The sequence below is a fragment of the Lynx rufus genome, unplaced genomic scaffold (genome assembly GCF_022079265.1).
Source record: "Lynx rufus isolate CCGP_SWC_20201006 ecotype Redwood Valley unplaced genomic scaffold, mLynRuf1.p SCAF_6, whole genome shotgun sequence".
Taxonomy (NCBI): Eukaryota; Metazoa; Chordata; class Mammalia; order Carnivora; family Felidae; genus Lynx; species Lynx rufus.
Window position 1 is genome coordinate 62,178,302 of NW_025814878.1, and position 288,358 is coordinate 62,466,659.

At 35.9% G+C, this 288,358-nt stretch overlaps 1 protein-coding gene across 7 annotated transcripts; it reads left to right on the forward strand.

The window, feature by feature from the left end:
- Positions 1–47,610: 47,610 nt before the first annotated feature.
- EPHA7 (EPH receptor A7) lies at positions 47,611–217,078 on the forward strand. Of its 7 annotated transcripts, XM_047102342.1 has the most exons (19): positions 47,626–47,722; positions 52,235–52,299; positions 55,934–56,603; positions 108,994–109,149; positions 110,221–110,556; positions 188,269–188,393; positions 191,064–191,247; positions 196,602–196,710; positions 197,348–197,403; positions 199,648–199,654; positions 201,019–201,020; positions 201,328–201,453; positions 202,560–202,745; positions 203,339–203,400; positions 204,837–205,046; positions 205,767–205,916; positions 213,386–213,579; positions 214,838–214,993; positions 216,964–217,078. In XM_047102342.1, exons 1-19 carry the CDS (start codon positions 47,626–47,628, stop codon positions 217,076–217,078), a joined length of 3,006 nt encoding a protein of 1,001 aa, XP_046958298.1. The 7 variants fall into 7 exon arrangements, with proteins under 7 accessions (XP_046958303.1, XP_046958298.1, XP_046958297.1 ...); XM_047102347.1 differs by lacking the exons at positions 199,648–199,654; positions 201,019–201,020 and having other exon boundaries at positions 47,611–47,722; positions 191,064–191,232; XM_047102341.1 differs by lacking the exons at positions 199,648–199,654; positions 201,019–201,020 and having other exon boundaries at positions 204,837–205,083; positions 205,777–205,916.
- Positions 217,079–288,358: the final 71,280 nt, after the last annotated feature.

A 288,358-nucleotide genomic window follows, 5' to 3' on the forward strand; every position in this document is an offset into this window, starting at 1 on the left:
TTCTCTGTCTCCCCTTTTCTCTTCCCCTCCACTGCTTGCATGCTCTCTCTCTCTCTCTCTCTCTCTCAAAACAAATAAATAAACTTTAAAAAATATATAAAATAAAATAGTTAGCTAAAGCAAGCATAGCTAACTTCATACTAAATATAAAACGCTAATAAACAATAACGATAAGCTCAAATAAAACTGCTATAATGTTTAATGCCTTTGGAAGTTCTAACCAATACAACTAATCAAAAATAGTAGTTAAAATTCAGTTAGAAAAAGACGAATACCATTTGATTTCATTCACATGTGGAGTTTAATAAACAAAACAAACAAGCAAAGGGAAAAAGAGAGAGACATACCAAGAAACAGACTCAACTATAGAGAACACACTAGTGGTTACCAGAGGGGAGGTATGAGTGGGGATGAGTGTAACAGGTGATGGGGATTAACAAGTACACTGCTGTGATGAGCACTGGGTGATATGTGGAATTTTTGAATCACTATATCATGCACCTGAAATTAATATAACAGTGCATGTTAACTAACTGGAATTAAAATTAAAACTTAATTTTTTTTAAATAGTAAAGAATAAAAGTGAAAAAACAGGGAAAGAAACAAAATTATTATTTTTATGGATAATATGATTTACCAGGAAATTAAAAAGAATGAAGAGAAACACTATAAAACTAACAAGAAAATTCAATAAAGTAGCTGGAAACAATATAAACAAACAAAATGACATAGCTTTCCTGTATATCTGTATTAAATAATTGAAAGTATAATTACAAAAACATATATTAGCACTAAATATCAGGTACTCAGTAAGAAAACAAAAGAGATATATGAGACTTATATGAAATAAACTAAAAATTTCCTGAAAGCCATAAAGTAATATTTGAATAAATTAAAAACCATGAGTTATCTGTGGATATGAATGCAAAATATATAAATCTCTAATTGTTTCCAAACTACTTTAAACATGTAAGACTATTTTTTAAAATTGTTTTAATGTGCTCTCTCCCCGGTATCTCACCGCTGCATCAGTGCAGTTAGGCATCAGCATATTAATGAGAGGAGAGAGGAGGCCCCTGCTCTTGGGCACCCGCAGGAACTTACTCCAGCTCCACCCACAGTAAACACTTTCATCTAATGGAAGATAAGCTGTGAAATCGGATTTCTGAACCACAAGACACTTGTGTAAAAACTGCATTCCATGCCAGGCCTGAAATGTTCCAAAGCTCAGTTCGCTATCAGCATCCCAGGTGGTGCAATTAATAAAGAGCTAGCGTGGGGCCACTGGCACAAACAAGGCAGCTCCTTAGAACCTGAACTTCCTATTTGTTCCATTCCTTGGGTAGATAATGCCTGTTAATTACTCTGGAGAAATTATTTTGGCGAGGAGAGAGGGAAGATGGCAGCGTAGGAGGACGCTGGGCTCACCGCGCGTCCTGCTGATCACTTAGATTCCACCTACACTTGCCTAAATAACCCAGAAAACTGCCAGAGGATTAGCAGAACGGAGTCTCCGGAGCCAAGCGCACACGAGAGGCCCACGGAAGAGGGTAGGAAGGGCGGTGAGGCGGTGCGCGCTCCACGGACTGGCGGGAGGGAGCCGGGGCGGAGGGGCGGAGGGGCGGCTCGCCGGCCAAGCAGAGATCCCGAGTCTGGTTGGCAAAAGCGGAGGGGCCTGACGGACTGTCTTCCGACAGCAAGCGCGACTTAGCCTCTGGGAGGTCATAAGTTAACAGCTCTGCTCGGAAAGCGGGAAGGCTGGAGGACAAAGGAAGGGAGAGCTGCTGAGCCCCCGGATGGACAGAGCTCAGTTTGGTGGGGAACAAAGGCGCTCGCCAGCGCCATCTCCCCCGCCCATCCCCCACCCAAAATCCCAAAGGGAACCAGTTCCTGCCAGGGAACTTGCTCGCTCCGGGCAAACACCCAAGTCTGTGCTTCTGCGGAGCCAAACCTCTGGCAGCGGATCTGACTCCCTTCCGCTGCCACAGGGCCCCTCCTGAAGTGGAACACCTAAGGAGAGCGAGCTAAGCCTGCCCCTCCTGCCCCCGTGCACCTTGCCTACCCACCCCAGCTAATACGCCAGATCCCCAGCATCACAAGCCTGGCAGTGTGCAAGTAGCCCAGACGGGCCACGCCACCCCACAGTGAATCCCGCCCCTAGGAGAGGGGAAGAGAAGGCACACACCAGTCTGACTGTGGCCCCAGCGGTGGGCTGGGGGCAGACATCAGGTCGGACTGAGGCCCCGCCCACCAACTCCAGTTATACACGACAGCACAGGGGAAGTGCCCTGCAGGTCCTCACCACACCGGGGACTATCCAAAATGACCAAGCGGAAGAATTCCCCTCAGAAGAATCTCCAGGAAATAAAAACAGCTAATGAACTGATCAAAAAGGATTTAAATAACATAACAGAAAGTGAATTTAGAATAATAGTCATAAAATTAATCGCTGGGCTTGAAAACAGTATAGAGGACAGCAGATAATCTCTTGCTACAGAGATCAAGGGACTAAGTAACAGTCACGAGGAGCTGAAAAACGCTTTAAATGAAATGCAAAACAAAATGCAAACGACGACAGCTCGGATTGAAGAGGCAGAGGAGAGAATAGGTGAACTAGAAGATAAAGTTATGGAAAAAGAGGAAGCTGAGAGAAAGAGAGATAAAAAAAATCCAGGAGTATGAGGGGAAAATTAGAGAACTAAGTGATACACTAAAAAGAAATAATATACGCATAATTGGTATCCCAGAGGAGGAAGAGAGAGGGAAAGGTGCTGAAGGGGTACTTGAAGAAATTATAGCTGAGAACTTCCCTGAACTGGGGAAGGAAAAAGGCATTGAAATCCAAGAGGCACAGAGAACTCCCTTCAGACGTAACTTGAATTGATCTTCTGCACGCCATATCATAGTGAAACTGGCAAAATACAAGGATAAAGAGAAAATTCTGAAAACAGCAAGGGATAAACGTGCCCTCACATATAAAGGGAGACCTATAAGACTCCTGACTGATCTCTCTTTTGAAACTTGGCAGGCCAGAAAGAATTGGCACGAGATCTTCAGTGTGCTAAACAGAAAAAATATGCAGCCGAGAATCCTTTATCCAGCAAGTCTGTCATTTAGAATAGAAGGAGAGATAAAGGTCTTCCCAAACAAACAAAAACTGAAGGAATTTGTCACCACTAAACCAGCCCTACAAGAGATCCTAAGGGGGACCCTGTGAGACAAAGTCCCAGAGACATCACTACAAGCATAAAACATACAGACATCACAATGACTCTAAACCCGTATCTTTCTATAGTAACACTGAATGTAAATGGATTAAATGCGCCAACCAAAAGACATAGGGTATCAGAGGATAAAAAAACAAGACCCATCTATTTGCTGTCTACAAGAGACTCATTTTAGACCTGAGGACACCTTTAGATTCAGAGTGAGGGGATGGAGAACTATTGATCATGCTACTGGAAGCCAAAAGAAAGCTGGAGTAGCCATACTTATATCAGACAAACTAGACTTTAAATTAAAGGCTGTAACAAGAGATGAAGAAGGGCATTATATAATAATTACAGGGTCTATCCATCAGGAAGAGCTAACAATTATAAATGTCTATGCACCGAATACAGGAGCCCCCAAATATATAAAACAATTACTCATAAACAGAAGCAACCTTATTGATAAGAATGTGGTAATTGCAGGGGACTTTAACACCCCACTTACAGAAATGGATAGATCATCTAGACACACGGTCAATAAAGAAACAAGGGCCCTGAATGAGACATTGGATCAGATGGACTTGACAGATATATTTAGAACTCTGCATCCCAAAGCAACAGAATATACTTTCTTCTTGAGTGCACATGGAACATTCTCCAAGATAGATCATATACTGGGTCACAAAACAGCCCTTCATAAGTTTACAAGAATTGAAATTATACCATGCCTACTTTCAGACCACAATGCTATGAAGCTTGAAATCAACCACAGAGAAAAGTCTGGAAAACCTCCAAAAGCATGGAGGTTAAAGAACACCCTACTCACGAATGAGTGGGTCAACCAGGCAATTAGAGAAGAAATTAAAAAATATATGGAAACAAACGAAAATGAAAATACAACAATCCAAACGCTTTGGGATGCAGTGAAGGCAGTCCTGAGAGGAAAATACATTGCAATCCAGGCCTATCTGAAGAAACAAGAAAAATCCCAAATACAAAATCTAACAGCACACCTAAAGGAAATAGAAGCAGAACAGCAAAGGCAGCCTAAACCCAGCAGAAGAAGAGAAATAATAAAGATCAGAGCAGAAATAAACAATATAGAATCTAAAAAAACTGTAGAGCAGATCAACGAAACCAAGAGTTGGTTTTTTGAAAAAATAAACAAAATGGATAAACCTCTAGCCAGGCTTCTCAAAAAGAAAAGGGAGATGACCCAAATAGATAAAATCATGAATGAAAATGGAATTATTACAACCAATCCCTCAGAGATACAAACAATTATCAGGGGATACTATGAAAAATTATATGCCAACAAATTGGACAACCTGGAAGAAATGGACAAATTCCTAAACAGCCACACTCTTCCAAAACTCAATCAGGAGGAAATAGAAAGCTTGAACAGACCCATAACCAGCGAAGAAATTGAATCGGTTATCAAAAGTCTCCCAACAAATAAGAGTCCAGGACCAGATGGCTTCCCAGAGGAGTTCTACCAGACGTTTAAAGCAGAGATAATACCTATCCTTCTCAAGCTATTCCAAGAAATAGAAGGGGAAGGAAAACTTCCAGACTCATTCTATGAAGCCAGTATTACTTTGATTCCTAAACCAGACAGAGACCCAGTAAAAAAAGAGAACTCCAGATCAATATCCCTGATGAATATGGATGCAAAAATTCTCAATAAGATACTAGCAAATCGAATTCAACAGCATATAAAAAGAATTATTCACCATGACCAAGTAGGATTCATTCCTGGGATGCAGGGCTGGTTCAACATTTGCAAATCAATCAACGTGATACATCACATTAACAAAAAAAAAGAGAAGAACCATATGATCCTGTCAATCGATGCAGAAAAGGCCTTTGACAAAATCCAGCACCCTTTCTTAATAAAAACCCTTGAGAAAGTCGGGATAGAAGGAACATACTTAAAGATCATAAAAGCCATTTATGAAAAGCCCACAGCAACGGGGAAAAACTGAGAGCTTTTTCCCTGAGATCAGGAACACGACAGGGATGCCCACTCTCACCGTTGTTGTTTAACATAGTGCTGGAAGTTCTAGCATCAGCAATCAGACAACAAAAGGAAATCAAAGGCATCAAAATTGGCAAAGATGAAGTCAAGCTTTCGCTTTTTGCAGATGACATGATATTATACATGGAAAATCCGACAGACTCCACCAAAAGTCTGCTAGAACTATACATGAATTCAGCAAAGTTGCAGGATACAAAATCAATGTACAGAAATCAGTTGCATTCTTATACACTAACAATGAAGCAACAGAAAGACAAATAAAGAAACTGATCCCATTCACAATTGCACCAAGAAGCATAAAATACCTAGGAATAAATCTAACCAAAGATCTAAAAGATCTGTATGCTGAAAACTATAGAAAACTTATGAAGGTAATTGAAGAAGATTTAACGAAATGGAAAGACATTCCCTGCTCATGGATTGGAAGAATAAATATTGTCAAAATGTCAATACTACCCAAAGCTATCTACACATTCAATGCAATCCTAATCAAAATTGCACCAGCATTCTTCTCGAAACTAGAACAAGCAATCCTAAAATTCATATGGAACCACAAAAGGCCCCGAATAGCCAAAGGAATTTTGAAGAAGAAGACCAAAGCAGGAGGCATCACAATCCCAGACTTTAGCCTCTACTACAAAGCTGTAATCATCAAGACAGCATGGTATTGGCACAAAAACAGACACATAGACCAATGGAATAGAATAGAAACCCCAGAACTAGACCCACAAACGTATGGTCAACTCATCTTTGACAAAGCAGGAAAGAACATCCAATGGAAAAAAGACAGTCTCTTTAACAAATGGTGCTGGGAGAACTGGACAGCAACATGCAGAAGGTTGAAACTAGACCACTTTCTCACACCATTCACAAAAATAAACTCAAAATGGATAAAGGACCTGAATGTGAGACAGGAAACCATCAAAACCTTAGAGGAGAAAGCAGGAAAAGACCTCTCTGACCTCAGCCGTAGCAATCTCTTACTCGACACATCCCCAAAGGCAAGGGAATTAAAAGCAAAAGTGAATTACTGGGACCTTATGAAGATAAAAAGCTTCTGCACAGCAAAGGAAACAACCAACAAAACTAACAGGCAACCAACGGAATGGGAAAAGATATTTGCAAATGACATATCGGACAAAGGGTTAATATCCAAAATCTATAAAGAGCTCACCAAACTCCACACCCGAAAAACAAATAACCCAGAGAAGAAATGGGCAGAAAACATGAACAGACACTTCTCTAAAGAAGACATCCGGCTGGCCAACAGGCACATGAAAAGATGTTCAACATCGCTCCTTATCAGGGAAATACAAATCAAAACCACACTCAGGTATCACCTCACGCCAGTCAGAGTGGCCAAAATGAACAAATCAGGAGACTATAGATGCTGGAGAGGATGTGGAGAAGCGGGAACCCTCTTGCACTGTTGGTGGGAATGCAAATTGGTGCAGCCGCTCTGGAAAGCAGTGTGGAGGTTCCTCAGAAAATTAAAAATAGGCCTACCCTCTGACCCAGCAATAGCACTGCTAGGAATTTATCCAAGGGATACAGGAGTACTGATGCATAGGGGCACTTGTACTGATACATGAATGTTTATAGCAGCACTCTCAACAATAGCCAAATTATGGAAAGAGCCTAAATGTCCATCAACTGATGAATGGATAAAGAAATTGTGGTTTATATACACAATGGAATACTACGTGGCAATGAGAAAAAATGAAATATGGCCTTTTGTAGCAACGTGGATGGAACTGGAGAGTGTGATGCTAAGTGAAATAAGCCATACAGAGAAAGACAGATACCATATGGTTTCACTCTTATGTGGATCCTGAGAAACTTAACAGAAACCCATGGGGGAGGGGAAGGAAAAAAAAAAAAAAGAGGTTAGAGTGGGAGAGAGAGCCAAAGCATAAGAGACGGTTAAAAACTAAGAACAAACTGAGGGCTGATGGGGGGTGGGAGGGAGGGGAGGGTGGGTGATGGGTATTGAGGAGGGCACCTTTTGGGATGAGCACTGGGTGTTGTATGGAAACCAATTTGACAATAAATTTCATATATTAAAAAAAATTGTTTTAATGTTTATTTATTTATTTTGAGAGAGAGAGCATGCATGTGTGCACAGAAGGGGGAGGGGCAGAGGGAGTGAGAGAGAGAAAATGCCTAGCAGGCTCCACACTGACCCTGGATCATGACCTGAGCTAAAATCAAGAATCGGATGCTTAACCGATTCAGCCACTCAGGTGCCCCTAAAATTGTAATCCTATTTTAATCAAAACTCTAGAGATCTTACCTTAATTTAAAAAATTCAACATCCATGAACAGAGAAGCAGAAATCAAACAATTTTTGTTTGGAAATTTACATGAAGAATTCGTTTGCATAAAAGAATACATGATAAAGAAAATATAGAAAACAATTAGGGAGGAATAGATTAATCAACCAATTATCTGGAACAAATGGTCAGGTAATAGAAAAATATCAATTAAAATCTTTTACACAACATGCGAAAATATATTAAAGATTAATTAAAGATTTTAAATATAAGATATCAACACATATAAAACAAAAAAAAACATGATTAAAACTTGTTTAGTCATTGGAAGAAACCAAGGAGGATACAATTAATATATTGGCAACATGAAAATATAAAACTGAAGGGGGCACTTGGGTGGCTCAGCAGGTTGAGCATCCAATTCTCGATTTTGGCTCAGGCCATGATCTCACTGTCAGTGAACTGGAGCCTCATGTTGGGCTCTGCACTGACAGCGCTAAGTCTGCTAGGGATTATCCCTCTCCCTGTTTCTCTGCCCCTCCCCTATGTGCTCTTTCTCTCTCTCAAAATAAATGAATAAACTTAAAAAATAAACAAATAAAAGAAACTATAAAATTGAATGATGAGAGTATCATAAACATTATTAAAATATAAACCAAAGTTTGAGACAATATTGAGAAAATAAATGAAGGAAGAATAAAAGAGACAATTGAAAAGGAATTTCATGTAAATGCATAAAATGTATAACTGTATAAAAGACATTGAACATCAAGAGTAATGAAAGACATTTTAATTAAGAAAAAAAAAAGATTCAAGGGGCACCTCGGTGACTCAATTTGTTAAGCAACTGGCTCTCGATTTTTTTTTTAATTTTTTTAACGTTTATTTTATTTTTGAGACAGAGAGAGACAGAGCATGAACAGGGGAGGGTCAGAGAGAGGGAGACACAGAATCTGAAACAGGCTCCAGGCTCTGAGCGGTCAGCACAGAGCCCTACTCGGGGCTCGAACTCACAGACCGCGAGATCATGACCTGAGCCGAAGTCGGCCGCTTAACCGACTGAGCCACCCAGGCACCCCCTGGCTCTCGATTTTAGCTCAAGTCATGATCTCATGATTCTCAAGTTAGAACCCCATGTGGGGCTCTGCACTGACAACATGGAGCATACTTGGGATTCTCTCTCTCCCTCTCTCTCAGCCCATCTCCCCCACTCTCTCTCTCTCAAAATAAATAAATAAATTTTAAAAAGATAAGAATCATTTCTTTAACAAATAGGTTTTCAAAGATTTTTTAACAGTTTATAATTTCACAAATTTGTGAAGAGAAGAAAATCTCATCCATTGATAGAAGTTGTGTCTATAGTAGTGTTTATGAGAAATAATATGAAAATATGTATTGATATACCCAATAATTTCATTCTTGGTCATCCAAAGCCTAACAAGGGCATAATCTAAAACATAATAGTTATGCACTAATTTCTTCTACACTGCATTAGAGTAAACACAGGATTACATTGCATAGTAATATATTAACTATGTTCAACCAGATAGGAAAATAGTAGTAAGTTTTGTAAATTGTAGTTCATGCCAATTGATTCTTATATGAATCAAAATATCCATAATAATTTGCAATTCCCTAATGACTAATGATGTTGAGCATATCATTTCATGTGCTTATTTGCCATCAGTATATCTTCTTTAGCGAAGGGTCTATTCAAACTCTTTCCACATTTTTATTGGGTTGTCTTTTTATTAGCAAAGTTTGAATGTTTTATATATATATATATAATATTTGTATGATATATTTTATTTATATTTATATATAATTATATATAATATATATTATATACCTATATTTATCTATATTATATAATATATAATTTATATATATAATTTATGGTGTAGATAAATATATAACTTATAAATATTACATTTATATAATATATTTATAGTATATTTTATTTATATTTTAATATATTTTATTATATATTATATATATATATTCTTTTTAAATAATAGTTACACAGTGTGGTACTACTCTTTGTCGATTAGAAGAACTAACTATACCAAGTATTGGAAGGTTATGAAGAAACTGGAGCTCTCATACGCTGCTGCTGGTAAAATGGTACAACCATTTTGGAAAACCAGTTTGGGAATTTCTGAAAATACTTACCATATGATCCAGCCATACCACTCCTAGTATTTACCCAAAATAAGCAAAAGAATATGTCTGAACAAAGACTTGAATACAAATGTTCATAGAAGCTTTACTTATAAAAGCCCAAAACTGGAGAGAAAAAAACAAAAATGTCTTCAATAGATCAATAGATAAACAAATAGTGATACTTTTATATAACAGAATACTACTCTTCAACAGGCAGGAATGAAGTACTTACTGATACATGCAACAATATGAATAAATTCAAAATAGTATTCTGGGTGAAAAAAAAAAAAGACAAAAAGCTTGTATATTCTATGATTTCATTTGAACAGAATTACAGAAAATGCAAGATAATCCAGAGAAAACAGATTAGAGGCACTAGGGACTGGGAGGGAGAGAGTGTGAGGTGTGTGGGGAAGGTGGAAAACAGGAATTACAAAGGGTTTTGAGATTAGTTTAGGGAATGAAAGATGCATTCATATCTCATTCCTATTGGTGGATTCACAGGTGTAGACATACACCAAAACTTATCAAAGTGTACATTTTATATATGTAAAATTTAGTGCATGTCATTTATACCACAATAAAGCTATTAAAAGCTCACAATGACCATGCCCTTTTATATTTAAATTGTTTTCTTTATTCTGTGATTACATCATTTTGTGGCCAGATTCTTGACCTTGTGCCACTAACATAGTGGGTGAAGAATATCCCTCAAGTGAAAGGTTTATGGAGGGAAGTCACATGGGACTTTTAGGTAGGGAATATTACCCAGAAGCCTCTCCATAGAATCTTCACATAGGAGGGAAGACAGAGAAACAATAGGAATGAAAGACCAGAGAAATAAGAAAGGTGAACATGGGTTAGGGAGAGGAAATAGGTTTAGAAGGGTCCAGGAGCACATGAAGGCCAAGGTCAGTAGTTGAAGATATGAGACATTTGCCCAGACTACTCACGTAACGGGTATAGTCTAAAGTGTCTAATTAGACTTGGAGAGTCTAGCATATTTCATTGGATGAGATATAGCTATTCTAAGGTAGGTAATGAGTTTACTGATTAAATAAAGAAGAGATCTCTCAGTGATGCCCCTTCAAAGGAAGAGAAGTCCCCATACTTGAGTAGGAGAAGCATTATGAACATTATGTAAAAAAATTCTATTGATGAAGTTGAGTTGTAGCTGGAAAGAAAGGTATGTGAACACTTTCTTTTCCTGCTGTGTATATAAAATAATTGCTCTTTGAAAAAGTAAAATCTCAATTTAGTGATAATGCTTAGGGATTAAGATGTTCTTGTTAATTGAATTTTTTATTTATACAATCATCGATGACAATCATAGAATTTCACAGCTGGAAAGAACCTTAGGGATCATTTAGTCCAACCTCATTTTATAGATTAGGCAACAGAGGACCAAGAGGTTAAGTAAATGGCCCAAGGTGGCAGTCAATTAGTGACAGAACTGGGATTATAACAGAGATTTAACTAGAACACGCTTTTTGTTTCAGTCTTTGTGATTGAAAAATTTTCTACTCCAGAATGTGTTCATGTACTTGTTTTAATATGAAATTACAGTAACTCTGAACCAACAGAGAGGTTGTGCCCACAATTTCTTCCTTTATTAATTTATTTAAATAATGTTTATTGAATGCCTACTATGTTCTGGGTACTGACTAAGTTCTGGGAATTAAAAAAAACAATGTGCGAAGGGCTTATAGTCTAAGGACTGACAGAAAATAAATGTGATAAATGCTATGACAGATGAAAGCACAGAGCTCTGAAACCACAGCAGAGGGGTATGTGCTGGATGGAAAGAGTGGTGATGAATATTCCATTAATACACAAAATGTATTAATCAGGGATATACACACAGCCGTAAAACCATAAAGCAAAATAAAGACTTGATTATCACAAAATTTAAGAAAGCAAGTACCTCTAAGATGGAATGAAAGTAGGCAATGACCAGAAGCCTATTCAATTGTATTAGTAATGATCTATTCCCTTTTTTAAAAAAGTTTATTTATTTATTTTAAGAGAGAGAGACAGACAGAGCAAGCAAGGGAGGGGAAGAGAGAGAGGGAGAGAGAGAATCCCAAGCAGGCTTAGTGCTGTCAGCATGGAGCCAGAAATGGGGCTCCAACTCAGGAACTGTGAAATTATAACCTAAACCGAAACCAAGAGCTGGTTGCTTAACCGACTGAGCCATCCAGGCGCCCCAGTAATGATCTATTTCTTAACTGGATGGGTACATGTGTACTCACTGTATTATCTTTTAAATAATTATATATACCTGTTTGTGAATAAAAAGTAAAATATTTTAAGCAACTGAGAGGTACACAGAATGAGAATGAGTGAAAATTACAATCCCTCTCACAGTAAAACAAAGAAAGGAGATTCCGCAAAAGTTCAAGAAGTACGAGGGGCGAAGAAAGGAAGAAATACTTTGGTTTTCCTGGTGTCCAAGATGAAATAGATTGAACATGAAAAGGAGAGGACTATGTTAATAAATGGAATTGTGGAATTGTGGAGAATGTTAAAGAAGCTGTGTTAAAGAATGGTGGCAGGCACATCTTTTTGTTAGACAAAAGAAAAGTGGAGAAGAGTTAATGGTGAGAAATATTAGAAGCAAATGAAGACATTGTTGGGAGCACCCCTAGAGTGTCCATGGTTCTCTTCACAGAGATAAGAGGGTTGTTCTTTATTTTCTCAGAGTAAGTGTAAGAGGTGGTAAGGGAGGGGTGGGGTAGGGAAGGGATGGAGATGGGAGAAGTGTTCTTAGAAGCTGGAAGGGAATGATTGCATGGAAAACAGCTTCTAATGGATACAGAAAATACCATTAAAGTTTATCTGAGGAGTAACAATGAATCTGTAGTTGATTATATTGGCAGTCTTAGGGCTTTTTTCTCTTTTTAAACAATGATAAACAAGCTGGCTGAAGAAGTAGAGAGCTCAGAAAGCTCAGAATAACATAGAATGTGCTGTGGAATTTGTTGAGGGAACGAGGAAGCATAGGGTGTTGGGACACGTCATACACTGCTCTGGGGTATGAGATGTAGAGCTCCAATCAGGCAAACGAGAGTGGAAAGGCTGAAGCCATTTGGACCTTAATCTAAATCCACTGGGACAGAACAGGTGTGGAGATTATGTTTAGGATTCAATAGTTAGATTTATTGTGAGACTAACTACAAAGTGCAGTTGAAAGGGGAAGGGGTGTAGGAGGTAGTATGAGCCACGAACAATGTACAAAGAATGTAATAAACTCAATTTGGATTCAGACAAAAGTCAAAAAGAGGTTTGCAAGAGCAGGTGTTAGATCCCAGCAGGAAGGCAGAGCACAGCTATAATCTGGTTGATGGCCCAGGAAATTTAGTGAGGAAAAAAAAAAAAGGTCACTATTCAGAAACAGGTCTGTAGGTGGAAAATAAGGGCCCAATTAGTAGGTGGGTGTTTATAAGCAACACTTTTGTACATCTAGAAGGGAGCAGAAAAGGAGACTGGCTAAAAGGGACTGAATTATCAATTAGTCCTTTTCTGGGAACTGGATCCCCTAGGGCTAAGAGTGAGAGTGACTCTGAGGTCTACATTCCAGAGCCTTTGGTGAAAAGAGTCACTAAGTCACTAAATATCTTCAGATTGGTGTGTTATGCTGTTCACCAGTTCAATAGTTCTTTCCTAAGTCAGATGGTCTAGGAACTGGAGAATACAAAGGTGTACTGGACGTATAGAAGTGAATTCAGTCCAGGGTGCCTGGGTGGCTCAGTTAAGCATCAGACTTCGGCTCAGGTCATGATCTCATGGTTAGTGACTTTGAGCTCTGCACAGGGCTCTGTGCTGACAGCTCAGAGCCTGGAGGCTGCTTTGGGTTCTGTGTCTCCCTCTCTCTCTGCCCCTCCCCTGCTCATGCTCTCTCTCTCTCTCTCTCTCTGTCAAAAATAAATAGCCATTAAAAAAATGGTTCTTTTTAAGAAGTGGATTCGGTCCTATTTGTGGAGTCAAAAGAGTCCACTGGAACAATAGAGTCAAGAGAACAGAGGTGGGCACTGTCAACAAGAGCATGGTAAAAAATGGTTTAGGTAAAAAAAAAAAAAAGTAACATCAAGTCTAGGAGACTGGCAGAAATTTGGGGCCAGCAGCCAAAGAGATTCTCTAGTTGTGACTAACTCAATATGTTGGTTGTCTTCAGGTTTTCTACTTGTTCATATCCCTTCCCAGACTGTACCAAATGATTTATAGTCACCTGTGTTTCCCCTTATAGATGAACTTCAAGATCACATTCATCAGGATGTCAGATCATGGGTTAGTGTTTCTTCAATGACTGTGTTATTCTTAGGAAGTCTGAAGTATTGCCCAAAACATATGAGCATCAGGACTGTCAGAACTTCTGTAGTATATGAAAGTGCCACACACACACACAAGAGCAAAAAAAACCAAAACAATGCACACCTGACTTCACGAACAGTTCAATCAATTTCACCTATAGGCCATACTTTGAAAAATGAGAAGCCAGGGTCGCCAACCTTGATTATGGAATGTGGTCTCTCATTTGGGAAAGTTAAAAAAAGAGGGGAAGGGGGAGGACAATTTGTGAAAAAAAAAAAAAAGACATGACATGTGAAAAATAATAGGAATAAGGCTACAGAAACATAGGAACAAATATTCATACAAAATAGAGAGGTTAAAGGTGTATTTTGAAGTTAGAAAATTTTTCTTATTGAAATGTTTTTTTTTTTTAATTTTTTTTTCAACGTTTATTTATTTTTGGGACAGAGAGAGACAGAGCATGAACGGGGGAGAGTCACAGAGAGAGGGAGACACAGAATCGGAAACAGGCTCCAGGCTCTGAGCCATCAGCCCAGAGCCTGACGCGGGGCTCGAACTCCCGGACCGCGAGATCGTGACCTGGCTGAAGTCGGACGCTTAACCGACTGTGCCACCCAGGCGCCCCACTTATTGAAATGTATTTTAAAGGTGTCTTTAAATATGAAGGATTGACCCTTAAATAGCTCTATGTGGAGGCTATGTTGTAGAAGCAATGTTCTTCACTATACGACACATTGCAAAAGAAACAAGTCTATTTGGGCATCATCTGGAGGAGAGGTATTTATTAAAATACCAGGAGGATCTTTAAATGATTTCACTAAAGGCAGTCTCACAACAGGAACTGTGAGTACAGTGTTTTAGCAAAGTTTTATATATGTTTGTATTTTAACACTTTGGGATAAAAACTACAATTTGCTTAGAAATTAAAACATAGTGTACCAAGAATCTATGACAAGAATGCTAAAAACTTCCCTATTTCATATCTTAAAAATTAATTTACTAAAACCTTACAATTATGTCACTTTTGGTGATATCTTTAATTTTCACCTTTAAAAATATATGTAAAATGTTAGAAAAATATTTAAGTTATTAATGTCTTCTTTATTGTTTGTTGATTTTAATTATTATCCACATAAAGTATTAAATTGGGTTTTATTTGTTCTGAGCACAAAACTTTCATGAAAGCTTTTCTTAACCTTATTTACCCTGAGAAATACTCTAAAGTATTTTAATTTGATTTATGCTCTTAAATAAATAATTACACTTAATGGGAAAGTTTCTTAAAATGCACATGCTATTCAGCTTCAATCTACATAATTTTGAATTATTGTTCTGTAATAAAGATACATTTTGCTAAAACATGCCATTGTTCATTTTTAAGTTAGTCTTGCACACACACAGCTGCCTAAGGGTGAACAAAATTTATGGCTGTATAAAGTAGTAAAAAAATAAAACAAAGAAACACAAAACAGAAAAAGCCATCCTCACTGACTCTGAATTTTGTCTATGGAATAAGCAATTATGGAAATAGAAGAGAATTCTATCAGTCAGGTTCCCAACAAGAAACAAATGTCACACTCAAATCAGGATGACTTAACAAACCATCCAAATATGGGGCTATTTGAAGAGATGGGGGTGCGGGCCAGCCAAAAGTACAGGGGCAGCAACGCGGGCTTAGCAGTAACAGTAGCTGCTGAAGCTTGACCCAAGGATCAAGAGAGGAAGTGGGTACTGAACCACTACAGAGAGAGAACCATGAGAATAATTTCTGAATTCATTCTCTGCCCTCCTTCAGATCTTTCACAGGCTTCCCAAAGGCTGAACCCAACTAGAAGCTTCTTAGCACAAGATACCTATGACTGTAGTCCAAATTGTTCAGTTTCTTCAGACAGAGAACAGGGTGGAGAAAAGAGAACAGAGAATCCGGAGGAGCAAACCAACAATATTAAAGCCCAAAATACATAGCCTTAGCAAAAATTTTTCTCCTAAACTAACATGTAAGGTGTTTAAATTATAATAATCATTGAACAATATTAATAATTACAACCAAGGTTGAATTCCTTCTGAATTCTATTACTGTTACTGATAGAGTTCCAAATCTGCCTCACACAAATCTCATTACTAAATGAAAGAGGAAATACTTTCTGGGATTTTGTTCACACACACACACACACACACACACACACACGCACACTCTTAATATTTTCAATAGCTACATTCATCATCCATTCTTTCAATATTATCATACACTCTGCTAGGCACTGGGGATTAAAAAGAGATCTTTGCTTTCCATAAATATACAGTTCCGTGAGACAAATTTAGTAATAATTAGAAGACAATAAGTGGAAAGTGGTTAAAGACCTCAGAACAGGGAAACCTTCATAAAAAGCTAACTTTTGACCTGGAACGTGAAGAAAGCATTACTCTAGACAGAGAGTTTAGGGTTTAGGGAGTCCTAAACTTGTGCAAAAGCATGAAGTGAGAGGGTCTGGTATGTTTGGGAAACCACAAAATTTCAGAATGATGTGTACAAAGTGTGAGTGAGGGTGAAAGATACAGATGAGATGAATTCGAAAAGATGAATCAAATTATTAAGGGCTCATATGCCATGAAAAATCTTAAATTTTGTCCTTATGATATGCTTTTCAAACTTTTTGCCATAATAATAATACAGAGAGAAGACAGTGAACTTATACACCCACAGGTCTGTTGGCAACATCTGCAACAGTATTCTGCTGCAGGCAAAAATAAATTTAAGTCTCATACTTTATTGTGAAAAGATTGAGAATTTTGCATTTTACTCCTTTGTTTGCAATAACATGAAAGTGATATTCTGACCTGCTTACAAATGAATAAAATGGATACTACAGTAGGCATAACCATGGTTAGTTGAGGCTTCTAAAACTCCCATTAATAATCTAAGAAAGTATCTTCTCCAGGAATTTAAAAAGCAGATTTGAAAAATCCATGAGGTAGTGGAGAGGCAATAGAGGTTTATATACATATATATATGTGTGTGTGTGTGTGTGTGTGTGTGTGTGTGTATGCATATAAATTTATACATAATTTTTATATTTACATACCTGTATATTTATATAAAATATATAAATTTTATAGGCATATATAATAAAAAGTCACCAGAAGAGGAAATACTTTGATGTTAGGATGGATCTGTAAATGATGTTGAAAAAGTACAGAGTCATAACACGGTGATAATGGAGAAAAGAGAATTGATTCAAGAAATGCAGGATCTCATGTCTGGGAAAATTGAGAGACAAAGAATGAGGCAAAGTTTCTATCTTGGGTAGTTGCTCTTAACCGTGATGATATTTTTAAAAAATCACAAATAAAGTGAGGAACGTTTGTGAATAAACATAGTTGACCACAGCTTAGGAACATATTGAGGGAATTTCAAGAAGAAGCCACACAGTTAAGTAAAGCTTTCCAGAGGAATAACATGAAATCAGGTCTAGAGTTCTAAAAATAAAGGCTGGGACTAAACATCAAAAATTGGTCACTCTGAAATCAAATCTAGTCTATAACAGGAGTTTGTCTGAACTACACAATGTTGAAATATGTTTCTGAACTAACATGTAAACATCTGGAGGCTAATTTCAACTGTTCTTGAAATAATACAAGTTCAGGGAGCCCTACGCTACATTACCACATGACCCACTTACTAAGTAAAGGCTCCCCCCTTAGAAGAGGTATGTAATTTCCTTTAATCCACTATGCATGAAGGAAGCACATGCACTTACCTCCATCTGCTTCACTCATTTGTATTACCTGTGAGACCCTGATGAGGTTTACATTTGCAGTCTCTGGTCTAGGTCAAAGCTAAAGCTTCACCATTAGTGAGATCACTCATAGGAGAAAGGAGGAGAGTAAAAATAGATGATAAGAGAGAGCCAATGAAAGGAGAGGAGAAGGGGAAGGAAGAAAGGAAAAGAATGTTTTCCTTGAGAAACAGTTGAAATTTTGGAGAAAGTCATGCCCAAAAGACAACTATAAGAACGGTCCAGCAAATAAGAATACTGACAGTGTGCTGTCATGAAAGCCAAGGGAGGAATGATTTCCAATAAAGAAATGAGAAATGCCATGCAGTCAAGAGGTTCAATGAATTTTGATTTTTGGAGATCATTGTTGCTTCAATAGGGGTCAGATTGCAGTACATTTTAGGGGACTAGAAAGTGAGAGAAGAGATACAAATAGTCTGCATTTTAGGGGACTAGAAAGTGAGAGAAGAGATACAAATAGTCTAAAACAGTCTGTTAGTAAGTGATTTTTGTGTGTGTGTTCTATGAAAAGTTTCATATATATGATAGAGCATGGATGCATTCTAAAACAATTTTTGAATTATTTTATACTTAAAAGTTTGTGAGACAGATTAAAAATGATAAATCCTTTCTTAAACTGGAATTTAAATAAATTTATCTTCAGGATATACATATCACAAATGGGATTGGTAAAGAGAACGACTCCCACCCTGTTCTAGAACATTGCTGGATTATAAGGATAGATGAGGACTTGAAGTAATTCGACTTCAAGACAAGGCTGTGGTGAATTTTTTGAATTGAAGTTGATACCGATTCATCTTTATTTTAGAGGAATGAAAGAAATATTAGCAAAAGTATGATTATGCCCAAGATTTATACAGATTATCCTCTCACCACAATACTAACAAATACATTTTCAAAACAGAGTAAGTCCACTCACAGCCAATGACCTGTCCCATAAGCCACCTTTATCAACCGGGTTATGACAGGAAACAAGACATACTCAAAAGGAGTGCGTTATTGAAGAGAATTCACAGAAGGGACTATTTTATAAAGGCTTAAACACAATGAAAGACAAACAATAAAGAATGGTATAGCATCTTTAGATGTTCATGAAAGTGGGAAGAAGGCTCAGCCCTAGGCCTGAATAGGAAGATAATATTTACTAGAAACCAGGTAAACAGGAAACTGCAGGAACAGGACAGGAGCTGTGGCCTTCAACAGAGCAATAGCACAGCTAACCTGAATGCAGCCTCGGGGAATGAATATCTCAAACTCATTGTCCTCCTGATCTCCAATGTTCAGCTTTGTCTCCCATTTTAAACCCAATCAAAAGATAAGGGAGACCAGTTGACGTGGTCATAAAAGTCAGCCTTTCCTAGCACAAAGCAGAATATAGAGAGAAGTGGGAAAAAAAAATCTCTAGCACATCCTCCAGAAAGAAAATAAATGAGTTTTTCTTCAGCAAGTTGCCAAGACCCTGTATTATATCATTTTTTTCAAGCAAAAATGAAGTGGAACCCCCATTCTAACAGTAGTGATGTTTCATTTTACTTTCACTGGAAGACTCTCGCATAAGGCAGGTACTGTAATGTGCTTTTTGTTTTCTTTGTTTGTTTGCTTGGAACAACATCCAATCCCCTTTCTTATTTTGAAGGAATTTGCCACTGTTTCTTGCCTCTGTGGGCAAGTGGAGAAAAGAGCTCCTGCCTTAGACTATGAAAGCTAGAGACAGACCTTTCCTCTTGCTGCCCTCTGCTCACTAAGGCTAGTCTCTGGAGCTAACACCATTGAATGAGATGCATCCTCCCAAGATTCTAAATTTGGAGGAAGTGAAAAATATTACCTAAGGAATTAGGATTTATCCCAGGCAGCGGAAGCTCTGCTCATTTCCTTAGTAGCACCAGTAGCAGCCTAGCCAGGTCATTCCTCCTGAAAACATTTGTAATACCTTCTGTACTTTTACTACTGGGAAGCACTTAGTTCAATCCATTCCACTACCCAAGACTCCCATCTTGTCTGCAATTATATCATCTCCAAAAATTTTCCCAATAAATGCTCTTGTCGGCTTCTGTTATGAGTACTCAAGAGCATCTTAACGTGTATGATTCCTGTTTGCGGGGTTGAATTAATTGCCAGTTGGATTGACACCAGGTTTCCCCATGGGAATGAGTCTTTCCTTTGCATCTGTAACCTGGACCAATCCTTATTTGTCCTGTCCTCCTTCTCCAGCCACTCAGTCCTCTTCTTAGTGTCTTACCTAGTCCTCTCTTCGTGCTGACTCTGTCCTCATCTGGGGGCTTTCTCTTCCATTCTTTACCCATCTTTTTAAATTTGCCCTATTTTTAATCTCAATATAATCTTTGGGCATGTTGTAAGCCCAATATTTGAATACACTTAGGTGTGTATAACTGACAGAAGTTTGATAAGATAAACAACATATTTTCAGATGTGAGAGGCCAGCTGTTAGTTGGGATATTTGGAAAACAGGAGGATCATCCTGGGAGTATCAAAAAATGTCGGCAGTTAGAATGTGATTATTCTGCTTAAGAATACACTGGATGCAGGGGCGCCTGGGTGGCGCAGTCGGTTAAGCGTCCGACTTCAGCCAGGTCACGATCTCGCGGTCCGTGAGTTCGAGCCCCGCGTCGGGCTCTGGGCTGATGGCTCAGAGCCTGGAGCCTGTTTCCGATTCTGTGTTTCCCTCTCTCTCTGCCCCTCCCCCGTTCATGCTCTGTCTCTCTCTGTCCCAAAAATAAATAAAAAACGTTGAAAAAAAAAATTAAAAAAAAAAAAAAAAAGAATACACTGGATGCAAGGAAAAGAGGGAAAATAACATTTTGTATCTGTCTCTTGTAAGTCAACCCCACTGTACTATTTAAAAATATTACCTTCTTTCATTCTTACCGTAAGAAAGGTAATTTCCCAAGTCACTGCTATTTAGTGGCACACCTAGGCTTGGGACCTGTGACTCCCACCCTCAGCTCTGGTTCCCATACTAGTGCCCTGCCTAAAGATGGCAGTTACCTCTTTCAAGATCCTGACACTGAAATATGAGTGTGAGAAAATCAGTGGCAGCAGTCAGTTTAGTGACACAGAAGAAACTCTATAGCATCTCAAATTTTGAGATGAAATTTTGACAGCACAAGAGGCATTTCATTAAAAAGTCCTGAATTTGATTGGGTTATTCTTAAAACATCGACTAGAAAACCATTTCTTAAATTGCCATTTTATTTTCCAGGGTATTGACAGAAAGGAAATTATATAATTTGCTCATGTGTCAGAGATAGTCTGCTTGTTTACTGTTAATGATAATCAAAATATCTGATATGTGATAATGTTCTGGTAACACTTAAATCAACCTGATTATCCTGGAAACCTAATAAACAGTAACTACAGAGGGCTTTAATATGCTTCTGGCTGTTGAAGTACTGCCAATCTGTAAAATATTTGATTTCCAAACTGCAAATGGATGTGTATTAGATAGCATAATCAAAATAGAGGAAGTAAAAGCACGGTTTTGATTGACTAGCCTTTTAACGTTAAATTAAAAAAATCGAAAATCATAAAAAATGGACTTCAATTTTGAATGTTAATTTTAGGAAATTAATATTATTTTGTGGCCAAGATGAATTCCTCAGTGTGATTGAATTCTCTTTGGTAATCAGGTTTCAAAGGTGTGACCGGAAGCAGCTGCAAGAGCAAATCAAGTTGGCTCAGAAAGAATATTAATGGCACTCTGAAATTCTCTATTCCCAAGAGGAGAGTAAAACTTTAAGCTAAATACTTGAAAGAATACACATTTTACATGTTTCTTTTATTGGTGATGAGAGTTGCTTATTAATCAATGTTTAACAATGTAATTACAGCTGTTTTAGTCTCACCAGATAACACAGATTAATAAATGACCTGCAACTAGTGAAGTGTGCAGAAAGGGTAATGAATTCCTTCCATCAGCACACTAATTTATTAGTAATAAACAAAGACCATGATGAATTAGGAGAATTGTAGAGTTTCTGAATATTGAAATCAAATTTCCAGATGAAAGCATTTAATCATTCAGTTTTCCTTCATTTATTTCTCTTCATGTCTGATAATGGTTTGGGATTTGCCTTTCTGGACTGCATTAAATAGTTCATCTAAAGCTCATCTCTTAGACTGTTTGCAAGTTTACATTGATTTGACTCTTATTATATGTTAGTTTTACCTAACTCCAAAAGTAGTATAACTTTGATTTCAACTAATTGGATTATTATGTTTAGAGGAGCAACCTGTTCCAGCTCAACAAAGCACAATTGGATTAGCCTTCCTTTTCCAAAACCAGCTTTCACTATGTAGAATTCTATCTGAAACTTTCAGGTAACTCAAAGGAGAAAGCTACAAACGCACGTACGTTATGATAAATATCACCAAAACCTGACAGTGAAGGAAAGATCAGTCACAAGCACACCCAAAAGTAACACTAAACAATGTTTAACTCAGACTCATTTTATAAATATTTTTTGTTTTAACTCTAGCCTTCTTTGGAACTTCCGTGGCATATACAGTTTTTCAAATACAAACTTTACCTAGTGGCACATGTTATACAGTAAGTGCTCCTTCAATTACCACCGATGGGGAGAGAGTGGGGGGAGGGCAGTCTAAATATGCATTAGAAATGCAATGCTGCTCTCAAGAAAAAGGATAAGAAGAATGAGATGTTTAACATTTTCTTAAATTATATGAGAAAATTAAGAAATTATTGTGCTTAAAATCTCTATATATTCTCAGATGGTAGCTACACTTGTCGTGAGCATAGCATAGCATACAGACTTGTCAGATCACTATGTTGTTCACCTGAAACTAATGTAACATTGTGTGTTAACTATATCTCAATTTAAAAACTACACACACACACACACACACACACACACACATATATATATTCTATTGAACTGTTTTTTAAGATGTGAATTCTGCAAGATATAAATCCCTTTAAGAAATAGGATGAAAGTGAGCTAGAAGTGGGAAGAGTCAAAGAACAAGGATTTGAAGCAAAATAAATTTTTGCAGTAACTTCTTGACCAGAATGAAAATAAGTCTAGCAAGAAAATTACTCTTCTGATGAGAAAGGGTAAATCTTAGAATTTTTCAAAGGCCCTGAGGGGTGGTATTGCCTTCTGTCTGTATCCACATATGGATGGAGGTATCCTCTCTTCTTCTAGTCAAGTCTAGCCTAGTGGAGGAGAAAGCTTTTCCCTTCAGGTGAAAGAGGCAAGTAAGCAGAGGGAGAATTACACATGCAGAAGTGGGAGGTAACTTAGTGCTTTTTCTCCATGTTAATTTATAAGGAGGGTGTTAAAACCTTCAACTTTAAGATTAAGAGAGTGTAGCTTAGAATGTCTGGAGCAACTGGAACCATCATACATCGTTAGTGGGAATGTAAAATGGTTCAGTTGCTATGGAAAACAGTTTAATAATTCCTCAAAAAATTAAATATATAATACCATAGAAGCCAGCAAATTCACTCAGTATACACCCAAAAGAAATGAAAGCAGGTACTCAAAGGAATCCATATTTACACATGTTTATAGCAACACAGTTCACAATTGCTAAAAGGTGAGAACAGCCCATTCAAGGATGAACTCATAGACAGATTGTGGTATGCAATGGGATATTACTTAGCTGTAAAAGGAATGAAGTGTTGATATATGCTACAACTTGGATGAACCTTGAAAACATCATGCTAAGTGAAAGAAGGCAGCCAAGAACACCACATATTATATGGTTCCATTTAACTAAAGCATACAGAATAAGTGACATCCTACAGACAGAGATGAGCTTGGTGGTTGTCAGGTTATGGCAGGAGGAGAGAATGACAGCGGGAAGTACCTGTGTGATGGGGTGGTTTCCTTTTGGGTGTTAAGAACGTTTTAGAACTAAATACAGATGATAGTTGCACAATATTGTAAAAGTATGAAATACCACTGAACTGACTTTAAAATGGTCAATTTTGCATAATATGAATTTTACTTCCATAAAATTAAAAACAAAGAAACGGAAAAAAACATAAGTGACGGCTGAATGGGGTTCATTCAAGAAAGAATGATCAAATCAGAATATCTATGTAAGTAAAAAATCCATAGGATTACATGAAGCCCAATAAAGTTTCACAGCCAATACTAATTAAAACTCTAAACATAACAGACACAGAAGGAAACAATTTAACTTTGACAAACATCAGTAACAGATGTTTACCAAAAACTGATCATTATACTGAATGCTGAAATGTTTTAATCATAACACAAAAGTCAAGAACAAGACAAGAATGTTTGTGCCAACTACTGCAATTGAAAATTATTTTGGAGGTTTAGTTAATGCAGTTGGAACTAAAAGTAGAAAACAATTTTAAATATTGGAGGAATAAAAACATATCTATTCACATAATATATGATATATAGCTGGAAAAATCCAAGAAATTCTAAACACTAGAATTAAAAATAGAATTTAGTAAGTTGGATGGATACCTGAAAAATACACAAAATTCCATAGATAATTTCCAATGACAAGTTCAAAAAAAGACTAAAAAATAGATGTCCCAGCAACCAAAAAAATTACAAAATACGAGTAAATTATTTTTAAAAAGTATTAAAGAAACAAGGCAAGACCTGAACAATTGCAGAAATAGATTCCTTCTTTGGATAAGAATGCCTTATATTATTTTTATTAATTTAGTGCAAACCCAATCAGAATTCCAACAGTTTTAGTGTGACAAACTTTTAACACTCACATGAGATAATACATAGCCAAGGAAGACACAACAAAATTAAGAAAAAGAATAATGAGTATTAAACTAATTATTTTAAAACACTAGCTTTTCCCAAATACCAAAAATGCTTGCTATAAAACATTTGTCATAAAAATGAGATTTTGGCATAGGAAGAAAAAAATAAATCAGTGAACGGACAAGAATTTAAAACTACATCAAGTATAAATGATGACTCACAACACTAGGGGGTTCTTTAGGCAGTTAGACATTCAAGAAAAATAAAGATGGAGCCCAATGTCTCATCATATGTCAACTTGATTTTGAAATGGATATAGTGTTTAAATGGAAAAATAAAATATTATAAGAGATTTTTAGAAGAGTAATTCTTATTTACGGAAACGAAGAGATTCCCTTAATGTATTAAGCGCAAAAAACAAGTTGAAGATTCAGATGTTATGACTTTTGTTAAAACAATTTTGTAAACCTCAGGAAAGGTGACCATATGATGGTAAAAGGATGGATGAAGCCACGTTGAATACACACCAAAATATTAACATGTTTATATGGGATCACTTTGGAGGGCCAGATACAATGGAGAGAGGGTAGTGGGAGATGATCAACTTTTTAAAATAGATCCTGACATTATTTAACTGGCTGTAAGGAGCTCATGTCTTTTTTTTATCATATTTAGAAAGACATTTACAATAAAATAATACAAGGCAAAACATTCTGAAATAGAAGGTGGCTTAAGAAGTAGGACAGTAGAAGATGGAGACTGAAGAAAAGTCACTAGAAATGTGTACTGGCAAGAAGGAGGGAAGCACTCTTTAAGCTCAGGCCAGGAGGTGGAATGCAAGATATGTTTACCACTCTGGGCACTAACAACATTTACATAACTTTGTAGTACCAGGTTGCCAGGAATTTGGGACAGAGTGGCACAGATCAACACAGTGTCAATTCTGAAGAAGAATTCAGGGATTGGGCCTCCTCAAACCTACCCCAGATACATGAGGGCCTCAGCATGGCAGAGGTCTATAACTTGTCCCAAGTAAGAGACAGAGAAGACTGGAGAGGATAAAACACTCAGTAGGAATGTTGGGATGGAGTCAGAAACTGGGCAAAGGAACCAGGGACCATTTGGCAAATATTCTCCATTGTCAATCAGGCTGCTAAAGTAGTCCACAATAAGTGATATACATATAATGTTTCAAAAACTAATGACTTAGTCTTTTTGCTAAAAGAGAACTTTTGTAAAATTTGACTGCATAGTCCTGTGTTAAGTCAGTTATATTCATAAGTTTGAGTTGTTACAATTACTCTGGGAGATATCTATTTTCATCTCTATTAGACAGATGAGAAAACTGATACTCAACAGCTAGAGACACTTGCCCTAAATCACAAAGAAAATAAGAATAGGGACTGGGATTTGACCCTAGATGTGCATGTGTGTATCATTATGTATCATTTAACAATGTACCCCAGAGTAAGACTGTAATAACCTTTTTGATAGTGCTCCCTGAATAGTATTTATTTCCAAGATATATGTCTGGAACTAAGAGCTGGACTTATTACAAAAATCACATTCAATTAGTGAATAGGCACCATCAATTCTTTTCCTTTCATACAATTTTTCTAACAGTGCGGTCTTAGAACTTAGTCAGGTCTGAGTTATTGAAGCTATAGTTACTGAAAACCTTTGAGAAAAATGGATGAAAGCAAATAGTGAGATGGAATAGAGAATTCATTATCAACTTTTGTATGATGGAAACACAGGGAATAGAGCAGGAGCTCAGAAAATTTAATGAGCAGTATCCGAGCTTATGTGATGCTAGAACTTCTACCTGAAGAAGAGACAGAAAGAGAGCTGTTATATGGAAACCTTCCTTGAATTGAGAAAACCATCACACATTGTACCACGAAATTTACGCTGATAACATACTTGTTTCCCCAGTCGGTCCATACATAGCACACATGGTAGATCATGAGTTGCTTTAACAATTTGTTTTCTCTCAAGTATTTTGTCTTTGAAAGACAATGATATATGGATAGCATTTTGCAACTATATTCACTTGCCCTACTGAGTTCAGACAAGGTTATTATAAATGACTCATAAATGATGGGATCTGCAACATGTAGAGAGAATTTGTTTATGGATAGCCCTCTGGGTATAAAGAACAAGTTAACCTGTTACAGCCATGTGGAATGTGTTTCTCTGTCCAATGCAGATATACATACATACATACTTGTATACATACATACATATATATGACTTCTGTCAAGGCATAAGTCTCTGTAGTAAGCTAAAAGGATCTTACTCCATCAAGCTCTGACAGAGAAGTCTGTTGGGAACCTCAGCCTCATATTCTTCCTTTTAAGATGTTTTCCTTACGAGGAGCTTCCTCCTTGTCACAGCAGTTGCAAAGGGAGTGTGTCAGTGGCATTTGATCATTTTACATCTCAAGAAGGGCTTAATTAGGACCTAGAAGTTGGGCTTAAGGCAAGTTAAAGCAAAAATATGTTTTCCCTTTTTAATCTACTTTTCTTTTAGTGGGTTATTTTTTGGCCTCTTTTGTTTTTTAATTTGTTCTACTACTGTATGGAAAATAGTGATCAAGTACATGCCATACATAATACAGTCTATTATGAGGAATAGTTTGAGCATTAAAGAGTAAAGATAGATTTATATAAAAAAGATACGCACTTTCTTTAAACAGGTCCCAGATTACGGCCTTGAATATGTTCCCATGATTGCTTTATATTAGAAAAAATCATTGCCCAGTCCTTTTCAGAGGTTCAGGAACCTACAAGAACAACACTACACTACTACTTGCTTTTCAGAAACACTGTATTTCAATTAAAATAAAACACCCCAAAATGAAAATCCTATTATAAGACGTTCATTTGTGTGTGCATGTATATATACACACATGTGCATGCACACACACATGCATATATATATGTACATACATACACATACATATTAATATGTCGCACATAATATGTGAACACACATATAAACATTTTTAGGTACATGATGAGGATATAGTCAACTCCTCAATAGACTTTTCCCTAGATTGAAGGGGGAAACAGTTGAAAATATGTGTTTGTTGAATTAAGTGCAACTCACATGACCCTGGTTATTCTCCTCATCTACTCCTACAGAGCCCCTGCCTCCCTACAAGGTCTTCTCCCTACCTATGTTCTAGACCCTCCAGAGAATGTACCACTCTCAGAAACAAGTTCAGCTAACAAAGCCAGTGTGGAGGCAGGGTTGGAATTAAAGACATAAGCAGAAAGAGAGCCTGGGAAATTATTGATTCTCTGGCTTCAGTTAGTCCTAGAAGCAGTCCGAACTCTTCAACTCCTTATATGAGTCGATAAGTTTTCAGCTAGTTTAAGTAATTTTACTATCACTTTTCAATCCTGTATGTGTCACAATATGGCAAAACTTATCATGAATTCAACTTCTCAAATTTTGCTTCTCTCATTCCTTCAGCCTATACAACCAGAGAAACAAAATTCTACCATCATATTTCCATCATCATAAAGGGCATGTGCATAAAGTCCATGACTGCTTCTCTATCTTACTCAAATCCTCATTATGCTTGACTTCTTGTCAGCATTTGGCAGAGCTGACCACTCTTTGGAAGACATTTCCATGTTGTGTTCTAGGTTACACACTTTCCTTTACCTTCCCTGAGGAGGGATAGAAACAGAAAAAAGTCCACCTTTAGCTCAGAAGGCTGACCTACAGTCTGCATAGTTTCAATAAGGATCAAACAAATGCTGGTTGCTACGTTCTTAAAGGGTCTCAGGACTGCCTGTAAATGTCACCAATTGTTAACATCGAACTGAATGATAAGCACCAGAGAAATCTTGTGAAAGCAGTTTTACGAGTACAAATTGGAAGAAAACATTTATGATCTGATACTCCCTGCATGTCTCCTCCCCCTTGAGCACTAACCACATAGCTACCAGCTTCATACAGCAAAAACACAGGTCTTTCTGCCCATGGGTCCTGCCCCCGTGCTACTTAAATAAACCTACTAAGTTGCATGGTAAAACATCTCAAGGGGGCCCTGGGTGGCTCAGTCAATTAAGCATCCTACTCTTGGTTTTGGCATAGATCATGATCTCACAGTTTGTGTTTGAACCCCGTTTTGGGCTCTGTGCTAACAGCATAGAGCCTGCTTGCAATTCTCTCTCTCCTTCTCTATCTGCCCCTCCCCTGCTTGCTCTCCCTTTCTCAAAATAAATAAACATTAAAAAAAGAAAGGAATTCTTTCTTGACCATCGTGCTCAACAATCCCTTAACATTCCTCACTTTCTCTTCTACTCCTTGACAACTTCTTCATGTTGGGATGCTTGTATGTCCTCTTCTCTATCTACATTCTCATTCTATGTGATTTCATCAAGATCTGAGGCTTTAATTACCATATGACAAATGTGTGTGTTTGTATCTGACCTTTCACTTGATCTCCAGATTCGAATCTCCATTTGATTACCTAACATCTCAACTTGGATATACTGCAAGCATCTCAAAGTTAACCAAGGACGAAACAGACACTGGATACTTAACACCTCCCAAATTGATTTTCCCCTAGTTTTACCCATCTCAGTAAATTATAACATTATTCATAAAATGTCTCACATCACTGTATTTATCTTTGATTCTTCCCTTATGCTTACGCCATATATCTACTACATGTACAAATCCTGTTGGCCCGAGAGTCCTCTAACTAGTTGACCTGTTGTTTTTTGTTTTGTTTTGTTTTCCCCACATATGACTTTTGCCACATATTAGTCAAATGACCACTTTAAAATGTGGGTCACATTATTCCCCTGCTTAGAACCTACCAACATTGTCCCATAGAATGACAGTAAAATAAAAACTTCTCACCTGAGTCTATAAGAATGCATATAATCTGGCCTCTGCCAAAACAGAATCAAACTATCCTCTCCAGCTTGAGCCACAGTGACCTTCTGTGTCTTCTTCAAAAAGGACTGATCTCAGTGACAATTTAAAGCCTTTGTTCCAGCAATTCCTTCAACATGAAACACCTTTCCCCCAGATTTTAGTCCACCTGTATCCTTCCATCTCATTAATTCAGGATTCAGCTTAAATATCACTTCCCGAAAAAAGATTTTGCTTATATCTTTATCGACAGTAGCCTTTTCTTCTAATAAACTTCATTATATTACTAATATTTGCTAGTCTCTAAACATTTACTACTCTCTGAACTGGTATTACATTTAGTGGTTCACATTATGTCTCCCTCATGCGGAGTATAAGTTCCATGAAAACAAGTATGATTTTTTCATTGCTACATCCCCAGAACCTGCAACCTAATCTTGCTCTGAGAATGAGCATGAAGAGGAGACATGGAAGGGGAGTAAGAGGAAGGTGAGGAGGAAGAGAAGAATATAAGAGGGAAGGAAGGGAGGTGGAGAAGAAAGTGAAGAAATGTATTTATAAATCTGAACCTCAACTTAGCATACTTGAATTAGCCGAACTCCAGATGTATTAGTAAGTTTGGAATCCAAGGCACTTGAAACATACTTCTAAATAACTTCTAGAATGTACCAAAAGGGTGGGTAAATACAAGGGTATTAATCCGCCAGTTTGCAATGGTTTTCAAACTTTGCTGGGGAAATGTTCTCAACTATTGGCACTGGAACATTGAGAGCATAGGCCCCCCAAATGAAGCTTTGCCTAAATCTTATACCTTAGAATCAAGTCGAAAGAATCACAGTTTATTTATTTTTTTTTATATGAAGTTTATTGACAAATTGGTTTCCATACAACACCCAGTGCTCATCCCAAAAGGTGCCCTCCTCAATACCCATCACCCACCCGCCCCTCCCTCCCACCCCCCATCAACCCTCAGTTTGTTCTCAGTTTTTAACAGTCTCTTATGCTTTGGCTCTCTCCCACTCTAACGTCCTTTTTTTTTTTTTTTTTTTTTCCTTCCCCTCCCCCATGGGTTCCTGTTAAGTTTCTCAGGATCCACAAAAGAGTGAAACCATATGGTATCTGTCTTTCTCTGTATGGCTTATTTCACTTAGCATCACACTCTCCAGTTCCATCCACGTTGCTACAAAAGGCCATATTTCATTTTTTCTCATTGCCACGTAGTATTCCATTGTGTATATAAACCACAATTTCTTTATCCATTCATCAGTTGATGGACATTTAGGCTCTTTCCATAATTTGGCTATTGTTGAGAGTGCTGCTATAAACATTCATGTATCAGTACAAGTGCCCCTATGCATCAGTACTCCTGTATCCCTTGGATAAATTCCTAGCAGTGCTATTGCTGGGTCAGAGGGTAGGCCTATTTTTAATTTTCTGAGGAACCTCCACACTGCTTTCCAGAGCGGCTGCACCAATTTGCATTCCCACCAACAGTGCAAGAGGGTTCCTGTTTCTCCACATCCTCTCCAGCATCTATAGTCTCCTGATTTGTTCATTTTGGCCACTCTGACTGGCGTGAGGTGATACCTGAGTGTGGTTTTGATTTGTATTTCCCTGATAAGGAGCGACGCTGAACATCTTTTCATGTGCCTGTTGGCCATCTGGATGTCTTCTTTAGAGAAGTGTCTATTCATGTTTTCTGCCCATTTCTTCACTGGGTTATTTGTTTTTCGGGTGTGGAGTTTGGTGAGCTCTTTATAGATTTTAGATACTAGCCCTTTGTCCGATATGTCATTTGCAAATATCTTTTCCCATTCCGTTGGTTGCCTTTTAGTTTTGTTGGTTGTTTCCTTTGCTGTGCAGAAGCTTTTTATCTTCATAAGGTCCCAGTAATTCACTTTTGCTTTTAATTCCCTTGCCTTTGGGGATGTGTCGAGTAAGAGATTGCTACGGCTGAGGTCAGAGAGGTCTTTTCCTGCTTTCTCCTCTAAGGTTCTGATGGTTTCCTGTCTCACATTTAGGTCCTTTATCCATTTTGAGTTTATTTTTGTAAATGGTGTGAGAAAGTGGTCTAGTTTCAACCTTCTGCATGTTGCTGTCCAGTTCTCCCAGCACCATTTGTTAAAGAGGCTGTCTTTTTTCCATTGGATGTTCTTTCCTGCTTTGTCAAAGATGAGTTGGCCATATGTTTGTGGGTCTAGTTCTGGGGTTTCTATTCTATTCCATTGGTCTGTGTGTCTGTTTTTGTGCCAATACCATGCTGTCTTGATGATGACAGCTTTGTAGTAGAGGCTGAAGTCTGGGATTGTGATGCCTCCTGCTTTGGTCTTCTTCTTCAAAATTCCTTTGGCTATTCAGGGCCTTTTGTGGTTCCATATGAATTTTAGGATTGCTTGTTCTAGTTTCGAGAAGAATGCTGGTGCAATTTTGATTGGGATTGCATTGAATGTGTAGATAGCTTTGGGTAGTATTGACATTTTGACAATATTTATTCTTCCAATCCATGAGCAGGGAATGTCTTTCCATTTCTTTAAATCTTCTTCAATTACCTTCATAAGCTTTCTATAGTTTTCAGCATACAGATCCTTTACATCTTTGGTTAGATTTATTCCTAGGTATTTTATGCTTCTTGGTGCAATTGTGAATGGGATCAGTTTCTTTATTTGTCTTTCTGTTGCTTCATTGTTAGTGTATAAGAATGCAACTGATTTCTGTACATTGATTTTGTATCCTGCAACTTTGCTGAATTCATGTATCAGTTCTAGCAGACTTTTGGTGGAGTCTATCGGATTTTCCATGTATAATATCATGTCATCTGCAAAAAGCGAAAGCTTGACTTCATCTTTGCCAATTTTGATGCCTTTGATTTCCTTTTGTTGTCTGATTGCTGATGCTAGAACTTCCAGCACTATGTTAAACAACAACGGTGAGAGTGGGCATCCCTGTCGTGTTCCTGATCTCAGGGAAAAAGCTCTCAGTTTTTCCCCGTTGAGGATGATGTTAGCTGTGGGCTTTTCATAAATGGCTTTTATGATCTTTAAGTATGTTCCTTCTATCCCGACTTTCTCAAGGGTTTTTATTAAGAAGGGGTGCTGGATTTTGTCAAAGGCCTTTTCTGCATCGATTGACAGGATCATATGGTTCTTCTCTTTTTTTTTGTTAATGTGATGTATCACGTTGATTGATTTGCGAATGTTGAACCAGCCCTGCATCCCAGGAATGAATCCCACTTGATCATGGTGAATAATTCTTTTTATATGCTGTTGAATTCGATTTGCTAGTATCTTATTGAGAATTTTGGCATCCATATTCATCAGGGATATTGGCCTGTAGTTCTCTTTTTTTACTGGGTCTCTGTCTGGTTTAGGAATCAAAGTAATACTGGCTTCATAGAATGAGTCTGGAAGTTTTCCTTCCCTTTCTATTTCTTGAAATAGCTTGAGAAGGATAGGTATTATCTCTGCTTTAAACGTTTGGTAGAATTCCCCTGGGAAGCCATCTGGTCCTGGACTCTTATTTGTTGGGAGATTTTTGATAACCGATTCAATTTCTTCGCTGGTTATGGGTCTGTTCAAGCTTTCTATTTCCTCCTGATTGAGTTTTGGAAGAGTGTGGGTGTTCAGGAATTTGTCCATTTCTTCCAGGTTGTCCAATTTGTTGGCATATAATTTTTCATAGTATTCCCTGATAATTGTTTGTATCTCTGAGGGATTGGTTGTAATCATTCCATTTTCATTCATGATTTTATCTATTTGGGTCATCTCCCTTTTCTTTTTGAGAAGCCTGGCTAGAGGTTTGTCAATTTTGTTTATTTTTTCAAAAAACCAACTCTTGGTTTCGTTGATCTGCTCTACAGTTTTTTTAGATTCTATATTGTTTATTTCTGCTCTGATCTTTATTATTTCTCTTCTTCTGCTGGGTTTAGGCTGCCTTTGCTGTTCTGCTTCTATTTCCTTTAGGTGTGCTGTTAGATTTTGTATTTGGGATTTTTCTTGTTTCTTGAGATAGGCCTGGATTGCAATGTATTTTCCTCTCAGGACTGCCTTCGCTGCGTCCCAAAGCGTTTGGATTGTTGTATTTTCATTTTCGTTTGTTTCCATATATTTTTTGATTTCTTCTCTAATTGCCTGGTTGACCCACTCATTCGTTAGTAGGGTGTTCTTTAACCTCCATGCTTTTGGAGGTTTTCCAGACTTTTTCCTGTGGTTGATTTCAAGCTTCATAGCATTGTGGTCTGAAAGTATGCATGGTATAATTTCAATTCTTGTAAACTTATGAAGGGCTGTTTTGTGACCCAGTATATGATCTATCTTGGAGAATGTTCCATGTGCACTCGAGAAGAAAGTATATTCTGTTGCTTTGGGATGCAGAGTTCTAAATATATCTGTCAAGTCCATCTGATCCAGTGTCTCATTCAGGGCCCTTGTTTCTTTATTGACCGTGTGTCTAGATGATCTATCCATTTCTGTAAGTGGGGTGTTAAAGTCCCCAGCAATTACCACATTCTTATCAATAAGGTTGCTTCTGTTTATGAGTAATTGTTTTATATATTTGGGGGCTCCGGTATTCGGCGCATAGACATTTATAATTGTTAGCTCTTCCTGATGGATAGACCCTGTAACTATTATATAATGTCCTTCTTCATCTCTTGTTACAGCCTTTAATTTAAAGTCTAGTTTGTCTGATATAAGTATAGCTACTCCAGCTTTCTTCTGGCTTCCAGTAGTATGATCAATAGTTCTCCATCCCCTCACTCTGAATCTAAAGGTGTCCTCAGGTCTAAAATGAGTCTCTTGTAGACAGCAAATAGATGGGTCTTGTTTTTTTATCCATTCTGATACCCTATGTCTTTTGGTTGGCACATTTAATCCATTTACATTCAGTGTTATTATAGAAAGATACGGGTTTAGAGTCATTGTGATGTCTGTATGTTTTATGCTTGTAGTGATGTCTCTGGTACTTTGTCTCACAGGGTCCCCCTTAGGATCTCTTGTAGGGCTGGTTTAGTGGTGACAAATTCCTTCAGTTTTTGTTTGTTTGGGAAGATCTTTATCTCTCCTTCTATTCTAAATGACAGACTTGCTGGATAAAGGATTCTTGGCTGCATATTTTTGCTGTCTAGCACCCTGAAAATCTCGTGCCAATTCTTTCTGGCCTGCCAAGTTTCAAAAGAGAGATCAGTCACGAGTCTTATAGGTCTCCCTTTATATGTGAGGGCACGTTTACCCCTTGCAGCTTTCAGAATGTTCTCTTTATCCTTGTATTTTGCCAGTTTCACTATGATATGTCGTGCAGAAGATCGATTCAAGTTACGTCTGAAGGGAGTTCTCTGTGCCTCTTGGATTTCAATGCCTTTTTCCTTCCCCAGTTCAGGGAAGTTCTCAGCTATTATTTCTTCAAGTACCCCTTCAGCACCTTTCCCTCTCTCTTCCTCCTCTGGGATACCAATTATGCGTATATTATTTCTTTTTAGTGTATCACTTAGTTCTCTAATTTTCCCCTCATACTCCTGGATTTTTTTATCTCTCTTTTTCTCAGCTTCCTCTTTTTCCATAACTTTATCTTCTAGTTCACCTATTCTCTCCTCTGCCTCTTCCATCCGAGCCGTGGTGGTTTGCATTTTGTTTTCCATTTCCTTTAAAGCGTTTTTCAGCTCCTCGTGACTGTTCCTTAGTCCCCTGATGTCTGTAGCAAGAGATTCTCTGCTGTCCTGTATGCTGTTTTCCAGCCCAGCGATTAATTTTATGACTATTATTCTAAATTCACTTTCTGTTATATTATTTAAATCCTTTTTGATCAGCTCATTAGCTGTTGTTATTTCCTGGAGATTCTTCTGAGGGGAATTCTTCCGCTTGGTCATTTTGGATAGTCCCCGGTGTGGTGAGGGCCTGCAGGGCACTTCCCCTGTGCTGTGGTGTATAACTGGAGTTGGTGGGCGGGGCCGCAGTCCGACCTGATGTCTGCCCCCAGCCCACCGCTGGGGCCACAGTCAGACTGGTGTGTGCCTTCTCTTCCCCTCTCCTAGGGGCGGGATTCACTGTGGGGTGGCGTGGCCCGTCTGGGCTACTTGCACACTGCCAGGCTTGTGATGCTGGGGATCTGGCGTATTAGCTGGGGTGGGAAGGCAAGGTGCACGGCGGCAGGGGGGGCAGGCTTAGCTCGCTTCTCCTTAGGTGATCCACTTCAGGAGGGGCCCTGTGGCAGCCGGAGGGAGTCAGATCGCTGCCGGAGGTTTGGCTCCGCAGAAGCACAGAGTTGGGTGTTCGCGCGGAGCGAGCAATTTCCCTGGCCGGAGCCGGTTCCCTTTGGGATTTTGGCTGGGGGATGGGCGGGGGAGATGGCGCTGGCTAGTGCCTTTGTTCCCCGCCAAACTGAGCTCTGTCGTCCGGGGGCTCCGCAGCTCACCCTCCCTTTGTCCTCCAGCCTTCCCGCTTTCCGAGCAGAGCTGTTAACGTATGACCTCCCAGACGCTAAGTCGCGCTTGCTGTCGGAACACAGTCCGTCAGGCCCCTCCGCTTTTGCAAGCCGGACTCGGGGGCTCTGCTTGGCCGGCGAGCCGCCCCTCCGCCCCGGCTCCCTCCCGCCAGTCCGTGGAGCGCGCACCGCCTCGCCGCCCTTCCTACCCTCTTCCGTGGGCCTCTCGTCTGCACTTGGGTCCAATGACTCTGTTCTGCTAATCCTCTGGCGGTTTTCTGGGTTATTTAGGCAGGTGTAGGTGGAATCTAAGTGATCAGCAGGACGCGCGGTGAGCCCAGCGTCCTCCTACGCCGCCATCTTCCCAGCACTCAAGAATCACAGTTTAAAATGTAATATGTAAAACTATCAAACTTATACTAAAAAACACATAGGAGAAAGTCTTAAGTCACTAGAGCAAGAAAAGACATTTGTAGACTTGGCAACAAATATATAATTCGTAAATGAAAAAAATAGATAAATTGTACCTCACCAAAATTAAAGTATTTTTCCCTCTTAAAGGGGATAAAAATCAAGCTACGGACAGAGAGGTAGTATTTATAAACCACTCCATAAAAGGTCCTGCATCTAGAATATAAAAGAAAAAAAAAACTCTCAAAATCTCAATAGTTCAAAAACAAATAACAACAAAAACAATATAATTGTAAAACAGGCAAAAGATATAAAGATTCATTTCACCAAAGAGGATAAAAGAGGATATACAGATGGCAAAAAAGCACATGGGAAAATGTTCAGTGCCATTAGCCATTAGTGAAATGTAAATTAAACCTTAATGAGCTATCACTACATATCTGAGTAAGTGACTAATATTTTTTTTCAAAAAGTAATAACACCAAATGCTGGCAATGATGCAGAAAAAGTGATCTCTTGTACATGCTGATTGGAATGTAAAATGAGACAGCTACTCTGAAAAAGATTATAGCAGTTTCAGTTTCTTACGAAAACTTACTTACTTGTGCTTACCATATGGACATTTATTTAGAGAAATGGAAACTTATGATCTCATACAAAAACCTATACATGAACATTCATAGCCTGAATGAGTACATTAATGATGCCTGAATACGTTCCATGTATTGTACCGGTGTCAACTTCACGGTTTTAATATTGTACAATAGTTGTACAAGACGTTAGTATTAAAGGAAACTGGGTGGATGGTATATAGTCCCGCTCTGGGTCCTTTTTGTAGTATCTGCGAAGCTATAGTTCTTTAAAAATGAAAAGTTTAAAAAAAAATCACCTGAGAATCTTTTTAAAACCCAAGCCCAGACCTCATCTCAGATTAATTAGGTCAGAATCGCTAAGTGTGGAATCTAGGTAGTAGTATGATAAAAAACTTCCTAAGGGATTCCAATAAACAGCCAACATTAAAAACCAGTGGCTTTCATGGTGTGATCCCAAAATCAGAAGCAAAGTATCACTTGAAAACAAAATTCTCAGATTCCAGACTACACCTACTGGTTCAGAAACCCTGATCAAGCTATTTTAATCAAACTTCTAGCTCATTCTGAGTTATACTATATCCAATAGGATAGTCACTAGCCACATGTAGCTATTAAGCACTTGAAATGTGGCTGGTGACACATGTTGAAATGATAATATTTTTGATATATTAAATAAAATGTATTAGTAAAATGAATTTTACCACTTATTTAAAAATTTTTTTCAGATATATTGAGATATACCTGACATATAACATTGTGTAAGTTTAAAATGTACAGTATGATAAGATACACACAAGTATTTATTATAAAATGATTATCATAATATGTTTAATTAACATACCCATCACTTCACAAAATTACAATTCTTTCATTTTGTATTGAGATCACTTAAGGTCTACTCTCTTGATAACTTCCAAGTGCACAATACAGTATTCTTAACATTAGATCCACAGAACATCCTCATCTTATAAATGGAAATTTGTTACCCTTTGGATAACATCTTCCCTGACCTATTTCTTTTTAATATTTTTAATGTGGCTACTACAAAATTTTAAATTACATATTCTATTCAACAGTGCTGCTCTAGAACAGTTACTTCAGCTCTGAGTATACAATAGAACCACCAATCCAAGCAGCTTTAAAAACAAACAAACAAAAAACAAAAACAAAAAAAAAATTAGTGCCTCTACCTTACACCAGATTAAATCAAATTGCTTATAATGGCCCTGGTGTTGATAATTTTAAGAAATCTTCCCGGATGATTTTAATGTGTTGCCAGGTATGAAAATCACTGATCTAAAGGTGGCTTCGGATTTTTTTCAGCTTGGATTCCTCCAACAATTAGATCTGAGAAACTATCTCTGCCCCTCCCTGCCCCAAGAAAATGCACATTCACACATGATTTGCTTCCATTTCCAAGGTATTTCTAATCATTATATAAAGTTTTATAATCTGAGGGATGGCACATTCTATGGTATCTCCTGATGTGGCAAAGACATTGCAGGCTAAACATGGAAGAAAAAAATAGCAGAAGGGGTCAGGGCTGGAATAAAGGTTTGCTAAGGTTTGCTAAGGGAAATACCTAGATCCACAGGGGATGAAGGGGTCTAAGAAGGCAGGTGGTATTTATTGGACAATCAATAAATATTTGATAGGAAAAATGGTACTACATATAAATACTTGGGATGAGACAGATTCAGAAAAGTGTAGTAGGTGACAGGCAAAAAACGGCACTCAAGTGCAGTCAGTAGAGAGGCAGATGGCAGGCAATCCACATCAAGACGCTGTATCAGTAAGTTGAAAAGCCTAAGAGGTTAAGGCAAAGGGCTAGGCTCTAAGACAGGAATCCCATTAAAGGGATGAGGTAGTGGGAAGTTTACTTAAGGGACTCATACTTATGGGCCAAGATAGGGATTTGAATACCAGATTTAGCAAACCAGATATAGACCGTGACTCAAGAATGAAACACTGGTTCTCTGAGTATATAACTCATTCCCCTTGAATTCTGCCTTCCTACGGTTAGTCTTAGTTTGGATAGAGACTAAGGTAAAAGCCAACTTGTTTTTACTGGGCGAAGAGAAATATACAAAGTCTCTGAGTCAAGTAGATCTTAGAAATGATACATTATATGTGGGTCTGAATAGGTGAATATTTCCGGATCTGTGTTTACTATTCCAATCAGATATCTTTAAATAAATAAACGTGGCAAGTAAATGTGACATTTACTTTTAACATTGGGATATACGCCTTACAGTAAGAGGCTTTTAAAACATTTTAATTTTGAATAACATATTGCTGGAGAATATATTTCGTGCTAAACTATAAAATATGAGAAAATCAATTATTTTTCACAGTTGTACAAAAATATATACTACCATATTCAAATTTCATATATAACTTTAAAGATCTTTATACACATATCTCTAACACTAAAATTTATATGAATTTGGGGCTCCTGGGAGGCTCAGTTGGTTAAGTGTCAGACTCTTGGTCAGAGTTGAAACTCTGGTCATGATCTAATGGTTCTTAAGTTTGAGCCCTGCATTGGGCTCTGTGCTGCCAGTGGGGTGCCTGCTTGAGAGTCTCTCTCTCTCCCACTGTCTCTCTCCTTCCCGCTCACAAACTCTCTCTCTCTCAAAAAATAAAAAGAAAATAAACTTTAAAATTTATATAAAATTTATACTTTATTAATGAGTCAAAAATGGATCTTTGTTTTTTAGCCTTAAACTTTATAAAAGACATTTAAATGGGTGAATAGAGTATATTTTTAAAAATATTCATTTGGGGCGCCTGGGTGGCGCAGTCGGTTAAGCGTCCGACTTCAGCCAGGTCACGATCTCGCGGTCCGTGAGTTCAAGCCCCGCGTCAGGCTCTGGGCTGATGGCTCAGAGACTGGAGCCTGTTTCCGATTCTGTGTCTCCCTCTCTCTCTGCCCCTCCCCCGTTCATGCTCTGTCTCTCTCTGTCCCAAAAATAAATAAATGTTGAAAAAAAAATTTAAAAAAAAAATAAATAAAAATATTCATTATATTTTGAGATATCGGAATACATAGCACTCTAACATCAATCCTAAGCTTGTAACTGCATTTTGTTTTTCTTTTTCATTCAGTATCTTTACCATCATGTTGTATAGCCTTGGGAACAAGTACAACCAGTTGAGTCACAGCTGTTATTCTGTAAAATGGATACAATTACTTTTTATTCGAAATGTGATGGGGCACCTGGGTGGCTCAGTCACTTAAGAGGCTTAAGCATCTGACTCATTTTATTTATTTATTTATTTATTTATTTATTTATTTATTTTCTTATTTACTTATTAATTTACTTAGAGAATGCAGGTGAGCAGGGAAGGGGAAGAGAGAGAGAGTGAGAGAATATCTCAAGCAGGCTCTACACTGAGTTAGTGCGATCCCCGATGCAGGGCTCAAACCCACAAACCGTGAGATCATAACTTAAGCTGAAATCAAGAGTTGGAATTTCAACTGAATGAGCTACCCAGGCATCACAAGCATCTGGCTCTTGATCTCGGGTCAGGTCATGATTGCAGGGTTCATGAGATCAAGCCCTGAGTGGAGCTCTGCACTGACAGTGCGGAGCCTGCTTGGGATATTCTCTCTCCCTCTCTTTCTGCCCCTTACCCACCCATGCTAGCTCTCTCTCTCTCTCTGTCCCTCTCTCTCAAAATAAATAAATAAAATTAAAAAAAAATTGATAGTCTACTGGGCAGTTTCCCAAAAGTACCTGAGGACATGCCCATTATTATAGTGTCTTTATTCAAATGTAGAAGGTAATTGTTTCCTCAAAAGTTTAGCTCAAAGGTATATGTAGACATAAATTGTTAAAATGAATACAGAGACGTGATAGTATAGAAATACTAGATCCAAGCTGAGGTCTCACAAAGGGTACTGGAATGCAGTACCCTTCTTTACTGGAATGCAAGATACTTTATTCAGTCTTTGTGCTTGTGAGGTAGATAAAGTAGGTCTTTTATGGTTATCATCTATCCTTAAATGAGTCAACCTTCTGCCATGCTTTTTACATATTTAGTTTTACAGACTTTGCTACCAGAGCTTGCTTGTTAAAAGACTCAGAAGAGAGTGACTATCAGATATTAAAATACTTAATTAAACTGAGATTGACCTCAGTCATTCCATCAATCTAAAATCAACTAAAGAGTGTGTCAGGTGAACGCTACAGCTTTAGCTAAAGCAATGCATCTATAAAACCAAACAATGATAATAATAGTCCCATAGAATCTGAGATGGAGTATAAATTGTCATGAAAACTTTCTATCTGATCTAAGTGCAGAGGGGGGGAAATGAAACAACTTCGGATAAGTTAGATGTTAAAATCATCATGCACACTGAATCATCTTGCAGTGTATGGTCAATAGTGTGATTATGAAGACATCATCACTGTTGATATGGTTGAAATCAACACTGAGAATGACTAGCTAGTTACCTATATCTCTAAACATATGATCTCCTTATGTGTAAAAGGAAACTGAGTCATAAAGGAATCCTGTTGATGATATTAGGTCTCTTGAGTATTGGGTTATGTTTTATTCACCTGTATATGCCCTCCCTGTGCATTTCTAAATATTTAATATATACATGAAAATCCTGTTTTTTTTTAAAGTAAGCTGTAGGCCCAATGTGGGGTTAAACTCATAACCCCAAGATCAAGAGTCGCATGCTTTACCGAAGGAGCCAACCAGGCACCCTGAATATCCTATTTTTTAATTGAGGTATCTGTCAGCATTCCCTCTCTGAAATATTATGCTATTTAGATTATGAATCTGTAATCAATTCAATCCACATAATTAAGGAGTAATATACTCACTTATCTCTTTTAAGTTGGCTTTTCCAACTTGAAAGGAAATCTAGCATCTCCTTCTTGAGGCTTTCTCTTCTCCATAAATAAGAACTCCTAGAAATTCAGTCCAAGGGGATGAGATTTTTTCCAAATGGGTAGTATGTTCAGTCTAATTTATTTTCATTATTGCTATACTATATAACTTTTAAAATCTGGCTTTACAGAGAATAGGTAATGATGCCTTACTTTACAGAACCTTCTCAGTTATGTTATTCCACATTTGAGTTACAATGGTACGATCTTTTTGTCCATACTTACATAATTAGTACAAACACCACATCTGGGATGCTGGGTTCAGAGGGCTTTTGAGAGTCAGGCATGTGTCTTCACCTAGCATATATGAAGACTAGAATTTTCTTTTCCTCACAATGAGCACTTCTTTGGGGTATTCCAGATCATTTCCCCCTTAGTTAGAACCATCCTAACATTTCAGAGCTTCTAATTTTGTTGAAACTCAAATGGGATTGGATTGGAGACTTATGATATCTCTCCTCTCAGGAGGATAGTTGTTTCATACAAATTTGCCCTCTTTCTACACAGAGAACAACACTGCACATCAAGGGGTTAGTATAAGGTGCCCTCTTCATCAGTATACACAATTTCACCCTTAGTCAGTGCAGAGAATACCCACAGTTTTATAATTTTATAGGTTGGGGATACTGTTCATGTATTTTTTTTCTCTCTCAACACAGAAACTCTATTTCTAAATTACTTCGATACATAGAAACTCCTACTGTTCAGACCTTTTCTTAGACCTCCTTGAGAGTAGCCAGGAAAATGTTGAGGGAATTTCATTTGTAGTATCAACCATGCAGAAGGCTAGGGTGAGAAATGGTCTCTAAAATGCTCTTCGAACTAAAGAGTTCTAAGAACTTCATGGGACCCTTAAAACTCAGACTATCAAGTCCAAGAAAACACTCAATCCCAGTCTGGCCCTATTTCCCAAGAAAAAGACTTTTTGGGAGCTAAGTGGGTGGAGAATAAGAAAGAGAATAGTGGAGGTCTATCTGGAGACTCAGAGTTCCTCAGATGTTAAGTTTTTAAAAAACTGGAGTTAGATTTTGTGCAATACAATTCACCTTCTATGGTACTTTTGGAGCCCCTTCCGTTAACTTGGTGTCTATAGACTGAAAGAGGTCACAGAATATCTCACAAATTTTTATGAAGGCTTTCAGTCTGCTGGCATAGGTACAAACAGAATAAGAAACTCAAAAATGCCAGTGGGGCAAATATATATTAATTGTATCTATATAAAACTATATAGATATAAATACATATAATTATATATTTAATTTCATAATTACCTTGTCCTTATTCAGTGTGGACTTGATTGGTCAGAACACCCAGAGATCCTGGTGCCCCCTGGTGGTCACTGAATTGTCACAGATTTCCTTGACACCTAAAATACAAGAGTTTTAAAGAGCTAATAAATTGCAAGATGAGAAACTACGAAAGCATGTAGAAGTAATTTGCATAATTTACGCTAGTTCTATCTATCAGTGCATTTGACTTATGGCAAAATAAAATATAACTAAAAGAAAGGAAGAACCTCTTCAGGCAAAATCAAATTAAAAAAAATAAATTCATCTGAAGAGTAATGGACATGTGTTAAGTGATTGTGAGTATAATGTGACACATTCCTCTGATATATTCACAAGTTCCTTTAATATTGGTCAAATAATAGAAGTTATTTGATTCAACACTTTGAATATTATAAATGGTTAGGAAATTTCCGAGTGACACCTTAGCAGTATTCAACCGGACTCTTATAATTTTGATATAATTTTTTAAATTTGTTAATCTGCCTTAAATTAACTCAGTCATCGCAGTTAAAGAATTATATTTGTTGTTTTCCATGACAGTATCAATGTATCTGACCTTGCAAAAATGAATGAACTTTTTATAAAGGCTCAAAATGTAGACTTGACTTGTAATTTGATTCCTGACCTCTGACTTCCTATACTGTTGGCTAAATCTGAGGTTTACAAGAATAGGTGAAACTATGAGTATGTGTTTTATGAGCCTGGTTTATGTACATTTTTTACATTGGACTGCAAGTAAATATTTTATATTCACTACATAAATCATGCTAATGTAAATATGTAAATGATTTTCCTGCACAGTGGAAAGATTGTTTACATTTTGACTGAAATCACAAATAGAGAACCCAATTTTCTGTAATATCTATTAACTGAGACATAATGTTTCTTTTCTGTTTATAATCAGTTTCTTCTGCACAGTACCTTTTCTAATTCAGTTTAAATTACCCCTTTTTCTGTGATGAACTTGCATTTTCACATTTACCAGCTGTGAATGCATTTAGACAGTAAGTGCAAAAGTAGTAGGTTCAGAAACAGCCCTTTGATTTCATTGTTGTTGTTAACTATTTAGTTTGGCAGCCTTGGATTTGTAACATACCAAAGTCTCAGATTATACTTTATCCTCTAAAGGCATGTTTACCATACGCATGTGAGCATGTGCACGCACACACGCACAAAACGGCTTTTTATTTGAAAATTCATGGAACTTATTCCCTGAAGTCATTATAATTTACTCTTAAGTTACTATTTCTCTCTCAACATCATAGAATACCTCCCAGAGATAAAAAGTGACATGAATATTAGCACTGAAGCATGTTAAAAAAGAGATAAGAGCTGTACCCTCATTTGGAATGTGTATCTTGAATTTGTACATTTATTTTCATGTATGTACATTTATGTGTGATTATTAGTAGTTGGATAAAAATATGGTGCATAAAAATTGGGTATATCTTCTTTGCATCTGAAAAGAGGTATTTTTCACCTTTCTACTATACATTTATAATAGCTGTTTCAAAAGAGGAGATATAAATGGAAATTATTTCCTTTTTTCCCCTTTTATTTCAAATTAGCTAAATATATGTAGGCTACTCTATCAACTACATTACACAATGAATACATAAAGATAAAAAAAATAGTTTTCAGAATTTCTGCTTTGGCTCACATGTATTGATTGTATACATCATTTGGTATTGCCCAGAAAAATGATTTGTTTTCTAATTCATTTTACATACACACATCCATATACTTTCCTAAAAAATGCTGTAGAAATAATATGAAAAATCACAGATATGAAGCTAAAATAAACCATTTTTAAAGTGATAGAACGAAATTCACTATTTAGTGTTATTTTAAAATAGGAAAGTTTTGCTAACTGATTATTTTTTATTTCAATGGTTTCATGTACAAATAGGTTTATGTGCTTTGCTGTTAGCCAAATAGAGTCTATTAACAACTTAAATACTAAAATAAATGCTGTATAATACTGCATAATGAACATTCTTTTGTTGACTAAGTTATTTACTTTTATTTAAATGTTATGACTTCTTTACCAATATACCTAACTACAAAAGAAAGAAGGCTGGTAAACCTAAAAATGAGTATCACTGTGCAATTCTGCAGGGAAAACTGTCAGCAGCCTGGCACATGTGCATTTAATGTGAAGCCTCTTGTCTCTAAAAATAAAAGCAAGGCTGCACATACCCCTATGTCTGACAGACAGAAGGGACACAACAAGGGGACTCCCTATACCACCTACACTCATCAGAGTGAAGGATGTTACTTCTTTAGTTTCCTGATTTAATGGAAAGTTATTTGTATTCACATCACTGAGTATTAGTCATTCAATAGATGAAAGGAATATTTTAAACTTTAAAGGCTACCTTGGTGTCACTGTAAGAAGTGGGGATGAGACCCTGGAGAAAGTGCTGAGATCTTGTAAAATTATTTTAATTATTAGAAGTGGATTAATATTTGTGGCTTTGTGGTTCTGAGATTAATAGTTTTATAGTGTATGTGTACAGATTTATGTTTTTAATTGTTTTACCTTACAATTTTTATTCTAAAGCATATGTTTGTGTAAATACCATTTGATCTTCTCTGTAACAAGTGCACTCTACATTTTTTTTTTTAATTTTGGTCTCTTTTCAAGGTTAATATATTAAGCAGTTTACATTTTCTATGCATCCTTTAAAGGGCACTTAAGATGCTTTTAGATATGATTTCTAAAATATGTAATAGGCATAATGGCTAGGAACAAGTAACATTTAAGAAATAAACTACAGAAACAAAGAGAAGTTAGAGAAGGAAATTTCATTTCTTTCTTCTTTGTAATTGCATTAGGCAAGTTAAAACTACAGGAGACAATTTACCAAAAAATAAAACTTAAAAATCTGGGGATGTGTCATCTCTGAGAAGTCTTTGCTGTAATACCAGAAACAGCTCAATTTACTTTATATTTCTGTATAGAAAGAATAGGAAAAGTTTGGAGTCTTAGGCGAGATCAAACTTTGTGCCTATCATAAATAAAGGCAAATCATGAATGACAGATTTTTAAAAAAAGGATTAAAAGGACAAGAACACTGAACTCATCTTAAACATGTGATCAGGTTACTCTGTCGTGACATTTGAAATTGATGATTTGGCAGTTAAGTTTTTAAAGTTCTTCCTCTTATATCACCCACCCCTTGAATTGCAAAGTGTCTGAGAAACTGCCTAACGGTGAACGGATTTCTCTACGATGTCGTCCTTGCTATTTTAGTTGGATGAATTCAACTGGGGATGTTGGTTGTACTTTTTATTCTCACTTTCCCTTGAAAGCAGTTTCCCTTGAAAGATTGAATAATAATAACCATAAAATTGAATAATTATTGGAAAGTACCAATTTGCGAAAGAGGTCTTGCTTTATTAATTTAATACATGGCAACATTCTTCAAATTTAAGTGTAATTTATGCAGCGAAATGGGAAACGATCAAAATGGGGCAATCCAAATAAAACCTTAGAAAATGATAAAACATATAAGAAAAGTGATACGGAACCTTCCAAAGGTTCTTAGTGTCCTACTTCACCAAACAAACTATTGTGAGATGAATGGGCGGGGGTGAGGAGGGCACCTAAAACAAAAGACTTCCTTTCTCCACTCCCTTTTCCTCTGTTTCTTTTGCCAGAGCTTGTTGCAAACTCTTGGAAACATTGTTTGAACATAATACATTTGGATACTTTTATTCTTCCAGGGACTGTGCCGGGTGGTGCCTAGAGCTGACTGCTGTTGAGTAACAGAAAAAGAGACGTATAAACCCTTCAAGAAATGAAAAGAACAAAGTTACCGGACCCGAGGAGGTTTTGAGTAACAAAAAAGTAAAATGCACTTTACTTAAAGGCACAGCTTATTTCACTTTCCTGGCTCCGTGCTTGGTAGCTGAGAGATGGCTTGCATTGCCTCCGGTTTCTAAAAGACCACAAGGAGTACCGCTATACGTTACAGGGCTCTAAGTTGGGAGCGTTATTCTCGGATTGATTCTGCTCCACGAAAGCAGTGATTGCTAAAAGCCGAGTGCCCACAGCAGCACGCACCTCGGCTGCCTTTCGCGTCCTCCCTTTCAGAGCATCCAGAGAAAGCTGGGAGCTCAGAACCTGGAGGGAATCCTGGACCGGCAACCTGACTCCGCTCGCTGCCGATTGGCCCGCGCCCCGAAGCCCGCCCCCGCGGCCGGGGCGGCCTTTGCGCCAGGACCCGCCCCTCGGCCCTGGGAATCGCCGCCTGGCAGGCCGGCTGTGCCTGCCAGTCAGCCCGAGTGGCGGAGGCTCTCTGCTCGGAGCTCCGCCCCCTCCCCCCTAATTGATATTATTGGAGTGTGGAGCAAGCGGCCGGTCTGCAGTCGGAGACTTGCAGGCAGCAAACACGGTGCGAACGAACAGGAGGGGGAAAAAAATAAAAAAAAGCTAAACGTGGAGCAGCCGGCCGGAGATCGAGCAGGAGAATCGATGCGAAAAGCGCAATAAAAAAGAACCCACTTCGGAGCAAACAGCATTTAAAAAGCTACGACTCAACTGAAACCTAAAATAAAACCTGCTCATGCACCATGGTTTTTCAAACTCGGCACCCTTCATGGATTATTTTATGCTACATCTGGCTGCTCCGCTTTGCACACACCGGGGAAGCGCAGGCTGCAAAGGAAGGTAAGGTGATGGGAAAGCAAAGTTTGTTCTGACTTATTTATTTAGCTGTCTACCTGCATGAGCCGGCTCGTCCGCGGGGCTGCCGGCCGCGCCTCCGGCGCGGGGCGACCCTCCCCCGCCAGCTCCCCGCCCCCTCACCGCTCCGGCTGCTCCCGGCCGGCGAGCGGCAAGCGGGGCCACTCCGAACCGCCTTCAGCCCCTCGCCCGGGGCCGTCCGCCCGACGGGAGTGGGATTTCTGGCGCAGGCAGTCTGGAGGGCGTGAGCAGCAACGCAGAGCGGCGGGGTGGAGTGGGGTGGTGGGGGGGATGACCAGCGAGCTCATCCTCTAGGATCCCAGGCGGGTCAGGTCTCTTCCTCTAGAGCTCTGCTCTTCCTCCTCTCGGTGCTCGCCTCCGGTGGGGTAAGCTGCGGCCGGAGTTAGTCGGGGACTGGGGAGTGCAGCTTCTAGCGTCCTGGACAGCCCGGCGGCGAGCGGCTGGTGTCCCGAGCCTTCCCAGAGGGGCCGTGACTTGTGTGTGCTCCGAACGCTCGGGTTACTAATGAAGTGCTCACTGCGTCGGAGGAGGAGGCGCGGGCCTGCGGTTGGCGCTCGGCCGCCGGCGCGGAACAATAACGCCGCGGAGGTGAAGCGAGAGAGCGGTGCGCGCCCCGCGGCGGGGACGTCTCCATTCAGCGCGCGCGGCGCGCGGATCCTGGCGGCCGCGCGGACAGCCGGAGCCCATCTGGCTCGGCCGGGCCGGGGAGGCAGGGGACGGGCTGGGGCTGTGCAACTAACAAGATGCCGCCTGGGCGACTAGAAGTCCCCAGCATCTGCCCGGCAGTTGAGTCGGAGCGGTCAGACCTTGCGAAGGACCTGGACCCTGAAGGCTAGTTCTGGATGAAGAGAGCAGGTTTCATTTGGGCGGCCAGATACGCCTGTATATGGTTATTTATTTATTTATTTATTTATTTATTTATTTTTCTTCTCCTTTGAACCACTGACAAGGTAAAATACCTTTCGGTGCCTGTAGTTGGAGCTGGGGAAAAATAAATCCTCTCAATGGAAATGTCTTGCGTCTTGAGCAATGTCACAATCTCTCTCCCCCCCCCCCCCCTTCCCTGGTCTTCCAGACTGTAAATCTAAGGTTGATTTCCCGATATTTAAAAGCAGAATACTAATAATTACTTGTCCCCGAAGTATGGAGAATGGAGGAATCCGTTATCAGATTTAGGTCATCGTGGCGATGCGGGGGGGGGGAGGGGTTTGTGTTAGATACTGGTTCTTGCTTCGTCTATCCCTGAAAACTTAGTGATTTAGTGCTGCCTTTTTTTTTCATTCTTTTCGCTCACCCCTCTTCTTTCACTTAAACCACACCCCCCCACCCCAACGCCTTGTCCTACTTCTTGAGACAGCCTGACCTTCTGACCCCAGTTTCCACATCTGCAACCAGTGTTGACGCTGAACCCATTCACAGAAATTTTCAGAAAAAAACCATGACTCTGGCTGTCGGTTACGCGTTAGCCTAGGAAGCGACGTCGGCCAGAAACACCCACCCATACACACACCAAAACGCACGTTTCTATTTGCACGACATTAGCGATTAGGAACATTCAGTCCTGGAACCTCGTACTGATTGCTCCGGAATAGCGGGACCTGAGGAAAAGTTTGCACCGCCGCGGCGAAGCCGGGCGCGCAAGCTCACGCAGACCCGGCAGGAGTTTGAGCTATAAATAACTGCATCACTAGGGGGAGAGGTTCCTGCAGCCAGAATGTCTCGCTCGCTTGCTTTTCTCTTCTGGGTGCAAGATACGTGAAGAGGATTCTGATTCTAGGAGGCTGAATTCTTTAAATGCAGAAGCGAGAGGTTTAAAAGGTGGGCGGGAGGGCGAGTGCGCCCCGCTTCTCAGTGGTGACGCTCCCAGCACGCAGCGGCGATCGAGAGCTGCGGTTGTGGGAGCGAGCAAGCCCCGAGAGGCGCCGCGGCACCCAGGGGCGAGCGCTAGGAGCCGCGTCGCGCAGGTGCCAGGCCTCCTCAGGGGTGCCTGAGGGTGGCTGGAGGAAGATGAGGGACCTCCTTCCTCCACTTTCCTCAAACATACTCTCTGGGGAGGTCAGTTCCCGCTACTGGGAGCGCATGTATAAGTCAGAGTCTGACGCTTGGAGGCGAAGTGCAGCTGCTGTTTTTCCTCTTCGTAAATGCCGCCGCCGCCGTCTCTCTCTCAGAGGAGACGCTTCCCGAAAGCCTCTCTCCTCCTCCCGGCTCCTTCTGGAGCTAGGGCGCCACCGGCTCCCTAGAGTGTCCAGGTCTGGTGGAGGCGTAATGGATGCTCGGCGCGGCGGGCGCGCAGGTCTGGCAGCCCCTGCCCCGCCCCACCCCGCCGGGGGCCCCGCCCCGGCCGCCGCCGCCGTCGCTGCCCGCGCGGCGGGTGGCTGGCTCGGCCCGGGCGCGCCCTGCGTCTTGCCCCTTGCTTTTACCCCCCGCGCGGCAGGGCGCGGAGTCCCCGAGCCTGGGCCTGGGTGCCCCACGTCCGGGTCAGCAGCCCGGCGACGCCTCCGTGGGCGTGAGGGGAGGATGGCTCTCTGTGCTCTGAGCTGGAAGGCAAAAGCGCGCACTTGCGAGTTTGTCCAGAGAGCGGACAACGCCGAGACACTGATCACTTTAGAGCTGCTTCTGATTAAGCGCTCAGGGGCTGGATTCGGTTTTGTTTTTATTTGTTAGTTTGTTTCCCTCTTAACTTGTTTGCGGCCACCACCCCTACGTGGTCCCGGTCCCCACCGCAGGCTGTGCTGAGGGGTAACAGAACGGCAGTAAACAATCATCACATTGCTTGTTTCACTCTCCAGAATGACTCTCGAAGGTCACCTGGGTTTAAAATCCACTTGTCTCTTGTCAGTGCAGAAGACAAAAATAATAGTGATAATAAATCATCTCAAAAGGAACCCGGAGCCCATGTTTGGTTGTGCTTCGTCCCTGTTGCTGAGGATAAAAACAAAATAAACTTTAAAAATTACTTTATATAAATTTACTAGTCCAACGATTTATTGATGTTCCAAGTGCGAAATACAACTGGGTATTTTGAAAGCGTGTTTTTTTCCCCCCTTATCTGAAAGAGAGTCAAGTGTTTGTGACCGACGTTTGTGCTTTCATGGTCTTCCCAAGAGTCTTAAGTGTAAAACATTTTTGCAAAAAAGTATCTCTGTATCTTTCGGTTTTCAGTTGCAGAGAATAACCTTGACTAGAGTGAAGGAGTTGAGCACATAGTCAATGTGTTCCTTTGTTTTCTTAGCGTAGCAAATTTCCATTACCTTTGAAATATACTTTTTTCCCCCTCTAGTGATTATTTAAAAGTTCATATAAGCATGTATTTTATTTAATTCTAAGTTTTAACATTTTGCTGAGGTTGATGTTAAGCACATTTACAAACCTGGAAATATATTCAGTATTATTTCTGAACAAATTGATACATTTGTTAAAATGCTGTAGTCAGGAATATTTTTAAAGAGTAAAAACTCATAACTCTGAATCAGTTTGAGCAAAGAATGAATGCGTTAGGAGTGTAATTGTCTTAAAAAGCAATAAACCATATTGAATTGGAAGTATGATATATATATATTAATATATAACATTTTAATACATTACTTTATGTTGATACTACCAGGAGCATTTGTTTCACACATATAAATTTAAATGAATTGTTTATGCTTTTTGATGATATGAAAGTGGAATACAACTGTTTTTAAAAGTCAAGTCAGGAATAAAGTCAAGTCAGAGTTTAAATATACCATTTTGAGAATTAGCTAATGCTTTGAAATATTTGGAAATTAAAAAAAAAATAGAAATATTGAAAACAGATGTTTGACTAACCCAGAAATATATCTTGTGAATAATGGGCGATTTATTTTCCTCATGATGACATTGCTTGATACAGTTTCCTGTTATATTAATTTTGGCTTAAGAGAAGACACTGTGTGTGGAAAAGTTTTTGAAAAATAAACTCCAATTCTCCAAGGCACGAGGAAAAACTTTGGGCAAATATCACAAATTAGTGACTGAGTGAGGGCTAATAAGGAATTACATTTTATTATGTCCATGTCAATATACTTGACAAAATATGGAGTGCTCAATGGTTTAAAAAATTCTTTATAATATGTAATTACTATGAAATCAATATACCTCATATCATTTTTTTATTCTTACTTTCATGCTCCTTTTCAGTTTTTAGATTTGTTTCAATATTTTAATTGAAAAACCCCAAACGTAAAATGGTGTTGTAACATCTTTTCTCCCTAAGAAAGGGGGATATACTGGTATCAGGTGGGTATTCAGGTCATCATTCATTCACATAGATAACATTATAAATAATGTTATTTAGATTACATTATAGATAGATAACATTATAAATAGATAGATAACATTATAAATCTTAGATCATAAGTGATAATTATATAAAAATTAGATTCACTTTAATAACTTTTACAAATTTGTTTAAATTTTTCATGTAACATTTGGAAATAAAACTTTCTTTTTCAGTACTACTGCTGGATTCTAAAGCACAACAAACAGAGTTGGAATGGATTTCTTCTCCACCCAATGGGGTAAGTGCATCTCCTCACAGAATACATATCACCATTTATTTTAGCAAGAAACACAACCTTCCCCTTCTCCCCCTGAATGGAATTATTCATGTTCTTCATATTTACACGGTTTTAATTCCAAGTATCTTGTTCAAAATTTTGTGGTATTACAATGAGACATTGAGTTCTTTCAGTAGGGAAGGTCTACTTAGTACTGGGGAAATGGCTTAAAAAAAAATCTTATACCCATAATCTTTTGAGTTCTTATTGTGAGAGGAATTATATCTCAGTTTCCATGCTATAAATGCTAACTAATTACAGGGAACGTTTCTTTCACAAACTCACTTAAATCTCTTTAGTTGCTTTATACTTCTTAGTATAATCACTAGGTAGGTTGTATGTAGTTCTTTAAAACAGTATGTGATCTGTTTCTTCTTTTAAAAAGTTTTAGCATCATTCAAAATATACCTTAAAAGATAACTAAAACTGTTATGTGCTCAATATTTTATGTTGGAATTTGGTGTAAAAATCCAAATTTTTATCATGTGCTCTCTGCTGTTAATAATCTGAAGTGATGGCAGAGCGTGTACATATTGTAGTAAAAATCTGCTATAACAAATATGAGGAAAAGGTGTACAATAAAAATCTATGAAATTATAAGTAAACCCTAAAAATATTCTGACCGTTGCATTTCACATATCTGGAAAGGTATATTACTTACTTAAATTTAGCTCAATGTCTTTGTCTTTAGGTCTTATTTTAATTGTGAGAGAGAACACATACTTCATCCCTTATTGAAGGAAGAGGCTCTGAGAAATGAGAGTATGTAGCTCATTGTTACTTAAGTTGGTCTTTGGTACAGTAAGAAATCTGGAGTCAAAGAGCATGAAGTATAAGTGAGGATATAAAAAGTGTAACAGATTTTGCAAAGAGAAGAATGAAAGTCTAAAAGGGATTTTTGAGTATAAGAAGAACATAAAATCAACATGTCATGAACTGGAAGTCAGCTTAAGAATGCAAAATGTGAACACTGCCATTCTTAAAATATTCAGATTTTTCAGCAATTAACATTTGAGAGATTGTTTAAGATCATATTGCAGTTATCTGTATTGGTCAGATTAAAGTATGAAAAGTGACACATATTTTACAGATTAAATATAAAAAGTGCACTGACTTTAAGGTAGGAATGTCATACTTTTCTTGTAACTGGAATAGTTTCCATGAGTAAAATAATACACATTATAGGAAGACATTCACAATAAAAAAGAAGCACCTTTCTTACCAATGACAGATGTAGCACATTTTCTACCATCCATCAATTAAAACAAATAGAGATAGAAGATGGTTTTTATCTCTAAGGAGAAGTAAACTGATGTAGGATTGTAGTGATTATAGTATTTCATCAATATAATATACAAAATGAAAAATTATGACTGTCTGTGTTCTCTTTGACTCAAATAGGCATTTTATCAGTCCAAAGTATCTTAACAGTTAACCCTACATATCTGTAGGAATCAATAGATAATATTAGGGAATGATGATTGACGATGTGTTTTATATATGAAATGGATTGGCTTGCATGTGATTAAATATCTAACAGGAAATAGTGTTATTAAAGTATGTTTCTAGAAAATACTTTCATGAGTATACCATAAAATCACAGTATCTGAACTAAGACTTCTTTCCCAGTGGTGTCATTTGTAGAAATGATTGTAGTCTCTTAGAAAAGTGAAAGAATAAAACAGGAGTTGTGTTAAATGCATTTGTGTAGTCTCACTATTTGCTATATATACAATAGTTGTCCTGAAATTTTCCCCTCTGGAATACATTTTTAAATAAAAATTAAAATTAACTTGGTTTCGTAGGTCGTGAAATTGATTTATCGTACATACAACAAAGTAATATGATTGTTCTTGAAGTTAGAAACAAGAAACGTTGAGACATATATACTTTTATAATAATTAGCCTTGGTTTCTTCAAGCCGGGGAATTGTTAAAAAGAGCACATTTATCTTTGGAGCTTTTGATTTCTTGGTAGATATCACTATTAGCGTGACTTCTTTTAATAATTTCGATCTAACTAAGAGACTAAAATCTACCCATCCAAATGGATGAATTTAGGTATATTTGGCTAAGTGCCATTTAGACAGATTATAAGCAGCTAACTGAAACAAAGGGAAACATGCAATCATTAATAGTCAGAAACTCAAGTTGTCTTGAGTAAAACCTGCACGTGATAGTGGGGTCTTTGCTGCATTTGAGGAGCTTTGATACGTATAATAAGAATGTAGCAAATATATAATGTCATATAAGAAATTTCTGAATTCCAGTATTTTGTTGTCAGTCATAGTTTTCTGAAAAACAGTTTTAACAGTAGATATTAATATTTTAGAGTATTTCAATAAATTGATTCTCTGATCAAGTTTTACAAATAAAATTCATTGCCGCATGCTTATTAGTATGTTTTCCTATCTGCTTTACTTGAAACGATGGGTTAAAAAGTGTATTGCTGTGTGACTTTGGATTTGAATACTAACATATTTTCATATTTAGCATTGTATAGTGGGGAAATGATAACAGGTAGATGATGATTTCACTATTATGGTAGCCTAAATATAAAGTGGTAAGTTTCGTAATAATGGTAAGAAAGGACATAATAAAACGGTCATTTTAGACTATTAAGACTGTTTTAAGTGCAAGGAATTTATTTGCTAACGGGCAAATAGATAGTATCATACATGGCTTACTAATCTTTAAATTGTTGCAAACTCTTCTAAACTCATTATTTTCCCTTTTCATGAAAATATATATTTTCTGTAGTATATATTACATCAGCAGATGAATGGACATTTTTAAATGTGCTATTTTTCCTGTCATAAAGCCTATTACTGAAGTATGATCCAGCATGCTGATTTGCCATGTACATTTGATTGTCTATTGAAAGCAATTTATTTATAAAGATGAATCATGCTTTTTTAACTACTTATTTATAGTTGGGTGGCATATGTACAATATTATATATAACGCTGCAATAAATAAATAGCTATGTAAATGTTACTGCCTTATATCTCATTTTGAAAAGATTGTAGAAGATTTCACATTATGAATATCAACATGTTGTGGAATGCTTTTACATTTCAGAGCACTCTTGGCATTTTCTTCCCTGTGTTTTTAGGTACTCTAAGTTTAACATCAACACTTAAAATGTCAACTGAGTTCTCAAAAATTCTGCCATGTATCCATATGCATATGCATTAAATGGTAATTTAAGTAATTGTGTTGTGCGCTTAGTCTATAAAAATTATAATCTCAATGGAGACTATAGACATAAGCAAACACGTGAAAAAGAAACACTAATGCACCAGCAAGCAGATATTAAACAAAATGAAATATTTATTGTATGTGCAAACAACGCAAGCACCCTGAACGGTGTTCAGCCACCGGATGAAGCTGAGCGGAGAGTCCTGTATTCTCAGGTTACAGTGTTTGCCAGGGCAAGAATCTACCTAACTCTTTCAAAGACCACCATTTGTGCTGTGCTAAAGGTTCCTGGTTTACTGTCAAAATAAACATGCTATTATTATTATTATTATTATTATTATTATTATTATTATTATTTGCTGAATGACTGATAGCCTTTTAAATGCATTTTACAGTGGGAGGAAATCAGCGGTTTGGACGAGAACTATACCCCGATCCGAACGTACCAGGTGTGCCAGGTCATGGAGCCCAACCAAAACAACTGGCTGCGGACTAACTGGATTTCGAAAGGCAATGCACAAAGGATTTTTGTAGAATTGAAATTTACCCTGAGGGATTGTAACAGTCTTCCTGGAGTACTGGGAACTTGCAAGGAAACCTTTAATTTGTACTATTATGAAACAGACTACGACACTGGCAGGAATATAAGAGAAAACCTCTATGTAAAAATAGACACCATTGCTGCAGATGAAAGTTTTACCCAGGGTGACCTTGGTGAAAGAAAGATGAAGCTTAACACTGAGGTGAGAGAGATTGGACCTTTGTCCAAAAAGGGATTCTATCTTGCCTTTCAGGATGTAGGGGCTTGCATAGCTTTGGTTTCTGTCAAAGTATACTACAAGAAGTGCTGGTCCATTATTGAGAATTTAGCTATCTTTCCAGATACAGTGACTGGTTCAGAATTTTCCTCTTTAGTCGAGGTTCGAGGGACATGTGTCAGCAGTGCAGAGGAAGAGGCGGAAAACTCCCCCAGGATGCACTGCAGTGCAGAAGGAGAATGGTTAGTGCCCATTGGAAAGTGTATCTGCAAAGCAGGCTACCAGCAGAAAGGGGACACTTGTGAACGTAAGTAATATGTGTTATTAAAATTCCACTTTGCCTTTTGTTCTATTTCAATATCAGAGCTTGTGAGTGATAATAGTTATTTAAACAAGTGAGTTTGCGCCACACTAGCCTTCCGATTCAGCAGATCTTAAGCAAAGTCACTACTGAACTATCAGTGATTCCCCACAGTGATAGTTGCACTAATGGTATGCAATAAATATTGGCAATAATAGCATTTGTTGCTAAGATTTAATTTGCCCTATGCTTGACCTAGAAGTCAACAGTTGCACGTTGGTCTATGAGATTTAAGAGAGGAGACTGAGCAGAATGAGGTGTGATATTAATCAGGATTCAGTGATAGGGTATTGCTCCTATTTTGAAATCTGTACTGTCCGAACTTGTGAGTAGCAGAAGAAAGGACGTTAAGGGGGCTGCTAACAAGACCTTTACTGGCAGGGCACCTACAAATACATTTCTAAACTTTCAGAATATTTTTTTTTTATAAATACTAAAATTTTGATACAAAAATCATCAAATTGCACTTGATAAATCTCGAGGTTACTTCTGCCAAAGCCGTGTTTCTTTTTTGGACTAAATATTAAAGCGAGTACTTCCTGATAAGTCATGTTATAGTGGACCACATTTTTGTGGAAATGGGCCAAAGTAAAGCTGTAGTTATTGTAATACCTCAGTTGGATGTTTTCTATGTTTTGAAACAATAACAGCATACAAATTAGTGAACCTTTTCCTTTGTTTTGTAAAACTGGATTTTCTCTTCTTTAGTATTTTGTAGTCATCATAATTGGCCAGTATTTTTCTACTTAAAACTATGTCACATGGACCTTCAAAATTGACAGATACTTTTCCGTTTGTGGATATCCTAAATATATTCTATAGTAATGTTATATTATTTATGTATCTTTTAATTTATAAATTAGAAAACATAGTGCATACCCAGAAATAACTTTCTATATGTTCTTTGTACTTCAAAGCCAACAACATAATTTTAATAATTGAAAATCCTAGTTAATTTAGAGGGGACTGGATCTAACAGTAGTAACTTGCTATGTGCAGGCACTCTTCCATGTGCTTTGTATACACTAGTTCATTTAATGAGGTAGATTTCATTATCATGTCTGTTTTACAGAAAAACAAAATGGCACTATCAAGGGTAAATTGCTTGTTTGTTAGATACTTTAGGAGGTAGTATCTGTCTTAGCTTAGAATCAAATTCAAGGCATTCTGATTCCAGAGCCTAAGCTTTTAGCAACAATATTGACCTGGCTTCTAACACAAACCAAGGAGAATCCTCGCAAATATTCTGTTTCATTGCTGAACTCAGATGTCTTGCTCTTAATAATTTGGTATATAAATTATATTATTTCCCCATAAAATTCTCATGCTAATAGAATAATTAAAGAAATATAGTTTAAAAATATATTTAGATCTGTGTTGTCCAGTACAGCCACACATGACTTTCAGGGTCTAAAAAATGGCTATTCTAAATTGAAATGTGCTATAAGTATAAAGTGCACCCTGGCTTTCACAGGCTTAGTATAAAAAAAATAAAAAGAATGTAACATATCATTAGTAATTTTTTATGTTGCTTACATATTGAAAGAATCATACTTTAGATATACTGGGTTAAATAAAGTGCAATATTAAAATTAATTTTAATTGTTTCTTTTTTACTTTTTTTAATGTGACTACTAGAAATTAAAAAAATTCATACGTAGTTCGCATTATATTTCCTTTGGACACAATATTTAGATGGAGTAACTGAGCAAATATATTTTTCTATCCTGATTGAAGAGTTAAATATTTAATCGCTAGCATATAAAACACCGAGGTCCCCAGCACTCAATTATCATCCATGATCCAGCTGATATTGTGAGGTGAACTCAAGGCAAAACAAACAGATGCTATAGGTTCAGGTCCTATAGACCAGTTTAGCACCTTCCTTTGATACCCTCCTGAAGGAGTCAAAAGTGTCTTATGATCTGTCCTCTTTCCCTATCCCTTACACTGGTAGAAATTTCTTATTGAGGAGATCATTCTACAGGTTCCATACATGTGGAAATCAAAAACTGATGAGGATTCGTCAGTACTAGTAGGTGGAATGCTAACCACTGGGAAATTATAGAAATATTCCTAGTAAACTAATCAGTTCAGTGAAAGGCAGTGTTCTTATCGACTGGAAGTTAACAACAATTACTTAAAAATAACTTTAATACGAAAATTTAAGATTATTGTAGTTTAGCTGTAAAAGCAGCCACTTTGAGTAGTTATACAGATTATGATGGATGTGAAAGTGGAATATAAACTTTTGCGCAATTAAAAATCGGAAACATAATAGAACAGGAATATATGTATAAATGCCCAATTAAATTTGTCTAGGAAAAATCTAGGAAACAACATTATAGTTCTGCTCTTTTAAGGCGTAAAGATTTTTAGAGAAAATTATTGTATTTTTTGAATCATTTTGTGTAATTTAACTCAAATGATTTCTGCATGCATTTATTTGTGAAAAACAAACAGGAACTGTTTGATTTCTATACTTAAGAATATAGGATTTAGTAAGAAAAGGAGTCTTTAACTCCAATAAAGACATTTACCATGACGAAAACACTTCCAATTTCTTCCAAATCGGCAAAATAATATCATTAAATGTGGTACTATTAAAATTATTCATATTTATTTATTTTGGTTTCAAGAATTGGAGCCACATTTGAGTACCAAAATCATTGTCACCTGCAAACCACAGTAAGGTAATTGAAATAAAGTAAAATTACTTCACTGTCATCTACATTAATCGTGCATTGGAATAGGTGGAATTAGGTATTAAAATGAAGAGTTCATTAAAAAAAATGTGATTAGTTAAGATGCCTCCTTATGGTTCAGTTGAAAGTGTATGTGCGCACCGTTGTGAGTCAAGTAAATTGTTTACCACATAGCTTTCTTAATTTTTAACCTTGGTGATGTTGACAAAGGAATTAAAGACCTTATACTTAACTATGCCACTATGTTCATTTGCAAAAACACTTCCCTTCTTGGCATAATTCCAGTGCATTGCTGTGAGAGTACTTGCCGCTGGACTCAATCCAGGCCTGCCTTTATAGTATTTCTCCTGTTTCCTTTCAGTGATCCTGTTAAGAGTTTGGAAACAAATTCCAGTTCCATATTGAGAAAAACTGAAGTGTTTGGGAGAGGATGCTAGTGGGTCCCTAGCCAAATGAGGGTAGTTAGCCACTTAAAGGCAAGTTTATCAAGGCACTTGGTAGAGTGGAAGTCCATGGTGATATTTGTTAGAGTATAATTCGCAGTACGAACAACTGTGAAAACTGATCACAGTTTGGATCTGTTGATGTAGAGCTTTTTTTTTCTTCTTCATGATTTTGAAAAAAAGAACTCTATTTTGGGAACCACTTGTTTCTCAACCATACTAATATATGGAAAACTTCTAATTCTTCGTGATAATGTTATTATGAAGACATCTCTTCAGTTGGTCAGCAAGATTTATTGTCAAAAAATCATTTAAAAGAAATTTACCATGACTTGTCACAACCTCTATGCAAACTAGAAGATTATATTATATTTTACATATATAAATATATTCAGAAGACTAATAAATTACATTCTGAAACATATTTTGAAATTTTTGGAACTTTTGTACAATTTGATTTCATTTAAAAAGTAGAACAGTATTTGTCAAAGTGTGGAGTGTAGTATTATAACTTGGATTTGTATGGGCGATGGGCAGTTTACAATGAACAATCATGTTCATTTTACTGTTTAGCTCTTATCACATTACTGAGTGGTGGAAAGTATTATTTTTTCTCTCTTTTAACATATGAAGGAACTGAAATTCAGGGATATTACTATGTGAGAAAATTGGGTAACAATCCAGTATCCTGTTTATCAGTTCAAGGCTTTTTTTTTTTCCGCTATACCATGCTGCATACTAAAAATTTGTCCTGGGATTCAGCCAGTGGATTTTAGTTACTAAAGAAATGGTAGAACTATTCTAAGTAAGGTGACCATATGTCTAGTTTGCCCGGGATGATTGTTCTATTAACACCGCTTCTCTTTTGCTTTCAAAAGTGTGATGAAATGATAAACTCTGATAAACTACACGGTCACCCTAATTGTAAAAAATCAATGCAGTTTACAGGCACCTATATCAGATCATAGAGATGTAATCTACTTGCATTATTTTTATATTGCTTAATTTTGATTTTCTAAATTAACCCAAAAATTTAAGCACTGCCTTTAATGATTCTAATGGAAAGGGGAATTCAAATAATTGTAGATTTCTAATTTTTATTATAGGGAATTTCCCTCATAGTTACTTCTTGGTATTTTATATTAATACGTTGACAGGTGTGTCATTATTTTATGAATGTATAATTTATGGGCATATAACATATATCATTGAATAAATTAAAACATTTATTCAATTTGAAAGCATTGGTAATATTAAAATCTGTGTGTGTTGATTATATTTTTGAAATCCATGTGTTTTTTCCACAGAAAAGTAGCATGTAATTTGTGCCATCCCTTTTCATGATAACAAATGAGGCTTTGTAATATATCGTGTTTATCATCAAATATATACAGAAAAGTGAGATACACTACAGGGTTAATAGCTCAGATGTAGAGTCACAGAGTTTTCAAATTCTGGCTCGACAACATACCAGGTGTGTAAACTAGGACAACCTCTGTAAGCCTTAATTTCCTTAAGTATAAAATGGGGCTAATAAAAATAGTTCCTCCTGCATAGAGTTCTTGTTAGAATTGAATGAAATAATGCACGTAAAAACCCTAAGAATAGTATCTGGGACACAGCAAATAATCAATGAATGCTTGCTATTATCTTGTTATTAATAATGCAACAAGGTGTTTGCTAAGTAAAGAAATCTCATGGCAATGAGTGAATGAGAATAGATCTCACAGGCCACAAGTAGTTAAATATCCTTTAAGCCAGTAATCTCATGCCTGGTAATTTACTGAAGGAGATATTTCAGTGAAAGAAAAGAATCTTTTACATAACCTCTTCTTCCTCCAGCCATGTATATGATTTGAAATTAGAAATAACCTAAATGTCCAAAGTTAAGTGCATCACCTTGATTGAACTTAGTTCTTAAAATATCAGCAATGTGATGTAGGAATTTTAAATTACTCTCTATTAATAATTTTGAATGAAAAATAAAGAGTAAAATTTTGTAGACACTGACATTTAGAATATGCAAGATATGCATAGGGTAAAAAATAGATACAAGCATAAATAGCATAATCAATGTGTCAGATTGGTGGGCTCCTGGGTGATCTTTTGTTTTCTGCATTTTTAAATTATTTGGCACATTAACTTTTTTTTTTTTAACAGTTTTAAGTTATGTGTAACCTGGTATTTCATACAACAATACTTTGAATTGTGTCTTGAATATATGGTTGTTTTTTTTTAACGTTTATTTATTTTTGAGACAGAGAGAGACAGACCATGAACGGGGGAGGGACAGAGAGAGAGGGAGACACAGAATCGGAAGCAGGCTCCAGGCTCTGAGCCATCAGCCCAGAGCCCGACGCGGGGCTCGAACTCACGGACCGTGAGATCGTGACCTGAGCTGAAGTCGGACGCTTAACCGACTGAGCCACCCAGGCGCCCGAATATATGGGTTTTTAAATTAAATTAGCATCTGTGTAAAATACAGGGCTCAGGTGATAGAGCAGTAGTAAATAGAAGACATAGTTTAAATAATTTAAAGGTATATTCAAGGCATTCAACAAAAACAGGTAATAGATTTTGTTTGCTTTCTAGTTAATAGATGGCAAGAGCTTGTTTCAAGTGTTTCACATGTATTAATCCATTTAGTTTCAGAGAAAGATTTACTAACTTATTTAATCCAGTAGGTAGGCACTGTTATCACCCTGTTTAAAGGACAAAAAATACTCCTACTGAAGTATTACATTATATACCTATACTAAATTATATATATAAGATGCATATATATATACAAGATACATATATGTACAGTTACATATGCATATGATATATACATGCAAACACACACACACACACACACACACACACACACACACACACACATTTATGTAAGGAAACCAAAGCACAGGGAGAAGTGGTTTAAGTATCCATAACCTCGGAGTTGTAGCCTGCTGTTGACCAAGGTGGTCTGGTTCTGGAATCCTTGCCCCTCACCAATATAGTCCCTACCTCTTTACAGATGGGCAGTTAATCTATCACAAAGTCTTTTTATAAAAATAAACATTCTTCCAGGATATTGAAAGGTGCTACAAATCTGAACATTTTCTTTTGTTTATAATTTCAAAATATTTAATATCTCTGTCTTTCCCAGTACACTAAATATATCATCTGCTTTGCCAATATCTTTTGTATCCGGTTCTTTTTTTTTTTTTTTTTATGTGGCAGACAGGATGCACGTTTGTCAAGCACAACATAGATAGTATTACTTTATTAATCAGAAAATTTCAGGCTTCTTATTACCAATAAAAAATTCCCTGTTTCCTATCCTGGCATTTAAGTCCTCCAACTTGACCCTAATCTTCTTTTTTTAACATTTGCTCTCATATTTATTGTACTTAAAGCCCCTGGTCCCCTGCCTGGAACTGGTCTGTCATTCTATGGATATTTTTATGATGCCCTATTATTTTAACATTTGGCCCCAAATAAACAGGAAAAAAAGTAAACTATCATGGCCTCTCACAATTACCTATTGTATCTCAATCCTGCACATTCCCGACTTCTTCAATGACCTCTGTCTCCCAAATTCTGATAGAGTTACTGGTAGTGACACTCTCCTGGGACTTACCTTGACTTCCTTCTTCTACCTGCAGTGCCACCTTCCTGTCTCAGCTCCTTGAAATTTTGCCTCTCCTTACAATTGCAAATTAAATGACTTATTCCCTGTTTGATCATCTCTTCTTGTGGATACTTAGAAGTACTTTGCCCTTCCCTGTGGGAATCATCATACACAATCTGATTTTAATCCTTATTTGAAATTCCTTTTACAGCTTCTGAGCTTCTTAACAACCAAAACTTACTTAGCGTTTTCTACTACTGACCATAGTACCCAACTAGCTCAGTTCTTGTATCACCTTAGTCTTCCAATAAATGTCTGTCACCTTTCTTAAAGACTTAATCATACACTGCCCACTGCCAAGGCATATAGTTGTTGTTGTTGTTGTTTATTTCATATTCATGTCACTATTTAATTTCTTGTTGTATATGGCTAGCCCCTATGATTAGCCTTAAATCATACGAGTATGGAGGACTCTTTGTTATATTTTGTTCTCATAGCATATAGCAAGATGATATGCTAATAATTAGAAAACCTGAACAGAAGACTGCTCCAGATATGGAATTTATTTCTCTGAAAATAATATACAACTATTTACATTTATTCATTGTCATATTCCCATTCTCTCTTTGTCACTTTGTGTGTCTTTCAGTTTCTCTGTTTCCCTCCTCTAATGAAATGAAAGCCATTTCATCCTTGTTACTAATATCTATGTCTTGAGAAAGAGAGAATTCTATGAGCCTGGTAACATTTTCTAAAGTAAGAAAGTCTTGGGGTGCCTGGCTGGCTCAGTGGAAGAGTGTGCAACTCATGATCTTGGAGTTGTGAGTTCAAGCCCCACATTTGCTGTAGAGATTACTAAAAAAAATAAATAGTCTTTAAAAAAATAAAATAAGGTATTTTTTTTTAAATGTTTTTACTTATTTTTGAAGGAGAGAGAGACAGAGTATGAGTGGGGGAGGGGCAGAGGGAGAGGGAGACACAGAATGGGAAGCAGGCTCCGGGCTCTGAGCTGTCGGCACAGAGCCGGACGCGGGGCACGTACCCATGAACTGTGAGATCATGACCTGAGCCGAAGTCGGATGCTCAACCGACTGAGCCACCCAGGTGCCCCTAAAATAAGAAGGTCTTGAAGTATATTTATGTTTATCTTATATGGGAAAGTGACTTTTGTTATAAGATTATTTTTCTTCCAAATTATATATTTAAATATTATCTTACATTATAAAACCAAACCAAATAATAGAAACCTGAGACATCCATCCTTAAGCTAGTATTATACTGTATTCTATAAATCAGAAATTACATAAATTCAGTGTCATATCCAAATATATTTCTATTTGAGTTATAACTACATTACAATTTTTTTATACTCTTCAATTATTCACTGTCAGAAGCTTGTACTGCTTGTTTAAGGCATTTTTTGAATAGGTTAACGTGCATAGATCTGGAATGAATGCCATCTCTTTGCTCCTCTCCCACAGGGCCTTTTTATAGAGTAGCTACTGTTACTAGTTTCTTCCGTCCTTTACAGAGATATTTGCTCATAATTCTTCAAAGATATGGAAAAATATCATTATCGTAGTTAAATTAGAGTCATATTGCAATTTCTTACTAGGACTTTGTAGACTTCACTTAAAATTATACCGCTTTTTACTCGTCTTCAGTCATCTTTGTATGTGCCCACTGTGCATTGAACATGGTAAGTATTCAATAAATAAAGGACAGGTAGAAGGAAGATGTGAAGTGAGGAAAAAATAAGGAAGGAAGGAAATCTGAAATTAATGTACAGGATTTATCTTGTTATGATTGATATGACTTCAGAACATTTCTAATTGTCCTAACTTTGGCAAGTATATGGTTAATATTTTATATTTCCAGTGGAAGCTTAAATAATTGGCATTAATTTCTGGCAGGCAGTATCATAATACAAATCAATGATACCTGAAAATTTTGAATTTGATCTTATTTATGTATCCAATTTCTAGCCATTTCCTCTAAGATTATTGTCACTATAATTATAATCTACAAACTGTCTTATTTATGATGATATTGTGCATATTCACAATATTATTTTGTGCAACTAACAATATTATTTTCATGGGAGAAATTTGACCTAGCTGTATATTTGATGTTTTCCTCTATGTGTATAAAAACCTGATGCATGGATCAGAGAGGAAAATCTTAGAAAGCCTCTTTATTCTAATTTTCCTCACATTGAAGAGAATTTAAGCTATCCCATCCTCTGCAAAACATGCTACAAATTTAGTTTATGGAAGCATGTCTTTATTAGGGTATTCATGCAATGTTATGTGAAAATAGAAGGTTACATGCATATATAATTTGAGGTTTTAAAAAATTTGGTAGCAAAAGCAAAGCTTTTAGTTTAGGTCAAGTTAATTAATTATGCACATTACTTTTTGCTTTCTATCTGTGATGTCAACTTTGTTAAAAGCTATAGAATCTGTGCTATAGAATGTATACATCATGGTATTTTTTCCATAAAACAGCATTTCATGAGAACACAGAATAATGCATACCTCAGTTGAAATAAATGTGTATTATTTCTCTCAAATTCTGTGGTCTTACAGAAGGTTTATTATTTAGTTTACTTTGTTTAGTCTGGGGTCAATGAATAACATAGAAAACCAGAGAAAATGCATTCTGGAATATAGGAGGTTAGAATTTTTTTTCATGGTTACATTTTTTTTTGTGCTGTGGATTTTGAGCATTTACATTTCAAATGAAAAAATTACTTTTGATGATGATATTATCTCCTGCTTCTAATAGAAAATCAGGAGGCTTTGAAAGGACACTTACTGTGTTTTATATTTTGTTTTATGTTTTACCCAACTAAAACCTAGTTTAGCTTCTCACCTGTGGTGATATTAGCCTCTGACCTTCACTGAGGCCATTAACACTAAATTACAGCCTTTTATAGAAAACCGAGATTTGGAGAAGGGAGCTCCATGATACTTTTATTAATAAAATGGAATATCAATCAGATATAATTACCTACATATCTTGCATTTATCATTTATCAAAATTGTTTAACAATCTGTTGTTAGTGTTACCCACTCTACTTTTTAAGAATATTCTTTCTGCAAAAGAGGGATTAAGGGTGGGGATGGCTTAGGTGTGGAGGGGTAGGATATATCTAAATCACCAGATATAATAAAAGTTTATTCTGAGAAAAATAAACTGAATATTAGTGACTTTACTGTACTACTCTGTATTTTCCAGTGGATTTATATGTTCTATGTTTATTTAGTAGTTTGTTTTTATTAGCTAAACTAGTTCCCATGTAGACAATGACATCTAATGGCATTAACTTATCTAATGACATTAATTAATGACATTAATTTAAATGAGTGGATGGCTTAAATAAATAAACTTGATTGATTTTAAAAGAATTTATTCATATCTACAACTTTTAACAGACAAAATAGCTTATACTACGTAGTGTTTCTATTTCAGTTGACCTTTTCCTGTGAAGTAGTTTTATACTTGAAAAGAGGTGTGAGATAGGACAGGTACCTTACTGAGTCAAATATATACATTTCTTATAACACAATTATTCTATCGACATTCTTAAACTCCTTGAGGGTATAATCCCTTCCAAGACAATTAGAATCATAAATTCTTGGAGTTTGAGTGTACCTTAAAGATTATAAAAAATAAATGAGAGGTTTTTTTTTTTTTTTGGCTTGCTCTCTTTTTTTTAAAAAAATGGGACAACTAAAGACCCAATTTATAGTTGTAACAGTTCATTCATGACATATCCCAAAGTTAAATCAGAACTTACTCTTTCCATTTTGACATCACACACACACAATACATACATACGCACATATGTGTCTATACATATATATCCACATGCATAGATATGCATGCATGCATGCACAATTACCTGACCCCCATACATACATTCACTGCCCACTCCTACCTGCCCCAGGGGTAAAAAAACATAGTCAACATAATGGAACAAAAAATTAAGTTTATTTTTTCCTTGACCCATTTTTAGATTTCTAAATTGCTCTGCACTAATATTTTAATTTGTAAGTGCTGAATAATTAAGATTTCTCTCTCTGTGGAAATCTCAATTGACTTTTACAAGGAGGTGGAAAACTCTTACAGGATATTCTTGGATGATTGCATATTTAAAAAGGAAAAAAAAACAAATAAAGCTACCTTAGTAATGTCATTAAATTTTCCTTCACAAAGAAAAACATTATAAACTAACTTTTACTCCTTTATTTTCAAGTAGATTGTTTAGTTTTCCTATGCCATATGACAAAGTCAAAAATTTTTTTCTTTTTTTTTTTTTTTTAATTTTTTTTTCAATGTTTATTTATTTTTGGGACAGAGAGAGACAGAGCATGAACGGGGGAGGGGCAGAGAGAGAGGGAGACACAGAATCGGAAACAGGCTCCAGGCTCTGAGCCATCAGCACAGAGCCCGACGCGGGGCTCGAACTCACGGACCGCGAGATCGTGACCTGGCTGAAGTCGGACGCTTAACCGACTGCGCCACCCAGGCGCCCCTAAAAATTTTTTTTTCTTTTTTTAAGTAGAATTTCAATTCTTGTAGTATTTTAGCAGATCGTAGGATGGTGAATTTTAGCAATTGCATGTTATGAGTATTGTTGACAATTGTATGTAAATGTGCTTTAAAATGAGAATAGTGAACACCTGCTACATTATCTGAAATCTAGAATTTGGGAGAGGGCAGAAACTCTGACATATAACCTTGTGGTTTCTAAGTGGATCTCCTCTGAGAAACCTTCAGACCTTAGCCCCTCGGTCCTTGCAAGGGCAGAGGGACAGTCAGGCTTCTGCAAAGTCTATTTCTCAGACTGTCCTTTAAACACATGCTAAGCTTAGACATTCGGGTTGTGAGCTGGAGCTGGGAAAACATGTGGTTCCAAGTTTAATACGTTGAGACAGTATTTTAGTTTGCAAAGGAAACCTGATAGGAACTTTTAAAAGTTTGCTATTTCAGCCATGCTTCTCGCTGTTTCTGATGTTTATTCTGCACAAACATGATGTACGAGAGTACTGTTTTTCAAAGTTGAACCTAATGGTTTGATCATTTTACCACTTTTTAACTTTTTCCAATATAACAACATTGCTACTCACTTCAAATTTCAAATGGCTCTCTCGCTGATTTTCAGGATTATTTTCCAGCCCATCACTCTATGTGTAATCACCCTTCTTTCTAACATCCTTTATCCTTCAATGTTGGAAAGTGGATGTTCTTTCCATCCCTGCTGTCTCTGATTTCTCCTTTATCCTCCTGCATCTTTTTCTATAGTGTCATAGACTTTGGCAATAGGTTTTCATTTGCTTTTCAGAAAATTTCATGCTATTCCCTGGTTTGAAACTTATCAGAACATACCTTCCCATCTACTAACTGGATTCAAATATTGAAAGTACATCTTCCTTACCCACTCTGGGTATTTATTTATTGAAATCTAGGCAGATAGTTGGCAACATTTTGTCTTTCGCCTTCCTTACCTGACAGTAATTTTATGTATTATAATTCAGTGCTGTGCATATCAATTAAAAAAGATTAAACCTTATTAATAGCTATTGCTCATTATTATTGCAAAGTTTTGATCTAATGATGGCGTATCTTTCTGTTTTGAACTACTCTCCATCCTTAGCAGAAGTTTTAATTAGGTATAACAACAAAACAATTTTTACCTCTTCAGATCGTTGATCATGTTCATTGCTTACAAACATTTATAAAACTAAAGTTTTAATATTAAATTTAGAAGAAAGTGTCATAATGGGAAGGTAAATTTATAAATAAAAATCACAACTCATAATATGTAGCAAGACTTTCATAATTTGAATTCTAACTTGTTTTTATTGAGCTAAGAAAATAAGCCATACTTGGATCCATGCTGACAGTTACAGTTCCAATTGTAACGTCTGGACTGTGACTATACAATTCTAGAATTACCACTGTCAGTCAGTATCATAAAGGAACTTAGTCAAGATGCATATATGAATACCTAATTAGTTAAAGTTCTTAATGCTTGTTTTTTGAAAAAGCTGTAACAGTTTTGTTTGGCATGTTTAAATCTGAGAAAGAGAGATGGGACTTAACAACACAGGGGAGTATAGTAATAATTTAAATAGGTTTGGGTCTTTTTTTTTCCACCAGGAAGGAAGACTTAGGGAAAATACAAAAAAGGAACAAGGTTAGGAAACTGCCACAACTTCTTCTGATCTTTAGTTTTTTAAGGATTTTCTGTCATTATGTACTCTATTGAGGAGACAACAAACTACGTGTTAGGTCTGTAAAAGACAGCATAAATATTCAGGGGCCTGTGAATACAGCTCATTTAAGCTTATATGATACAAGCTGAGACAAGGTTGACTTGTTGAAAAGCAGAACACTAATGTATACCAGAGTTTGCATTAAGCACATCTTTCATTGCAGCCACTTGGTTTTGTTTTTGCTTTTGTATTTTTTTTAACCATTTCCTAACGTATGAGATGAAAAACAAACAAACAAAACCTCCTTGAAACAAATCTGCTTTTGCATATAGGCTAATCTATACTGACAATAATATACGTTGTAGTATTATAAACCTAAAGGGCATGCTTATTTATTATTCATTAATGTCAATGGATAACTGACTGTCACTTGCAGTCAGAGTGGAATCTGACAGAATGCTGACATTGATTGACGGACATGCTCCTGAGAATCTGCATACGCGGACTGCTTAGGTCAGTTGAACACATAAAACCATCCCAGACCCAGATTGCGCATGAAGAATCTTATTGGTATTTTTATTTAAAAAAAAAAATTGCATAGACGTAAGAACTCACTTAATCTTAAGATTAATTTTAGATCTTTAGTGCCATAGTTATTAAATAAAAGTAGTAACTGACTTGATTTAAAACAAAAAATTAGGTTCCTGATGTTTCTGGCTCACTTCCTAGAGACAATTTTGATTTTGTTCACTCTGTCTTCTAGAAAGAGAAATAAATAAAAAAGTAAAGGTTGAGAGTTGCTTTATATACACATACCTGAAATTATTGGCATTGTATTGAAGGAAATACTATTTAATTTAGAGCCTAAAAGTTAAAGGCATTGATATACAGTCTATATGATATTAAAAGAAAAGTGAACTTGTTCTTGAATTTTTTCCTTGAATTGTCTCACTGTATTTTTAAATGGATTCCTTAACCCTAATAATTGTACATATTTTAATGAGAGTTATTACTACTGTATCTAGAACAAAATGTTTGGCTACAGAGATTTTAATTAATAGTTATTTTCAACTATAATTTGCTAGTTCTCTCAACATGGATGAAAACATTAACACTAAAAAGTAATATACAGAATTTCAGAACCTTTTAATAGAGGCTTAATGGTTTTATTTCATATGGTATAATTTCTAGATTATATTTTGTCTGCAATTTAACAAAAGGGTTAACCTGAGTTAGAAATGGCATATCCTTATATCTTCAGTTTTATGAAATTTATTTTTATTTTTAGTTCTTTTAGTGCTGAGATAACTATATTTTACATACATATATATTTATTAGCTAACTCTGCCATTCCAGATATGCCAGTATGTTAAATTATATTTTGCATGGAATAATGTTGACAGTTACATATTATAATATTTTAGAGCTTCTGAGTTAGAATCCATACATACTCAAAATAGTAATTTTTCATAAAATGTGTTACATGTAAATCTGTAAGAACTTTTCATCATTTTAGTGTATGCGTTTTTGAACATTTGAATTTGAGGTTAGGTAATTTCTTTCGGATTTTTCAAATATCAATAACAAATCTCCAACATATTAAAATAGCTCGCAGCCAGGATCGTAAAGCAACATGTAATTTATTACATTGTTACAGCATCTTTGTTATTATTAAATATTTTTATGTGTGTTTTTTTTTTTACATAGAAAGCACCATATTTCAGTGCCAGCCACTAGTAGAAAGCAAAATGGAGTTCTGAAAATTATATAGAATATTTTCATGTACATTTGTTTTAAAACATGATTATTGGTAACTGCTTATATAAAATGACTGAGAAGTTCTTTGTTCTGCATGACATATTTTACGTATGTTAGCCATCAAATAGGAGGTTTTGATTTTCCGTTTAGAAGAATACTTTGAGATTATCTAAGGGTTAATTTTTACAGACAAATGACATATCACTTTCAACGAAATGACATTGGGAAACTGAGATAAATAGTTCAACATTTTCTGTACTCACATGATGTTTGCCTGTCTGACTGCATCCTTTCCAATAGACAGCAGAGATGCAATTACAAAAAAAGACATCTGTGCCAAGGTTTAGCTAGCCAAAAAGGGCAAGCTCTTGTGTTTAAAAGGTAGAGAATCCAATCGATGAAAATGTCTGGACCTGTTAGCACCAATAAAGCTGAAGGCCACTGGGAGGCTCAGAGAGGGTCTTTTGTTGTGGAGATAGAAAGAGACCCAAACTATGACACTTTAGGGGAGCAGGGTCAGCAAAGAAGATCATCTGTCTTCTTCAGTGGCAGCTTTCTGTCAGATTCTAACCCTGCTCAGTCGAGGAACTAAGCCTCTACTGTTGACACCAACTGATTCTCAGCCAAGTGTAAATGAAGCTAATATTCACTGACCTTATGCATAGCAAATGAAGCCCTGTGTGTCATTTGAGAAATAATGTTTTCTGACACTTCAAAAAGTGAATGATGGACAGAATGTGTGTGTGTGTGTGTGTGTGTGTGTGTGTGTGTGTGAAGTAAGCAAATATACATCCTTTAGCCACTCCATATTTTTGGTTGATTTTCACAATAGCCACGGACCTACCATTTAGACACCAATTTAACTTCATTTTATTTTCATTTACATGGCATGGCATTTTACATGCAGAGCCTGACTGCGCTGTAAAACAAGCTCTTATTTGGCTTCTGTTAATCTTTATAACAGTGCCTCGTCACAGGAAGGGGAGATTAAATTTTCGCTAATAAAAGATGTAAATTTCAAGAAAATTCTGAGTTACTAGTTTACATTCAAAACATAATGAAACAATATATTTCTTTATGATTATAAAAAGTGGAATGGTCTCATTAAACACAAAGTTAGAAAGGCTACATTTTACTTATCATTTTTACAGCATTGCCTAAAAAGCACCTTTTCTTTCCAGTTAGTAATGTATGTTACAACTTGATAATCTTTCCTCATCTGTAAGTCAAGATTTTCATATATTTTGCTTACTGAGGATTACATTTTAAATTGTATTACAGTGTGCATTTTTCACTCTAAAGGATTTTTCATACTAGTTAAAATTCTTGCAAAACTGAGGGTTAACATGTACATGTGATCGTAAATGGCCATGACATCAACAATATTAAGTAGCCTCTGTACTGTGTAATGTGTAAGTAAAACATTACCACTGGCAAAAAATTGGAAAAGCAGCTTGCTAAAAATACAAAACAATAATTTTAAAGAATGTGTGGAATTTAAAGATTTAGGGAAAAGATAAGTTAAAGCACAGCACTGAATTTTCAAAGAGTTCCATTGAAGGTGATTGTCTGACATGGTGGGTTCATGAGAATCACCAGGACAGATCTGCATCTAATTGACATCAATCATGTTTGAACTGAAAATAAACAGTTGTAAAATTTTTGGAATCTGTGTATTGATTTTTGTTCACCTCATCAGTCTTGTTTATTTGTACTTATTAAAGGAATGAGCATGTTTTTTGTTCCACCAAACTTAGAAAGACAGCGTCTGATGAGTAAGATATTTTCTTCTTCTTCTTTTTTTTTTTTTTTTTTTTTGACAAGAAACTAAGATCAGATGAGATCATACACAAAGTTTTCTCCTGGCAGTGTTCCTGAACCTAATCATACAAAGACACTAAACATGTGTTTTGTCAATTCTTATTTGGCCTCACATTTGTCTGAAGCTAAGCACCCTTCTAAGTAAAGTGAAGCTCAAAGACCAAAGAGAAGTTACTGTGTTGATAGTGTCTTCACTGAGTTCTGACAGCTCTCTCTCCTTAGTTATCTTTTGCAAGATGTAATAATGAACTACATATAAAATGCAAGCATTAAGTTTGTAGCTTTGTTTATGAATTATATGCTATATCTGCACACATAGATGTTAAATTCAGTGACCCAATTATTTCCCAAGCAGTACTCTGACAAAGAGTAACTTCCTAAGTTATGTAATTGTGGTTGTTGTTGGTGGTGAGGGTGGTGGGCTAAACTGAGCTGATTTTCACATATTTTGAATTACATGAGTTTGTATGAATGGTCTTTGAGATAAACCCAGTGACACAAGTGCATACAAACACACTCCAGAAATGACAGGAGCCTCTTATTCTGGATATAAGTTTGTTCCTAATGACCTATGCAATCTGTTCTCAACTCTTCCATAAAAATTTGTGAAAGGCTGTCTGAAGTACCGATATAATTGTGATTAATTTTTTATGTTTGTTGTATATTTTCTTGATTTCTTCAGATGTGTCATTCAATGAGTTTCCAAAATAGACACAAATAAGGAAGAACTGGTAAAAAGGCAGTAGATTTTGCTTCATGGAATCCCTGCCTAATGGATTTAGCCAGGTGTTTGAATCTAAATTGAAAAGGCCAATTGTACTTTATGATCTGCAGAAGTCAGTTTAGATTAGTAACACTGAAGTTTGGAAACCAGTGTCATTTTGTGCTGCTGTTAAGTATCAGCCCCTTTGCCCTGAGAGCTTACAGAGTGCAGCCCGGTTCAGGTCTGCTAGCTCAGCAGAGAGTGTTTTATATGCGAATCTGTGTCTTAGGATGTCATAAAGGTTTCTGGTAACTTTCCAAAATCATTCCTTTTTAAATGATTTGAACCAGGGGTGTCATGTCACAGGACTTCTTGGCTTTTTCTTAGAGGCATTGTTTGGATTAGAAATTTTGAGACTAGGAAGGTACTGAACATTTTTCATGGATTAATTTAACAATCACTCATTAAGCTACTACCTCACTCAACATTTTACCAGGTACTATATTCACATACAAGATTGATTTATGTTTCAGATTTTTAGGTGCCAAACAATGCCCGAAATAATTGGGGTTCCTAGATTTTGGTCAGAAAGACATAATAGCTGAGGGCTATGGTTTGAGAAAAGATACCAGTAGATGGCTATTAGCGATGCCTAAACAAATCGTGGCACTTCCGAATGAATTGCGATTTGCTATAACAGGTCATAAAGTGAGTTTCTGAGATGTTTACATTCAATCAGTCTGTAGGATCAAAGCATCCTTTTTCAGAGTTTATTGTAATTATTGCTATATATTATTATTAAATGAAGTGAGATGTTTTGTCCTAACTAGTGATATTCTCTAAAGTAAGAAATTGCTACAATTTATTTAATAAGTTCACATAAATGTTAAACACTTATTCCCAACAAAAATTTGTTTCTATTTATTTAAAACAATCAAAACATTTCAAGTAAAATTCTTTCTTTTTTTAATGTTTATTTATTTTTGAGAGAGAGAGAGCGTGTGCGCGAGAGCAGGGGAAGGGCAGGGAGAGAGGGGGACATAGGATCCGAAGCAGGCTCAGCACTGACAGCAGCGATCCCAAAGTGGGGCTGGAACCCACGAACAGAACCCTGAGATCATGACTTGAGCCGAAGTTGAACACTCAACCAACTGAGCCACCCAGATGCCCCTGAAGTCAAATTCCTAATTTTGTATTTTATGCTTCATTTTTAAGATCTTGCCTGGGAAATAAATGATATCGAAATAAGCATTATGCTTATTGCTTTTAAGATAATAAATGGTATTTTATTGTGTATAGGATAGGTTCACATGCATATATATATATATATATATATATAATTTTAAAGCTTATTTATTTATTTTGAGAGAGACAGTACGAGTGGGAGAGGAGTAGAGAAAAAGGGAAAATCCTAAGCAGGCTCCGCACTGACAGTGGGACTTGAACTCACAAAACTGTGGGATCATGACCTGACTCGAAATCAATAGCCGAACACTTTGAGCCACCCAGGTGCCCCTTGTGCTTACATTTTTAAATATGAAGGAAATTATTATGCATCTACGCCCCTCCCTTAAAAGTCAGCCTTTTCCTTGGTAGTAACTTTACATACTGAGTTAAAATACACTAAATGTTACTTTTATGTCTTCAAGGAGCAATTTATGGAAGAATCAGGTAAATGGAGAATCGTATTTAGTTTTAAATGCTCTTCTTTTTTTTTTGCTTTTCCTGTTTGAAAGTGTAAAGAAAAAAACAGGACAGGTTATTTGCAATCTAATCAGTGGAGGAGAATCATCAGGTGAATAGTGACATCTCTGAGAGCCATGAAAGTTGTTTATTCCTCTGTGTCAGTCTGGAAGGAAAAATAAACTGGCCGTTCCAATACCTGGTCTGACATTTGCCATCTTTTCCTATTGAGGCAGCCAGGCAAAGGTACACACCGCCGCTGAAAAGGTAACCATCCCTCTGAGGGCATGGTGGATTTCACTTCTGATTCTTACTGTGCTATAGGGGTCAAGGATTTCTAGAGAAACATGACCTATGTTTGCTGTCAGGAAAAGTGGGTGATTTTCACTTTCTACACCTGCAGGTCTCTGAAGTTATGTGCAGATTGGAGTTTACTCCACATTGCTTTGTCAGCATAGCTGTGGCTTTTTTTTTTTTTTTTGACAGTTGTAAAAGAATTTGAAGATGGAAGGAATCGAAAATAAAAAATACTTTCTTCTGTAAAGCAGGAGACTACTATATATATAAGTTTTCAAATTTTAGATTTTGCCATATATTTTTTAAATTGTTGGTTGTGCCATTTCATATTTAAGGAAATCATGCCTAGTGCTGACTGATAGACTACTCCAGAGGATACACATTATGAGATGACATCCAACTATAATTCAGGTATTAAGTTTTCAGTTTTAGATTTTCTTTCTCCTACACAGTGAAAACGTTAACTTTTATTCTAATTTTAAATAGCTAGAAGTTAAATGAAGAAGTAATAGGTTAGAAAGTGAATTATTTTGTTCTGTTCCCTTTATCTGTTAGCTAGTTAACTGAATAGCCAACCAGCATCCCCTTCCTCCATTTCTGCCTCCCATCCGTCTTCCTTTCCTTCTGTTATTATTTATATTCGTAAATATAATATAGATAGTTCAGAACAATATATAGATAGAAAACTTATAAGTTTTCTGAGGTCTACAGGCTTTTGCAGCAATATCCTTTCTTGTCTGCATCTTTTCCTTTGTGATGAGGAAATCGTTCCTTGAGTTTTGCCCTATTCATGTAACTTCCCTTAGGCCCTTCTGTGTCCTGTTTCACCAGGGCATACACATCGACCTTAGGAGGTCAAGACACTCTATTTTGTTCTTGGTAAAACCATATAATTATGCTTCATCATTTGTACACTATGAAGTGTTTTCTAGTTTTCTTTTCCTCTATTGCCAGTTGTCTGTTTTTGTTTCTCTTGAATAGTGGTATCAGTAGTTTTACCAGTGAACATGACACTAAAGTTTCCGTTTACACTTTTAGACCGGTAATGACCTTTTTTGCCCTCAAGGCAGAGATGTGTGTTTTGGAATCTGTATGAACCTCTGGAGGGTTCGTATTTGGTATAAAATTCTGGAGGGATTTCTCTCATTAGAGTATACTTATAGCAAGGCTACATATTAAGCTAGATTTAAATATTTGTTGACAATTTTAATTATTGCCAAAATTTAATGCATTTTAGTGAGAGAAAATTATGAAACTGACAGGAATATAATATACAGGGGGATTAAGGATTCTTCAGTGCTGCGTGGAGAGCAAAAGATCAAACAAGACAAAAATATTGGAGTTAACAAGAATTCAGTACTAAAAAGACTTACGGAAAAAGATGTTTGGGATATAAAACCAATTTAGTTCAACAAACATTTCTTGAGTGCTTTTTGTTTATAGATAACTATGATAAATTTGTCAGGGAGAGAGAAAATTATATGAGTTTGTAGATTGCCAAAAACACTTAAATTGATAATGTTAACAATCCAATCCAGTGATGAGTTTTTAAATCCATTTGAGAAATTTTTACCTAGTATTTTTTTTTCCTTTTAAAATGTTTAACCAACAGAAAAGTACAAAAAAAAATAGCACAATAAACACCCTAGTGGTCTTCAGACTCTCTGATTTTTAAATATTGCCACATTTGTGTTTGTTTACCTGTCCCCACCCTTTTACCTTTGTGTGTGTGTGTGTGTCTGTGTGTGTGTTTATATAATTTTTTTTTTTCCTGGCTGAGCCATTTGGAAATAAATTGCTGACATCATTATATTTAACTCCTACTAAATTACTCTAGAATATTTCCCCCAAACAAAGACATTTTGCTACATGCACATAATACTCAAGAAATTTAATGTTCATTAATAAGCTTATCTAATAAGTAATACATATGTCAATTTTTCAGTTGCCTCTAACTGTTCTTTATGGTTGATATTTTTTAAACATTTTTTAATGTTAATTTATTTTTAAGACAGAGAGAGACAGAGCATGAATGGGGGAGGGTCAGAGCGAAAGGGAGACACAGAATCCGAAACAGGCTCCAGGGTCTGAGCTGTCAGCACAGAGCCCGATGTGGGACTCGAACTCACAAACCGTGAGATCATGACCTGAGCCAAAGTCAGATGCTTAACCGACTGATCCATCCAGGCTCCCTTATCGTTGATATTTTTAAATTTATGATCCAATTAGGATCATATATTTGTTTGGTTGTCATATTTCTTCTTTTTTAATCCAGAACTTCCTTTTAACTATTAGTTTTGTTTTACTGATTTTTTTTTTTTTAAGGAATCTAGACCAGACCTCTTAGAATAATGCCACATTTTGTATTTGCCTGGCTATTTCCTTGTTATTGGATTCAAGTTAAATTTTTGGCAGTGATACAACATAGTTAATGTGATTTACTTTCTATTGCATCCTATCATGTCACTTTGTCCCCTTATTTGTGATGCCAGGTTTGATGACTTGGTTGAGGTTACGTATACCAGATTCTTCTATTGTAAATTTACAATATTGTAAATCTTAGTAATTAATTAGTATATTTGTCATGATACTTGGAGACACTGTAATTTTCCAATTCCCTGACAGTCTTTCCCCAGTGTTTTATCATCCATTGATGATGTCAAGTGGAATCATTTAACACCTTTGGTAGTTGCAAAGTGTTGATTTTTAAATTTCGTACTCCTACATTTATTAGTTTTATTCTGTAAGAAAGAGTTTTCTTTCACTAGTCCCAAGTTTTTTGAATAGTGCTATAAGCTAAGATTCTAATAAAACAGTATTTAAAAAAAAAAACAACCTCATATCTACTGAGTTTTTACTTAAAGAGTAATTTCAGCTTAAAAAAGAATGAAATTGAATATTAATTATATTTACTTTGATGTCAGGTTATAATTTTTAGGAATGATATTCTAGCCCACATCTTCTAGCTTTTGTTTTACTATTTTTTGCTTTTTTAAAAATCTGTGAAGAGAAGTTTAATATATCTTAGTTGTTATGTATCCTTTGTAATGAGTGAATAAGCATTTTATTTTCAGGAGACTTTTTGAGACATATTTCAGATTGGAAGCATCACCATGTTAAAGCAATTAAATAATGATTAAAAATATCTCTTCTGACGAGATATACATACTATCAATTAGCTGTGTGCACAGACAAGCTACTTAATCTTTCTAGGCCGTGGTCTCTTACATTCAAAATGGGAGATATTAACAGTATCTAATTCCAGAGGTTGTGTACGGACCAAATGATCTAATATACAGAAAGCACTTGCACATGGAGTGGATAATATGCATAAAAATGAGATGGTGCTTGTAAAACATTTAGCATATCGTCTAACACATGGTAAGTAATCAATAAATGTTAGCTACAATTGTTATTCTAAGAATTGCTCTCTGTGTTTCTATTTTGGTAAATGTGGCTGGAAAAGATCCAAAAATCTTATTGATTGTACTTCCATCAAATCTCTCCAACATATCTGATTCATTTCTCCCATTCTATTGATGCTATCTTGGTTTAAGTCGTTGTCCTATCTGTCTTAGAGAACATCAGCAGCCTTCCAATTTATTTTTTATTTTATTTTTGTTTTTTAGGGGTGAGGTGGCAGAGGGAGAGAGAATCTTAAGCAAGCTCCATGCTCAGCGCAGAGCCCAACATGGGGCTCGATCCCACAATTGTGAGATCATGACCTGAGCTGAAACCAAGAGTTGGCTGCTCAACAGACAGACCTCTCAATTTTTTTTCTCATTTGGTATTATTCCCTTTCAGTATTTTTTTCTATCACCCTCTAGAGTCATTTTTTAAAATGTAAATTTGGTTATGCTATGACTTCCTTTAAAATATATAATTTCTTGGGGCATCTGGGTGGCTCAGTCGGTTGAGTGTCCGACTTCGTCTCAGGTCATGATCTCATGGTCTGTGAGTACGAGCCCCGCGTCGGGCTCTGTGCTGACGGCTCAGAGCCTGGAGCCTGGTTCGGATTCTGTGTCTCCCTCTCTCTCTGACCCTCCCCTGCTCATGCTCTGTCTCTCTCTCTGTCAAAAATAAATAAAGCATTTAAAAAAAAATATATATATATATATATAAATTTCTTCACCTAGCTTCCAAGGTATTTTTTAACATCTTATTTAAAATCCTTTCTAACTTGCCTCCCCTTATCTTTTGCCCATTACTCAACCATACTGAATAATTTGAAGTATCCTCACTGCTTAATTTCCCCCTATGATTTTCATATATTATAATTTTCTGTCTAAATTTCCATCTCTTTTTGGAAGACTTTTCTAATCTCATCATTCTCCCCTCCCATGCCCTGCCTGCCCCTTTTCCCATAAGGCCACAGCCATGCTGGTCAGGCAGATTTCCAATGTGCATCAGCTTTATTATAATAAGCTCCATTAGATTATAGGTTACTACAGAGTAATGGCATTTCTTTATATCCTTCTCAACTAGCACCCTACATACCTTACCCTCCCTACTCAATAAACAGAAGAAGAATGATTAATCATGTAGATGAAATTATTTTGTTAACTCCTATAAAGCAGGACACAAAGATTATAAATTGCCAATGTTCAGTTAAGTGCCAACAAATCATTCTGATGATGATAATTATGATGATAATTGGGATTCTCTTCTAGAGCAAGCAAAAGACCTTTGACTCTTGAAAGGGAGGTAGCACCCTCGACGTCCAAGAAAAGGAGATTAAGACTATTGTGAATATCCATGAGACGTCATATAGACTTTTAAATCATGCCATTAAATTATATGTTTACATGGAAAAATGTTCACAATATTAGGCCAAATGAGAAAGCAGTTCACAAAGTAGTGTCATATAATTTTTAGAAGAGTGGAAAAACATATGAAACTGTTGTTGTGAGTCATCTGTGGTCAGTGGCATACAGATTTATATTTAGTTTTCTTTGGGTTATTCCCAAATCTTTATGTTTTCTGCATTGATCATGTATTACTCTATGTGTGTATATGCATTCATACACACACGCGCACACACACACACACACACACACACACACACACACACGTCTGTCTATCATCTATCTATCTATCTATCTATCTATCTATCTATCTATCTATCTCATCTATCCCTAATTTTATGAAGAAAAAAAGGAACATAGAAATAGAACATGACAATATTAACCCACCCTTGCCTTGTTTTTCATTTTCATTAACATGCGGGGTGCAATACTTTTTTTGGTTATTTAAAAATATTGGCTACCATTCTAGTTAACTGATAAACTTATTTTCAGGAATATTTTATCATTAATTTGAAATACAATTTCGACCAATTTAATGACTGCATCGTTATAAACATGGCAGGAAAACACAGACTTTGTAGAGTTTGAAAAGTTATGAAGTGTTTTGATTTTTATGATTCCTTTCTGATTGCTGGATGACACAGACTAGATTATTTAAACACATTGTAATATATAAAATATATCAAAATGTCTCTCTCATGACATGTGTACGTACACACATACTTTAAAACTCTTATAGATTGCTAGTCCTCAAGCTCTTGTTCTTACTAATAAGCCATTATACATTTGCAGTCAATTGCATTGTTTTGTGGCAATGAATATCACTTATAGAATAAGCTGCAAATGGGTAGTGTAAGTTCTAATGGCTTTTATATATTAATTCCCCAAAGGTAAATGTGTCTTTTTTGTCGGGAAGAAATTGGTATATAATTGCATATTAACTCTAAAAATGAAACCAAATTAATACAAACTACTAAAAGGAAGTGAATGTATTGTAACAATTTTCTTTGACACATATTGAGTCTTGCTATATTCTATATGTTGCATATACATTTGTATTTTTAGCACAAGTAATTTTTTTTGTCTGATATAGCATATCCAAATTCTTTGGGCTTCTTGGTTCTATCAAAAATATAGTTTTTAACTTTCATGCCATTCAGTAGGTTTCTTTTAAAGAATTAACACCCACTTTCATATTAGACTACAGAAAATATTTTAGGGAGCTACATTATCTGTGAATCATGTGATAGAGTATACATTAATAAGATTTAAAAAAAATTTTTTTTTCAACGTTTATTTATTTTTGGGACAGAGAGAGACAGAGCATGAACGGGGGAGGGGCAGAGAGAGAGGGAGACCCAGAATCGGAAACAGACTCCAGGCTCTGAGCCATCAGCCCAGAGCCTGACGCGGGGCTCGAACTCCCGGACCGCGAGATCGTGACCTGGCTGAAGTCGGACGCTTAACCGACTGCGCCACCCAGGCGCCCCAAGATTTTTTAAAAGATATATAGACTTATGGCCTCTAGCCCTGCTTCGTCTTATATAATTTTTGGTAGATCAGCTTTCTCTACTCAGATGTTCAGAAGATAGATATCAATTTAGTATCTCAATCACAGAAGTTTCTTCATCACCAGGGAACTTGTGATTAGTAAAGTTGATGGAAAGGCTGCCCACGCTCATGTTTTCCCTGTGCAACAGCTGTTGCCCAGTTTAAGACAAGCATCAGGAAAACTTTTGGTCCTGCTGCTACTTTCTTCCCAAGTTTATCTTCCGATCCATTAGTTGAAAAACAAACAAACTAGAAGAATGAAACACAACTGTATTGTGCATCTATTCTGTGTACCTTAAGTAGACTTTGTATTTTCATCAAAGAGTAAATGTTTAAATAACTAGTTACAACATAAGCCAGACAATGGTAAATTGCATATGAGTTCTGATTAAGTGAGGAAATAAATTTCAACTGCAGAGAAATAAAGGCTTGCAGGAGATGGCACACACATTGAGTTTTAATAGACAGATGTGAGATCATACAAAGGTACTTCTGGGCCCAGTGAATATTATGAGCAAAGATGAGGGATGTATGAAATTGTGGGTCACATTTGGTGATCAGATAGCTGGGGTTCATGTGAAGAGGATTATAGTGGTAAAGCTAGAAAAATAGAAGATAAATTGGATTTCATCCTGGGGGTAGGTGGCTGTCTATGTTGTATTATGGAATTTGTAGTACCTTTTGTAGTTATGAGGAAATCATCAAGAACTCTTAAGAAGGGCATATGATCAAAGTTGTGCTGTGGGGATAACTGAAAAGGAAGTTGGAGACTGGATTAGAGGTGGGAGAAGCTGAAAGCAGCAACTCCTTTTGAAGGGACTCTAGGCAAAGACCATGAACTAAGACCCTATTATGGAGAATGGGAAGGGAGGGATGTGTTAAGCACACATTATGAAGGTAGAACTAATGCTTAGCAAAACAAGATATAAAGGGTGACACGTGACATGAGAATTTTGAGCTTCTCTTTTACTACTGTCCTTTTTCAGCCTATTTCACTTCAGTCAGACTAATTTGGTTTGCCGGTATTTCTAAATGTAGCCCTAACTTTTTGGTTTGAGTATTTTCTATTGTGCTTGTTTCACTTTCCTGACATGGCTTTTCTTCCATATTTTCATGAAATATTTGTATATTGTGTGTTCTTCAAAAGCTCCCTCTGATAAGGTCAAAATTGATCTTTCTTGTAGAAGTCCCAGAATATTGGATTTGTATATTTCTTATGAAAAGTAAGTTATTTTCTAAGATACTACGTTTTCATTGTGAAGAACAATAACTTTGGAGTCAAATTTGTATTCTGTTTACTGTGACCTTAGGCAAATTATCTAATCTAATATAATCTCAGATTCTGCATTTTAAACTGAGTATCATGATAGAATCTATATAGTGATATCTGATACTATTATTAACATTAAATTATATAATGCGTATGTATCACTAAGTGACATCCCAAGAACAAGATAAGTGCTTGGTAAATATTAGTTTAACTCTTTAGGTAGTTTGTGAGAGAATGTATGTTACCTAGAAGATTTAAGGCAATGGGGAATGAGACCCTCCTATCAAATGATGATGGGTCAGTCAAACTGAACTCTTTTTTTTTTTTTTTAATTTTTTTTTAACGTTTATTTATTTTTGAGACAGACAGAGCGTGAACGGGGGAGGGGCAGAGAGAGGGAGACAGAATCAGAAGCAGGCTCCAGGCTCTGAGCCATCAGCCCAGAGCCCGACGCGGGGCTCGAACTCACGGACCGCGAGATCGTGACCCGGGCTGAAGTCGGACGCTTAACCGACTGAGCCACCCAGGCGCCCCCAAACTGAACTCTTAATGCCTGATTCTTAAAATACAATAAAGACTTTGATTAGGTACATTGGACCAAGAAGGGAAGAGTAATTTCAAATACCCGCATTTGTTAGTCTCACCTTCCATTGGAAAACACGACAGGGTTAGCTTCTCCCTTTAAAACCAATGTGGTGTGGGGTGCCTGGGTAGCTCAGTTGGATAAGCCTCTGACTTCTGCGTAGGTCACGGTTTTGCCATTTCTGATTTCGAGCCCTGCATTGGGCTCTGTGCTGACAGCTCAGAGCCTGGAGCCTGTTTCAGATTCTGTGTCTCCCTCTCTCACTCCACCCCTCCCCTACTTGTGCCCTGTCTCTCTCAAAAACAAACATTTAAAAAATTAAAAATGAATGTGGCTGTAGATGGTGGTTGTGTATAGATGGTGGCTTGTCAGAGATACCTGTGAAAATAGTAGTAGTAAAAATACGAGGGAAAGCTGGGAAGACAAGTTAGATTAAATCTTGGTGGGAGAGTTTTTCAGGGAGAACTATATGGGCTTAAGTAGGGTCTTATTCCATCATGTAGACAGTGGTGAGGGCAGAAACCAAATTCACCTGAACCAAGAGTGAATAGTAAAGTGAGAAAATGGCTGGGATGAAAATAAATAGTTGTTATGAAGAAAGGAGGGCAATAGCAGTAAACTTGTTAGCAGAGTGGTTAAGAGCTTAATTCTTTGAATGGTCCACATACAATGGGATCTGTTCCCTTTTGGAGAGTTCATAATATGAGAAGAAAGCATTGAAAGACTGTATTAAAGACTTTTTCTGTCCAGAGTTTGCTGAACTTATTTGACTGATAGAATGTGCATAGTCGACTTTAAGATAAATCCTTTTTATGTAATTCTTAGTAATATTTGGAGCAGTGTTTGCGAACATAATTGGTCTAGGGTCCTTGAAGGAGAAGGGCAGAGAAAGGATTACAGTGGAAAAGGAACAAGATTCAAGAATGAGATCAAAGTGAGGAATTTCAGTTTGTGACTGGAAAATGAAAAAAATTCTGATTGATGATGATGGCTTAAGTATGGCTGGGCTTGTTGACAGATGGAGATGCTATCAATTTATCTCTGCAAAAGATGAAGCTAAAGAATTGGGATGAGAGGATCACAGGGTATAAGAAAAAGGGGGATGGGGGAAGAGAGGACTCTCCTAGAATTCCAGACTATAATGATCTTTTCTCCTAACTTATTAGCTCATTGGTTCCAACAACCTTTGATACAGCTTTTAAGCTTTTCAATTTGTGAAATAATTTGTGATTAATTTAACTTAATTTGTGATTAATTTGCTAATGTTTATTAATTATCCAGTTGTTAGAATTGCTAACTACATGTGTTAATAATCACAGTATCAAAAGAAGCAGCTTCTTTGCCCTACAGAATAAATCAGACAGAAAGCTTCTGTTTTTAAGGACATGTTTTGAAATAAAAAGGATTTCTGTGTTAAATAGAAATCTTTACTTTGTTTCAGGGAAGGTAGTAAAACACAGTATGATCTTTTAAAGGCATATCACATTAGACCTTAACTTGTGTTCCCCACCATTTCTCTTCAGTTCTCAATTTATGAAAATGAGATATGTATCACTTACCTAGCCAATAACTTAAAATAATGACTTGCTTTTATTGCTTATTTTCCTTTTAACTAAAAATTTATCACCTTAGGATTTTCTCTGTTTGTAATTGTGTTTTCAAGGACATATGTGCAGGGAGCACTGAAAGTAGATGAATTTGTAAATAGCAAATGCGATCCTTTGAAATGAACATCCCGGATTCTAGAACAGTAAAAATTTTCAGAAGAGTCTGCTCTGTATTTTTTTCTAAAGACTTCATTATTTTTAAAGAAGATGCTCTTTGAAAATGTGCAGGAGGCACTTTTTTTAATGGTTAAGTGAAGCAAATGAAAAGCGAATGGAAACAAGGCAGTCACCTTCTACAGAGCTTTTAATAGTTACAGTGAAAAATTAAGGACCACCTGCCATGTTGAGTTTTATAAGTATGAATGATGTAGAGGTACTTGCCAATACATTCATGAATATGTGAAAAAGAGGGGTTTTATATAGTAACACAAACCTTCAAATGGAGTTAATAAAAGACAAGGCTTTTCTTTACTGGGTGGAAAGTTATCTGCTATATAGAAAGGCCTACTGAATGAAACATTTGTCCTCAAATTCCTTTTAATCTGCTGTGAGGTTCTGCCTGTTACCTCACTTGGAATAATGTGCCAATTTTGTAAGGATAAAGAGAATTTTATCCTTTTTTCATTCCTTTTGCTACTTGATGCAGCATTTCCTTGAATTTCACAGTACCTGCCTGTTTTTAGCAGCTCTCATTTCAGACTATTACTTTCTCGGAGTCACGTGTAAAAACTGATATTCTCATCTCCTTGATGGAGAATATTCAAGAAATGCAATCCCAGTGAGAATGCCACTTACTAATGGATGTTTCTTTCTCCAGGCATCTTAAAAAGTTCCGTTTCTGTTTCAACTCTTCAGTTCCTCCTATTCTTACATTACAAAAATGTATTAAAATGTCTGGGCTCTGTGGACGAATGCTTTCTGTGGCAGCATATTGCTTTCGTGTTACATATTGTCAGTGGTTATTGTCATAGCTCACACTGTAATAGTTTTGAGTTAAAAGTATTTTTCCTGGCCCCTTAGAAAAATATTGACTTTGTCCTGTGACAGTTTAGAACTGATATGCAAGAATTATGAGAGCAATAATAGGATTTGATTTGTTTGGTGTTTATGCTTTACTTTTCAAAGATAATTGGATATTGTTCTTATAGATCTAATAGAGTTACATGGAAATAATTACAGAATTTTAAAATGCTATTGGAGGTTGACATTTGGTTTGTAACTGCGGCAAGGAATGCAGGTTCTAGGACTAAACAGTGTACTTTAGTGTCGAGGAAGGTTAAAAGCAAACAACAAAAGCTTCCCACAGTGTTAAACTCAGTTTTAATCTAGCTGTTATTGTGAAGTGTATTGATTTTAACTTACTTCTAAAAACATTGGTAGAGGAGCTGGCAGGCAAAATTTCCAAAATCTTCAAATTTCAGAATTTTTGTAGATATGTCCAGGTTATTTAGTTATTTAAGTTGTGTACCAAAGTGAATTTTATTTAGGGGGCTCATCATCGGCATTTCAGGAGCTCTTAGAAAAAGCCATTTCCCTTTGTTGTGATCTCGTTCTAGTGATTAAGGTGACACTCATTCTGTTGTTATTAATGGCCCTCCTCTCACTCTTGAAAGGGTCCAGCCTGGGATGATGAATTATATAGTTACCTTCCATGTAAAGCATTTGGTCTCCTCTTACCACACATTTTATACATTTCCAAAGTAATCAGTTTTTAAATTGTACTCTAGTGTGTTTTAGCTTTTTTAAATATAAAGTTGTTAGCATTATCCAAAATAAAATTTATGTATGTGTAACTGATAGTTGTATATACTAACAAAAGTAATTATTATACCCTAAAGTTAAGTTATTAAACTGTGACTCAGCTATTCATATTTCATGATGGCAAACTAATTATAGGGTTGGTTTTTTTTTTTTTTTTTTTTTTTGGAGTCAAATTTAGAGCTGAAAGGTAAAGCACCTTATAGGATTATGTGTCAAATGAAATTAGATGGAAAGAAAAATTATGTTTTGGAAGAAGAGGCAATTCAACGTTTTTGCTTCTCTGGAACTAATGTGCATTTAGAGTGAACTTGCATGAAGGCAAATTTGATTTTCATAATTCATTAAATATTTATATTCTGATCATATTGCCAACTAATCCGTGTGAAAAAGAATTTTAGCCTGGACAATGCTAATAGATCTTTTCTTCCTGTATTACTTACATTAATATAAATGTCTATTTAGGATTTTATTCATTCAGTTATATTCAGTATAATCAGAGTTTATGTTTTTTTTCCATTTCTTTGTGGAATGGTTACTGAATGTATATACACATTCATGAAATGATTAGAAAATTATACATCACAGTATTCAGGTACAGGAGTATATAGTATACACCAAACGGCACAGGACGTGGCAGAGGTCTATATCCAGAAGAAACACACCACTGGTAACTGAACTGGAGTCAGAAACTGATGGCTGGGTTCTAAGCCCGTTTTCACTACCCTGTAACATTAACATTATAAATTAGTGTCACTAATGTCTCTGAGCCTCCACTCTGATTATCTCTTGAATGAGGGGTATTTGCTTGCTTGCCTAACTCATATGCTGCTGAGAGGACACTCTTAAAAATCAACCTACATTTTAATTTTTAATACTTTAAAACCAAAACTTCTGGCACGATCTGGATAATTGGGAAATGTAAGAGTAGAGTCTAGGAAATATCTAACGACGACAAAAATCTCTTAACTCTACCCCCCAGAGATGTCCTAAATGTCCAGTTCTCTACAAACAACCACGTGTGTCCTGTTCCAGTCCACCATCATCTTCCACCTGTATCACTGCCCCACTTTTTCTCTGTTTTCCTTTTCTGCCTTGTGCTTATCCAATGCATCTACGGTGATTTTTTTTTAAGTTTACTTATTTATTTTTGAGAGAGAGAGAGTGAGCAGGGGAGGGACAGAGAGAGAGACAATTCCAGGAAGGCTCTGGACTGTCGGCATAGAGGCATAGAGCCCAACACGGGGCTCGATCTCACGAACACTGAGATCATGACCTAAGCCAAAATCAAGTGGCGGATGCTCAACCAACTGAGCCACAGCAGCGCCCCTACAGTGATGCTTCTAAATGTGAGTCATATCTTACCATTGTCTTCTAAAAATCCTTCACTGGCTTACTATTCCTCTTAGAAGGAAATAAAAACTTAACTCTCGCCTCTGCCTTGTTCTAGAGTCATCACTTGCTCCTCTGTCATTAGTATCCTACATTCCATCACAGTAACATCCTGCATTGCCTCAAATTGCCATGATCTTTTTCCTCTCTGCTCTTTCTTTGTCTGTGAATAATCTTCTTTCCACTCTCTTTTGAGTACTTCTTACTTATTCTGCAGGTTTCACGTATACCAGAAGAGATGCCACTGAATCCGTGTTCCTGCACTGATTCCCATTCATGACATATCATGCTTTTTAGAATTGCTTGTTTAATTATTGGCCTTCTACTAGACAGAGCTCTGTGAGGACAAGGACTGTGTCTGTCTTTCTTCCCACAACGTCTATAGGTCTTTGCATAGTGAGTACATAAGAAGCATTCATAATATTTGTTGGATGATAAATAAGTGAATAACTGTACAGGAAGACCGCACAGTACATAAGATGAGCTGTGATAAACATTTGTCAGAAGGTTACTGTATTGTGAGTGTCCAAAGAATAATGGACAATAATTAACTTGATATGAGAGGTAGAGGGAAGTAGAAATTTCAAGTTTCCTACTAGTGAAGGAATAACAACTTTAGTTTTTGTTTTTTGTTTTTTAATTCTAGGTTAAGACTTATAAGTGGAGACATACCTTTTATGTAGATAGAAGTTTGAAATAGTGACTCTGATCTGAGAGAAGAGAGGGTGGTAATAAGAATGGTCCTATCGGGGCGCCTGGGTGGCGCAGTCGGTTAAGCGTCCGACTTCAGCCAGGTCACGATCTCGCGGTCCGTGAGTTCGAGCCCCGCGTCAGGCTCTGGGCTGATGGCTCAGAGCCTGGAGCCTGTTTCCGATTCTGTGTCTCCCTCTCTCTGCCCCTCCCCCGTTCATGCTCTGTCTCTCTCTCTGTCCCAAAAATGAATAAACGTTGAAAAAAAAAAAAAAAAAAAGAATGGTCCTATCAACTTCAACGTATATAGCACTTTTTCCATTTTTCAAACCTTTTTTTTAACAAAAATTTCAAGTGAGGTTAATTTCTTCTTTCAATGTTTATTTATTTTGAGGAAGAAATGAAGTGAGTAGGGGAAAGTGCAGAGAGAGAGAGAGAGAGAGAGAGAGAGAGAGAGAATCCCAAGTAGGCTCTCCACTGTCAGCACAGAGCCCGACACAGGGCTCAATCCCACAAACCTGTGAGATCACGACCCGATCTGAAATCCAGAGTGCAGTCGAATGCTTAACCCACTGAGCCACTTAGGCACCCCAAAGAGGTTAATTTCTAAGCAAACATCTAGAACTTTAGCTGGAGAAACTTGAAGAAAAAGTAAGTTTATGGAAGCTAAAACTAAACTTGGTAACAAAGTTATGTTCCATTTTGTATGACTATGAAAAAAAAAATCTAGCCGTAATCTTTTTTTTTTTCCCCTGCTAGTTAGGACAAGGCTTCATTAAAGGAGATACCTAGGACTCAGGAGTAAAATTGACAGCCTGTTTGTAGTATAGCAGGGTTTCTCAACACTAGCCCTACTGACATTCATGCCACGTAATTTCTGTTGTGGTGAGTCCGTAGGTTGTGTAGCAGCATCTCTGATGTTCACTTACCAGATGCCAGTAACATCACCCCAGTTCAAATAACCAAAAATGTCTGCAGGTATGGCAAGATGTTCCCTGCGGGCAAAATCACCCCCACTTGAGAAATATTGCGCTGGAAAATTAAAAGTTATATCCTCATGCTGTATGGATAGGAAAACTTGATAATATTTTGGAGCCGTTGTAATTCCCATGTAAATTGTTTCTAGCCCTGTATTTGGTGATTATTAGCAAAATGTGACCAGTTTCAGATTTTGTGTGGAATGTGAAAGTGGTGAGGACTCTGGACTACTTGTCTCAGAAAACAAAGACATCAAAGGAATAGAATGGGTGGTAGAAATGTAAGATAAGAAAGTAGAGTTAATTTGTGTCTTGAGGATCTGCCTCAAAGGTGTGAAGAGAGAATACATGAGTCTGCCTGAACCTTTGACTTGCTTGGGACCCAGGGTTGAAGAATTGAAGAAGCCTTACATTTCCCCCAAAGATGGGCTTCAGTTATGGGGTATGCACTTGTGTATATAGTCTTTATTTTTGTTCAAATGCACTTGAATGGAAGACAGTGAGTGTTTCTTATAACGGGTGGCTACAATTTTCCAGAAAATGAGCTGCATATATTCCTGTAGGTAGGAGACATGTCTTTGGCCTTCTGTTCTCATACGTTATGGTCAGCTGTTATCATGTCAGTTGTTTGGCTGTGGACTACCAGTGTTGTATTAGTAGGTGAAGATGAAACCACAGTTTGTCACTTGGTCACTGCTGGTGACAGTATGGCATACTTTCTGGAGTGTGATCCCTTTCCTTCTTGTTTATGATCCTCAGAGTTATTAATTATGAGAAGGCCCCACCTTCTTCTGCCTAACTTATCCCATATCTATAGACCATAAATCTCTTATAATGGAGGTTTTGTGGGCATACTTGCTAAGAGAAATAATGACAGAAGTCCTAAAATACTGTGATTTTTCTCCTTTAGTTGTCATGAAGAAAGAGAATGGTAGCATTCACTTTTCTTAGTTGTCTTTAAAAAAATGTCATACTTTGCAGATATGGATAGAAAGCATATTGATATCAAATTGTGTATGGATGCTTACATCACTGTTAAGGGCAGCAAAGGAAAAGCATGAACTGACTTGAAAATAAGTTGTATTATTGTAGAATTCTGTTCTTTTTTCATTACTTTTCCTTTTTTCGCTCTTTCTCTCTCTCCCTCTTTTCAGTGAACGTTTTATCTGTAATAGCTGCCTGCAGTGTACTGGAGCTTTTCTTGACCCTTTCAAATCCTTGAGTTTTTATCAGTCTGTCTTATGTTGTTTTATTTTGGTATTACATGGCAAGTTACACAGATTGAAACGTGTGTTTGGCATATTTTCTTTCATTGGAGATTATAGGGCAAAGTTGTACCTCTATCTAAATAACCTACTAAACAAAGTAAATTTGTGCAGACCAAAGCAACAGAAGGAAAACTGGGTTAAATTTCAAATGGATTTTTAAATGATGTTATTTTAAAGAATCCTTTATACATGATTTCTTCAGTTGTCGAAACTATTAAATGAATTCCTAAATTGAAACTTATAGACATTTAGCTACATAATTTATATAATTATGCAGTTAAAAAGACTGCTTACAAAAATGTTGGAGAACATTCCAGAAGCTGTTTACACATTTTGGTGAAGCAAAATTTTCTTAATTAAAAAAAAAAAAAAACACAAAAAACAGAGACAAACCTGTTCTTTACAATATAACGTAATAAAGAATTATAATATTAACTGACCTGTATAAAGTACTTAGTATGTGCTAGGAATTGTTATAAGTTATTTTGTCCACATAACAGTCCTATTAAGAAAAAAAAATTACTTTTCCTAGGCCGTTTCCTATCCAGTGGTCTAGTAGTAGGTCAAGCATTTAAACCTAGGGTTTGAACTCAAAGTGTTTGGCTCTGTAGCTTGCATTCTTACAGACTGTCCTCTACTGATCTATAAACTTTTTCTTACCCATCAATATGTATCCAATATGCAAGTTTCTTCTATTTTGACAAATAGAATTTCAGTCTATGTAACTATATATAAAACACTAACATCTTGGGCAGTATTAAAGACTTGATTAGTGAGGCATTAACAATAGAATGAAGACTTCAAAGGACCAAACTCTTGTGAAATATAAAGGAAATATGACTAACATCTTTACATTTAATTGGAGGAATATGAGAACTGTCTTGCAAGACTGTAGTGAGAGTATAATGACCCTGCATGAGATGATAGATAGATAGATAGATAGATAGATAGATAGATAGATGATAGATAGGTGATAGATAGCTGGAGATAGAAATGTAAATCTGAGCTAAAGTGATTAATTTTAGGAACGGGAAGAGAGAGGAGGGACTCAGTTGCTTAAACCAGAGGTCAGATATGGCTTTACGAGGAGATGCGATTTAGAATTGTAGCAAATGCATTTGTAATGAATCTTCTTCCAAAAGTTTAGTGCCACATAGTTTACTTCTTGATATAAATAGCTCTAAATTCGAACCTGACTCTAAAAAAAAAGAAAATGCTCTGGTTATATACCTTTTGTGAGACTCTATGTCGTTTTAGTGCTTTCTGTTGGTTGGAAAGTCAATATTCTACTACCTACTTATTATTTCTTCTGACATTTGATAAAATCTTCTTTATCTAATGTTATGCCATTTCTCTCTGAAAGTTAATAATAGGAATATTTATAAAACACTGAGGTGTAGTACAAAAGGATTTATTCTTTCATATGTTAATCAAATATGTAAAATGGGATTTGGAGTACATTTTTTTTTCTTTTTCAAGAAAGCATGCAATATATTTATCCATTAGTAAATGGCATGCTCATGTTATGCTCGTGATTATTCAGAAGGAATTGCATTCAAGGAAATGTAGAGTAACAAATATAGCATAAACCTTTGCCATTCTAGAGATATAACTGCGGAGATGTTGATGAATCCTGAATGTGAAAAATACCTCTAATTTTGATACTATCCTCAAACTCACTAATTAAATTATCTGCATAACACTGTTGATAATCCTGTGTGGTAAGCAGCTGGCAAGTCAGTGATGTGTCAAATTCCAGAGAATCAAGAATATATACTGATAGCAAGATTGAGAAACTGTTCCATAGTATTTCCAGAAATCATAGTGAACAAAGGAAATATGATTCTAAAGTACTTTTCTGGGTTTCCTGCACAAAGTATTGGTTGAAAAAATTTAACTATAGCATTCTCTATTTCTAAAAAGTCAGGGCTTATGCTTTATACTTGATACAAATCTGTTTTTCACTTGACCAAATTCTTTTTTTAATGTTTATTTGTTTTTGAGAATGGAGGTGGAGAGGCAGAGGGAGAGGGAGACAGAATTGGAAACAGGCTCCAGGTTCTGAGTTGTCAGCATAGAGCCTGACGCTGGGCTTGAACTCATGAACCATGAGATCATTACCTGAGCCGAAGTCAGATGCTTAACTGACTGAGCTACCCAGGTGCCCCTCAATTGACCAAATTCTTTAATAACTAGTTATATGGTACATCTGGATTTTAAGAAAAGATGAGAATTTTTGCTGGTATAGTTTTCTGTTATTTTATTTTTGACTTTGATGTTAAAACAACAAAGTAGAATTTTAGGGTATGTTGATAAAATTTAATGTAATATAAACTGCAGAGAAAATGTGGTATCTATTGGTTCATTCCAAATATAAATTATTGTAAGCTTTGATTAGGTCAAAATACACAGATATCTTTATTGTATTATTATGTATCACAAAAATTTGAATAGAAAAATATATAAACTCTTAGCCATTGTGACAATTCTTTTAAGAAATATACACTCTAAATCATAAGTCTGTATATAAAAACTTGGCAGAGAGTAGTTTGAGAATTCTCTATTCCCTTGCAATGTAACCTTTTTTAAAGAGTAATAGAAGAATTAATTTAACAAAAAATTAATGAATTTGTGAAATAGACATTAAGGCAATAACAATATATAAACCTACTCAACTATCATATTTTCCATGTGAAAAGTAGAATGTTTAACTAACCATATTAAATGGCACTTAGGTTGTTAGAGCTACACACATTGCACTTTGCAATGAGGTATTCAAACATTTCATGAGCAGAAAATTAACTATTTAAAGGTTTGGACAAACTGCATCCCATTTGGTGATGCAACATAGATGGAAAATATAATAAAGCAAAGTTATAATGAGGATAACAGGTAAAGAGCAGTGCACCTTATCTTGATAAAAGATGGTTTCCTCCAAATTCTAATTTTGCAAAATATTTTATAGCATTCAACGTTTGTCTATTTGTATGATAAAAGAAGGATTTCATTTTGGGAAAATCTAAGAACTGCAAAATCTTTACTGACACTAACTAGTCATACTCTTTTAACATCTGTAGCTTGCAAAGATTCACCTTTTAGCCTTTACTGATTATTTATTTATTTATGTATTTATTTTTAATTTTTTAAATGTTTATTTTTGAGAGACAAGAGTGTGAGCGGGGGAGGGGCAGAGAGAGAGTGAGGACAGAATTCGAAGCCGGCTGCAGGCTCCGAGCTGTTCCAAGCTGTCAGCACAGAGCCCACTGTGGGGCCTGAACTCACGAACTGAGAGATCATGACCTGAGCCCAAGTGATATGCGTAACCAACTGAGCCACCCAGGCACCCCAAGGACTGCTGATTTAAACTACAAAATAATGTTACTGAAAAATGGCAGATGGAAAGGAATGGCAAAAGTCATATTCTTGCAAGGTTGGGACTCTTTCCTCTTATCATTGTTGACATTTGGCAAGGTTCACCATTGGTCTTGTCATGCCTTAGGCACAGTTTACTGTTTCATTATGATGAAATAAAATAAAAGCATTTGAAAAATTTCAAGCATCAGATGTAGATGCCTCAGTTTTTCATTGGTATATATCCAGTCACAAAGGTGTTACACAAATTCTTATACAATGCTTGATTATTCCTTGATTGATCACACCTTGGCTTTTAGACATTATGTTTATTTAGGCATATAGACAGCTAGTATTCTTATCTGTCTTTTGTTGAACACTTACAAAAAAGTAATTCAACTTAAATGTTGAAAATAATTACTCTAAAAGTATTGTCTGACCCATTCCACCTGGTTTCCATCTGTGACAATATGTCTTCACAATCTGTCCTCTGCTTTTCTTCTGTATGTTCTTTACCATTAGTTTTGGGTGCAATCTTTGAACTGCTTTTTTCCTTCTTTATTATCTGTATTCTGGTTAGTATAAATTAAAATTTGCAAACCTTTATGTAGGCTTTGAGACGACTTGATTCTAATTAACTAGGAGTATTTAATTCCCTATCAGCTGTCTGTACATAATACCGTACTGTATGGCACCATTAGTGTAGAAATAGAATGGATCATTATATTCTAGTTTAGCCTTTTCTTTGTAAGAAATTTCAACACATTTTTCATTTGGAAATGTACACATTTACATTATTATCCTTTACCATAAGAAAACAGTATTTCACTTGTACAGTTTTCATTTATTTCAGATTTAAATATACTTTGTAGTACTTACATTACTTTTTCTGAGCTAATTCTTTATGATAAAGTACTTTATGTTCTTATCCAGTTTTCCTGTCTTAAGGTTTCAGTTTTAACTTGAAAAAAGTAAAATATTACATGTACATATAAATAGGCTTTAACCCTTGGTTTTGTCATGCCCCTGCATAGGCCATATGCAAAATGAATTAATTTATTTTAGAGACATATGAAATTGAATGCAAAACACAAAGGTACAGAAGGGTATGTGGATATATATGTGTTTATCCTTATAATAAGAGAAAAGATGTAATGGCCCATTGTATTTAAATTACTTTTTTTTGTTTACAATAATTGTTTTTAAAATTTAAAAGAGAGCCAGTAAGAAATAAATTGAAATCATTTTTCATAATGTAAGGCATCAGTGATATTTCTGTGTTTTCCAATAGAAATGTTAATTACAAGAATTTATTTTAATAGTGGCCTGTCTAGTTCCAAATTACTAACAGAAATGAAAGTATATGTGTACTTTCTAGAATATGGCAATTCTGGATTATCTACAACTAGAATATTCTTGTTTTTGAGTTTGGATAAGTCATATATTTAAAGAAGAATGGTCTGTTTTAAGAATGAGGGATTATCACTCTTTATCTTTTTGTCTTAGAAAAGAGCCCTACACTGACAGTTTTATTATGATTTATAATTCACAACTAGTCGTTTCCCTCTCTTGGAACTTTCCTTTGTTCAAAGAAAAACGCTCTAATTATATGGTTATAAAATATTTCACATCTCATTCATATACTTATTCATATTACTGTGTTAAAGATGCTCATAGAATTGTGTTGCAAATTATCTAAAGCACTAATCTAAACATGGTTATGCAGTTTTCTCCCTGGACAGCATAAAGGGAACTCCTTAAGAGTGAGAGCCCATGAAGTGTCTTTCCTTAACGGATATAGTCAGGACTCTACTGCATTCTACTTAGGTATATGCTATACTCTTCCCATTGATCTGATTACAATAAAAAGTTTACTTAGTTGTGTTGGTGAATTAGTCTTTGGTAAGTGGGATAGTTACTGCCTGGTGCTTAATATTGCAGGATGAATTCAATAAATGCATTCAGTAAATGCGGGTTAACTTCCTGCTATATGCTAGGCATTGTGCTAGGCTCTGGAATTTACAGATACATAATTTCTGCCCTTGAGGGTCTCACAGTGAGCTAGAAGAGACACACCTGGGGAAATAATTACGACAGTGTTAATGCTATAATTGTGGTATGTCATACAGATCAGTTTGGATTGTCTTCAGTAGCTTTAGGAGAAGGGAAATTTTTAACTGATTCATGAAGGATGAATTAGTTATTCCTTAAAAGCAGGAGCTAAACTAGATTTTTTTTTTAAATATTGAACATAGCTACCCTTTTTAAAAACAGTTTTTATTAAAAAAATATTAAACAATATTCTAGTAGTACCTACAGTATCTTTCTGCAAAATGCTGTGAATGCAAAGTGGATAGGATACTGATAGAATTCTGTTGGATTATTTACTTGGTGTGGAGATAAAAATTAAAAATTAACTTGTTTTCTATTTTTAAGGAGTAGAAAGTATGGGGATGCAGTTACAAAATCTTACTGTTTAATTTGTAGAAATTCAGTTTGTCTTACCACTATATATACACGTATGTGTATATGTATGTATAAATGTGTGTGTGTGTGTGTGTGTGTGTGTGTGTGTGTGTGTGGTGAGCTCCCTTTTTTGAAAAAAAGAATGAGCTCAACAATGTCATTTGCTGCGAGGATTTATTCTGCCTGTTACTTTCTTTTATTTCTAAGAATTAAGGATTGAGTGAATATCCTCATTGTCCTGATGCATCTTTTTAAAATGTCATGCTTCAGGGCAAACTGATTTCTTTATGATCTTCAAAAAATTTTCCACTGACATAACAGAAATGATTATTTATCTTCCCACATGTTCAAACTGCCTTAAACTGCTCTAGGGTTATTTGCTTCACAAGACTTAGTATTGATCCACATTTTATAACTGACTAAATAAGGAAAAAAGTAGTCTTCACAAAATAGCTAGAAAGATTGTTTTAACTGATGATTGTGTTTTAATCATTTTTGAAAGTTTTGCTGAAAACATGGTGAAAAGCCCACACTTCAGACTGCTTGAAATGGAAGGACTGCCCTTTGCTTTAAGAAATTAAGATGGAATTATTTCTTTTTATTATGGTTATGGATCTGGCAAACTTCTTCTACAGATAGGTAGATTTAAGTGTTTTGTAGGAGAAAAAACACATATTGATGAATCATAAAATAGTTTAATTGTAATTCTTTGAATTGTGCTAAAAATGTTCACTTTATTAAATATGATTACATTTCAAATATGTGTATTGATATACATATTTCTTGCCCCACTAAAGTTTTTTGAACTTGAAGTAACCTGATTTTATGAACCATTTTGATGTTGCCAGATCCACACTATTAGCATCGCTGAAAGACAAACCAATAACTGCCACAAATAACTCTCCAGTTTAAATATAATTGGTCAATAATAAGTCTCTACCCACATTTCCTGCGTGTCTACCTGTGCTGAGTAGTTTTCTCTCTTCACGTTGATGAAGTGCTACAGCTCTGGCAGGAAAGGTGACTTTAGAGTCTGTATTCACCACTGAAATAGGAGATAATTAAGCACATTGTAAAAGATACAGATTAAGGCACAATATTTAGAGCTTATAGAACACTTTATTATGAAATATCAGAATTTTAATTGGCTTAAGCACATAAGCAACTGATTATTCACACCATTTGATACCAGGACAAAAGTAATATGTATTTAGAGATCATCATATTTGTTTTTTTAGTGGACAGAACTTTGGTCCGTTGCCTAGCATAATGCAAAGAGTAGACAAACAATAATTATGTAGTCGGGGAAAGAATGAGTAATTTGACTGTATTTGCCTAATAATTAATTTGTTTTTCTTGTTTGTTTACACATCTGATAATGGAGAAGTGGCTCATTGTTTATTAGAGGTAGAAACTAGAGTGAAATAAAAACTCAGCATGGAAACTGACATCGTGAAATAATCATATAGTTATTTATTGAGTGCTTATTCTCCACCAGACACTGTGCTAGACTTTTCACAGGAATTATACACTTTAATTCACAATAGTCTGATGATACAGTCTTATTATTAGGCCTCGCTGTTTTAGATATGGACAAACTGGGCTCAGAGAACTTAAGCAGATTTGCAAAGGTTACACAGTTAGTACATGCTAGAGGGGAAGCCAGTGTTGTCATTTATATAAAGGCCAAGTTGTATTGCTTTGACAGGCTTGTTGAAGTGAGACTTTCTGTGGTGAAATTAACAATGTCATTCGGAACACGAATTTCGTCTTTTAAGAAGTGTTGTTTTAAAAATGATTATGTTAAAGCTAGAGTTTTGGTCGTTCAAAAGAGGAACCCTCATTCATATATTTTACTTTTTTTGTATGTAAAACCTACATTGTCTAAGTTTTCTTGGTATGTTTTCAAAACTATGAGGAATGGTTTAGTATAATGAGAATGAATAATAACATTGAAATTATAAAACCTATGGTATTATAATAAATATAAGAGAAATATTAAAAAATAGACTTGACATACAAGAATTTAAATAAAAACTTGAAATTAAAAAATAAAAGAAAAAAAGAACTTGACAGTGGCCTAAATGCTATGGTAAATTGTGTCCCTGCCTGAAATCTTTCTAACACCAATCGCTATTTAAGAGCTCTCCCCATTACAGCCTCTTGTTGATAATGACAATGCCCTCAAGGAGATCTGTTAGTAAAATAAAATAATACTGTATCATAAGCAAGGCACTTTTTAAAGTCACTACAGGTAAGTAATGTTTGAGTTTGGTTAGCTAGCTTCCCCTAGCAGAAGTGTTTTTAGACCATGGGAACCCAATAATTATACCATTTTGCTATAGGCTTGTATTAGGGTTAAAATTATTCTGTGTTAGTGCTTTTCCCATGGGGTTATTGCTAGAACATAGGTAACATACTGGAACATACTGAATTGCATAAGTAATTCAGTTTTTTTATCTGTAGGTTGATCCCTCAGAATGGACCTATGAGGACAATCTTGAGTGAGATCCCGAAGGGTCTGATTTCATTTTTCATCCTTTCTTTTATGACAGTTGATGTTTAAGTTATTTACCTAATTTAAAAATTCCACTGCTGGATTCTTATCTGCATGAACCAAAATGAATGTGCCCGTCTCTGGCAACACAGATAGGGTTTGACAACAATGGCACAGTGAGAGCTAGAGGTGAACTGTTAGGCAGATGCATCGCTGACACTGTGCCCACCACTGCCTATCAAGGATGGCGTGCAGAGGCAGGACAGTCCTTTAGAGCTGGTCTTTCACACTCTGGCTGAGGCACCACTGACAGACTAAGTGGGTGTGAGTTTGTATGTGGGGTTTTGGAGGTATGGTGATGGTGGTTGACATACACATTTTTTTAAAGGTAGCATTTCGATGAAAACAATTGTATGGGAGTTTAACAGTTAGAGAACTGATTAACTGATTACTGTATTATTGTTAAGACAAGTTTTTGTAAATGGAAATATACACACGCACGCACACACACACACACACACACACACATGCATATGTCTATAGCACTTAATAATTGATAACAAGGAAAACAAAGACATTGAAGCCCAGGAATGTGAAGTGGCTTTGTCCAAATTACATGCATACAGTAAATCATGGAGTAGATTTGAACAGATTTTTTTAGTTAAAATCCAGTTCTTGTTTGCCGTATCACATTACTTCTTTAGCATAGCCTAATAATTTATAAAGTAGAATAAGAAGATATGAATGTTCTAACTTGACATTTTTCCTCTTTTTTTTTTTTTTTTTTACCATTTTGGTAATGACATCAGAATTACAGTGATATTTTGGTAAAATGAAGAGTACCTTAATGCCAGACCCCAGAAAAATTCCTGGCATATTCCAAACCTATAATTTAATAAAGGACAAAAAAACTGTGTTTATATAATGCTTTGTTTTCTTTTACAGTCTTTTAAAAAGTTTTAAAATAAAACTTTAAAAAGGTTCTCATTTTACATGTTTCTTTTCCACTATATGGTATTAGTAAACATTAAGTACTCAATTAAATAACAAAACTAAATAATATATATACTTATAATGCCCTGAAATTAATTTTTCTTTTTTCTTTTTAAAAATCCCCAAATATTTTCAGCACGTGATACCTGTTATCACATGCTTTATATTCTGCACCATTTCTTTTCTAAACTCTTACAAGTTAGTTCTAGGGTGATGTGGATGGTGCCTCACAAACTGTAAGATGCTCGTTACGTCATGTTGTTTTTATCCTCTCTGCCCGCTGTTCATTCTCAATGTGAAAAATCATAGCATATCAGTGACAGGAGGTCTGGCGTTCAGGTGGACTTTTGTAATTATTCCCACTGAGGCACTGTCAATAGGATTAAAAAACAGATTCTGGATCTGTCCACCCCAGATGAGGTCAGCACTTTGAGCAGTGGGAGTACTATTTCTACAAGCTGTGCTTTCCCCTTTGCATTGTAGAGCATAGACATTAATATGACACAAATATTTGAGAGCTCCTATGGAAACGGACTGGCTTTGCTCTGAATTAGGCTCTGAATTAAGCAAAATGTCCATCTGCAATAAATAAAATAACATTCATTAGGATCCCTAACTATGTATTTATGTAGATTCTACAATAATATTAAAGCCCAGAAAGTTTCAATTACAGAACAATCCACTTATAGTTCATAATTAATAAACTCTTTGCAGCTGCATAACTGTGGCCGGAAACATCTGCAAAACCTCATATTTTACACACAGACACATACACATAATTCCTTCAGAAAAAGTTCAATTGTGCTTAAAATCACAGGTCTGGAAACAGAGTAAGACCTGAGGAAGCTGAATCTAGCTGTATTCAGTTAGCTTATGGTAGGAGAAGGAGGGGACTGGGGCTTCCCTTGTTTGGCAAAGAGATATGGGTAAAATAAAATAATGTTTAAGGTCTATTCAGGTATTCACCCAAAACTAACTTTGTATCATTAAAAACCTCCCCTGACTATAAGCTGGTTTTGATAAGAATCTATTTCTTTTGTTATAAAATTATTCAGATAAAATTGCTACTCCTGAGATTAAAGATAAATTATTATTTATGAAACTCTAAAATTAACAAATGGGTAAAAGGAATATATTGATGATAGGTTATAATCTAGATCATAGATTTAAACATTTCCAATTCTTTAAATAATTCATAGCTAATTTTTATACCTAAATACAGCTTTATAACAATAGATGAATATAGAGTATATGTATTAGAAAGGCAAACTAATATATTATTGAAAGCTTAATTTGACATTTTTCTTAATATTTGCTTACTTCTATGTTCAATTTGAAGTTGTATTATTAATGGGTTTCATTATATATACCAGCTTTACTGAAATATAATTCACATACCATACAATTCACCCATTAAAGTGAACAATTCAATGGTTTTTCAGTATAGTCATACGAGTTGTACAACAACCATCACTATAAATCAAATTTAGAACAGTTTAATCACCCCAAAAAGAAACCCTGCACCCAATAATAGTCACTCACCATTTCTTCTCCCTGCTCCAGCCCTTAGCAACCAGTAATTTATTTTTGTGTCTAATGGTGTGAGTATTCTGGACATTTCGCATAATGGAAATATATTTTTGTGACTGGATCTTTTCATATAGCCTGATATTTTCAGAGTTCATCCATATTTGATTGCTGAATAATATTCCTTTGTGTTTATTTGTTTGCTAGTTGATGGACATTTGGGTTGTCTCTACCTTTATGGCTATTATGAATAATTTAGTTGTGAACATTTATGTGCAAGTTTTGTATCAATATACATTTTTATTTCTCTCGGGTATACACCTAGGAGTGGAGTTGTGAGGTGTTGTGAGGTAATCTGGTAACTATGTTTAACTTTTTGAGAAATTGCTAGTCTTTTTTTTTCAAAGTGGCTACACCATTTTATATTCCTAACACAGCAAGGCATGAGACTTCTAATTTCACCATATTCTTACCAACACTTGTTTTATCTGTCTTTTTTTCTTATACCTATCCTACTGAGGATAAGTAGTATCTCACTGTGGTTTTGATGTGCACTTCTCTGATGGCTAATGGTGTTGATCATTTTTATATGTGTTCATTGGCCGTTTGTGTGTCCTCCATATAGAAATATCTGTTCAGATTCTCTGCCTATTTTTGATTAGCTTATTAGTGAATTTTCATTTTTTCATTTTCATTAGTTTTAAGAACTAATTTTTCATTTCCATTTTTCATTTCATTAGTTTTAAGAAAACCAAAAGTTTTCTTAAATTTCTAATTTATTAGATTTCTTAATAATATCTCATTTTACCTCCTTCATTGATTTTATGGTGGATATATCTTGTGATGTATTCTTTAGAAACTTTGATAGTCTGAGACAAGTCCCAGAACCTGCAGGATGATGGTTCTAAACAACTGGAAAACCTCCAGAATATAGAAATGTCCAGACCGTAATGATGATTCAGGGATTTTGATAAGGTCAAGTCATTAGTGTTTTTTCAAAGTGTCCCTAATGTGCAGTCATAGTGGACAGCTAAGATATAAATTAACAGTGCTTTAAGGTCCAGGGTCGTGTCAAGTGTGTCTGATATTAAAAGTGGAGCTTAAGATTTCCAGAAAATGAGTCCATGAAGGACCAGGAAATCTTTCCCATCTGTAGAAGAACTCTAGAAGTATGTGGGTTTTCTGGGATAACCAGTTTGTGGGAAAGGGTCAATCGAAATATAGTCAGGTAGGATATCCCCCAAGCTTACCCTTGTAGGTCATAAACCTAAAGAACCAGAGCAAGTCTGAGTATCTGCATCCTCATTCAGAAGGAAGAGATATTCCATTTCAACTAATTTTCCAGGCTACACAGAAATTTGTCTGTGGCTTTTAGGATGACCTTTAAGATTGTTCACTGTTGGGACACCTGGGTGGCTCCGTCGGTTAAGCATCCGACTTCGGCTCAGGTCATGATCTCATGGTCCATGATTTAGAGCCCCGTGTTGGGCTCTGTGCTGACAGCTTGGAGCTTGGAGCCTGCTTCAGATTCTGTGTCTGCCACCCCCCCTGCCCCTCCCCCACTCACTGTCTGTCTTGCTATGTCTCTCAAAATAAATAAATAAATAAATATGAAAAAAAAATTAAGATTGTTCACTGAGAACGCGGATTTGTTATACCAGTACCCTGATTGTTCCATAAACTGCATCATGCGAATAGATATTCAAAGTCCTGGCACCCTGTCGACATCCACTGAAGACAACTATGGAATCTGATTGTTAGAGTTTAACTGAGAAATCAGAATACAAGGCTTTAGTATCCATTCTCATATATTTAAATGTCTTCGTGTTCAGGATTTGTTGCAGTATTAGTACTTTTAAGTAAGTCATTTATAAATAGGAAACCCTATTGCCTTTTTTGTTCTTTTTTAAAAGAATTAAAATCTCAAATATTATTTAAGCCACTTTAGTTTCATAGGGACACTATTCTTATTTAAAGATAGTTGAAGTTAAACATAATAAATTTCATTTATTTCATCACAGTAGATATTATAACAGATCTTGTAATATACTATATTGTATCATGGTTTAGTGGATGTATTATAGTATATTGTTACTGCCTGGGAAACAGAAGTTTCATGTGCTTCCTAGATTCCGTTTTTCTTTGACGGTTTTTCATTGAAGAACGGACTAAGTGAAAACTTGCTTGGTGTATGAAATCTGACAAGATTATGGTTCTCGGCGCTAGGATAATGAACTTATGTTATTTTATTCATTAGGGCCCCAAAGGACTTGATAAAACAGTCGAAAGAATCAATCCCAGGCCTTTGTGATAACACTGAAAAAATAAACTATTACTAAAATAATAGGATAGATTTTTTTTACAAAGTTAATTAAATATTGAAAACAAATTTTGTACATATTCCCAATCTTCATCAATATAGTGAATATTACCTTCAAATAATCTTCAATTAAAAAAGCAAAAACAGGGGCGCCTGGGTGGCGCAGTCGGTTAAGCGTCCGACTTCAGCCAGGTCACGATCTCGCGGTCCGTGAGTTCGAGCCCCGCGTCGGGCTCTGGGCTGATGGCTCAGAGCCTGGAGCCTGTTTCCGATTCTGTGTCTCCCTCTCTCTCTGCCCCTCCCCCGTTCATGCTCTGTCTCTCTCTGTCCCAAAAATAAAAATAAACGTTGAAAAAAAAAATTAAAAAAAAAAATAAAAAATAAAAAAGCAAAAACATCAAAAGGTAGGAAATTAAAATTGTATGTTTCTTTTTGTAACTAACTTTACCATAGTGCACGTACTATATTTAAAAAAAATATTTTTAATGTTAATTTTGAGAGAAAGAGAGAGAGAGAGCGAGCGAACGTGAAGGGGTGAGGGGCAGAGAGAGAGGGAAACACAGAATCCGAAGCAGGCTCCAGACTCTGAGCCGTCAGCACAGAGCCCGACACGGGGCTCGAACTCATGAACTTTGAGATCATGACCTGAGCCGAAGTCAGACACTTAACCACCTGAGCCACCCAGGCACCCTACACATACTATATTAATTAAAGTTTGCTTTGAGTTCAAATACTATTGAGCAAATTGAGAACTAAAGCAAAGAAAGAGAAGTTTTAAAGCTGCGTTTGCACGATTCCTAGAAAGTTATTCCTAGATACTTTACAGTTACGTATAAAGGGAATTTATCTTTGAGGTTTCAGAAGGCATTTACCTCTAAAATCTTTCTTCCTGGTACCTTTTAGAAAACCAGTTGCATTCCTGTAGGGGAGAAATGGCCTTGTTTCCAGATAGCCTTTTTGGGGGCAATTGGAGAGCCCATGTAGATCTTATGTGGCTCTCAGATATGCTACTTCGCCCCAGTTTCTTTCCCTGAGTATTTTACTCAAGTTATTTCTTATAGATATCTCATCTAAATTTTTAATTTTACGAGCATCTGCTACTTCCTACCCAAACTTTTTACCACCCAGTTGCTCACTATTATCCTGAGAGATACAGCTTATGTCTCTGCATGTTCTTGGCTTTACTCTTAACACCATAGCTCCAAAGATTTTGTACTTATTTTTAATAACTCTAAATTAATAGTCTTCCTAGAGATTAAGTGAAAACTGTCTTGTTACCACTTATTATTTTCAATATTAACTGAACTGAAACAGAATATTACTTCAAAGAAAAAATGTTAAGACTTTGATGACCACATTTTTCCGGCATTGCCTCTATCATTATCTATTTAATGATAGCCATACATGTACTCCTCAATTTTGCTGGCATCTTTGGTGCCAAAATTCACAGTGAAATTGAGAATACCTATTTAGTATCTCTTCTGGAAGGTGTGCTAGGCTATTATTTCATAGTTTTCTGAATTAAAATAATAGCTTTAAATTAGTGAAAAGATATCTCAAAAGACAACAGGGACCCAGAGAAAATTAATTTTTAGGGTTGCTTTAGCAACCCTAAAATTAGCCCTGGGGACCCATTGAATGAGTGCCAGACTTTGGCTCATTGAGCAGTCAAGGCTGGTGGAATAGCATATGGTTGAGTATCAGTAGTCCTGTGTTCTAAATCCAGTTTTAACCTAGACAAACAGAATTATTTGAAGAACTCAGGTTACTTTTGCTTCAAATCTGCTTTCCCATCTGTTAAAGTGGTAACAGAATTTAATGTAATTTGAAAGTTGAGTGATAAGGGTTTTACATTTCTCTACATTAGGTACCATATATATTCTACAAACTATGCGAGTTGAGCAAGAAATGTCCCTCCTTATTCATAAGAAAAATAGGAATAAGCCTTTATTACAAGCTTTTATTTGCAATGGGAGCATGAGGATTCTCCTGGATTCCACCAGGCAGTGTGCTGCCTTCTAATTCTGGAAGCCTTTCCTGATGGATGGTAAATTATGTTGCCATTGTGTTATCCATCTCCGGGTTCCCTAACCTCTCCTCCTTGTAATAACTAATACACACATGTCCTTAAAGACTGTCAGCACATACCTCTTCTTTCTCCTCCTTTTTCTGTTTTTAATTCTCTGGACCTTGATGTTATCAAGCTGCAGGTTGCAAGTAAAGCATTGTCTTCTCTATTTTATGGATATCATGTGTGATCACTGAATTATAGATGGAACATAAAGCAAGATAGGGTGAATACTTAAAGAGAGGAATTTCTATCTTGAGAAACGCAGGCCAAATCCTTCATCCTACCAGTTAACCATTTTTTATGTGGCAGGATCATGTTTTCAGAAACATTTCAAGGTGTGATATTTTAGTTGTATTGTTTTATAGTCAATCTCATTGCTCTCTCTGTGCCTTAGACTTGTATAATTGCTACTGAGAACATGTGAAGAAGTGTCTTTGCCTAAGATGCTTGTGAATGCTTTCCTTTTGTATGAATTAAGGAAGCCAACCAAAAGCAGACTGGCTTCTGAGGGCAGTAGTGCATCATCTATTTGTAAGGAGATGCTTGTAGTTCTGTGTATACATCTATCACTTATCGATTGCAATATAACACATATTTAAATTAAGTTTCTAAGTTATCTGGAATACCTATCTTGCTTGTGTAATATAGCCTTATTTTCTTGAAGCTCAAAAGATGATTTTGAGCTCTCCATTGTTTCAGAATTATGCATTAAGTATTGAGCATGTGAGCAAAAATAGAGAATGACTCAGTATACCATCTTGATAAGATAGGATTGTTTAACTTACCTAAGAGTGAAAATGTAGATTATGTTCCTGAGGGATGCTCAAGTTGAGGACATTAAATAAATGTGAATATAATAAGTTAAAAGCTATACTTGAATTTATGTTAAATATTCACTAATCTTTCTTTATAGATATGATTAATTTTTATTCAATTTGAAGGTCACTAAAACTTAAACATATATTCATTTGATAAATATGAAGGGTAAATTAAACTTACTTAATATAGTCAATGTATCATGCCATTAATTAATAAAAAAATTTGAAATAATGTAAATTTAATTTGCTAAATTTTAAAGACAAATACATAAAATAATCAGTGATAGAAAACGGTTCAAGGTTTCCTGACTTAATAGCAAATAGGGTCTAAGTGAGTAAGAGCAACTTTCCTGAGAGGTGCTAGGGACCTTCTTTGTACTTGTCTATTCATTGCTGAGAGCAGTTGCTGTGTTAGTGTGACGGTATTGTTAACTTCTCTCAGGAGAGGATAAACAGTCATCATCTGTTTACAGTTGAAGGCTTTCTCCTTATTTGTGGTGGAATAGGTTTCTCCTATTTATAGGCTTTTGTTATTTTTAGTAACAAGAAAGTTCACTTAGTGCAAGGTACCCTGCCTTATAACTTAAATTGGTTGAAATTGTATCTTGAAGTTTTCTGAAAACTTGAGGGAATACATTTCTATCATTTTCAGATGAAATTTTTTATATCATTATTCTTCCTCATCAGGTGATTAAAATTATTTTAGTATTTTTCAGTATCAACCAAATTAACACATAAAAAGTTAATTTACAGCTATTTCATATTAAGAAAACATAGCTTTGAAGTATTTTCGGATGTTTCAACAAGTAAGTTAATTATATTGTAAGTGAAGTTACCCTGAATTAAATATCCTAAGATTTTGTCATATTAAATTATGCTTTTGTTCAGTTTTGGGCTCTAGGTTTCAGACCAAGGCCACCTATTGGTGCAAGTTTACTGTATTATTTGTTTTTTATTGTTTTACTTTAAAATGTAGTATTCTACATTCTACATTCTACAAATTGATTTACACTGAATACACTTTATCATAAAGAGCTTGTTTTTCACAAATTAAATTTCATATTTTATTCTTTGCTATTACTAAAATTAAAAAAAAAATCTATCTGCTCTCACGTTTCTATTTTCACTTTCTTTTGCATCCCCAGCCTGTGGCCGTGGGTTCTACAAATCTTCCTCTCAAGATCTCCAGTGCTCTCGTTGTCCCACTCACAGTTTTTCCGATAAAGAAGGCTCCTCCAGATGTGAATGTGAGGATGGGTATTACAGGGCTCCATCTGATCCACCGTATGTGGCCTGCACAAGTAAGTTCAGAATCGTAACGTAGGAAAGGACTTTCAGATTCCTTACACTGGTTGTACTATTGTGACATCATTGAGGTGGGCTTTGGATTTGTGAATGAATTCTTAATTGTTATTAAATATTGAATTTTTTTTTCATGAACTGATAAGGCCATTTTTCTTTTTTTTTTTTTAATTTTACTGTTTATTTATTTTTGAAAGAGAGAGAGACAGAGACAGAGAGAAAGAGAGAGACAGAGTGTGAATGTGAATGGAGCAGAGAGGGAGGGAGACACAGAATGCGAAGCAGGCTCCAGGCTCTGAACTGTCAGCACAGAGCCCGACACGGGGCTCGGGCTCATATGCCGTGAGATCACGACCTGAGCGGAATTTGGACGCTTAACCATCTGAGCCACCCAGACGTCCCAATTTTTCATGAACTGATAAGATGCATTTTAAGAACATTTTTCTCATGTATCTAACAAAAATCATAAATAAAATGCAAAAGTTATTTGAGTCTTACATGGTTATGAAATGTGATTAAAAAGTAATGGTTTCTGACTTAAAATTCCATCACTAAATAGAGCAAATCTCACATCTTGGTGCTTCAATTAATGAATGTTCGAGAGACCCAAATCCAAAGCCAATCCCAGACTTACTGTAAATCATTCTTGAGCACATTAGGAATGAATAGATGTATTCTCTGTTATATGGTTAAAAGGAAAACTATTTTTAAACAACTGCACAACTGTTTTTTTTAGGTGCATTAACTGTTCTTTGTAATTGCTTAGAAGAAAAATAGCTAAAGACTGTGGCAAAAGCACAAAGACAGTTGTTATCCTGTTTTCATTTTGACATATTAAATGGAAAATAAATAGAGCCTCTTGCCAAGTGAATTCAAGGAGGCTTTTATACAGCTTCTTTAGGAAAGGTAATGAAATGTTTATGTAAAAGAAAGCATTTCAACTAGTTTTCTGTATGGTAATTGAGCCACTAGCTTAGTGGCCCACACAGATCCTTTCCTTCATTTTTTGCTTTTTGGGGTTGTTTTTATCTTTTTTTGTTTATTTGTTTATTTATTTTTGGTTTTCAAAGGGCCTCCATCTGCACCACAGAACCTCATTTTCAACATCAACCAAACCACAGTAAGTTTGGAATGGAGTCCTCCAGCTGACAATGGGGGAAGAAATGATGTGACCTACAGAGTATTGTGTAAGCGGTGCAGTTGGGAGCAGGGCGAGTGCGTTCCCTGTGGGAGTAACATTGGCTACATGCCCCAGCAGACCGGATTAGAGGATAACTATGTCACTGTCATGGACCTGCTAGCCCACGCTAATTATACTTTTGAAGTTGAAGCTGTAAATGGAGTTTCTGACTTAAGCAGATCCCAGAGGCTCTTTGCGGCTGTCAGTATCACCACTGGTCAAGCAGGTATGTTTTTCTGTTTGTCTTCACTGAGTGAATAATGCGACTACATAAGGGAGGTGTCTCTCTCGCGTGAATATTTAGTTAACTTGGCTACACAGAACTAGATTATTCCAGCTCGTTGATGATTCACACCTCTAACTTTTCTTTGTTATTCCTCCTGTTGACTATTAACCATTGCTAGACTCATTAGCATCTCCTCCAGAGATTCTGGCAGGAGAACTAAAAAGGGATAAATTGTCAACCAGTTGACTGTTCTAAGACAAGAAGCTCCACTGAAAGATCTAGAAGAGAGTGAAAACATTGGACAAAATGAGATGGTGGCTACTTCTTGCAGTTGTACTCTTTTGTGTGGCATATGCGCATGATCAAAGTCTGAATGATAATCAGGGTGATGAAAGAGTGGAGTGCACTGTCTCACAAAGTGTTAGCCAGTGTTTTACCACATACGATGTGACATATATGGCAAGTCTGCGTTAAAATGGGCATTAGGGAATTTTAAGTTCATCAGTAGGTTTGTGATCATATTACCGTTTGTCATATTAAAGCACGTACTTGGGAGATCTCGTGAGAATTTCAAAAGAAGTGAATTAGGAAGTAATGACCATGAAGACCATGAACTTGTAGCTTAGCCTAGGAGCAATTTTCACTTTTCTTCATGGCATTTGAGGTGCCCTACTCAGTCATGCTTTGTTGTGGTATGTTTTGGAAAATATAAGTTGGAGAGGAAGTTTCAGAAATTGGAGACTTTCTAAACCTTCAGGAAAATCTTATTACTGAAAGAAGTTTTAGAAATTGAGGGCTTTCTCAACCTTTTAAAAATTCTTGCTGGTGAAAGAAGATCCTGTGTGGTAGATGTAGCCAAGTACTATGTCATTGTTATTAATAAAATGGGACCTGCACTGGAGTACTGAGTTGTGAGAGCATCATAATAAGCTTATAACGGAGTCTTCCTGATCTTTGGCTGGCTGTCAAAACCAGTATTATCCCAAATTCCTGGACGTAGATTAATCTATTCTTCACTTCTATGCCAATTTTAACAAAATGTTACCTATTTAAATTATATCTGCAGAATGAAAACTAGGCATCTGGTTTTATGCTTACCATTTTGAACAGATTAATGAGTTCTTATTCTAAAAGTTTCATTTTGATGTTTATTTAAAAGGCTATTGCAAATCTGATCTCCTGTGTAAAAGCAGCAATCTGGAGGAAAAACGACCTAGAAAATTTGAAATTTCCAAAAACTAGACAAAAGAAATAACTAATTTAACTGATTTTGTTTGATTCATTTTTATTTACCCTGACTCTATTTGCTATTCTTTCAAAATCCTTTTGTCAGATATTTTTGCTTGTGTTGCTTTATATTGAAATTTGTTATCATAGCTTTACAGTGAGTGGGTTTGAAACATTTTAGGTTCATGATTGTGACACTAGAGCTATCTTTGGAACCACTAAGAGCAACTCTTAGGCCTGCTGAACTAGAATAGTTCTTTTATTCCTGCTGATATCAAGTATAGAAGGGACATTTTTATTTATTTTTGAATATTACCCAAAGTTGTCGAGCTTATCCCACAAATAGAGTTCACCAAATAGTCTGCTTTTGGGGTCTGTATTTTTGCTCTTTAAATACCTACTGTTTAATTTTTCAGGTTAATACTGCATGGGCTAAATTGGTCATAGATTTTCCCATAAATTCTTGAATCAGATATCTCACAGTTGTTAGGTAAAATGGCTTTGGGTGTTGATTCTCTTCTGGCTAAGGGCAAACTAGGTTTGTTTGTTTGTTTGTTTGATGGGGGAAGGTAATTTAGATTAGATTAGATTGAAAAATTTAGATTGTGATGATTGCAGAGCTCTGTACGAATGCTAAAAAAATACTGAATTGTACACTTAAAATGAGTAAACCTTCTGGTACGTAAATTATATCTCAATAAAGCTATTCAATTTTTTTTAAAGAAATAAATATAAAAAGTTAAAAAGCAAACTATGTTCATACTTTTATATTAACATATTCATTCATAATTGCCTAGTCTCTCCTACATCTGAAATGCTAAAACCTCATGAATTTAAAGTTAGCTTTTTTTAAAAAAGCTATGCTATTTTTTTTTATTAAAAAGCTATTCTTTTTCAAAAAGAAATGCATCTAAACAAGACAATCTGTGGTAATTGTAGAAGGTTTCCTGTATTTTTTAACAGAGGAAATTTAGAATATATTAGTGACTGTTGCTCTACTGAATTTGCACACCCACTTCCCACTGTTCCCCATTGCTAATATTTTTGTTCTTTCTAAGGGGAGAATGATTTGAAATTTTTCCCCTGTTCATTACTACACATGGAAACCTGCAGTGATCCTTGAAATTCTCATTCTCTATTAACTAAACAGCACCACCTCCCACCTGGTTTATGCTGCAGTCATTTCAATAATGAATTTAAATCTAGATCTCTGGTCAGTCATCGCCCTCATCAGCAACCCACTGCTACCAAGTATAAAAAGATGTAGTAGGAGAATCTGCTTGTGTCTGGGCAAGAATAGAGTGAAAATGGAAAATTATTAGCAAGTGTGTGAAAGGTAGTGTGTATACTTTGTAGTTTCTTTTCTGTTAAGTTTGGAGTCTGGAGCATAAGTTTCCCCCACACCCCCTATCAGTGTTTGTGGAAATGAGAGTACATTGAAGTCCCCTTATGCTTTGTTCAGGGTAGGAGTCGGAGGTTTGGTGTTAAAAGATCTGTGCTCCAGCCCCTCCCCTGCCACTTAGGAGTTACATGCTCTTGGGTAGATCACTAAAGTTCCACATGACTGAAATGGGGATAAAAGAATACCTACCCCCCTGTCTTATCCTGTTAGATAATATTAGAGAAAACTTAAAAACTCTTCAGTGTCATAAAAATATTACTTTAGCGCATTGTAGTAGGGTTTTTTTTTTGTAGTACTTTTTATTGTAGCGTAGTGTATTGTAGCAAAATGGATGCTGAATTAACCCTCTTTTTATACAAATCTTTGTGAACCTGTCAAGGCAAAGCACAGTAAACTCTGTATCTATTGCAGTATGGGGGGAATTATTGGAGGCTCAGAATTGGCATTTATGTTTTATAACATTGGAGGAGGAAGAGATTAATTTTGTTTTGTCTGTGTAATATGTGACTATTATCTAGTCATAAGTTATCTTAAGACTGAGATTCTACTTTAAACTGATAATTAGCTTTAAGATGAGAAATGCATAGAGAATAATATATGATATTTATATATAGATAATTTTTGTATTTATCAGGAACATATGACCTCCAGAAACTGGCTGATATATATATTTTTCTTTTTTTGTTTTACATTTATTTTAAGAGAGAAAGAGGGAGAGAATGAGAGAGAGAGAGAGAGAGAGAGAGAGAGCGAGAGCATGGGTGAGCAGGGGAGGAGCAGAGACAGAGGGAGAGAGAGAATCCTAAGCAACCTCTGTGCTGTCAGTCTGGAGCCCAATGGCGAGATCCAACTCATGAATCTTGAGATGATGACCTGAGCCAAAATCAAGAATAGGACACTTAACCGATTGAGCCACCCTTCAGGAGCCTTTCATTGTTGTTTTATTTTGTTAGGAATGGTATTACTTATTAAGGGTGAAGTCTCACATGTCAGACTTATGTATGTCAGAGATATGTTAAAAATCTCTAAGTGAGGGGGAAAGCACATGCATTTCATCTATGGTCTTATGATTCTTATTCTTCCTTACATTGGAAGGTTCTCTTAAACAAAAATGGTCTTAATAATTACATCAGTGTTCTTAAGAGCTGACTATTTAAATGCTACTTTTTAAATATTAACTCAGCCAACTCTACTAAGTAGTGTGTATCAAACAGTGTAGGTAAACATTGGTCCTGTCCTTATGAGGAGCCCATATTGTAGCAGATATGTTTAGTTACATATCTAATATGACAGAACACTTGAATATAATGTGATGCCTGCTGTAGAATATTAGGAACAAAACACTGAAACCTCAACGAAGGAATGATCCATTCTATCTGCAGAGAGGGGGAGTCCTCACAGAAAATAAGTTAGTCAGTCTAGAACTTTGGGGCAGATATGATTTTACCAGGAGGACAAGTGAATCATTTTCTAAGCCCTCAAGAGGACCTCCCCGATTAAAACATAATCAGTGCCACTACATTTCTTCTACAGACCAAGTACATTAATACAAAAATGGTCTGCAAAAGTATGAAAGTTCATAAAAATAGGTCACCCTAAAATTATTTTCTCTTTTTATAATACCTCAGTTCACTGTGGGAGCACTTAAACAATTAGACCATTTTCAAAGCAATACAAAATTATAATATATGTGATCTTACCCCCCAAAGAGATTTAAGGAACTCTGCAATTATTCTTCAAGCAAGTGATTATGCTGTGTTCATCTGTACCTTTACCATGTAACACAATTCTTTCTGTATGCCAGCTGTACAACGGATGTTGTGCACTTAATTCTGATGAGGAAACCAGTCGTACATAAGAAAAGTTAAATGATTTTACAAGAATGAAAGCATCGAGACATGAATGGAAAAGGAATAGGATTTGATATTCAATGACATAATTACTGAATTTTAGATGAGTTATTTCAGCTCTTTGAAATTGAATTTTCTCCTGAAACAGTATCATGCTATTTGACTCCTCATGTGATAAAAATTGAGCCTTTAGCTTATTATCAGTTATATTTTTAAAATAAAAACGTGTGTTATGGTACTATAACGATTATAATCATAGAACTAATATTAAGAGTGACTCATTACTGAACACTTACTATGTTTATGGCACTTTTCACATATAAAATGCACATGAAAAGAGTGTTAAAACTGAATCACTTCTTTGAACTCATGGAATTGTACTAAGTAAAGAGAGGTTTGGGACATAAGGCCTCTAACAGCCCATCTTATGCCCATCACTAAATGGACTGTCTAAATTCAATACATACTATACATTGTGCAGTACGTTGTTGATTGAAATTATGGAGTAATTCATAGCTGAGTATTACGTATACAGGTACTGTAATTTTAACGGGATTGATAATTGTTAGAATGCTGTAGAAAACACTGGGTAGGAATTAAAGATGCAAATTGTCACCTCTTGAAAGAGGATATAATTTTCCATGTTGGGCTCACCAGGAAGCAGACACTTAGACAGGGACTACTGTGCAGGAATTGTATGTATGAGGGCATGCAATTGGGATCACTGCCTTAGGAAGAGACAGGAAGGGAGCAAGACTGGAGCAGAGGGGAAGCTGAGCTTTGATGCAGTCTCGGTGGAACTCCTCAGCCAACTCCATGGGGAGCTCTCCACCCGTAAGGGACCTTCATATTGTCCAGAGCTGAAGAAAGAGTGGCAGGCCTTTATACCTCGTTGTCGTCCAAACATGACTATGGGAAGGAGCCTACAAAGGAGCAAGGTGTCATTTACAAGGCAATTGTAAAGTAGAGCAGGGAACTGAGGTCTGCTTTTTAGCAGCCATCTCAGCATCTGAGCAAATAAATTCTTCAGTCCTTCACTGAGGAGAATGTAGGCAGCCCATCAGAGCATCCCAGATTATTGCAGTCAAATACACTGCTTACTGAGAATTATTAAGTGTTATGTAATCTTATCATGGACTACTACAATCCTTTACCTGGGAGTTTGCAAATTATTTTAATGGTGTGGTGATAAATTACTCTTCAATGAAAAAGGAACCTACTAAGAAGTGTTATTTCCTGAGGATATTATTAACAAATATAGTCTCTTAGTAACAAATACAACATTGGTTACTGTAACACTTGCCTTCTGGCTATGTTTTATTTCCCTTCTTTAAGAAACTTAAAAAATATCCCTGCATATCTTTTTTTTTTTTTTTTTTTAATTTTTTTTTTTTCAACGTTTTTTATTTATTTTTGGGACAGAGAGAGACAGAGCATGAACGGGGGAGGGGCAGAGAGAGAGGGAGACACAGAATCGGAAACAGGCTCCAGGCTCCGAGCCATCAGCCCAGAGCCTGACGCGGGGCTCGAACTCACGGACCGCGAGATCGTGACCTGGCTGAAGTCGGACGCTTAACCGACTGCGCCACCCAGGCGCCCCAAAAATATCCCTGCATATCTTAATGTGACTAATTTCTCTTATGTTTTCAAATGCCCAGATCTTTTATCTCTGTCAAAATTAACATTGGCTTTGGTATTCTCTTTATTTAGATTTGTAATGTTTTTATAATGTCCAAAATGAAATATAACCATAGAGTTATATGATATAACATTATAATAAGCAAAATTATACAAAAAAGAGACAGTATCAAAAGTCATTTCCTGTATTTGTCAGAAATATCTTCACTTACATTTATTAATGTGACTCAACTATGACTATTTTCCTCATAAATTAACTCAGATCTATTCTCAATGATTTAAAATGGTAAGCCATCAAGTTATGTGTCCTTTAAGTAAAAATAAATTACTCCTATTAAGTTTATACACTCTGATATTTCTTTGAAATTCATAAGCTAAGTTTGTATGTTAAGGGAAAAAGATGTTAAGAGAATATATTTCCTTGTTTGAGAGAATATACTGATTATAATATTGAGTAATATGAAATGCAGCAGTCTCCATCCAGTGAGATGAGATAAAACACAGACAAAAAAACACTGCCACTACCCACAAAATATTTTGTAGAAATAGTGTTAATTTTGTTAAAACATACACACACATGCTTATGTACACTGTAGGAGAAAAATCAACTCAATAAGATATAATAGTAAATCACTCGAAATACACATTTCTATAATGTTTCCAGTTATTTAAAAAAATTTTTTTAAGTTTTTTTAATTTATTTCTGAGAGAGAGAGAGAGAATGAGTTGGGGAGGGGCAGACACAGAGGGACACAGAATCAGAAGCAAACTCTGAGCAGTCAGCACAGAGATCAATATGGGGCTTGAACTCACAAACCATGAGATCATGACCTGAGCCAAACTGAGCCACCCAGGGACCCTTGTTTCTAGTTATTTTAAAAACTTGATGTGTCCAAAAACCAGAAAACAATTCAGTCATGCTAATTCATGCCTTAGGCCATGATATTTTAGAATCATGCAGGTAGGAATCTTAGACTATATTGAAATTTAATTCTTTAAAGTTTAAATATTTTTGACACCATTAACTTAAAAATATACATGTAGATACATTTACAGTCTTTCTTAGTGGCTATCAATAATTAAAACATATAAATAAAGAAATATCTTTTTGGATACTATTTTAATAAAATTGGCAACCACATTGGCATTGATACTGAACTAGGACTTCTTGAGTACTTAGTATGTGGTGACCACTTTACATGTAAAGACTCATATGCCTACACAGGATCTTCACATCCCAAACTTACATTGAAAATTTAGGTGAGAATTACATCTTTCTGTGATATGGTCTTACAGTGACTATTTCATGCATTTTTTTCATCATATTTTTCACATATTATCCATGAAATGTTTGTCTTTCCCGTTAGACTTCACAGTGTAAGGAAATAGTAACATCTTTGGTCTTACTCTCTAGCTCCTGTAACCAGTTGGGCCCAGGATACATGCTTAGTAAATATGAATTAAATACTTAAATTCTTTGCATATCATAATGTGAAAAGATACTTTCTAAGATTATCAAGATTAATATCTAAAGAGTTAAATTGAAATTTAATGTAATTTTATTTAAATTATCCACTGAATATATAAGGTCATGATTTCAAATACAAAATTTTTGTGATTTGGTCTTAAAACTCTAGATTTATTTAAAATCTTAAAATAAGGGTGGCTTAGCTGGCTAAACGTCTGACTTCAGCTTGGGTCATGATCTTGCAGTTCATGGGTTCAAGCCCTGAGTCAGGCTCTGTGCTGACAGCTCAGAGCCTGGAGACTGCTTCAGATTCTATGTCTCCCTCTCTCTCTGCCCCTTTCCTGCTCTCACTCCATCTTTCTCTCTCTCTCAAAAATAAATAAATATTGGGGCGCCTAGGTGGCTCAGTCGGTTAAGCGTCCGACTTAAGCTTAGGTCATGATATCACAGTCCATGAGTTCAAGCCCCACGTCAGCCTCTGTGCTGACAGCCTAGAGCCTGAAGCCTGCTTCAGATTCTGTGTCTCCCTCTCTCTCTGACCCTCCCCCATTCATGCTCTGTCTTATTCTGTCTCAAAAATAAATAGACATTAAAAAAATTTTTTTAAATAAATAAACATTAAGCATTTTTTAAAATAAAATAAAATCTTAAAATGACTTCACAGCCACAAACTTGATATTTAAGTAGAGATTTAGAACAAAAGCTTAAAGTAGTCTTATTTTAAAATATTAAGCTATAATTAACCTTTATATTTGAAAACTTTTGTAATTCTTCATGTTTAGAAAATCTCCTGAAAATATAATTATTTTTTTTTCTTTCAACATAACCTTGAAGCACAGGCAGAGACCAAGATTTGAGATCTTTTTTGTTAGTGCTTAGGACTGCTTAGTATACAACACAAGCTTTTCAGAACTTATTTTAATATCTTCTCCTTTTTGTAGTTTTGTGATATTTTGAGACTATGTGACATAGCTATTCTATGAATTTTCTCAGTTAAAATATATGTAAGGAAATGTCCCTAAACAACCTGTGTTCTCAATCCCACATCTTCACCTTCTCACCACCTCCATGCTTTCTGTCCCAGTGTCTGTAGGAGTTATCAAATCCACCCTTTTCTGATTTTATAAATATTTGTAATGACCTGTTTTGCTTACGTTGATGTTAGGTTGAGGTTAACAAGTTTGATCTGCAGGCTCTTGAATGGAAGGATTCTTTGTAAACATATGAAAGAAACCTAATACAAAGTTTAAGTAGCCTTTCATATTTTCAATTTAATATAGCTTAATCGTTTCTTAAATTCTTTGATCTCAGTTTTGCTGTTGTGGATAATGATATTTAAGCATCTGAGAAGAACGAGTTAATTTGTGTGATAACTCGGTTATAACACTGTTATGGATTGAATTGTGTCCACCTCTAAATGCATGTGTGGAAGCTCTGACCCCTAGTATAACTGTATTTGAAGACAGGGACTATAGGGAGTTAATTAAGGGTACATGAAGTCCTATGGTTGGGGCCCTGATCCTGATAGGGTTAGTGTCCTTATAAGAAGAGACACCAGTGAGCTTGCTCTCTCCCCATTGACATTCACTGAGGAAAGACCACGTGAGGACCTAGTGAGAAGGTGGCCATCTGCAAGTGAGGAGGAGAGGTCTCATCAGAATCTGAATCTTGCTGGACTTTGATCTGGGGCTCCCCACCTCCAGAATTATGAGATAATAAATTTATTTTCGTTTTGTTTGTTTTATAAATTTGTTTTTGTTTTGTTTTGTTTTGTTTTGTTTTGTTTTGTTTTGTTTTAAGACACCCAGTCTTTGGTGTTACAGCAGTCTGAACAGGCTAACACAAATATCCATCCCTGACATAATTTAGTTCTATCCTATTATGTTGAAGGAAAGTATTCATTTTCCATATGCATGAGGACGGGCATGCATACTTTTGTGGTTGGGGCAAGGAATGGGAGTTATAGGAATTTTATTCATTTCTGTGATTCCCCGCCCCCCTCAAATAGGCACTAAAACTTATTTAGTGCAGTGCATTGGTAAGTGCCAGAAAGACCAATAGTAATATTTTGCTCCTGACATCTTGGACAGTTGTTTTTTTTTGTTTTTTTTTTAAACAGAGCCAATTCATTATCTTATAAATTATAGAAGGTGCTACTTTCATGGTAGCAGAACATTCTATATAAAGTAAGTCATGTGGTTTGTCCCTGGATTTTCAAGCTTGAACAAGTTTGCCAAATTCTTGGCAATTTTAAACTAGCAATTTCTACATGATTAAGAAGTGAGTGCTGTTTCAAGATTTTCTAGTGAAAAGGTTTTTATCACCATATTTTGGAGATTAAAATTTGTAACTTGTTAAATTTAAGCTTCTCTAAATAGACTCTTCAACAAAATATATGACTGCCCATTAGGATCATTGTCCTGGAATAGTAGATAATGATGGAATTATGTAAAGTAATTCTTATTATATGTCTTGCCCTTAAAAGGAGGTCCTTTATTTTGCTACTGTTAGTTTATTGAGTGGAGATTGTAGTGAATTGAAAATGCATTCACTAGACTATATTTATAGAGAAATAGTCAAGAAGTTTGTTCAAGTGAGATATAGAAAATCTGTTTTGACTGAAATGTGACTAACCAGACCACCTACTCTTTAATTTTAGCAGGAAAAAAATACAAAAAACAAGTTAACACAAGAGACTGAAGTAAAACATGCAAAATTTTTTACAAAGTACAACCCCAGGTCAATATATATTGAATTCAATCTCTTTTTCTGGAGGTATTATACAATTATAAATAATAAAACAGCAAAATATATGTATATAGGAGGATTACTATGCTAAGAACACAAATCAACACATTTGTAAAGAATTTTTTACATGTATTGAATCAGGAAGTGATTTTTAATTAATTCTCAGAACTGGTTACCTTATTTACCTGGTATTGTTCCACCGTACAAAAAGGTTTTGATCGGGGCGCCTGGGTGGCGCAGTCGGTTAAGCGTCCGACTTCAGCCAGGTCACGATCTCGCGGTCCGGGAGTTCGAGCCCCGCGTCAGGCTCTGGGCTGATGGCTCAGAGCCTGGAGCCTGTTTCCGATTCTGTGTCTCCCTCTCTCTCTGCCCCTCCCCCGTTCATGCTCTGTCTCTCTCTGTCCCAAAAATAAATAAACGTTGAAAAAAAAAAAAATTTAAAAAAGGTTTTGATCTGCGAGTTGTTTGCTTAGTTCTTATGGAGCATACTATCTCAATCATTTCCCCGAAGTGTTATTAAAGGAATAGCACTGTGAAGACAGTTTCAAAAAAAAAAAAAAAATATATATATATATATATATATGAGCAAGAAATCAATAAACTGCATTTCAGAGAATGAAAAGCCAGTGGCTAGTAATTTTATACATTATTCATATATAGGTGAATACACATAATGTGCATTGGTGATGATGAGGAAGAAGATTATGATGATGATGATAAAAATTTGGTGATCAAACTAATATAATGTTGTATGTCAATTGACCTCAATTAAAAAAATAAACCTGGGCTCATTAATTTGAAGTACAGGTTTTGGTTCCCTGCACTTCCATTTCCTACACTCTGCCACCCCCAACCATATATACTATTTTATGCCCTGGATAAGCTAAGGGACATAGCTTTGTAAAAGGTAAGAGATAGTCTTTAAATTGACAAGCGTTTAGTTGTTCTATTTTTGGTACCAGTGTTAAGAGAAAGTAAATGTTGATTATTTTATTCCTTGCTTCATTGGTGATGAATTGAAGCAAATTTGATTCAGACAAGCAATCTGGTGGAATGATGCAGAGCCATCCACAAAAACATCTGTACTAATCATCCGATGCAGTAAATTAGAGCTACAAGCAAAAGACATTGATCCAAGAGGATCATTAACAGTTTTAACCAAGTGATCTAAGTAATAGGGTAAAAGAAAGAACACCACCAAGGTCTTGTTTTCAGATGTGTTGATTACCACTGCAGAAGCCCATTTGGTACTTGTTTTCGTTCCAACTGCTTTATGACTTCAGTTCCCTTTATACATTGTAAGCAAGAAACAAGGATCAATCAAGGGGTAAAAACCAGGAAAAAATTATCCAAATTTCTTACATTTCATTTACAAAGAGGTCTGTCACACAGGAGAGATAATTGCCACAACTCCACAAAATTAATCAGGGAGAAGGCAGAGTAGATGATGTCTGTCCTATGACAAAGTACGGGCAGGAGATGTACTTGCATTCCTGTAGCTGCTTGGCTTGTTTAAAACACAGGGGCTAGAAAAGAGCTGTGAAAAACAATTATCATAGCTTAAATGCACACAGTTCTTAATTATCCATAGCATGTTGACATCAGATAATTAGTGTACCAATTTTAAATAATATTTGATCGTTAACTTCAGCATATAGAGAGATGCGGAACATTGTCTGAGCATAGCATTCATAATGGCAATCATATATAGTAATAAAATTCAGAGATACTGGTTAAACCATATCACTAATGATGAGTTTATTCAAATGTTACTAATACACTTAAACCTAACACCTTTAGCTCCTGTTACATCAAGCTGTATCACGTAATGTGACGTATTTATGGGTATAGACATGTATATAGACGGTTTTAACTGTATGTACTTTTTAACTTTGTACATTTTATGAACACATATATATTCCTAAGAGTGTTGAAATGGTAGGGGAGCCTAAATGTTACAGATTTGGCAATCATAAACCTATAGAGGGCAAGTTAATGAATGGCCTATTTTGGGGCAGAGGAGGTAGAGCTATAATATAAAAAGTTTGAGAGAGAAGTTTTGAGAATATCAACAGGAGCTGGCAGAATATCAAAACAATGGGATGAAGACCAAAAACCTTTTTACCCAGGCCAGTTGGATAGGAGGGCTGTCACAGTAACCAAAGGAAGGGATATTTTCCAAGTCAGTTAATCATAGAATCAAATGTCACAGGAGGTCAATACAATGAAGACAGAAGAAAGTCCATTGGATTTGACAATTTTGAGCCATGAGAAACAATTTTGATAGACAACTTGGAGTAGAAAATGTCATAATCATATTTGTCATGGTTGAAAACAAAGCGTAACACTATGGCATATGTGCTGTAAGTGCTCAATGTTGGCTGAATTGAATTGCAATAGATACTTTTTATGCTGATTTCATACAACATTTATCAGACTGGTAAAGAGTCTAAGATAGATTATGAGTCTGGATTTTGTTTGGAAAAAAAATTACTGCCTTTGTTCTGTTCTAATACATTATCATAACCTTGTTTTCTCCTTGTTCTGACATCTCATCCTATTTTCGCACATCTCTGACATCACTAAGAACCCAAATTTAGCCTCACATAAATGTCATTGTTGAGAACCTGATAATCTCAGTAGAGGTCATAAAAGGAAAGATGTTAATTCCGTAAACTATGCGTTTATAACACTGCCTCTTGTAATATCTTTATTGTCATTCTTAATATGAAATATTGTTATAAAGTCAAATGACTACACACATCTCATAAAGACTGTGTCGCTTACTGTGTATATGTTGTGTGTATATAGTATATGTAGTTTTATATATGTGTATATATATGTATATATATATATAGTTATATTTACGTATATATAGTATATATATATATAGTATATATATAGTTATATATATAGTTATATATATAGTATATATAGTATATATATATATAGTTATATTTTATGTTATGCTTTTGTTTTCACATTTCTTTCTCTTCCTAGTTTCCTCCTCCCAGACATTTTAAATTATGCCCCCTATCATGAACTCAGCTATAGAAAAGTAGAAGATCCACCTAAAAGTTTGGAAACATTATTCTTGCTATCTTCAGTATATTAATACTAAGACTTTACCTTTTATTTTTAATCATATATCCTTTATATTTAAGAATGACGTAAACAAAGAACAGGAAGCCATAATGCTATTTCAGCCAACCTTGGATATTATTATGATTTGCAAGTTACTTCTAGCACACCTGGTGCATTAAATCCTGGTGATATGTTTGAAAAGATACTAACTGACCTTCTTTAGATTGCTGTCTGACGACTTTGATGTTTTGTTATTTTCTTCAATTCCAGGATGAAATGGATGAATGGATCTTAATTATAGTGTCCTGGTGACTCTTTTTTCAGGCTATTTTTCTGGACAAGCATCAGATAATCTGACAAATCATGAACAGTTTACTTTATAGTTGGGTTGGGATTAAGTTACTTACTGGCATCTGCAGGAAACGTAAAAAGCAGTATCTTCTGATAAAATGTTTGGGTATTTGCCATGCCTATTTTCAATTTTAATCAGTAACCTTTAGGAATGGAGGACTATAAACAGATAATTCTTTGACAGATGTATTTTTTTATACATTAACCTATGGCACTTCAAACACAAACAGGTCCTGTGTATCAAATTTACATACCTAAAATTTTATTGTGTGTTTGCCCATGAATTTTCTTACTTCTGAGTTTTCACCATGTGGAGAGACCTGCTATATAAAATTTATTTTTATTGAAAACAAGTTTAGAAATAACTACTTTATTATAATTAGGTTAGAGTATTTGTGATGAGCCTCTTAATTGCTTATAGGTAATAGTGCACAGTAGTTTTTCATTATTTTTGGGTGTCTTTTAATTTGAAGGATATTTATGTGCTATTGAGATGGATAGATTATTGAGGGGAATTTCAACTCAAATTTTGTCTTTTTGCAAGTTAAAAAAACATATAAAGTGGGAATTTTTGGAAAAGTTACATAGTTATTTGAAGGTGTGTAGTAATAGATCAATATCTACATTATTATTAAAGATTTCCATAGGCAAAGGTTGTTCAAGTTTTTTGATGTTATTTTTTTTCTGACATTGTCTTTTTTGTGTGAATTTCGTAAGCCATCTACTAGATGACATAGTATTCCTGCTCAGCATTAAGTTTATTCTTGCATACAAGAACACTTTTGTGCATTTTCTTTAAACAGGTCAATAAAAGCAAGGTATGTTCATTAGTTTCAGCAAGCAAATGAGTAACATATAAAGCCATATTTTCCAATAACTAACATTTAATTGGACATTTTGTTTCACCTATCTTCTCTTAGGTGTATAATAAACACATCTAAAAGAACTCAACAGAGAAATTAGATTTAGTATCCCTCTGGGTAACTGAAATTACCCTGCCGTTGTTATAAAACACTGTTTTTTATTGTTCTTAGACTGTAAATAAATGTATTGACAGTAAAGAATTAACAACACATCCAGGAAGACTTTATTTAATAATGATGATGTAAAATACTTCTTATGCCATTCGATTTATCTAATTTATAGCTCTGTTTGATTACCCCAGCATGCCTTTCATCTGTAAGAATTGCGCCCTGGGGACTAGTCAACTTATTAATTCATCACTTGTTCTTTTATGGTTGCAATCCCCATTATAGTATGAACATAGAGTGATACTCTCTTCTGAAATCTGCCAGCCAACTGGTTCCAGTCTAGCTGACCTTTTGTTTGTAACTGCGATCCTAATGGTTTTTCTATTGGCTTCTGTTTCTAATAGGTTGCATTACAATCTGCTTTTTTGTCTTATGGTATCATGGTGAGGATAAGACAGCAAGAGTGAATTCCACACCTGCAATTGCAGAGTTTCATAAAGAGGAAAGACCTGCTTCAAGTTAACCTGTAGTCTTTTTTAAAATGCCTTTTGATTTATCTGTCACCTGATCCATCAGCAATGAATAATTTTCATGGAAGGTGCACTTTAATTACATTCCCATTTGACTTGCATTATCAAGCCCTATCTAGGTAATTAATCTCACCAAGTATCCAATTTCGGCCTTTATTGCTGGCAGGCAGGCCTCCTGAATTATGTGTGCTTGAATGGGTCTTGGGTCTTTTTAACCAGGCAGACCCTGAAAAAGGTCTGGGGCCTTCCAAATCCTAGAACCGTGTCTCAGAAGCTTTTTTCTTAGATACTGTGATTAAATTATATTTGGCATCGCAAGTACACTTCCATAGTCAATGAAGCCTATAGATTATTGTAATAATCAAAGCCTTCCCTTCGAGGTATAGCCAATCTGCCTGTCATTTTGTTTGTGGGATGTATGTATTAAATTGTTAACTGTAGCCAACATCTGTATCAATCTGCTAATATAAATTTGACACAATTATCACCTAAACTTAAACAATAAATAAATAAATAAATAAATAAATAAATAAATAAATAAAAATAAAAATAAAGGATTTGAAGGATTTGTATCAATTTAGGAGAATATTTGGGTTAAAAGATGGTTACAAAATTAGAATCAAAATTATCCTGCTTTATATTCAATCATATACTCTATTTTCTACAATTTTATTTATTCTGAGTTAATAGACAGCTTGCCTTTTATGTTTTACCTGTGTTTTGATTTTGATGATTCTCATTCCTTCATTATACTGATTAATGCCAAAGTTCAATGATCTTACCAACTTAGTTTATACACATCCACATCCAATTATTCTGAAATACATAATTTGTCCTTTTGTTACAGTCTTGTTTAATAATCTAGTGCAAAAACACATTAAGTGTTTTATGATTTTCTAATTTGGAAAATATGTTAATTATATATGCTATACATACAATTAACTATATATAATTATAGCTATATATTTATAATGTATTATAATATAACTATATATTTATAACTAATTATAAAACTACTACTATATATGTATGTATATGTAGTTTTATTTCTCTACTCTGAAGGCATTTTAAAAAACTCTGGCAGCTCCTTGAAAATCAAGTTGAAATACAGTGTAAATCGATTAGCTGTCTGTTTGAAAGTGATCTAAATATCTGACAATATTTTAAACCAGAGATTGCCTGAGTAACAGAAGAGAAGGTGTCCAATCTTTAGTAGTCTGAATAGGTTAAAACATTTACAAGGTAAGATATTTTGGAAAATTCGGACTGATGATACTGAGGATACTTCTCCAGCTTCTGCTATCACCTCTATACAGTTAACTCCATAAGTCTCTGCTAGCCTTGACCTCACTCCCAAATTAGCCCTGACCTCACTCCCAAATTCCTGCCTTGTATTTTTACAAGATTATAGGCTATGATTAATTTTATAAGTATTTCATTATCAACTGAACTCTACACAAATAAAATCTAGCTTTACTTTAACAAAATTTCTCAACATGTAACTTTAATTTGACTCTTTGTTTTAAGGCAAATAATTGAACACATATTAATGTAATATGTATGAAAAATGGATCCCTAATACGTTTGACATCACTTTGTAAAAATTGCCTTGTATTTCTTTATCTGAGTATTGGTTTCTCTTTTCATATTTTTTTCCCACAGTAGTTTAATTGCAAGATATACAGAAATGTTTTACCATCCAGGGATGTTTGGGTGGCTCAATCAGTTAAGGGTCTGACTCTTCATCTCAGCTCAGGTCTTGATCTCAGGGTCATGAGTTCAAGCCCCAGAATGGGCTCCACACTGGGATGAAGCCTACTTAAAAAATAATTTACCATCCATAATATTTCTCAAATGAAGATGCAATAATTTAATCTAATACTTTTTGATTAAATATGTTCATAATAATTGCTTATAAGCTATCATATAGCTTCACTCAGAATTTAAATTGGCCAGAAATATTCATTACTAAATGGTTTACTGTTGTGAATTCCTCAGTAAATTGTGCGTGCTAGCACATATGTATGGGGGCATGCACACCCAGATATGTATATATTATGTTGTATGAATAAATTCAAATCAGACATTTTTAAAGGAGTTATTTGATTTGTGACTATATTATTAACATATACTGTCTGTAATAATTAGGTATATTTATTTCTTACATAGATATATTTCCTCTTAAATATTAATAGCCAAACAGTTTATGACTTTTTAATATCTGTTTCTACATTTAGTTTCTTTTTGGCATTTCTGAATCATGAGAGTTTATATTTTTCAGTAATTGTTATTGTTTCCTGTAACATCATTTTGAATTATGAGTATAAGAAATATAATTAATTTAATGTTTACAGATCAAGAAATTGAAACTTAAACAAAAGAGACTATTTGTTTAGTATCATGTAGTGAACCAATAGGGGCAACTGGTTTGCTAACCAGAAACATTCCATTTGAGTTATTTTGCTTTTCTCTGATATATTCTTAGATGTAGATTTTATTCAGTGTATTGACTTGCCAAAAATATGTATTGCTTAAGCTCTTTGCATAATCAATAAACATACTGAGCTGAGCAGATTATTTACCTATATCAAAATGAAATCAGTGTCTATATAATAATGCATGTATAGAAAGATAGACTTAAATATATCAGACAAGTTGGACCTAGAACACTGGATTTATAATAAGAATGTTTGAGTCCAAGTTGAAACAACTTGCTTTTTGACCTTGGGCAATTAGTAGAGTCTTTATATCTTACTAGTTAATCTTAGTATCACATGAGGCAATACACAAAAAAGCGTTTTATAAAATAAAAACACTTTGTGGTTGACTGTTGGTGGTGTTGATATACTAGAATGCAATTTTGAACAGCTGTGCTATAAATTTAGCTGTGGCAAAGCACAGTCTTGGCAAAATTAACAAAATCCTGCTGATGATAATACAAATTAATGTTGACTTCATTCTCACAATATGTAGCCCTCTCAATAGACAAGACTACAAAAGTGAACACATTTCTAAAAACATTTCTGGGAAAAATCATCATAATTCAGAGAATTCCAGGAAGTCATAAGAGGTGTATTAGGTGTAATCAATTTTTTAAAATGAACCTTGAATTCTTAAGAAAGTCACACGAAATTTAGAAACTATTTCTATTGCCAGTTTTCATATTGTTATACTTTTAGAAAATGATGCTAAGTATTAATGTTATATTTTATCCCTATTTTTTAAATTTAGTGTTGTCAGATATTTGGCACCTTGTGGTACTATGTGTGTAAGTATATGTATTATATAAAGACTAATATTTACTTAATTTTAATTTAACATAAATTCTCTAGGCATATAGATAGATCTCATAACTATATATATATTTTTCTTTACTGATCTATCAGAATACAGAACCTCTTCTATTGGACTTGATTTATATTATATTTTGAAGGGTAAATTAGAATAAAGTTGGAAGAAAATGATTTTATAGCAACAAATTGAAAAAATTCTGAAGATCAATAATTTTCAGTTAAATTTTTAAAAGATAATTTGCTCTCTGTCTCTGTTACCTCATAAGAAAAACTTTTAAATGACTTTCTTTTGATTATTATTTAATATTCAGATGTATAACTTTGATGAAATCTTAAATGTTTGGGAACATCTATATTTGAAACATAAGCCTACTTTTGGCAAACTGAGAGCAGGAGAAATGTGATTTATTGAAATACCAATGGAGAGAGAAAGTTGAGTTTTTATGTTTCAGATGTGGTATAGGGTCACTCTTTTGTAACTCTGTAAGGGCTTACTGATACCTGACAAGTGTTCTCTCGTTTAGTATGTTTGATTGCTTTCTACTTTTCCATTGGTTCTTTCTCTGTTGGCTAGAAAATAAGCCCTTGAATACACATTCTTGCACACATATCCCATATAGATTACTTCAAACTGTTGGTGGGGCAGGGAGGAGGGGGGCACCCAAGAATTAAGAAGCCAAAAGATGTGAAGGAGACCTTAAAAATAAGAGCAAGAGGGGAGAACGTGATTTTGCACTTTCATTCTAATTTTGGATGGAATAATATTGGCAACAGTTCCATACCGACCGTTACCTCAGAGAGTTGTTTTCTTCGCCTTTACATTTCTATCCCCAGGGACTGTCGATGGGCATTTTTGGAAACATGACAATATTGGATTTCCTTTTCTAGACCTTTATACTGTTTGATATGTCATCTCTAGCTCTTTCTTTTTCTCTTTCTTCTTTCTTTCTTCTTCCCCCCAGTCCTGCTCCTTTCCTTCTTTCCTTCTTTCCTTCCTTCCTTCCTTCCTTCCTTCCTTCCTTCCTTCCTTCCTTCCATTTTTTTCTTTTTTTTTTTTTTCAGATTTATTCCCTGCTCCCCTCACTCCTTCGTCTCTGTTTTTCTCTTCTTCCTGCCTTACTTTCTCTCCTATTTGTTTTGGTGGTGAGCACCTAGGCACAGGAAAAAGCATGCAAAGATATGAAACCACTGTTCCAATGTCACAAGAGTCATATAAGTGGCGAACAAAGAACAAGTTGTTCCCTAAGAATTCATTTCTTTGCCGCCAGGATGCTGCTGCTTTTTACATCCTGTGATATTTACTTCTCTTTCTGAGGTACGTTGAACTTGAGAGCTGCAGGTTTGAGATCAGTAGTGAGAGTAACAACAGACTTGTCTGTGATATTGTACTGTTTGATATGGAAAAATATTGGAATATTTTCTTTTTCTGCTAGCTTTCTATGAGATAAATCTCTCAATTTCTACTGAATACATTTATACAAATCGGAATGAGTTTTTTTTTTTTTAAGTAGTTGTTTGAGGCCCTTTGAAACAGATTTTCTTTCCCTCAGATACTTAAAAACTCAACTAAATAAAAAGCAGCTTTATGACCAAACTGATTTTATATTTGTAAGAGTAGCTTTTTCTAAAGGGTAGAATTTGTCAAAGAACTTCCCACAGAAAAGTAGGTCTCACTTCTAATCTGTATTCCAAAGAATAAAAATGGAGTTTTTTGTTACAGTCTTACTCGACCAGTGTGTAAATACATTCACTTACTACAAGACCTTGTGATTCTGACCTTTTGGAAGTGTTGTGCGGTCACTGGAACCTTGCTTTTGATCACTGATAATCTTTGACATTATTGAGCAACCTTATCCATAAGGATCTCTCTCTAGTGTTCTGGGTCAGTCTCCCATGGGAGAAAAGTGAGCTTTTGAATTGTGGATATGAAAACAAAGCAGCAATACACTCTTCTGTTGTTTAACGTACTTTCTGTAAAGATTCTCACTGTAGTGAATGTGCCTTTGCCAAATACCCTAAAACACCATCAATCACTTTTAATTACCTGTTTATACTTCACTTTGCCTTTTTTCCTAACGACTCCCAACCCCCATTCCTATAGATGCCAAACAAAGGAACAAGTTGGCCGCTATAAGCCTCTTTGTGTTTTCTTTCTCTCTCTTCTGTAGTGCTTTATGAAGGGTATCCAATTTATATCACTCCAAACATTCTTCCAATGTATGGCATAATTGTTAAATTGGAAGGAAGATGCCATTGGAAGCAAAGAGGTTACTCTTGGCTGCTTGAGTACTAGCTGCGACTGGAGTTGGTGTTGGGGAAGAACTGTTTCTGTTCTTGAAAGTTGTATAAAAGGCTATGTACAGTGGCACGTGTGACTGCCCACTAGCCTTTCAAAGTGATGGGCACACTGTATCAAAGTAGTCTGTAACATATGACAACATATGAATAGAATCTGAAATTCACTTTCATGTATGCCATGCATTTGCATGGTTTTATGATGGTAAACTCATTTAAGAGAGTGCAAAGATATCCCTCTGGGTAATCTTAAAAATCAACAGCAATGTTATAGATAAAGTTATGCAATGCTTGTATATTATTTTTCTCTTTTGTATCAAAAAGCCATAGTAGTTGAAAGGCTCGAAAGTCCTTAGTACTCAATATACTACATGAACTATTTAACTTTTTCCCTTTTATGATACCACTTTACATGCGCTTTTTAAAATTTATAAATTATAGTTAAACATTATCCAATTTGTATTGGGTAACAAGGATAATAATATCTGTGCCTCTTTTCTAGGTTATAGAGAGAAAGTTGCATTATCCATCTCTCATATCCTGGATAGGTCTTCAGATCTCTATCCCACTGTTTCTGTTGAGTATCAAGAGAAGAGTTTCCCCATGAGTGATTTGAATCTTGTTTTTAAATGTTTATTTATTTATTTTGGGAGAGGGAGAGAGGGGGAGAGGGAGAATGTGAGTGGGGGAGGGGTGGGGCAGACAGAGAGGGAGAGAGAAAATCCCAAGCAGGCTCCACACTGTCAGTGCGGAGTCCAACATGGGGCTCGATTTCATGAACCATGAGATTATGACCCGAGCTGAAATCCAGAGTTCGCCAACTGAGCCACCCAGGCGCACCATGATTTGAATCTTAATAATCCTTTTTTCATTATTATATTGCTAAATTGTTCCTATCTCTCTGTTTAAGTTTTTACCAAATGCAAAGGAAAATGATGCAATTTACAGTTATTCATAGGCTAGTAAGAAATTATTGTCAAGAGAATTCAGAAACTATACCTAGATTCCAGGTCTCCATTTTAATTGGTATAGATAGAATGGGATTTATAAACTAAAAACAAAACTATAGATTATTATTGCAGTGTTACCAAATTACAGGTTAACTTAGGGTCTGATTGGTTTTTCCCTCTTGTCTCTTTCGTTTTTTTTTTACACTCTACATCTTTTTTGGTGGTCTTACTCACAAAATGCAGGTGCTTTTTTAAAATATAATTATTTCACTGCTTTTTTTTTAAAGTAATTCCTTATGTCTGTAATGACACCCAGAACTTTAACTAATCCTTTGGAATTATAATGTAAATACCAATGAAGTTGTAAAATTTTAAATAGAATTCATGTCCCAGGTTTCATCAGGGCAAAAAGCTTATATTACAACCCTAGACAGATAATATAACACATATGTAGATGATTATGCCTTACATTGGATGAAAAGTCTCATTTCATTCTAATACTAAAAACAGAAGTCTGGAGAATTTTCATAATATTTCTTGAGCTTCCCCCCTCCCCCGCCATACTATTTGGAAGCAGAAAAAGTAAGACTGAAGTTACATAAAAGATATTTAGGGATTCAGTCCTGTCTGTTAACACTTTATTGCCTCCCTAGGTATCAAATTCTCAACCATTTTATGAAGAATGTGTTATTATTCAGAATGCAGGAAGAAGTTCACAAATTGCCCAAGGTGATAAGGCTGTAAAGTGGCTGAGTGAAATCACCAGTGACGTCAGACAGGCCCTGTGGCCAATGGTCTTATTCCCTAGGTTATATTATCTCTTTCTGCTCTTGAGTTTTTAGTTGTGTTGTCCTATTTCTGGAGAAAATGTCAATTCTAATAAACATGTGATGCATACTCATACTCATACTCATACTGGAAAATTTCTAAATACAGTTTACACATCACAACCTATACTACTTTTGGATTAAGTGTAAAAGTGGAATATGCAAATATATTCACGGTTATCAGGGAATTAAATGGACTTGCATCACACATTTAACCTTGGTATTTGTGGATTTGATTCAGAATACATCCTAGTTATAAATGCATGGAAAAACCCATAAGGACATAGATTTCCAGAGTAGCAGCCATGGTAACATCTAACATGCTTCTTTGGGCATTTTTTTTAACATTATAGGTTAAATTTTCTCTCTAGTAATTGGAAAGTATTTCAAATTGCAGGCATTGTATATGCAGGTTAAAAAGCTATCTCTAGAAATATAAAATTAGTTTCTATTATTTTGATGATTTTGAACCAGGATTTTTCACATTTAAATTAACACTTTGCACAGTTTAATTGCTTTAAATCTTGCCAGATCACATTGTTGATCATATTAGTTTATTTGAAAATTTTAAATTCAAAAATATTCTAAATATTTTTTGCTTAATTTTGTAGAAAATTTAAGGCATTTTTCTAACACATCTCTTGCTTTTGCCTTCAGAATTTAAGGTGTACTAATAAGCTGTGCCCAAAATCAATACTAATGTTCATACAAACTTACTTTTGCCATGGACAAATATATTACAGTGTAGCACAAAAATTAAGCTTTATTAAATTATGATTGAGTTCCTATGTAGCAACTGCACGTAAAAATATTATAAGTCACTTAGCAGAGAGAAATGGAATTTGTAATTTTTATAAAAGTTTGCATCAGATCAAAGATGCCAAATATACAAAGCCCACATTCTGTAAGTAACTGTTGTTTATAGTGTATTCTCTTTAGAGTCATAGATAGCAGAAGTGTAACTTGCCAAAATGAGGGTAAGAGGAGTTATAATTTCCGTTCGTGTATTGATTTTATTTTATTAATATTATTATTCATTTATTAATTTTCCAAGAAGACTATTTATTTATTTTAATTTTTTGCTTGATTCAGTGCCACTTCTGAACTCCCACTAGGTTTGCTGAGCTCTACTGTAAACATACTTTGAATCCAGTTCTCTGAGAATATTCTTAAATAAGTGCTTTTATTAAACAGGTTTTCTAAAGCAAAACACCTAAAAATGTCAGGTACATAGCAGGTGCATAATACATATTTTTGAGAAAATAGGTTAATACATTATTTCCACTGAAATGAATATGTGATTAAATGTGACTTATAGATGTCTGTCTGTGTTCCCCTTAGGGCAGAGTTGATACAATGAAAGCCTATGCATTAAAAATTGACTTGTGGATACTATAGAACAGATAAAATGACATAATGATTTACACTAGCAGCTGAAAAGTGAAAAATACATACCTTTAAAGAAATCATTGCTAAATCAAACAACATATAATGTAGTTGTTGCTGTTTGCCATACACACAGATTGCACTAGAGACTCATTGGGTGAGAAAGCATCATTATGTCAATTGCTTGCATATTTCAAGTGAAAAAAATTTTTGTCCTCAGTTATGCAGATTATTTCTTCAACTCTCCATGATAATGTCTTTGAAAAATGTTATGTGTTTTCACAAATAAATCTAGTATACATCCTAGAAGGAATCTCTTTTTCTGGGTTGTAAAAGAAAAAAAAAATAACTATGTCTATGTTTGATTTGAGGGAGCTCCAGAACATGCTTTTTATATTTGTTTTCTGCTAAAGATGTAATCTGCATATTTCAGGAAGGCATGTATGTATTAAAAAATTAGAGGTTTGGAAAGGGGTTATGGGTGAAGAAAATAAGAGAATACATTTGGAATTAGCTACAAGAATATCAATGGAGACTTTGGAAAATGGTTTCATTATAGTAATGTGGCCATATTATGTGCAATATAATAAAACTAGAGAAAAACTAGTAGCCATATCTTCTTTACTCCTTTTCCTAAAGTACAATGATACACCTTATTTGTAGTATTCTGACATATATTCTTTGCCAAAAGTTATACCTAAACTCATAGTTTTACTGCATTTCTGTGTTGCTAATTTATATTCCAACATTTGCAATACCTTTCCTTCAAATAGCATTGCTTTATTAAAATGTTTGATCTATATGCCCACTCTCAAATGTGAACTTGATCAGCAGATCTTCTGATGTAAAGCCACTTAAGAAATGTTAAGATTTGGGGCGCCTGGGTGGCACAGTCGGTTAAGCGTCCGACTTCAGCCAGGTCACGATCTCGCGGTCCGTGAGTTCGAGCCCCGCGTCAGGCTCTGGGCTGATGGCTCAGAGCCTGGAGCCTGTTTCCGATTCTGTGTCTCCCTCTCTCTCTGCCCCTCCCCCGTTCATGCTCTGTCTCTCTCTGTCCCAAAAATAAATAAAAACGTTGAAAAAAAAAAAAAAGAAAAGAAATGTGAAGATTCAAGATTGTTGTTAACTGTGTGTGTTCTTTAGGAAACAAAGTCCTAAGCTCAGTTCCAGAGTAAGGATTCAGACAAATGCTTATTAGCACTTTTTGAGATGTCTTCTTGGCTGGCAATGAAGAGAGAGAACAACGCATTTTTTGTTCTCAGAGAAAATGCTGTCGATTTCTTCAGAGTCACCTTCAGCCTATGGCTACCACTTTATGCAATGTTTGAAAAAGAATTTAGTTACTATGTTTAACATTGTATAATAAGGATTATTCCAATTTCCTGTAGCCATGTTCTCCCCTCACCCCACCGACTATGATTGTTTTCTTCATTCCCCCAAAAATGTAGTTTATCTTAACCAGCGTAAAATAATAGATCTGGTTATACTTTAGGTGAGAGTTTACATTGCTAACAATTTCATTGTCAATATCCTTGTTCAGTATCTTCCGTTCAAGCCTGGGTCTTTCTTTGTTTCTGGTTTCACTTTAACTGTTTAGTATAGTGGAAAGACGATGGGCCCTTGAGCAAGAAAGATGTGGTTTTACTTCCTACTTCTGCTGCATTATTATTGTTTGAAGTAGACTATGCATAGAAAAACATTATTTTGTATATAACATTATCAAAAATATTCTAGAATATGGAAAGAATATTTGAGAAGATTCAGGATGTCTTAAATTTATTGATCTCAACCATACTTTCTAATGGATGTCCCCTTATTTTCAAAAGTATACAAAGAACAGATGTGTTGGAAACGTACTTAAAAAATCAAATATATCAGGATTAATAGTTCATGGTAATGCACTTACATTTTTTATTAATGTGGGGCAAAATTCTTAGAAGAGCTCTTGGACCACATACTGTTGCTATGTTGTATGTCTAAAATTTATAATTTTATTTCCATATTTGTATTAATATTGCTTAGATATTGGTCTGGCTTAGATATTAATTGACCAAAGCTTTCAAACTTTTATGTTTACCATAAGAACTGCAGATGATTAGCAATTAAAATTTTAGTTATTTCTGCTTAAAAGATAGATGAATGTTTGGTGGCCAGTATCTCATTCAGAGCTTGAGGGCCATGCTCTGAAGTCATTTATGTTAGGCGTATTTACTTATATCATTACAATACAGATCTGAAGAAAAAAGATTCATTCAGTGTAACTGATGCTAAAATATAAAATTTCTAAAGGAGACAATAGTTAAAAGTTAATGGTAATAAAAAAAAACTGCATTACTTCATTAATGGCAGTTCCACGAGGAGTTAGTTAATTGTGTGTGTTAAAATGATGAGACTTTCACAATTATAGTGTCATCATCGCAAGTTGGTTTTGATCATGAAAGACGGCCATGGATTTTTATAATACAGTTTTGGTTAATTTATTCTACAAATTGTGCCCTTTCTTTTCTTTCTTTCTTAAGTTTGTTACCTTGAAATTAGGAACTTAGTACTTTGCCTATTTTGTTTATTTTATTCTTTGGTCAAAGTATTATTTTGACCATGGTTGTATGGAGTTTGCTTAAGGAGACTGTGCCATTCTTCCCCTATGTTTCCCCCATTAAATCTTTCTCTTATTATTTAAGTTGTGTTCTTTGAAGGGTCATGTTGATTATGTAGAGCTTCCATGGGAATTCTTTAATGAGAATGTATAATTTCCCAGAGTGAATAGTAATCATATTATTGTTCAAAATTGCTGTAATCAGGAACCAGTGTCCTAAGAGAAACCTTGGTATCCAAGGATAATAAAGTGGTATAAGACCAGCTTACCTCTATTTTGAGTGGGAAAGAAAATTCAATAGTGTGACATATGGTGCACTTCCTGGTTCCATCACACCAAAACCCTTCCTAGCAGGCTGATACTTGAAAATTCACTAGTGAAATGTTTTTCCTTGAAACTACCATTCATTCTTTTATCATTCAAAAGTCTTTATTCAGCGTATGGTAACTTTCACACATTGTTCTAGATACTGGGAAAAAACAGTAGACACCCACAAACAAATCTACCCTTAAGAACCTTCTAGTAGGAGTGAGGTGTGGGGTGCAACAGACAAAAGCATATTAAATGTGGGAGATATTTAAACATTAGATGATGTCCATGTAAATAGAATAGAAAAGGCATGAACAGAGTTGCAGAAGGGTTGGGGATTTTAATTTTTTTTTTTCAACGTTTATTTATTTTTGCGACAGAGAGAGACAGAGCATGAACGGGGGAGGGGCAGAGAGAGAGGGAGACACAGAATGGGAAACAGGCTCCAGGCTCTGAGCCATCAGCCCAGAGCCCGACGCGGGGCTCGAACTCACGGACCGCGAGATCGTGACCTGGCTGAAGTCGGACGCTTAACCGACTGCGCCACCCAGGCGCCCCAAGGTTGGGGATTTTAAAAGGCTGTCAGGAAAGACTTCATAGAGAAGAGGACATTTGAATAAGAGCCTGAGTAAGGTAGGAAAGCAAAACCAAAAGAAAGAAAAATGTTCCAGTCCGACAGAACAGTCTGTGCACAGTCCTGAGCAAAAGCATGCTTGGAATGTTCAACATGGATGTGGGTGTAGCTTGTGTGGAAAGATAGAGGAGAGTAGGAGTGAATGTCAGAACATTAATGGCATTGGAGGATATTGTGTTGGCCCTTGCAGGTCATAAACAGTTCCCCCACACCCCTTATCCATGGTTTCAGTTCAGCTGTGGTCTGAAAGTAGGTGATTTTCCTTTGACATATCACCAGAAGGTCAATAGTAGCCTAATGCTCCATCACAGTGCCTATGTCATTCACCTCACATCCTTTCATCACACAGGCATTGTATCATCTCATATCATCATAAGAAGAATGGGTGAATACAGTACATCAAGATATTTTGAGAGAGAGATCACATTCATGTAACTCTTATTACAGTATATTTTTCTATTTTATTATTATTCTTGTTAACCTCTTACTATATTTAATTTATAAATTAACCTTTATTACAGATATGAATATAAAAATATAGTATATATAGAGTTTGGTACTGTTTGAAGTTTCAGACATCCACTGGGAGTCTTACAGTGTTACCCCCACAGATAAGACGGACTGCTGTGTAACCACTGGCTTTAGATGGAAATAGAAAACCATTGAGGGGTTTGAACAGAAGAGAGACATCAACTTACGTCCATCTTAACAATTTTATTTGGCTGCTCTGTTAAAAATAGACAAGAGGGGCTCAAGGGTAAAAGCAGGAGATTAGTTTGGGAGGCTGTTGCAATAACTAGAAGAAAAATGAAGTTGGCTTGGCCTAGACATTTAGCAATGGAATGGTAAAGAGTGGTAGTCAGTCTGGATACATTTTGAACATAGAGTCAACAAGATTAACTGGCCATTAGAATGTGGGGTATGAGAGAGTGAAAGAGAACAAGGGTGACTGCATATTTTAGAGTAACTGAATAGATGCTGCTGCTAGTATCTCAGATGCAGGAGATTATGAAAGGGACAGCTTTGAAGTTTTGGACATGCCAAATTTAAGATACCTATAGTTGACTTCTAGTTGGATATACAAATCTGGAGTTTATGTATGGGGTTTTGGTGTGTGATATAAATCTGGAGTTAATCAGCATAGATATGGAATTTAAAGTAATGAAACTAAACATGATAATCTAGACAGTGCATATCAATAACATTTTAAAAAGACAGCTCAGATCTGCATGCCAGGGCAGTGGATGATGAAGAACAACTAGAAAAAAGTGACAGAGAATGAATGGCCCATGAGATAGGAGGTAAATGCAGAGTTGAATGCCCTGAAGTGCAAAGAACGTATTTCAAGGAGGAGGCAGTGATCTGTGTCAAATGTTAATAGCCCTGCAAAGTAAGGAGTAAAAAGTGAACTTTGGATGAAACAACTCCATATGAGTCTAATGGCCATCAGAACATCTTACATGTCTTAGATTGCACTACAGACCAAGGGTGGCTGACATTCCACTCTCCTGTACACTTGTCACCTCCAACTGGGAGTATTGTGTCCAATTATGAAGTGACTCACAATCATGTAATATAAGTCCCAGTTGAAAGAATGGTTTTGGCTAACTTGGGGAAAACTGGGGAAGATATGACAGTAATCTTCAAAAAACTATGAAGCTTTGTGTCTTAGAAAGTTCTTTGTTACCTTTATTTACGATTTGTCTAAGTTGTTTCTGCCCATTCACTCATTTATTCAATAAATATTAAGTGCCTAGGATTTGTCAAACACTCTGGTAGCCACTGGAGATCAAGAAGTATGCAAGGAAGACAAGATTTCTGTTTATGGAGTACATTGTCTGAAGAATTTTAGTCCAAAACCGTGATATGCCATGATGAGATCCCAGGTATCTGGATATTCCCACATTAGCAGGAGACTCACTCACTATAAGTGATGAAGAGGAAAGCAGGAGTATAATTTTACCTTCAAGATTGGAGGGACAAATAACTTCTGTTTTAAAAATTGCTTTCTATGCTTGTTTCTGCTTCTAATTTTCAGTGAATTATTGGAAATCATCACATAGAAAGGATTTTAAATTATAGGCGTGCCAGCCTTTCTTCTAAGTAAGTTCTAGTTATACTATTCAGTAGATATTTAACACTCATAATTTTGGTGAGGGCTGAGGGATTCAGTGGTGAAATGGTCATAGTGCCTCATGGAACCTAGATTATTGGGGAACATCAGTGTCAATATCTTTTCTTTTTGCTTCCACTATCACTATGGTCTTAATTCTTGAGCATTCTTATGAGATTTTCATGAAAGAACATTAGCCTATGGATGACATCATCTGTTATATGGCTAATGTTTGTTGAAGACATCAGACAGTGTATAAATATGTAATTATTGTTCTTGAATCTTTGATGGATCTCATTGATGGTAAAGACAGGATGTTATGTCATTTTTTTTTTCAGTAAGCATAGGCATCAGCACTACATCTATCTTGAGCCAGCAAAGAAAACAGATAATTATTTAATCTCGTGTTTGATGATAACCATTTTTTCTTGGCAAATGCTTGAATTAAGCAAGTTTTCTTCATTGATATTTCTATGATTCAAAGTCCTTTTTTTCAGCCAATTAAATATATTCAGTTTCTGCATAGCGTGTCTGAGTAAATATAAAATATTAAGCATACCACTGTGTTCAGAACAATTTTTTTTTACTGCGATCACTGTTGGTTAAGTGTACACCTGTTTTCAATATTAAGAAAAGTGGTAGTTGATTTTGTTGGAATAGTTTTTAAATCCTCTTTCTTATTTTATCTCTTATTTTTTACCTAGGTGCCCGAGGTAGATATATTTTGGCAAGATCAGGAGTAGGTGTGGAGGGTGGGAAGCAGTATAGTATAGTAAGATGTTATATCCTAACTTTTACCATTTTAAACAAAGCCTGCAATTATGGGAAATTTTAGACAATTGATCCTAGCAGACGTTTGTTTTGAGTCAGTTACCCATCTCTGTTTTGACCTGTGTTCTGATGCAGCTAAAAAGGCCTGACATTTGTTTTGATAAAGGGCCATTTATCTTTTTCAGAAGGGTAAGGTGAAAAGTGTTTTTCAAGAGTTTTGATTATTAAAAGAATATAGAAGTGAGGTAATGTTGAAATTTCCATGAAATGAAAACCATTTAGAACTAAATCTAAATTCCATTGGTCTCTTGCTTTGAATTTAGCACTAGAATTGAGCTATATTTTTGCAAGTATTTCTCTATGTACATATGTTATTATTGGCATTTATAATTTTTTCTGCTGGTAGACTCTTAAAAGAAATTTTGGTCTCCACCATAGGTGTTTTTGTGCATTGTGATTTGGATCTTTTCTTTGTCTCCCTAGGTACAGAATTGGAGGCTAGAAGTTTTTTTCTTGTAAGATACTTACATGAACAAAACCTCTCTCTACATGTATTCCCTTCCTCACAAACCACTCTTCTCCCATCTACACCCATTTTTATCCTACATAACCTTCATCCTGGAAAAGGTATTTTTACCTGAAATAATGCTTTTTTTTTCTGGATTGTTATTAAAAAGTAGAGAATAGGGGTGCCTGGATGGCTCAGTTGGTTAAGCGTCCAACTTCAGCTTGGGTCATTGATCTTGTGGTTCGTGAGGTTGAGCCCACATCCGGCTCTGTACTGACAACTCAGGGCCTGGCGTCTGCTTGGGATTCTGTCTCTCCTTCTCTTTCTTTGATCCTCCCCCACTTGTGCTCTATGTCTCTTTCAAAAATAAATAAATAGACTTTAAAAAAAAGTAGAGAATGGTATAGTGAATGGAAAACCTGTGGATAAGGGACATGCACACACCCTTTCTCCCTCTGAGAGCTTGCACACACCCCTTCTCCCTCTTAGAAAACGAACCTTTCCTTCTTCTGCTCTTGCTATGAACACACAAACATTTTCCTCTGCTTCCTGGACAAGGACTTGATTTGTAATAAATTGCAAAGTTCCGAATGCTTCATGTTTCTTTGCCAAGGTGCTAAGAAATGCAGATTTGTGTTTCTCTATGTAAATCTTGAAATCATCATTAATACTTTGTTTTCTTGACTATGTTCTTTTAATCTGAAACAATGGACTTCTCTTAGTTGTCCCAACATACTTGCACACATATTTTTTAAAGCATGACCATCATTATCTAAAGACAATATACACAGTTCTGAGAGTATATAGTTTCCTGTTTCCAAACTTTTCCTATTATTCAGTAATATGTTGTATGAGTTCTGTGACCCCATTTTTGCCTCAATGGCAATATTGCTATATTTTTGTACTTCATGCTTTTCATCTGCTCTTGGGGTTCCTGAAATCTAATAATGCTTTATAGATGATTCCTCCCCAAGCTAGAAAATCGAATTGCTACTGGGATTTATGGAGTATTGTTTAGAACCATCTTGATCTAGTTTGGTGATTTTCAGGTAGAAACTTTTAAAAATTACCTGAGATTTTATTGGCCACTTTGTATAATTGCGATTTTATTGGCCACTGGGTATAATTAAAAAGACACTGAGAACCATTATAAGGAATTAATTATAAACATATTTATTGGTAACAAATTCATATGTAGGCCAAGAAAGTTATCTTAAGGCAAACTTAATGCATATGTCTATGAAATCATCCTGTTCATTGACATTAATTTAGCAGGTTTTTTTTTCTAAGCAAACACATCAAAAGATGCTAGCAAATACTTTTTGAAAAAAATCTCAAAAAAATTTCATTTGCTCAAAAAAAGTCTTGGGGCGCCTGGGTGGCGCAGTCGGTTAAGCGTCCGACTTCAGCCAGGTCACGATCTCGCAGTCCGTGAGTTCGAGCCCCGCGTCAGGCTCTGGGCTGATGGCTCGGAGCCTGGAGCCTGTTTCTGATTCTGTGTCTCCCTCTCTCTCTGCCCCTCCCCCGTTCATGCTCTGTCTCTCTCTGTCCCAAAAATAAATAAACGTTGAAAAAAAAATTAAAAAAAAAAAAAAAGTCTGTCTGCCCCTTCGTGGATAGGTTAAGACAACTTTTGACAACAGAGAGCAAGCACACCACCGATAATACTTGAAAGTAGTTTGTATTCGTGCTTAAATGCATGTGAAATATGTAAGTGGAAGGACTCCTGGAGTTAAGATTTTAATATTTCAGTTGTAGATAACTGTCTTTGAAAACATAGCTTTTTATACAGATTTGGTGTGAAAATGTTTAGTTGAGCAGATGGAAATCCAGCTGGTAGAGTGTATGTTTGTCGGGGTATCTGGCATTTAGCTACATCCAAAAATGATATCAAGCTGAAAGACGTTAAGGAGCAGCATTGTGTGAAAGCCAGTAGGATCAGTTAGGGGTAGAGTTCTTGCATTTCTGATTTTCTAACCTTGTGGGAATATATTTTAATCCAGACGGAATTTTCAATTTCAAAAATAAAATCTTAGAAAATGTAAATAAAATTGTCAAACAGCTGCCTTTCCAAAATCTTGATTACAGTAGGCCAAGGAAACAACTGCTACTTTATGTATGGAATCTAGTACCTGATGAATAGTATATATCTGTAAGGCCACAAAATCATGCACATTTCCCAGAACTTTATACTCTGTATACTTTAAATCATTAGTTTGGTTTCATGAGCTGAAGTGTAAGAAATGGCAGGGGATAATGAGTGGAATTGTGAGAGAAAGGAGTGCTTTTTGGGGAAGAATGACAGGAGTCCCAAATATATGTGAAGACATTTTAGCTTATTGGATGCTAGTATTTAAAGCCCACACCGTGGTGGGTAAAAGGCCCACTTAGGAAGAAAGAATAATATGTTTAGCTCCACGTTTTAAAGTACATAAATTTGACTGATTAATATAGTCTGCTCACTCACTCATTTCTTTACTAAAGAGATGGATATTCAGAAATAAACTGCTAAAATACTAAATACATATATTCAAAAAGTTCTGTATTACACATTTATTTGAATTGTTTGGATTGACAGCAATGAACAAAAGCTATGATTGCAGTTCATAAAATTTTTCACATTATATTTTTTTGTTTGGCTTCCCCTTTAGATACTGTGTTCGTAAAGCCTGAATTCAAACTTATAAATTAATTTCACTGAAGATAACCAATTTTACCGATGTTTTATATGAACCCCAAAGAGAATTAATTGATATATTTATTCATGTAGCTGTTAAAACGCTCCCCCCTCACTCTCCCTCTCTCTCTCTCTCTCTCTCTCTCTCTCTCTCTCTCTCTCCACACACACACACACACACACACACACACACACACACACACAGAGTGGAGGGTGGAATATTCTCCAAGTATTTGCAATTGTTTATTATAGTGAGTAAAAGTATCTTTAGGTGACTTTAGGAAGACTTGTCTTAGAGATTTATGTGAATCACTGAAACCAAAGATAATTTTTTTATTCTGATTTGAGCCAATGACCTCATGAATTTGGGACCTAACGTTTACAGGTATAAAGTTAGGATAAGATAGTCACTAATATGCCTCCCTGATTTAGCCATTGGTATAATCAGAACTAACTGCACTGATTTATCCCTTTACCAAAAATTTGGGCTGGAAAAAGCATGTTTCTTAGTGAGCATGAACTAGTGAGTTCAAATTTAGAAACTGTGTAAGGAAGAGGGTCTATCTACAAAACTCCATTTATCGGAAAAGCATACCTCTATGAAATAAAAATCATTTTCCTTCTCCATAGAGCTTCATGTTTTATAAAACAATGCAAAAAAAATTGTTATGAAAAGACTATAAATAATACTTGCTTTTGGTATCCATGTAATTTTTTATTAAAATGTTTTTCCTCAATTTTAAAAACAATGCTAATAAATATTTTCTTTCTTCAAATATCCATCTAAATTTACTTATTTCACCTCCCTATAGTATAAAATTATATCCAGTGTATCATAGATATATAAATTACATGATGTGTAAATTATATACATATATGTGTGTATATATGTCATATATATATATAAATGTGTGAGTATATTCATCTGTGTGGTGTGAAAAACTGCTTAATTTACTTTATACTGAGTTCTGTATCAGGTTCTTTGCATTCATTATTTTAGTGAATCCTCACAATACTCTCTAATGTAAGTGATGTTAATTTCCCCATTTTACAGATGAAATAATGGTGTAGAGAGTTTGAGTAACCCAAAGCTGTTCAGAGGCAGAAATCAAACCCAAAATCATGCTCTTAATCACTATGCCTAATGACTTTTCCTAATTCTCTAGTGCTTTTAAAAGCTAAGCTTAAGTCTTAAAGGGTGCAGTTTAGATATGTACCTGAGTAACTGACCAATTCATTTAAATAAATTCCTAAGCAGTTGACCTATTGATGTTGGAGTCAAGGTGGCGTTGTGTGGACTAAGGGGACATGGAGTGTGAATGACTCTTCCCAAGGGAACAGTGGCCTAGTTTTTGCTGAGGATGCATGCATGCATATACAGTGGGGCCAGACATGTCAGTTCCAGAAGGCAAGCCAGAAATCTAGATTTTTCAGTAAAATCTTCAGATTGTCCAATTTTTGTCTAATAATTCAATTTTAAAGCAAACAATACCCTTATTGTGTCAAACAAAACATATATATAGAAAGGAACTAGAAGAGCCTTAATTTGTAAGCTCAGCTATAACCAGACTGTGTGTTGAATTCCAAGGTTAAACGGACCCTGGGACAGATGTATACAGGAAGTTTATGAGGGACTGCTCACAGGTGCAAAAGGAGCAGGATTGAGCAGAGGAAATCATGGAGCTAAGATGCATCCACAACAATGGCCTGAGTCAATCCCATCGAGTGCTTTGGAGCTGGAAGGGCACTCTACAGTTGTCCTGATTGGGGTAAGGAGCCAGGACTTTATGCCATCCCAACTACTGCCATTAAGTAGTCCTTGGCTGTGCCACTACCTGAGGATGTGAACTTGGGCCAGGTTGTTCTTATCAGCCTAGAACAGTTGTCAAAGGAATATTCAATCATAAGCTGTCAACCTCCAAAAAACTTAATACCAAAGAGGCGCTAGGAGATTTGGGTGGTACAGTGGCCTGCTATCCACACTTTAGCCCAAATCGCTTTTACCACCTAAGTCATACTACCTACTAACTGTTTTCTAAAACTTCTTTAATAATCCAGTCCCCTCATCAGAAACGCCTTCTTCCTACCTCTGTGCATTCAAATTCTGTCCATCCTTAAATATCTGCTTCGGTATCCCTTTTTCTACTGATCCTTATATACTGTACTCTTAGCCACTGTGATTGATATATACGCCACCAATTAATAATGTATTACTGTTGCCTATTCTTTGATTCTCAAAATTTTATGTCCCCAGAATACATGTTAGATGCATGTTACAAATGAAGATACAAATGCAGGACCCACATTCAGGAAGTCCTGAGTCTGTATGTAACTGGGGTGGAGTCTAGTCCTGTGCATTGCTTATATATATGCAGGTGATTCTTATGATTTTAAAATTCCAGGTGTTTATGGATCAGTTTGAAATATACCGTTTTAAAAGAGATACATAAAAATACAATTTCGTATCTTCTTCAGCTTATGGATTGTGTATTGCAGAGTTTTTTTTTTAAGCCTTCCTCATAGTACTTATAATAAGTAAAACCCACTGCTATTTTTTTTATATGAGAACAAAATATATAAAAGTACACAAAATCTTGAGTAAACCATGGGACATCTTATATAAGTGAAATTATATTTTAACTAATCAAAATGATTAAAGAAAACTTCTGACTTGAGAAGCTCCTACAATCTCATATTTCAGCATTTTAATGCTGCCTCAGGATTTGGCTAATTGTGTTGGGCCATCTTGTCTCTAAAGCATTAAATACTTGTAAAGCTGTGTAAGCTTTAAATATAATTTTCCAAATTATATTTTCTGACTAATGAGTATGAAATTTCATATATTGTCAAAACTCCAGTACATTTCTCTATTATAAACTATATCTATTTTCCTCAGTTTTAATTGTACATCTGACCTGTGTCTAATGACATCTTTTTAAAATGGAAGAGAGATGTAAGCATTCAACTTCTACAGAACCTGTTTTTTCCAGCTACATTCTTTTTCTTGTTTTTAGAGTTACATTCTTAAATATATTTACTAAATATGAAAGGGAATTGTTTTCCTCTCAAGTGAAGTAAAATTGCACTGCAAATCATTTTGTGCTAATGATTGTATTCTTTTAAAATAGCCAAGCATATTCAGTGTCTAATCACTCTGCCTATCACTGGAATATAATGTTAATTTTAAAGAATTCTCTTTTGGCATGAAAGAACTAATATACTGAATCTTTATTTGAATTTTACTTATGTATCAAAATGCTTTGCTAAGCTTTTGTTAAACCTGCAGAATATTCCAACGTGCTGAAGCTTCTTAGTATTAAAATACGGCATTTATTAAAGCACTTCTGAGTAAAATAAAACCAGGCATGAAAATATAATATTGGGTAAAATGTCTACAGTTTCCGAAGGAGGTTAATTAATCAATGAAATGGATCATTGATTTCTTTCCTTAAAGGAGTAACCCATTAATACTAGTACACAATAATTGCTACACATTTTGCCACTGAGTCACAGCCTTCATTATCTACCATACTTTCTTATAGCAACATTTTACCCAACTTAATATACAGCCTATATATCTAGTAAATATATCCTAGTAAGTAAGAGGGATCTTCAGCATAGAAAATTTATTTTACAGCTTTCCACAGAAATGAAAAAAAATCACTTATAAAACTACCTTTGTCATTGATTTCCAGATATTATTTTCCATGTGAGTTTATGATTATCAGTTGTTGGTTACTAAATAAAGATTACTATAATACTTGATTGTTAATATATGCAGTCTCTCAGGAAATTCTGTTGACTCCACCTTCAACATATTTATGTATTTATAAAATATATATGGAGAGAATCTGACTCCACTTCCATGGCTGTCTGACTGTTCCAGGCTACCAGCATTTTTTTACCTGGAAGACTGTGAAACTTTTGTGTAGGTCTCTGTTGTCCTACACTTGGGCCGTTACAGTCTGTTCTCATCACAGCAATTAGATCCTTTTTAAAGTATAGACCATTTTCTTCCTTTACTCAGAAAGCTGCAATGGCTCCCCCTTGTCATTCAGAGCAGAGGAAAAGTCCACTAGGCCTTAAGTGCTCTGTTTCTTGCCTCACCTTCTTAACCCCTCTGGCCTCCTCTCCTGCCGTTGCCCCCTGCACTCATTTATTCTAACCACATCAGTCTCTTCCCTGGTCCTGAAACACACTGGAAGTGTGCCTATCTTTGGGCTTTTGCTCTGGCTAATGTTGCTACCTTAGAATTGTCTTCATCTAGGTATCTCTTTGGCTAACCCGTCTCCTTCAAATCATCATTCAGAACCACTGTTCTCAATTAGGTCTCTTCCTGACAGCCTACTTAATATGGCAGCTTGTAACTTCTCAACATTTTGACACCCTGACCCTGCTCTACTGTTTCTTTTTTTCCAGAGCACTTTTTACTTTTCGTACCTACAGTTTTCTTCGTTGTTAGGTTTATTGTCTATCTTCCTTCCAGAGAATGTAAGCTTCATGAGAATAGAGATCTTTCCATTCCTTGATTTTATTCTAGCACTTTGCAAGAGAAATGTGAACATAATAAACCCTTAAGAAATACTTGTAAAATTGAGTTGAATGGTGACATTAGGAAAATGAACTATTATATACATACTATGTATAATTAAGAATTTAAATTAAATTTAAATAACAACAAAGATTGGAAAGTTGAAACACCTGAAAAATTGGTTATATTTATCAGAAAAGACCACCATTTATTTCCACAGCAATAGTTTTCTGGTTCTAGAATATTAGGCAATTTTAAATTAAAATTCAAAAAAAGAAAGAAAGCCTAAAAAATGAGGAAAACTACATGAAGTTTTAACAACTAATCCCATTATGATATCCCCAAAAGGGTATTAATGTTGCCAGCAAAGCAAAAAATCAAAAATACCCCAAAATTATGGCAAACTTTTATCTCCACTGTTTCATAAGAGCAATTGTTTGAAACCTGTATGAGCAGAAAATAAAATTGCATGATTAAGGATATCTACCAAATTAAATACATTTTCTTTTATTAAATATGCACTAATTTATAGCATTATCTTTTTCTCTTCTCTAGTGAAAACTGCAGTAAGGAATCGCACCACTCCACAAACCTGAACTTAGATACCATGAATTAGTGAACTCATTGGCTTCAAAATGCCGGATTCCAAGTAGTTTCTTTCCATGCATTTCTTTTACTTTCTCACCAAGCAGATGGCAGCATCGTGGCAAGCTATGGAGGCATGCAGGCCAATTTATTCTGCCATGCACTGAAAACTGTGCTAGAATTTGTAGGCAAAATAAAAGCAAGAGAAAGAAACTCACACTTTTGAGAGCCATATTATATACCAAGCACTGTGTTAGTGTTTTTGTATATATTATTTCATTTAAGAAACCCATGAATTAGCCAGAGAGAGATGTTAACACATAGGAATACAGTATGTCTCGTAAGTACAACATTTTTCTTCTGAGGATAATGCCATAGTTGGATTAGCTCTTCAAGCTTCATGCAGTGTAGTGTTTTGATCACAAAGAAATGATAGAGCCTTCCAGATACAGAAAATGATTATGAGGAAGGTATGGAGGTGGGAATGAATGCTCTGATTATTGGATGGCTGACTTGAAGAGAGCTGAAGAGTTCCAACTCCTATTGAAACCTCATTAGATAAGCTGTTTCACCTCTCTCTGTAGCTAATGACTCTCCAAGGGATTCTTAAGCCAGCTGTGATGGCAGCAGGAACCAGTTTCACATATTGTAGGTGCTAGACGAGGTCAAGGATTTCTGCTTTTATAACAGCTGATGGGATTGGGGATGGGTAGGATTTATGTGGGGGGAGTACACAACTGAGCTAGGTTTTTATTCTGGTAAAATTGGTTCTGCCCAAGCAGTTAATATTTAAACTTGTCATTATGTATAACTCCGGGGTCAAGTATAAATGCTGCTTAAGACTAAATCTTCATTTGGCAAGGCCTTATTAAAAGAAAGTTCATAGTTGGATAAATGACTTTGCTAGTATTAAAATGGAATACCCTGAAAAATGTCTGAGAATCAATCATGGCCCATAATTCACATATAAAGGATCAAAAGCAGCACAAAACTGGGTCTTCTATAAATGTGTCTCCCAAATTAGTACCTTTCCTTTCTGAACTTTGTTTCCAGCCCTAGCTTCTATTGTGGTTCATACTGTGCATTCCTAGGACACAACTCCACCTATCATGCAGGAACATGTGAATTAATTTTCACATTAGTTTATTTGAAACATAATTAAAATAGTAAATCTTTAAAATTCCTCTGATAAATTCTAAAGCCGGAAGGTTACAGGGTGTTCTGCAACACGGTTTTATATCTACCCAGGCAAACATACAACACGCACAGAGTAAAGCCCTCAAGAGCATCTGCCCTTAAGCTTGCTTTCATCCTAGCGGAGAGGAGGGAGGAAATCCAAAGTGTCCAGTGTGTTATTATTTGTCTGGCAAAGAGCAGCTGGGGAGGAATGACCCTGGTAAACACAGCAGGTAGCTTTACTAAATGTGCAATATGAAATTACTACATTCCATCTTCAGGCTTTGGTTCAGTTTTCTCTTGTCAAGGCTAATTGTTATTTTCCATCCAACTTCTAAGTGTTTTTAATATTTGTTTTTATAGCTCCATCACTTATACATTTAGGAGCCATACATTTGGGAAATACATCCAGAGAATCTTGAAATGGACACCATTAATTTATGTAATATAGCAACTCAATAATCAACAGGAACTTCTTGAAAATATATCATTCTTCTCTAATCTAATCAGATATAATAAAAATGTTTGCGATAGGTTTACTTAGTCGTTTTTACCAACTGGTATAGAAAGTAAATACTTTATTCCATTGATATTTGTGTGTAAATGATTAATTGCATATCAAATAAGCAACGTGATACCTGGTAGGTAGTAATTTAAAAGGACAGAAATTGCTTAAAAACTGTGTGTAGATGTTTTCAATGAAGTTGTATTGTACACAACCTAGAAATTTTATAAGTGTGGTATGTAATCAAATACGAACTATATCCAAACAATAGCTTTCAAGGTCTCAAAACATATCTGTAGCTCCAGAGGAAGAAACCTTAAGTATTTTCAGGTTGATTCTGTAAGAGTAAATCTTAACGTTATAGGCTGCTTGATATGTTCAGTTTGACAAATGAAACACTTTTTAAGGATTTAGTTTTCACACATTCAATTATTTAGAAGGTGGAAAGGGAATGTTATGCTCTCATTCTTAAACATAGATAATCTGCTACCTATTCATTGTTAAATAGAACACAATTTTAGAAATCAATTCCTGCCTGCCTTACCAGTTGTGGTTTGAGAGAGCAAGTAGACCCATCTAATTATCTGTTGGCTTTACTCTAGTGTTACCATAACTATGGCAGTGCAGAACCTTCCTATGAGAGCATAAATAAACCACATGCTTCCTTTTAAATCTTGTGCTCTCATTGTGCCCTCTAACCATTTTCAAAGAAGATAGGAACTTGGTTTAGCCATTTCTTCTTCGACTCTGACAAACTTTAAGTTCTACCACAGCACCGAGGAAATTGACTTTTTCATAAACCACTGAAGATACATTTTAGGGTACCCATTGCAGGAGGCCTAGTCCTGCGGTAGGTTTCTTATAAAACATAAACTGTTTCTCTAAGGAGAGGATCAAAAACTGAGATTGGATTATTAGCACTGGAATCATAAGTAAACGAACAAATTGTGAAAAGCTTAAACAGCTTCACAGGCCATGAAATTGGTAAGGCAAAAGCATGGTACACCATAAGAACCTACATGAGGAAAGGTCAACAGATAGCAGAGGTGTTTATGTTAGAGTTCGAAGATTGGCATGTGTGTTCTTCAGAACAGTGCCCATTAACACGGTTTTCTGGCTGTGTCTCTGATGGTTGTCATGGTTTGGGGTCACATACAGAAGGCAAAAGGTGGACTTGCTACTCTGTTGGTGGAACTAAGGTCTCTGCCAATGCTCAGTAGATGAATATTCTGATTAATGGTGGTGAGGCAGGTTAGGAGATATGTGGGGACTTGAGCAAGTCTGAGAATATCCTTCTGCTACATTGTTAAATGCTTATCCAAGTCTAAAATTCTTTATCTCCGAAGTTGGAATCACAATAATAGTTATTAGGGTGATTACTGTGCCAGTTAAATAGGTAATTAATATTAGAAAATGTGAGTGGTGGTAATGGGTATATTACGTAGGGTTTGTTGTTTGTTTTTTTCTTTTCTTTTCATGTAACACTTCTTTTAAAAAGAGCAATTTAGCCAAAATGAAACTGCTCAGAATTTATTTTCTGATGTAATTTATTTTGACATACTGTATTTTATAAAACAAATTACTTTAGATATTTTCCTGAATGAAAAGAAATATTTCCTATGGAATTTGCTTGTTTAGCCACAAGGGGAAAAATGTGAACACAATATGATTGTTTCAATATGACTATTTTTCAAAACATTCTAAATAGCTGGTACCATGCATGCTGAGACCACCATTGCTAAATGGAACTAGCATCTTATAGAAACCAGACAGTGGAATAAGTGGATAAATAGAGGGATAAAGCAGTTGAAGCAATAGAAAAATAATAGAGAACAAAGTATAAACCATAAGACAGAAGCAGAAGAATTGAAAAGAGACAAAAGAGATGATGGGAGTGAGAACATGAAATAAGAATATTTTACTGCGTGAGGGCCTTTTACAACATTTATTGTTTTTAGCTATAAAATAAATAACATGTTAGAGAAAATAGGAAATGCAGATATGCACAATGTACAGAATAAGGAAGAAGATAGCTGTTAAAATCTTCCCAAATTTTTATTAATAACATATATTTGATTCTACCTTTTCCTCAATATCATGTAGTATCATTTTCTTATGAGTGATGTATTTCTTGAGAATGTTACTGACATCACTTTCAGTGGTTTTATATATTTAGATTGTTTTCAACTCTCTACCATTATTGCTAATCCCTTCCTATTCCTCTAATGATACATCTTGTTGAATCTATTTGGGATACATTTACAGAAATAGAATTACCCAGAGACTTGGTGCTTATCGTTAAATTGCTTTACAAAGGGGTTATTTCAGTGTATGCTGTATCTAACACTTTAGGAGAAAACTTGCTGTGAGTTTTGTTGTGTTTTGAACTTTTAGAATACTATAAAGTGAAATACTGAAAAAAATTGATGTCATCTATTTAGGGTATTTTCCGTTGCTGATTTTCATTCAGTTTTCAATGTCTCCCCATGATGAAACTGAAAAATTACGTGGGGGTTGAGGGTTACAACTTTCTCTACTGAGGCTGTAACCAAAATTTATATGAACTTGACTCATGCATAGGCCAAGTAATCTATTCCAAAACTCAGCACCATGAAAATGTAAATGAATTATAATTCATCTTTATTGAAACATACCCCCTTTTAGTCTTTTTAAATGCACTTGTTAGATGCCTGATACAGCAATAAAGCTGTCAAGGAATTCAGGACTGTGAGCCAAACAGAAAGTGACTGAAGTGGTTATAGTCTACCTCTTAAAGATTTGTTCTCCACACCCCGATCTCACTTTTCTGGTTTGCCTTTTAAAAAGTAAAAACAGGGAAGTGTTATTTTCTTACATAAGTTAACAGAGCATTTATCTACATTGTTCATTTAATTGGGCAAGCACTCACATCCACTAATATGAGAAGCTATGTTAATTGCTAGTCTCCACTGTTAAAAACTGAGAACAAACTGAGGGTTGATGGGGGGTGGGAGGGAGGAGAGGGTGGGTGATGGGTATTGAGGAGGGCACCTTTTGGGATGAGCACTGGGTGTTGTATGGAAACCAATTTGACAATAAATTTCATATATAAAAAAAAATTGCTAGTCTCCACATGAACATTTATTTTGTTCATTACTTACATTGGACTGAAGAATAAAGTGTCTTATGATAAAATATTTTAGTAATTTTATAATATTTGTGTAGGTATGTATTTATTTTTCATATACTTATGTTCAATTATATAACTTATATGAGATTAGGATTTATGAAATTTATGAAATTTATGAAAATTATTAGAAATCTATGAAATTTATGAAATTTGAAAAATAGATTTCATTTTGATATCTTTGATTAGCTATATTGGGCACCAAGGATTTTTTGCATTATTTCAATACAGGTGATAACTTCTTTATAAGCCATTGAGATCAAGATTGGCTTTTCAATTGAAGTATTATTGTGAGAGATGCTGAAAATGTTGGAAAAAAGTTGTGACTTGAAAAAAATGTAGAACTTTGGTAACTATAATGATTTTTTACTATCAGCATTTTATGTGGCCAAGTATTTAATACAGAACATTTTTAAAATAGCTATCATATCATGAAGAATTTCAAAAAAAAAGCAAGGTTATTTTGTATATACCCTTTCAAGGGGAAAAGATCTCTGCAATTTATTTATTGAAAGGTATTTGAATTACTTATAAAAATTGTCATACTAAATCTACGTACAAATATTCAACCATAAAATTTTAGCTATTATCAGAATTCATAGTGCATTGATTCTACTAATTATAACAGCTACAATAATAGAATATTCTTTCCTTTTGTGTAGTAATCTGTTGCATGGCAGCCAGAGCAGGTGTTGAAGGGCCTGTGTGCTCAGCTCAGTGAGCCACAGAGAAAAGGTTCTAGTATCCCGAGCAAGGAGGAAAGGAGATGGTTAGAGCCTGAGACAGAGTTTGAGTTATCAAATAGCATATCACTCAATAGTGATTAAACCTCGAAAGATTAAAAACAGCCAGCATTTAATGAGATAACAAAGAATATGCTTTCTGTTTGGATAGTGTCAGATTTCTGTGACTCTGATACTGTTAGTCTGCTACTGCTGGCTTCGTCTGTTCACCCACATCTCTCCCACGCTGCACCTTTCACCAGGAACGCTGCAAACAGAAGTCAGGATAACGTTCTTCCTTTATGCTGACAGTGGTGACATCTGAACAAAAATGCCTACATTCATATTCATTGTAAAGTATTGATAGATGAGAACTAAGTAAAGACTGTTTACTACTAACACTAGTTTCAGGTAACCATACAAGGTACTTTTGTTATTAGTAAATCTTCCTGGTTTCATCCATGTTCAAAGCATGGATGAGTGCATTCCCCAGAATAAAAAGGACAGGATATGATCACACAGTTGTCAGGGGATAAAGAACACAGTCATGACAATTGATCTATATTACTATATATCATAAGTGTGTACATATTTTAACAGAATTGTTGTTATTTATCCACTGTCTGCTAATGGCTTCATCTGAATGCCATGAAATTCAGACTAAGGGGAATATAAACTTGCCTTGAAAATTGTATACTCTATAGTATAAAATTTAAAATACGATAAAAATGTATTTTATTGAATAGATACTGAATTGAATGTATAGCTTTAATGAAATACATTCAGCTCTCTGGAAGTTTTCTGTTAGGAGGAAAAAAGGGGTGAAGTTAAATAATCTTCTTTCCATGATACCTATTGCTGAGGTATTGTGGGTGTAATTTAATCCAGAGAAATCTGAATATTATAGCAAAAAAAGTCATTCAAATTGTGTTATCAGAGTCAAAACAACTCAGTTCATGGGCTGAAAAAATTTAAAGGTTTGCTATCTTTGATTTATTTCTGCTATATGGTATATATAATATCTTCTCAATTAGAATTTTATGCTTGTCATCATAGTGAAATTATTTGTGCCACATACTGTCACACAGGTTCTCTGTCTTTTCTGTGTCAGGAAACCAACCAAACATTGATACAATATTGATACAGTGATGACAACATTAAGCATTTCCTTTGTAAACAGATGCAATTTAGATAAGCTTGATAATTTACAGTCTGATTTCATTTTATTTGCAGTGATGTCTTCAAATAGAATATTCATAATCATACTTCTTTTATACAATAGTATTCTATTAAGATTAAATCAAGATATGAATAATGCTAAGTGTGTCTAGCCCTATGATATTTTCTGTTAAAATAAATAATTTCCACTAAACAACTATGTTCATAGAGAGATTTCTCTCTTTCAAGAAGTAGTTGATTTCTCTCACCTGATAAACCAAAAGCTAGTGTTTCCACCGTGGGTTACAGGATTCAGTTCAAATTGTAGCCTAGTTGGAAATAAACTGAGGACTGGTGGTATCGTGCCTTAGAAAATTGAGATGGGTTATCTGTTAAGGGTCTATATTATTTACATATTTTATAAATACATAATTTGTGTTGCATATGGAATTTAGCTTCGAGGTTAGGGAAAGAAAAAACAACCTATTAACATGAGTTTTGTTCAACATGGGAACTCATTTCACATTTCTAAAAAAGCTTGTATTTAGTTCAGTGTAACAGGCCACGTGAAATACTATCTGGCTTTAGGTCTTTACTTTCCCTTCATTCTTCAGATTTTAGATTTTTTTTTTAATTTTAATGTTTATTTATTTTTGAGAGAGAGACAGAGTGTGAACAGGTGAGGAGCAGAGAGAGAGGGAGACACAGAATCCGAAGCAGGCTAGAGGCTCCGAGCTGTCAGCACAGAGCCCGATGCTGGGCTCGAACCTGCGAACCACAAGATCATGATCTGAGCCGAAGTTGGATGCTTAACTGACTGAGCCACCCAGGAGCCCCCAAATTTTAGAATGTTCAAGTCCATTGTACTGTGTCATGGGTGCATTTAGGGGGTTGGTTATATCAGTAGAAATTACTATTTAATCAAACCCATTTGAGTAGTTGAGAAATAAATTCCTTAAACTTTTTGGTACTTTGTAGGAACCCGGTACTTGGCAAACTCCCTGAGGGTGTTCTTTATATTTTCATTCCCACAGAAGCTAACATTATGGTTCCCTTATCCCATTAAATGAGATAAAGTGGAAAGTTCTCAATATAATCTCTGGCACATCAGCCAAATAAAGAGTCAATCAACTGGGATTCCTGGGAAGCTTTATGAGAGAAGTCAGAAGAAATTGTAGGCTGCTTCCCCAATTCTCCAGTCAAATCATATTTTTTAAATAGTTCTTTTAAAGTTAGAGACATGGTTGGACTTATTTATTTCAAGTAAGTATGATTCTAGCATAAATAGTGACTTTCACACTAGTTTTTCTTTAATGTAAAAGTATTAGCAAGTACTTCCACTTCTTAGACTAAAATAGAGTTTATTCTGATATTTTATTGTGGCGCTCATTATGCAGATTGATTTGTTTCAAAGAAAAAAGGTCTGGGTAGTAACTGAATATCTGTAAATAAGTACTGATGACTATCAAATACCATTATATCTGTGTGAGCATTCAGAGTATATTGGAACAAATTTTTTTTTAAATCTTTCTACAGGTTTGCAAATGTGGCACTAAGGGAGGGATTGACAGCAGAAAAACAGTCCCTAGTGTCTGTTTCCATAGGTTATTGAATACATTAATGACTGTGATTTTCATGTGCTTGACAGTATACAGCCTACATTATTTTTCACAGTAACCTAAATATGTCTAACAAGTATAAATTAGCATTAATATGTATAAAGATTTAGCAGGACAGCCACTTTCAGAATCACTATTTATTGGTCACTGAATTGTTTAATTATATATGTATTGTGGTTTTTTTTGTTACCAGAGAAGTATTTCTCTCTTACGTGGTCATTTTAGGTTGGAATTGCCCATGTGGCTTTTAAAGGTTATAATGAAAATGTAGGAGGAAAGATTCCTTAAAAAAACTGAATTTGTCAACAGTATAGGGCATCTAGGGATTATTTGGAAATTTTAATCCACTGCATTCTGTATAGCAGAACTGCTTCAGCCTTTCATATGATTCTGCAAGCTTTTATTTGCCTAATTGCTTTTCACTATCATCACCTTGTACTTTGCCTTTTCCCTGTTTAACCAAAATTTCCCCCCTTATTTCAGGTTCAACTCATGTTTTTCTTCTGTGAACTCGCTGAGTTGTTCATTGATTCTATATACATGTATTTTGTACCAGGAGGTAATAGAGAAGCAAAAGTTTTGTAAGGAAACACACACACACACACACACACACACACACACACACACACATCAAAAAATGCAACCCTCATTAGAGATGCAACTTATTCTTTTAAATAAATTTTAGGGGCGCCTGGCTGGCTCAGTCAGTTAAGCATCTGACTTCAGCTCAGGTCATGATCTCACAGTTTGTCAGTTCGAGCCCTGCGTCAGGCTCTGTGCTGACAGCTCAGAGGCCGGAGCCTGCTTTGGATTCTGTGTCTCCCTCTCTCTGTCCCTCTACTGCTCATGGTCTGTCTCTCTCTGTCTCTCAAAAATGAATAAACATTAAAAAAATAAATAAACAAATAAATAAATAAATTTTAAAATAAATTTTAAAGTGAAATTTTAGAGTTTATTTTTAAAATAAACTTTAGAGAGATAAAGGAGATAAGCAACAAGATAAATTAATAAACTATGGGTTATTTTAGAAGGCAATAAACAGAAATTGGTAGTAGGAATGGAGTAGCAAGGTAGGGACTGATTGGCAATTTTAAATAACAGTAAAAGGGTGACATTAGTATCATGAAGAGAGTAACCATGTGCATGTCTAAGGGAAGAATGTTCCAGACAGATGAAATACCGTATGTGAAGCCATTAGGCTGGACTGCCTGGTGAATTGTGGTAATAAGGCAAGACTTTCACTAAAATGAAGTAAGGTAGTCACCCTGAGGGCTTGGGCTTTCTAACTGAGGTACTTGGGAAGGCAGTAGAGAATTTCAGCAGAAGAGCAACATAATCTGACTCAGGGTTTTAAAGACTCCTCCTGTAAATCGAAATCCACAGCATTCTTTAAAGCATATGTCTTATTTTCTGCACTTGGATCTTACTTTCTTAACCTGATTACATCCTCCTTTAAGTCAAGGACATAAGGTATAATCAATCATTTTATATTCCCTGGAGCATCGAAAATAAAGTAGGTGGTGTAGTGGCATTCAGTAAATAATCATTGATTTGGTTTGGGAGGCTGGAGCTGAACAGATAAAGTAAGCATTGCTACCAGCATTAGCAATCCCAGAAATCTTTTCTACACAGATTCATTAGTTTACCTTGTAAATACAAGCAGGCCAATGGAAACTGCTTTTCTGTTTTCAATCTAGAACCAAGAATAAATCACAAACCCTCAGGATGCCTTTTTATTGCCTTTCAAAACATGTAGTTTGAGCAAGTATCCAAACTTTAGAACTTAAACATTAAAGTTCCCTGTGTCCTAGAATGCCTAGGTCCTTTATACTTTAACCAGGAAATTTTCCAATGTTCTCTCCGTTAGAGTGCAGTGACGGCTGTCTTTAACAGATGTAAAATCATCTTTCTCCTATTCATTTCTCAGACATTTATGTCTTGCAGCATGTGAGAAGCATATTAAGAGGCAGTTAGGTAATAGTAGAAAGGTTTCCACAGATAATGCTCGACAATTCAATCAAAAAAAATCAGGAGGAACACTTCATGGAAAATGGGGACTGAGAGAAGAGAGGTGAAGTTCCTGTAGACATTTAGAATACAAAGAGTGGTCCTTTGCCTTGCTTTTTCATACTTCAGAAACACAACTGCACCTCCATTTTTACAGAATCGTAAATCACCTGTCTACTGATGAAATTACAAAATTAAAAATCTCCTGTAAAAGCCTATTTAATTTAATTTAAAAATGCAGAGTAGCTACTATGCTGATCATGTGCATTGCTTTTGTCTCCATTTATTTCCATTTTATGTCTCAGAAAGGAATATATGGTAATGTTGTACTACTGAAAGTAATCTGTGCGGTCGATCTAAAATTGCAGCCATCAACAATATTTCCCATCTCTCTCTTCTGCCGTTTTTCCTCATTAGTGCTTCTCACTGTTAGCATAGTATATATCCTACTTATTCATGTTACTTCCTAGGTATCTCTTTCCTACCCCTATTTAGATGAAGGTTCCTAAGAATCAGATGTATATTTTTAAATCTATCTTATGCATTATTCAGTACTCAGAACTTAAAATAATGATATGTTAGACCCTAAATAAATATTTGTTAATCAAATGAATGAAACAAACATGATATATTTCATATATATATATATATATATACACATATATATACACAGATGTTTCTAGTTTGTTGTGTTATAATTGTATATATGCTACCCCATGACCCAGAGAACTTTAAATTTTTTGCCTATCATTTGCTTAATGGTTTATGAGAATAGTATCATGATTTGAAAAAAACGTTATCCATAACAAAGTTATAAAAATACCTATTCATATGTTCTTCTATTAAATGGCTTAGATCTTATGTTAAATTTTTGAATTATCAGGAATATATTTCATATACAGTGTGAAGGTGTTTCTGCTTTTCACTAATCTTTTCAGTTGCTTTGGTATTACTTACTGTAAAGCTATCCTTCTCACACTATTTTAAAATGCTTAAATTGTCTACCAAGGCCATATAGAGACTGGAGCCTGTTTCTGAACTTTCTAATCTTAATTATTCATTCTTTATTTTTTGCCTAATATGATATGTTTAACTTATTATAGGTTTATATTTTATATTTTATAATTTGCACCACTTAATTGTAATTATTCTTAATTTTATTAATTCTTCTATTTACTTCTCCAGCTAAATTATAGTATCTTTTTGATTAAAAAAAGTCTCTTGAAGTTCTCATTGAATTGTAATATTTTTTAATTTATATAATATTTGAATACAGTAGTTATCTGTCCAGCATTGAGTCTTCCTATCTCAGAAAACATTCTATACCCTTTTTAAATATATATGTCTCTCTGTAGCTGAATAAAATTATTATTTTCTTTATAGAAGTCCTGTTGATTTCTTAGGTTTATTCCTAGGTGATCATTCTTAAAGAGTTTTTACATCTAAGGAAAATAAAATAGCTGTTGACTTGCAGAGCTGTAAGTCTATATAGTAAGAAAACCTTTTCAATTCATAAAATTTACAAATATGTGCTATATTTTAAAGGCCATAAAATAGTACACGATAAATAATTGATCATGTACTCCTTCTCAGCCAATTTACTCAACTGAGAATTTCTTGAAAGTGCTTCACACCATGCTCCGTGGCCCAACCCTTTAAACTCTGTAACAAAAAGACATTTATAAATGGAAATGTTTTTTGTTTCTGGTCTTTGTACTTCTACTGTATGGATCAGAAAAGTATTGCCATGTAGCTGTCCAGTTAGGGGCAATTTGAAATACCAGAAAACCCACTGACCATAAAACAAGTAAAACTGAATTCTAATCCAGTCTCCTACTAAGTAAACATTTACCTCACTTCACTTTTTGGAGTCTCAGTGTCCTAGCTCTAAAATTCAAGATACTGAATTGGAAAGATATTTTAGTTTATTCACTGTGTTCTCCCTGCGTTCCTAATATATGGCAGTGAATAAGGCAAAGTCCCTGTCGTCATGGGAATCAGATTCCAGTGCACCAAGAACTATTCTGGTTCTAACATTCTCTGTGTCTATTGCAAATTGTGATGAAGTGTGGGGGAGAACTGAACCTTAAGTTATAATCAAGAAAGTTATTAAAGTCACTGGAATCCAAACACAGTAAATTGGTGACTATGACCAAAATCAAAAGCTCAGATTAAAGTATCATGTAGTATTCAGTTTGGCCAGTGTCTGCATGTCTGTGGACATGCTTCTTTTCCTTTCCCTTTCTGAACTTCAAAATGCTCATGTGTACAAAGACTATAATAATATAATCTCTTAAAAAAGACTGTGCTCAATAAATGTTAATTTTATCCCTGTTCAACATCCCCTGTGATATATTCCTAAAATTGGAACTTTTCTTCACTCATAAATTACATTAGGCTGAGGTCAACCTAAAGATCACAACAGGTCAAAAATAGAGGAGGGATAAGAAGGAGCTTCTCTGTTGAACAGGATCTACCAAACACCTCCTGGAAAGGTAATCTCTGAAATGTCATGTATTTAAGGTAGACCTTGTTTAGCTGAAGGCTAATTTTGTTCTCATCCAAGCTAAGGATAATTCCAACTCTAATCAATGGAGAATTACATATGAAATATCATAATAGAAATAGTGGTGACCTGGGTATTTTGGGCAGAGACATATGCTGAAATAGAAACTTCAGTGGCTTAAAATGCATTTAGCTTAAGCCTTTGTAGTATGTTTTGGTGCAAGCTTGCAGATACAGTATATAGGAACCTCAATTACCGAGTTCCTGTTTTGAGTAAATAGCTGCCCTGTAGGTCACTAAGTGCTATTGCTGACAAGGTTGTATATGAGAAAGCTTTTATTTTAATAACTAGTGGCAACTTGCACTTATAAAGAACCTTGCATTTCTCGAAATCCTTCTTTAGTTCAGAATGGCTACACAGAATTGCAGCCACCCCTGGAATAGTCATCCTAAACCAGTTATTAACACAGGACTAAATGGAAGACAAAGAAAAGGGGACTTTGAGTAGAGACAGCACCAAAATTTATTCTTACGAAATGTGGTCTGGGGCCTTTATGGACACATTGAACAAAGAGAACTTTGGTTAAAAAAAGAAAAAAACGTTTTTCTTAAGATTCATATGCAATAACTTGCAAATAATTAAGCTTATTTTCCTCAAAAGTAAACTGGGCCTACTACAGAATCTACCTTGTGGTTGTCACCACTTGGTGCTATAGGTTTAGTGACCTTGGGAAAATTATAGTTCTTGTAATCTGTTTCTATAAGGGGCAATGTTATACACATGGTTTTATATAGAAAACTACAAACATTCTCAGATGGCATAAAGAAGACCTCAAAATATAGGAAGCTCGACAATATTTATTGCTTGGAAATCTTCATACCCTAAATATATCAAATTTTTTCAAATGGGTTTATATATTCAATGTGATTAAAATCAGATTTCTAATACAGTGTTTGCATATGTGTAAAACTTCATTCCTAAATTGACTGAAACGGGGAAATGGCTAGGAATGGTACAACAGTTTTGAAGAAAAAGGCAGGAAATGTAGTATAAAGCTATGTAATTAAGAATACGATAATAGCAAAAGACAGTAAGTACCCTAATGCAAAAAGACAAATATCTCAATCATATTTGGAAATAGGATCTATGATGGAAGTGGCATTATTAAATAAATAGTAATACAATACTATTTACTGTACTGCATATAATAAGTCACTATCCATAGAATGAGACATTGTGAGGAGAGAAACATAACTTCAACAATTTTAAAGAAAATATAGAAGGCTTTCTTTATGACAGTTTATAAGAGAAGAAATTTCCTGGAAACACAGTCTGTAAAGAAAAGATTGATAAAATTGACGCAGAAGTGAAAATATAAGCTACACGATGAGCAGGAAATGTTATATGTTATATATATATATATATATATATATATATATAATGTTAATCTGCATGTATATACGTACATATGAGTATAACATATGTAATATATACATATTATGTTATATAGATGAGAAATGAATAGAATCCAGTATTTATACTAAAAACATACAAAATACTAAGAAAAAGAAAACCTGATATATGAAACTAAAGAAACGGGAATGAATGGGTAATAAATCAATAAACAGGGAAATTCAAAAATGAACAGCAATGAAAAACCACTTAATATATGAAAGTAAAATGTTAATTAAAAATATAACAGAATATCAAGTGTTGTCTAGAATGCATAAAAATGGAAAATTTCATAAATTTCTAATCAACTAAGAATTTATAAAACTGCTTAGAGTAATGTAGCAATATCTATTAAACTGAAAAGAATATTACTAATGAAATCGTAGTAGACACACAGTCACAGTGGTTCACTGTATTTTCTGTAATCACTTAATTACAAATAAAAATAGACATTAACTTAAATGTCTATTAAGACAATGCTGGATAACAATTATCTTTCTATTTATATAATATGTAGGATTTAAAAAAAATTCTTCACCTAATTTTGTCCAAAGTTCCCTCCATAGCCTCCCTTCTCCTTTTTCTCTTCTTCTCTCGCTCTCCCTGTCTTTTGATTTCAAAAAGTAATCACTTTGGAGGATTTGGAAGATCTTTTCAGAAAAAAATTAATTCAAAACTGTTACATATGAAGCTTTGAGAAGATGACTACCAAACAAGTCAATCTATTTTAAAATAGAAATGTCACATGTTTCAGGTGAACTCGGTAAAATGTGTGTAAACAAAACAAAATTATTAATTCTACTTTCTGTAGACTTCCAAGACTATGACTTATTGTCACTGCCCTATGTGAATCCTTACCTATTAACAGATGCATTGAAAAAGTTGGATTTAAATTCATCATGAAAAAATAATAATTAAGAGAGGTATAGAAGTTTTTGAGAGCTGGTAAACTGCAATTAATGTAACTATAGATTCCTATGATGATATATATTATATTTATATGTTCTTTGATACAAAACAACACTTGACAAATGTTTTTTTAACACACGTTAAAACAATGCTTAATGAATTTGTAACGCTGTAATCTTATTTTTGTGTATATTGGGGAATATTCACATTAACAAGGGTCAAACTCGTCACCCATCAAAAAATGTGCATTTCTCCAACACATATTCTTCCATTTTAGTATGTTAGTAGTTACATATAAATCAACTTTTGATACATCAGAATGGAGTTTATGTTCTTAAGCATGTTTGCCATTGACTTTATTTAAAGTTAGACTACCTTGACACATTGTCCCCAATGCACTGCTTGTTTAAAGGGTAAGGAAAATCCTTATTATTACAGGGGAAAAAAGTGCTTTGGTATATTCTATTCAGAGTCCAGGGTTAGAACCTAGGCTATGTTGTCATCTCCACATTCAAAATCATAGTGTATTAAGACTTTTTCCACAGCTAACATCCTTGAGGTTGACATCTTCTTGTGACTGAGTAGATAGCAGCAAGAAATTCAATTACAGCAAGCCGGCTCTGTCATTGCACCTGTCTGCTTGCGGAGGAAATGATTTGTAAATTGGGCTTTATCTTTCCCATCCCATAAATCTCCTGTCCATAATTGACACTTGTCACCATAGATGAATAGGGGGAGAAAGAAAACAGAAAGTAAATGAGCAGCCCACCTGGGAAAATGATGTCTTGTTGCCTTTGGGAGTCATTTACAAACAGCAGTACCTACGGGCCAGAGTTTTTATCCACAAGCAGGTGGCAAACATTTTGCTATTGAAAAATACAGTGCCTGAGTTGAATCACAACAAACACCAGACAATCTAGTGATAATTAATGTATAATATTTTCTGGAGAATATAAACATGTCTTCCAAAGAAATAGAAGCTTTACTTTGCTATTTTTGAAGCTTTCTTATTGCTGCTGCACATTTGTAAGTATCAGGTTGGTGTCTGACCTGTCAAATGCATTCATGAAGCAAGCATTTTGGCTGTCTTGGGAGTTGATATTGTCACTTGTTACACAACTCAACATCAGTTCAAAGTTGTTTAATACCAGTGTCGACAGATTGGTTTTAAAAAGACATAAGAATGACGATGTTTTCTTTCAAATGTCAAAGAAAAGAACAAGGGATTTCATAAAGATGATCTTGGGAGCAAGCACTAACCATAAACACATGACAGATAAACCTTCATATCTAATTTCCCTAAATGACTCATTTAATTTTATATTTCTTTCTGAAGCTTATCTCACATTGTGAGACATGAGTACTTTAAAACAAGAAAAATGTTTCAGAATTTAATAATCTCTTGATACTGAAATGCCTGAGAAATCTAAAAAAAAAATCATTCTTAAAATATCTCCAAAATTTTCATTGTTTTAAGTACAAAATATAACCATATGTGCAAATAAATTCAAATGACAGAACAAATTCTTTACAAGCTAAATTATGAATAACAAAAATCATTGTGTATGCATCATGTATGGCTTTGAATAGTGTTTTCTTCATATTACTTGTTTTTTCGATAATTTAATTCTCAAGTGCATATCTTTTATCAATATTTTAATCATCTTCGACTTATTAGGAAATAAGAACTTAGCATTCCTTTTCAATTTTGCAAGATCGAGAATTATTTCTTTCATCCATATGACTTACAAATAGTTCTAACCAATAGGGTAACACCTTCAACACTCTCTTTGCTCCCACAGATGAGCAAATTATAAAGAGTTTATATTTTTCCTAGAATGGGAGCAGACCATTAGAAATGGAGCTTTGGCAAGAGCGTAGATTTAACTTAAATACCTCTATATGCCTGTCACCTGGGATTCCATGGGTTGTTTGCCTACCTACGTAGCATTTACAGAAGTTGTAAGCATTCTGTTATTTTTATGCTACAAAATGAAAGTTTGTCCAAGGAAGTTAACTTGCTCCTCTGTAGGTTATTGTTAGCGTAAAACAAATGATTTATTTATGCCCACTTTAGTATGCTGGGCTTGTAAACACAGCAGGGAATTTCTTGGATATTGATCTAAAGCAATAGGCATTTATAGCATAATATGGTGGTATTCCATAACCCTTTATCAAGGTCAGCTTTGTCATCTGGCAACTTAACTGAAGAACAAAGAAAAATCTTTCAATACAAGTAAGAGTGTTACATTTTTACCTGCTTTTGCTTAAATCAGCAGTTTTTATTTTTTTTTATTTTTTTTTTTATTTTTTTTTTTCAACGTTTATTTATTTTTGGGACAGAGAGAGACAGGGCATGAACAGGGGAAGGGCAGAGAGAGAGGGAGACACAGAATCGGAAACAGGCTCCAGGCTCTGAGCCATCAGCCCAGAGCCCGACGCGGGGCTCGAACCCACGGACCGCGAGATCGTGACCTGGCTGAAGTCGGACGCTTAACCGACTGCGCCACCCAGGCGCCCCCATAATCAGCAGTTTTTAATAACAAATATATCGGCTCTTGTTATCTAAGGAGTATCATCAGTCTGGACACATATATTTAAAATACTCAGGTGATATGAGCAATATCAGCCAGCATTGAAAGTAGTCATGTGAATATTGTATTCACGTGACAAATTGTTTTAAAGCTTCTGTAAGCAGATGCATTATTTGTCCAAATGTCAAAAAACCTTTCAGTTTGTCCCACAACCACGTATGGAGTGCTCCCTTTGTGTCTGGTACAGTACAGTATCTGGATATAACCATGAGGAAATATATAGTCCTTACCCCAGTGGAGCTCATCATATTCTGTAAGGGAGGAACTCTGCATGAAGTATACACCAAGTAAGGACAAGCTGAGCTTTTGGTTGTCTTGAAGTTATGAGCAGGTTGCCAGCAGGCTGGGGTATAAGGATTTCCAAATAGAGGAAATCGAGCAGCCATAACCATGGAGTAATGAAATAGCATGAACTGTTCAAAAAAAGAGAGATTTTCCTGTTAAAGAATCTTGACGGCATTTTGCAACCCTGACATAAAGATATGAGAAGGAAATGATGGGTAATTGGTACTGGAGGAGTAAACAGAGGCCAGTCACAACAGACCTTGTATGCTGTGCTAATATCATGACACTTCCTCTCCATTCTGTACTTAGTATGCTAAGAACTTCCTGTCTTTTCTCATTTTATACTTTCAACAGCTCAGTATTATCTTAAAACTCAGTATTATCTTCATTTGAGAGGTGAGAAAACTGAGGCAGAATGAAAGGAAGTATGTCCGCAGTAACACCTCTTAAGGTACCCAACACTCTGACTCTTAATTGGGATTTATTAAAAACACTTTAAAGTATCAGAATAACATGATTAAAATGTGTTTTGAAAGATTATAATAACATTGTGGGGGTGCCTGGGTAGCTCAGTCGGGTAAGTGTCAGACTTTGGCTCAGGTCATGATCTCATGGTTCATGAGTTTGAGCATTGGATCAGGCTCACTGTTACCGGCACAGAGCCTACTTTGGATCCTCTGTCCCCCCCTATCTCTCTCTTTCCCTTTCCTGCTTGCACACACACACTCTCTCTCTCAAAAATAGATTTAAAAAAGGATTAAAAAATAATAATAGTAAGTAAATAAAATTTTACAATAGCATTATAAAGAAGTGTTAAGGTCATAAATCAATTAAGTTAACAAACCAACATATTAGCAAAGAAAATTCCCTATAATCAGAAAATATTACAGTTTATAATTAATATCAGGAGGTTTAACATATAATGCTTTATATAGTAAATGTCATCCTTACATTAGAATTTGTATGGATGATTTCAAATTTTGTAGAGCATTTACCAAGTAATGTTCAAAATAAAAATAAATTATGTAGGACATAATAATTGAATAAGACAGTTCCTCTCTGCACCTCAGCAAGTGCCTAAGTATAGGATATCCCCATGGACTCCAAATATATCATATTTAAAATATTTGTTAAATTTTAAAATGCCAGTTTACATTAAAAAATGCAAATAAATGTAAATGAACTGAATAGAAATATTTCGTGATGTATTGCTTTGTAAAGTCGTTTGGCACGTTTACTTCTTTAATTTCTTTCTTAATAATGCTAACATGTATTGAAAGATTGCTAATTGCTAAGTATTGTGCTAAGTGATTTACATTCATTGTCTTTCTAAATCCTTGCAACACTCCTTTTATTCCCATTTTATTCCCATTTTATTCTCATTTTATTCCCATTTTGCAGATGACTCAGAGCAGTTTAGCAACTTGAGCAAGATGACAAAACTAATCAGTGGCAGAGCTGGGATGGAAGCTTTTCTGTGACTTCAAAGCTTGTGAAGTTGGGGGTGGCGTCGTTGGCAATGCACTGTCTTTCTGTTTACTATAATTACCCATATATGCATATAAAATGATAACCAATCATATGTTGTGGTGGTGGTAGTTAATTTCAAGCATTTAACCTAGAATTGTAAGTAGTTTTTCTTCTAACTCTGGGCCATAATGGAGTTACAGTTTTTGCATGCATGGGCACGTGTGTGTGTGTGTGTGTGTGTGTGTGTGTGTGTGTGTTCTCACACCAAGTGTCTCACAGTCAAATGACCTTTTGCACCTTATCGAAGGAATAATGTACAGTTTTCCAAATGGATAGAGGGCAGCCTCTAACTAATGGTTCTTGTTTCTTGAACATGTAATCCCGGTAATCTGCTACCAGAAAATTATCCCTTGTCTGTTATTTAATGATAGAATATTAATCTATTTTGCAACCTTTATCAAATATTTTATTTGGTTTGTATGGCTAGATGCTTAATGATAATTCTTTCTTTTGTATTTGACTAAAAAATCTCAAAACCATAAAAACACTGGACTTCTGTTAAATTCACAAATTCTTATTTTATTTGTATTTTTTTTAAGTTTTACTTAAAATCCAATTAGTCAGTATACAGTGTAATGTTAGTTTCACATTTACAATATAGTGTTTCAACACTTCATACAACACCAGTGATCATCACAGCAGTGTCTCTCCCATTCCTCCACCCACCTCTCCTCTGGTAATCATCAGTTTGTTCTTAGGAGTCTGTTTCTTAAAGAGAGAGTCAACCAAAAGTTCTTATTTTAAAATACTTTGGAAGAAAACTTCTATTCAAAGTAAATTCTTCGTAAGTACAAACCATATAGAATCTACCTTCCACTTTTCACTGATATGTTAGCACAAAATATGTTACACAATTGTTTCTGTTTACTATCCCAAGTAATTTAGAACAAAAATAAGTAATGTGTCTAGAAATATGATGGAGTTTTCCAGAGAAGCTCTTCTTTCCAGAAGAACTTCCAGAGAAGTTTTCCAGAGAAGTATTCCAGAGAAATATTAAGTGAACATCAGCAGGGTACTGTTTGCAACACAGACAATTGGGATATGTTTCATTGTTGTGTTCGTTACCTGCAGTTGCATATTTTGTTTTGTTTTGTTTTATGGTGATGATGAATGATATTTGTATTAACCAGGAAGTAGAATTGCCTTTAATGAATCATTCTTGTGACTTTCTGCCAGGACTCTAATCTTAAAATTCCTGGACAGTGGGGATCCTGAGGAGCCTGGGGATCACTGAGCTAAAATTGTTATATAATGGAAGGTGCTCATAACCCCTCATCTCTTCACTTCTCAAGAAACAAAAGTTGCTGAGTCTTGGTAGTAGTTTGTGGAGAGTTTGCTGATTTAAGGTGAAAGACCTCTACACTGAATAAGTAATGTAAAACTAAAACAAAAACAAAAACAAAAACAAAAACTAAGAGAGGAGAGAGAGAGAGAGAAGGAGAAGAAGGAGAAGGAGAAGACGAAGAAGAGGAGGAGGGGGAAAGAAATCCTTTCTATTCCAGAGGAAAATTTTCAATCAGAATTTTGTAACAAAAACGAACTATAGTGACAATAGTCCCTTAAAATTAAACCTGGCAAGTTGACCCACAGAGTTGAGCAAACAACTAGTGCTATTTCTCATGTATGGATTGTTGTTTGAACAGGGTGTCGAAGTGTTATCAATCCCATACCTTTATTAAATACTGAATTTATTTTTAGAAGATATCAGCCAATAAAATTTCTGAGACTGCCTTCCACAAATGAGAAATATCTTTGAGAATATATAAATATTTTATTTCACAATACCTTTCTGTAGTTACCACATGAGGGAAATTACTAGCCATAGCATTAGCAAAATATGTTGATCATAAATTGCTAGTTACAAATATGAAGATGTTTTTATGTAAATATCATATGTGTATGTGTGTATATATATATATATGTACGTAGTCTTATATATGACATGTTTAAAAGTCATTTTTGTGACTTTACATTTTAGATGCTATAAATAAAAGACTGTAAGTATTTTATTACATGGATAGTTACTTAGAATAAATATTTAAAAGGTAACTTTTACCACTGTAAGTATATACATCATTTCAGACAAATAATAAGAAAATAGGTATAAACTAAAATCCACCATTATAATAACCATTTAAATACAAATTCAGGGAATTGAAACCAACTTTTTTTCCTTATTACTAATTTTTTTAATTGCCATAGTTAAAATACAATGTCGCATTAGTTTCATTTTGATAGGCTTTATTTTACTAATAAGTGTATATAACCAATGATTTTACATGTCCTACTTGATCTCCAAAGTCCTGTGCAGGCACATAGAATAATATAAGATGAAAGAATTTGTGTGTGGAAAAAATTTTTTAATAAAATAAAGCCCCAGAATACTATAACCAATATTATTCTAGGTACTTTTAAAAGCTGTTAGTTTAAAAAAAAAAGCTGTTAGTTTAAAAACCATTTGCATTAATAGTTTGAATTCATTGGTATCAAAATTTATCTAAGTGATGACTTAAAATTACCAAAAATTCATTGCTGACTTTTGCGTTATCCTAATTAACAGATTGGTATCCCTAAGTTGTTTCTTATTTTAAATCATTTGGAGATTTATGATTTCTCCCTCGAAGAACTGCAATATACATTGCAAGCAGTAGTAAAAAAAAAATGAAGTGTCATCTTAAGGTATATAAACTACATTACAAAGTTCTATGAGATATTTTAGCACTGTAATTTGAGAGAACTAAACTAGAAGTAAAGAAGCAAAGTTGCTTCCTAGAGGAAAATTTTAGATAATTGAGGGTTGTTATATTTGTTCATTAATCCAGAATTTAATGGATACCTAGAGACTGGGAAAAATAGTGGGGACATATTGGTTAGCAAAACCAAACATGACCTCCCAACCTTATAGAACTTACAGTCTAGTGGGGGAAATAGACATTCATCAAATAATTTTATAAACACATGTCAATTTCCAGCTCTGAAGTGCTGTCAAGAGGGATTTCCTAAATCCAGGAGAACACTTAATAGGTTGGATTGTATCAGAGAGGAGAAGAGAAGTTGGAAAAGATACACTAAGAGAAACAGTCACAATGATGTTTTAACTCAGTGCGAAAGGAGTTTAACACAGCTGAGGAATAAAATGGAGTACCAGATACACAGAGTAATGGAGATTGAATATGGTGAGACTGGAAAGATAGATGGAGGTCAGACAGTAAGTCATGTTAAGAATTTTGGTTCTTATTCTAAGAGTCATCAAAAGCCTATTTTTAACATTAGGATATAATTTGCATACAATAAAATGCACATATTATAATTCAGTGATTTTTAGTAAATTTACAGAGTTTTGTAACCATCACCATAATTCAGTATTAAAACATTTTCTTACCCCAATGAGATCTGCCATGCCCAGTTACAGTCACTCTCCATTCCTACCCCTACACCTAGCCAAATACTAAGCTATTTTGTGTCTATATAGGATCATATAGGATTGTCTTTCTAAATATTTTATATAAATAGATTCATACAATGTGGGTCCTATGCATCTGGAATTTTTCACTTAGCATAATGTTTTGGGTTTTTTTTTTAATATTTATGTCTGAGAGAGTGTGAGCAGTGGAGGGGCTGAGGCGGGGGTGGGCAGAGGATTCCAAGTGGGCTCTGTGCTGACAGCAGCAGGCCTTATGTGGGGCTCAAACTCATAAACCATGAGATCATGACCTGAGCCAAAGTCAACTGACTGAGCCACCCAGGTGCCCCTATCATAAGGTTTTTTGAGGTTCATACTTGTTGGCCCATCCATTTTTACAGGTTAGTACTGTCCCCTTGTAAGTATTCCATTTTATGTGTTCATCAGTTGATGGACCTTTAGGTGTTTTTTGTTTTTTTGTTTTGTTTTTTTTTTTTTTTCTGCATGAATAATGCTATTCTGAACATCCAGGTTTGAGAATTCATGTAGACCTATGTTTTCTCCTGGTGAGACAACTAAGAGTGGAGCTATTGGGTCATGTGGTAACTTTATATTTAACTCGTTAAAAATTGCCAAACTGCTTTTCCAAAGTAGCTATTCCATTTTACATTTCTACCAACAATGTATAAGAGTTCATTTTTCCACATCCTTGTCAACACTTGATATCACCTGTCTTTTTGATTATAGCCATTCTGACAGGTGTCAAGTGTTATCATAATGTGGCTTTAATTTGTATTTCCTTACTGACTAATGAAAATGAACATCCTTGTATGCAACCTTGAGGAAATTTGACTTTTTGTTGAGGAGAAGGGGCTTGCAAAGGACAAATAAAAGAATTAGCCACACAGAAAGCCAGGAGAGTGTGTCATGGAAGCTAAGGAGAAAAGGAGAGCAAGATTAACAATGTTACCGAGAATCCAAGAAAGATGAGGACTGCGAACAGTACCTTCATGTGTCTAGGTGAGGGCATTGGTGGCTGTATCCATAACTCACTGGATAGAATGAGGTGGACTGAAACCAGACTGGGGAAGGTTGGAGCATGAGTGGAAGTTGAGGAAATGGATTAAAAGAATCTAGACAACTTTGTTTCGACATATTTGTCAAATATTTGACATATTCTTCCCTTTGACAAAGGGAAGAAGAGAGATTCCTCACCAGTGGAAAAGAATATAGACTTGACATATAATTTTATTTTCATGGGAGAAAGTTGAGTTATGTAAAATCTGTTAGGAAAAATCTAATAGAGAGGAAGACACTGGTTATATAAAAAAGAATGCGTGGGATGCTCAGTCGGTTAAGCATCTGACTCTTGATTTCAGCTCAGGTCATGATCTCATGGTTTGTGAGTTCAAGCCCCATGTCAGGCTCTGCCCCGCTCTCATCCCCTCTCTTTCTCTCAAAAATAAATAAATGAACCTAAAAAGAGAAAGAATGGGTAATTCGTAGTATAATGAGTTTATCCATTTATTTAGCACATACGAGATGCCTAAAATATGCATAGTGGAATATTTCTTGTTAGAACCGTGAATCAATTTGAGACCCTCTTTTTCACATAGGAATTTCTCGAGTATAAAATGATTAAATAAAATAATGTCATTGAAAAGTGTTCTTATAAAAAGTTCTGTATTTATGTTGGTTGACATATTGTTCATGCTGTCTAGTAAATGTCTTCTCTAACCAAAATATGTTTAAATCACTTGCTCTAACCTTTTCAGGCCTGCTGTTGCTCTGCTCGTGTCCTACAGCTTTCTGGTCCTACAGGGAAAAGCCTTACCTGAAATAACTCCCCGATATAGCCAAACAAGGAAAACGTTTTTTCCCACCTTACTCTTGAAAGTGACAGAAAAGGACTTAGTGGTGCCATTAATATCTCTTCAAGTCCTAACTTACATAAAAGTACTTTTGTTCATGATCTAGTGCCTTCATTTAGGAATCTGAACCACTTCTCTTGGTCCTTACTCTTCTATATTCAGAAAAGAAATTGAGCAGGTTGGGGATGGGGTGGGAATCAAGTTAAGTGAATGGTCGCCGTCTCCACTGCTGTTGGGAAGATGAGGGTGGCAGACAGTGCTGGTTTCCTCTTTAATAACAAGTTCTTTCTTCTTTTTTTATTATCATTTTTTAGGACAGCGGTACACCCCGCTTAAAATTTAAAACTCCATTTCCAGTGTAGGGAATGAGATGAATGAGATGTAAACAGAAGATTGCTAGAGCTTGCTGTAAGAGTTGGCTTTCCTTATTTAGATCGTGAGCATTCCACATTGCCTTTTTATTGCATGCCAGCAACGTGGATGTGAGGGCTGTAGTAGCAGCAACAGCAGCATCTTGCAACCACAAGGGAAAGGCCGGGGGCATCATCTGTAAATCCTGGAGCCAATGAACAAAGTATAGCAACTGCCCATCTGCGGAGTACTTTTTTTTTCTTTTCTTTTTTCTTTTCTTGTTCTTTATTTATTTATTTATTTATTTATTTATTTATTTATTTAATTTTTTTTTTTTTTTTTTTGCATGAGGAAAGCAAAAACAAAAACCTTAAACCACTGTTTATTTGTTTTTTGTTTTTTTTCCTACTTGCAGCCAAACAGACTCCAACTCAGGGGGACACAAACGTTTTCTGAAAAGTACTAGACAATAAGTATTTCACACATTACAGGCCAAATTTTCTCTGTTGCAATTCCTCACCTTTGATATTTAGCACAATAGCAGCCATAGACCATCTGTAATCAGATGCAGCTATGTTCTATTTAAACTTTATTCATGAAAACAGTTGACTAGCCAGATTTGGCCCATGACCATTGACCCCTACTCTAACTGATAAAAGGTAAAATGTTATCCTAATTGTATTTATGTTCTAGTTAGTTACTGACATGGTTATTTCTAGGTGGCTGGATACTATGGAATAAAGTAAAAACTTCATATATGGCAAGAGGAGGGGAGAAGCAGAAGGCAAGCAAAAGCTGATCAGTTTCCGTCTCTGGCTAGGAGACAACAGAATTTTAGGAGTATTTGGGAAGATCTTAAATTTTTCATTGAGCACCATATTCAGTAGTAATTACAAATACATTGTACGCATTGTGTTGGTTTTTCTGTTTTGCCTAGTTGCTAGTATTAAAACAGGATTATTTAACTCCTTCTCTGTACCCATGTACAATATTTTGGGTCAATTACATGTTTGTGTGCTAACCTGGCAATCACAGTGCTATTTGTGATATTGTTTCTATGAGAAATGAAGCCCAAATTACAAACAACTAAACCTCAAATTAACTTTTGGAACCAAATATTCATGAATTGATAACTCTCCCTGCATATAACTATTCATTATAAGCTAGATTTTCCCAGTGCATAAAAGTGACTCCTTGGGTATTAATTGGCCACTATAGTAAACTGCATTAATTTTCTCTTGGAACTAAAATATTATTTGGTGAATTAATGCCACATTGCACCATTGGCATCATACAGGTTTAGGGAATTCAATGTAGTTTTCATTTGTGCCTAACTTCCTAGGCAGTAGCTTATACATTGTGAAGCAGCAACTTTAAAATACAAGCTGCAATGTTAGCTGAAATTATTTAGCAGATTGTATTAAACTAAGTGCTTAGTTTGTAGTAAGATCTTGATTGAAGTAAACTAATAACTGATGACTGATATTGAGAACTTATTATTAAGCAATACGAATTTGTTAAGTTTATGCACTATGAGAGAAAATATATTCAGAATACCTGGAGCAGATATATTTTCTCCACAGTGAGGTACATTTTACACTTAAACATTTTAAATGAATAAGTTTAGTGAGATACTTCAGGTCTTATTTTTCTTCTCCACGTCTTTATCCCATTCTTCCTTCCTTCCCCTTCCCTTCTTTCTTTTTCCCCTTCTGGAATAGTTCAACTTATAATAGAATGGGATTAAAATCAAAATTAATTGTGAGGAACACTACAGGAATGATGATTTGGGGAAAAAAAGTAAAAAAATGGACAAAACCACAAATGGGAAACACTTTTTGGAAAAAATAATAATTTTAGATAACATTTTAGAAAGTAGGATGGTTTGAATACATGAGAGCTTAGGCCTGGAGAAAAATAGAGTCAAAAACAATTCATACCAGAGTAGAAGATGCAAAGAGGAGGGGGCTCCTGGGTGGTTCAGTCGGTTAAGCATCCAACTTCAGCTCAGGTCATGATCTCACGGCTCATGGGTTTGAGCCCCATGTCGGGCTCTGTGCTGACAGCTCAGAGCCTGGAGCCTGCTTTAGATTCTGTATCTCCTCTCTCTGTTCCACCCCTGCTCATGCTCTCTCTCTCAAAAATAAATAATGATTTTTTAAAAATTCTTTTAAAAAGATACAAAGAGGAGAAAGAATTAAAAAGAAGTTGTAAAGTAGAAAAGCATGAAGTTGATAGCAGTCAGAATATAATGGACTTGGCTATTCTCTTCAATCATTATCGAGAACTTTGAGATAGAATAAAAGAATGGTGCCCTATGAAATTATCAATCTTATGTTTGCTGCATTGGGTTTTGCGTTGTATGACTTTAAGCATATGTATATATCATTCTATAAATGGATATACCCTCAATTATATATCGTATAATGAAGTGGCTTTCAAAAAAATTTCAATTTATTAATACTAATCCACAGAAGCATATTGTATATCTTTACTTTGGTACATTCATACACGAACACTCACATGTGAAACATTTTATGAAACTATATCATCACATACAAAGAACACTCAATTTTTATTCTCTTTCATTAATTTTAAGAAACTTTGGTAGCAATACATTATATTGATTTTACAATGATGAAAAATGGCAGTATACTGGAAAAAGATTTGGAAGCTCTAAATGCAGTGAGGTCTCACAGTAAGCACACAGTGGCGGTCAGTAATGCAAGTTTTATTCTAATGGAAAATAGGGTTTATTTTGAATGTGTATAACTAACACACTGCTATCAGGCAAAACTGATGTCACTTCTTTCTTTAATATGCTTCTTATCGACAATGTTCCTCTTAGTAAACAACCAACATGTTTAAATACATGCTCTACTGCTCCTGAAGAGTAAACCAAGTGTGGACTTCCAGAATATTGTTATAATATACTGAATAATTTAAATATTGTGTAGATATTTAGGAGAGGAACTAATGAGCTTGCTTTGCACATAATCATATATGTGAATTTATATAAATATTAGTATATTTTATTATATAATTTAAGAACAGTCACATGATGTCATGATATTATGCAATAGTATATAAACTAAACTTATTTATCTAAACAAGAGATTATACTCATACACATATTGTAAGAAAATATAGTTACAGTAATCAAACATAAATATCAAACAAAATAATTTAGACAGTCTTTATTTAAAATAAATTAATAGAAATAGTATTCATGTTGTAAAGAAGTTAGATAGCTATGAAAATTATAATTAAACATATTTATAACATAAGCATTTGGACTAAGTTAACATTTCAAAAATTGTCAACTGGTATTACAGTATTGTTCTGATTGAAATACAACACAATGCTGTATTTATAATAAAACATATTCCAATACCAAAGAAAATATACACAACTGAAATGTTGCTTTGATGACATGTATGGGAGGTTTTTGTCATTAGCCAATGTGTGTATATAAATATGTAAATATAGGTATTCTATATGTATTCTATTTAAAGGTTCATTTTCATTCTTAAAAAGATCTAGTTGTGGGCCATAGTCACATTGTTGGCCTTGTAAATAAGCTAGTCTTTTGCTATGGATTCATGAAAAATTAGTGATAGAACCAGATTACCTGATAGACCATGTGTGATGATGGCTTTAAAAAATATCATTCAAAATATTTGTTTTTTTACCACCCAAAATGGAGACATTGCTTCATCTGTATTTTGCTCTCAATTCAATATATATTATGATATTTTGAAAAAGAAATGTATTGTTGGTCCCCTTCCCATTTGGGTAGTTTTTTTTTTCAGTTTTTACAGTAGTATGTTCCTTCTAAATGGCTTAAATTAATGTCTTTCTGTCTAGCTGGTACATATAAAATAATATAAATTATAGAAATTGGTCATTTCTAAATTATAGAAATTGAATAAAAACTCTCAATATAATATATATCAGCATTTATTATGGAGAGCACTGGAATTTCACCTTGAAATGGCAATTTATGTTCTCCCCAAAGCTGAAAAGAAATTGTTCTCAAACTCAGTTGTATGTTAGCTTCATCTGAGAAGCATTTGAAACATACTGATGCCTGACTCCGACGTTATTCTTAAGTGAGTCCCAGGCATCAGTAAATCTAATACAGACAAAAAATTATAGGATAATAATACATAATATATTGTTTTGAGATCTTACCATGTACCAGGAATGGTTTTCAGTATTTAATATGTATTTATATATAAAATTTCTAGAACAATTCTATTTATAAAGTATCCAATCTGATTATAGCTATTTTATTTTATTTTTTAATGTTTATTTATTTTAGAGAGAGAGAGAGAGAGTGAGAGAGAGAGAGACAGAGAATCTGAAGTGGGCTCTGTGCTGACAGCAGCAAGCCCGATGCGGGGCTCGAACTCACAAACTGTGAGATCATGGCCTGAGCCGTAGTCAGATGCTCAACAGACTGAGCCACCCAGGTGCCCCAAGATTATAGTTATTTTAAAGTTGAGAAAGCTGAGGCACAGGGAAGTTCAGTTCCTTGCTCAAGGTTGCACAGTTTTCAAATAAACAATGAAACTCATGAGCAAATCCAGTAGACGAGTTCACTGGGACTGTGCCCTTCACTCCTACACTGCCACTTCTCTAGATTTCCTGCCTTCAAGGAGCATCAGAGTACCAGAGGAGACGTTGAAAAAACTATGAAATAACTAAATGTTATATCGTGTAGTACTGTCAACAAGGGAACTGGTATTTTAGGGAAAAAAGTAATAATTCTGTATTAGCTGAAACAGAGGAAGAGTGATTCAGTAAGTTGTCACTTACTGGTGGAGGCCAGTAGAGAGAAGTCATGGCCCCAGTCTTGAACCTGGCTCTGTTGTTATTTAGTAGATATAAAGTTCTCTCTTGCAGATTATAGACTTGATGACAATATTCCTGATAATTAGTTTAAATATGTAGTTATACCAGTCAAACACTGAATTAGAACTGACTTTTTTTTAAGCAGTGATAGTTTTTGTATGGTTTGCTCTTTACTGCCTCCCAAGAACTTACTAGCACATGCTTCGTATCTTATGTAGGCTATTGTACTTACTTGTGTATTCAGAATGTGCATATTCACATTTTAACTCATTTTCTACATTAAAATCTCCTTGAAAGTGAGAACTTGAGCCTCATAATCTTTGCAATCTGAACAATTCTTTGTTTATACTCTATTCAGTCATGAAAATTTTTATGTTGAATTTATAAATGAATGAAACTCTCATCAGAAATCAATGACAATGTTGTTAGAGTGATCTTACCTTCTGGACATTTTAGTATAACAGTGAAGGGTACTTAAGACTAATCCTAGAATACTTTTAAAAGACATTGCTACTCAGAATGCTAATATATGATAAGTAGCTTGTCCCAGAAAGAAAACCATCAAGGAGACTGCAAAGAAAAAGAAATGCTTCTTTCATCAAGAAAGTTTTGCTCAGAAAAAAGATGTCAGCTGAGCAACAACAACAAAAAAGTCCTTGCTGTCGTAGTTGTACATCGGACACAAACTCCTCCGCTCCTCATAGGCCACTGACTTGTGGCTGCACTTGGCCTTGCAATAGCCAGTCTGCACTTCGCGTGTCACTATCTTAAATATTTAAGTTATAATAAATTTGTTTAGTACTCATTTCCTTTTATGAAGCAATGACTCCAAATGAGTTTTAACAATGAAGACATTTAGCCTACTCAGCCCATGTAACCTCACCTACCTGTTTTCACCTGCAGGCACTAGTCTGCTCTGAAATATTTTATTCTCCCCAAAGGATTCATATTAAATACTGGGTTACCAGCAGTTTCACTGCAGCATAATTTATAAGAGAAACAGATGGGAAAGGCCCATGCTTATTGACAAGGGTCTGGTCAGATACATCCTAGTACATCTGTATAATGGAACACGACACAGTTGAAAGAGCTGTGCAGAGCTGCATGTGTTCAATAATACAATTTTTAAAATGAAGTATAAATGAAAACATCAAGGTTTTGAACTGTGCCATTAGAATGCCATTCATGTAAAAAATGCATATACTTGTACATACCTAGGCTGCTTCTGGAAGGGTGTCAAAGACTGCTAAGCATGGTTGCTTTAGGGGAGGGTAACTGTGTCATGGGATCAGATTGGGAGGGAGTCTTTCTTTTTGCTATACACTATTATACTTTTTGAATTTTGTAGGATATACATGAATTCGCTCTTTTTTACAAAAATAGTAATTAAACAAACCTCTACTCAGTTTGATCACTTCTGGTATCTGCAGGTTCTAGGACTATTGCCTGTGGAGCAGGTCCCTAAGGGCCTCTTCATCATTATGTCACATCGTGGAATCTTAGCAAATTTAAATGAATGAATGCTCAGCTTTCCTCCTTCTAGCATCTACTCACTCCCACCTGGAATGATTGCTAAACAGATGAGAATTACAACTTAAAAGCATGAGATTCAATCTAAAATCTGCCCCTTCCTGATTGCATTCTACTTAATTTCTGAAACCCAGCTTCTTCACGAATAAAATAGAACCTACCTAGTTCACAGAGTTTTGGTAGGGAAGAAAGAAGGTTATACACATATATTATTATATAAGGAAGATTATTTATGTGACCACTGCAAACTGTAAGGATTTGTAGAAATGCCACAATGCCCTGCAGATAGTAAATGGCAAACAAATATGTGTTGAATAGAACTGAACTACAGGCGGTCCCCATTTACAATGGTTTGACTTACAATGTTTTGACTTCCCTTTTTTTTTTAACTTTACAGAGGTACAAAAGTGAGACATACTTACTAGAAACTGTACTCCAATTTTTGAATTTTGATCTTTTCCTCTCTTGTGATACTGGTCAGCGGCCCCCCGCTGCAGCTCCTATTCAGTCATGCGACCACAAGGGTGAACAACTGCTATGCTTACAACCATTCTGTTTTTCACTTTCAGTATAGTGTTAACTAAATTATTTGAGATACTCAGTAGTTGATTATAGGCTAGGCTTTGTGTTAGATGATTTTGCTCAAGTGTAGGCTAATACAAGTGTTCTGAGCACATTTAAGGTAGGCTGAGCTAAGCTATGATGTTTGGTAGGTTACGTGTATTTAGTGCATTTTCAACTTACAGTATTTTCAAGTTAGATGGATAAAATGTCTGACTCAACATCAAGGACTCTTTAACCTTTCTGAATTGTTATATTAGGTCATCATTTACTTACTCCTTTGTAGGTGTGACTGGTCTGAATGATACAGCTAGGTCTGGGAAGCTGCCTAATGTATACCTACCGTTTATATAATATTTTCTTTTACTTATATGAAGAATTACAATTCCACTGTAATTATATGACAATTCATATGCACCAGGAATTACAAATTAACCCTTCATCAATTAACATTTTAGAGGTTTGCAGGAGTCCCAATATATGTTTAGGACCAATAGCCACAGTAGCTTTCTACACAGCCGTTTCCCTTAAAGCATTTTACATAGAGATTTTGCCAAGAAGTGCTAATTCCCATGGTAATTAATTAAACATGCAAACAATTGGTTGTTAATCATCTGATGATAACAGAGAAAAAATTTTATTCTCAGCAAGATTTTTTGTCAGATCATTTTTACAAAGATGCTGTGACTCTTGCTTTAAAAAACAAGGCCGTTCTTAGTTGTTCAAATAGTGGAGTAGTGACTTTTGTTGTTCCTGTTATGCGTTTTATCATCCTACTGAAAATGTATTGACTTGACTTACAGATCTACTTGACTTGGATACCAATCCAGATGCTTTCTTTTCCTGTGCTGTCAATTCAACATCAAATTCACTTATTCGCAGAACTTTTAGATCTTACTTTTAGCTCTTAGTCAAGTTGTCTTTTTAATAATTGTTTTGAAATATGTTTAGAAATCCATTCTATGATGTATCTTATTTGTGATATTGTATATTTTACAGTTCAAATAAAACATCACCATCCTAATTGGTGTGTTGAATAAGATAGCAATGCAATTTATGTAATTTAATTTTGAAAAAGATTAACTTATTTTTTCAACTACTTACAGACTTTATGTTTGTTTTAGTCATAGATCATGCTTCTATCCAACCAAAAGTAATTTGACAGACATCTATTGCAAATGGATTGTTTGTAATTGCTGCAGACTCAATTGTCCCTAGTCCCTGTGCTTTTTCTTTCACATAAAATTTTATATTTACTGCTCACAATATTATTAGTGACTCTACTTTTTTCTGAGCCAGGAAGAAATTGAAGTTTAGTGAAATCACATGTTAGAATTTTTTATGTATTCTAACTTACCCTAAAAGTGGAATTGATACGTAACATGATACTCCACAGAATCATATATACTTGTGGCCTAGTGTTTGTTATTGAAATAAATTTCTCTATATTTTTATATGTTTGTCCTACAGTGTAAAAATGAAACATCTGTGAGGAAGAGTGAAAAAGCTAAAAGTTGTGTTATAAAATACTAAGCTCCTAATAATACACATATTTGTTATTTCAAGGGATTGTTAAAAATGAATTCCATACTGGATAGCAACAAAGCATTAAGTAAAGACTATTATTCTATTGTTAGATATGCATTTGACTGTGTTCTAAAAATATCTTCATTCTCACTTTTTGTATTTACCTAATGGAAATCTAACAAAAGTCAGTAGATTTAACAACTTGAGATGAATGGTAAAAGGTCATTTCATGCTTATTGACCCATCCTACCTCATTGTATTGTTTAGAAACACAAATATTATTTTTTCACCCACGCTTCTTAATAAAGTTTTTCTTTTTCTTTTTTTAATGTTTATTTATTTCTGAGAGAGAGATTGAGAGCGTGAGTGGGAGAGGGGCAGAGAAAGAGGGAGACACAGAATCCGAAGCAGACTCCAGACTGAACTGTCAGCACAGAGCCCGATACAGGGATCGAACCCACAAACTGCAGGATCATGACCTGAGCCGACGTCGGACACTCAACCGACTGAGCCACCCAGGCGCCCCAATTTCACCCACCATTCTTTATTGAAATTCATTGAGAACGTTTAACTATAGTAAAAATAATTTTTAGTACAAATAAATTACTTTTTAAATTCAAAATCAAATTCACTAGCTTCATTGAAGTTCTACCACACACACACACACACACACACACACACACACACACACACGTTTCTTCCAAATGTATATTGGAGATTTTTTTTTTTCTGTAAGACATTGCATTTTGAGTCCTAATTAAGATAAAAATTCCTTGACTCTATGCTATTTCAACATAAAGTCTGATAGATCACATTATTAAACTATCCTACCACTAACCTTCATTCATAGACTTCATTAAAATTCCAGTAAGTCTATTTATATATTTTTAATATGTGTATTAGTTTTCTATGGCTACTATAAAAACTACCACAAAAAACCTTAAAGCAACACCCATTCATTATTTTCTAGTTCTGTGGGTCAGAAGTCTGGGTGCAATGGGGCTCAGCTGGGTTCTCGATTGCCAGCTTCACTGGCTGAAATCAGGTCATTAGCTGGGCTGTACTCTTATCTGGAGTTCCAGGGAAGATCCACTTCCAAGTTCATCCATGTTGTTATCAGAATTCAGAGCTTTTGAACTGGTGGAATTGTGGCCTCCATTTCCCTTCCTATGTGAACCAGGGTCATTCTTTGATCCATAAGTCTGCCTCCATATTTTCTCATATTTCTCCTGTGGCTCCTCCAGCAATGGGAAGTTGATTTTCTTTCATGTTTCAAATCTCTCTGACTCCTCCTTCTGCGGCATCTCTCTGACCCTGGCTGGAGAAATTCCTCTGCTCCTAAGGGCTGATGTGATTAGATTAGGCCCCCTGGCAAGGATCCAGAATAATATCTTTATCGTGAGGTCTGTAACCTTAATTACATCTGCAGTGTCCCTTTTGCCATGTAATTGCATATTCACATATTCCAGAAATTAGAATATGGACATCTTTAGAGTGCCATTTGCCTATTATACAATGTTTTTAAATTGTCTTTTCCCCCCTCTCATGCTGGAAAATTTTTCCATGCATATAGGTAAATTTAATATTTTAGTGGGAAAAAATGGAGCCCTTATGAATATTTTTCCCCTTGTAATTTAACTATGTTTGTTGTACTTGAATTTTAATTAGACATTGATTAAGATCAAAAATCATACACAAGGGCATGAAGCTCAAAATCTGTAAAATGTTGATTGGTTCAGGTCTGTACATAAACCTACCATTCTTACTGATTATTTTTAAATTCAAAGCCTTTGGGCACCTGGGTGGCTCAGTCGGCTGGACGTCCAACTTCGGCTCAGGTCATGATCTCACAGTTTGTGATTTCAAGCCCTGCATCGGGCTCTATGCTGACAGCTCAGAGCCTGGAGCCTGCTTCAGATTTGGTCTCTCCCTCTCTCTGCCCCTCTCTCATTCACTCTGTGTCTCTGTCTCTGTCTCTCTCTCTTCCTCAAAAATAAATAAACATTAAAAATAAATAAATAAATAAATAAATAAATAAATAAATAAATAAATAAATTCAAAGCCTTACACTAATAACTGCAGCCCACAGATTTTACCTTTTGGCCTGTTATTAGACTTTTGATTTCCTTTTGCATCAACTTTATCAACTTTGTTCTTATGTTGTTGAGATTTTCCATTTGAACCTCAGAAAGCATTTTCTGAATTTCCTAAGATTGTCTTTCACTGTCAATTGTACGGACTCCATATGTGTCCCCCGTAAGTCCTGAGACTTTTTAGGGGCAAAGAAAAGTTTCTTCAGTTGAAATTAATTTTTATATTTTAGAATTGCTAGAAACTTAGGTGAGATATGAATCTGTTAATCATTTGTTAGAAACCCTATTAAAAATTCATATGTAGAAGCTCCCTTCTTTGTAGTTATTTGTTTGCCCACATTTTCCAATTTAATAAATTTACTATTGTTGGTTACTATTTATTAGCTTCTCATCAATTCCAATTACAATAGATTTTGTTTCACTTTGCTAATTACAAAAATATAATTTAAATGTCATCACACCTAATTAGGTCTTAAGTATGTATATAATTTAGTTGCATACATTTCTTTCCAAAATGAATTTCAGACTGCAGTTAATTGGATATTTTGGTGTAAGAGTGAGTGTATTAGTGAAATTGTTACAATGTGATTAATTTAGATCAAACATAGTAATCCTAGTAATCATTGTGTCTTAAGATTAAAGAGCCTGATGTCATTTCAATTTTACTTTTACATATAACTTTGTCTGAAAATAGTGATCGTGTTAGAATCTGACTAGCTTAGAGATGGTTTTGTTTATGAGCTGTAGATCTTTATGCCTAAAATATTGAAACTCAAGGGAAAATATTATCAATTCTCCTGTACCAAAATGTTGTACTTGAAGGACGTAAGACAGACAAAGATATTTCCTATCATGCAATTTATCTATTCTCAAGGGCCATGTGCTAATACTTCTAGCTCTGACCCTCTTAAATGTGTGACTCGATATAGTATCGGCAAGGGACACATTTTTAAAAAGGAAATGTACAGAAAATCAGGAGTATAGTCATTCACAGATGACTCCATGCACAAAAGAGGGAAAATACATTGTAGTACAGTTACTTTTAATGCTGTGATAAAAATACTATATATTACAAATGTATTTTTGACATCTCCCCCCCCCATCCTCAGTTACCATAAATTTATTGGTAAAAATTCTTTTCCAGGATGAAATAATGAATATAATTTTAATGTGTAACCTGCAGAAATCAAATCTCATTCTATACTTAGATATTGCTGTGACATGTCAGAAACTAAATGAGGCACATCTATATCCCCCACGTCTCCTCCATTCCTTGAGGAATTCGGTGTCTCTTCGCCTTACTATTCAGGATACAAACTAAGCAAAATGTGCTACAGTTTGCTTGACATTGAAAATCACATTCAGCTATCTGTGTTGTTTGAAAAGGACCTAGATGGCATCTCCTAGCTCTGTACCTGTTTTCCAGTACATGTATTTCCAAATGGCACACGTCATATCCTAAACCCTGATCAGAGGCTGGCAGCCTTACTGACTAATTCCGTGTTACTGACTATTGTAGTATTCTTACCTGTGCTCCATTCTATTTTTTACTAAAGTTTACATACAGATTTTTCGGAATGATCTTAAGTAAATTAGGTTATTGGAAATTTTTTGCTAAGTAGATTTGCACCTCAAAACTCATTGGGGTTTGTGTTTCCCCGGGCTATAGCTTGCGGAAGCAGCCTCTCGAACATCCCAGGCAGCTGAAAATATGCTAAGCATGTTCTGGATGGATAGACAAATCACTTTAGAAACAAATTCTTCTTTACTGCATATATATTCAGGTTTTAAAAGTCATGGCAAAAATAAGAGTTATTAGAAATTTGTTTCATTGAAAACATATCAGAAACACATTTAGTCTGTAAACACAGTCTGTTGAGTACTTCAGCTGCATCGCCCTAAAGGGAGAGTTGTTCCACTTAATCTGCCCTAGTTATGCTTCTGTTAGTAATCTGAGAGGAAATGGGAATCATGCATCATCCATGTGCTTCCCTCAAAATCGCCAGGCCGGAAAGAAGTGAAAAATGTGTTTCCTAGACATTGATACAAGAAAATATTAAGAAGTAGAAGAAACAAAATGAAGTCAAAGGGATAAACATCAGAAGCCTGCTTAAACAGACCTGGCCCTGTATAATTGCTTTTCTGTCAGCAAGATTATTAACAATTTTAGACATCTGAAAATTAAATTAACAGCCTGAAAATATTTTACAGAATGAGATAGAGCATGATACATGAAACATAATGACCCCACTGAAATTCAGCCAAGCCAGTGCAGCTACTCATTTAGACAGAGGAGACAACTAGTTAATCATCACCGAGCAAATTAGACAGAGCAAATTAGTTTGCTACATTCCACAGTGTTAGCTACCAAAAAGAGTATATGCCACTAATTAGAATGAAAGGGCTCTAAGCATATTATTATCTATATAGAAAGAGAGCAAAACCATGGTTTGAATTACTTCTATCAAAGCTTGAAACCTAGGTTACGTATGTAGAAATTACATGTGCAAGCGTCTGCGTGTGTGTATGTTCACCCACGTATTGAAGTGGCGGCAGCTTTAGCGTTCTCCTGCATCTTGACCTAATGAAGTGTAAAAAATTTTTCCCAAGGTTAATTGGAATTCTTTGGGAATACACACACACACACACACACACACACACACACACAGTTAAAACACAAAAACATTTCTAAAAGCTGCTGTCCCTTTAATTGAACACTGAAGTAGCCATTTGTATTACACAATATTAAAGTACTTTTTTCTTTTAAAAAGTGTATTGCCATTGCATGTGAAGTAAATATTTGGACTTAGTTTATCACTGGAGATTAATCTGAAATCATATTTTGTAGCCTTAATTAGCATTCATTTGCTTAATTGTCATTCTCAGCCCCATCATTTCCATTTTTCACTAACTTGAACAATGCTATCTTCTGCTGTTTGCACTTTAATTTAAATTTCTATTAAGGTTTATGAACAGTAATAAGGTCCTATTTGAATATTCATTAGCTTCTGAATTGTGAGCTATGAAAAGGTGCTTTCTTTTACCTTAATGAAACTGGCACAGCATGGGACTGATCGGTTGTGACATTTGATTTGAGGCATCCAGTGAATTTTCTCATTGTTTATTGACATGTCTTGTCCAAACAGCTCCCTCGCAAGTGAGCGGAGTGATGAAGGAAAGGGTGCTGCAGCGGAGTGTGGAACTTTCCTGGCAGGAGCCCGAGCATCCCAATGGAGTCATCACAGAATATGAAATCAAGTATTACGAGAAAGTAAGTGCTAAGAGCAGCTGAAATGTGCAGCCAATGTGTCTCGTGTCGTCCTACTGCAGTGTAGACTAAACTTGGTCATTATGCCAACTGTTTGGAGCTATTTGGAAATGCGGAGTGAATTTTAGCCATTTTTAATGACCATCTTCCTGCATCTAGGGTTCATCATTATAATGACGATTTCTGTGTATTAAGTACCTGTGTTACACAAAGGAAAATATTCCACTGGCAGTATATTTGTTCAATTTTTGATACATAATTAGCTGTAGGATGTTTTAGTACCACAGAAACCACACAGCCCAATGCATTTTTTTTTCAAAAAACAGTTCTTTTAGGATCTCTAGGCCCTTAATGATTTCTTATGTCTATGGATTTCTTAAGTACATGGTTTCAGTGATAATGATGGTGGCCTCAAGTAATTTAGTAATTTGAAAACATACAAATATTTTCTGTAATAAATAATGTAGTTTCTCTAAACTGCAGAAGCAAATGATGATATTCCACTCCCTTTAATTCCTCCTGGAATTTATTCCACATATGTTATACTAATCATATCAACCACTTCTTCGCACTCCCTTCTCCATGAAAAATAGGATAGCTGAAACCCAAGCACTGCCCTTTAATCTCTCCAAAATGGCTGAATTTTAGTAGAGATCTAACTGAGTGGTATGAGTGGATTTATTTCTGACCCATTCAAAGGGGGCTGGGCACCCTTTTCACAAATTATTACCTAGGCTCCACCTCATAGAAAGACCTGGTTCAAGGTTTGAAGCACAGAAACTATTATTATTACTAATATTACTGTTAGTAATTAATAATTGTTAATATTAGCAATTATTAGTAATATCAATATATTATTAATTCAGTGTTACTTATTGACTTAAATAAGTTAGCTAAAATGCCATTGTACGCATAACCTTTTTAGCCATTTAGACAGAATTCCAAAATAGGATCCTAAAGGCTTTGGAAAAACTTGGGGGCTGAATTGACTTTATTGAATAATTTAAATGCATACAGTGCATTGGCAATAGATATATTTTTCCCTTTGAAGAAAATATAGCTTAAGATTAGTTTCAATGTTCAGATTAAGTTTACAGTATTTTTGCTTATTATTTTCATTATGCATTCATGACTTCCATGGCCAAACTGACATTTTAAATACCTTATTTTTGTACCAGGGAATACATTTTTTACCCCACCAAATGTGTTTCTGAGGGAATCATTGTTTTTAACGTTTGTTTTGTTATATCTGTTTTCCAGTAAACACTAACAGTTGTATTCTCTCCTGAAATTTCATCAGATTTCAAAAGCAGTAAAGTACATTTTAAAAATATGTTAGGTGGTAAATGAAAGTAAACTTTCTCACAGTGCGACAAAATATTTTGCAAATCCTTGCTTGGGGTTAAATTTGTTCAAATAGTTTCTCTTCTATTTTTCATGACAAAAACGGACTGTATCTACATTTGCTGAACTTACATATTAGGCAATTATTACAACAGAATAATAGTATTGCATTGTAACGTATGTAAGCATGTGATCTCTATATGTCATTATGTCATCTAATATCAGTTATGCCTAGTTCTTCTGTTTGAGATAAATATATATTTATAATACCAACAGTCATTTTTATAAATGATTATAATTAAGACGATCACAAATCTGCTTCACTGAATATAGTGTACATTTATTTATACTTCTGCAAATATCAGTGTAAAGGCAAATCAAACAACCAGACTGACATTTTCAGATTTCAATGAATAGTTTTATTGTAAACAACTATTTATTATAGAACAAATAAGAAACTGTCTAAAATTGTATATTTTGATGGCTAGTTTTTATAGCTTTTTAAATAAAAAGCCCATTAGAGTCATATCAATTAAGCTTTAATTTTTTTTCATTTGATAAAAGTTTTGATGAAGTTTTTTATATTCTTGAATTTTTATACTTCTTTCATTCTTAACTTATCATATATAATATGTAAAGACATCTTTAAACTCTGCAAGCCTCAGTTTTCATATCTGGAAAATGAGGAACTTGAACTGAGAGATGTTTAAAATATTATCAAACCATAAATTTTATAATACTTTAACTTTTATACTGATAGTTTTAATTTAAAATATTCCATTAAGTACTATTTTGTAAAAGTTTTATTCGGTGAGAAAGGTAGTTTTTAATGAAAGCAATTGATATGTCAGTATGGTGGTGGTATGCATTAAATTTCTTGAGTTAACAGCTTTCTTCATTTTTCACACATGGCCTTTTGCTTGCTAAATAACATTCAGGAAAAATATTAAAAGAACTACATTATGAAGGGAAGACCTCTACTAACCCATAGATTTTATAAGTGTACCCAGGTTTTGGTCAATAGGACTTTTGATTATATTTATGGCTAAATAGTTCTTGCCACTGTGCCCTCTACCAACAAAGCAAAAGCTCAAAAACATATAAATGGTCTAACAAAATTATTTCTCTTTGAAACTTATAGAACAAAGGCATGTGTTCACATTTACATTTTATATTATCTCAGAAACAACTCAATGTTACAATATTCCACAGGGCACAATGTAGCCTTTATAAAAACAATGCAGTAAATTGAAATAAATTGCAAGAATTGCCTGTCAAATTGCCTGGTTGCAATTACAATTAAATATTCCCTGAATATATTGTTTCTAGGATCAAAGGGAACGGACCTATTCGACAGTAAAAACCAAGTCCACTTCAGCTTCCATTAATAACCTGAAGCCAGGAACAGTGTATGTTTTCCAGATTCGGGCTTTTACTGCTGCTGGTTATGGAAATTACAGCCCCAGACTTGATGTTGCTACACTAGAGGAAGCTACAGGTAAAATGTTTGAAGGTAATTACCACCTTTGGTTTGGATTCTTACTCTCTATACCTCTGTCATATTTTTTCCAATATTGAGGGTGATGATTTGGTTTAAGATTATTTTTATATTTAAAGGTGAATATATGTGCATAAATATGTCCTTTGTAAAGGTTAGACAGAATAATGATTGAAAATTCAATGTTTTGTTTCTCAGTGTTAGAATTTTGTAATTTATATTAGTCTCTTTAATACATACTGGGTTTATTTGGAAAAGATGACGTTAGAAATAGAAACAGCACTTGTTCAATTGGGTATTGACACAAGCTGTTTTTGTAGAATCCAAAGCAGTATTATTCTGGTTGTGTCAGCCAAAGGTGCTCCTTCACAGAAACCCCCAAATGAAGCCAGGATATACACAGGATGGGCCAGAGAAAGATGCATCTATAAAAATCCGTGTTAATTTAAGCTCCTTGCCTGTTAGCAATGATTTCAAAAATGGCAGTTGAGAAAGAAGATCTTAGAAACTGTATTTATTGTTATTTTTATCATCTCTTTTCATCTCTTATAATTGCTTCAAGCATACTAAAGAATATATTCAAAGTATATGCGAAATATTAATAATTGAAATGAATATCTCTGTATCAACCACTGATCTTAAAAACACAACATCACCAGTATCTTGAATTATCATTTTTTTGCTTTATAATTCAGCAGAAGATAACAAAAATGCATGTGTCTATAGTGTATCACAAATAGGCAGATGTATGTTGGAATGCATGTCCAGAGTGCAAGTTCAGAACAGCTCGAGTACTGCTCTGGTTGTTTCTCACTTAGCTGAGATCTTGGGGTGTGTTTCTGTCTTTTGGAGTTCTTGATTTCTCCCGATGTTACTGTTCAGGCACAGGGTTCCCCCAACTGTTACCTTCTCATCTCCTTGCCGGTGTAGTGTTCCCACAAGGATCTCTCTCTCTATTTTTTAAATGTCTACTTATTTATTTTGAGAGAGAGACAGAGAGAATGCACATGCACTTGTAGGAGGGCCAGAGAGAGAGGGAAAGAATCCCAAACGGGCTCCTCACTGTCAGCACAGAGCCCAACACAGGGCACGAATCAACCGTGAGGTCATGACCTGAGCCAAAATCAAGAGTCAGATGCTTGACTGGATGAGCAGCCCAGGTGCCCCCTCACAATATTCTAAACAACGATGAGCTAAAAAACATTATGTGATTTTTCTCTCCTCAATTTCTAATAAAAAGTTTTTAAGTAAATTAAATCAGTACAATTTCGATCAATTATTTTGACTTCAGGAAAATATTTTTAAACAGCTTTTAAAAGGCAAATTGACAAATATTCTTTGATTAATGAATGTTTGTTAGGTTTGCTAACGGTATTCTTTTTCCAAAATATTTTGTTATATTTTTAAATTAACCAGTAACTCTCAGAACCTCAAATAATGAAACATACATTATAATAAATTTGAAATACAAATCATTTATATAGAATTATAGATACAAAAGTATCAGTTGGGAAAATGTCATATAATTTTGTGTGACAAGCTTAATGCCATTATTCTTTATTACCTTTTTAAAATGGAGTATCTAAGATTAAAAATGAGAATATCTAAATTTAACGGTCACAAAACCTCAAAGCATTTTAAGATTTCAATATTTAAACATATAAGTGGTCTTGTACTAAATGTTCTAGTAGTTTTCAACTTAGACTGATTTCATGATATTACTTTGTAATTTCTTTTTTTTTTTTAATTTTTTTAACGTTTATTTATTTTTGAGACAGAGAGAGACAGAGCATGAATGGGGGAGGATCAGAGAGAGAGGGAGACACAGAATCCGAAACAGGCTCCAGGCTCTGAGCAGTCAGCACAGAGCCCGACGCGGGGCTCGAACTCACGGACCGCGAGATCATGACCTGAGCTCAAGTCGGCCGCTTAACTGACTGAGCCACCCAGGCGCCCCACTTTGTAATTTCTAATATAATTAAACACTATTTATGAATAGTTTAATCTTAAATTAGAAATATTAATTTATCTCACATCCACCTAATCATTCTTTATCAGTTAAACCTCTCGTTTTGAAAGCTCAAAATGAATACGTGCATTGTGCTGACTTCATAATAGGAAGATCTTGGGACAAACTCTTTTATATTGAGTGCTGAGATTCATAGATATTATTTTCATTATTTAAAAAATGAAGTAAATAAGATGAAGTAGTAGAACCTGAATGATCATATGAAATGAATGTTAAAACCAGATTTTTGTGTTTGAGAGAATTTGCAATTTTTATCATCAGAATATTTTCTCCCACTAGAATGTAAAGTTGATGAAAGAGTTATCCATATCTCTTTTCCTTACTATTGTCTTGCCAGTGTCTATCATTAGTGCTTGACACATAGAAGGCACTCAGCAAATAAGCAAGGAATGAATACCTTGTGGTCATCAGCATAGAACAGATTATCACTATCCGTCAGTACTTGTAGACACATGCCTGGTTTCTCATCTTAGTTCTTCCACATGGCCAGTTGTGAGACTTTGCATGAGCACCTTCCCAGACCCTAATTCTGGGATAGTAGCACCTAACTCATAGGGTTTTATGAATATTACCCAAGTTAATGTATACAGAGTACACACAGAAAGTCTCAAGTCAGTTTTTATTTATTTAGCACAGCCATTCTCCAGCTTTTGTTCTATTAAAAAACATATTGAAGGGTGCATGGATGGCTCAGATGGGTAAGCATCCAACTCGATCTTGGCTCAGGTCTTGATCTCAGGTTCGTGAGTTCAAGCCCTGCGTTGGGCTCCCTCCACTCTGGGCATGAAGCCTACTTAAAAAAAAAAAAAATACACACACACACACACACACACACACACAGATATATATTGAGGATCTCCAAAGACATTTTGATTATTTGGATTATATCTATTGATATTCACCATTAGAAATTAAAACAGAAATTTTTAATAAAACACACAAACACACATTTCATTAGCCATCAGAGTAATGTTTTTGTCACATGTCATGTAACTTCTGCAAAACTCAGCTGTGCACCTGTGAGCACATGAGAGTGAAAAAGGCAAATAACATCGTATCATATAAAATAGTTTTGACCCTGCAAATCAAACTCTTGAGGCACTCTTAGGTGTACAGACCATCCTTTGAGAACTGCTGATTTGGCACAAGGTGCTGAGGTATGAATTAGGGATGCACAGAGACATATGACACGGTAATGCTCTGTTTAAAGTTTAGTGAAAGAGAGAAACTTATATACAAATTCTGCCATACAGTTCAGCACTGGTGGAATGCATGGCCCAATCCTATCAGAGTGCTAGGAAACAGTGATTCACTATCCTTGGAAGGAGGGCAAAAGAGATGCTGTCAAAGAGGTCACTGGAGCAGTGTTTGAATACAGAAATTAAAGAGATTATTCTATTGCATATATATCCTAAAATCCCTCTCTATTCGGAGTCAATACTGATGTTTTTACAATTTTGAAACCATGGTGTGGTGATTGTGACACTTACAAATTACTTTAAAATTTTATTACCCATGAAATAGATGAAAATATTAACCATAAATGTTGACTGTGGAAAGATTAAAGTGTGACCCTGACTATCTAGAAAAACGTATAAATATTCACAAATTCTAATCATCATTCAGTTTTCTCATTGGAGTTTTCTTTCTGAAGCTAAGGCAGAGCTGAGTCTAAGACAAGCAAAGAATTAGACCCAGGGGCACATGGATTGGATGGAAACAATTTCTACACATACGTGTATAATTTTTTCCTCCCTCATGAACAGAACTACTATATATATATATATATAGAGAGAGAGAGAGAGAGAGAGAGAGAGGAGAGAGAAAGATAAAATTGTCTTTTTTAGACCCAAATGAAAAAAAAAATTCTTCAAATCTTTTCTTTGTTGAATACTAATAGGCTGCAATTCAGAAATCAAAGTCTAAAAGTTGTTTTCTTTTTCTTCTTCCTCCCGCCCCCACTTTGTTTAATTCCCTCAGGGAGTAAATCAGCAGGTGCTGAGTTAGGAAGTCTGTATACACCTTTGTTTGGAAACCATTACACCAGAGCTACCTCGCTGTTTTTCAATCTAAGATCTACGTATAGTTAGCATAGGTATACAAAATTAAGAAATGAGTTGTCAAAAGGAAAATATAGATAAAACAGAGAAAAGCCAATCAGAAAAAACTTGACGCAGCCTATTGTGGCAAAACCTACTCTGCCTACGTATGATTTACCGCTCTGGAGACTCAGTCCCTTGACACCACCAAGAAAGAGGAGTATTTTCCATCCTACCTCATATTAAAGATTGCAGCTGTTGACTGTTTCAGCAATAAGCAAACTTTATTATCCTGACATTATATGTTAAATGGCATTTTGCAACTGGATCATTCATTGGAATATACATTTCGTTGTTTTTGTATTCCTTTGATTGTTTTATCAAGTCTGTAATAGTATTAGAAATATAATACTCTGGGGAAAATATGACAATTACGAATTTTCGTATAAGTAAAACTTTACTAATTTGGAAAAATGGAAGTGAGAAGTCCTTGTGACTTGAAGAATCGGAATCAGGCTGTTTTGAAGGACATGGAAACACACACTGTTCCCAAAGAGACTCTCAGAAAGGTCCGGCTGGGCTTGCCTTAAGAGGCATAGAAGAATCACAGCATTGCACAGGAGGTTTTTGCAATTAGATAATACTAAACTGTTTTTTAAAGTACTCGTGCAATGTTTGCTCTTCCATAAATAGCCTACCTCCTCTGTAATCTTAAATTCTCAAATGTGTATACTGCATACTTTGTCAAATTAGAACAAATGATTCTGCTCATCTTTTTCCTAAATTATGATAGATTATAAATCCATGATGATTTACTATGATTCCATGATGATTTTTATTTTATATTAATGATATGAGAGATAAAGCACTTTTCTGCTTTGGAAAATGCAGAGTATATGTTTTGTTTCCTTTTTACATATGAGAAAAAGACACACAGAGATCAAATACTTTGCTGGGGAAAAAATGGAGATTTAATACAACTGTACATCAAAGATCTCTCTCTGTTGAGTTATAACTAAGTTTTCAACAACTAAGCAGGGGATAGCCATTCAATAAGGCATTTTGTGGGTGTCTTTTATAACTGAGGAATATAAAACAGATGAAAGTTTGTCCTTACCATGCCCTTAAAATGCAAAAAATAAACATTTATTGAAATCTATATCATTACAATGTAATGCATTGATTTAAGATGAGAGGTAAATTAAATAGCATAGATACCTCTTATTCATAAGATTTTGTTTACCCTCTCAAGTTCTTACATGGTATTGAGTGTTTCTGAGCCTCTTTGTCTCCGTTTACAGCAACAGCGGTCTCCAGTGAACAGAATCCCGTTATTATCATTGCTGTGGTTGCAGTGGCAGGGACCATCATTCTGGTGTTCATGGTCTTTGGCTTCATCATTGGGAGAAGGTAGAACACAGATTTGTTCTAATCTTTAACACAGAATGTATTGATTTTTTAGAATTATGTCAGCCTATTCTTACTATTTAGTGTATTAGAATGTTAGATACTAAATGCAAACATTCTTTGGGATGAGATACTAAAGGTTAATAAATTTCCATTCTCCCAAGGTCAAATACAGTGTGAGCTTAATCATTCATTGCCTTTAGTTTAAGAGCAATGAGTACTGTAAGTGCTATTGGGTGTATTTTTATTGGTTACATTCAGCTAGGTTTTCATTATAAATACAGTAGATACCTAGGGAGAAATTCACTCTTTTAGTTAATGGTTTGTGGAAACCATTTAAAATCTGCTGTTGTCGTTTTTCAGAAGAAGGTACAATTATTCACTCATTGATAAATCTAAATCTGTGAAGTATGTTCCTTCAACGTTGTCTCACACCAAGACTTTATATTCTGTATGTTTTTTAATCATATTAGTTACTATATTATTAATGAGTTCATAACTATGGGCAAGAAGTTTCTGCATGTTGTTTATTGCTCTAACTAGCAAGTAGTTAAAGAATTAAGGTATATTGTACTGAATTTTAAATATATAAAGTAAGATCATTGTTTGAGATCATCACAAATTTGATTTTTTTTCCTAGGCACTGTGGCTATAGCAAAGCTGACCAAGAAGGGGATGAAGAACTTTACTTTCATTGTAAGTGTTTGGCTTTTTTTTTTTTTATTATTTGTACCCCAGTTAATACAGAGACCTGGTTGTTAGTATTGGCATGAATAAATTCCTAATGTATCATGCTTGAAAGTACCTAATGAACTCAAAATGTTGCTTTAAAGCATTTGAACGAGATATTTAGAATGAAAATCATATGATGTGAATTTTAAAAACAAAATATATTCAGAAATTTAATCTCTCGTAAGAAATTTTAGTATAACTGCAGGATATTTAGCTGCTTTTATGTCACAGTTTTTCCTTTTGCAAACTTTGCCCAAGCGTTTCATACCATTCTAACAACAATCCATTAAATGTTGCATGGCCCATATTCTAGTGAAGGAATTCATTTAGAAGGATAGACCCTTTGTCCCACCCAATGAGTGATGCTACCATGACAGCCTAAGCTAAGGAGCCTTCTTCTCTTCAGCCACTATCTATACATTGTCGGATAGATGTTTCCCCAGATATAAATTGAATAATAGGATTGAATCATCCAATTTTTTCTGTGGATTTTGGTTCCCTGATATTTAAACATTCATTGTGGAAATCACATTCAGAAGAGACCTTGGGAAACCAAAGAAAATAGATGCCCATCTGCATTAATTTTATTCCTATTGCAATGTGGATGGCAAGTGAAAAAATGAGAGCTATGCAAATAAATGTTATTCCTTCCTGTAGCCAAAAAAAAAACCTCACAATCATATGGTTTTAGTTCTAATGATTAATGATGTTCATATCCAAGTGCATCATTTTTATTTTTAATCCTTGGAAATATTAAAAAGCAATTTCACTTATTATTTTTCTTGGTAGCATAATCTTTACTAAGATTGCTCTTGGAGAAAAAAATTTTCTAATTTGCCCATGAGTTACACCTATTATTATGTTATTTATCAAATTATCATGCTAGTATCTAAGAAGATATTGTCATGTACCCATCCTAACGTCACAAAAAATGTATAAACATCAATCAAGAAAATGCATGGTTTAAAGACACAAATTGTGAGCACTATTATTATCGTTACTGTGATTCTCAGTGATGAGAGTGCCACAGGCAGTTTATAGAGATACACAGAAAAAAACGGAGGGTGCATTTTTTTCTCTTTTACAACATGAAAGAATATTTTTAACACTTCCCCAACAGAAAGGAGCGAGTTGAAACTTGAATGCCTAAACTTTTACTCTAGTTTTAAATGTATGTAGAAGAGTAACATATAGTTCCTAAAATCCCCTATTCTACCCATTTGTGAACAATTTGATGACAGAATATTTAATTTTACCTTCAACAGTTTGTCACTTTTCTTTCCTTTACTGAATACGTCTGAGACATCCCCAAATTATCAAATACGTTTTAGTTTCTTTGCCTTTAACTTTCAGGTTATGCAGAAGGTAAACTGAAATGTGACTTACCTGAAACATGTTGTATAGCCGTATGCTAAATTGTCATCACTCAGTTTTAATATTTTGATGCCATTTGCTTTTTTTACATTTGACATCGAGTTTGTAATTAGAAAAAATAGAGCTGCATGTTTACTTGCTGACATAGACAAGATAAGCCTGATATATATATATATATATATATATAAACCGTTTTCACCTCTAGAGCAAAATATCAATGGTGGTTTTAAGTTATTTAACACTCATGAGAAATGTCAATGAGATGTTAACACACAAAAAAGCTCATTCTCTTAAATTGAGAGAAACAAGAAACCAGAATATTCAGAAATATGTCAACGTTTTCCTTATTTTAAAACATCCGCTTTTAGATGAATAATGAAAAATTAAAGTGCACTTAGCAATATCCTACCCGAGTAAATCCTTGATATTTTTGAATCACCTTCTTTACAAAGGTATCTTTTCTTGTCATCTGATGAGAACCAGGCACTTGATTTGATTTTATAGCTGTATCTAAAATACGTAAAGTACGACTCTATGGTCACCAGCTGTTTACAAGTTGGTGTCCTTTTATTTCTTTAGTATACAGACAATTTTCTTAGGTGCTAAGACACCAGATTGAATTTTTACAGAAACATGAAAGCAACCATTTAACTAGCTTTTAGAGCACTGAATTTAATAGAATGTCCAGTCATTTGTATCAGGCACCCTCAACTCTCCATGGCCCCGAGTGCTACATTTAAAGATATAAACACAATGGAGAAGTTTAGTGAAGCAATTCCAATTTACATTTTGTTTCCTCCTACCATTTCTTCTAACAATGTCTTTGAATCCAAGCTGGGCAGTATTTCATGTTTTTATGCCAAAATTGCTCTGGCCTGTCAAAATGTTTTATGACAGCTTGAATAAAGAACCATCAGAGACCCATTTGAGATGCAGAAGGTTACCTCCAATCTAGCTCCCTTATCACAAAACAAAAACAAAACAAAACAAAACAAAACAAAAAAAAAGAAAGAAAGAAAAAAGAAAGAAAGAGAATGGAAAGGGAGAAGATGGCTCATTCTCCATCTGCCTGCCAATCTAGGAGGTTAACCTATTGTTTTCTTCCCTTCTCTCTTTTTCTCTTCCCCCCCTCTTCCCTGTACTCCTTCTTCTCTCTTTTCTCTTTCTATCCCCTCTCTCTTTTCTTCTTGTGTTTTTTTTTTCATGTTCAGCTTTAGTAACAAATGAGCATCTGTCAGTTTTATAAACTGCAACAATAATTGTTTAAGACAATCAATTTTGGATAAACAATCAACTACAGCAGAATAAATCAAGATTTTTAAATCCCATTTTCCTTTATACATTCTGCTTCTTTTTGTTTGTTATGTGTTTATTTTTTAAATATAGTTTTAATATAATGTGATGACATAAGCACAGTTAGGCTGCAGTGTAATACATAAATATATTGTTCTCAAAATAGTAAGATTTAATGAAAAGATTGTTCAGTGGCTTTGTTAAAACAATAAAGTTTTTTTGAGGATATAGTGTAATTCTTTTTATTGCATTAATATAACCAAATATATGCCTATCTATCTTATCTTTGTCTTTAACCAAATGATTAGATTTGGAATACATTATTGTAACTGAATTTGATTTAAAGTTGACATAGCATTATCTGTTACCTGCATGCTTCTGGGTGCATTTTAAGAAGATTTTAACTTTTAAGATGATTCTATGTTGTTTGAATTTTGACTACCTTTTCTGAGGCATATTGGCTACCTCCTTCCAGAGCCTTATATTTGAAAGTTCATAGAAACCATTCCTCTTTCAAATTGCTGTCATCCACGGTTAGCAGATCCCAGGAATATTGTAAATTTTCTAACTTTACTCTGCATTTTGTACATCTGGCCTCTATTGCCCTTCAAGGTGAAGATGAAACTGTGTCTTTAGTAGATTTCTCTCTGATTCTGTGATAGTGGTCCCTCACATCTTGTACTAATTTTATGTATATGTCAACGGTGGTTGGTCTTTACAAAAATAAATCAAAAGAATAAGTAAGATGTCTAAATGTTTTTTAATATTGCTGTCAGTGTAGTAGGCTACCTGTAAATGAAATGTCTTCTTTTCCCAGTGTATTAATTTGATTGATTGACTGACTGATAGATTTACAAATGTGTTTCCAAGTCCATTACAAACCTCAATATGGCTTGAACTATGCCATGATAGCAGTGAATTTAATTAAACCTCCAGTCTGATAAGAGTCATGTCAGAGAATTTTGGTGATGTCTTTTGTTGATTTACTGGAAAAGCAATTCAGTTAGTAACCTATGAGCTGGATCCTATGTTACCTATAGAAGCTTGCAGATAATACCTATACGCCAACAGACCGAAGTAGTCTGTTAAAACTGCTGTGAATCAGGTGATGTGGAAGCAAGTTCACTGTTCCAAGGAGCACTCTGCATAATGAAATTCCTGGGCTGACTGCACAATAAGTGCTTTGCTTCATCACAGTCATGCTTTCTTACATCATTACAGTTAAATTTCCAGGCACCAAAACCTACATTGACCCTGAAACCTATGAGGACCCAAATAGAGCTGTCCATCAATTCGCCAAGGAGCTAGATGCCTCCTGTATTAAAATTGAGCGTGTGATTGGTGCAGGTAAGGCTGTTGTAGCTTCCTTGTTCAGCTGTTCCATTTAGCCAGGATCGAAAGTCATACATCATAATGACAGGCAAATAATTATACCTCAAGTATAGAACTTTTGCATTCACCTGAACTGTTGGAAGCAATGAGGCTGTACTTGTTTATGAGATCTCAAGAAAAAAAAACGAAAAAGAAGCATGTGGCACAGAAAATCTGTATATCTTTTGTCTTCTGTTGGATTTTTAAGATATTGCTCTACAATAAGCTACTTCACAATAGTTCTGGCCTGCTGTTTAAGAAATGACTTAGTATTTTTTTTTTTTTTAAATGAGAATGTTCCTGAATTTTGTTGGAATCTACATTTCCTCTTACTTGATTTGCCATCTTCCTGCCAGGCTTTCACCTTTTTTGATCCTTTTTTTTTTTAACCTTTTTTTTTTTTTTCATGCATTTGTAGGTATTAGTCAGCCATTTAATTCCATGCAGAAAATTAAGATGTGTGACTTATATAAAAAGAATATTATTTTCTACATATACAATATATATTTTTTACATGTGAATTTATTTATTTTTGAGAGAGACAGAGCATGAGTGGGGGAGGGGCAGAGAGGGAGGGAGAGAGAGAATCCCAAACAGGCTCCATACTTTCAGCTCAGAGCCCTATACTGGGCTTGAACTCATGAACCGTGAAATCATGACCTGGGCCGAGATCAAGAGTCGGATGCTTAACCAACTGAGCCACCCAGGGACCCCTGTATACAATATATTTTCATAGTAATTATACACTTTGGATTCAACTCTCTTAGATTTAGCAGTCCTAGTGCATACAAATTTCAGACTTTGAAATCTAAAAAATACTTGCTTCTCAAACCGTAAAAGCAATAGCAATGTTTAGAATTTGCAAATGCATCCTCATGCTTTAGCCGCCAGTGTACATTGTATCCTGTATTCAAATCTAAAGGTTGTTTCTAAAAACGTTTTTGTTAATCCAGTTAAAAAATTGTAGTTTGTGTAACAGATAGTTTAGCAAAGCTTAGAAGTGTTTTTTAGTATTATGCATTTACTATGAACGAAGAAATATTTTTGAGATTAACATACACCTGCCTGTTCTATTACTTCAGGAGAATTTGGAGAAGTCTGCAGTGGTCGTCTGAAACTTCCAGGGAAAAGAGATGTTGCAGTAGCCATAAAAACCCTCAAAGTTGGTTACACAGAAAAACAAAGGAGAGACTTTTTATGTGAAGCAAGCATCATGGGGCAGTTTGACCACCCAAATGTCGTCCATTTGGAAGGGGTGGTTACACGAGGTAGATATTGATACCTTTCATTTATCAAGTGGACTGTCAGAAATTAGTGTTATTTTGTACCTAATTAAAAACTCAAATTATGAACATGTTGCATATTCTAAATGAAGGGTTTTTTTTCTTGGTATATAATGGACTAAATTTTTCGTTTATGATACTACCTCTGAAGAAATCAGGATAAATGAAGGCAGGATTAGAGTTAAAGAATAAATCTGATAAACAGACGGATTGACTGATATTTTCATTTAGCTTCAATGGCCATAAAAGTGATGCACTCTAAGTTTGTACATTTTATATAAAGTGTCATTTTCTCTGAGTTTTGTTCACAAAGTAGGAGTCAGAAGAACATACTGACTTTGTTCTTTAATTTCGTTAAGCATAACCATCTTCCAAACAGATATTTAATAACTCTGAGCTTAGCAGCAGCACTGGGACATTAGAAACACTCACAGCTCACCCATTCAGCCTTTCAGAAGAGCACCGTGTATTTTATTGAGGGTGAGAATGGGAATAAGCCTGAAGTTTAGGTTATGGCTCCTTAAGATACACTTTTTTTGATACATACATATATATATATATATTTTTTTTAATTTTAGGGAAACCAGTCATGATAGTAATAGAATTCATGGAAAATGGAGCCCTAGATGCATTTCTCAGGGTAAGTAACAAAAAAATTATCCTACCATTAAATGCATTATCCATGTTACAACTATCATGTTGACTATTGTGCACAGCATAAACCATAAACATTGTAAACTTTAACAGAACAGAAAATTGCCTTTAAAAAAGCAGATTAAATTAAAGATCAGAATCCTGGTCTGGATTGAACTAGAACTTTTTGAGCACATAAGTGATAAAGTGTAGTTTGAACCTGAAGCCCTTTACTCTGAATACATGGTGTAGAGTAACATTTTACTTTTCAGTACAATTATAAATTAAATACAAAAGTAATACAGAGAAGACTAAAAAGTGAGATAACCATTCAGTAATTGGCATGATGATCCCAATTCTGCCCTGTGGAACCATTTCTGTTATATCGCTGTGTGAACACTGAGTGTAAAAGATAGAATTACTAACATTTTTAAAATTAATAATGTGTGATTATTTTTGTGATAATTCTAAATACATAAGCATACATATTTTTTGCTCTGAGACTTTTCACCTAAGGATATAAACACGTTAACAGTTTTCCAAATGACAAGGAGAAAGTAATCTAAAGAATAAGAGGACATGGAATGTGATCATACATAATCTGCAGTGATACACTCAACTCAAATTTATAAGCAATCAGAAGATTTAGAGAAATTCTTATTTATGTATAACTATCAACTCTTGGGAATAAAGCATCACCTGGAAAGGATATCAACTCAAATAAATATCCTCATGCACTGTATTTATAATTCAGTTGGAGAAGTCTGTGAGTTAAAAATGGGTTAGAAATATATGGTTGCCAGTCTGGTTGCAAAGAGCTCTCGATCCCATTTGCTGGCACATCTGTTTTAGAGAATCTTTGTTGCAAGTAATGTTCCTACCGATAACAAAACAGGGAAAAATATAAAAAGCAAACAAAGTCAGCCAGCATCATCATTTCCTACTTCTTAGTTTCTCTTCACCTTTAATCAAAAAATGTCTCCTTTCTCTTTTTTATCATTTGGAGAAAATAAATCTTAATACATATGTTCATCCCCTTATACATTTCTAGATTACTTATATAATATTTTAGCAAGTGGAAAAACACTTAGTTGTCAAAGACAGTATTTTTGGATATTCCATTCTCTACCTTCGCCTCAAAAATCAGTGCATACTTTTGGATCTGCGTAACCTGATGCTATTTTCAATCAATAAAAATAACATATCAATGTAAATAACTAAACAATTATCAAAAGTCTATTTTGTATTATTTGGCTGTCCGTTGAATCAACACTTGTTTGTTTTTTTTTTTTTACAAATGTCTATATTTCACACATGTCTATATTCTATAGATAATATAATAATTCTTATACTATAGTAAATCACTAGCATGCAGACATTTTTAATGGTAATTTTTCCCTTTGAAAGTAGAGTTAAAGGATGTTTATTCTTGTCTTCCTGTAGAAACACGACGGGCAATTTACAGTCATTCAGTTAGTAGGAATGCTGAGAGGAATTGCTGCTGGAATGAGATATTTGGCCGATATGGGATATGTTCACAGAGACCTTGCAGCTCGCAATATTCTTGTCAACAGCAATCTTGTTTGCAAAGTGTCAGATTTCGGCCTGTCCCGGGTTATAGAGGATGATCCAGAAGCTGTCTATACAACGACTGTAAGGAAAAGTCCCTTACTGCACCTCTTCATATTCCCGAGATTTTCCTACCAAGAAAGCAGGACTTAATAATACAAAGCTACACAGTGGAAAAGACGCAAATAGATCTCAGCTTTTTGTTGTTGCTGGTTTTCTTTTTTCCTTTTGGAGGAATTGCCGTTATGTTTCCACTCTACATACAGACTGAGAAGAAGTGAGATAAGAATGGCAACATGCTTCTCTTATAGCAGGGTGTTCATATACATAACATTCGGTTTTATACAATAACATCTAGTTGCTAGCTCTCATAATTGTAGCAGAGAAATATAGTCCCATTTTAAATAAATAGATTTTAACAGAATATTAACTATGCTAATTCTTACAACTTTTGTGAAATTAGCAAAAAGGAAAATACATGAGGATTTAGTTGAAGTCCCCATATTTCATTCCATTTTAATAGTTATGTTGCCTAATTTGTCATTGTCTTTTGACTAGACTCATGGCCTAAGACCACCTAAGGGCCCATTAAATTGAGTCGCCTTAAAAATGAAAACTTGTAATGACATTTTAAAAACAGATTAGTAACTTTAAATACACTTAGAGAGATTCAAGATGGATAGATGTGATACTGCTGAATTGCTAACCAAATATACAAATGTTTAACTGTAGCTTTATAGCTCTGCTATAAATGATTTATAAGTTATTATGCATATTTAAAATTTCAATTTCTTTTTATAACAGGGTGGAAAAATTCCAGTAAGGTGGACAGCACCTGAAGCCATCCAGTACCGGAAATTCACATCAGCCAGTGATGTATGGAGCTATGGAATAGTTATGTGGGAAGTTATGTCTTATGGAGAGAGACCTTATTGGGACATGTCAAATCAAGATGTAGGTGTTACACTATTTAAACAAAAAGGATTTCATACATTAATATCCATTGTTATTGGAACATGTTGGTAACGAATGGCTCATAAGAAGAAAGTTTTATAGAATTATAAAAATATGACTGCTGAGTTTTCACAATTATTCCGACAAAAATTACCATAAATTAGTGGTTCAATTAACTTCACTTTGAAGATTTTCTTTCCTTTTTTTGAAAATATCCTCTCAGTAGATACAAAGGATATGTCCACTATCTTTTTCCTGAATAATGATAATGATGCTGTACTTATAGAACTGTAGTGGGAAAGTCACCTGAGTAAAGGAGTCATTTGCAGAGGGGAGGAAGGAAACCTGTGTTTTATTTTGTCTTTGAAGCTTGGCTTTCTTTTTCTTTTAATGTTCTCAGAAAATCTGTTTAACATGTCTACTGTTGGTTGATTTGATTAAATTTTAATTTCATGAGACAAACTAAATCTTATGCTCAACGCTGGTAGGTGTTCCATGGTGATATTTTAGAATCTAATCACAATGGGAGTACTTTTGGAAATTCCTAAAAACTTCGTACTTGTTAAATATGTATCCTGTTGCATACTAAGGCATAAAACATGCTGTGATGCATTGAGAAAAAAAGGAGATAGCAGTTCTTGGGGGTATACATGTCACACCAAGAGACCACTTACAAAACAATACAGCATAAATGCAAGTGAATATTGGCTTCTATTAGGTTGAATTTGATGAAACAGGCATTTTTGCATGTCAGAAACTTTTAAATACTGGCAGATTCATATGGTCCAACCTACTGAAAATGTGAGTGAAATCTAGATGAAAGTAGAGCAAGTATAAAATCTAGGAAGGTACCCTGGATTTGAACTAGCAATCTGGAGAAGACTTTGGCCATAGCTAGTGAGAGAATTTTCCAAAGAGGCATATTGGACGGTCCAGAAGCTAAAACTTAGCCAAGTGTGTGGAGACCAACCAAATAGATTCCCGGTCCTAGAACAGAGCTGTGCACACTGGTAGTGATTTGATATGCAGATTAAGTTGGGGCAAATTGATGAAAGGCTTTTATGAACGAGTTTAGAAATGGTACAAATGCATGTTCATGAAGAGTAAAGAAATAAGTGGTGCTTGAGGAAAGTCTGTATCGCCATTAAAAGACGGATGTGACCAGCAAACTGGAATAGTCAGTTCTCGAAGTACTATAAACATGGGCAGCAATAGAAGGTGACTAAAATTAAAATCGAGTTATTTTTCAAAAATAGGTCATGAACATTGTTACATAAAATCAGCATTTTGGGTTTAGATTTTAGAATTTAACATATCAAATTCCTATGGTCTTAAAACTTGTAGATAGTTATTTTTTGACACCTGAAATCAGATTGTTTGTTGGTGAGGTTGTTTTCAGTAAATCTTCCCACAAATTTCTGAATGAACTGCAAAGTTCACAGCCTGACGAGGTGACGTTTTTAAGTCATTTAAATCTTTTGGTGTTTTGAACTGAGGGATGACATGAAACTTTTTTGTTTTTTTTGGTTTTGGTTTTGGTTTTCCAAAGATAAAAGTCTAAATGATGAGTCTGTTTGGCAGAGGCAAAGTTGTTAATATTTGACAGGACTCAGTGTCAAAGATTTCATGGACTGTCAAAATGTGGGCAAACAAATCCTTGGGGCAGAGAAAGAGAAATATTTACATTCCCCAGACACTCAGTGGAGTTTCATTTCTTTTGACACCTTCCTTCTGTACTAGATTCAAACATAAAGGGAATGACAGGAATATAAGATGACTTAAATTCAAAGTTCACTTAACTTCTGAAAACAAGTAATAGAAAGGGTGAAGAAGAAAAGAAAATCTTCAATGTTAATTTTTAGAATTCCTTAAATATTGTTTGTCTTTCCTGAAAATGAAATGTGAAAATATATAATTAGTAGAACAAGAAATAATAAATATTTGTACTGATCAAATTAAATTATTATGTCTACAGTGACATTTACTTCCAACCTAGAACATTTAACACCAAGTTTCTTCTTTTTTGTAATTTTTAAGGTCTGAATTATAAATCATACACCAGTTTGTATAATAGTAAGGGATTACCTATACATCTCAGTTTTATAGTGAAATTTATATTACTATTCCTCTTATAGGATAATATTCGTTATTTTATACTTAATGTTGTTAAAGTGCTATTTGAGCAATTATATGTATACATTTCAAAATGCAAATGTTGAAAAAAATGAATAATTCAAAATAATGAATTTCATTCTGGCAAAAAATTCCCTAGATAAAAGCTTTTTTACTTGAAATCTCTGGTAGGAGTTCATGGAAAGACTGAGGAGTTCTGACAATCCCCTGACACATATGAAAATCCTGTAAATGTGTGAGTAGATAGTGGGAAGTTTGCTTTCAACAGATCTTCCTAGATATTAATTTTTTAATTAGTTTAGATTCATTTATTAAGTGAATTAATTAACTTTACATTGTTCAAACTTAGTTCCTAGTAATTTGTCAGGGATTTTAGAAAGCCTTCGAATTTCAAATGCCTTGGATTTTAGAAGACTTTTCCTAAGACATCATGGAACAAGATGTAAACTGATGGTTACATTTGTAAACAAATCCCCCAAATTCCAGGCTGAATGCTGAATAAAGGGAAGTGTCTGTGATCACTCTGAACAGACAAGGGTATTATAGAAGTCAGTGAGGTAGATAGTTTCCAGAAGGCTTTATCTGCATCCTAGACAGGGCAATGAGCAAGAAAAACTTGGGAAAAGATAGTATGTAAGTATGTGTATGATGATACCCATATCCAAACAGGGTATCACTTGATTAACACTTGAATGGATTCTTACTGTATTTTGACATACTTACAGCTTTCTTGAATTTTCACTGCAATGGAAGCAGTTAGAATTTAGTTATTTGCTATTACAATTGAGAGTGAATGTCCCAAAGAAATTTCTAATTTTCGTTCTTAAAAATCTGCAGATGTTTAGCCCTTTCCATAATGGCTTTTCAAAGAAAGTTCTTTATATATGTACATTCAGTCAAACATAATAAATATTACAGAAATTGAAAATATTCTTCTTTGGCATTCACAGCAGCTGTGTTTTAATTAAATGTATGTCTTAATTAGTTCAAATAGTTACCCTCATATTTTGACGTTCTTTAGGTAGATTACATTTTTTTCTGTTTATAGTACTCAACAAAGTCATTTCTTTTCACTTTAAGCTAAGCTAATGCATTGTTAGTTTAACTAGTAGGTAGTCATAAAGATGGTAAAGAAAAATTAAGTTTCCATAAAAATATTGGACATAAAGATAAATTCTTAAAGTGGGTCATTGAAAGACATTTAAGAGCTTCAAAAATATAATAATACACTTTAACTAAATTTGCTCTCAGTTAAATTGTGAGCCTTCAACTTTCCCTTTTGAAAGTCACCACTAATTTATGACTTTGTATTTTTTATGTTACAATAGAAACAAAATTGTGATTGTTTTGGTAAAACTTTGCCATAATCCCATACTTGGAGTCCAAAATATTTAATTGCATGAACTGTGGGTCATACATTATTGTGAGGTTAATGGAATGGAGATGAGCATGAGCAAAGAGCAGAAGTCCTTCATGTTAGATCCCATTTTGAGTTATTACCAGCCCATTATCATGGGGTCATTCTGTGTTCTTTTTCCTCTAATTACAATGGTCATACCCTAATAATACTGAAACACTTCGCAGCAAGCAACTTTTATTTTTATTTCCAAGTATTTCTTTACAGTATATACTAAGGCCATGCTTCCTATTATATCCCAGTGGTCTTTTATAAATGTCATTTACCCATCACTTCCTATGAATCCAGGACCTATCTAGAATTAGAAATTGCTTACTGTTTTTCTTTTTTCTTTTATTAGAATATTAAGGCTAGATCTGGACAGGTAAATCCCTGTCCAACGGGTTTCTAGAAATTTCACCAAAAGATCTTCTAAATGAATTCCGTGAATAATAACAATGCTCTAAGAAGTGTAAGTTTAACCATTTTACCCATGTGTCTTGTTGTTTCCAAACATGAATAACTATTTGCAGAAAGTACTTCTTGCTTTCCCAATTGGAAGTAAAATGCAGCTAACCAAATACAAACTGCAGAATTTCTAGATTCAGTGTGTGCCTGAATCACCCCTCATCAGCAGGTTTACCCTCAAAGGGTATGTATGCTTGGATTATGCCAGCCTATGCTCTGTAGAAGGTTCCCAGCAATTATCACTAGTGCTCCCATAGGTAGGTGCATGATTGTTAATGGGAACGTTAGGTTCCCAAAGTCCATTCCCAATCGAGAACATCTCTTATTTTAAATTCTATCCTTAGCTGCTATTCCTTTAAAAATGTATCCACCACTGTATCTATCTTTGAAAGCCAGATGTTTCATTTTATGCTGAAATAAATGTTTTCCTGCCATAATAATAGAGTATAATGCAAAAGGACAACTGTAGAGGTTCACTAACTCATTCCTGTAAGAGTCATTTAATGGTATTATGTTCATTGGCACAAAGACTTAAATACATATTGTGCTCAGAGATGAAGAATTCTAAATGTTTTCATGAAGGCTTGGAGAGCTGCTGAGGAATATTAATGTCAGGAGGATTGTGACCAGATTTAGATTTATACTTTATTTTATGTTTTAATCTTATTTTTAAGTAACCTCTACATCCAATCTGGGGCTCGAACTTACAACCCCAAGATCAAGAGTTGCATGCTCCATGGCTGAGTCAGCCAGGTGCCCCTAGATTTGCATCTTAAAAGAGTATTTAGAGGGAAAGAACAAAGGAAAGATGACTCTATGTGCATTGTTACTTTCTAGACATCTGAAGACAAATTACAAGCAGGGATATTGTTAGAAGGTGATGGAAAATAATAAGGATTGCACTAATGTTATGAGCATGGGAACTTGTCCTGCCAAATCAGAAAGATACTGCTTCTGTTCAAATATAAGCAACCTCAAATATAAGTAAAGCCACTCTTTTCCCAATTAAAAAAATGCCTCTCAATTGTATTATTTAGTCATTTTGAATACATTAAATTTTAGAAGTTGTTTATTTACTTATTCACAATTTAAGTCACTATTTAAATAACTTAACGGAGCTTTCCAAAGTACATTATTTTTACTTGCATTTAAGTTTTGTAACATAGAGCCCCATTGAATCCAAGTGTAGGGCTGTCGCTGGAATGTTATACAAAGCCATGGAAAATTCTTTGCATTTAATACAGTTTTTTTAAATTTAATTTCTCCTATAATTATATATTTGTGATCTTTACAGAGTTACCATTGTGTTTGTTTGTGTGATGTAAAGCTTTCTGAAGTTTGGGGTATTTTAGAGGACTGCTTACAAGATACACAACCTTTGTAGCAATGGGATCATAAACAAGGACACTTAAAATTCTGTCCTTTGTCCTTCATTGGCATTCAATACCAACACTGATTAAGGTCACTTAAGTATAAGGATTTTTTCTCCATCATTGTTATTCAAACTAAAGTACTTCTCTTATTTGAACATATATGCATTTAAGAAGGAGCATCATCAGAAAGTGGTGACTAATTTGCTGTACATAGAAGGAATCTACAACTGTTCTCACGTCAGCTTTCTGGGTGTGATGACTGGAAAGGCCATTAATTGATTAGTAAAAGGTTTTAGGGAAGGCGAGAAATTCAATTATAAATAGAGTATGAGATGCTTATAGGAAATTCAGTTGAAGACATCTAGTAAACTGATGTATAGGATATATAACATAGTATTCAGGGGAGAATTTCAACTAAGAATTGTACCTTATAATATTTTTCAAAAATTGCTATTATTAGGTTAATCTATTTACCTTTTAAATTTGATCAATTTGCATATAGAGATTTTTCTTAAAGTGTACTTTTTTTTTTCCTATACAAAGGATTTTCTGTAGAACTTGTTGATGCCAGCTACTTTATTCATTCCATCTGCAACCTTTTACATTTTAATGTGTTATTCTGGAATGTCAACAAGCATCTTAGGGATATGTTTCCGTACAAATATTGTTAATCAATATTTCTTTTTTTTTTAAGTTTATTTACTTATTTTGAGAGAGAGAGAGAGAGAGTGCGAGCATGGGAGGGGCAGAGAGAGGTAAACAGAGAATCTCAAGCAGGCTCTACAGTGTCATCGTGGAGCCCTATGCAGGGCTCGAACCCACCAACTGCTGGATCATGACCTGAGCTGAAACCAAGAGTCGGAAGTCTAACCGACTGAGCCCCTCAGGCACCCATGTTAATCAACATTTCTTAAAGCCAGCTTTTGTCTGCCTACTTTTGCCTTTATTTTCTTCAGAAACCCAAGGTTTCCTCTTTGTTTTTTCCAGAGTCACTTTTTTCTTACATTTCTACTGCTATTATATCAGTCAGTATCAAAAATGATTTGTTAATTCCCCTTGATATTATTCTAATGTTTTACAAGTCCCTCTTATTTGTGTTGTTTGCCTTGGTAATTATTTTCCTGTGCTGCTGAGATTTGTAACAGTTTCTGGCTTTTAGCGTCAAATCTTGCTTTCCATATAAACAAACAAACAATAAGTCTGAATAATAAACTTTTAGACTTTTTGATTGCCATGTACCAATGTTTATGGAGACTTATTTTTCATGAACATTCAAAGCTTGTTATAGTGTTTAGGCTGTTATTAGATAGTGTATTAGCACTATCACATACGGTGATGTGCTAGTAAAAGTTTAACAACCAGGACTCTGGGAAAGCACTAACTTGTAGCCTTCCCCGATTTCCTGGTGTAACCCTTCTCCCATCCTCTTCCCCAAAGCTGATTTCAGTCTTCCAGTGTGAGGTCACTAAACTTGGAGTTGGAAAGTGATGCAGTCACCTTTATGAACCACTGTATGCTATTCGCTCCAGCACACCACTATATAACACTATATATTTCATAAGTATATTGGCTCCATGATATTTAAAGTGATAGTGTGCTTGGTAATATTTTCTAACATAGTACATTCTGCATTTTGATATCTTGTTTGAAAGTGTCATTTGAACTCTGCAAAAAGTGACACTTTTGGGGGTTAAATTCGGGGTAACTGAGACCTTCCTCTTACAACTTGAAGAATTCATAGATTAATAGACAAATATGTACATGTACAGCTATATACAAGTAAAATGGTTTCATAACATATTCCACTTTCAAAACCTCTGGGATGACATTAGTAGTTTTCCATCTATTGCACCCTGAGTGACTTTAATTATTGCTCCCTATTGCAGAATTAACTAGGAAGTGTCATGATATCGTGCTCTTCATGCACCCCTTGATAACATATTTAAGGTTCATAGATGTTTGGGGAAAAATATGTCTTTTGCAATGCTTCAAGATGTGCTTCAATCTTATCTGGATAAATCGCTTTGCCTACTGAACAATTCATTTTATTATCATTGAGCCTCAATTAGTAATATTTTTAATGTCCCTTTGGCTATTAGGTTATAAAAGCAATAGAAGAAGGTTATCGTTTACCAGCACCCATGGACTGCCCGGCTGGCCTTCACCAGTTGATGCTGGATTGTTGGCAAAAGGAACGTGCTGAAAGGCCAAAATTTGAACAGATAGTTGGAATTCTAGATAAAATGATTCGAAACCCAAATAGTCTGAAAACACCCCTGGGAACTTGTAGTAGGTAAGAAATACCTAAGGGAATGGACTCTGGGAGACATTCAAATACTCACTTAAACCTTCTGTCTCCTCAGTCCTAACCCAATGGCAAATTGACACTTGTGTTAAACTATATATCCATGTTAAATTTATTGTGTTTACCAAAGTCTTTATTTTTTCTTTTCAGATATCTGGCTTACCTTAATTAACTAGTGTTTAAAGGGACCTATTGTTATTGCCTTTTGTTTTTCTTAAAAGTTATGGTAGATATCGTTGGCCATCATTTTAGAAGACTTTCTAAACTGGAATTTTATGATCAGGTGGTGTTCCACATTTTCAAATCATCGTTAGTATTATGTGGGATTTTATTACTAGTGCTTTACTTTTTTGCATAATATATTTTCTTGTTTTGCTTTAAGCTATTTAGTAAAATGATTCTATGAAGTTAAGGTTTATGAAAGTAATTCAATACATGATTAAAGAGGTGTACTCATTAAAAAGAGTCCGAAGCACTCCATGCATTCTTTGTGCTTGGCTTACTCCATTGAAGGTGTATTAGAAATTAATAAGCTTTAACTTCTGAGTCATGCTGATGCTCTTGTCTGTACTGGTCATTAAGCCCTTGTGGAGGTATATGAGCTCACTAGGCACTACAAGGGTGCCATTAGTACGGAGAACACATAATGTTCTCAATAACACCACGTGGTCTGAACAAGTTAGTCCACAACCAAATGTGCTTCCTTTACTCCCAGTTACTTTTGGAGAAACAAATGAATAAAGAAATGTGTACTGATTACAAATACTGTTAGCTGTACTTTTAGAAGTACATGGAAGATGCAATGGTGGTCGTCAAATCCAACCAAAATGTAAATTGTGGATTTTGTAGTTATTGGGCAACCTTTACACGTTAGATTTTTTTATTTTTTTTAATGTTGATTTATTTATTTTGAGAAAGAGAGGGATAGGGAACGAACTGGGGAGGGGCAGAGAGAGAGAATCCCAAGCAGGCATCACGCTGTCAGTGCAGAACCTGAGATGGGGCTCAATCCCACAAACCATGAGATCGTGGCCTGAGCCGAAACCAGGAGTCACACACTCGACTGACTGAGCCACCCACATGCCCCTACACGTTATATTTTCGTTAACATACCTGTTTATTTTTTACTACAACATCAATTAGACTATGTAATTTTATTCTTTTACCCTTATTTTTTTATGAGCCAAGACATTCTTCCTTTAGTAGTTCATGAAAAAAATTTGCTTTTCTGTTTCATTTTATCTAGGCCAATAAGCCCTCTTTTGGATCAAAACACTCCTGACTTTACTACCTTTTGTTCAGTTGGAGAATGGCTACAGGCTATTAAGATGGAAAGATATAAAGATAACTTCACGGCAGCTGGCTACAACTCCCTTGAATCTGTGGCCAGGATGACTATTGAGTAAGTTGAAACTCTCAAAATTCTATTTAATCATTTATTAAGTACATTCCAAGGTTTATACATCAGGTCATTGTCCATAAATTACAGAGGTTGTAAACCCCAAAATCAGAGAGAAAATCATCTCTTTAATAAGTGTCCACTATGTGCCAGGTATTATGCTAAATAGACCTTTGAACTTACAGTGTATTTTTAAACTCTCACAGCAATAATTTTATTATGTCAATAGCTTTATACACAGCAAGGTGCAGGCTCAGAGAATTTAAATATTATCCCTAAACTGACTCAAGTAGTAAGTGGTAGCTAATTTGTCTCCATAGCCAGTATTCTAAGCCCCACAGAGTGAGCCTCTTTCCTTAACCATGTATCATTTAGGTGCCTGTCCACTGAGGAAACTTCCTCCATTGCAAAAGAGGATTTCTTTCACCATGTTTGCATGACATGAAAAACTCAAAACTTCATACCCAATACCGCATCCACTTTGACATCCAATATGATCACTTTCTGAACTGGTCAAAGGAGGCTTAATTCAGTTAACTGTAACTAAGAATTTAACCTATGTTTTGGAAGGTGTGTGATTGATTCATTTTTTTAAGTTCATTTATTTATTTTGAAAGAGACAGCACGAGTGGGAGAGGGGCAGAGGGAGAGAGAGAGAGAATTCCAAGCAGGCTCCACACTGCCAGCGCCGAGCCCGACATGGAGCTCAAACTCATGAAACCGTAAGATCATGACCTGAGCTGAAACCAAGAGTTGGATGCTTAACCAACTGAGCCACCCAGGTGCCCCCATTTTTTTAACCCAAAGAATGACAATAAAGCAATTTTTAAAATTGCTATGAACTGAAAGTAAAAAGAACAAATTTTCCTTTCTGGCTCCCACACTGATTATGTGGTCTTAGGAAATCCACTTACTATCTCTGAACTTCAGCTTCATGTGCTGCAGCGTAAGTCTTATGGGCAATGAGGTTCCTCTCGGCCAACGTGTTTGAAAATGGGAAGCAATTATCAAGGATCTGTTAGTGGATCCAGTTTGTGAACTTCTGTGCAAAGGGTTTCACGTTTTTCAGATGAGAAGGCCAGCAATCAGCTACTCTTTTCTGGCGTGCCGGGAGGTGGCACCCACGTGAATTTAAGCATGCGCGTGCTGTCTTGTTGGGTTTACTCCTAGTCACCATGTGGGTAGAGCTGGCATAATTGCACCTTCTCTCTCCAAAGAAATCTACTTCCCTGAAAAATGATGTTTCTCAAAGTTTTCTTGGACCCCTACTATGAAATACTGGAGTATTGTACTGTTGCTATATTTTAGCTGCTTGCAAATACCTAACTAAGCTCAGTCCTTCTGGCTATTAGGAAAGGTAAAAGTACATACACAGACACAGTATATGTCAAATTTAAACTATTTAACATAGATATTGCACATTTTAGAAAATAATTTTTTTTCTAAAATGTAGGCAAATGATTAAACTGAAATGGAGTTGAGTATACAATCAATAATATGCACAGAATCGCCACGTGATAATTAAACTCAGGATAAATCTTTTGTGATCATTGACGATTCTTGATTTACTAGACCCCAAAATGTTTACATTCATCCTCCATCCTACTGTAACAATTAAAAATTTTGAACTTCGCTCAGGTTCAAGAATACAGCATTTCAAATAACATTTCCTAATCTTAAGTTAATAATAATTTTAAGACTGTGATAATTTCTGTTACAAAATTTCAAATCAGTGTAAAGACAACCTGTGGCAAATCAAGAGCCGGAGAAGTTAAGTTCTTAGGAAGGAACATGCCGATGAAGTTTGCCAGTCAGACCCGCTGCGGGGATATGATCATAATACCCAAGACCACTAAGATAAGATCTGTTTGCCTATGATAAACAGATGTTTTAATTAAAGAGCTGATGACAGTTTAGTACCAAATCCACTCGTTGAAAGGTAACTAATAAAAAAATGCATTTGTCTTTTTCAGGGATGTGATGAGTTTAGGGATCACACTGGTTGGCCATCAAAAGAAAATCATGAGCAGCATTCAGACTATGAGAGCACAAATGCTCCATTTACATGGAACTGGCATCCAAGTGTGATTAGCGTTTCTCCCTTACGAGGGAGATCACGGACTGCGAGAGAACAGTACTGGCCTTCGGGATATGCATAAGAAATGCTGCTAGAAGACAGTTGATGTCCTGGGTCCTTCCTACAGTGAAGAGAAGATTTAAGAAGCACCTACAGACTTGAACTCCTAAGTGCCACCAGAACACATAAAAAGGGAATTTAGGATCCACCCCTGGTGGCCAGGAAAACAGCAGTGACAATAAACAAAGTACTACCTGAAAACATCCAAACACCTTGAGCTCTCTAACCTCCTTTTTATCTTATAGACTTTTTAAAATGTACATAAAGAATTTAAGAAAGAATATATTTGTCAAATAAATTCATGATCTTATTGTTAAAATCAATGAAATATTTTCCTTAAATATGTGATTTCAGACGATTCCTTTTTAAAATCATTTGTGTTTATTCTTCATAAGGACTTTGTTTTAGAAAGTTGTTTATAGCTTTGGACCTTTTTAGTGTTAATCTATGACACATTACTACACTGGGTACCTTTGAAAGAATCCAAAATTAAAAACAAAAACAAAAACAAAACAAAACCATAGCATGATTGAAGATATATCTCCGTCAGAACATTGGTATCCTTTTTTGTGCCATTTTATTTTGTTTAATTAGTGCCGTTTTGATATCGTTTGCTAATTGGCAGGTAGTCAAGAAAACGCAAGTTGCCAAGAGCTCTGGTATTTTTTAAAAAGAAATTTTTTTGTAAAGATCAGACAACACACTATCTTTTCAATGAAAAAAGCAATAATGATCCATAAATACTATAAGGCACTTTTAACAGATTGTTTATAGAGTGATTTTACTAGACAGAATTTAATGAAAAAATTCAAATTGTAGGTTTACGACTATAAAAAAAAACGAGGCGCTTCATCTAAAGAGTGTGGGTGAAGGCAAGTCTCTGAGAGCAAGAACTATCCAGTGTTATCTAAAATTTAATCTGAGCACATCGAGATTTTTTTCAATGTTGAGACATTAGGAAATTTAGGAGAAATAGTTGACATATATTTTATATCCTATTCTGTTTAATGCAGTCCAAACACAAAAAGAAAGGAGTAAGTTTTATATTAGAACTCGGAAGCATGAGAAAAGGGGCAGTTCACATTTTCACCTTTTAAAAACAGATTTGCTGCACAGAATATCATCACTGCAGTTTTTAAAAAAGTCTTTTATTTGTGAACGCTGATGTAAGAAACTTATTAAATGAAAGAACTCTTTTTACCGTGTAAGGAAGAGGTGAAGGATCTGGCTTTTTTTTTTAAGCTTTATTTATTAAACCATATTATTTGATTACTGTGTTAGAATTTCATAAGCAATAATTAAATGTGTCTTTATAGATATTTCAGGAATGTATACATATTGTGAGTAATGCTTTCAAAGTTATGAAAATCATGAACTACCCCAGAATTGAACTGTTGTACTTCCAAAGAGAATTGGGCTGTTTATAATGATTTTAATAGAGAAAGATCCCAGGGATCGGTCATAATTGGTCTTGTTTGATAATGTGGGCATCCACAAACAAACAAATAACAGAAACAAAAACCTGTAAATGTTCCTTTGTAAAACTTGTAAATTTTATTTATACTGTCTTGTTTTGTACACACATTTCTCTGTAGTGGGCTCTGAATACATTGAAAATGCACTATATTTTTCTATTTTACTTGCAGAGCATCACAAAAGAACAGGTATTTTCAGTGCTACATAATGTGTTTTCCCACATTTAGGACCAAAGATGGCTATAGAAAAACTCAAATGGATTGCTTCCCAAACCCCTCCCCACCCTTTCTTTTTTCTTTTAAATCACTGTACAGTGTTATTTGATATTTTAATTTATTTTTCAATTGACGAGAAAAATCATTTTAATTTCACTAAAATGTTTTTTGTCCCTAAGGAACAAAATAATCTGTAAAATAATTTTAATTAGCATAATACAGTCACCTAGACACTTCCATTTGTAATCTTTGTAATAGACTGTAAATATATTTTTGGAACTATAACACAATGTGCTTGAGGGTTATTTTTCAGTGTCTGCAGTGTATACAAGTGTTTATACTGAGTACAGCACTTTACAATTCTAATCAGTAGCATTGGCCTTTGAGAGAATGAGTGAAAGAGGTTGAGTGAGTGTTCCTAATTCCGTTTGGATTCTAAACTCACTAATAATGAAGTTCTTTTCCTGTTCATAGCTTAAGGTGCTTATTTTTTCTATTAAAATTAAATTAACAAAAAGCCATTCTAGAAATAGAAGACATAGTATGGTACATGCAAACGGTGTCTTTCCTGCTTTTTTCTAGCACTAGATTTATAGTTGAGTAGTCTTTCTTGCGTAGAAGGGCAGAATAAAAGTTTTTTTGAGTTTTTTTTCAAAAATAACTTTTTTCTTCAGCAATATACCTCATCTGCCTTAAATTTTTTACAGCTCTTTACAGGGAAAGGGGAGAAGGGATGGGAAAGACACACAGCACAATAGGAAGTGTATGAATACATCACTCTCTCGTTTGTAGGTTTCTTTTCCGGACCAACATTATGATTTAGAAATACATGTATGTGAAACGAATATTCAGAGAAAAAGAATTAACATTGTAATGCTGATTGTAATACTCTCTTCCAGAAAGAGATGAAATGGTATAACGATAAGAATGTACAACTTGCACCTTGAAATCTTTTTTTTTTTTTTTTTGATAAATTAGTGCTCAGGGGAGGAAAGGTAGAGAAAGCAAACGTCAAAAATTGAATTCAAAACTTATAAAAATGCAAAAGGAAATGGCCTCCTTGCTTTAATAGAGCCACCTTTTTTAGAACGCTGTCTTCACACTCGACTTGTGTTTTGCATTCAGTACTGAAATAAAAGTAACTTTTATTACATCCGAATCTAACATTTTCTCAGCAATTGATCGGCCTTGTTTACTGGGACTGGTGGTTTATGCTTGTCAGAGCACTATTAGTTGAATCACATTGTATACTTATGTAATCTACATTAGCTAGTACTATTTAGGACTATATTTTAATTGCTCCTCTTATCCGTGTTTTTAAGACAATTAAAATGGTGTATTTCACCTCTTTTTTTTTTTTTTTTAATTTAGGTAATGCTGATATTCTCCCTTTTGTTTCCTGAGTAGCCACAACGGTGCTGCTCACTGATGTGCATGTTCAAATAAATTACTGATGTGTATTTTTTTGCTCTATGTGGAGAAATCATGGGGAACTTGGGGCGAGATGTGCTTTTTGTTGGTTGAATTTGTCCCTCCTTGCCTAAGAATTACTACAGGGGTCATCCTTTTATAAGGACAAACTGCTTTTGAACAGTGTCTTTAATGTATCAAGCACAAATAACTCTTTCTTCAACACGAATCATAAGTCTCTTTTTACCAGCTTAAAATAATAAACGAGTCTATTAGACAATGTAAAGAAAATCCTGTCTCCAATCATTGGCGGGTTCCTTTATGTCCCTTACTCATTTATTTTCTTACACGATATCATGAAAGGAGATGTCTTGAGTAAAGGTTTCATTGAAATATTTCAGTGGACCAATAAGAATAGGAAGAAAATTAATACCCACTGCTTCCCTTCATTCTTTTTCACAGTGACTTACTTCCACTCTAATTATTACAGAATAACAAGTTAAGACTATGTCTTCAAAGAACCATACTATCAAACATTTTAGTTAAGACCTTTTTTCTTCTTTTTTCGAAACTACAACTACATGGGACTAACAAGAATATTTGCCTGAGAAAGGAAATATTTTGTCATTAGATCCTGACACATATTTTAGAAATTTGATATGCAATGGCACCTTGGGGAGTTTTTGCATTTAAGATGCTGCAGGATGCAAACATAGGATCCAGAGCAAACGGAAAAGGTGATAAATCTGGCTGTCTGACCGGGATGTTTCCCATTGAGCATTGACACCAACTCGGTGATCATTCCAGCTTGCCCCTGAAATGAAGAAAACTAAGCACTCTTTATGCCACAGTATCACCACTTTAAGCTTAACAAATTCATAACAACTATCTAAAAATGTTTTCAACAATGAGAATAGACTAACACCCGATGAGGTGCTATCACTGCTTACCATTTGTGCTGCTGAGGCTCAGGCTAGTTTGGACTGAAATGCAGAGTTTCATCTTGAAGTCTTAGCTATCCCTCACTATTCTATAGGCAAGGCACTCATTAACTTCACAGAATAATAATTATACAGCCTGAAACACTGATGGGCAGTCATACGATCCCTTAAAGCCTGGACTCACAAGTAGAACCAAGATATGTTATCCTACCAGCACTCATTTCCCTACAGAATTATAAAACCATCAAGGATATACAAGTTCTCTCACTAGGGAAAAGATAGATTTTTTAAACTCATGGTGATCATCAGTAACAACTTTTATTAAAGCACTTTTATTTTTTAAATGTCTATTTATTTTGAGAGAGAGAGAGAGCATGCGCATGAGTGGAGGAAGGGGCAGAGAGAAAGGGAGGGCGAATCTCAAGCAGGCTCTGCACTGTCAGCACAGAGCTGGGTGTGCGGCTCAATCCCATGAACTGTGAGATCATGACCTGAACCCCAATCAAGAATCGGTTGCTCAATAGACCAAGCCACCCAGGCACCCCCGTTGAAGCACTTTTAACTCCTATTTTTACCTTTTGTTTTACATTAGTAGCTGCACTGAAAATTCAGTATCAATTTTGAGCAAAGCTGCTGAAAAGGAAGACACATGAAGCCAAAAGGTAATCTAATTCCTGAATGCAAAAGATCGTAACTACTGATACTAACAGATGATAAGAGACAGTGCATGGGGACTAGCAAAGGGTCCAGCTGCTCTGAAGGAAACACCATCCTCTTGCCTTAGTGTCAGTGTCCCCTCAGTACCCGTTACCTCGCTGCTCATCCTGCTCTGTCTAGTACGTCTCAGCCTGAAAAATATGGGCAGGAGAATATAATATTTCAACAGGACTGCTTCTGTGAGCCTCATTAGAGTTAAGTGCTGTAAGGGGATATTTTTTTCAAGTTCAATGATTGAATGTAATTAAATCTATAATTAAACAATAAAAGACCTCTTCTGATTGACCTTGAGGTTAAAATAAATTTAATTAATTGATCTAATTTAATTGGACCAATTGCACAAAGTTTGGTAAGTAGCAATAAGTAGCTCAAGTGTTCTGTAGGTATGCAACAGCACTAGGAATTCTTTAAGTACGTGACAATAGTAGGGATTTCTAAATTCCCAGCATCTGATGCTTTGGAGATGGTAACAAGTGAGGTGTCGTCTATTCCAAACTTCCAGAAGTAGCAAATAGAGCTCAATCAGATATAACCTGCAATATGTACATCATAATTTCAAATATCCCAGGTTGCTACTGCTGAAAACTATTCTTGTTTTCCTTTGGAAATTCGCAGCCTTTAATTAAGTATACTGGTGGATTTTATACATAATTAAAGAATGCACCATATATTTTTAAACAAGTGGTTAATCTTAGATCTTAATAAAAGATGTTCATGAACACATTTGTTTTAAGTAATGTTGGGTCTAATTTAGTAACGAATAAACATATGCTGTTCAAATCTCGCCATTTCGCTGTGTAACCAAAACTAATTAAAGACAATGACTGGACAAAAAACTCTAGTAAAACAGGTAGAGAAAAGGAAACGATACATATAGAACGAGTGTTCATATAAATCACATGCTTTTAAAGATATTTTGCAATGCATACAAATGAGGCAGACAACTCAAGAATGCTTTGAAAAAGTGATGTAAATTTGCAGACACTTTCTACACTAGGATAGACTGATACGATACACTCTGCAGCAAATTAAAAGAGAAATTTGTAAGTTTAACCTGATATCCCTCTGTCAATTTGCTAGAGATACATACACTGTTAACATAAAAAAACTGAACAGAATATGAGGCTAAAATGTGCTTTTTCCAGAGGGAAGAGACCCACACATTTCTTCAGCTCTGACATTTGCAAAGTATTTTCACGGATCTACTGGGGGACGAGGGGGTGGGATCTATTGGCCATGCATCATGGTAAATTTAGGTTTTCACTAGATCTTCGCCATTTGCACACCATGCTCCGTCTGTATTCACCAGAACCCAACTTAATTGGGAAAGAACAGGAACCTGATGCCACAAATAGGCCTGCCTAGCTTGACCTGAAAAATGGAGGAAAGTGAAAGCATGGGTTGTTGCTGCTAGTTCAATGGCTGCACTCATCACAAAGAAGAGCTACCTGGGACGCCTAGGTGGCTCAGTCTGTTAAGCATCTGACTTCTGCTCAGGTCATGATCTCGTGGTTCCTGTGTTTGAGCCCCACATCGGGCTCTGTGCTGACAGCTAGAGCCTAGAGCCTGCTTCCGATTCTGTGTCTCCCTCTCTCTCTCTGCCCCTCCCCGACTCATGCTCTGTCTCTGTCTCAAAAATAAACATTAAAAAAAAAAAAAAGAAAGAAGTGTTACCTGTTAGGTCAGGTGTGGTGGAGAGCCAGCAAAACAAGGAGCCACTAAATCTCCTCTGATCTACTTAAACAACAAAGCCAGAAAACACCAAATAATTCCATCTTTCAGATTTTGAATTGTATATAAAAGTCAGGGATAAATTACAGGAAATCTAGAGAGCCGGAAGGGAGAAGCCAACTTTAAAGAGAGAGGCAATGAAGAGCTATTGGCTATTCTGACCAGGAAAAGGATGTGGTGGGAAAGAAGTTTCAAGGACTGCAGTCCGGCAATGTTGCCTGGATTATGAATTAATTACTCTTCATTTTTGGACCAGCGCCATAGAATGTACTCTGTGCTTCCATACCTTCACTCTCCATTTTCTCATTCCCTCTCACTTTTCTAAATGGGGGAAATCACTCTCTTCAAGACACATCTCAGAAGTTACCTCCTCCAAGTGTTCACTTTCTGCCACCTTGCAGCCAGAATTTTCTTTCCTGGGCTTTGCTTAAGCTGCTTCACTGTGTCAGATTATTTGTATGTGTGTCTCTCGCACTGGATCAAGAACTCTTGGAGGGCAGAAGCCAAATGGAAATCTTTGTTTTAGGTCCTTTGGGACTTAGCAGTTTCTGGCACTCAGTAGACACTCTATAAATATTTTAGAATCCTTGAAGTGCAAATTAATTCAAATTGTTTTCTTCTTAAAAGGTAGTGAGGATCAGGTGCTCTGAAGGATGAACGGGGTTCAGTGAAGGTGGTAGTGAACCGGGTGTTGAGGGAGAAAACTAATTTCAGAGCACGGTTGGCTGCTCCTGTGATAGGTTGGGGCAGCAGGGACACCCCAAGGGACCCAGAAGAGGAGCACAGAGACGTGGACCGTGTGAGTGAGGGAGGCAGAAAGAGCTGATTAGTAAGCAAGACCAGGATGCCCCAAATGCAGTATCTTGCAGATGTTGGAAGGGAGGAGGCATCACTGGTTGTAAATAACAGAGCAAGATGAAAGAGGAACTTGAAATCAAGCAGAAGAAATTGGGCTTGATGAGAGAGACAATGAAGGGCTATTTACCAATATCTGGTGTGATGAGGCAAAGGTAGAGCAAAAATGTTTTTTAAGGAAGAGTATTCTGCAAAAATAAATGAAATGTGATTGTGATTAATTTAAAATCAGGCTTAGACAAGGGACAAGAGTGGTTTTCTTCTTCTACAATGAAAACACCACTCACTCCAGCTCTCAAGCTCAAGACAGTGTCGGGAACTCTATAGTTAAGTAAATTTACAATAATAAAGTTGACTTTCTCATGGGCCAGACTGTAAGTCTACTTACCATTTATTTCCATTTGAAGAGACAGTGGTGGGTCATGGCAGAGGGTTTGAAGACCATGTGACACTAATGCCTATCACTACATGGGTAACGTGGGGCAAATGACTTAATTTCCGTTTCCGTCTTCCTATCTTACCTGAAAAATAAACATAAATAGTACCCACTCTAAGAGTTGTCGAATTTGTCAATTGATACTTGGAAAGTACTTTTAACAATAAGTACTCGGTACATGCTAGCTCTTATTTCTTTGGGAAGTATTTTTGTTTACATTTCTAATTGTCTAGTTAACAAACATTCATAAACACACTGCTGTGAATTCTGACCCAACAAGCAAATGAATTTTAGACTCTAAATTATATTTTTGTCCCTATTTCGCCCTTATTCTTTTCTCAGTTTTATTTTTGTTCTTGTTTCTTTAATCAACATTAATCATATCTCTCAAGTCAGGACCCAAGGAGTCAAACTTCACTCATCCGGCCATAAACAATCATTCACTATGTCCAACTGATTTTACCTCTTTGATGCCTCTGGAATCTACCACCATTCTCAGTGCCACTGCCCTGAATTAGGTTTTCATCACCTCTCACCTAGATGAATGTCACATCCTCCAATCTGTTTCTCTTTCTCTCATCCTTTTTAATTACAACTTTCAGAGTTATTTCTGTAACACATGTCCGACTGACCATGTTTTCCCTCAGTTTAAAAAACTCTAATGGGGGGCGCCTGGGTGGCGCAGTCGGTTAAGCGTCCGACTTCAGCCAGGTCACGATCTCGCGGTCTGTGAGTTCGAGCCCCGCGTCGGGCTCTGGGCTGATGGCTCGGAGCCTGGAGCCTGTTTCCGATTCTGTGTCTCCCTCTCTCTCTGCCCCTCCCCCGTTCATGCTCTGTCTCTCTCTGTCCCAAAAATAAATAAACGTTGAAAAAAACAAAAACAAAACAAAAAAAAACTCTAATGGGCCCTCGCTAATCAGAGAATTACATCCAATTATGTAACATAGCATTATCAATTGGGATGCTGCCCGTGTGATCTTCACCATTATCACCTCCTGCTGGACTGCACAATTTGTGTCTTTGGCATACAAAATTTTTTCACAGACCCTTGTCATTATGAGTTTTCTGAGGGGGGCAAAGGAATGTATTTTACTCCTATTGAGCCCAACACAGATTTAAACATTGGAAATAGTTTCTATACCTCAAAGCAAGAATATGTAATTAACTTTAAGACAAATATTAAGTTTGAGGAAAAACACATAATCTCCCTCAATTAATAATTGATATTACAATGTCATTTTTTCCACTTTTTATGCATCTCCTTCAACGACGACTTCAATACATTTTTGGCAATTAAGAGACAAAACAGATCATTTGGTTAATAAACATTGTATTCTGAGTTATAGTACAGAATTATATCTCTATGTGTACATGCTAATTTACATTTTCTTTCATCTAAACGTATATTTTAAATTTTGTGTTTGATTGTTTTTTATTGGAGAAGCGGTGTGGAGATTTCTGCATGGCTTTATTCTACCGTCTTGTCAGGAAGTGGGAAAACATTCTCTAACTTTTCTTTACCCAGTTATATTATATAGCATTTTATGTTGTTTCTGTATCTGTCAATTATGTTGCCTCACAGACAGGAAGTGGAAGTCTTGCGTCCAGCTCACATTTCTATTTCAAAGACTGGTACAGTGCCCGACACCTTGCAGATTCTTAAGAGGTGTGTTTTGAGTGGTTGAGAGTCACGTGACCCTCAAGCCAGGGACTCTGACACTTTAGCGGTAGGTCCCAACCTAAAGCATGAAGATCATTCTCCAGAACTGAGAGTCTTAATCACTCTCATCCTACTAAAGAGTGTCTTTCTTCAATGTCACAGAAGTTCCCCAAATGCCACCCTGACTACTAAGTTTTAACTACCATCATGTGTAACTCCATATAAATTTAATATCAATGGAGAATCTTCACACTTAGGGAGGTTAAACAAGAACCAAGTTAGAGGGAAAATTTAGAAGGTCTCAGTTGTAGAAGAATTAGTCCTGGTTTCACCGTTTACTGATTCCTTGACCTTGGCAGAACAATTCATATCTATGAAGCTCAGTTTTCTTCTTTATTGGATTGGATGTGTCTGCCTTCCTTTGTTTTTAAAGAGCAATTTTATGAAGAACATATAAAATAAAGCAGACAAATGAACTTTAAATAACACGGAGCAAGTTTTAAATTAAAATCATGATGATTTTATTTTCTGAATTGAATCTGAGATACTACCTTCTTGCCAATTGCTTTTGTGTAGTTTCCAGTTAGCCTGAAAAATTCTAAATGTATGTGTGTAGGAAAAGACACTGATGGTTTCTTATTTATTAATGATTTGGGTATATTTTCTTCTGATCTGGGTTGGTATTTCCTAATTCCATTGTGGCTTTTCAAGCTTCCTGACTTGGATGTTATATAATCTAAGAATTCCTCTGCTTTGCTTTCATTTCAATGGCTTCCAGTCAAGCAAAGGCTCAAATTCAAGGGTTTTGGAGATTTTTTTTTTCTTGGGGGGGGGGGGTTAGCTTCTGAAGCTTTCTGCAATCTTGCAGCCTGTGACCTGCAAGGTCTCTTAATCCCATAAACTCTAAATCACATCCCCTACTCTCCAAACTACATACCATTTATCTGTTCTTACAGCCCACCTGGAGTTTCTTGGTCATCGTGAATACTGTGTGTTGGCCCCTAGGTTATGGGAGACGGGTGTTACTCAGCAAACATATAAACTGCCTAAATTTAACAACTGTAACTTCTGCACGAATAAATGATATTTGCTTGTTCAGTAGTGCTCCGGGGTATAGTAAATTTTGACTTCTCTATTTTAGTCTTGTTGGGACGCATGTCTAATTATGCTTGTTGGTTTAGCACTGTGTGGAGAATGTTAGGTAATGTTATTATCGAGAGTTTGCTCATCTTGAAATGTCAGTCACAGGACCAGCGCAGAACGTCGAAAGTTGAAACAACATGACTAAGGTTGGGTCAACATCGCTTCCAGGCTCTGTATAATTTTAGAGATTTATAAGTTGGATGTAAATATTCACATCAGGCTCAACCATGTCAGGCCTTTTCTGACCCTTCTCACCGTGTTTCAGATGATTTCCAATTCAGGTGAGGAGGTTGACTGGCATTTGGGGGATCATTTTTTGTTGTGTTTTGTTTCTGGTTACTCTGGGTTTTCAAATGGCTCATTCCATTTAAAAGAAAGTAGACTGCACTACTGTTTTCTTTGTTGTTGTTGTTTTAATATATTGCAGACAGGTAGAAATGTGTATGCATTATATATAAATAACAATGTTTTCAAGCTCACCATTTCAAAACTATTGTGACCGGATAAGTTAATCAATAAGTGCTACAGAAGTACATTTCAAAGAGCCACTGAAATAAACTCTGATTTAGTTGGTAGTTTCTCCATCTTTGGCTATAAAATTATAATTACTATCATGTGCAGATCCGTATAATTTTTTACAATATAGGGCATATTATGTCTTGATCTGCATTTTGCAGTTTCCTAAAAATCACCTGCAATTCTTTCTCAAAACTCACCCCTTTGCTGATCAACTTGGCAGCATTTTTCTCAAGTTAACTTTTCAAACTCTGATGGCAAAAGGTGCCAGTAGTGCCTGTTTTCATTTAAGAAGTAGATGTGTGAAGTTGTTACCTCCGTGGGATTGCAAGATATGACGATTAAGTCTCTCCTGTTCTCAGGCAAACTTAACAAGTTTGAGCAAGTTAGGCATATGCACATACATGCATTTGGCTGGAGGAAGAGGGTAGTGCTGTTTGCAGATGAAGAAGGTAAGAACCTCTTTTCTTCCTTCTTTCAGATCCAGGGTCTATCTACTACTAGTGATGTGACCTTGGGCGAGTTACATAACCGCTATTTGGCTCCTTGTCTATTTTGTTAAAATGAAAATGATAAATAGTACCCGTTTCATAAAGTTACTTTTAAAATTAAAGAAGTTAATGTAGGTAAAGATCTTAGAAGCATGCCTGGCTGTTACTATTTTAATGATTAAGCTTCGTGGCTACAGACCCTTCAGTATTTTTAAGTTAAGAGACAGGAACCCATCCGAGTTTGCCTCATTTTAAATAGCCGGAAAGATTCTCTGAAAGCAACGTAAATATCAAGCCTTTTGTTAGGCCTCAGACCCTATGCTCATGGAAGAATTCATGATAAAAGACATAGAGAACCCAGAAAATGGCAGCAGAGAACTTTTGAAAGAAGGATCTTTACCTGAATGTGCAGGTTTCTGGAGTAAAGCATAAACTTTTGGGAGAAAACCTGCTTAGGCTCTGCCTTGGGGTACAGATGTGAACTGTGGATTTCTGAAACTCCTTCCTCATCAGCTGCAGATGAGATCATTGCACCTATGTTGGAGCGAGACACACGGCTTATGGCACAGACTTGGCCACTCGTTGTGATTTTGAGAAATCCTCTCAAATTATTTGAACCTGTTTCATCACCGAGTAAGTGAGGCTAAAGATACCTGCTTCGGGGCGCCTGGGTGGCTCAGTCGGTTAATCGTCCGACTTCAGCTAGGGTCATGATCTCGAGGTCGGTGAGTTCAAGCCCGCGTGGGGCTCTGTGCTGACTGCTCAGAGCCTGGAGCCTGCTTCCGATTCTGTGTCTCCCTCTCTCTCTGCCCCTCCCCTCCTCATGCTCGGTCTCTCTCTGTCTCAAAGATAAATAAAAACATTAAAAGAAAAATTTAAAGATATCTGCTTCGAAGTGTGGCTTTCAGGAAAGAGAGAGAGAACATAGCATACCGTACCCTAATATAATGTTTACTTTTCTCCCCTTAACTCCACCAAGGACTCAACAGGCCACACTGAGGTAGCATGTGCCTTTTCCCTGGTCTATCAGGCTCTGTCCACAGAGATAGAAATGCTGTACCCAAACAGGTGTAGCAGTGACCGTGTATCCTCAATATACCCTGGCTAGGGGTGCCTGGGTGGCTCAGTTGGTCAAGCCTCTGACTCTTAATTTCAGCTTAGGTCATGATCTCACAGTTCTTGAGATTGAGCTTCAAGTCAGACTCAGTGCTGACAGTAGGGAGCCTCCTTGGGATTCTCTTTCTTCCTCTCTCTCTCTCTCAAAATAAATAAACTTAAAAAAAAAAAAAAGTCTACCCTGGCTAATCTCTTTTTCCCAAGGAAGCTGAGGAAGCATATTTTTCTGGTTTATCTCCACCCAAAATTATCCTCCTAGTAAGGAGCAATCAAGATGTGACACAACCTAATCCCTTATTATCACCACACCTAGTTTTTGTTACGATTAGCAAAAGTATTTCTGGAGGGAAGCAAAAATGAAACGTCCAGTCTGCACCAGTAACTCCCATATCCAAATATAATCAGGATGCCAAATTTTGAAAGATGTAGCAAGAATATTTGAATTACTCTGAATTAGCGCTTAGTATATTCTAAAATTCAGCTGACATCACAAACGCACAGAATCGTAGTAGAAAAAAGGGGAAAAGAAGTCAAGGTGAAAGGGATTAAAAGCCAATTATTTGTTGAGGCAGAGGTATATTGATGGAGTACGCGTGCGTGCATGCACACACAAACACACACACACGAAATAAGCTCATTGAATGGGGTGTTTGTGAGTACATACGATAAACTGGTGTGTATAATTCAGTCTAATACCACTAGTATTGTGGATAATAGTGTAACTCTCTACCAGAACTAGGTGATACTAATAGTGATGAAATGTAAGGCAAAGAAAGAGAAATGCCTAATTATTATTTTTATAATTTAATTTCCCCTTTTGCTCAAATTCCCTTTCCTTTTACTACTATTACCTATAGAAAGTTAATTTTCAAGAAAGTATAGCAATAGCTTGCCTTTCTAAAACTGCATAGGTTTACAAAACCCATTTCTTTCCTATTTCCTAAATAGCTATAGGCAGAATCATGAAAATTATAGAAAAACACAATCTTCCTCTACTTTATCTTGATATGTGTTCTATATTGTGTCACCAGTAGGAAAAATAATATCTTGCCTTCATGCACAGTTCAGCATAGAAAAGGTAATCTATTTGAATAACTATGCAAAGAGCTTCAGCTAAGCAATAAAATGCAAGTCAAGAAAGTATCTACACCTCACCCTTCTATGAATGTTTTAAAATGGGAGCATGTCAACTTCTGGTTGGATAGCAGGTGGTCATCAGACTTAAAATTCTGGCCAGGCTAATGTTGTGCTGCACAAAATCCACGTTTGAAATATTGGGAAAAGCTAAAAAAAAAAAAAAAAAAAAAGCTTCCAGTAGTTGGACATCCCTGCTTTTCCTAAAAAATATAAAACAAAGTATTGTCATGACTTCTATATTATATAATTCTGAAGGTGAGTTCTTGTGTTTTTATAACTTTTTGTAATGTTCATTTATTTTGAGAGAGAGAGAGAGACAGAGACAGAGCACAAGTGGGGGAGGGGTAGAGAGAGAGGGAGACACAGAATCTGAAGCAGGCTCCAGGCTCTGTGCTGACAGCTCAGAGCCCCACGCAGGGCTCAAAGTCACCAACCGTGAGATCATGACCTGAGCTGAAGTTGGACAAGTAACTGACTGAGCCACCCAGGCACCCCCCGCTGTTTCTTTTGAAGCATTTCCTCTTATTTATCAAGCTTTCAGTGTTGAATGTTTTCTAATTCCTTTGTTCCATTCGGAGGGAAGTAGTTGGGGCTTACTTGGGTTTATTTTATTTTTTTTTAACTTTGAGTATCTTAACTATTTTTAAGAGCAAAGCCATGCGAATTTATTTCTAGGGATCTTAAAAAAAAGAAAGAAGAGTTGGCCTTATTTTTAGATAAATAAAAATAATCTCATAAGCAAATACATTACATAGTATTAGGTCACCCAAGATCATCTTGACAGAAGTACAGTTTCCATGTTTACCTCATGTGATTTTCATAGCACGATCAGGAATCATTTGCAAATTGCTTAACTGTCTTTAGAAATGAGGAGAGGCCACAACTGGTCAAAACTCCTCTGACAACTAGCACTACTGACACCATCACCAGATTGGGAGTCATTTGTCAAAAACCTCGAGGGACCGGGAATTAAAAAACAAATAATAATTTTACTTCCAAAAAGTGAAGGAGAATAGCCTTCTTGTTTATTTCAGGAATCAGAGTTCCCGTTGCTGAATAAGCTCTACATTAAATGCCTTAAGTGATTGCCCAAGCGCAGTGCCAGGACCGCTAACACCGCATATGCCCTCTGCAAGCAGCCCTGATTTTGTTGCTCACGAAGTTTGAAATCTTGCCAGAGAGAAATACCTCAATTTCTTTTAAACCCACTGGGATATAACTTCATACAAAAGCTACAATTCATAGAAAGGAACCGACCCCACATAATTTTGCCTACACGTTTGCTGAAGTGTGAAAAACTTTAGTTTGTGAACTGATGTTACGTATAAGAAAACAGAGCAGAGACTAGGACTGAGATCTCCAAGCTCATATTGAAACGGGTGATTCCCAAACTTGGACACACAGACGAGTCCACTGGGGGTCTTTTAAAAATACTGACGCCTTGCCCCCACCGGCAGCATTTTGAGATAATGTGTCGGGTTTGCAATCTGCAAGTAGAGACTTTTATTTTTTTTGAAATGCAGGTGACTCTTTTAGGCAGCAGTTTGGGAGCCACAGATGTGGAATGTGGATTTACAGGCTTTGGGATGGACCAGAATAACGTTCTTCCAGCTCTTTCCTCACTTAAAAGAAGTTTTATAAATGATGATTGTTTGCAAGTTTCCTTTCCACTCCCACCCCTCATAACCTCAGGGAAAATGAAACAGTTGCCTGTGTCTCATGATTTTTCATAAAGCTTTAGACGTGTCTACAATGGGGGAATGTACCAGGAAGGCTATTCATCTTAATTATGTTAATCCTCCTTAGCCAAGAAATGGGAAGTGGAGATCATCCCTCTGGATCAACAGAAATATGTTTATCACTGCCACAAAACTGTTTGGGGGCAATTTGAATACAATCCTTCAGATTCATGAAATAGCACTATATTTCCCTGTGGGTCACTCTAAACCATGTAGAATACCAAAGGCTATGACTTTTTAAAAGAAGATTTCCCAATGTTATTATTTCAGCATTCTAAGTGATTCTGTATGTGTACATCAAGTTAACTCTATAGTGGTCACCATGATTTTGTCTCGTCATCGGAAGTATTTTCGACTCTCTCTTCAGCAGGATTTTCAAATAAATGGTAATTTTCAGACACGCAACAGTAAGGCTTTGTAACATCTTTATGAGACGAAATGCAGAAACGCTTCTCAAGTTTGACTGATTTTTATTACACACTTGTGAGGTAAATTGCCTTTGAAACAATTTGACATGGGTTAAAAATGAGACAAGAGGTATTTCCAGAGATTTCATAGTACTGAAATTGGCTTGTGATTTCTGATATTTTAAATATTAGAAATCTTCTTAGATATATATGTATATAATCATATAGTGCAGATTTTTTGTCACAGTCTCTGAAACTTTTATTTTCTTTGTTTATCTCAGTGTAGTTGATGCACAATGTTACATTCGTTTCAGGTGTACAATATAGGGATTCAACATCTCTCTGTATTACTCTAGGCTCACGACGAGTGTAACTACCGTGTGTCCCCATACAACACTATTATAACATCATTGACTACTCCTTATGCTGTGCCTTTTATTCCTGTCTTATTCATTCCTGAACTGGAAGCCTCTCCCTTCACCCATTTTGCCCATCCCTCACTCTCCTTCCCTCTGGTGAATTTACTGCATTGACTACCTCAGGAACTCTAGAGCTCATCTGCTTTCCTTCTTTTCTTAATTAGTATTAACTAAGTATACTTAAATATATTAAATATTCAATGATAAAAATAATAATGGCTAAAGTTCTGTTGATAATAACAGTAGTTTACATTTTGTCAGAAACATGGTACATGACTTACTTCAATAATGTCTTCTAAAATTCAGTAAGGCAAAAAATTTTGTTATCCCCATTTCCTAGATGTGGAAATAGGATTGGAGAGATTAAGTGATTTTCCCTAATTACACACAGAGTGAACCAAAACCAATCTCCTGAATCCATGCTCGCTGTAGCATAATAAAATGAACCCAAGAGCTTAACTAAATGTGTAACATCTAAACATCCCGAAAGAAAGCTTAAAGGCCAGTCACTATTTATTGGCCAATATGATGTGTTGTTCAGACATTTACAAACATGAGTGCGTATGGATTTTATTTTATTTCATTCATAACCAAATACTCGGTAGCACTTATGTGCAGTTTTTGTTTTTATATAAAGGGATTAATCATTAACAAAATCCAAAAGGTTTTTTTTTCAGAATAAATACATACACATATTTTAAATGCTATTTAAATTATTACCATCTGTTTATGCATTTAGTGAGGCTCTTAAGAAATATGAGCTAATATATTAAATAGAAGAATATTTATTGCCCATTTAGAGTGTAAACCTCACATCCCTCCCTTACCCTTCTGTTAGCTGACAATCACATCAAACTTTAGATCATCTTTAGATCTTTAGAACATCAAACTCAAACAGCTTAACCCATAACTGGTTCCTTTCAAGGAATTGCAACACAAAACCCAAGCAAATTCGGTTTTTCTTGTAGCTATATTCACAAGATGATATGTATTCTGACATACTAAGACAATGCCTAGAATTCAACCATTCCTCTTGTAAATTATTATCATTCCATAATTACAGATAGCAATTGGCATACTTTTTAGATAGAATGTCTAATAAGCTAATTGTCTATAAATTCTAAAAAGAAGAGTTAACATTTAAAAAGGAATTCACTACATTTTGGATATAGATTGAAAAACCATATCAGAAGTAGTGACAAACATAACAGAATTATAAGAATAGAAAATGTCCTTAATTCAGAGAAGATTCTGGTATAGTTGAGGCCACTGAAGATAAACACACACACACACACACACACACACACATACACACACATTCAGACATGTTAGAAACATGAGGAACATGTAGGATGATGTAGTCTTTTCATGAGACAATAAAGAAGCATGGAAATATAATAATTAAAGGTTGATGGATATTTATGGCTGACATCATTACATCATAACCATCTATAGGGGAGCACACTGCTAGACTCAGTATGTTGGTCTCTTTTTATCTATCATAATTCTGTGAGACAGATACTATCATCATTCGCAGTCCACAAGTGGGAAAGCCAAGTTCTAGAGCAGTTAACTAACATACCCAGGAGCCTATAGACTTGATAGCTATATTTGATCTGAAACACCATGTTCTTCCCTGTGTACCACAGTAACTTATTTGTTTTTGTCTGCTTTCCTGATTCTAAATGGCCTTTTGCCTGAGCAGGAGAGAAACACAGGTGTATATCTTTGGAATTTTGTCATAAAAGATTCCAGAACCATAAAATATGAATATCTTACATTCCCCCATTAAATGATCAAAAATGTAAATTAAGAAGTACTCTCACTGAGGATGATCTTTATTTCAGGCATGTCAGCGACAGTTTTAGTCTTTCAGCTAAGTTCTAATGAGAAACCTAAATAAAGTTTGATAACTTGCAGTTCCCAAATTAGAAGTATGATTTTAAAATATTGCAAGCAATACTTTAATAAACTTCAATAGGCAACATGAAAACATTTTGAAAAGTGAATAATCAATACAAATGACTCCATCTTCCCGGTACTTGCTGTAAAAACTTAGATCTAGTCTCTCAGGTGCTGGAAGGCATGATGATTTATGCTATTTGGGGGAAAAAAAGAGCATAAATGGCATAAAATATGAGAAAAATTCCAGGCAACTTAAAACTTTAAACAGCAGCAAACACTATAGCAATTTTTATAGTCATTAATTACAAACACCTAAAATTAATTTTATTAGTGCCCTAAAGTTGTAGCAGAATGTTGGGAGTCTGATAATAATTCAAGACTGAAATCCTCAAGAAACATATGATCTTACAACTGTGGTTCTGCCTCTTTGCTTCTACCCTGCAGACATATAGCTCTAAGTTCTCACTGATATTCTTTAAAGAAATGTATTACTTAATTCATAACTCATGTTCAAAATTAAAGCAAATACTTAGGTGTGAAAAGAATAAATAGCACCAGCAGAGGAAGCTTGGTTTCTAATCTCACTTTGCTCCAAATAATGAATCTGGTGAGCTTTCGTTTCCTCCTGTGTCAAGCGGACTTTGAATTGGATCAGTGGCTCTCAAACTCCAATGGGCATCATAATCGCCAGGAGGGCTTGTTAAACAGACCACTGGACTCTACCAGAGTTTCAGATTCTTTGACCTTTTTGAGGTCAGGTGGGGAATTTACATATCTAACAAGTTCCTAAATGATACTGATGCTGCTGGCCTAAGGAACACACTTTGAGAACCGCTGAATTATATGACATCTAAGGTGTCTATTACGTCTATCATTCTGATATTTCCATGTGAAGGTTTCAAATTATTTCCCCAAGTTTTCCTCCAACAATACAGTAATACCTGCCTTTTCACATCTTTATTACACAAATAATAGAATAACCATATCCTTATATTGGACACTCATAGACAGGCATCAGTATTTTCTGGCACCTTTTTAGAAGAAGGATGCCTATACTCTACCTAACCAATTGTCTCTTTTCTGTTGTTCTTGTTATTAACATTAACAGACATGAGGACAGAAAGATTAACTTCCTCAGAAGCTTGCTAGTGTATATGTGTGTATATATATATATATATATATGTGTGTGTGTGTACACATATATACACACACACATATATATATATATTGCTCTTGTACTGAATATTATATATATGTATATATATATATACATATATATATATACATATATATATATGTATATATATATATACATATATATATATACATATATATATATATATATATATATACATATATGTATCCAAGTTTAACTCAAGTTTTGTGGGGGTTTTTTATTTGGTTTGGGTTTGGTTTTTTTCTGCTGGGTCACTAAATTATACTTTGGTTCAATCTTACTTTAGAGATGTGTCCGATATTGTATCTTCCACTGAAGAAAGATTTTGAAATTATTTTGGTATCTCTATATGCTCTAGACATGAATAGATTCAAATCTGAATCAACACAACAATCTCAAGGTGCAATTTTTCTGGGTAATAGTGTGAACACAATGATATCAACAGTCAGAATAATTATTATCACAGCCAAGCATAGTAGTTTGAATGTGTATCTGATGTGTCAGCTTTGATATGAGTTCTGGGTATAAATATCAGTTCCATAATGCTTTTTTCCCCTTTCTTTCAAAGAGACAAATTCAACAGGAGCTTGCTAGCAGTCATGAGGCTGGGACAAGGTTATATAGTTGCCTGATATCTCAGGCACTCTCCTGCCACCCAGCTCTTACTGCAATACTTAGCAAATAATTGTCTGCAAAAAAGCGCAAGGAAGAATGCCACGGCAGACTTAGATACCAACGGGGTTATTGTCTCACAACAGCTCTGGCGCTCAGGACCCTTTGGTCAGTTTCCTTACAGCAGATCCAGATTAGTTTTTCTATGCATAGAGGCTGATATGAAACGACTGCATTGCCTTTCACCCCTTTTATACTCAAGCCACACAAATGATTGGTGTCTGGATTTAGACCATGTCTTCTCTACATGGAAATCACAGGTATAATTTAAGATACCTACTTATCAGGGCAAGAGTCTTTTTTTTTTTTTTTTTTTCATCTCCTAACATCCTGAGGTAGCTGTGAGACCTTCACTGGTCTGGTCTTGAACCCTGGGCTGGCCAAGCCAGTGGGGCTGAGCGGTGAGGTGTGCCAACCCATCAGAAAGTCAGAGAGTAAGAAAGCTTTGTTCAGCCAACCAGTCTTCATGTTGCTCTTGTACTGGACTTGACATTCCTGAACTCTATCCTGGCTCCTGAGTAATGACTGTTTGGTATCCGAGGTTTTTCATCTGGACTTTGCCATGAATTATCTGCTCTGGGGTATTTGGTATAATTCCCGATTATAATAATCGTATACAAATAATGAAACATGAAAGTAAGAATTGTATGATTTCTGGTCATTTCAGACACTGAGGTAAAGTCTGAAAGAGCAGGCATGTAGGTCTCTAAATATTCCTCAATTACCAATAGGTTCTGATCTGAGTATGGAGGCACAAATAGCAAAGAGCCAAGACTAATGGTGGTTCTACTCATGTTGCTGAGCGTCAGATTATACTCCCATTAGATTATCATCACATGAGTAAAAACACTAATTGCCTGCCATAGAGCAAATGTTCAATAAGTTACCATGATTATCAAATTAGGTATATAAACTTGTTTGTGATGAAAAACCTCTATAATCACTTTTATGCACAGCCCATGCTTTACCCAACCATGTTTTCTGGAAAAGGGTCCTTGGACTAGAATGCTCCCTTTCCCTCAGTGTTTGTCACAGACATCCTACACACTCTGGTCCTGCAAAAGTGCTTCCTGCCTCTTAACTGGACATCCCTCTTCCTCCTGTGGATACCCTGTTCCGTTTTGTTCTTCTCTTACAAGCATTTAAATAAAATAATGTTTTTGTAGCTGGACAGTTCAAATATCAACTCTGCCACGAATCAGCTATGACTTTGGGAAATTATTTAGTACCCCAAGTCAAAGTTTTCTCATCTAAAACATGAAATGATAGTAACTGCTTCACAAAGTTGTTGAGAGAGATAACAATTGAAATTAAGGTTTATAAAGTATCTGCACAGTGCACAATAGGTTTTTGTTGTTGTTGTTTTTTAAAAACACTGTAGGGGTGCCTGAGTGACTCAGTCAGTTGGGCGTCAGACTCTTGATTTTGGCTCGGTCATGATCTCACGGTTTGTGAGATGGAACCCTGAGACGGGCTCCACGCTGAAGGCACGCTGAAGGTTGTCAGAGTAGTTTATCTATTCCCTATCTGGCTATCTATCTATCTATCTATCTATCATCTGTCTACTATCTATTGTTTTAGAGAGAGGCATGTGAGTTGGGGAGAAAGGCAGAGGAAGAGAGGAAGGGGGGGAGAGAGAGAGAGAGAGAGAGAGAGATAATCTTAAGCAGGTTCCACCCTCAGGGGGAACCCAACACAACACATGACCCTGGGATCCCATCCCATGACCCTGGGATCATCACCTGAACTGAAATCGGGAGTCAGTTGTTCAACCGACCAAGCCACCTGGGTGCCTCTATAAAGGTTGTCATAGAAAACGTTAGTTGTAAATGGAGTGAATCTTCTAATTTAAAACTTTTTTTCAGATTCCTCTTAATGTCTAGACTGGACTAGAGAATTGCCATATGTTTTAGTCAACAATATATATCAAAAGAAAAGGAGTACATACATACATGTTTGTGCACATACACTTTTTTTTTTTTTTTTGGTAATTTTTACTGTGCTGAGAAAAAAATCCACACCTAAAAAACTCCCCCTCTCATACTTTTGTGAACATTCTTACATTTAATGTAAGAGAGTATAGACACTCAATCTATGACTTTAAATAAGGTTATGATTCTAAGCACTTTGGGGAAGGTAAAACATTGAGTTAATAAGCACAACACATTATGGCTCAGTATGAGAGCCTTCTCCTGAACAGCTTTTCACAGAGAGATGGCACAGGGTGAAAGCATGGTGACAGAGTATAGGCACCTTTGAAACAAGGGGCTGCAATTGTCCAATATCAACACGCTTCAGGTTTTGGCCATAAATGCCTTCACTTGTGAGGAATCCTGCCATGGTGAGTATTCCTCAGTTCTCTTCCCATCATTCATTGCTTCATTCTCCTGCAACTCTGTATCCAAGAGTAAGGCCCTATTTAATTAAACTTTTTAATTTAATTTGGTTATTTGAACTTTAGGTATTCAGTTCAGATTAATGATCCTTGGATTTTGATGCACTTATTCCACTGGCCCAAACCTGGCCCACTTCTATGTATTTATTGAGTTAGTTAAATAGTGAGTTTAACATTATAACAAGAACCCATGGGCCCAACATCTCAAAGGTCTAACTATGAGATTGTGATAATATTGATCATTATTACTTGTACTGATTTTGCGTTAAAGGTGAAATAAATATAGGCATTACACTCTGACCATATGAAAATATAGGTGAGAGTGGACAAACAGCTTTTCTTTTCTCGCTGCCCACACTCCTTCTTTGGGGAGCTACCTTGGCCTGCTTCATATGATTCTGGTGGTCTGCCAGTCCAAAGACCTGAACTAGCCACAGGATGGGTATGTTGTCCAAGCCCAATTAATCCGGGCAAACCACCACCTGGCTTCTGTGAGTGGACCAAGGATGGACATCTCACCAAGAGAGACAATCAGAATGTTGCACACTAATGCTGAGAGATGGTGACCTTCTCCTTCCTCAGGATTTGCAAACCTAGGATTTTAGGACCCATGAACTGTTGCCAATCTCCTTGTACCTGCTGTCTTATGAAGAAAAGCTATCTGGAAAAAAAAGGAAAGGAAACATGCTCAGAAAAGCAGAGATTACATTGGGAGAAGGAAAATCCTAAAGATAAAATTCGAGTCCCATGAGTCACTGAGACCAATTCTATTCTGGTAAAATATGACAAGAAAATCTTCTTGATTTATAAACTAATTTGGCTTAGATTTCTGTTACTAGAAAGTGAAGTTCTCAGTCTTCAACCTCAGGTTTAATCTCCTACTGTGGAATGGTAATATGTCCTGGTATTTAAGAGTATAAACCCTAAAACTAGATTATTTGGATATCCTATATATGTCATTTACTAGTTCTGAAATTTTGCACACTCAATTTATCTGTTTCTTTGTCTCCTTCTCATTTCTAAAATGGGATAATAATGGTACCTGTCTCCATGGGCTTTTGCAAGAATGAAATAAGTTAATTTATATAAATAACTTAAAATGTGCTTGGAACACATATAGTGATCAATACGTCTAAAATTTAATTCTTTCCTTCAAACGATTATTATAAAAGGTTTCTGGTGTAATCCATGTTTCCATCTGTAGAATTGATTACAATAATAGTTATAGTCACTGTTTGCATTTATTCAAAAACTACTTTCTGAAAGCCTACTTTATACAAGAAAGCACCATTCTAGGCTGGGTCACAGCAGTGAATGAAAGTCCACAGAAACTTAAATGCTTCACATTCTAGTTTCTAAAAAGATAACAAAAAAAAATGATGAGGAAAAATATACTATTTGTTAGATGTTGATAATGGTATGAAGAAAAATATACTCAAAATGGGCAAAGGGCCATAGGCTCTATTGAAGGCATAGGTCTGTGTGTGCACCTTAAAGAGAATGTCTGGGTAAGACCTCAGGAAGACGGCATTATTTAAGCAAACTGTTAATGTGGGTGAAGAGGCCAGAACATTCAAGGCAGAGAAATTCCAGGAAGAGCAAGTGCAAAGCTATGGGCTGAGAGCAAGTTGGAGAAGTTTGAGGAACAGTAAAAAACAAGTAAGGGGAGACTAATAGCAAATCCGAAAGGTAATAGGGGGCAGAGATTATGTAAAAACTTCCGGACCATTGGACCAGTTTCAGCTTTTATTTTGAGGACATAAGGAGGCACTGCGGTGGCCGGAGGGGGGGGGGGTAATGTTGAATAGAGAAGTGCTATGCTCTGATATAGTTTTAGGATTATTCCAGTTATTTTGTGTAGAATGAGATTGGGGGAGGAGCCCACCAAGAATATTGTGAGGGAAGGATCCCAGCACAGCTGATGCTTTCCTTGGGTTCCCAAGAAGAACCTTGTGCTCCATACAAGGTTAAGCTGGCAAGCTCACAATTACTCTGTATGCACAGAGCTCAGAGCACAGTCAAGACGTCCCTATTCCCACAAATCAGACACATATAAACTTTCCTTGGGACTGTTTGGCTCTTCCTGTGTCAATGGCCCTCAGACATGCCCCCCAGATTTCTGTTTCAGACCTCACTGGTTCAGGGTTGAGGTTCTTCTGCTCTAAGGTGGAGAGCACGCCCACCCCGGCTGGGAATGGATCCATTGACCATGGGGGACTGACACATTGCAAGTGACTGGATCTTGTGTACTATCTCTCTTTCCTCTTGCTGTACCACTTGAGCCTGGGGTGCATGCTATTTGTTCTCTATGACCTTAAGCTATTCTCTGGTCTCCTCCCTGTATGATACTTATCTGCCTTTTGACCTTGATTTCATCCATGTTATATTCTATCCTGTGACACAGCCTGATCACCTAATGAAGCAATATTCTGGAAAGAGATGACAGTAGCTTGGAGCTAGTGACAGTGGGGGAGGTGGTAAGAAAAATTAGCTTGTGGATCTATTGTGAGGGTAGAGGCAAATTGATTGGAGGTAGGGTGTGGGCTAAAGAAGCAGAGCAGTGAAGGGTGGCTTGAAAGACTAAACAAAGGAAAAAGAGAAAGGTCCTATTGTTAGCAGATGGAGGTCCTAGAAGAAAAGTCTGTGTGAAGCTAGGTAGAAGTTGTTTTGTTTTCAGAGATGCTGATTTGAAACAGGGGCTATTGAATAAAGAAGTGGAGGTGGCGAGCATTAGCGTGACAAGTGGGTCTGAGTTTAGGGTAGACACTGAAGCTGAGATATACCTTCAAAAGGCATTAGCATGTAGATGGCAAGTTAAACCATGAAACTGGATGAGATCATCAGGAATGAGTATAGATAGAGAAGTGGGCCAAGGACAAACCTGGGGCACTCCCGAGGCCAGAGAGGGAAAGAGGAGGCACCAACGGAGGGGAAGGAGAAAGGAAGAAGACCCAGAAAAGAGTGTTATCCTAGGAGAGAGGAGTAAGAGGGCTTCATGCAGGAAGGAGTGATCAACTCTGTCAAATGTCACAGATGAGTCAAATAAAATGAGGACTGGATACTGACCAAGGGTGACCTTTACAACAGCCATGTTTGCAGAGTGGTGAGGTGAAATATTTACTGGAGTCGTTTCAAGGGAGAATGAGAGAAGAGAAATTGAAGATAGAGAGTATTGATGTTAGGCTTTCCCCTTGGAGTTTATATCTTAATCTTGTGGAAAGATTTACTTGCTATTAGACATTTTACTAAATGTAAAACTTACATGGCAATTAATTTAATAAATTCCTTCTTAACGTCTAATAAAACATCTGTTCCTTTTGTCCACTGTGATGATTGAGATGTATGGCATGCAATAAAATTATTAATAATGTTATCATTTTGAATGAGAATCTACTCTTTGATTCACACCATTAAATAACCTTCTATTCTGTGAGCCAAAATGTCAACCAGAACCTTGGACTGGATCCTAGAGATATTAGTGGGTAAAGAAGAACATTCCTTAGCTGGTTTATTTTTCTTTAGTATTAGTACAGTTTGGCTCATCTCAACATCTGTAGTGAATTGCTTTTTACCCAAGAATTTGCAAATAATTTAGTTGGATATGTATATATGTATTTCTTATTAAATCCTGGCTAGATTCCATCAGTTCTGGAGTTGTATTGTTTTACAGATTTTGTGACTGGTTTGTCACAGAAAGTAGAACAAAACTCAATCTTTTTCTTTGTTTCTGGGATATCAGTTTCATTTGGCAATGCTAGTATTTCAACAGCACCTATTAGATGCCTGATGTTGGGTCATGGCTGAGGTTGAGACATTGTGGGGCATTTTTGATAATACACGTTCCTAATCCTGAGCTCAGTGTATCATCAGACAGACCAGAAGAGGTAGGCTCTCTTTATCAACGTGTTCCTAGCAATCTACAGTACAAACAGATGTATTCAGCTTCAGTACAAACAGATGTATTTCAATAACATACACAAATCCCCTGCAATTTGGGTAAGAATATTTTTTTCCTAAACTGCTTCATTTGAGCATTATTTTTCCATTTATAGTAATTAGTAAGAATAGACAAACTTGTAATTACATAAATTACAAGAATTTAAAAACAGTTAAATATATATAGATGTATATGTGTATATATATGTGTGTGTGTGTGTGTGTGTGTGTGTGTGTGTATAGTGATCTCAACGTATATGATAACTCTGTTACTTTGTTATTTATTTCTGGGGATTTTTAGGTGCAGGCAATTTAAATGGATGCATCACTCATATGGTATGAAAATTTGAAAATATCAGACTTTAAATATCTATAACAAGTATATATATATAAAAGAAATCATTGATTGGAAAGAGTAAGGACAAATTTATGTAGACTTATGAAATCTGTATCATCTCTTGTATTAGTTTTCTAGGGCTGCTAAGACCAATACCACAGTGGTGGCTTACATGACAGAAATTGATTTCCTCACAGTCCTGGAAGCTAGAAGTCCAAGATCGAGGTGTTGGCAGTGTTGGTTTCTTCAGTCTCTCTCTTTGGCTTATCGATGGCCATATATCCTGTGTCTTCAGATGGTTTTTTCTCTGTGTCCAAGTTTCTTTCTTTTTATAAGGGCACCATAGTGGATTGGGTCCACATTAATGACCTGATATTAACTTAATTGCCTCTTTATTTTTTAATGTTTATTTATTTTCATTTATTTTTGCAAGAGTGACAGAGAGACAGAAACAGAGTACAAGCAGGGGAGGGGCAGAGAGAGAGGGAGACAAAGAATCCGAAGCAGACTCCATGCTCTGAGCTGTCAGCACAGAGCCCAACACAGGGCGTGGAGCTCAAACCCACGAATGGTGAGATCATGACCTGAGTTGAGGTCGGATGCCTAACTGACTGAACCATGTACGTGCCCCCAGCTTAATTGCCTCCTTAAAGACTGCATATATTCTCCAAATATAGTCACATTCTTAAGTATTGGGGTCAAGAATTCAGCATAAGAATTTGAGAGGGTGGGTCACAAGTTAGCTATATCATTTTCTATCATATTAAACAATTTAAAACTCATGCGTAGAGCAGTGGTTATCAACTATATTTGAGTGTGTATCCTATTTACAAATATTTTTAGTGCTTGCCCACAATATTTATACCTTTATTTATAAATTGGGACATCTAAACATACACAAATATGGACAATCTAAAGAATTACCTGAAGATGAAATATATTAAACGTTTTCTTTTTGCCATAGCTTCATACTATTATCTAATTTCTCAAGGAGCAATATGCATTGAAGAGGTCTGTCATATCTACAATGAACATAATTTTACAATTCAAATAATTTTCCTTGTTTATTCCATTTTAAGGGGAACAACTTTCAGTTGAATTGTCATTGTTTTTGCCTCTTAGTGTAGTTGGAGAAGGGAGGTCTGATAATTGGAGATCGGGTCAAAGTCCCTGGGTTCATGGGGTTTCCCTGGCTTCAAGAGGATTACCTTCTAGGGAGGAATATAGATAAAGCAATGAACAAATAAATGTAGTCTCTAAAGTAATAAGGGCAAGGAAGAAATAGCAAGATAAAGGGAAAATGCTGTTTGAGTTGAAATGTCCATAGAAAGCTTCTATAGACAGTCTTCTTTTGCTTCATTAGAGCAGAGACCAGAATAGTGAGGGACAAAACCTTGGGTAGATTTGAGCAGTGCTGCAGACAGGAGATTGGATTTTTTGTTGCCTGTCTCCTTCCCTCAGGACAATATAAATGCCACAAATGCAGAAAACCTTGGCTGTCAGAGTAGCTGCAGATACCTCACTACTTCAGCAGTGCCTGGTACAGAGTAAAAATTCAATAAATCTTTTTATTAATTTAGGTTTAAATTACTTACCTTTTGAAAAATTAGTTTGGTGGTAAGCTAGGGAAGCATTGTAAAAATGCAGCGGACAAATGTGTTTTCACAACAAATCTGCCGAGATTCCACGTGCACAATGATGTGAAAGCACATCCAATATAAGCAATGAGAAACATCCTGAAAACTATGAGTGAAATGTTGATTATTAAAGGTACAAGGAAACAAAGTGGACGACTTAATAAGTGAAAAGTAAAGGGAAATGATACCATATTAATTCCCTTTCTGTGGGAACCCACTTCCCAGGTCCCAAGTTTCAGTTATTAAACATTTTCTGATTAGGTTCTCTGGGAATTGAGGCTGAGATGCTAGCCCAAGAGTTTTGTTGGGTAGAATAAGAATGAAGCAAGACGGCAAAGAAAGCCTTCATACTGCAAGGCAGCAGGGCTGACATGTATGAAAGGAGGGCAGAGCAAGGAGGGCAGAAGTGAGGAGAGGCAGGACTTGACAGGGAAAGCCTCTGAGCTGAAATGTCTCCACCATCCCAACTGGGAGCTGTAGAGCAAACATGGCCCCAGGAGGTGTCCTACATTGGGCAGAAATGGCCAGGCTCTCCCCTCCCCCAAGGCTCAGTCATTACTGGGGGTGCCGGGGTGCAGCAGAGGCAGATTATGCAGCATGAATGCCCAGAGGCGGTCAGCTAGCTGTCAGCATCACCCCCAGCAAACTTTTCCTCAAAGGGAGATGGGAGAGGGGCACCCCGTGCCTGCCACTCTCACAGAAGAAGAAGCCACAATGTGGATGCCTGGTTAGGGAACAAATATTAGAGGTTTCATCCTCATTATACCTGTTCTCTTGGGCTGGCATTATTAGTTTTATCGTCACACTTACTTGGTAGAAATCTTTTTTTTTTTTTGAGCCCCTGTCTATTTTGTGAGTGTTGATTTTGTTAAATTAAAAAATCTGTGCGCTTAGCCACAGTAAACTGCAAATACTACAAATTGTTAAAAGCTAATGGAACTGTTAGGGTCCCATCACACCTTACCCCTTTCTCAAAGAATCTCCATCTCATGTGGTGGTCCCACACTAACTAGTGGAGTGATGATGCCAGTTCAGGTCTCTATTGATATTAGTGGAAACTCATTTCTTTATCTTTGTCTTATTTATGAAGACACACAGACAGACAGCTGGCAATTCTGTTTCCTCCTGGTGCCCTTTTGGAGAGTGAAAACAATCTATGACATCCATGACATCTATGAACATCCAGGAGATGCATAAGGGCATGAACAGGTCTACAGTTCTTCTGGAAGAAAGATTCTGTGAGGGGTTTTGCTTACTGCACCTGCTGAGTGCTGGAATCAGGGGCAATCCACAGAGTCCAGTCTGCATAGCTACTTTTAACACTAGCCCAGGTAGCTCTTCATATGGCACTGTAACTACCATTTTTTTGAGGGCTTAATATGTGTCAAGAGACTTATCTTTTTTTTTTTTTTTGCCTGAAGAGTAATAAGGTTATTTCCTCTATTTTGCAGATGGTAAAATTGAGACATAATAAGTGATTAAATATCTCACTCAAAATCACACAGCTGGAATGTGGCAGAGCTGAGATTCAAATCAAGGTCTGATTCCAAATTTCAAATTCTAAACAGTAATTACTTCTCAGAATGAGAACTTACCTGGTTCATTAAAATACTGTTTAAAAAATTAGAAAGAAGAGTATCACTTTTGCTCCGTATATAAGATGTGAGGATATACATGTTTATTTTTCTTTGCTTTGTGATATTTTTTCTACCCCATTACTTTAGATCTTGCTTCTTATGGGCAGCTACCCTTTCTATGCCCTATTTATATTTCAAAAACTCTCTTTTGCTGTGATATTGAGAACAGGTTTCTCATTAGTATTCCAGTGACAATGAAAGGAAGTACCAAACAATGCACATGAAGGAGGCAAGACTGTCATTATAAACCGAGCTTATGAGAAATGCCAGTCAATGCTGGTTGCTCATAGGCTTTTCTTTCTTTTCTTTCATTGTCTTTTTTTTTTTTTAAACAAGGGAATCATTTAGAAGCAGCCTCTGCCTGCATGGTAACATGCCGAGAGCAATGGTAGTGTCTGGGTGGGTTGGAACCAGAGCGGAGAGCTTAAAAGAGATTTAGGAAGCATGCCAGGTCCACAGAATGAGCCTCTGAATCAGGTGGGGGCATAGTTGACCTTTCACAGAGGGCAACAAGCTTTGCTCTCTTTGTTCTTGACAAAATTACTCAGCATTGCCACGTTCGTGTTCCTGCTCCATGTTCAAAAATTCCTGGGGCAGGTTCTGCTTTGACACCCTAATAAGAGCAGCCATCTACAACCGATTCAGCATTCATTAGTTGGCAGAACCCAGGGCAGCCGTCACTCCCCACCAGGTGTTGAGGACCCTATTGTGCTGAGACATATGTGACTTCCCAATGCTAGTCAGTGAGAGCTCTCGTGGAACAACGTTCCTTGGTTGGAACACACTGGCTCCTCAGTTTATCCCTGCCACGGTGAGGATTTCAGTGCCACCTATTTGGAAACTGCTGGGTGATCATCTCCGGACAGGACAAAGGCAGGTGGGATGGCCCCTTGCACTGGGGAGGGGGGAGGGTGGAATACATCCCTGCCTCAGAAGAATGTGCTCACCCTCAAGGATCTGTGTGACCCATATATGGCTGGTGATATGCATTTAGTTCAGTACTTCTGCTCTAGAATTTAAGTGCTCTGAAAGGAACAACTGGGTCTGTCTCAATATGTCCCCAGCACCCTGGCATGGAGTTCACCACAGGCAGTTGCTAAGTACTGATTTTATGAAAAGATAGGATGAAAGCAAAACTTTCTCTTTGCATTGGCTACTTGATTGGTGCTGCCCACCTGATAAACTATCTCCAGACATACCAAGAAACTTCTGCGGATCCACTTAGGTTCTTTACCACTGACCTGGCTTTCATGGCCCACCTGGCTGGTTCCCTGCTGGTTTCTCCTTGTTTACCCACTGTTACTATCTATGTGTCTTCTAGATATGGCTGACTCTCTGGGCTCTGGCATCTTGCTTTCGCTAACCTCTCAATCCAGCCTGTTCCTCAACAATCCAACCTCTGTTCCCATTATCTTCACTTTCCAGAGCCTCCCAGGCCTTTTCATGACAAGTTGTGTCTTTAAAGCTCAGTGATGAAACCAATCTTTCAAATAATCACCTTCCTGTCACCTCTCCTTCACTAACCTTCATTTATGCTCTTTAGGTGGGACTATGTCATGAACACCGGGGATTTTCTTTGAAAGTAATGATGCTTGCTAATGTGAAATGCTTCTCTGGGAACAGAGAATCTGGTAAGGACAGCTAAAGAACCCTTGCCCAAGGTAGAAATGAAATGCAGTGTGGCTTTCCATTCCCTGTACTTTGAAGATATGCTCTCATTCAGCAGCTCTCTGAGCAGCTATTCTGAGCATATCACCAGGCCAGGTTCTGGTAGGAATACAAAAAAGCAGATTCCTCACCATTCAATGGCCTGCAGGAAGAACGTTGTAGTTGGGCCTATAAGACTAATACAGAGAACGATAATGGGATGCAAGGTGCATATGAGCACTGCTGATATAGCAGGAGTTTTAGGAGCAAGAGGATTGCTAAGAACCCCAAAGACCAAAAATAAATGCTTTACCTCAGGCTGGTTTGGTTCACTCCTAAAGAAGTGCAATCATCGTGGGAGAGTTTTCATAAGCTGGAAACATCCAGTGGGACAGATTCTAAAACCTTTTATCTGTCATATTTCAAAAAGAGATAATGGAAAGTGTTTCTTTTAAAATGTGTGCATTAAAATATTTGCCCTTCCAAAAATTATACTAAAAACATTTTCCCCGTGTGTTTTCCATACATATCTCACTTTAAAATAAAGCCAGGGAAGGTGACCTTAAAATATATTATTGTTATTTTTAGAAGTATTGAGTGTACAAATATTTGCACAACCCAGACCACAAGTCATGTGAATAATTTAAAATTTTTCTTTTTTTTCTTTTTTGGCTACTGGAGAGAGTGTTATCTTCCACACTGCAAAGGAATTGGCTCCTTAATCAACGATGTTTAGCAAAGGGAGTAGAGGAATGAAGGGTGGTCTCTAGGGTCTGTTACAATTTGACATATGCACATGTTTCAACTGAAGTAATATCTTTAAAATATTTTTAATGTTTTTTTACTGTTATTTATTTATTTATTTATTTATTTATTTATTTATTTATTTTGAGAGAGAGAGAGAGAGAGAGAGAGCAGGGGAGGGGCAGAGAGAGGAGACACAGATTCCGAAGCAGTCTCCAGGCTCTGAGCTGTCACCACAGAGCTCTGTGTGGGGTTTGAACTCATGAACCATGAGATCATGACCTGAGCCAAAGTCGGACCCCCAACCAAATGCACCACCCAGGCACTCCTTAAGTAACATCTCTAAAGTAACAATTTCTTTCTTCTGACTAAATACAGGTCTTTTGTATAGGTTATCTACTTTTGTGGAACAAACTATCCCAAACTTAATAATTTAGAACAATAATTTATTCTCATCTCTCACTCAACATCTTTCATGTTGGAGGCAGATGGTGACTGAAGCTGGAATCAGGTGAAGTTCAGATTGGGCTGAATATCCAAGATGACTCATTCACATGACTGGCTGTTGGCTGAGATCTCCTCTATGGTTGTTGACTAGAACATACACAGGTAGACTTTGGATGTGGCTGTTGGGCTTTCAATAGCATGGCTTCTAGGTTTTGAGAGGGACCATAATAACCATTATATGTCATATATATAAAATATATGATACATAATATATTACATCAATATAATTAAATATGTAGTATACATATATTATAATTACATCTTATCAATACATTATATATTATATTATTATATATTTTATATATTATACAATATGTTAAAACAACCATATTACTTTGCTCACAACTTTGTATGTGGGGAATCTGGAAAGAACTCGGTTGGGAGGTTTGTGTCTAATCCATGTGATGTCACATGGGGTGTATTCCAAGAGACTCCACTTAGAACTGAAGAAGCTTCTTATGATTCAGCCTCGGGAGTCCCAGACTGCCATTTCCACTATATTCTATGAGTCAATTAAGCCACTGGGATCCCTCTATCATGTTCAAAATGAAGAGCATTAGATTCCACTTCTTAGTATGAGAAACTGAATGTGTTTAGAGAGCAAGACTATTTGCCAGTCTGCCTCTGGCCATTACAATTGACAACTCTCCCTCATGCAACATACTCTCATCGCCATGCAAGGCCCGCATGTTCTCATCTCAGTATGACATTAGCTCAAAGTCCAGAAGCTCATTATCTAAACAAGGTCCAGGTGTGGCGGAGGTTTCTCAAGTAGAGTTGCTCTCAATCTGAGACCTGTGAATGAAGGAGACAAATTGTCTGTCTCCCAGACATCCAGCATACAATGCTGATGCAAGCCTTGGGTAGTGTAATAAATTGTCCAGTGCCAGGAGCAGGGAGAGTGAATTGGGATATATGTAACAGTCACTGATCTAAAGCACTTCTGAAATGTGGCCAGGCACATGTTGCCTTTTCCTTGAAACAGGCGCTGGTTCTGCTCCCTTGGGAGTGATTGTCCATGATTCTAGGCCCTGCTTTCTGGGCTTTGACTTCTGATCTATGTACATGGTTGTGGAGCTTTCCCAGCCTGCCTCCAGCCCCTGAAAATTGAAGACCCAGAGGACTTTTTTTTTTTTTTTTCATTTTGAACTAGCTCTGTTTTTTTCAATCCAAGCTAGCAAGTAAAATTTTCTTACAAACTTTATGAGTTTCTTATAAATCACACCGGGGTTCACTCTATTAGGCAAAAGCCAGAAATGCCCATCTCTTAGGTCCAGGTTTTCTACCCTGCGAGTCAAGGTGCTGTGGGACAACACCCTTAGGATCCATACAAATTCTTTCATCTAGCCAAGTATCTAAATGTCATACATTCAAGGTTCTTGGAAGTCTATTCTTTTTTTCTTAGAGAATCTTTGATCATACCCTTATATCTTTCTGAGTTGTCAACAAAGGATCTCAGCATTGTATCCTTGACTTAATCTTTACCCTGAGACCATTTCTTACTTTGAGAAACTTTTCCCTGGCTGGAAAGATTGTCTCAGACCCTCTATAATTCCATTTTAAACTTATTTCTCTCTCTTTTTACCATCATACTAAAGACAGTTGTCACTTTCATCATTCTGCCTGGAAATCTGGAAGTCTCCATAGTGAAATGTACCAGGCAGGTACATTCTTTTTTCCATGTAATCGTAGGTGACAGTGTTGACAAACTTTCCTTTGTAATGTAACAGAAGGTATTTTTTTAGCCCTGATAACAATATCCTCAATCTTTACTAATGGTCTTCCCAAGGCTCTTGCATGTTCTTTCTAGCTCCAAAGCAAATGCTTTTTGATTCAGGTTTTTGTTACAGCAGGGTCTAATCTCAAGATATAATTTCTCTCCCAGTTATTTAATGTTGGGAAACAAACAAACAAACAAACACTGCTACAAGGTTTAGTGACTTATAGAAACCTTGTTACTTTGCACAATTTTGTGTGTCAGGAACTTGGGAAGAATTTGGTTCAGAGGTTTGTCTCTGACCCATGTGATATCATCTGGAGCAGCTGGGATTAAAGATGCACTTCCAAAATGGCTTCTTCACTCACATGTCTGGCATCTCAATGGTCATTGGATTCTTTCTCCCTCTCCACATGGTTTCTCATCCTTTAGGGCCTTACCACCTGACTTGGGCTTTTGATAGCATGGTGATCTTTGGTAGAGCCACTTATTACATAGCATCTGGCTTCCAAGAGGAAGAAAGCCCAAGCTCTCAAACCAGATAAAATCAGCACCTGGAACTAGCACAGTATTATTTCTGCAGTTATTTCTATTTGCCAAAGCAGTCATGGGGGCCACCAAGTTCTATGAAGTGGAGAAATAAATTCTAGTTTTTGACGGGGAATGTCAGTGTCACTGCAGAAGTGCATGTGGGTCAGGCATTGGAGTTGTGAGCGTCTGTGAACCTATAGTCTGCCACACTTTGGTGTTTTAGCCAAAACTTTCACTCCATAGACCTCATGTCCATATCCTCCCACCTGTCTGCCATACTGAAAAATTGATGCTATCTTACCTCAATGAACATGAAAATTGGTTTCTAATGTCAAATTGACATTTTATTGTACTTACAACTTTAGGAATGAATTTAGATGTTAAAAGGAGGCTCTGTGCTCCATCAATTACTTGATTATCTGTAATTCCTCCCAAATGTGATGAAACGTTAGGAAAGTACAAGGATTGTCAGGTAAAATGAGATGAATTCAGGTCTTCCCTAGGCCTCAGATGCATACAGTGTTATTGTGAAATTTAAAACAATATTTACAAACTTCTGCATGAAAAGAGAAATGCACAAATTCTTTGATAAAATTTGGCCATCTGCATTTATTTCTGAAGAAACTTTAACAACCAGAAGATTGCCAAGTAATCTGTGAAATGCACAGTGTTCAGCATACATCTACATATTTTATTGTAACTTCACATCATGGTTTTTAATTTTTTCTCAACTTGAGATTTTAAAAATAATTTCTTTAAACAATGATGTAAACTTGCCATAGAAATAAAACACAACTTTGAGTTTAAAGAAGTTGTTACTATGAAATGGACACAAATAAACTAACACTTCCTTCTGTTTCAATTATGATATTTTGATAACATTTTATAGAACCAAAGAATTAAACGAAATGTGTTTAAGCATTTGTCTTTTGTCCATTGATTAAGATTCATTTATACTTGCCCCAGTGTTAAATTCTGTTTTCCATTGTGGTTAGAAAAGTTGTTTGATATTATTTCAATCCTCTTAAATTTATTGACTTGCTTTGTAGCCTAAAATATGATCTATCTTGGAAAATATTCCATGTACACTTGAGAAGAATGTGTATTCTGTTGCTTTTGAATAAATGTTCTATAAATATCTGTTCAGTCCATTAGTCTAATGTGTCATTTAAGGACAATATTTTCTTATTAATTTTCTGTCTGTCTGTCCTACTCATTGATGTCCACTGCTACTATTATTATATTGCTGTCTATTTCTACCTTCAGGGCTGTTAATACTTGCTATATTTGTTTACACGATCCTGTGTTTGGTTCATACATATTTACAAATGTTGTATCTTCTTGTTGGATTGATTCCTTTATTATTGTGTAACAATATTCTTTGTCTTTTATTACAGTCTTTGTTGTAAGTCTGTTTTGACTCCAAATTTCTTTTGGTTTCCATTTGCATGAAACATCATTTTCCATCATCTTCACTGCACTCATGTGTATTTCATTACAACTAAAGTGAGTCTTTTGAAGGCAGCATGTACATGAGTCTTGGGTTGTTTTTGTTTGTTTGTTTTTTATCCATTCAGCCACTCTGTGTCTTTTGATTAGGGAATTAATCCATTTACATTTAAAGTAATTCTTGATAGGTATGTGCATATTGCCATTTTGTTGATTATTTTCTGTTATTGTGCTTCCCCTCAGTTCCTTTCTTCTCTTGCTCTCTTCCTTTGTGATTTCATGACTTTCTTTCACAGTGTACTTATATTCCTTTCTCTTCATTGGTTTTTGCTTTGGTTACCATGAGGTTTACATACAACAACTTATATTGCTAACAATCTATCTTAGGTTGATATCAGGTGAGGTGTCCCAAGTGGCTCTAGGGTGAGCTTCCTGATGGAGTCTACAGAGCAGACAGTCCCTCTGATGCTTTCTGACAGTCCTGGCTACTGTTTTCCCAACCCTTCCATATCCCAAGTTCAGCAGCACGCCTCAATATTCTGGATGAGATGAGATAAAAGTGGGCCTCTTTGGCAGCATCTCTCAAAGCTGGGGAAGTCAAGCACTCACTCATGTAATCTCACTTACCCTGTGGGAGAGATCACACACTGAGACAGTCTCTCTGGGTACTGAGGTGTGCTGCTGCCTTGGGGAAGAGGTGAGGTAGGTAAAATGAAACTTTTTTACTGTCTTCATTGCATCCAATCCCCTATTTTTTCAAAGTAGTTGGAACTACTTTTCTGCTCTCCTGGACAAGATATTCTTGTCTGTGAGTATTAGCAAAATCTATGTTTTTTTGACAAGAAGTTGTAGAAAACTCCTATTCTACCACTTTGTTGATATTGTTTCTAATTTAATATTTTTGTATTTTTGTAAATATTTTTGAGCTTTCTTCTGGGACACAATAAGTTACTTGGAAATAGTCCGTTTCTTTCAGACACTGTTTTTAAGTTTTGATAAGAGGGACTGGGTCTGCATTTGATCTAGGTCTAAATTTTTCCTATTAATGAAGAATAACTTTTTTGAGCACTGTACCCAATGCCCTATGAATTATGAAGATTTCCAGTCTGATTGATAGGGGCAGACATTTTTCCTGTATGCATAACAACTGGTTACAATTCTCTGTAACCTTTTTGATTGTTTTTATTTTCCTCTGGTATTGGGCAGTTTCCATCTTCAGATATGCTAAGCAACACTATGCTGAATAATCAAGACTACTCTCTTTAGATTGTCAGAAGTCTCTCCCTGTGCAGTATTCATTTATTTAGTACTCTGTTCTACTAAGTCTAGCACCTTGATCTCCCCAGACTCTCAGCTTTGTCTCTTCAACTCAGAGAGTCTACAATACTCTGTCTGGGTCCTCCTTCCTGAACTGCAACCTGGAAACTTTTTAAAGAGGAGAGCTGGAGTAATTGTAGTTTCACCTGATAGGCTTCCCATCTTCGCATTGCTCAGAAATTACTGTTCTTTATGGCCTGACGTCTAGAGTCTTGAAGTCTATTGCTTCCTATATATTTCTTCATTTATTTTGTTTGCTTCAATAGAAATGTAAATTTGTTCTCTGTTGTTCCATTTTTGTTGGAAGTGGAAACTTTAGCTTTTTCTTTTGTATTTAGAATACAACACCCACCTCTATCCAATTTAGGGAAAGTGTCATTTATCTGTTTTAGATTAAGAAAGCAAACAAATATAAACCTAAATATTATCCAGTGTTTATATATAAAACAATTTAAAACCATTCTGAGCATTCTACAGAGAGTCATGGGAGGTACCAGACAAAAAATCTATTCATTCTATTCTCCCAGAATCCCCCTTCTTCAGCTCAGCCAGACCCCAGCCGTTCAGCACTAGTTCTGCCCAGGAATCCTTCCCAGACCAAGCCTGCGTAGGAGTTTCTCTTTTTCCTGCCCACTTACATTGTTTCTTGTACCTGCCTTTCTAATTTAAATGAATACAGACTATCCAGTCTTGTTTCAAATTCTTTACCCACGTTATAGATTAAAAAGACTTGACTTCAAAAGAGGTAAAAGCAGAAATCTCCTGACAAAGTGGTCTGTGTTTGGGTCTTTGTGTGTGAAAGAAGGGTTATGAACATACATCGTCTAATTTTTCTTTTGTATTTGTCACATACCTTAAGCTTAGAAAAGTAATAGGCTTAATTAATCACTCTTGTAATTAGACAAATAATATTTCTGTCTGTTCCTCATTTCCTGATTGTTAGGATCTTTTCCAGCTTTAAAAAATTTATGACTCCTCCTGGATTGGATGACTTCCAATCCTTCTGTGTGGTTCTGAAGGCATTTTTAGGTGACTGAAGTCCTGGAGTGACAGAAAGTATCCATGTGTGGCATGACAGGAAGTCAGGGATCCTGAAGGACCACTGAATATTTGTCCGTAGGATCAGCTTACCTGGGAAAGGTGCACCTGTGTTTATGGCCACCATAGTCCTCTGGGTTAAAGGTAAGGCCAAGAGTCAGCAAGGGAAATTTAACTTTGCACTTTCCTGACAGTCCATGAAATAAATGGCCCTGACCTGGTCTCTGACACTGACCTTAGAAGGCATAAAAGCCTACTTCAAATGAGCAATCACATGTGGCTGTGGAGCTGAGAACCTTTCCTGAGAGGAGCACTTGGGAAGGCAAACAGGGTTGTCATCCTGAAAGCGCTCTCGCGTGGTTTCATTTTGTCTTAATATATGTGTCAAGTCTTTTCTACAAAAGAGAATCACCAAACTGGAAACAGTAAAACAGACAGTGTTAAGAGTAAATTTAAATTCAGAACAGGAAAAAGAGAATATTATGCATGATGGTAAGATGGCACTTAAATATTTTAAATTCACGTCTTTAGGCAGAAACAAATGAAAACCCAGTTCAGTGTAACAATTCATTCATTGATTCAGTAAATATTTATTGAGTGCCTACCAAGTGCCAGTACTGTTCTAAGTCTATGCTCATACAGCAGGGAATAAAGTAGATACAGATCTTGTCCTCGAAGTGCTTTTATTTGTAATTGTGACTGCAAAGGTGTTACCTCCACTCTTTGAAATGTCATAGGGAATGGGAAACTGCCAGATGTCAGGGGATGCCTAATTCCTTCTTAATATTCAAAAGAAATGGCAGAAGCAGAATTCAGAAACTCTATGCCAGTGACAACCTTGGGTAAAATTACAGCATGGATTTGAATCCCTAACACAAGAAAAAGGAACTACCACATGCCCGATTATGCTAAGTCATGTAAACAGCCTTGCTTTGCTTTGTGATTGCTATTAGACAGGTGAGGCAGAGCTCTACGTGCACAGCACAACTTGATTGCAGCAGAACATTTCATAGCAGCTCTATATCACTTAGGGGATTGGTTAGAAAGGTATGGACTGACTGAATAAACACTCTCTGAGAGAATCTAGATTCAATGGATTGATACCAAGTTGGAAAGAGATTTAAACTTTCAGCCGATATACATATGCTCTCCTCTAATATAACAGAGACTGTTGACCTAAAAAATACAAAGAATAATTGTCAACCATAGGCACAGGTAAAAAGTGAAATAAAAACATCTGCCTCATAAAATTTATATGATGATTATGACTTCATGTGATTGCCACATAATAGGAATTCTAAATATCACTCTGACCCCTTGCTCCTTGGCTCAAAACATAAAATTTACTTTTCATCCTGTTCTGAAGATATGCTTAAATATCACCATTACTAAAATAAAATATGTGCATACTATGATTCAAACAAGTGTTTACATTTAAATGTTGGCTATAAACTTAAATAACTTACTAATATTTAATAATTAATTCTGCTTTTTAATAAGAGCTAAAATGTATAAAAATTCATCCTTTTAAATACCTACATTTTCTCATAAAGCAAAAATGGAAAGCATACTCAACCATGTTCACATCATAATATACGTCCTTGGTTTGTTTTTACTGTGAATGTTAACAGCTGAATGATAGCCTCATAAAGATAAAAGTACAAGCATGCTCTTTGCAACATTACTCGAAATTGGAAAAATAAAATTGTGCCTTTAGGAGAGTGGTCATGTAAGTCATAGTACAACTATACAATGGAATTATATGCAACAGTAAATGATAAGGAGGTGGACCTATAAATAATGACATGGCAAGTCCTTAAGAAAACTAAGAAAAAAATGAAGTCTTAAAACAGCACGTTATGCAGTAAAACCTTGGTTTGTGAGCGTAATTCATTCTGGAAACATGTTTGTAATCCAAAGCACTTGTATATCAAAGACAATTTCCTCATAAGAAATAATGGAAATTCAGGTGATTCGTTCCACAACCCCAAAATATTCATATAAATATAATACAAAATAATAAAGAAAATACAAATATAAAGAAAAGTAAACAAAATAACCTCCACTTACCTTTGAAAACTTTCGTGGCTGGTGTGAGGAAGAGAAGAGAGGGGAAGGTTATTGTGTAGGGCGACTTTCACTATCACTAATGGAATCAAGGCTATCTATGGATTCAATGGGAATCCTTTTCTTTTCGTGCAAATTTAACAAGGAATCTATCCAATGAGACTTGCTTTTGCCTCCTTTTGAGGATTCTGTGGAAATGTGACATTGCATTGAGGATCACCCACAATCCTGTAGCAGGAGAGAGAGAGAGAGAAGAACCATTGTCCCAGGTATGATCATGTGACATTCAGCGTCACGTGCTACTCATATTGCAAGATATCGCTCATTTATCAAGTTAAAATTTATTAGAAATGTTTGCTTGTCTTGTGGAACATTCGCAGAACAAGTTACTTGCAATCCAAGGTGTTACTGTATTTCCAATAATATAACTAGTAAAAGGACAAAGGATGTGTGTGTGTGTGTGTGTGTGTGTGTGTGGTTTGAATGCATAGGAATAGGGCCTAAAAGATGATACTTAGCCTTTGATAGTAGTTACCTCTGATGAAGGAAAAGAGAATCAGTACAGGAAAAATGGAAAAGTGAATGGAATATTCATATTTTGTTCTTGTTACTTCTACATTGGTCAAGTCTTTTATTTTTATTTTTTGATTTTTTCAATGTTCATTTATTCTGAGGAGAAAGAGAGAGAGAAAAAGAGAGAGAGAGGCACAGAGAGAATCCCAAGTGTGCTTCAGCACCGTCAGTGCAGAACCTGAGGTGGGACTTGATCTCATGAACCGTGAGATCATGACCTCAGCCAAAATGGATGATTAATCGACTGAACCATCCAGGTGCCCTTATTTTTTTAATTTTTTAAAAGATTTTATTTTTAAGTACTCTTTATACCTGATGTGGGTTTTGAACTCACAACCCTGAGATCAAGACTTACATGTTCCTCCAACTGACCTCACCAGACACCCCTTGATCAGGTCTTTTAAACAAAATCCATGTGTGCATATTTTTTAATTCCAAGCAAAATATTGACAAACATTCAGAATTATTGGTCATGAAAAGAATTCTTTAAGCTATGCTCTCAAAGAGCACAGTGGTAACTAAGAGAAACATTAAGGACTAAAATCCAAACTGTGATTTATTTGTTTAAATAGAAAAATGAAATAATATCCTCATGATTAAATTTTTTGTTAGAAGTCTAATTTGCCCATACAAAGAAGCAATTTTACCATTTGCAATTAGTCTTCTTTAAACAATAAGAGCAAATATAATTACCATACTTTCTTTTTTCCAATCATTAATGAAAAGATCTAAACCAACAGCATAAGAGGGAGCTTCATTAACTAGATTTTATTTTATATTTTCATTTTAATTAATTTGTCTACATTGACCCCCAAATGTAGTAAGAGCTCATTTTCCACTTTTGATGTTCACAAAAGGGATTCAAGCTCAAACACTGATCGTGATCATGGTGTTTTTCTCCTCCACTTCCTGTTTCCTTTCTTGTTTCCTTTCTTCTCCTCCCTCTCTTTCTCTTCCTCCACTTCCTCCAGTTTCTCTTTCTATCCTTTCTTCTTCAAATGGCACCTCTTTGTTCGTTTAGCTGCCAGATCAGAACACAACAAGTGGAATTTCCTGTTACCTATATTAACTGAATCAACATCAATGAAACCATTTCTAAACATCTTTCTCAAGGAATCTTTGGAGGGACCATCTTCAAGCTCAGTGTCCCCAGCAGTGCCTCAACCACATATTCTGACCCTTCCTTTTTCCATTTTTGACCCATACAACTTCAGAGACTGCTGGGTATAAAATAAAAGTTCCAACGCCAATCAATCATCCCACTTGAATTTAGATATGTTCCAGAGAACTAATTGGTCTTTTCGTAGGGCAATGCCTTTGATATTGCTGGTGTCAAAAATGTCATCCCCTCCTGCTAGAGACCTGTATCCTTCTGAACAGGTCATAACTTTTCTGTCTCTCTTGGCAAGTTATATCTGCTTTTAAAGAGGCTGTCAGTTTGGTCATAGGTCACTTAAAGCACTTATTTTGTAAATTGTGGGTGTTTTATTCTCTCAGAGGTGTCAGAGCACTTTGTTCTTATTCCTTTCTAAATTTTGCCATGAAGAAAAAGAGCTGTCATAAATCACCTTCTTTGACTTTCTCTGGGTCGGGACTGTATCCTTTTGCTTCAGGAAAGAGTTACTACCACACAGAGTTCTTTGCCTGGCCTATTATAAAGAAACAGACAAATTAAAAATGAACAAACAAACATATGTAACTATTTGTGTGGTGAGTACACTCCTGGTACAATAACCGTGTAGCATCCACGCCGAGCTGCAGGGAGATGGCTTCTGTGTCCCATTCCATGGGGATGGGAGCAAGACTTCTCTGTTTTCAACACCCCATTCATGCAGGCTCCACCAATGTTCTTAATCTGTTTGCAGCACTCTTTCCATGAACACAAAAGTAGAGAGGAAGGACAGATGTGGTTTTGAGCTCACGGAGTATGCATCTTTAATTGAGTTTCATTGTGAACATATGCATGCCTAAATCATTTTCTTATATTCGTTCAGCAAAACAAACAAACAAACAAATAACATTCCTTGGCTCAGCATAGATCTGCCTTGAATCTGCCTGGATCCCAGCCCCCTGACACAAATTCGGGGAACAAGAAGTTCTAAGCATGGCTGAGTCTACATTTTCAGGCATGTCATTTGAAATCAGAATTTAGGTGGAGTCACAGAAGATAAAGTGATGCTTTATTCACTCAACAAGTACTGTATTCACTCAAGCACTGTCCTAGTGGCTGGGAACAGAGATGAAGGAAGAACAGGCCTGTCTTTGGCCTGATGGAGCATACACTCGAGTGCACACCTATGAATGTGGATTGAGGATCAACCTGCTACATGTTGGAACTTCTTGGGGTTTGCTAACAATCCTCCTTGACTGCATATTTTTGCTAATGTCCAATTATTATCTCTGAACAGTGGCCCTGCTTGTCCTAAGACTCACAGGGCCAAGATAACTGTGGATTGTCAGAACTAATTACAGATTTTAGAAATATAGTGATTCTAATGAGTATAGACATGAAATGAAAGGGCACAAAATGCCTTAAAACACTTGAGCATATACCGTGAGGTAAGTATATGACTGAATAGAGACTCTTTATAATTATCAACAACCTCTCTTTGTTCCTGAAACACAACCAAAACGGAATGACATGGAAAGCCATGTAAGGCCCATAGTTCAGAATCAAAATTCCTATTAAAGTTTTTTTCTTAATGTGTATTTATTTATTTTGAGAGCGAGAGAGAGAGTCTGCAAGGAAGGAGGGGCAGAGAGAGAGGGAGAGAGAGAATCCCAAACAGGCTCCTCACTGTCAGTGCAGATGTGGGGCTCCATCACATGAACTGTGAGATTATGACCTGAGCCAAAATTGAGTGTTGGATGCTTAACCGATGGAACCACCCGGGCACCCCTTAAAATTCCTCTTAAAAGATACACTGGAACTCTGGAGTGTTACATGATAATGTTGCCAGAGTTCTATGAAACATAAATATCCCTATTGCCTGGACACAGACTCTGAGGCTTCCCTCTGAGCTAAGTGGTTCAGATAGGCTAATATTATAATGGAAATGATTAACTTTTGGAAACATATCTATATAATTTGGAAATAGAGTCTGTATTCTGAAAGTGAAACTCTTGCCATAAGAAAGAGATATCTGGGAGTTAGTAAGCATTTTAGAGATGCTGCAGCAAAGCAAATATGCAAATTTGTCCCATGTATTGGAATATGACCTGAGTGCTACAGACTTAGTGAATGGACTCATAAAATAGGTAACAAGTTAGTGCCTGTGGATGAATAGCTTACCAACTTAAGATGATTTTGAGCATATCAGAAACAAAATCACTGTTGAGAAAAAAGGTAAAAAAAATGTACCAGAACTCTGGTTAAAGACAAAAATGAATACGGTGCCTACATTCTTATGGGCTAGAAACTGTGGTCCAGAGGCCATATGCCTATACCAGATAATCTGGTTCTCTTGATTTCTAACAGTTTTGACATTCTGTTCCCGAGTTTTCCCTGATGACATACAAGGACTTCCATCCCCAACTTCTTCTCACTCCTGTAGCCATTAAAGGAGGGAGGGGAAACATAACAGCTCGTGTCTACAAGTTGATGACTCCAAGCTAAGGTTATTTGATAAGCAGCACCCCAGTGCATGCCGGATAAGGCAGAATGGCATCTTAAGTCAAGTTCCTGCCTGGTAGTCTAGAGGCACATAAGAAACCAGATAATAGCACTTTTTGCAGGGTTCCTAAAAACTGTCAGAGCTAAGGAACTCTAGGAGCCTAGAAAATGGGTATGCCATTTATGTGTTGGCCAAAGGCCAGGATAAGATAATGCTGTTGCAGAACATTAGCCCATAACCAAGAATCATCACCCTCACAAAGAAGGTCAATATCATGAAAAAGACATTAAAAATCCCATGGAATGCCCCATGAAGCAGAGTTAATATGCTAAGCACCTCATAAAACAGACTTAATAGACCAAATATTGAATGAAAGGGAGAAATAACCTTAAGTAAAATAGATACACAAAATAAAGAATGTTGTGTACAGTTACATGTCAATAAACTTGAAAATACAGGTAAATTTTTGGGAAACAAGAAAAATGCCCAAATTGATGTGAGAAAAGATGACAAATATGAATAGATCAATAACCAATAGAAATAAGAATGTAATAAACAGATATTCTCTTCAAGTAGTCCTAGACCTAGAGAGTATTACAAGTAAATATTATCAGGATGTTAACTCTGATATTTTGATTTACTTGATATGGATTTTCAAAACCAAGCCTATGGTTTAGACTTATATAGAGAAATATCATGTGGGATGTGCTATATAATTGCAAATATTCTAAAGGATATCCAATCAAAGATAAAGTTGTCTGATGTGAATCTAATAAGAACAAGTACTAATAAATGGAAGTAGCAGAACAACATGAAAGTAACTTTCAGCAATAGTTTCCAAAGAAAGGAGGATGTGCTTTGTGAGAAGAAAAGCTGTCTAGCAGTGGGTGTCTTCAAGCACATGTTGGCATAGATAGTTGGTAGATGGAGGAGATGACCTTAAAATGACCTGGAAATATGTGATACTAGAAAAGCTGGTAATAATCTAACCTGAATCTGTCTTTCCACCTTTTATTTTTTTTTTCTTTTTTGCCTCCAAGAATTCCTGACTCAAGCTTTTTTTCCCCGGGTTGGTGGGGGGTTGGGGTGGGGGGGTGCGGTGCATAACCCAGAAGATGGCTGTATATTCTCAACTCTTGCTCTTATAGGGGTTCTGTTTTTGGTTTTGGCTCTCTTATTAGGGAGTAAGATGGAGAATAGGAATCTCACACCTCTCACAAGGCATTTAACAAATGCATTCCCACCTTGGAAGGGAATGGGGATTTTTCTTCACCTTTGTGGATTTTAAGGGCTGTTGCTTCAGTGATCAGGTTTGTGGTGATCACTTCGCCGTTCACAGGCTCTGGAACGTTGGAGCATGTCCTTATACAGAACCTGAGGTTTAGCAATATGGAGCTAAAAAAGCCCCAATTTCTATGCTGCAATTGCTTACTAAAAACAAAGGTGACTAAATTCTCTGATCTCATATACTGAAACTTTTACTTGGGGTCTGACAAGAATAGAGTTTCCAAGGCAAATAATCATATATTACCATTCAAACAACCCCTTTGTCTGACATATCAATTATATAAATAGTGTTTTTTTTCTTAGTAAGGAGATGAAAAATTCCTTATATTTGGTAAAAAAAAAAACAGGTCACACTTAATCCACATTTATGCACGTATATTACCATATGTTTAATACACTATACATACACATTTCCTTCTGACAATTTACTCCAGAAGGTTATAAATATAATTATGGGCAGGAGAAAGAAAATAAAGTTTCTGTTACTACCAAATGAAAAGTACTCAAGCTTTTGAAAGAGGTTATTAATCAGTAGAATAGACAGTGAAATTGAGTTGATTTGTTACTTAGATTATTGTCTTGACTTCCTTGTCTATTTGATCACTCTTAATATCTAGATTTCCTAAGTTTTCTAGTATCCTCATTTCTTATCCTCCTTTTTAAACAAATGAGCCTCAAGTGGCTAGGTGAAGATAAGGAGCACTAACTGGAGAGTTAGCATTCGGTGTGATTAGGGGGTGGTGGGCTTTGTGCAAAATACTTCACAGGGATTGTTTAACTGGAGCCTCACGTCTCCCTGGGGTGTTACCACACTCTTCCTTTTACAGAGGAATGAAATGAAACTTCAAGGGATTAAATTATTTTCACAGGTCGCACAGCGTGTGGCAGAGCTGTGACTTGAACATGATGCATCTGACTTTGCCGGGGACATATTGGTCCATAGGAACTTGTTAAATATTGGAAGGAGAGGACTTTTTACAAATCCCACATTACATATAGAAACAGGACCCAGTATCCATTAAACCAATTCAGTTTTATGTGAAAATGCTTTATAAAGGCATTTTTATTTAATTTTTATAAAATTCTCATTAATAAAATACTTATAAAATATGTTAGCAGTCACATAAACCTGAAATCAAATGCTGAAAGACATCATCGATTTATAATAGTTTAATTCAGAACTTGTAATTAATTATACCTAAGCTACCTAAAATTTACCTGTGCGTGCTTTTAAGAAAAGACCACTATTTACAAAATTACCATCAGTGATATGTACCAAAGTTAAAGACTAAACTCTCACTGTATGTTTTAACATACTCATTATCTGCGTCCAAATGGCACAGCTAAATTCAGTGCATCTTATTAAATTTAGACCTGACATGATCTCTTTTTAGAAATATATAACAGCTGAAATTATGTTAAGTACTTTAAAGTAATAAAATATAGTTCATTTAAAATATTTAATAGTTCAGATATTTCTCAACATCAAGTGAAACTTCCATCCAGTAATTTCAGATTAATGAAGTTTTATTATGTCTGTTTGAATCAATGCCTATAATTACCATTACCTTTGAAGAGATACAGGAATTTGTTACGATGTTTCAGTTGCAGATGCGATAAATGTTCATTTTCCTTTTAATAAGCATTGCTTTTATTAACTGAAGATAATGCTACAGTATTTCTTCATTTGTAGTTTTATACTCAAATTGGTTTTAAGTCCAAGCACCTGAGACCCAAGCTAGCCAGTATTCTCTTCTTTAAAAAAAAATGTTTAAGCTACTTAGTTAGTATTCCTAAACCCTAAATTATACAGACGTTTCTAAATTTGGAACGCACTGTCCTTCCTCCCAATGTGGGGATTCCGTCTTATTGGTAAGGAATAACTTGCCACAGCACTCGAACAAAATTACTAATGGCATCTCCAATGATGTTCTTATTATGCTATACCCCTGACACCAAAAGCATAGTTGGGGCGAAAGCACAGCATAGGTGCTTGTTCTCAGCCTGATCAAACAAGCTTAATTATGACCTCCAGATAAAGGTACTGCCATTAAGCCATTGAATTATCACAGATAAGGCCGAGTCTCCGTTACTGTCTGATGATAAATCACAGCTAACAACGGCAAAGGAGTCAGAGCTCACACGGCTAATCCTTCCGAGGTTTTGGATGGGCTGCTTCTCCCACTGTTTTGTATCTATTTATATTGCACTCAGAACCCCCAAATGGCCTCTGCTTATCTCCAGCTTTAGATAATTTATGCTTTTTTGTGTGTCACCTCACCGCTGAAGCTGTTATCAGGAAAGAGGAGGTTTAGGAAATCGGATCCACTGAAATGCTAATCCTCCTGCCAATTACGACACAAAAACAAGTTTTCTTCCCTGATTTGCTTTTGTTTATTTGATACTGCAAATGTGGATTTTATGATTACAGTTTAGGACAATTGTTTAGCTCCAAAAACAAAATAAGCATTTAATTTGACTAGCTTCCTCTTTTCACAAGAGTGGTTGGGCAATTTGCACTGATTCAAATGGCCAGATGGTTTCCTCTCTGTTTGTCACTGACTAAATAGATGTGTAAATATTTTTATTTTCATAGAGGGCTGGTCTTGAGAAGAGAATTTGTTGAAACCCCTCTCGATGGTGGGCTTCTGCTCCAAGATGCACTCACCCTAATTTAGATTCTTTGATGTAAAGTGTCTTCTGTGTGGAACTATTTCACGTAGAAATATGATGCCTGTCTTGGAATTTCATTATGATGAAATTTTTTTCATCCCTTACTGCTGTCCAAGTTTTATGAAATCTTATCTCTGAGAATTTTATGAGGTTGTTTGACTAGTAGTTAAATGTATTACTTTCAGTGATATGAAACATTCCTAAATGAGTAACTACCAAGCCCATAAAATTCTCATGCGCTTATTAGCATAGTATAATGAAAATTTGAAATGCAAGGTTAGACTGTACTTTCAAACAGGCGAATTAAACTCATACCTAACTATAGCTGTGTTTTTCGATTTCCTTTTCCTAAACAAGATCTCGGAGGTTTTAAGGTTTGGGAAGGATGAGGTCACCCAATTGTCATGATTGATCACCAATTATTCAAGTCTTCTTGTGTTGACTGTTGATGCCAGTTATTGAGATAGTAATCTTTGGAGTGATAAGGAAAGCTACAAAATTAATTCAACCTTGAGATTCCATTACACTTAATGTCACCTAATAGAACATTTGATATTTTTAATCCTAGTTAAAGGCTTTCTCCCTAAGCTATTGCTGATGGCAGAAATGATGGAAAAGAAAAATATCTGACTTTATAACTTCTGCAATTCTTTTTCCTCTGGGTATATTTCAGTGTATAGCATTTATGTAGGTGGCTTAGCAAATGGCTCCTTGATTCTTTTATGGAAATGTAAGGTAGGTGTCTGTATTTTAACTTGAAAATGAAATGATCATATTCCCTCATATATAAAAGCTGCTTCCCTTAAAGGATTTGTTTCTTCAAGATATTTTAAATGTGAATTTAGAAAACTCTCTTAACTTTTTCTTCTAAGTTATTGCATTTCTTAAAAAATTCTGGATTAGTAGATCCGTGCCACTCCAGAAACTACTTAGAGTGGAATTTTAGGTGAGATCTAACTTATTAGCAAATACTTTGAAGATAAGTATTAAGTGACTAGGCAAGTAATACACCTTATTGTTTGTTCTGTGATTATCAGGAGGCATATTATTTTTGAAATAGTCACTTTTGTTCTATTGTGTTTACTTCTCTCTCATTTCACCATGTGTTTGGATATCAAGTTCAAATTTCTCCAGCACCAACAGACTTTACCATGAACTTTCACACTTGTTTTACTCGTATCCGGGTCTTCGCTCATAAAACTCATTGCCTTTTATGGAAACACATAATAATTAAACAAAGCTGCCAAATTGTTTGCTTCTCTTTACCTGGAATGAAGTTTTCAAATAGAAGAGTGAAAGCATTCTTTGTTTTATGGCACAAATAAATCGTGCTGTGAACAGGACATCGGTATTAGTTTGAACTGAAAAGTAACAATGTCTGCTGCCTCATTTGGCTTTGATGAGCAAAAATTAGCAATTAAACAGCATCAAGGAATGTGTGTGTGTCTTTGTGCGTGTGTTTATTCATCTCAATCTATTCAACTCTTCTCTAATATTACAAAACACAGTTAGCAAGCTCATGTGTCCTGGACCACTGGTGAATAGAATGTCCTTCACTGAATAAAAAAAAAACAAACAAACACAAACAAGATACTAAGTAAACAAATGAAAACAGAATAATTTGCCTTCTTGCTGGCGACAATTATTTTTTACAAGAATGGAGAACAAATATTATAAAATTAATTATGAGGGAGCTATAAAGTCCCATTTTATGCAGCTTAGGATGACCTTAAATTTTATTAGTCTATGTGTATTTTTTTAATTAATTTATTTTTTGAGAGAGAGAGAGAGAGATACAGAATCTGAAGGAGGCTCCAGGCTCTGAGCTGTCAGCACAGAGCCGGATGTGGGCTCGAACTCATGAACTGTGAGATCATGACCTGAGCTGAAGTCGGACGCTTAAGCGACTGAGCCACCCAGGCGCCTCAGTCTATGTGTTTTGAAATGCTGGTTCTCCTGGACTACCTCTACCCTCAATCACCATCTTTTCTCTCCTCTGCTGCTTCTCTTTTCTCAAAGAGAAGTCTAGCTTCTTTTGGCATAAATTTTCTTACTCTGCTACCAGAGAAGCTCTTCTTTTAGGGGACACATTTTCTTCTATACTAAAATATTTGTGTTCTCTCTGATACCATTCCCCTGCCTTGATATTCTCAGATATTCAGCTTTTTAGATCGCCTTGCTTGGTTAACATTTTACACATGGTCCTCATGGTGGTGACGCCTCAAATGATTTTACTATGAAATTTGTCCTCCCTGTGATAGTAAAGCCTTAAGTAAATGCAAGAAAACTTCTGACCTTAATATGAGAAGTGTTAAACATTTAAGGTTTTAAAATTATTTTTCTGAAAAGATGTGCTATCCTTATGACTCAACCGAGCAAAGTTCAGTGAAATGTGTTTAGGCAAATCTGCGTCAGCTGGGGGAGAATGTGAACGAGAGAGAGAGATGGAGAGAGAGGGAGAGGAGGAGAGGGAGAGGAGAGGAAATGAGGAGAGACTGGTCTGTAAAGGGCAGCATACAATTTGAATATTCTATTTCCCATGACCTACATGAGTAGGTCAGAAAGGAAGTTACCATTAAATAATACACCCAACTACCTACATTGCCATTTTTCTCTACCTCGAACTTGCGTCCCTTAGGATCAGTGAGAAGATTATTAAAGTCTCCGTTGATCTCTCACTTTTCCCAATTCCTAACATATTTATTGTCTGAACTACGTGATTTAGGGCTTGGCTATAAATTATCTTGTACCAGCCTTTAGTTTTTCCATATATGCAAATTTTATCTTCCCAAATAGATTCTGATTTCCTTGAGAGTAGAATGCCTCTTTTTCTTCTTTTGTGTCTTAGCATTGAGATAAGTGTTTGGCCCACACTAATTGCTTATCAATATATATTTGGAGACGGATCGAGATGGAGAGGTAATAGTTGGTGGGCAGTGGGCAGCTGCTCAAAGGTGGTGTCCACAAGACCCGCTGAGGGCTTGGGCTCAAAAATGATGCATGTTTGCAAGAGGTCTTTGATGAACGTGGAAACAAACAGCAGAAGCCGATTTTTCTGAGAGGCCAAGTGACTACACAGCCTGGTAGTTAGGGAGCCACTGCAGAATCGTCTAGGTTACACAGCTCCTTCTGAAGCCTGCACAATTTAAAGCATCTGTCACAGATACCTGAGATAATGTAAAGAATTCTGCCTGGACACATTTTTAGTATTTCTCCATAGGTATTTTTGGCAATCGAATACAGTTCTGTTTTGCGTTATGCAAAAATACGTAACTATTAGAATATAGATCTTTAAAACTATATTTAGACCAAGAAGAATGAGAGCAAGAATTTTGGCACTGGCTACAGAGAGGGAGGATTTTTGTCATAAGTGTTTGTACCTAGTTCTATAGAGTTGCGATAATCATAAAGTCAAACAAAACCAAATGACCACATGTTGTGGTTTGAGTTAAGCAAACAACTAAGGAAAACATGGAAATCACTGGATGTCTATGTAAACTTGCAGTTTGTTCCCTGGTTTATGCACGTGTATTCATGTGAGGTGTTGACTCTGTTTTATGAAAGCTTGCTGAGAAAAAAATATTGGCTTTAGGATTTTATTAGATTCTTTTTTCAGAGGAAAGAAGTCCAAACCTTTTATAAATCTTGCCAGCGTCTCTAAATCTGTGAAAAATATTCGAGTCCTCTAGAGCAAAGGTGAAAGTGCTTGTGTTTATTTTTTTTCTCCTGTTTTTCAACAGGGAAATCTCAAAGGCAAAGACATTTCTTTGTATCTTGCATTAGTGCTTGGTACACTGGTATGGAGACAGGGCTGTTTCTCTGGAGAGTCTGGTTCCCTTTTCCAATCTCTCCCATGTTTATTTGCAGGAGATATCAAGTTAAAGAGCAACCCTGAATGGAAGAAAGGACAAAAAAAGACACCAAAGCTCAAGGGGCAACCTGGGAGAAATGGGGTCAGGAAGATGCCTCCACCTTGACTGAAGGTTGGAGCTGAAAAGGACTTTAGAAACCTGATTCTACAGTTAAAGAAATCGAGGTGCAGAGTCTGTAAGTAACTTAAACATACACAAGTAATCAATTAGTGGCCAGTAGGGAACTGGATCTCCTTTTCCTAGTTCCTACTTCTAAGCCTGTCCCCCAAATCAAATTGTCTTTCTTTCTGCAAGTGAATTGTGAGGGAGAGGAGAAGCCACACAGTTTGAGCATCTTTTCCGTTTTTAAACTGTTTGCTGCCAGTAACCTGAGCTTTGCCTGTCCTTGTCTCTGCTGAAGGCCAACCTCCAGCCCAATGGTCAAGTCCCATAATTCATGAAAACCTGAAGAAACACAGGCTACCAATCTAAGTATGGAATATTGGTAACTGATTGAGTGACAGATTGGCTTGGAAAGTAAACTAATGTTTGTTCATCCCTAATGAAGTAGAAAACAGACTAGGTTGTATTGTGTAAATAGCTCTATAAAGGGCCTGTGTGTTGTTCCTGACTGGTGAGCAGGTGTTTAGACCTGTTTTTGAGGTAGCCAAGGGAAAGCATTGTGGGGAGGGAAGGATGGTGTTGGCAGCCAAGGCCTGCCTGAGATCAAGACTATAGTGAGTTGAATGAGCTGGATCCACACGCCCTTGTATTCTAAAAGCTGATGGCAATGGACTGAAAAGAAATTTTTTTTTTGAGATAGAAAGCACAGAGAACATGTAAAAAAAATTGCACTCACAAGGTTTTGTGATCGCTTGGAAAGAAGCATGTAGTAAAATCTTTGCACAGCATGCCTAGTCAGTTTTGGAAGAGATGGAACGTTATAATGAGCATTCATTCCCTTTTCAGAACTGAGTGACGGATAGCTGACCGAGTCACCAATATTTTAAACATTCAATAGCTAAGGTGCCTGGCCTCCAAGGCAAGAGGAAGCCAAAAGCTCATAATCACTCATCTTTGTGCCATTAAGGAACAATGTTGCTGCTTGTTTCTTTTTGATCTTGAAAGCAAATGGAGGGCAATGTGCAAACCAGAGCGGCCTCTCCTTGCCTCTGCCAGAACTCAGGCAACAGGCACCTGGTTCCTCCTGCCCAGCACTGTTAGCTGTGCCTTCAAGTACTGGCTACAACATAACCAAATAAACTGACAGACAGCTGGAAGGAAACACCTTCCAGCGCTCTTAACACACTGGGATTGGTTTTGGTTTTGGTTTCCGTTTTAAGTTTGCAACAGAATATGGTTAACTGTCAATATGGAGGAAGCCTAAACAGATCTCGAATGAGTGAACATCATGAAAAGGAATTATTTTTTTTGGTTTTTAATTTTTCTTAGCATCTGCCTAACAAAATTTTCAGACTGACAGAAATTAAACATGGAAGCTACATGGGACCAGGAAAGCATTTACTAGGTTGCTCATTCATTCATTCATTCATTCATCTGTTCACTTTATTTGATGGTCCACACATTAGATCTTATTCTAAAATGAAATCGGTTAGGAGTCTAACGGTCTATCATTATTAAAGATGTGTAACATGAGTTTGTATGCTTTCTATTCCTCGTGAAACAAAAGACTTATAAAATAACGGGGATAATGTTAGTTTTCATATCAAGAACGCATTTACTCTATCTTTGTAAAAGGAAACCCTAATCATTGTTTTGTGATGTGCCACTGAAAATGGTGATGGGGGAGCATTAAATGAGCAATTACTCCAGTTTTGATGTTTTTTGTTTTATTGTTTCCTTATCTGCCTTCCAGGAAAATCAATAAGTCTCTTGAGCTCCATGCCTGTGCCAGTGGGAAGGAAATCGAAACCACCAAACTGCCTGCTGGTGCCGGGAGCCCTCATCCCAGACCTGCCCTCAAAATACAATCCCCAAGTCAGCTTCCCCTCCTCGCTCTCTCAAGTCATTTTCAAACATGCTTGGGAGCCACCTAGACTCCTCATTGTATGAGTAATAAACTTTTTCATACCCTCTGGTGCATGCATGGTGTCATCTGTTTCAATATCTGAACAAAATATTGGGTGAAGGGTTGGTCCTGTCACCCCTGTGGGGTGACCACAAGATACTATGTAATATATAGGGATTTGATATAAACTATCAAATGTAATTTTAACAAAAACCAATGAAGTAGAAAAATCACTGATGAAAGAACAGACTTGATGTGATTAAATACATTGCAGAGTTTCCATTTAAGTTGATCTTCATTTTTATTTTTGAGGGAGAGAGAGAGAGAGAGAGAGAGAGAGGAAGAGAGAGAGGGAGAGAGAGAGGAAGAGAGAGAGGGAGAGAGAGAGTGCAAGTGGGGAAGAGGGGCAGCGGGAGATAGGAAGAATCCCGAGAAGACTGCATGCTGAGCTTGGGCTTGATCCCCTGACCACCCTGGGATCATGACCTGAACCAAAATCAAGAGTCGAATGCTCAGCTATCTGAGCCACCCAGGCACTGCCCCCATTTAAATTTCGATCTGACCCTAAAGTCAATATACTTTCACAACACCTATTAGAGAGACTGTTTCTAGCTTGGAATGTCAGAAGATCCATACAAATGTTCAAATAATAAAGAGATAATTCCCAAAAGAAGAATGAAATCAAAATTGCTAAATTCATAAAGTAGTTTCAGGAGGCACAATGATATCTAATGAATAAGAGGGACATTTCCCATCCTGAATCTATTTTGATCAATGAGAAAAACTTCCAGAACCCACCAAACACATTTCCTCCCCTAAGACTAGAGTCACATTTGCAAGCCTCAGCCAGACACTGGCAAAGGGATTGATACCCCTTGTCTAGCCTATATTGATTATGCTTCACACTGGGAGGAGGAAGGGTCCACTATGCTGGGCATATAAGAGGATAATCATCTGAGAAAATTAGGGGCTCTGACCCCAAGAAGGAAAGAGAAATGATGCCTCTTGAGCAACCAATCAATAGGGTCCACTCTTCTGTCTTGTTCTGCCATATATGTGTCATGATCGCATGAGCCCTAATACTGTAGCTTATTATATATTTAATACATTTTTGGCTTATTTTATATAGTAGTATTTACTGGCTTATATCTCCCCAAGTTAAACAGTAACAACAAAGTAGCAACCAAGCCCCCCACACTCCTTTCTCCTCCTGTCAGTTGCAAGCCATTTGTCCCTTCTGAGTCTGGTAGCCACTGAGACTTGTAAGTGACCAAGGGTGGATGGATTCCTGGCTCTATTTAGGTCTCTCTCATGTGGGTTGTTCAGTTGACTAAAGAACACCATCGAAGCCCAGAGGGGTGGGCGAAGTGAGTGGAGGATCTTAGAAGGAACTCAGTGTTTGGGAATATGTGGACTCTATCACCAAAGGAGGTTTATAATCACTTCTTTTAGGTGACCCTGGTCAACTTGACCCCCTAAGGACCAGAACAGGAGTATGGCTGATTCTCTCCTGATCCTGCACTGATGAGAATGAAGGGAACCGGAAAACACACCGGCCACGTTGGATGTCTCTGCAAGAGGCTGATAACCTGCCATTAAAGACATGACGAGATAAAAAAGAAAGAGAAAAAGAGAACCCTTGGGCCTTTTATCCTGTGAGGAAGAATCCCTGCCCTAAATAAATTTCAGCCACCAGAACTGAGATCCAGGGAGCTGCCTGAGAGAGTAACTACCCATTTAAGGGGCCACAGCAGCCAGAGAGAATATATGCCCAGGGACATGCGAACAAATTAACAACTGAATCTTAAAAAATAAAGAAAAACAGAAAGGAAGAAAGAAGGAGGAAAAGAAAGAACCATTGAAACAGATACAAATGCAATTTACACACACACACACACACACACACACACACAATCCCTGATTTGAGAACTAGAAAATTAAAAAATATTAAAGGGAGGAATAGTTACTATTGAGAATAGGTGATTGAAGTACAAGAAATATCTCAAAGTGCAGGGAAAAAAAGAGACAAAGGGAAATCACACGGAAAAGAGAAATTGTGAGAATACCTTAATTTTTGTTTTAATGTTTACTTATTTTTGAGAGAGGTAGAGAGAGAGTCTGAGCTGGGGAGGGGCAGAGAGAGAAGGAGACACAGAATCTGAAGCAGGCTCCAGGTTCTGAGCTGTCAGCACAGGGCCTTACATGGTACTCGAACTCATGAGCTGCGAGATCATGACCTGAGCCGCAGTCAGCCGTGACTGAGCCACCCAGGCACCCCACGTGAGACTACCTTAAAAAAAACAAAAAATGAAGATGATTTGGAAGGAGGAAAAGGGAGTGGATGGGAGGGAGGTAATTACTATACAACTTTAAGAAATAAATTTTCCTAAACTGAGAAAGATTTGAGTCTAGAAATTGAAAGGGCTGACTGAGTTCCGGGATGATTTACCAAGAAGAAATACACAACCAGGTAAATCCTTGCAACATGTGTGAACTTCAAGGATAATGAAAAACAGTGTATCCTTCCAACTTAAGAGACCAGGTTACCAGAAAAGGAAAAACACTCAATAATAAGGCCCAGGCCTTCTTATTTGACCTTGGAAGCTAATAGACAATAGTTTACTTAGCATTCCCAAGGAAAGAAAAAATAGCATGCAAAGAATCCTATACTCCATTTTCCTGTAAATGTAAAAAAGTCTGTTTTCCATGCAAGTATGCTATCCAAGGAAAATACTTGAGAACAGACCACAAGCGCCAAAAGAGAGAACACAGAATACAGGAAGAGGAAGTAGTGGTGAGCAATGAAACTTAAAATATGTGAATTCAGTAAATGAAGACATGAGGACTTCTAAGCCATAATGGATTTAACGCAAAAATAGTTTCAGTCATCACGAAATTATTCTGGCAAAACCTAGGGTTTGGGAATGGGTGTGAGTGAAAGATTCTCTCACGGTCTCGCTGGGGGTGGGGGAAAGAATGAGAGAACAGGAAGAGAAGGAAATGGAGTCTAAGGGTCTTGTCCTACGAGGGTTAATCAAAGGAAGTGAAAAAATTAAAAGATTGTGAGGGGAAGGAAAGAACAGATTTGGAACAACTAGCAGTAGAATCACAGGGTCAGAAACATGAGTTGTAAGATAGAGCACAGGCTCTGGTGAGGGCCTGTGGAAGAACCGTATTCTGCTCTCTCTAGGAGTTGAAATTCCAATGATGTCCGTTAAAATTTCATATAGCCCCCAGTGAAACCTGGGTGACCTAAAAAGCTGTTGTTTGGCTCCCATGTACATAGCCTGGTTATAGTAAGTCTCAAGGACAAGTGCAACAAGGTGACCGAGTGGCAAAGCGGCAGAGACTGGGGAAGGAGTCCCAGCAAATGGGCCCTGGGACAATGTGGAGAGTTCCTGAGAATGCTGTGTGTGAGCATAGTGGAGGACAGCACAGTGTGGCGGGACGTGTTTCTGCTTCAGCAAAGGCTGTGACAAAGACAGAAAATGACTCCTAAAAGTCTAGTAGGACTCCTGTACCAGATAGACCCGTTACTCACTGATATTTGGTTCTCTTCCCCTTCGGGCCACTGGGAAAGATTACATTTTGAAGTTAAACATGGCAATTGGCCATTGAAATGTGACAATTGGTAATGCGTGTCCCTGTAGAGGAAGCATTTATTGCTAGTGTGTGTGAATCTTTCTCTCTTCCCCGCCTTGGCAACTGTGAAAACATGTTTAAATGTCACCATCATAAGACGATGGAGCCTCCGTCAACCTGGGTCATTAAGGGGCAAAGTTAGTGGTAAGACACTTGGGCAAAGCCATCTGTGGACCCACTGTGATCCCATAACATGAGAAAGCAAGTTCTGTTGCTTTAAGCACTGCGATTTTGGGCCCGTGGTACCATCTCACCTGTTTTGATTTATTCAACCAGCCATCAAACAGGGCAGCCATAGTGTGGCTCTCAGACAAGACTGTCATCTCCTGATGCCAGGATAAAAGAAAAGTCCTGCCGAATGAGATCGTTTCGATGAACAAGGGAAGAAAAAGAAAAGAGAAGACTCTGAAAGCAGACACATTTCAAAAGACTAAAGACAGAGGGTTAAGCTGGTGGCAACTGTGTTCATGCATTAGCAAGATTCAATTTCTCAGAATCAGCAGAAATAAAGACAAAGTTCATTCAATTAGGGGAAAATAAAGGTCATATTCATATACACTATTTTAGGGATTAATGTGGCCATTAAAAGTTATAAGGTACAGAAAATCATAATTTTAATGATACAATCAATTTAATTCAAGAATATATGCTGGTGAATAGGCCCAGTGAACTCTTAAGAACACAGTATTACAGAGTAATATTTGTGATTTCACGAGAGCTCAATGTTACTATCTGTCCTTTCATGATTTTATTTTAAATAAAGGAAGTATTTTTCAATTGGGCTCTCTATTCATACTGAGATGATTATGTCCAGGAATATATACCTTAAAACAAAAGAGTATATGGAGCAGCAGAGGAAAAAAATAAAGATACCCAATATTTTTAAATGAATGAATTTAGAGGTCTAAGTGTGTTTGTTTGTTTGTTTGTTTTTGAGGGAGAGAAAGAGAGACAGCACATATGAGGGTCAGAGAGAGAGGGAGAGAATCTGTTTTTTTGTTTGTTTGTTTGTTTGCTTGTTTTAATTCAGGTTAGTTAACATATGGTGTAGTCTTGGCTTCAGAAGTAAAACCCAGTGATTCATCTCTTCATATGACACCCAGTGTTCATCTGGAAAAGTGCCCGTCTTAATGCCCGTCACCCATTTAGCCCATCCCCCACCCAACTCCCCTCCAACAACCCTCAGTTTGTTCTCTGAATTTAAGAGTCTCTTACGGTTTGCCTCCCTTTCTGTTTTTATCTTATTTATCTTTCCCTTCCCCTATGTTCATCTGTTGAGTTTCTCAAATTCCACATATGAATGAAATCATATGATATGTCTTTCTCTGACTGACTTATTTCACTTAGCATAATACCCTCTATTTCCATCCACATTGTTACAAATGGCAAGATTTCATTCTTTTTTCATTGCAGAGTAGTATTCCATTGTGTGTGTGTGTGTGTGTGTGTGTATATATATATCTTCTTTATCCATCCATCGGTAGATGGACATTTGGGCTCTTTCCATAACTTGGCTATCTTAAGCAGGCTCCACACCAAGTGCAGAGCCTAGTCTCACTATTGTGAGATCATAACCGTGAGATGATGACCCAAGCCAAAATTAAGAATCAGATGCTTAACAGACTGAGCCACCCAGGCACCCCTAGAGGTCTAAGTTTTATAGATGTTGTTGGTTTAAAATGTTGGAAAGTGGTGAACACTCAGCAATGGGCTTATAGTAAGGAATGATACCTACAGTGGTTGGCATAAAATTCCAGCGACTGTTCAAAGAATTCTGAATACCTATATTGCTGTGGAAAGGTACTGAGGCCACTAATCACACTCCTCTTATCATCCTTTGCCAAGTAAGTAATGGCCATGTTGCCAGAATCGTTAGCCTCAAAGGATAGACAGAATTCGATCTGTCATTTTAAATTATGAACTCAAGCCATTATTTAATAAAAGTATTTATTATGTCAACATATTAATTTATAACATGACAACATCCTTAATAATAAATATCAATAAAATACAACATGCTTTTTATTATGGCTTATAGTTAAGTTATAATTGATAATTATAATTATTATTTTACATTATAAATAAATTGGATACTTTCTCATTTGAAACTGACTTTACCATTTATACATTAGAATTTTCAAGACACACTTAAATGACAAATTAAAAACAAATCTTCTGAAATAATGAACACTTCAAAAAGAAGGAAATCCTGCCATTCATGACAATATGGATAGAATTTGAGGGCATGATGCTAAGTGAAACAGGTCCGACAGGAAAAGAGAAATATTGTATGATCTCACTTTTATATGAAATCTAAAAAACCCGAAGTCATAGAAACAGAGTAGGATGGTGATTACCAGGAACCAGATGTTGGGGAAAAAGGAGAGACATTAGTCAAAGAATATAAACTTCCAGTTATAAGATAAATGGTAACTATTTAACAATACTGTATCAAATCCTTAAAGGTTGCTGAGAGGAGATCTTAAATATTCTCACCACACACACACAAGGAGAATTATGTGAGGTAATAGAAGTGTTACCCAACCTAACTGTGGTCATCAGCTCACAGTATATATCTCTCAAATCATCACATTGTACACCTTAATCTTACATGATATTATATGTCAATTATATCTAAAAAAACTTGCAAAAATTTTTGAAGTACACGCACACACACACACAATGAATACTTCAAAAATGAATTGTAGGGGTGCCTTGGTGGCTCAGTCGGTTAAGCATCTGACTTCAGCTCAAGTCATGATCTCACGGCTCATGAGTTTGAGCCCTGCATCGGGCTCTGTGCTGACAGCTTAGAGCCTGGAGCCTTCTTCGGATTCTGTGTCTCCTTCTCTCTCTGTTCATTCCCTGCTCACACTCTGTCTCTCTCTCTCTCAAAAATAAATAAAGATTAAAAAATTTATTTATTTATTTTTTTATATAATTTATTGTCAAATTGGTTTCCATACAACACCCAGTGCTCATCCCAACAGGTGCCCTCCTCAATGCCCTTCACCCACTTTCTCCTCTCCTGCACCCCTGTCAACCCTCAGTTTGCTCTCAGCATCCAAGAGTCCCTTATGGTTTGCCTCCCTCCCTCTCTGTAACCTTTTTTTCCCCCCTTCCCCTCTCCCATGGTCTTCTGTTAAGTTTCTCAAGATCCACATATGAGTGAAAACATATGGTATCTGTCTTTCTCTGACTGACTTTTTTTTTAAGTTTATTTATTATTGAGAGACAGAGAGAGACAGAGTGTTAGCAGGGGCAAGGCAGAGAAAGAGAGAGGGAAACTCAGAATCCGAAGCAGGCTCCGGGTTCTGAGCTGTCATCACAGAGCCCAACGTGGGGCTAGAACTCACAAACTGCGAGATCATGACTGAGCTGAAGTTGGATGCTCAACGGACTGAGCCACCCAGGCGCCCCCTTACTGACTTTTTAAATAAAAAAAAAGTTTAAAATTTTTTAAATACAAAAAATGAATTGTCAAAACTGTGGGTGGCTAAAACATGAAGATAGTAGAACCTGCTTTTAGTTTAATAAAAATAACTATTGTTCACAGTCCTCAGATATTCACACAGTGTATCACACATTCACACATTGTTGCTTTCGATTGCAAGTGTCCTGAAATTATTTTAATTTCCTAAACCAAGTACTCCATACTATGGTGGTATACTTATGTTCAGAGTTTGAGAAAGAATTCATTTTAATCGTGAACTACTCATGTGAAGAAGAGTATAATGTTATCAACTTTAAAAATGTATTCATTTTTACATAATTTTGAATGAAAGCTCTCTACATGCATGTATGTGTTAGTTAACAATATGGAAAAAGAAGAAAACATTTGCTGTCGGAGCTCAGCTATCTTTGTTGTCTATTTTAGTGCTATTCGAATTGTGATCTATAAACTGTAGATTCCTAATCGCTGGTGAAATAGTCACAAAAATTGAGAGTGAGAATTTATAAAGTTTCATGACAGTTTGGCATTGCTCATGACATACAAACACAGAAATCAGCGGACTCATCTCATTGAAGAAGGTATAGACCAGTTCCTATTTTGTTTAACTTCTGTCTGTGTGAGTCACTTGTAGTTCAAGCTGCCTAGTTAGACCAGTCTAAGATAGACTGGAGGGAAAAAAAAAAAGGAATAAAAACTGATTTTTACCATGGCTAATTTGAGAAGCACTGGTCTGCATCACGCATGATGGATGGTAATCTCAGGTCAAGATAGTTTACTTTTTGGCTTTTGTTATTAGCATTTGTTTACATGATTCTCTAAATTAAGCTGCAGCTGATTATCAGAGTAGCTATACAAAATGCTACTTTGCTTGTAAATAATTTTCATATACTTGAATATAGTTAGAGTGAATTTTTGAAGTTACACATGAATGGATTTAATAACTAAAAATAATAAATATAACAAAATAGCTAGAGATTATATAGCACTTGTGACATGCCAGGTTAAACACTTTAAAATCATTATGTCCTTTACTGTTCACAATGACCTTAGAAGTACTGTACTTTCTACTAATTATTTAGGAAGCCAAAGCACAGAACTGTTGAGTAAATTACCCAAGGTCAAATATTTAGGAGGTGGTATTTCAGGGATTTGAATTTTGGATCAATAATATGTAGGCTCTGTACCTTATTTCAGTGCTTCTTAAACTTTACAAGAGCTTTTTAAAGAGATTCCGAGTCCAACAAGTCTGAGAATGACTGAAGAATTTGCATTTCTAACAAGCTCCCAGGAGATGCTCCACATTGCTGATAACACACTTTGAGGGGATTCCATCATTCAATCAGAGAGCATTATGGGACCCTCTGCTATGGAGAAACTGGGCGGTCAGGGTGCCTTTCTCTTCTTACTAGGTATGCTATGCGTTGTGAAAAGATGATGACACCATTGCCCAATAACTACGATAAAAAGCACAAGGCTTCACTTATTGTGGGAGAGCTGTTCTGGTCAGGCATGGCCTCTCTGGGCAGAGCAGAGGACTGATCTCACAGGATTTGGGGGAAGGGTCGAGTACGGGCATTGACAAACGTTCATGACATCCTCTGTAGATGCTTAGTTAGTGGCTCCTTGTTACCGCGGCTACAGAACAATCCATCTTTTCTTAAATTTGTGGAAACGTTTTTCTTCTCACCACCAAACCCATATTCGCGTATTACAAATATACTGCCACCAGATTCAACCATGATTTTCAGACCACTGTTCTCCCATTTGTGCGAACATATTTGATAGCTGAGTCTAGGCGAGCACCTAGCTAATTATGTGACAAAGCCTTGATCCATCAGTGTTTAGAGAGTTCCTCCTGGATTTGTAGTAGATGCTCAATGCACAGTTGCTGAAATCGTAAACTTGGTAGAGGATTTGAAACAAAGTAGGAGAGTACCTGGGTGGCTCAGTCGGTTGAGCGTCCGACTTCAGCTCAGGTCATGATCTCACGGTCTGTGAGTTCGAGCCCCACATCGGGCTCTGTGCTGACAGCTCGGAGCCTGGAGCCTGCTTCAGATTCTGTGTCTCCCTCTCTCTCTGCCCCTCCCCTGCTCATGCTCTGTCTCTCTCTCTGTAAAAAAAAAAAAAAACAACAACAACAACAAAAAACATTAAAAAAACAAACAAAAAAAAAGAAACAAAGTGGGAATCTTGAGGATCAAATAATGGGAATAAAGGAAACATCCATGGGCATACCTAGCAGATGTGGGAAAAGAAAGGCTCTTCCAGAAGCTCTCATTCATTCTCTCTGGGATGCATAATTTGAAATATTTTTAGTCTTCTATTTGTTACCAACATAATCATCAATGTACTCACTCAGGATACTGTGTTTGTATGCACACTGTATGTATGTATATAAATCTATGTATATCCATGCATATGTATGAATATGCATGTATATAAAATATATCACATGATAGACAACAATTTCTCTTTTTTTTCTGGCCTATGCTATTTTTATTCTTCTTGAAGTTAGACCCTGAGAATGATGAATGAATTCGCTCGTTACTAAATACTTAAAAGCACTAATTGAAATATTAACAACACCACAGAAACTCTGTGTGCCATGTAGTTAAAGTTAGTAAATAACATCACTGATTTGTTCTAGTTTCTCTTATGGGTCTGACTGAGCAATTGGACTTCCTTTTAGAAATGTAAGACCGATGTTTAAAAGTGACAGATAACTCACAATTTATGCAACTACGTGTTTTGCCCTAGAACTAATACTTTTCTCTATGAAATGTAATTTTGTAATTATTTTCTTATTAAGTGTTCTGTGACTGATTACATGTTTTTATGCTTCTTTTCCAGGGATTACCCTGGAAATACATAACCAGAGAAAAAGATTATTCTAAGTAATACTAATACTAAGTAGGTAAAATACTCATTTATTAATGACCATTTAGGTAATACCACCATTTCACCCATTCTGAATAGGTAAAGAACAAAGGTTTAATGTAATATGTAGCCATCAATATGTAATTATTGGATGCAAAGCCCCAGTATTTGTTTAAATTATGCTGCTTCACCAAAGAATTAGCAGGGATGATGCACCAAAATTTTCTGTAGAAATTATGTGCTTCACTTGCTCAAGGACATGAGGATTGAAGCTCTTGGCTACAGTAAAGCAACGGTTTTTTGCATTGAGAAGAGTTTGGTATACAGTAAGTGCCCATATCTTGAGTTAATGAATGCACTTCAGAGTAGTCTTCTATGAGAACTTAAGTCACGGAACCAATAAACACAAAAGCAGGTCCCTTATGGAGAAACCACCTTGAAGTTGTTTCATCTAGTGTTTCTCCAATGTTAACGTTACTTGTAAACAACCTGGTGATCTTGTTATAATGCAAATTTTCATTTATTAGGTCTGGGCCGGGCCAGATATTCTGCATAACTAACAAGCTCTCAGGTGTTGGCAATGTAGCTGGAACCTGAGTGATAATTCAAATAGTGAAGGTTTATTCACTTCTGCTTGAAACCAGCTCTGACCCCTTCTTACACAGTAATTGTGGCAACTAATTGCATTATAAAAAAATGGCAAGCAAATTCTATACTGGGCATATGAAAGTAAATAAAGTACAATGTCATGTTATTGTTCATGGTTCTCTTTGTAAATTTGCTTTATAGAACTTTGTAGTCTTAAGTGATTACAAAGCCATGGAGGAAGTGTGCTTTTTCTTCTAACAAAAGGGTCTAAGTCTTAAATGGGAAATAGACTGAAGTTGCTGTCAGTTAAGTTAATTGATAGTTCCTGCTGGAACTTGTGAATTGCCTCAGGTGAGTGCAGTGAAAAAGTCACTTTGTTTGAATAAATCTACTTGGTTGACTCTTTAGGTCCTCATTCACTCTTCCTCTCCACAAGCGAGAAAGTTTGTTTTTATGTGGCTTAGTCCTTTATTTCTTTGAATAGGATTTTCCTATTTAGGAAGTTTTTAGAAAGTGTGGTAAGTTGGCCACAATTTCTTTTGTATGAATGTAGAGAAAGTAAACGTTTTGTGTTGGCAGGACTGTAGCCCATTCCAAACTTCCGGAACAGACGAGAGCTCTAAAATATAGTCACTGGAATAGAGTAATCATACTTGGGCTATAATGTAGCAAAGAAACAAGACTCTCCGAGCCCCTTCTGTGGCATGTTTGATCACCCTAAAAACAGGATATGAAAACCACACTGTAACATCCTGCTGCTTTTAAAGTCTGGGTGGCTTGACAATGCAGAGTTTATTGAGCAATACACCAGATAATCCTCAAGCTACCTCTTTTTCAAGGTCAAGCCCGTGCTAGCAATTACACTAATGTTTGTTAAAATTACTTGAATGGCAGGTATCAAGGCTGCCCCTGTACCAAACTGGTTGATCCGGTGACCTTGTGAATTTTGCTTCTGACTTTTGCTTTAAAAGAGTCACTTGTGTGGAAAGAGAAACAAGTTACTGGCCTAGCCCAGTTAACTATAGAGCCAACAGTGACTTGCAGATAAACCTATCAAGCATCCCCACAGAATTCAACAAAATCCATTCACATTTAATTGAACACAATCCTTAGATCCTCACCGTGTGGACAGCCCAAGATTTGGGAATAGAAATAGTCATTGGTGTTCTTCAGTTGTGATTGTATTCACTGAGATAGGAACCAGTGAGAACAATCTCAATGCATATGATTGGATTTTTAAATTTGGGGACAGGCAAGGGTTGTGTGTGTGTGTGTGTGTGTGTGTGTGTGTGATGTTTGGGCCTCTAAGTCCTAATATCTTCTCATTTTTACCCTCTGTCACTTTTGCATACCTGTATATGTGAGATGATTTGGGAACAAAACTCACCCTAACTAGCACCTGGCATAAACCAAAAAAAAATATTTTGGCTGGAAACTTTTTCTACACAAAGCAAGTATGCTCGGAAGAATGACATTTTAATGGTGACCTTAAATGCGGAAAACAGATCTTTCAAATAAACTTGAAGTGTATTGTGAGTTACCATACTTATTTCAGTATAATTTACTATAGAAACTATAAAATAGTCCTTGATTATCAACATTATCACAGGTCATCATTTGATTGAATAGATTGTATAGGTTAGTTGTAAGTATTCATCCATTATTGAAGTAAATATTTGTTCTGAGTGTTGGTTGCTTATTACATGCTTGGTTAATATCAATTTTCCTTGGGATGACCAAAAGATACTGTGTTTGTGAAAACAAGTTCTAAATTAGTATTTATACTATAAAATCAATTTTGAATAAATCAAAGTGAAAGCATTTCCACATACTCTTACTTATCTCTAAATGTATGTGTATTTGCATGGGTGCATTAGCCAGGGTCAGAAGGATTTTTCTGTGGTAAGGTACAATCTTTAAATGTCAGTGATTTAGAGCAAGAATTTGATGGTTTACTGGCACAGGTTCATTGCAAGTGTGGCAGACTGTATTACCAGGGTAACTGTCCTCTCCAGTGACTCAGTGATCCTGATCCCTTCAGTCATCTGCTCTACTGCCTGGACAGAAGTTTGCTGGTTGACCCAGTAGGAGAATAAGGGAACTTGAGAACTATACAGGGCTTTGAACACTGTCTTTGCTTAGAAGGGACACATATCATTTCTACTCAAATTTTATAGACATAATTACTGAAATGGACTTGCCTAACTATAAGGAGGCTGAGATATGTAGGGGAGTACATGGCATATTTGGTATTCTGTATTCTCACAGTAGGAAATGGCTAAAAAGAGATGTGCCTACTTGTTGGGGGAGTGGAAGAGAAGTGGCGAGGAGACGTTACTTTTTATTTTATTCAAATCTAATTTATTTGTGTTTTCAACAATACTATGTTTTCTTTAAAATTAAAATATATTTTAAATTTTATAAAACCTTATAATAGCTTTTGAGGGAGCAGGGAAGTTCTTTTAGGCTTAGTTTTTATAGAAAGGCTATGACTAGTTCAGCGTCTTGTATGACATTTAGACTCCTTTTCACTCATAATTGTCCTTTTAGTTTTCGTTCCTAGTTAACATTTTTGTAATGTGATCAATTCTCTCTTTTTTAAACAATTTTTTAGAGAGATAAAGAATGCATGCATGCACACATGCGCACAAGTGGGGGAGAGACAGAGGGAGAGGGAGAGAGAATCTGAAGCAGACTCCGTGCCCAGCACAGAGCCCAATGTGGGGCTCGATTTCACAACTGTGAGATCATGACCTGAGCTGAAATCAAGAGTTGGATGCTTAACCAACTGAGCCACCCAGGTGCCCCTCAATTCTCTTTTTATAACCAAAATGTTCTGGACTTTGTTACTGCAGGTCAATGACTTTTGATATCCAATTTGCGCCTACATCCTTAATAAAATAACTCGAAGGTAGAATTTTCTAGAAAGTCCTCATGAATCCCGGTGGAGTTCCATCAGAGAAAGAGTGACCTGTAACCATGGGAGAGTGTTTCCAATAATAACAACTTCAGATATATTTTATTGAAAAAGTCAGAATGTAAAATTCTGTAAGTTGGATAAAGCCCTGGGAAGTCACAGGCTTTTACTGCTCACAGTAGGAAAGAGAAAACTGTTTAGTGAATTTGCTTGCAAAATGACTTCAGGGAAATCCCAATTTGTCTTTGGTTAGCTAATTTAAGAGCATCTGACCTTTTCTAGGCTTTTATGTTCCCCTAGCTCACTTTGAAGGTATATAATTTGTTATTCTTTTAGATACATATTATGTATTCTTTAGATGTGAATAGTGTCATATGAATGTAATACTTAACAAGTGCTACCTATTGTTATTTTACGTATAATATAATTATTAAACAATTGCCACTACCAAGTTTTAAAAAACGTGTATAGAGTCAGGCAAGATAGGATAGACTAAAAGTAAAAAAATCACAATGGAAATTTGAGAACTCAGTATTCTTGAAAGAGTTATTTGCAGTAAGAAAAGAAATATTAAGTTGAGGTAACCAAAGTAGGAAATGTAGGATTTGTTAAAGGAAGCCAAGACCTAGAACGTGCAAGCAAAATGCAGGCTGAAGCCTGTATTACAAATAAATCTGACGTAAAGTCAGATGTCTCCCTGATCACTGCATAATATTTTCAGGGACAAATTCTTACGTGAGAACCATATTAGTTGGAGAAAACAAACTTCACTGTAGCTAATATAAGGGAAATAAGGGCTACGTAGTTCACAGAATCTTTAGAAGACTCAATGAATCGGGTTAAGACATTATTATAGCTCAAAGCTACACAGAAGAAAAAACAACTCGGGAAATTGTCTAACAACCTAGGTATTGCTACTTAAGGTATAGTCAGTACCTGCTGCTGATCCACATACTGTTACTAGTCTGGGATGAGAAAAAGGGCTTGCACCAGATTGCAAATGAACTGTGTTGCTAGGCACACTATTTAGTTAAGCTGACAATTATTTTCACAGTGCGATTTTCTCAGTAAGGAAGTAGTGAGGTAATTTACATCCAGGTGCAAGCTAAGATGGGCACATTAAGCAGAGACGTTCGAGGGTGTACCACTGCCTTCACAACCTGCCACTTGTCACCTATGATTCTGAAAGTGGAGGCCAAAACACTACATTGCAGCCACCCCAGAAGAACCAAATGGCTCCATCACCTTCTCACCAGGAGGCTCAGTGCACTTTTGAGCTACAGATGCTCCCCAGGCTTCCATCTGCTTCCAGGTCTTCTGTGTGGGTTCCTCGTCTCGGGGGAATTGGACAGTTTCCCAGTCCCTAATGTGCAAGGGAGTCTGGAAATTTGGTTTTTAAGCTGTTCAGCACCTATAACAGGACGACAAGGTAAAAGGAAGTTGGAAATGCATGGGACCCTAACACACACTACCTATGACAGTGAACCCTCTAAGGCAGAAGAATATTTGAAAAGAGATATCACTGAACATTGCTGATGTCTCAAACGTGCAAAAGGGAAGAGATGTGTAAAGGAATCAGTTAAGGCTAGATGATGGACAAATAAATGAACATATGGAGTCTCAGCCAAGGATGGGCTCATTTCGTTGAAAAAGCATATGGTATTATTTTTCTTAGATTTTGTTAGGAGCACATTGGTGACTTATTTAAGTTATAGGGTTTTTTAAAAAATAAAAAGTCTGAATTATTCACATGAATCAAGAAGTTAAAGGGTTACCATATTGGAAGGGAACTTTGAGGCCAGCTAGGTAAGCCTTCTTCATTAAAATGTTTTTTTGAATCAGATGACAATCTTTACCAAAGTATATAGTAAATAATAACTAACAGCATTGTCAAATAAATTTCTTTGGGGCATGTCTTAATAAATAGTATGGTATGTAATTAACACATATTTTTATGTGAATAGTGATTCTTAAAAATTAGTTGGCTTATTTAAGTGGAATAGGCATTTACTGTGAAAGTTACAATTGTTTAGTAGGTCAAGAAACATTATGACTGAATATCCCTCTCAAAAATTGGTGTCAAATTAATTAGTTTTTTTTGTATTTATGAAGTGCAAAATTAGGCATATTACTCATATGCTCTTATCATTGAACACTAGTTATACATACAAGCTGATGATGGCGAATAAATAATAGTAAAAAATAAAGCGTACTGTTTAATCAAATATTTTGAGTAATGAAAAACTATCATCTAGAACATTGCTTCATAACACTTTTCAGGTCATAAATTATTTTGAGAGTATGATAAAAGCCATGGATGCTATTCCCAGCAAATTGCACATACACACAATTGTACATGGGCTCATAGAAGATTTATGGACCTTTCAAAGGCTATCCTCAGACTTAGGATAAAAAATCCTGATCCAAAGTAAAGCAGAAATTACCAATTTTACCAATAATTTGATTTTAATATATAACTCTATATTTTTCATAAAATGATATTTCAATTTGGAGCCGAAAATTGCAATTTGATTTATAACTCTTACTGGCAACATGATGTGGCCATATAAACTCTTCGAATCTCAATGATCTCACTTGTAAATT

Bases quoted from the DNA above. Each gene is read 5' to 3' on its own strand.
- EPHA7 (XM_047102341.1), top strand. From the start codon at position 47,626: ATGGTTTTTCAAACTCGGCACCCTTCATGGATTATTTTATGCTACATC. The intron at 109,150-110,220 runs GTAAGTTCAGAA...TGGTTTTCAAAG, and splicing joins ACCGTATGTGGCCTGCACAA to GGCCTCCATCTGCACCACAG. The intron at 202,746-203,338 runs GTAGATATTGAT...TTTTAATTTTAG, and splicing joins GGAAGGGGTGGTTACACGAG to GGAAACCAGTCATGATAGTA.